We start from the raw sequence: 288,358 nt of genomic DNA, 5'->3' as shown, positions 1-288,358 counted from the left end.
GTTTCGCCCTCCAGTCCGCACCTCACTGAAAAAAGGCATGCAGAGAGGGATAAAAAATTCATAAAGTAGATGAAATTCTCTGAAAGGAGAAAAATCAAATACAGGGGTGTCACAAAAACCAGTACATACTTCAAAGTATGATTAGGTCAAGTAAGCTGACATTTACAATGTAAAGAGGGTGAATACATCTGGAATGAAGATATAATTGAATACCTTAAATATGGTAAGTAGAATCAATTCATGGGTAACAGAGATCACATCCGAAGGATGGTAGGAAGCCTGATTGCTGTATATACGAGTAAATGGTTCTTTTGATGCAGCAGGATGCAAGCCGAAAAATGGGCAGCATACAGGATTAGGGCACCCACAAACAGGTAGTGGGTAATCAAGCCTGGAGAATCGCCTGCAGCCTGCCGCAAAGAGCCTGTAGATATAGGAAAGAGGACTAGGTTTAAATGTTACAATTCAGAGCGATTTAGAAAGTAAGGCTTTCATAAAGAAGTGAAAAAGCAACAAAGGAACTCACTTGTAATAGTCAGAACCAATTATGACAACACCAGTATAAAGATGTCTTTGGATGTCTGCCTGCCCAGCGTATCGGAGGGGAAAGAACTCTTCACTAGTCGTGAGGGAACCCTTAAAGCACACATAGAGACCTATGTAGCCGAAATTCTTAAAACAAAGGAAAATACATTTTTAAGAGATAAATTATCGTATGATAATAATCAAGCCAATAAGAGACGGAATACAAAAATGTGAACTTCTAGAGATGCCCATTCCGAACCAAATGACTCTGACACCTCCTCTGCTTCCTCCCTCTCTTCACAGGTACCAGAAGGCCCTAAGGATTTCGGACCCTTCAAGCGCACCAACAGTAACGCCAACGCGCCCACCGGGTCAAGTAAGCGGCACCAAAACACCAATCGAACACCAATTCACACTAGAGCCACTACGGCTAAAATTAACATTACCTCGCACGCACCGGGTCACCGGGATACTTCTTCCAATACCCATATAACTACTTCATTATCCTTAACACCGGCACCATCAATAAGCAATACTAATGATCTCATCACCCAGTCGGATTTTCGTCCAGCCCCGATCTTCACACAACCGGTGCACGATTCAAGAAAGATTACCACCACGGAGGGATTTCAGAAACAGGCAAAAAATTTGAGGTAATCAACCTATCCTCCATCCCTCTAAGTGCTGATCAAGTTTCTGTCTTGGAATTAGGATTAACCTTCTGTCCGACACAGAAAATTGATCAGTTTGAACTTATTAAAGACCTTAATCTATTTGCTCGCAAACTAATGCTCCGCATTATGTATGATAAACCCAAACAACCCAGTCCAATGTATCCGCAGTGGAAAATATCACACTGAATGAGATCAAAGCTTTGGAGGAACTCATGGAGCTCTGGGACGAAGGACACATAGATGAGACCTTGGATCAGGATGGTTTTCTCGACCACGAGTCGTGTGCTCCTCGCCTAGGAGCTTCCTATTCCCCCAGGGAATATAAATCCAAATCCAAAACTTTTCCCACACTACAAGGTAGTGTGCACGGCGGCCCTGTGTAGTGTGTTCCGGCGTTCAGAGATAGAGAAAGAGAGAGAGACAGACAGTGTCATTGGATTTAAGTTAGATAGAGTAGGCAGGTTGAGTCAGCTACCGTGTATTGTGTATATATGTGCATCCCAGGTGTTGTGTGTGTGTGTGTATATATATATATATATATATGTATATGTATATATATATATATATATATATATATATGTGTGTATATATATATATATATATATATATATATATATATATGTATATATATATGTATATATATATATATATATATATATATATATACACTGTATTCAGTTTATCTAGATCCTGTTCTTCTCTTCCTAATATACTGACAGGCAGGCAGGTGTTTTTACAGTATTTCCAGCTACTGTACTGTGTACCCTGCACAGTCTGACTTACAGTATAGCAACCTGCAGCCAGGTGCTTGTGTAGGCTCATTGAAGTATTTCCAGCTACTTTACTATGTACCCTGCACAGTCTCACCTACAGTATAGCAACCTGCAGCCAGGTGCTTGAGTAGGCTCATTGAAGCATTCCCAGCTACTGTACTGTGTACCCTGCACAGTCTAACCTACAGTATAGCATCCTGCAGCCAGGTGCTTGTGTAGGCTCATTGAAGTATTTCCAGCTACTTTACTGTGTACCCTGCACAGTCTGACCTACAGTATAGCAACCTGCAGCCAGGTGCTTGTGTAGGCTCATTGAAGTATTTCCAGCTACTTTACTGTGTACCCTGCACAGTCTGACCTACAGTATAGCAACCTGCAGCCAGGTGCTTGTGTAGGCTCATTGAAGTATTTCCAGCTACTTTACTGTGTACCCTGCACAGTCTGACCTACAGTATAGCAACCTGCAGCCAGGTGCTTGTGTAGCCTCATTGTAGTATTTCCAGCTACTTTACTGTTTACCCTGCACAGTCTGACCTACAGTATAGCAATCTGCAGCCAGGTGTTTGTGTAGGCTCATTGAAGTATTTCCAGCTACATTACTGTTTACCCTGCACAGTCTCAACTACAGTATAGCAACCTGCAGCCAGGTGCTTGTGTAGGCTCATTGAGGTATTTCCAGTTACTGTACTGTGTACCCCGCACAGTCTCACTTACAGTATAGCTACCTGCAGCCAGGTGCTTATGTAGGCTCTTCACATATTTCCAGTTACTGTACTGTGTACCCTGCACAGTTGCACCTACAGTATAGCTACCTGATGACAAGTGCAGGGGTTATCATACTAATAATACTACAGGCAGGCAGTTGATTCTGCTAGATGCAGTATAATCGGTATAATATATATATATATATATATATATATATATATATATATATATATATATATATATATCCCGGTTTTGTGCAGCTCACTGCAGGCCAATAGTATGTCTGGAAGGCCAACAAGGAGAGGCAGACAGTCACAAGCCAATAAAAGAGGGCAAGCAGGCTCTGTGTCTAGAGACAACAGTGCTGGTCGTGGACACGGTGCATCCTCAACAGCACGTGGCCGTGGGACACGCTTGGCCGTATTTTCGGCAGCTGGCCGTGTTGAGCCGCAACACGCGGAAGTCTTGGTCGAGTGGATGACCAAGCCGTCCTCATCCTCCTCATCCTCTCTCACCCAGGCTCAGGGTACTTTGTCTGGCAAAGCAGCTGCCAACGCGGCCTCTTCCCTCAGCTCAATGGCATCAGTGACTCCTTCCCTAGCCCCACCATGTCCTCCTGAGGAGTGCCTCGAACTGTTTGACCACAGTGTTGGGTACATGCTCCAGGAGGATGCCCAGCATTTTGAAGGCTCTGATGATGATACTGAGCTAGATAAAGGCAGTAACGTGAGCACGGACAGAGGGAGTGCCAAAGAAGGACAGCAATCTGGCAGTCATGTTCCCCCTGCTGCAGCATACTGTCAGGTTTGCTCCAGTGATGAGGAGGGAGGGGATGATGAGGTCACTGACTCAACGTAGGTGCCTGATAAGAGGGAGGAGGAGGAGGAGGCACATCACCAACGAGGCAGGATGCCCTCCAGGGGCCAGCCTAAGGGCAGCACACTGACTGCATCACACCTCATCAGAGCTCCGCATGTGCAGGTCGCTGCTGTCTCTGCACATTATTCCAAAAGTTCTTTGGTGTGGGCCTTTTTTGAGACAAGTGCATCAGATCACACCGCTGCTATTTGCAACATATGTCTCAAGCGTATCTCGCGTGGCCAAAACATCTCCCGCTTGGGCACCACATGCTTGACCAGACATATGTTGACCTGCCATGCAGTTCGTTGGCAAGCGTGCCTAAAAGACCCACACCAAAGAACAAAGAGGACCTCTCCTTGCTCCTCATCAGCTGGGATCTCCAACCCCACTATACCTTCAGTCCTCTCTGAAACCTGCACTGAGAGGAATGAAGGTGTAGGATGAGGTGTGTCACAGCCAAGTACTTGCGGGCAATCTGTTATCGTTACACCGACGTCAGATTGTACCAGGCAAATTTCCCTGCCCCAGCTGCTGCACCGCAGAAAGAAGTTTGCTCCCAGCCATCCACATACCCAACGGTTGAATGCTAGCTTGGCAAAATTGCTAGCACTTCAACTACTACCTTTTCAGTTGGTAGACTCTGCCCCCTTCCGTGAGTTTGTGGAATGTGCGGTTCCTCAGTGGCAGGTTCCCAAACGCCACTTTTTCTCACGGAAGGCGATTCCGGCTCTCTACCGGCATGTGGAAGGCAATGTCTTGGCCTCGCTGAACAGGGCAGTCAGTGGTAAGGTGCATATTACCGCTGACTCATGGTCCAGCAGGCATGGACAGGGATGTTACCTAAGTTTCACGGCGCATTGGGTGACTCTGCTGGCAGCTGGGAAGGATGCAGGACAAGGTGCAGTAGTGTTGGAGGTTGTTCTGCCACCACACCTCCAAAATGCCACTACTGGTGATTCTGACACACCTCTCTCCTCCACCCCCTCCTCTTCTTCTTCCTCCATGGCCTCTTCCAGTGCTTTGTCCTCGTAACCAGCGGTTCTCCATAGGCGTTCAAGGGGCTACACAAATACGCAGGCCAAAAGATGTCATGCGATGCTTGAGCTGGTGTGCTTGGGGGACAGGAGCCACACTGGGGCAGAGGTTCTGTCAGCTCTGCAGGGGCAGGTTCAGAGGTGGTTAACGCCACACCAACTTAAGGCAGGAATGATGGTTTGCGACAATGGCACCAACCTCCTCTCCGCTCTCCGACAGGGACAAATGACCCATGTGCCCTGTTTGGCTCACGTCCTTAACTTGGTGGTGCAGCGGTTCTTGGGCAGGTACCCGGGCTTACATGATGTCCTGAGGCAGGTCAGGAAAGTCTGTGTGCATTTCCTCCGGTCATATAATGCCAGTGCTCGGCTGGCAGACCTCCAAAAGGAATTTAACCTGCCCTAGAACCGCCTAATCTGTGACATGCCCACCAGGTGGAACTCAATGTTGGCCATGCTGCAGCGGCTGCACACGCAGCAGAGGGCCATCAATGAATACCTGTTCGACTATGGCACCAGGATAGGGTCAGGGGAGCTTGTTTTTTTTCCCCACGCCAGTGGGCCATGATCAGGGATGCATGCACTGTCCTGTCACCATTTGAGGAGGCCACGAGGATGGTGAGCAGTGACAGTGCATGCATCAGTGACACTGTCCCCCTTGTCTACCTGTTGGAGCACACGCTGGGTGGAATAATGGACAGGGTACTTGAGGCAGAACAGAGGCAGGAAGAGAAGGACTACCTTAGCTCTCAAGGCCCCCTTTATCCAGACAGTGTTCCTGCGTGCCCGCCTATCACACAGGAAGAGGAGGAGGAGGATTGTGTCAGCATGGAGGTGGAGCCTGGCACTCAGCATCAGCAGCAGTCTTTAAGGGATCATTTACAGTCCCAAGAAACCCATGGACTTGTACGTGGCTGGAAGGAGGTGGCTGCAGATCATGTCGTCCTTAGTGACCCAGAGGACTCCGGTCTGAATGCCTCAGCAAACCTACGCTGCATGGCCTCCCTGATCCTGCAAAGCCTGCGGAAGGATCCTCGTATTCATGGTATCAAGGAGAGGGATCAATACTGGCTGGCAACCCTCCTTGATCCATGTTACAAGGGTAAGGTTGCGGACCTTATCTTGCCATTGCAGAGGGAGCAGAGGATGAAACATCTTCGGAAGGCCTTTCAGAAAGGTCTGTGCAACGCGTTCCCAGAGACTGGGAGGTTACAAACTCCTGTTCCTGGACAACGTGTTGCTGAGGCTTCAGTCAGTCAAAGAAGGAGTGGTGGAGAAGGTGGCCATCTGACCGATGCGTTCAGACAATGCCCCAAGGTATGATCAGTTCCAGCAACCATCGCCATCTGTTTTACATGGTGCAGGAATACCTAGGGGCAAGATCCGACTTGGACACCTTTCCCACCGAAAATCCTCTGGGTTACTGGGTCTTGAGGATGAATCACTGGCCAGAGCTTACAGTATGCAATTTAGCTACTGGCCTGTCCTGCATCCAGCGTTCTTTCGGAACGCACATTCAGTGCTGCTGGAGGCTTTGTAACCGATCACAGGGTGCGTCTGTCCACCGACTCTGGCGATCTACTGACCTTCATAAAAATGAATCAGTCTTGGATCACCACCAGCTACCAAGCACCTGATGCTGATGTAACTGAATATTTTTTTTTGAAATGTCAGATCCCTTCAAAGATTGCCTATGCTGATGCTGAGTGGCTATCCTGTTATGCTGAGTAATTATCCTCTTCCTCCTCAATGATCATGCTGATAGCTTGTAAGAACATTTTTGGTTCTGGGCGCCGCCACCAGTGCTTAAGGCCCAATTTTTCAGCCCCTGCTTAACAGGGGCGTGTAATTACAATTTTTGATGCAATTCTTTGCAGCAGGGCTAGTTCCTGCGCTCCAACTAGAGTATCTGTCAGGGGTTGCAGTGTTGTGGCACCAGCACCAGTGCCTAAGGCCCAATTTTTCAGCCTCTGTTTAACAGGGGTGTGTAATTACAATTTTTGATGCAATTCTTTGCAGCAGGGCTAGTTCCTGCGCTCCAACTAGAGTATCTGTGAGGGGTTGCAGTGTTGTGGCACCAGCACCAGTGCCTAAGGCCCAATTTTTCTGCCCCTGTTCAACAGGGACATGTAATTAGAATTCTTGATCTAATATTTCACAGCAGGGCCCGTTTCTGCGCCCACCAAGAGTAACTTTGAGGACTTACAATGTTGTGGCACCAGCACCACCACCACCACCACCACCACCAAAGGCCCAGTTTTTCTGGCCCTGTTCAACAGGGGCATGTAATTACAATACTTGATATAATATTTCACAGCAGGGCCCGTTCCTGTGCCCACCAAGAGTAACTGTGAGGACTTACAGTGTTGTGGCACCAGCACCACCACCACCATCACCAAAGGCCCAATTTTTCTGCCCCTGTTTAACAGGGGCATGTAATTACAATTCTTGATCTAATATTTCATAGCAGGGCCCTGTGAGGGCTTACAGTGTTGTGGCAACACCGACACCAAAGGCCCAAATTTCTGCTGAGTATATAGGGCAGGCCCCTACTTTCAAACATCCAACTTACAAACGACTCCAACTTGCAAACGGAAGGAGACAACAGGAAGTGAGATGAAATCTACCCCTAGGAAGGGAAATTCTCTCCTGTAATGCCCCATACACACGGTCGGATTTTCCGACGGAAAATGTGTGATAGGACCTTGTTGTCAGAAATTCCGACCGTGTGTGGGCTCCATCACACATTTTCCATCGGAATTTCCGACACAAAGTTTGAGAGCAGGATATAAAATTTTCCGACAACAAAATCCGTTGTTGGAAATTCCGATCGTGTGTACACAAATCTGACGCACAAAGTGCCACGCATGCTCAGAATAAATAAAGAGATAAAAGCTATTGGCCACTGCCCCGTTTATAGTCCCAACGTACGTGTTTTACGTCACCGCGTTTAGAACGATCGGATTTTCCGACAACTTTGTGTGACCGTGTGTATGCATGACAAGTTTGAGCCAACATCCGTCGGAAAAAATCCATGGATTTTGTTGTTGGAATGTCCGAACAAAGTCCGACCGTGTGTACGGGGCATAAGAGTTAACATGGGAAAAACGTTTCTCCTTTCCACTGATGCTTTATCACCAATCCTTGTTTCACTAAAAACCCCAAATTTTCAGGGGGGCGTGTCCGGACCTCGCAGTGACAGGACGTATCGACTGATAGCTCCACAGAGATTCTTATAATCTAACGCCATCTGGCGTATTCTACCAACAGGGGAGCCTTAAAACTTCGCCCACCAGTCACTGGGCATCTCTTCCACAGACCCCGGGGGAAATTACAAAAGTTTACCTGATCGATCAGGTCTTTCCTGGGCTCCGGCCGGCTCACCCTCACGAGCGACTCGCCGCCATCTTGCGGCCTACAGTCCCTCATCATCCTCAGGCTCAAGTGCTGTAATCGGCCGAACACGGAGGAGCCACACTGCTGACCTTCTACTACGGCTATAGCGGGGGAGGATCGGGCGCGGTGTGGGCACTGTGAAAGCCGATAATCTCCGGGTGACTGACTCCGAACGCTCGCGGCCCGCCGCCATCCCCGAGCTGGAGTACCGCAATCGGCGATACGAGCGTTACCGAATCCAGCCCATCTTGCGGCGGACACCTCCGGAAGGTAGGCGCTCAACCTTCAAACCCCGAGAGCCGGCAACTGTACAGGAAAGGCCGATCTCGGACACCCGCGGCCTGCCTCATACCTCTCAGGTCACAGCCTAGGAAAATAGGAGGCTCTGGCCTACCTGTTGAAGACGGCCGCCATCTTGTTCATCCAGGATCACCTCACCTAATTTCTCTCCCGAGGGGCGTCGCCTGACTTGGCATGGCGACGTACATCTAAACCCTGAGCTCCGTCCATCGCGGGAGAAACACTAAGAAACCGGGAGGTATTCGCACACTATACTACCAGTGGATAATGGGCACTGCTTCCCGATCATCCTCTGCCTCCCGCTCGAGATCCCCCAGGGATCTAACCGGATCCCAAAGCCACCATATACCGGAGATGTTCAGAACCGGCAGAGGCACTATGGGGCCTATCCCTCACGGCCCACCGCACTCAGGAGCACAGCCTCTGCCTCCAACCATCCCAAACATGTCTGACTCTAGTCAGACCAGATCCAATGCTGCAGGAGACGGGATCGTACTCACCCCCCAGCCTCAGCTCAACATCCAGGAAATAAGACTGATTGCTGAAGACATCAAGGACACTTTATCCGCCGCCATAGCGGAGCTGCGGCTGGATTTTCGCGCCTTGAACGAGAGAGTCCTGAGAGTTGAGACAGTGACTGAACGCCACGACACCGCCATTCACTTAGTCACTGATTGCATTGATTCCCACACACTGCAGATGCGTGACATGCAGCGACACTTGGAGGAACTCGACAACAGGGGTCGGAGGCATAATCTCCGTGTCAGAGGCCTTCCGGAGGCCTTCGAGGGGGAACAGATCTCTCAAGAAGTAGTTAGCCTTTTCAACGGCATTCTCCACAGACCCCCGCAAACCCCCATCCAAATGGAGAGGATACATCGCGCACTGCGCCCCAAGGGACGGGAGACAGATCCCCCACGAGACATAATATGCTGCATAGTCGATTACAAACTAAAAGAGGACATCCTAAAACAAGCCAGGAGCAGCCAGCAAATCATACACGCGGGTGCCCATATCCAAATATACCAAGACCTATCTGGGATCACACTCCAACATAGAAGGGACCTAAGGCCACTTCTGGATGTCTTAAGGGAGAAACGTATTCTCTATAAATGAAAATTTCCCTTCTGCCTCTCAGCTTCCAACATAGGCCGCACAGCACTACTCAAAGTACCAGAGGATCTACCTCATTTCTGCGCCACACTTGGGATTGCCACAGTGCCAGTGCCTAATTGGTATGCCGCCTTTCGCAGGGTCCCATCACACCTTGACCAACCTAGAGATGAACCCATGGATGCTCAAGAGTCCAGACATCGCAGAAGACGCTCGCCTTCCACCCATAGGAACCAGCCCAACTACCGGAGCGGTCCTGGAGCTGACTACATTACCACCTCCCCACGATCCAGGCGCAGGGACCGCTAATATCGGGGCACCGGGACTCTCCATCTTTGTTACACGTTTATCTTTACTTTAGTTTTGTTGAGTTTTGTTCAGTGCCTTATCTGAAGACCTTCGTTTTGGGACCCAATTTTTGACTCCCATATGTCACTACAGAAGTGAAGACACTAATGGCTATAGGCTGTCTTCTCAATTACATCCGTTCATGCCCGCTGGGTCGCAAGATCTCCACAGGATACCCATGCTCGCTCTCACGCCTTCCTGTCTGTTTACAGATCAACATGCGGCTTGTTACCCACTCCATCGCTCAGAACTCCTTGGTTACGGCCTCAGGACACAACATTGAACTACTACTTACCCAGCACTACAATTCCCACAAGTCTGAGCGCCCACAGACGCCGCCTGGCAACACTAGCGGAGTCTCCTAAACCACGCACCCTGCAGCGGACACACTGGGATCTTTCGACCACGCAGACGCCAGCATTATACTCCCATCCGAAGAGACAAGTTCCGCTCCTCTTCACTCAACAACACTGCGTGCGCCCTGCTGAACTCAGAACTCCCACTTTGACCGCCTGTCCTGCCTTTAGGCTCCGGATGCCTCGTCCTCAAAGGAACTGACCGGCCGGTACACTACGACAGAAGCCCACCTACTTAAATCGGCAAGTTATTTACAGACTCACGCCTACACTGTCCCGGTAACATCACAGCCGTTAAGACAGGTTTCTAAGTATGAGTTCTATCTTTTGGTTATCCGTTTTTACTTTATATCTTCCTTATTAGCACAGCGGACTGTTGGCTACATAGCTGACCTGCACCAATTTGTTTTCCTAGCAGCTCAGTGTAAAGTAAGAGTTTTTAGAGGTTAATTATGCTGTTAAGATAGTTTAAGTATATGCAGATATACACAAGTCACTTCCCCAAGACTAGACAAATCTCCCTATTTAGTGTCTTTGGGGGTTGCAGAGCTTAATTTTTGTCGGCTGCCGCCGCCCCTTCCCCGCCTTCACGGAACCCGAGATGGGTGTGGGGGGTGGGGAGGGGTCGGTTTGGCGCCCTCTCCCCTGAATGGGGAGCATTGCAGACATGTAAATCTCCCTACCGCTAACCTGCACAATACCCATTGCTAGGATCACCCCTCACCGCCACACCAATATCGGGGAACCGTCTTGTTACTGCATTACCCACTGGGACGTTAACCCACCCACTATGGGTGCTCCATTAGGTATACCTACCCCTCTCACGCTACAAACCATCCCGCGGTGGCGGCTCACATTCCGTTCATTGAACGTCACACTCATTTAGTCCATCACTGCCAGGACTCTCGGCCAACCCCCACACGGACTCGGTTAGGGATATTGTCCACCTGTCAGGACTCTCTCCCTACACGTGTTCCGCTTTACACCGATTGCTACCCACGAGGTTGTTGGATAAGTAATTCCACACCTCTTCGGATACTCTCCGGGTACACACTTACCTGACTCACTCACATCCTCAGCTCCCCGGATTTCTCCCCTCCCCCCTAAATACCCTCTTATTACCCCCTCCCTCCACCTATGGCGGGCACACAGGACACCAACTCTCCTACGGACACAACTTCACAACTACACTCACTCAAACTATACTCCATAAACATTCGGGGCCTCAACGTTCCGGAAAAGCGATCTAAACTTCTCCATTCTCTACAACAAGCCCACGCCCACATCGCACTAATACAGGAGACCCACTTTCGGTCGGATTCTATCCCTAAACTTAAAAATCACTACTTCCCCACGGCCTTCCATTCCTCCAACCCGGAAGCCAAATCGAAGGGGGTCACCATCCTCATCTCCAAAAATTGCCCACTCCAAGTAACGGAAGTACAAACAGACCCAATGGGATGTTTTCTTTTTATTAAAGGCACCCTGAACCAAATACCTCTCACCATTGCGAATATTTACGCTCCTAATACTGGCCAGGTAACCTTCTTCCGTCATACTCTACAGCAACTTTCCAGCTTCCACTCAGGAACCCTCATCGTGGGCGGCGACCTTAACGTTTCCCTATCCCCCTCCATTGATACTTCAAATGGAGCCTCCTCCCTTTCCCATAGGGCCCTAAAGTCGATCAAGCAACAATTTCATAACCTCCTACTCCATGACACATGGCGCACGCTACACCCCAAAGAAAAAGATTATACCTTCTTCTCTCCCCCACACAACAAATACTCAAGACTTGATCACTTCTTTCTCTCCCAGACAGATCTCTCACACCTAGCCAATGCAACCATTGACCCAGCCATCCTCTCGGACCACAATCCCATCTTCATGACTTTACGACTGCAATCACCCACCAGGAAACCACGTATTTGGCGCCTAGACAGCTCCTTATTAACAGACGAGATATATGCTCAGAGACTGACCACTTGCCTCTCCAACTTTTTTCAGGATAACTCGTCCCCAGACGTGGCTCCCACAGTTACATGGGCAGTGCATAAATGTGTCGTCCGCGGGGAACTGATGAATATAGCTGCACACCGTAACAAACTCAAGAACTCTTGCCTGGCGGAGTTGATGGCTCGCATTCGTACACTAGAGCAGACACACAAGGCCTCCCTCGCCAAGTCCACACTTGCTGAACTCTCTCAAGCTAGGGAAGAACTCTTAGACACACTGACGACAGCGGTCAAACGCAAGTATACCTTATCACATAAGCTATATTACAAATTCGGCAATAAAGCCGGTAAACTATTGGCGAGAGCTCTTCAATCCAAAAAAGCCTCTCATACTATTCATAAGCTTACTACTCCCAAAGGAGAGGCAGTGGTCACAAACGAGGGCATCTCTGCGCAATTCGTACAATACTTCACCAAGCTATATAACCTCCCGAATGTCCAAAATACTGATGCAGCAGCTAACCGTAGGAAGACCCTAACTGACTTTTTAGCACGATTTGGCCCCACTCCGCTTACCCCAGAGGACTCACAGACTCTAGACCTCCCAATAACGACGGACGAAATCCTCCTTGCTCTCAAACACATGAAGACAGGCAAAAGCCCGGGACCGGACAGCCTCACGGCAGCATATTACAAATCGTTCCCGAAAATTCTCCTACCACATTTAACCAAAGCACTTAATGACCTTACAACAACCTCGGTAGCCCACAGAGATCTATTGGAAGCTCACATTACCCTCATCCCGAAACAGGGTAAAGACCCCTCCTTGGTACCCAACTATCGTCCCATATCGCTCCTTAATGTCGATCTGAAACTATACGCGAAAGTTTTGGCCAATCGTATCGTCCCCTTCATCCCAGCCCTGGTTTCTATAGATCAGGTCGGTTTTGTCCCGGGCCGCGAGGCCAGGGACAACACCACTAAGGCCCTCAACATTCATCATTGGCTTACTAAAACTGCCACACCAGGATTCTTTCTCTCGCTGGATGCAGAGAAGGCGTTCGACCGGGTCGCTTGGGACTACATGGAGGCTACTTTGCAGGCAGCGGGTTTACCACCGCGCATGCTAAACATGATTTTAGCACTATATGCCTCCCCGACCGCTAGACTCCGGATCAATGGTGGCTTGTTGGACGCCTTCTCTGTATCCAATGGGACGTGACAGGGGTGCCCTCTGTCACCCCTTATTTTCATTCTGACGTTAGAACCCTACTCCGTAAACTGAGAGCAAATTCAGCTATCAAGGGAATTAACATCCAACAAAAACAATATAAGCTAGCAGCATACGCTGACGACATTCTACTCTTTTTGACAGACCCTATCACGACCATACCTAACCTTCTGGCGGACTTTACCCTTTTCAAGACTTTATCCAACCTCCAAATTAATTTTAATAAATCCAAGGCCCTTAATATCACTTTACCAAGGGAGACGGTGAAGCTATGTCGTAGTAATTTCCCATTCGTTTGGGAGAAATCCGAAATACTATATCTAGGGATCAAAATCACTACTGACCTAAAAGACCTCTACGCCAAAAATTTCCTCCCCTTACTCCGCTCCATCCAGGGCGACCTGCAGAAATGGAATCTAGGTTCCTTTTCCTGGTTGGGTAGAATAGCAATATTAAAAATGAACATTTTACCCAGAATCCTCTACCTCCTTCAAGCTCTCCCGATCTCGTTACCTGCCTCCTTCTTTGCCTCCTATAAACTGCTTTCCCGAACCTTTGTGTGGGCCTCCAAAACTCCGCGTATTGGCTGGGACAGACTTGTTCTCCCTAAAAGACTGGGGGGTCTGGGTCTCCCAGATCTCCAAAAATATCACTGGGCCTGCCACCTGACCAGACTGGTGGATTGGCATATACATCGTCCCTCAAAGGACTGGATTGCACTAGAAGCATCATTCGCACACCTGCCCTTAGCCAACACACCGTGGATGACCCACACCAATGTTCCCAAGGAGTTCACTACTCACCCCCTCATCAGGACCACACTTTCATTGTTCAAAAGAGCATGCAAAATACTGGCCTTCACACCCTCACCAGGCCCCATGACCCCTCTGGACGACAACCCAGCCTTCCCCCCGGGTCTTCTCCTAAAAGATCCTGCCCCGGATACCCTCAGTTCCCCAGCTAGAGCACAGAAATTCTTCCTAAATGGGTCTTTCCTCTCTTTCCCTACACTTGTCACTACTCCATTAATGTCACGACGCAGGAGAATAGATACAAAATTTTCTCGAAATGGTACCGGTCCCCCGACAAAATCCACCACTTCCACCCTTCTGTCCCTTCTACCTGCTGGAGGTGTAATAACGCTAGAGGTACTCTACTTCACATCTGGTGGGAATGCCCCCTTCTCCAACCCTTCTGGTCAGACATTCATGAACTAATCTCCCAAATCACCACATATACTCCAGACTTCTCCCCCACCAGATATTTACTGCACCACAGACAAGGGTCCCCCACCTCATACAAAAAAACCCTAACTATTCACCTGATCAATGCAGCCAACCTCTGCATCCCTGCACGTTGGAGAAACCCCTCCCCCCCACAGTTCAAGACTGGACTCGCAGGGTAGACCGAATAGCGGAAATGGAGCAACTCATCTCCCAAGCAGCGGATACTCCTACCAAATTTCAGGCCACTTGGGCCTGCTGGACTCATTATAGAAGTTCACAAACGCAACAGGCCTTGACCCAACTAACCCCTCAGACTCCCTGAGGAGCCCACGCGACATGTGCACTCATGTCCACCTTGTTAACACACCAACGATACCGACCTGACATTTTCAGGAAACCTAAAGTTTGCCGTATACATGCATATCACACATGCCTTTACTCAATTCATATATCCCCCCTCCGAGTGACCGACTCACCCTCGGTCCGCCCTACACTTTGGACGATTTCACTTCTTCGTACAAGTTCTAAATTCCAATCGCCATGCCGTTATATTAAATACTACATATGCCTTGTCAGGTATCCCGTTCTCGTTCACAGCTAAGTTCCCGTCGGGGGTGAACGGAAACGGGATTGCTTATAACGCGGTATGGCCTTGCTCCGCAAACCACACCCGCCCTCTTTGAATCTGCATCCATAGCTGTAAGCGGCGATACCTACTTTATTATACTGTTGAGCCTCATGCATGACTACATAGGCCTATATGTGCTCATGTTCTTACTCTGCTGATCTATATGTGCACATTGCCCATTGATTGTTTATTTCTCTAAGATGTATGGCAAACATTGCATGTTAACCTGTAAAATTTCAATAAAATCTTTTGAAAAAAAAACCCCCAAATTTTCAAAAAACATTTGTCATTGGGACAAAAAGTTAGGTGAAATCTTCTGAAGAGGAGCACAGACAGATAACCCTTCCCTATGTTTTCCAAAAAGCTTAAAATAGATTTTTTGGCTGGAATTAAACATGTTAAAAATGTACTAGTTCAAAATTACAAACAGATTCTACTTAACAACAAACCTGCAGTCCCTGTCTTGTTTGCACCGCCTGTATACTGCTGTTCAGAGTATATAAGGCCTGGTGGCCCCACACCTTTCCTTTTTTTAATTTGAGTGCGGGGTTCCCCTTAATATCCATACAAGACCCAAAGGGCCTGGTAATGGACTGGGGGGTACCCATGCCGTTTGTCTCACTGATTTTCATCCATATTGCCAGGACCTGACATTACATTAAAGCCGCAAGCAGTTTTAAATGACTTTTATTCCTTTAAAAATGTAATTTTGTGCAGGGACTGTTCTAAGCACGGGAAACATGCGCCACTTTACAGGCATACTATAGACACCCCCCAGGTATGATATTTAAAGGAATATTTGACTTTTTTTTTTTTTTTTTTTTGTACTTTAAGCATCATTAAAATCAGTTTCCGAAAAAAGGGCCGTTTTTAAAACTTTTTTTTGCATTGATGTCCCCTGGGGCAGGACCGGTGTCCCCAAACCCTTTATAGGACAATACCATGCAAATTAGCCTTTAAAATTAGCACTTTTGATTTTAAACGTTCGAGTCCCATAGACGTCAATGGGGTTCTAACGTTCGTGCAAATTTTTGGTCCGTTCGCAGGTTCTGGTGCGAACCGAACCAGGGGGGTATTCGGCTCATCCCTAGTCATGATCTTTTTTGTTGCCTACATCATGTTAAACAGGATCAAACCAATGCGTTTCAGCACTTGCAGCCTTCATTAGATGAGTAATTATGCTTTAGATGAAATACATCAGCTTTTTTCCTATTTACAGTTTTGGTGAGAAAAAGAGGAATCATCGAGTTGCCAGCTCCTATTTTAACTTTGCCCATTTCTCAGGGTGGTTTGCTCCCCCAGCTACAGCACCAAATTGTACACCACACATTGTTGAATATGGTGGGGTAGCTTGTCCAAAAGTATTGTCATGTACAAAAAGCTTGAAGGTGTGCTTCCACACATTGTACAAATATCCATGTTTTGTATATTATTATTTCACCCAAAAACTTGAATACCTTCACCAGTTTTTTTAGTTACATGTTTATCTGTAATTTTTGGAGTTTTATAAGAAACTTTTATAAGAAATGTGGCTGTTAGCCAAGTTACAACTAAAAAAGTAGGAACCAACTTTGTGTCTGTCCTTGCGTCTTTAGGAATGCTTTATTTTGTTTGCAGGAAAGTACAAATACATACTTTGTTCATTTAAGGATGCAAATCGGTTTGGGCAACAAAGCCTTATGTAGTGAGTGCAAAAATCAATGTAAGCCCTGGTTCACATTGATGCTACTTTGAAATCGCCCTAATTCACTTGAAGTTGCGCGATTTCTAAGTAGCAAGGTCATCGTGATTTCAGGTGCTACTGGATAGACATTTGTGTGGCTTCATGCCTAGATGTCTATTGAAGTCGCACCTGAAATCACCAAAAGTAGTGCAGGAACTACTTTTGTAAATTGGTGCAGCGCCAATTCTGTGTCACGACTTGTCATGCGATTTTATCTCTCAAATCGCATGGCAAATCGCTACAATGTGAACCTAGGCTTTAGTGTCCGAGGTCAGTGCTTCTCCACGCCACTTCTCTAGGTACACCACCAGATCCTGTTTTCTGTATTTTCCTCAGTAGAAAAACATCTGTGTGAATTACAAAAATTATAGAAAACATGACCTGGGAATGCATCTGCAGAAGGAGAGTTGGGAAACACTGCCCTAAGTAATGTTAATTGTAATCTTTTTGTGTTTTTAAGAATCTCAAAGCCAAAATTTTAAGATGCCCACAAATGGTGCCAAAATATTCTTATTTCCCTCATGATCCCATGCCTAAAATGTGTGTCGTTCTCTACATATAGTTTGGTAAATCCACAAAAAACACAGTGGGTCAACATGTGCTAGCTCCCATTATGGGGTATCAATGGACACGTTTTGGGGGTGCAACCCCTTTCTCTTACCTACTTTAGTTATGAGGAAGGGGTTGCACCCCCAGAATGCGGCCATTTATACCCTGTGATGGGAGATAGCACATGTTCACACACTGTGTGTTTTGGGGCTTTAGAAACTAACCTGTTTGTACCTACACACGTTTTAGGCAGGGGATCATAAATAAGGGACATTTAACAGTTATGCCTCTACGTGGATGTGGCTTCAAATTTTGGATTTTAGAGGGGTGAGATCACCTCATCTGAGGAAGGCAACATCAACACAGTCTTGAGATACTAATGTCTCATATGGCTTTCACTTTAACAAACTCGAACTTTGTAAGTTCCTGAGTTGGGGATGTGTATCTTATGTTTTCAAACATGCCTGTTTAGCCCCAAAAAAGGCAAAATAATGGCATACATACACGTTTCTATACCAAGATGTTGGTTTGTTATAAAACCTTAAAACGCACATGTGAATGTGCTTTGAGTAAAATGTTTTTCACTAAACAAAGTGTGGCTTATTATTTTGTTACGTTGGTGTAGTTACAGTGACAATATGCTCTAAAATGTGCCCAACTTAGGCAATTTTATGGCCTCAAAGAAATTAAAGGAGTTGAAAAAGCATAATGTTTTCGAACTTAATGTATTAGATAAAAACATTGTGTGTGTGTAGCAGACCCACAGCACAACATAATAGTTAGCTGAAGAAGAGATTGTCACCTCATGTAGCAAATAAGGTACGTTTGCACTTTTGTCTAAAATGGACAAAAAAGGCCATTTGACAACCTATTATACAGGTAAGAAACACAGACAACAGTAGTTCAAATAACATAGTAGTTTATGATAAAATTATGATTCTTGATCAGCTACATTTTTCTGCCAAGCCACTGCCCCTCTACCCACAAAATATTCAAGATACTTTTGGCGGATATCGCAGGCATTTTGTGAGGGCAACCCAGCATGGGCAGGTTCCAGAGCCGTCATGTTGCCCACCGATGGACGACCTGCAGCCTCTTCAGCTGGGCCTGACACTGCGGGGTCAACATCCGCTGGCAGTGATGAAAGCTGCTCGCATTCCTCCATAAAAAATTGTGGCGGATGCAACAGCACGAAACCACATTGTTTATTTTATATTGGGCCAGGTTGATGGGGGTTAAAAAGAGCCTTAAACGACTTTACAGGATGCCAAAGGCATCAACTACCCTTCTGGCACGAGAGAGCCTGTAGTTGAATATTCTTTGCTCTGGGGTGAGGTTCCTCATAGGAAAGGGCTTCATAACATGTTCCCCCAGAGCAAAGGCCTCATCTGCGATAAAAACAAAATTGAGGCCCTCAACAATGTCCTGAGTAAGTGGCAAATTTAAGGTGCCATTCTGGAGCTGATGGTAAAACTCCGTCTGCATGATGACACCCCCATCCAAATTGCGGCCGTTCTTCCCAACATCCAAAAAAAAGAAACTCATACGTTGCAGAAACAACAGCTAGCAGCACTATGCTGCAAAAGCCTTTGTAATTATAGTAGTATGAACCCGAGTTGGTTGGTGGGACAGTCCTCACATGTTTCCAATCAATAGCACCACCACAGTTTGGAAAATCCCACTGATGCTGAAACTGGCCTGCAACATCCTGCCATTGCTGGGGGGTGGAAGGAAACTGTGGAGTCAAAAAAGAAAGAAGAAATTACTACTTCTGCACATAACATTGCAAGCACATTTGACAAAAACATTCTTGGCCAACATAACAATAAAATTGAACTGCGTATTTAAAGACAAAAGTATAAGGTCAACTTATCAGATTCATCACCTCCTCTAGTGGCCCATTAGCAAAATGTTATGGTGGGGGGGGGTAATGGGTAGATATTTTGTACAGGTAACCCTCTCCACTTCCATAAGAGATGAATGCATAAATAATGTGTGATACTTTGGCCAGCCCCTCCTTACACTATTGGCAGCCCAGTGGACAGGTAAGAAGTGTCATAATCTAAAAATATGGATGCACACTGTCCAAATTGAAGCACATTTTGCCATTCATAAATTACCTATCAAGATAATATGAGACAAAAACTTAGTACGTTACAATTTTAAGGTAATCAGGCAGGCCCTTGCACTACATGCTTTGGTGAATTCCTCCAGAAATAGGACCACAAAAGAAGTATAGTGTGTATGGGTTTTGCAAACTCAGCAGATAGAGTATTGTATCAGTTGACTTAGCATTTGTGGGGGGGGGGGGAGGGTTCCAAATGAGTTTGTGCCCCCAAAAAATGGCCTCTTGCACTCTGCCTGAATTTGAGGACAACAATAACATTTGGACACATTTTAGGGGGTGTTTAGGGTAAGCACCTAAATGTAGCTGACAAAATACATTGTTAAGTTACTAGGCTAGGTGTGTATGGGCCCAAGATAGCATGCTGGGGAGGTTAGTGAAGGAAAATATGCATTAAAATCTTACAGCATGCATGAGGACAAAGAGGGCATTCACAGCATATTACAATAGTAGTAATTATGGAATCAAGAAATTAATACAATACATTGGCAAACATTAAATACATAGAGTGTGATGTTAAAGGCTAAAACTTACCCGAATATAGTCCTTCTGCAGGACTTGAATAATGGCAGAACAGATGTCTGGAATAATGAGTCCTTGAGCCTGGGGGGAGATCCCAGTTGTAAACTTCAGGTCCTGGAGACTTCTCCCCGTCGCCAAGTACCGCAAGGTGGCTATGAGCCTTTGCTCGGGAGTAATGGCAAGCCACATGCATGTGTCCTGCTTCTTAAAATAGGGATCAGCAATGCCAAGAGACGGTGAAAGCAGGGGTCTGTCATCCAGAGATAATTCCTAAAATCATCAGGATTATTCTCCCGGAGCGCCCGCAGCAAAGGCATATGAGAGAATTGGTCACGATCAAGCAACCGATTCTTGGTACAAGAACTCCTCCTCCTCCTGTTCCTGGACTGAACTTGGGTCAAAGCAGTAACTAAGCCCAAAGATAGCACGATCCCTCCGACGAGAACACAACATGGTTAGTTGACGAATGGCCGTTCGAAAAGGAACAAACTGACAAACACGAACTGAGAAGCGCGAATGAACACTCACCAAACTTCTACTAACACGAAATTAGCAGAAGGAGCCCAAAGGGTGGCGCATGACAATTGAACTTCCTTTTTATCGGCTTGTAGTACGTCTAGTACGTCACTACATTCAGGATTGTTGCCCAACAATTGTGTGCCGTTTGTATGCAAGACAAGTTTGGGCCAACGCCCTTTGGACAAAAGTCAGCGGTTTCGTCGGCGGAAAATCCGATCGTGTGCACGAGGCTTAATTCAATGAATACCAAGTGCAGTTTTTGTTGTAAAACTAATAAATCAATACAAAGTTTTGAACAAGAAAAATTGCAAGATCATTCAAATTATTAGTAGTAGTCTAGAATGATTTAAATTAAAATGTGGAAATGTATGGTTTTTAAATTTTGAACAAAGATTTGCTTTAAAAATTCAAATAAAAAAACATCCTTGCAAAGTGTGGCAGTCAATAGTCTGCTTGTCCTTGCAAGCTCACAGCATACTGGTAGGCGGTATGTATATACTAGAATAGCATCAGAGAGCTCATCAGATTGTACAGATCTAATTTATTAAATAACTAAAAGACAAATATTGAACTTGCAAATTTAACACTTGATACATAGCAAATAAAGCTATATATCAAGTGGAGGCTTGGAAAAATCGGTAGATTCTTGCCAGTGGTTCTAAAACACCTGCACATACCGGGGTGGATTTACTAAAGGCAAATAGAATTTGCACTCTGCTTCCCCAGAGCTTAGTTAATGTGCCGAAGCTTCACTTTCCAAAGAATACCCAATCAGGTTCAAGAAAAAAAAAAAAGCACTTTTGCTTGCACGCGCATGCTGCAAATTTTAATTTAGTTTCAGATGCATTCATTAATTGAAGAATTTAATTTCAGGTGCATTTGTTAATTGAACCAATTTTGTTTTTGGAATTCATTTCATATCACCAGCATTCGGTTAGTTTCATTTGGAATAGCTGTTTGTTAAGGACCGGGATAACCTCTTTTGCATGTTATAATCACAGTCAACACACACAGTATATGAGTGCAGCTTTCTGCAGCTACTTCTCACTCAGATATAGTGAGCATGTGGCCTCCCACTATACAATCTGCCATCCAGTGCTTTCACATATGCATGGCATCTTATATTGCACATACTGCATGTAAAACTATGTCCACCATAATTTAGCTTCTGTAATCAGTGATATAACTAGCAATATAGTCCAAGCACCCCACGCCTGTGTGATAAATAGCTGAAGCTGAACTGATATATGTGGATTTCAGTAAAGAATCAAATTAGCGTTGATTATCAGTGCATAAAGTCTTGACCATATACAGTGGTACCTTGGATTACGAGTATAATTCGTTCCAGAAGACTGCTTGTAATCCAAAGCACTCGTATATCAAAGCGAGTTTCCCCATAGGAGTCAATGGAAACTCAGATAATTAGTTCTACAGTAACTGCTATTGTATGCAGTACCGCATGTGGCCAGAGGTGGGGGCGCTGGAGACACTCAAACACTCAGAGACCGCTCGGATGTACTCAGACACTCAGAGAGGCTCGGAGACATTCGGAACAGAGTGTTTTCGAGTGGCTCAGAGCACCTCCGAGTGGCACTGGTGCCCCACACCTCTGGCCAAATGCAGTACTGCATACCCCATTGGCTTGAATCCTGCTCGTCTTGCGAGACAACGCATGCAAACCGAGTCAGGATTTTTAAAAATAGCTTGTGTTGTGAAACACTCGTAAACTGCGTTACTCACAATCCGAGGTATTACTGTAGATGTATCTGGATGTGATCTGAAAAAGGGACAAGGATCCAAGACTGGGGTGTAAAATACTGATAATATAAATAGATCGAAAAATGAGTTTGTGTGCATATAACAGTTTTATGGGATCCTATATATAACAGCTAAGAAGACAGACATTTTGTATCTGTATTGCAACAACAAAAAACATATATGTTTTATCCCAGAGGGTGGAGCTGCAGTTCAGTGATCTGCAATAAAATGAAGATATGCTGCATTCTATTTCAGTGCACGGGAAGGCACCACATGTCACTGTACAGCAGCACATCACACTGCGATGCTGTACAGTGACATGAATGAAGTGTCATTTGTGAACCTCACATTAAAAAAAATGTGAGTTCCGGGGGTGGTATCCGGAAGTCACATACCACCCCCTATCATCCACAAGGTATTGGAGCTTGTGAACGGTTCAATTGTACCCTGCTGGGCATGCTACAGAATCTCGAACAAGGGCACTGAGATAGATGGCTCCAACACGTGGAGCCATGGTGTGGGCCTACATCAATACTGTTCACGAAGCTACTGGTCATTAGGGACGAGCTCGATAAGATCGGGTGTTCGCCCGTTCCCCAAACAACGAATATTATGGGGTGTTCATGGCAAAATCATGTGCCGCGGAACGCCCTATAAGATTGCAGCGCATTGATGTCTGATGATTGGCCAAAGCATGCACCTAACCTGCATGCTTTGGCCAATCACAGCGCACTCTCCTGCGAGAGCCATAATTGGCCAAAGGCAAGGTGCTTAAGTCCATACCCTACACTATATAAGGCTGCTTTCATAGCGGCCGTGTAGAGTGTGTGACTGTGGACGGAGATAGATTGAGCTAGATTAGGCAGGCAGATTAGTTAGTGGCAGTGTATTTAATTTATATATACAGTCTAGTATATACAGTTGTGCTCATAAGTTTACCCTGGCAGAATTTATGATTTCTTGGCCATTTTTCAGAGAATATGAATAATAACACAAAAACATTTCCTTCACTTGTGGTTAGTGTTTGGCTGAAACCATTTATTATCAACCAACTGTGTTTACTCTTTTGAAATCATAATGGCAACAGAAACTACCCAAATGACCCTGAGCAAAAGTTTACATACCCTGGTGATTTGGGCCTGATAACATGCACATAAGTTGACACAAAGGGGTTTTAATGGCTATTAAAGGTAACCATCCTCACCTGTGATCTCTTTGCTTGTAATTAGTGTGTGTGTATAAAAGGTCAATGAGTTTCTGGACTCCTGACAGACCTTTGCATCTGCCATCCAGTGCTGCACTGACGTTTCTGGATTCTGAGTCATGAGGAAAGCAAAATAATTGTCAAAGGATCTGCGAGAAAAGGTAGTTGAACTGTATAAAACAGGAAAGGGATATAAAAAGATATCCAAGGAATGGAGAATGCCAATCAGCAGTGTTCAAACTCTAATCAAGAAGTGGAAAATGAGGGGTTCTGTTGAAACCAAACCACAGTGAGGTAGACCAACTAAACTTTCAGCCATCTTTTTTTTTTTTAAATAAAGGAATTGTCAAAATCTGTCCCCTGTCGTTTTTACTTTTTTGCCACTTACCCATTCACATCGGGGGTCGGGATCTGGGGTCCCTCTTGTTAAAGGGGGCTTCCAGATTCCGGTAAGCCTCCCCACCTGCAGACCTCCACAACCACCGGGCAAGGGTCATGGGGATGAGGGCCTTGTCCCCATCAACATGTGGACAAGGTTCTTTGGGGGGGACCCCTTGTTGAGGGCAAGTGGCCTGGTATGGTTCAGGAGAAAGGGTTATGGTATTGATTTTGGGGGGGACCCACGCCGATTTTTTCGTTGATTTTTATCTTTATTGCCGGGATTCAACAATACATTACAGCCGCGAGCAAGTTTATATTATATTTTTTCCTTTGGAAATGTAATTTTGCTGCAGCACAGTAAAACACGTGAGAAAGATGTGCCACTTTACAGGCAGACTAAGGGGACCCCCAGGCACAATATTTAAAGGAATATTTCATTTTTATTGTTTCACTTTAAGGACTATTAAAATCACTGCTCCTGAAAAAATGGCCATTTTAAAAATGTTTTTTTTGCATTGATACATGTCCCCTGGGGCAGTACCCGGGTCCCCAAACACTTTTTTATGGCAAAAACTTGCATACTGTATAAGCCTTTAAAATTAACACTTTTGAATTTTCATGTTCGTGTCCCATAGACTTTAACGATGTTTGCACAATTTTTTTGTCTGTTCGCATGCTCTGGTGCGTACCAAACCCGGGGGTGCTCGGCTCATCCCTACTGGTCACTACTGGTTCTTATTGATGTTTAGATGCTATGGCCGGCTACCTGTGGATCTCCTACTGGGCTCTCCTGAGGATGTGAAGTCCTGGACACCTAGCACCTGGGTGCAGGAGCACTGGGACAAGCTACAGAAAGCTAAGCAAGTGGTGATGGATAGACACAAAGACTTGGTCAAGGATTCTGTCCTAGAGGATCTGCCATTGTGTCTGGGGGACTGGGTGTTGGTGAAAAATACCAAAAATGAGCAAGGCGGTAAGCTAAAGCAGTCCCTATCGGTCAGAATGAGCTTCAGAAAGTTCCAAAGAAACGCTTAGATCAGGTAATGCTATATTGGCTGTCTAGATACTATGGATGAGGGCATAAAAGTAGCAGAAAACTAGCAGAATGTCAGTATCCATTGAGAAATGTAATGTTTATTAAAAGGCATAATCTTGATTAAAAAGCTGTGCAAACCAGCGTCAGATGGATATACACTCATCAATAGCTAAACCTGCTTACTTCTCCTCATGTGAAAGAGTCTGGGATGTGTCTTGATGCCTGCAGGCTCTGTATAACAGCTAGACTGGGCAGATGGATCAGGGAACAGATGGAAGGCAGATGTTGAAAAATGCATAGTACAGCACTGGAAAATTAACAGCCCTCAGAAGCTGTAACTAATCTCCCCGCAGAGACACCGTATCAAAACGGCAGCTAGCGTCACTCGTCACTCGCTGCGCCGGAGGAACAGACCGGAAGTGGAGGGAAGGACTCCTGGAGAGCAAGCTGGTAGCGTGGTCCTGTCACTATGACAACATGTTTTGGGCTCCTGCACCTTGTCAAGTCCCGGACTCTTCCATCTGAGGACAAGTAAGCAGATTTAGCCACTGATGAGTGTATATCCATCTGACACTGGTTTGCACAGTTTTTTAATCAAGATTATGCCTTTTAATAAACATTACATTTCTCAATGGATACTGATATTCTGCTAGTTTTATGCCCTCATCCATAGTATCTATACAATAAGTAATATAGCATTACTGATTGGTGGGTGTGAATGCGCTACACCCATATTTCCACCACTTACAATGTTCCGTTTCTATTATTCTAAACAATCACTTATAAGTAATATCATGTGCATTAATTTAAAACTTTAAATCAAACAAAAAATATATAAATTATCCAGTGCATGAACAAAAAAGTCCTTCAAACGTGCTGCAAAAATCCTTTAACAATTGTTGTGACTGGCGTGCTCCTATGTTCCTTCAATAATCATATGTGACTATGTGAGACACCTCCACCATTCAGATTGGCCACTCACCAGATGCTTAATTAAAGATGCGCCTTTGGTTCATTCAAGGGATAACCACTCCACCTAAGTAACACTCCTCACCGGCTAAAACTTGGACTCTAGTATTCCTCATATAAAAGCATGGGGACAAAAAACGATCATAGCGCAATATGTTCCAACTATTTATTTTAAAATCCAAAAAAACGAGTATCCACTCACATTTAAAAGTGCCCTCGAGCCGGCACGAAGCTTATCCAGCAGTTATGGACGGGTGTGGGGCTGTTTGCATGGTCCGCCTGATCATACTGTGCGGCCTCCACGCTTGGCTTGCGCTCCAAGCCTCGTTCCCATTCACGTCCGGTCACCTGATGCAAAAAACATTACCTGGATCTAAGCTCTTCTATGGAACCTTCTGCAGCTTTCTCCATGTCCTTCCTTCCCAGGAGTATTTCCTAGCCGCTAAGGTCTACAGGATTGGCACTATTCCTGTCTAATTTCCATTGTTGCTCCTTTTAGCCTGATCAATTTTGCTGTTCTTTTATTGTCCTATCCGGTGGAATGACAGCCCTTTCCTCCAACTCCAGTATATGATGTAGTCTCAGAAGGGCCCAGTCCATTGTAACCTGCTGAGTTTCTGTGCAAATACAGCAGCTATTTTAGCTGCTGCTGATAAAATAAGCACCTTCTTTGTATTTACACTGTTTCTATCATGTGTGGTCTGCATATGCTTTCTGTTAAAGCAACCTGACAAGTAACACTTAATCATAATTGTTTTAATTCTATAATTACATCAATTGTCATTGCAGTACAAACCCAGGGAGTACATTATGCTCAGTTGTCATGGTGAAAGACTTAATCCAAAGTTACAGTCACATATCAACAAGACATAATAAAGGAGTACAAACAGAAAGTTCATAAGAACTACAAGCTTGCACAACTGGTATAACATGTTTTCTCTAAGCAAATGGTCGAGTCCAAATAAGGTTGTTTTCATTTATATTTTGGTACTAATTAGTAAATAAAAACAGATAGGCATACATTTTCCCCCTATAGTTTGCGTGCATGTGTGTGGGTTCCTTCAGTTTTGGACAATCCCAAAAGATTTCAAGCAGTGCCTGCCAGCATGTGTTAGGTACCTTGGGATACATACAGTGCAAAACCACTGGAGTCCTGTACCATCTCGTATGAAGTTTGCAACCCCCTTCTTGATATGTTTTTGCTAGTGAGGCCTTATGGGCAAAGAGCACCACCCTGTTTTTCTGTGGTTGAGAGAAATAAGAATTTAAATCCCATTCCTAACATTGTAGGAAAGTAAGCTCCCATTGCTATCAGTGAAGCATAAAAATGTGACAACGAATGACGCAATGGCTCTCCAGCTAAGCAGGTCTGTTCAAACAAGGATGGTTGCCTCACCCTATGGTATTCCACTGGTAGAGAGAGAAAATAAGCACCCAACTGGGCTCATCTAAGAAAGCCAAGTGTGTCAAAGTATTATCAATTTCTGAACTCATCATGGTACAAGAGAAATTAAACAGTCTGAAGGAGCCTTTTTGAAAAAAACAAACTGGGGGTCACAGAAGCCTGGTTGAAAGTCAGGAGTCCCTAGTACAGTGTTAAGGACTAGGGTAGGGCAAAAGTATAGTCTTCCCAAACAGAGCTTTGGGTACTCGCAGGGGGCCCCTACAGGTGGGTATTGCTTTACACACAAGGAGACAGAGCTGTCCGAGACCCACTGGAGTCTATCCAGAGACATATCAATAGTCACCCATTTAAGATGCACCCATGGTCTTTTTTTATCGTTATGGACAAACCAATCAACCACCCTAGATAAAAGTGAGGCTTCCTGGTACTTAATCAGGTTGGGAAACCCAATCCCCCCTCTCACTTTAGGTAATGACAACATAGACCTACACAGTCTCGCTGGTTTACTGACCCAGACAAACTTCAAGAAGTCGTTGCGTATCTCCTTCAGGAATCCCTGTGATAATTTAATTGGGAGTGCCTGAAGCAAAAAGCATTGGCATCCCATTCATTTTAATAAGGTTAGAATGACCAAACCATATGAACACTTCCTTATCCTATTATTGGAAGTCCAACTTAAACGTACAAGCAAGTGGGGAGAAATTGAGCTAAAAAAATCTTCCATAAGTTCCTTGGTATGTTAGTTCCCAGAGAGCAGATATGGGAATCAGTGCATTCAAAAGTGCATTGGGCCCGAAATTGTTGCTGTAATATAGAGCTGACCCCTATGTCCATCACCTCAGAATTGGAAAAAGTGACTGAAGTTTGAAAGAGCCCCATACCAGTGCAGTTCCGTCAATAGGGAAGGTAAGGAAATCAACAGAGAGGTCACAAAAAAGATCAAATCATCTGTGTATTTGGCTAATTTGTGTTTCATTTCCCCAGCAGAATTATCTTTAATGTCAGATTGAGGTCTGATCATCCGTAGGAGGGTGTCAGGAAGGGCATGCCAGCAGCCAAGATGGTGACCGCAGCAGACGTCATAGGCTCCCAATTCCTGTGAGAAGAATTCCACAGGTGCGCTTATGCGTGCCAATGCACATGCTCACGCACACCCTGTGACAATACATGTGCCAAAGGGCTATTTAAACTGGGTCAGCACCCAGAATCAATGCTGTCTGCTCTACAGCATTTCCCATGTGTCCCTGCTATCTGTGCCTGATACCTGTTCCAGTAGATTGACCCGGCTTGTTCTTGACTTCCCCTGCTATCTGCTTGCATCTGACCCCAGCTTGTCTCTGACTCTGAACCTGCCTGCTCCCTCTGCTACTTTGCTGCCAGCTTGTTGCCCACCCATCCTGCACTTTGACTCTGTTCCTGCCTCTGCATCAGTTCCTGACTTGCTTGCCAGTGTATGACCCAGCCTGCCTGTACCTGATGTCTCTCTGGTCCTCTCGGAGCATCCTTTCCACCAGCAGCTGCATCTGCTTCTCAGCCCTTGGTGTGTCCAATACCACTCTGTTCCAGCTTCCAGCCTACCTGCTGTTCCTGTGTCTGTGTTCCTCCACAGCTCCACTATAGGTATCGGCCCAGCTCCGCTGCCAGCGATCCTGCCAGGCACTCGTGCGACTCATCACTCCTGCACCTTCTGTCTGCTCTATCAGTGGTCTTGTGCCAGAGGTGTAAGAGAGGCCATCCTCTGGATATCAGGCTCTACCACCAGGTACATGACAGTAGAAGACAGCCAAGTCTGAGTCTGTGCGAGGACCCTCTCCTATGGATGAACTGGGCCAGCATCTAACAGGCCTTACGCAGGCCATTAAGAACCTGCAAGGGGGCTACACCCAGCTGGAAGAATGTGTACAGGCCCTGTCTTACCTACTGCTCCTGCTCAGGGATCTATACAAGCATCCTTCACCTCACCAGGGACCTTCACTGCTCCTGCAGTTGTAATGCTACCTCCCGAACCCAAAGTTCTGACCCCAGAGAGATTTCTCGGAGAACACAGCAGATTCAGATTCAGGGCCTTCCACAATGTGTGTAAACATTATTTTGCATTGCAACCATGCACCTTCTCCATGGAAGCAACCAAGGTCGGCTTTGTCATCTCCCTACTGCAAGGTGAGCCACAATCCTGGGCTCACCGTCTATTAGAACAAAAGGCTGCATCCTTAACAGACCTAGCCACCTTCTTTGATGCCATGACTCAGTTGTATGAGGATCCCCAGCAAACTGCCACCACAGAAGCAGCTCTACACACACTTCAGCAAGGTCACAGAGCAGCTGAAGATTATGTTTATGAGTTCAGGCACTGGAGTTCCGAAACTAACTGGAATGATGCTGCCCTTTTTTACAAATTTTGTATGGGTCTTTCTGAACCTCTCAAGGATGAATTAGCCCGGGTTGGGGTTCCCTCCTCCCTGGAGGCCCTCATTAACGTATCCATCCTGATCGATCAACGTCTAAGGGAACGAAGGTCTGAAAGGACCACAGGACAGTCAAGCCCATTGTGGATGCTACCACAGGTTCCCAGTCCTTTCGACTCTGCTCCCACAGTACCTGCAACATCCGTTCCTGACGCACCAGAGCAAATACAGCTTGGCTTACTTACTTACCGCTGAAGAATGCCGACGCCAGCAAAACCTCTGCCTATACTGTGGAGAACCAGGGCACTACGTGAGGTAATGTCCGGCTAAGTAAGTGCCTCTCAGTCTCTTCTGCTTATACTCCAACCTTGCCCAACAACTCTGCGCACCTTGCTTTTCCCATTCTGCTGCAGCTTCCAGGAAGGACTATCCAGGTCCCCGCTATAATTGATTCTGGAGTCTGCAGCTATTTCATGGACTTATCCTTTGCTGGGAAACATCACATTCTATTGCAACCTAAGGCTCGGAGACTTTCAGTACACCTGGCTGATGGGTCCGCCATTAAATCCGGGTTAGTCACCCAGGAAACAGTTCCAATTATCTGCCACCATTACCAAAAACCATCAAGAACTGCTACAACTGGATGCCCTCACCTCACCCCTGTTTCCAGTCATCCTTGCCATGCACATAACCCGCATATCAATTGGACCACTGAGATAATCAAATTCCATTCCCCCTACGGTCTCCAACACTGTTTACAGGAATCAACCATGTGATCAACCATCCCTGCTGTGCCTCGACACAGACCCTGAAGCTTGTCTATCTGTACCAGCAATTTATCATTACTTCCTGGATGTATTTAGCAAAAAAAGGGGCAGAGACTCTTCCTCACCATTGGCCCTATGACTGCCCAATCGAACTTCTCCCTGGGGTTGAAGTCCCTTTTGGGAGAATCTTCCCTTTGACTGAACTTGAACTTGTTGCATTAAAGGACTATATTGAAGATAACTTAAGGAAAGGTTTCATCTGTCCATCCACGTCCCTGGCTGGAGCAGGTATCTTCTTTGTGGAGAAAGGGGATCATTCTTTACGGCCTTGTTTGGATTATCGTTAACCTATTAAAGTTACTCTCAAGAACCGTTATCCCCTTCCATTGGTGCCCGAATTATCCAGAGGCTCGGTGCTGCCACCATATTCACAAAACCAGATCTCTGAGGTGCCTATAATCTGGTTTGTATACGAGATTGAGATGAATGGAAGACAGCTTTCTGCACTTGATTTTGGCATTTTGAGTACCTTTTGATGCCTTTTGGACTTTGCAACGCCCCCACTACATTTCAGCACTTCATTAACAATGTCTTCCGATATTCTCTGGATCTGTTTTTAATAGTGTACCTTGATGATATATTGATCTTCTGCCCATCTCTAGACAACCACCGCAGACATGTTAAAAGTGTATTGGGCCGACTTCAACAGCATGGACTATATGTCAAGCCTGAGAAGTGCGAGTTTGAACGCCAAAGCATTTAATTTCTGGGCCTGATCATATCTACTGAAGGTATCAAGATGGATCCCCAAAAGGTCACTGCCAGCTTGGACTGGCCAGCCCTCAGAGATAAAAAAGGTATCCAACGCTTTGTGGGATTTGCAAATTTCTACTGGAAGTTAATCAGGGGATTTTCAGTGATCATCTCCCCCATCACACAACTGACCAAACAAAGAATTAGATTCTGTTGGTCCCCTGAAACTCAATCTGCCTTTGAGACTCTGAAAAAACTGTTCACTTCCGCATCCGTTCTGAAACACCCTGATCCAGCCCTACCATATGTCCTAGAAGTAGACGCATCAGAAACAGCGGTTGGAGCAGTGCTTTCCCAGAGGCAGGGGTCCAAGGCTCTGTTACTCTGTTTTGGCATTAGCAAAACCTCTGAAATGGTGCAACGGGCATTCTGGTAGCCTCAGGTAGGAAAAGATTGTAAGAAATATGTGGAATCTTGCACCACTTGCATCCGCAACAAGAACAGCAAGTCCATGGCTTGGGGCCAGTTGAAACCGTTACCTGTCCCAAATAGACCGTGGAGAATGATTTCAATAGACTTTATTGTTGAGCTTCCCACATCTGAGGGCTATAATACCATCTTTGTGGTATTAGATCGGTTGTCCAAGATGGCACATTTCTTACCGATGATAGGCACACCATCAGCTCAAGAGACTGCACAAATCTTTGTCAAAGAGATTATAAGGCTTCATGGGGTTCCAGCAAATATCGTGTCTGATTGAGGGGTGCAGTTCACCTCTAGGTTCTGGAGAGCCTTATGTGAATCTCTTGGGATTGAACAATCATTTTCATCAGCTTATCACCCGCAAACAAACGGACAGACAGAAAGAACCAACCAAACTCTTGAACAATATCTGCGCTGCTTCTCGTTTTCCCAAGATGATTGGGTTTCACTACTTCCACTAGCCAAATGTGCTTACAATAACTCTGTTCACTCAGCAACAAAGCAGTCATCATTCTTTGCCAATTATGGCTTCCATCCTTCTTTCCTGTCTAATGCAATTCCGGAGTGCCCTACCAGCTGTCCTTGAGATGATAAATTTCTTCAGTACTAACAACAAATTGTTGCAGGAAACAATGGCCAAAGCACAGGCATACAACAAGGAGATCTTTGATAAAAAAGAAGAGGAGAATTAATCCTGAATCCTGGTGATCAGGTATGCCTTTCCTCAATGAACCTGAAATTAGCTTGCCCATCAAAGAAATTGGGTCTCAAGTTTGTGGGACCATTTCCAGTGAAGAAGCGGATCAATGATGTAGCTTACGAGTTGGAATTGCCAGACTCTTTCAGGATTCATCCCGTGTTTCATATAACCTTACTAAAGCCCGCTATCCCTGACTCCTTTCCTGGGTGGAATGTGGGATCACCTGAACCCGTAGTTGTTGACGGGTTCAAAGTCAAAGCAATTTTATATTGCAAGAAAAGGAGGAATCAAATCCAGTATCTGAAAAAATAAAAAAGGTTGTGGGCCAGAGGTCAACTGTGAGCCAAAAGGTAATATTTATGTTAAAGGCTTATTCAGGTTTTCAAGAATTCTCATCTTGCCAAATTGGCCCATTGGGAGAGGGCAATGTCAGGAAGGGCATGTCAGCAGCCAAGATGGTGGCCGCAGAAAACATCCTGGGCTCCCAATTCCTGTGAGAAGAATTCCGCAGATGCGCCTGCGCACGCACACCCTGTGACAAGTCATGGCGCCAAAGGGGCTATTTAAACTGGGTCAGCACCCAGAATCAATGCTGTCTGCTCTACAGCGTTTCCCGTGTGTGCCTGATACCTGTTCCAGTAGATTGACCCGGCTTTTTCTTGACTTCCCCTGCTATCTGCCTGCATCCGATCCCCAGCTTGTCTCCAACTCTGCACCTGCCTGCTCCCTCTGGTACTTGGCTGTCAGCTTGTTGCCGACCTGGCCTGCACCTTGACTCTGCTTCTGCCTTTGCATCAGTTCCTGACTTGCTCGCCAGTGTATGACCCAGCCTGCCTGTACCTGCCTTCACTCTGGTCCTCTCGGAGCATCCATCCCACCAGCAGCTGCATCTGCTTCTCAGCCCGTGGTGTGTCCAGTACCAGTCTGTTACAGTTTCCAGCCTACCTGCTGTTCCTGGTCATCCATTGTGCCTGTGTTCCTCCACAACTCCGCTATAAGTACCGGCCCAGCTCCGCTGCCAGCCATCCTGCCAGGCACTCGTGCGACTCTGCACTCCTACATTCCCTTCCCAAGGCCTATATATTCCATTGTGGCTCTGAAAAAGGTCCAGCATTTGCGGACAAATGGACTAGTAGTGTATGAGCCACAGTAGAGTACTGTACGGCATTGAAAACCCGCTGTGTGTTATCCCTACCTTTTCTTTCAGCCTCTTTCAGAGGTAAATCCTGATTGATCTGGGTGGATAAGAGAGGGGAAATGTTGTAACATCCTGGATGCTAGGGTCTTTGTAAAGATCTTTAATTCAACATTCAATAGTGATATAGGGTAATAACTAGAAACTGCCGGGTCTTTGCCGTTCTTTGGGATAACGGTAATTAGGGGCTCCTTGTGTCTTGAGTGAAATGTAGGCTGCTATACATCTAGGGGGCTAATTCATCAGAGGAGGTCTTATAGTAGAGTAAAGTATATTCATCTGGCTCAGGGGCTTTACTCAGCTTCTTCAATTTTATTGACCCAATGAACTCCTCAACCGAAATCAGAGCCTCGAGTTCAGCAGCTGTTTCCCGCAGAAAGGGAGGGCATCCCTGAAGTGTGGATATACTATCGTGCAGCAGAATGCCTATGGGTGTGCGAGGAGTGCGCGTCTACCAGGTTATGCTGTGACAGACCTAACCAGGACGGGTTTTTGGAGGGGACTAGGGGTTAGCCTTCTACCCACTGATTATGGCCCATGGAGGAGATTGGGGATTTTGTCTGCTTCTCCTGGTCAGCGCATGAAAAAGAGCTCAGTTCAGCCTCTGATCCCATTCTCTAATGATGGACAACAATGTGATGAACACTAAGATTGAGGCTTGGATTAATTCTATGAATGAAGACAATAAAGCTCCTGGAGTGGATGGTATAATATTAATCATGTACAGGCTAATGGTCAGGGTAAATATGGTGGCCCTCCTGCAGACTGGGTTGGAGAAGCTCCTCCACTTGGGACAGAAAAAATGATCAACCATCTCCCTCAAGAAATCTATGAAGATACATTATTTCCACTTTTTCAGACTGCTGGCACATTGTATGAGTTTTGTCTTATGATGTATTTTCTAGTGGACACATTCCACAAGTGAAAGCCAAACACTTGAAACACAGCATGTGTAATGTACTTTGTGTCTCCAGGGCCGTAGGCTTGTTTCCGGACTGTCTGGGGTGGGCTCCTTGACTAATTAAAGCTAGAGTTTCTGGCTGTTGATTAGCTTACTGTTAATTAGATCACTGCTTAATTAGGCTACTGTTAGCTGCTAGCCGTTCATTAGATGTACTGTTAGATGTACTGATGATATTACTGTTTAAAGTTTTCACTGGTCAGGATAATGTGATCAAGCTCTTATCTGATTTTGTGTGGTATAAATTCTGTGTGAATTTACAATAAAGGGAGTTCCTGTTTGCACCTAAACTAGTGCCATCTAGTTCTTGGGTGCAAATCTTAGTTATAATACCTGGTTCCAGAGTGGAGGAAGCTGTATCTTGGCAGGAGCACCCAGGCGGGATGTCAGGCGGTCCATCACATATATAAATTGGTTAGTACTCCTTAAAGCAGGGGTAGGCAACCATAAAGAGGTGATGATCTACCTAAACAACATGGGAGGAGTCAAAGATCACCAAGCACAGTGTCACTTCCTCACACCTGATTTAAGTCACGTCCACTGCACAACAATCATGGATTTAAATCAGGTGGTAAGGAAGAATACCACAGATCACGCATTTATGCATTTCCCATAGACAGGAGGGCGTTACGTCTCCTGTGTCATTAGTTATATAAATAGGTCCAAGGCATTCAAGACTTGATTTATGGAAGTTGGGTCTTGCAGAACTGTTCCATTCAATTTCTAGTGCCAATTGTGTGGTATTGCTTTAACTAGCTCGAGTGAGAAGTGCATGAGGGCATAGCCAGACAAGGCGAACAAGCCGATAGTGGCAGTGGAAAGAGACGAAAGGGCATGCTGCAATATAAAAATACAGTTGAATCTCATGTAGGTATTATGGTTGGATGAATGGAATGTATAGTGCCTATCAAGGGTATTGAGCGCCCTTCAGCTGTCCACCAGCTGGTGGTCATAAGAAGCATCTGAACATTCCATAGTTTCAAGTACGGTAAGCGGGAGGCTCCTTTTGAGACCTCCAACAAGGGGTCGAAAGCCAAGTTACAGTCTCCTCCCACCAAGGGATCAAAATGGAATCAAAATTGTGTTTTTTTTATGTTTTTGTCTATGGATTGAATAAAAATTAAATCCTTTATGCAAGACAATATCACAAAAAAAGCCTTGTTTGTCCTTAAAATGATAAATGCATTACTTTGCTATCATAAGTAAAGACACAATTATTGACAAATAAAAAGGTCCACAGTACACTTGTAAAAATTGCTCCAACCCATACAGATGGGGGTGTGAAAACAGAAGTTGTTATTGCATTAATGCAAGTTAATGCATTTGCATTTATGCAAAACATAGTGTAAATGGGCCCTAATGGTAAATACGTTTCAGAAGGGCAGTATTTTAAAGATGAAGTTTGTAGACAGGTGCCTACATTTGGGGTGCACATTACCTCTTGTTACTTTGAGCTGTTTTAATGATAAAGTTTTAGGCTATTAGGCTGCCCAGAAGTTAGGAACTGGTTAAGGCAAGGAAGGAAAAGTGGGACTTTAGATGAGATGGATGACCTTGTGGAGGCAAGTTGAAAAAATGCAAATTTTATTAATAAAGAACATTATATGCAATGAAATATTGCAATGGTTCAAGGCCACATGTACAGTAAATATGCTGATTCATATTAGATCCACCCACACGAGACATACAGGTGTGGTATGGGTAAGAAATTACTTAGGTATAGTAATTCAAAACAATTCATTGTTATATTGCATAGGATACGTTCATATAAATACATCTCATAAAGAACAGCACTAGCAGCAAGAATGTGAATATATAAAAAAAAAAGGACCATAATAAATGAATATGAGAATGTCGGAATTGGTAATCTGCTGCAGACCAGGGTCGATATGTCCATTACAGACATAATTCATCATCACGTATGGCCAACGCGTTTCGTGTAGAGACACTCTTCAGGAGCGGATGTTCAAATATGTCTACAGAGTGTAAAAAATAAATAATAATATTAGTCTATTTCTGATTAGTAATATAGAGGAAAGGCGCATTAATCCATCCTAAGTACTTACAAAAGGTTCAATGCGGTGGGGTGCTGCGACCATTCAATCAAGGTCCCCAGAATAGCTCCCCCACATTTGAAACCGATTTAGGGATGGAGATGTGATGACTGGGTAGGCAGTGTTCCCCTGCCACCCAAGTGAGAGGCTTGTAGATCATGGGTAGCAATGTCACCTTACCCAGGTTCTTGCACATTTGGGGTACAGTAATATGGTATCCTTGCTATCACACAGCACCATTGCGCTACTCCAGCGTCGGTATCCTGCGGCCCCAGCTACTCGGGGTTCCTTTTCTGGTTCGTACCCGGGAGCTGCGATGCTTTCTACGTGCCCCCTCCTCCCCCTCTCCTCCCCGCCCATTAGAGGCGGGGAGCTGTATGGGGTAGTGGGTGAATGCCTACAGCGCATTGGCGCCACACATCCTGCCCTGCGTGTGATGTCATGTTTGACGCCAGCACGCAACGCATGGGATTTTCATCTCAGCTGCTCTGGCGGGGAATACAGGCTTCTGCAGAGGGCAGTGATTACTGCCTCTGCCGGAGCCCCTCCCAGCCCACGCCATGCTCGCGTGACGCTGGTACAAGCCGGCGTGCACGTGTGTGGGGCTCTTATAAACGGCCTCCCCTGACACAATTTTTGCTGCCACACGTTCCAGACATCACATTGCAGTTCAGCACTTCACTCCAGATTCAAGCCTTGTCCTCACACGTGAGTCATTCACTAGGTCCACATACACTTCTTCATGTCACCTTTGGTTTTTTCCACTTTGTTTTTTCACTATTTGCTTTCCTTCATTTTTCTCACCACTCACCATTTTTACATTCCTCCTTTGTCACATCAGTCTACGATCACATTGGCCACACATTTCATTATACAATTCATTTTTTTTTTTTTTTTTACACATTTTTTCACACATTTTTTCGTTCATTTTTTTTTAAATTTATTCACACAGTCCCATGTACACTTTTTTTTTAGATCACTCCAGGTTACCATTCCGGGTCACTCTGGTTTTTCACCCATGCATCAGCCTTTGTGTCTTGGACCATTGGGAGGTTCGGCTATGGGCGCCCTATTGCACATGGCTGTGAGTAACTCACCTCCCGGGGAAGACTATCCTGGGGACCTTGATTGCATGGTCGCAGCACCCCACCGCATTGGACCTTTTGTGAGTACTTAGGATGGGTTAATTCGCCTTTCCTCTATATTACTAATCAGAAATAGACTAATATTATTATTTATTTTTTACACTCTGTAGACATATTTGAGCATCCGCCCCTGAAAAGTGTCTCTACACGAAACACGCCGGTCATACGTGATGATGAATTATGTCTGTAATGGACATATCGACCCTGGTCTGCAGCAGATTACCAATTCTGACATTCTCATATTCATTTATTATGGTCCCATTTTTTTATATATTCACATTCTTGCTGCTAGTGCTGTTCTTTATTAGATTTATTTATATGAACTTATCCTATGCAATGTAACAATGAATTGTTTTGAATTACTATACCTATGTAATTTCTTACCCATACCATGCCTGTATGTCTCGTGTGGGTGGATCTAATATGAATCAGCATATTTACTGTACATGTGGCCTTGAACCATTGCCATATTTCATTGCATATAATGTTCTTTATTAATAAAATTTGCATTTTTTCAACTTGCCTCCACAAGGTCATCCATCTCATCTTAAGTCCCACCTTTCCTTCCTTTTCTATATACAATAGGGATGGAGGCACACCGCATATGTGCCTCATTTAAAGTCCCACTCCCCCCCAACCCACATTTGGAATTGCTTAAGGCTGCCAAGTCCCAGGTGTTCATAGCTTGGTGGGTACCCAGTTGGGGTACTGAAGACAGCTCATGGACTTTATTGAAATTATTCATAAGGTATGAACTGGGCAACCTGGAGTTAGGTTTCAGTATGGAAGCGTGAAGGACTGTTTTAAACTAATTTGTGTCTGCAGGAAATCTTCATTACATGTTCTAAAGGTTCCTGGTCTGAAGTTCTTTATAAAAGGGGTACATGCAAGTCATATAAAAGAACAGGGCTTATAATTGGGATGAAGAGGAAGTGGTGAAGAGACAATATAGAGGTTTAGCTAGCAGTGGATCCAGAGGAGGAGAGGCAATATCAGTGTTGCTGTGGGTAAAAAAAGTTATGTTGGGTGCTAAAGCAGCCAGACAGCGTGAAGTGTGGTAACTTGACATAAACAACAGAATGCCCTGGTAGTGAAGGGGCTTGCAAGCTTAACACCCTCCTTAGTGATAGGTGCCTCACATACACGGGAGTGATATTGTGTCATGGGGTATCAGGTGTGTCAAACCTGTAGGTCATGGGACAAGAGAGAGAGAGAGAGAGAGGATCCTCGGAAATGCAGAAGCTCAGGTACATGTAGACAGTTCATTGCTAAATGTCTGTGAGAAGTCTCGGATTCTCACTGGGAGTGAGGTGGCATGATGGCTATGCTGGTGGAGTGGGACAGAGGCCCTGTGGTGTCCCCTCAGAACTGCTGCATCTAGTGGGAAAAGTCTGAGTACAGTTAAGAGAAGTGTGCATCACTCGGAAGTGTATCATACACAAAGAGTTATTTGTACCAGTTATTCTGTTTGGTTTTAAGTAGGGTTGCACCGATAGTGATACTAGTATCGCTATCGGTGCCCATACCGAGCATTTGCGGTACTTGTACTCGTGCAAACGCTCCAATGCCTGATCCAATACCTGGTAAGTCAGAGGATGATCAGTGTGGCAGTGGGGGGGCCGTTACAAGCACCGATCTCCCTGTATAGATTTCAATAAAGCATCTGTCAGGCACTTCTCTCCTTCCCGGGGCTTTCGGCAGCTTTATTAAAATCTATACAGGGAGATCGGTGCTTGTAACTCCCCCCACCACCGCACCGTTTACCCCCGACTGTCCCCTGTGTCCTCCGTTTCCCCCTCCGAGCTTCTAAGGTTCCTCATCATGTCCTCCTCCACTCCCCCTCTGTGTCCTTCTCCACTCCCCCCTCCACGTCCTCCTCTGCTCCTTCTGCGCTCCCCCTCCGTATCCTCCTCCGCTCCCCCTCCGTGTCCTCAACTCATCCTCAGTGTCCTCCTCAGCTCCTTCTCCACCCCCCTCCTTGTCCTCCTTAGCTCCTTCTCCACTCCCCCTCCGTGTCCTTTTCCGCTCCATTCTCTGCTCCCCCTCCGCTCCCCTCTGTGTCCTCCTCCACTCTTTCTCCGTTCCCCCTCCAAGTCCTCATTAGCTCCTTCTCCGCTCCCCCTCATGTACTCTGTGTTCCTTCTCCGCTCCCTCTCTCTCCTTGTCCTTCTCCGGTCTCCCCCTGTCTCCTGTCCATTCATCTTTAGTGCAGCTGAGGCTGCTGAGAAAGGGACTGGGGAATCTGTGAGCTCAGTCCCTTTCTCTGTTTCAAAGGGGAGATGTCAGGAGTCTTAGACTCCTGATATCATACGAAAGAACCTCCCCCCCCTCCCAACAGTGTTGATAAAAAATTAGATAGATAGATAGAGAGAGAGAGAGATAGATAGATAGATAGATAGATAGATAGATAGATAGATAGATAGATAGATAGATAGATAGATAGATAGATAGATAGATAGATAGATAGATAGATAGATAGATAGATAGATAGATAGATAGAAAAAATAAGATTGTGAAAAATAAAATTGTAAAAAAAAAACTAAATAAAAAACTACTGACACAGTCCACACCTCATCAGTACCCCTATCAGTGCTACTGTCACATGACATTAAAAAAGGATCGGTGTCGGCGAGTATTTAAAAAAGTGGTATCGTTGCAACCCTAATTTTAAGTTAGGAGTACCGCTTTAATGCTAAATTCACACAACCTGCAGGCATTAGCGAGCGCTGTTCACAGTGTCCTGATCGAGCGCATTAAGCTCCGCTCACAAGCTGAATTTAAAAACACCAGAGGTACGACCTCAACCTAGAAAGAGGTATGCTCAAAAGTACCATTATAAAGAATTATTTTATCCAAAAAAAAAGCAGTGGATGATTGAAACAGATTTTCAGCAGCAGCTGTACGTCAGTCTTTATGGATTTTTTCACCCAGGATTTACAAAACATTAACCCAGAATTCATAAGTTTTTACAATTGAATTCAATTAGAAAATGTGTGACTCTTAGGTGAAAAGATTTCTGAATAGAGCCATAAGTGAATTTAAGGTCTCAGGCACACTGGGCATTATAAAATTCCAGTAGCTTTAGCTGTAGAATGCTGCAATAAAAACATGAGTTTTGCCGTGTTTTGCAGGGTTTGTTAGCATATTTTAACAAAACTATACTCCCACAAAAGCTTATGGCTCAAAAAATGCTCATAGACGCCAAGTAGCCAAGTTTTTGATAACAGCCTATATGTACATGGACACATAGGATAACATGCTGGGGAGTTTACTGGCTGCAGAAAAAAAACGCCCGAAGCCAAAAACAGCAGCTCTAAAAACATCCAGTGTTCCGGAAAGGCAACTCTGTTTTTGTTGGAAATAATATAGCAAATTAAAGAAATATATATAGTATATATAAATATATAACAGCGACACAAGCCACATTGTAATTGAATGTTATTAAAAATTATCTTTCCTTTTCAGTTTGCAGCACTGTAATTTTTGTAAAATATAATTTCCTGCTTGTGTGATTGGCTTACTGATTTTCCAAGACGTCTGCACTTAGATACAAGTCAGATTTTAAGCATCCTTTGCAAAAAAAATGTAATGTTTGGTGTGATGCTCCTAAAGTAATAATCACTTCTAAAGGGATGCATACCTTGCAGCTTTCCTCATTAGAGAACAGCAAGTGTATGCACTGATCAGTAATAACAGAGTCAGTCCCCTTCAGAATCAGTCCTGCACAAGATTACTTCAGAGCAGTAACAGGTAGGACTCTGCAACAAAGTTTGTTCAAATCCTTACCCAGGGGATGTTTTTTTCACAGCGAGAGTGGAGTTACTCTTTAACTCCTTCATGATGGGGTTGCCGTCATGCAAAGGGTGCCCGAACACAGTTTTGAAACTTGGACATTTGTTAGTAAAACTAGATATCATCAAAACTACTTGGTGTATGCAGGTTAATTATAGTTTTTTTTTTTTCAGGACAATTACTATATTAATGACTATATCTACAGTTAAAGCATTTGTAACCCTAAAAAAAAAAAAACCATAGGATCCTGTTCCTTGAAAGCATGTTATGCGGCACAGTGCTTGTGCTGTGTCATCTGGCCCTTTTGTCACCTAAATAAACAGCCTGATCGTGCCTGGTTCTGCCCTCCCCCTGTAAACTGACAACAGTGTATTATGGCTGCTGAGCCCTGACACCGTGGTCAGTTTACGTGCCTCCTTCATCTACAGCCCTGTTCTGTCCTCTCTCCACCGTCCTCTCCCCCCTCCCCTCCCTACCTGTCAGCTCGTGTGTGAGCCATTTCCTCCCCGCCCACTCCCCTGCTGCTGCCATACTATGTGCAATAACTTTCACTACTAACTATAATCCTCTCTGTTATATCAGGTTAAATTGCTCATTGCCTCTTTTTCTTAAAAATGATGCGGCGCAATACCTTATGCAAGACTACCGCTAAGCAGTCATGTGACTTCCTCTCCTCCTGGTGACGTCAGAGGGAACCTCAGCCCCTCCCTCTGTAGTCCTCGGAGCGGGGCAGGAGAGTGACATCAGCTGACTGACAGCAGCGCTGCAAAGTAAGGTATTGGGGCGCATCATTTTTTAAAAACAAAGGCACTGAGCGATTTAATCTGATATAACAGAGAGGATTCTAGTTAGTAGTAAAAGTGACTTTACAACCACTTTAACAGTAAATTAGCATTGTGGTTAGTGGGAAGAATGCTTATTACACTTATTACATTACTTAGTAGGAAGAATATACAGGAAGCTAAATAGATCATTGGTGTCACGGGTTACATATCTGAGAGTCAGAAATTGTTAATTGCTCAAGAAACGCCTAGCAACCTCTGGAGGAACGTTATGGTTCCATGGAACTCTGGTTGAGAAAGGTTGGCCTATGCAATACACTTATGTTTCACATACAGTAGGATATTCTTTGCTCAATCCTAAATCTCCAAGACAAGACAAAACAAATATACAGATTAATAATTAGCACACAAAAATGAACACTCTAATGCCCCGTACACACGGTCGGACTTTGTTCGGACATTCCGACAACAAAATCCTAGGATTTTTTCCGACGGATGTTGGCTCAAACTTGTCTTGCATACACACGGTCACACAAAGTTGTCGGAAAATCCGATCGTTCTGAACGCGGTGACGTAAAACACGTACGTCGGGACTATAAACGGGGCAGTGGCCAATAGCTTTCATCTCTTTATTTATTCTGAGCATGCGTGGCACTTTGTGTGTCGGATTTGTGTACACACGATCGGAATTTCCGACAACGGATTTTGTTGTCAGAAAATTTTATATCCTGCTCTCAAACTTTGTGTGTCGGAAAATCCGATGGAAAATGTGTGATGGAGCCTACACACGGTCGGAATTTCCGACAACAAGGTCCTATCACACATTTTCCGTTGGAAAATCCGACCGTGTGTACAGGGCATAACAGTTTGTGTTAACATCATTTAATATACAGTGGTTCTACCTAAATGTCAGTTGGTTGTGAGGAATACAAATGATGTTTAAATCTGAACTTCAGGCAAATAATTGCTTTACCTTTGCAAGGGGATCCCCTCCTAACTGCTTGTTAACTGTTCATTTTACATGGGGCATCGTGATTATGTATACTGTACTTACCTTTTTCTGCACTCCCGCAGGCTCTCTCCTCTTTCTGTGATTGGTCCCCTGGAGCCTCTTTCCTTCACTCCCTGGTCAAGACCAGCAGTGAAGGAACGTATGAGAGGATGCCGAGGGCTCATCCACATTCGGGAGTGTCAGACAGCGGAAGAAAGAGTAAAAACTGCTGGGGAAGTGAAAAATAAGGTAAGTATATCATCCTAATCATGACGCGGTGTGCAAATGAACAGTTAACCCTTGCAGTATGGAGGCAGACCCACTGCAATGGTGTTTATTTCAGGTATTTACGTTGCAGTTCATCTCTAACAGATTTGTTTTATGGTCAAAGAAAAGAAGAATATTGAAAAAAATACTTTATTTAATTTTTGCAAAAAGACAGATTGAAAGATGGACACAAAGAGAGAAGGATGGATGAATGGAGGATAGATGCTTAGAGAGATGAAATGAGGAATAGAGGTAGGCTTATGGCAATATAATAATAAGTTGGATGAAAGAAATTAAGGTGTGATGGAGGGAAGGATGGATGAAGGGAAAGATGAATGGAGAGAAGAATGGATGGATGTGTAAAAAAAAAAAATAAAGGATCAAAGAGGTCTATGGATGATATCAATTTTGTAATAATTACCAGGGTTGTTTTGCTAGTTTCCCAATAGTCTGTCTTCAGTTTTCTCTCTGTTGGTATCTTCACTAGATGAAAGATCTTTTCAGCATGAGTGAATAAATACTGAAGTAGGCATTCAAGTCAGATAAATTAACACATTTAGGGGTTGACCCAAAGGGGCTGATTTACTAAAGGCAAAATGCACTGTTCACTTTGCAAATAAAATTGCACTCTGCAAGGGAATTTCCCCAAAAGCTAAGTGAATGTGGTGAAGCTTTTGTGCAAAGAATATCCAATTATGTGCATGGAAAATGAAAAAAACAGCATTCTTGCTTGCACATGGTTGGCTGATGGAAGTCAGTAGAGCTTCACCTCACTTACAAAGCTCAGGGGATAATTCCCCCCCAAAAAATTGGAATTTAGTGTACTCACCGTAAAATACTTTTCTCTACGTTCGTTGAAGGACACAGCTTTGCTTTAAATAATCACTAAGTGGTCACAGTATATCACCACCTTCAGTAGTTGGATATTAGGTGCACTAAAAAAAACAACCAAAACAAACAAACAAAAAAAAAAACAGAAGACAGCCAAAGGGTCCGCCCCTGCTGGTGGCCAAGACCCCTCCACAGTTGTAGTAGTGAAAATAACACAAATGAAAGTATTTACACGTGTACACATGTGGCAACAGGAAGTCGGAGACATGGTTGGAGGGCACAGCGTCTTAAAGTGGATGTAAACCCGATTCATGAAATTTGAGCTGGGCACATATATCTGCAGTGTTTTCTTATCTCTCTTTAAAGCACTAAGTCTGGCTTTCTCCTGCTTTGTTCTTCTGTTATCAGCATGATAACTTCTGACAAGTTCCCCATCACAGGAGATAAAACCAGCCTGAAATTTGTGTCAGGTAGGTTGCTATAAATAGATTAGCAGACAGCTAAACTAGTCACAGAACATCTCTGAGAGTCTCTGCCTATGTGGAGGGGGGTGTGTGCCTTTCCTCCAATCAACTGTCTTGGCTGTGTGCCCAGACTTCACACTGAGTGCTGAATAGGAAGAGAAAATCTCTTAACACAATCTGAACTTTCTAAAGAGTATATAAAGCTGAAGACAACAGATACAGTCAGGTCCATAAATATTGGGACATCAACACAATTCTAATCTTTTTGGCTCTATACACCACCACAATGGATTTGAAATGAAACGAACATGATGTGCTTTAACTGCAGACTTTTAGCTTTTATTTGAGGGTATTTACATCCAAATCAGGTGAACAGTGTAGTAATTACAACAGTTTGTATATGTTGTTTGGAGTTTTGGTTCCGAATATGGGAAAAACACCCTCATAGGTAGGCACCACATCCCTAAGTAAATAATTTTAATGGACATACAAAGGAAAGGGATTTTCACGGTGCAAACAAGTTAAGCATAAGGAAAAGCTGTATATCTTTTCTTCTTTTATAATAAAAGCATTTTATTGTTTACATTTTTTAAAAAACACATATATTGTATAAAGTAACAGACATATTCCTATTGGGATTAAAATTAAAACAAGGTGGTCAAAAATAGGGGATGACAAAAAAAGGGTGTACACTACAGGTTCACAGATGGTAATTATTGCATACTAGCCCGACATGTTTCTCATTTGTTGCTTTTTCAAGGGATATGCAATTGTATAGTGAGTCATCCAAAACTTTTAGTAATTCTACGAAAAATAGAGAGAAGAGAAAAAAGAAAAGTTTTTATATACACACATACATAATTTTTAATATTGATACAGCATTAAATATCATGTGTTGTCACTCTGAAGTATCCATAAAGGCTTACCCCCAAAGTTGACCCTATAAGATCTCGTCAGAACCAGCATAATCAGACACAGCCAAGCATGACAGCAAGGGGGCTTGTTTGCAACCACAGGGAGCAGTAAGGAGAAGCTGTTATATCGATAATAAACATTCAGTGTCAGGGAAAAATGTTAATTAGGCCAGGGGTTAATTAAATTTAAGAAAGGATCAAAAAAATATAAATCAATCAGTTAACACTTACGCCGAGAGTTAATTAGAGCTGCAACCAAAGATAGGTGGTCAGCGGTAATAGTGAAATACTGATTGCCAGGAATGTTTGGATAATGGATATGTTAAAGCTAAGGAATAAATAAAAGCAAAGAGTATTGTCACTACACATAAAAAAATTATTACTGGGCTAAATAATTTAATTTAAAGAAATGTTTACGGATAATGAGAGTCTATAATGATATATTTAGGCTCAAGGTGCAGAGATTAACTAAATGTAACAGCCAAGGCTATGTAAACACAGTTGTGACTCAGCAAGAGTTCAAAAAACAAAGTAAGGAGAAGAGATTATAGGCATAAGTGGAGGCAGGGTATGGTGTTCAACAACCAGTCACTTACCCTGTCAAAATATGGGCTTGCGTCCTCCGGCTCTGGCAGACATAGCTGTCAGATGTGCCGGTTTATATACTACTCCCCATCGAGCCGGCGTGTGACGACGCCGGCTCGATGCGGACATAATGGCGCCAGTGCGCATGCCCAAGGGACCGAAAACCCCGTCCAAACTTCAAGTCCCATAAAGCAACGCGCCGGCGAAGGAAGCCGACATGCGCATTGCTGCGCACAGCGGCTCCTCCCGCACAAGAGGCGCGTCACGGGGTGAAGAGGACGGGGGGAGGGCTCCAAAGTGCCCAACGATGGAAACGGTACAGCGGGAATGCACGGCGCTGGGTGGGCACATCTCAAGGATGTGCCCGGGCGTCCGTGTGGGTGCAATAGCCCCCCCTCCGCTGTCAACAATGACCGGGCTGAGAGCGGTCCGAACAAGATGGGCCAAAGGGGTAGCCGATCGGGTAGGAAGAGACCACAGATCTTCCAATCTCGATCGGCACTTCTAGAGGGACAACACGTTTACATACAAGTCAAAATATGATTGCATTAAAGCAAAATTACACATTAAAACCTGGTTACACATCAATATATGTTGAATCAAACCGTACACAATGTGTTACAAAATGTATTATATAATTAAGTATAGTTAATTAAGGGCCTTAGTTACAGGCCCTTCCTTTGAATGTTAGATGCCTATGCAACATTCCTTGATGTCATCTTCCATCTGACACCTCCTTCTTTCGTGCCCAATTTGTTCTCCCTTCCCCCCTCCATCATCTTTCCCTCATGTTATTTATATCACATGATTTGTGTTTATTACAAATGTATTTATAATATATTATATAATACATTTTGTAACACATTGTGTACAGTTTGATTCAACATATATTGATGTGTAACCAGGTTTTAATGTGTAATTTTGCTTTAATGCAATCATATTTTGACTTGTATGTAAACGTGTTGTCCCTCTAGAAGTGCCGATCGAGATTGGAAGATCTGTGGTCTCTTCCTACTTGATCGGCTACCCCTTTGGCCCATCTTGTTCGGACCGCTCTCAGCCCGGTCATTGTTGACAGCGGAGGGGGGGCTATTGCACCCACACGGACGCCGGGGGCACATCCTTGAGATGTGCCCACCCAGCGCCGTGCATTCCCGCTGTACCGTTTCCATCGTTGGGCACTTTGGAGCCCTTCCCCCGTCCTCTTCACCCCGTGACGCGCCTCTTGTGCGGGAGGAGCCGCTGTGCGCAGCAATGCGCATGTCGGCTTCCTTCGCCGGCGCGTTGCTTTATGGGACTTGAAGTTTGGACGGGGTTTTCGGTCCCTCGGGCATGCGCACTGGCGCCATTACGTCCGCATCGAGCCGGCGTCGTCACACGCCGGCTCGATGGGGAGTAGTATATAAACCGGGACATCTGACAGCTATGTCTGCCAGAGCCGGAGGACGCAAGCCCATATTTTGACAGGGTAAGTGACTGGTTGTTGAACACCATACCCTGCCTCCACTTATGCCTATAATCTCTTCTCCTTACTTTGTTTTTTGTTTTTTGAACTCTTGCTGAGTCACAACTGTGTTTACATAGCCTTGGCTGTTACATTTAGTTAATCTCTGCACCTTGAGCCTAAATATATCATTATAGACTCTCATTATCTGTAAACATTTCTTTAAATTAAATTATTTAGCCCAGTAATAATTTTTTTATGTGTAGTGACAATACTCTTTGCTTTTATTTATTCCTTAGCTTTAACATATCCATTATCCAAACATTCCTGGCAATCAGTATTTCACTATTACCGCTGACCACCTATCTTTGGTTGCAGCTCTAATTAACTCTCGGCGTAAGTGTTAACTGATTGATTTATATTTTTTTGATCCTTTCTTAAATTTAATTAACCCCTGGCATAATTAACATTTTTCCCTGACACTGAATGTTTATTATCGATATAACAGCTTCTCCTTACTGCTCCCTGTGGTTGCAAACAAGCCCCCTTGCTGTCATGCGTGGCTGTGTCTGATTATGCTGGTTCTGACGAGATCTTATAGGGTCAACTTTGGGGGTAAGCCTTTATGGATACTTCAGAGTGACAACAAGTGCTTTTTCATGATATTTAATGCTGTATCAATATTAAAAATTATGTATGTGTGTATATAAAAACTTTTCTTTTTTCTCTTCTCTCTATTTTTCGTAGAATTACTAAAAGTTTTGGATGACTCACTATACAATTGCATATCCCTTGAAAAAGCAACAAATGCGAAACATGTCGGGCTAGTATGCAATAATTACCATCTGTGAACCTGTAGTGTACACCCTTTTTTTGTCATCCCCTATTTTTGACCACCTTGTTTTAATTTTAATCCCAATAGGAATTTGTCTGTTACTTTATACAATATATGTGTTTTTTAAAAAATGTAAACAATAAAATGCTTTTATTATAAAAGAAGAAAAGATATACAGCTTTTCCTTATGCTTAACTTGTTTGCACCGTGAAAATCCCTTTCCTTTGTATGTCCATTAAAACAGTTTGTATATGTGCCTCCCACTTTTTAAGGGACCAAAAGTAATGGGACATTTGGCTGCTCAGCTGTTCAATGGCCAGGTGTGTGTTATTCCCTCATTATCCCATTTACAAGGAGCAGATAAAAGGTCCAGAGTTAATTTCAAGTGTGCTATTTGCATTTGGAATCTGTTGCTGTCAACTCTCAATATGAGATCCAAACAGCTGTCACTATCAGTAAAGCAAGCCATCATTAGGCTGAAAAAACAAAACAAAGAGATCAGAGAGATAGCAAAAACATTAGGTGTGGCCAAATCAACTGTTTGGAACATCCTTAAAAAAAAAGAACGCACCAGTGAGCTCAGCAACACCAAAAGACCCGGAAGACCACGGAAAACAACTGTGGTGGATGACCGAAGAATTCTTTCCCTGGTGAAGAAAACACCCTTCACAACAGTTGGCCAGATCAAGAACACTCTCCAGGAGGTAGGTGTATGTGTGTCAAAGTCAACAATCAAGAGAAGACTTCACCAGAGTGAATACAGAGGGTTCACCACAAGATGTAAACCATTGGTGAGCCTCAAAAACAGGAAGGCCAGATTAGAGTTTGCCAAACAACATCTAAAAAAGCCTTCTGGAACAACATCCTATGGACAGATGAGACCAAGATCAACTTGTACCAGAGTGATGGGAAGAGAAGAGTATGGAAAAGGAAAGGAACTGCTCATGACCCAAAGCATACCACCTCATCAGAGAAGCATGGTGGTGGTAGTGTCATGGCGTGGGCATGTATGGCTGCCAATGGAACTGGTTCTCTTGTATTTATTGATGATGAATTCTGAAGTGTTTCGGGCAATATTATCTGCTCATATTCAGCAAAATGCTTCAGAACTCATTGGACGGGGCTTCACAGTGCAGATGGACTGTGACAGACCTAGCCCGGAGAGAGACTTTTGGAGGGGACTGAATGCTAGCCTTTTGCCGATCGATCTTGGGCCCTGGCATTTGGGGGAACGGTGCTCTTTGTGAGCTGTATGCCTGGGGACCCTTGAGGTGGTATTACTGTGGATTCGGGTCCTGGTCTCCAGGACACACAGACTCTGGGGACCCTGGATTTGCCATATTAGAAATAGTGGCTGATTCATAATGCTGGGACAAATACTGTTAGGAGATGCTGATGTCAATTCCAGCCATCTGTTGCCTGCTAGAATGTGTATTGTAAATAAGTCTCTAGTATGGGATCTAAGAGTCATTAGATCCCCATTGTTGTTTGTGTTAATTAACTCTGCTATTGTGATAATGTTGATTGGGTTTTCTGAGCTACTTCTGGCCTAAAGGTCATGTCTGAGTCATCTAGGCTGTCTAAAGGGATTAGTTAATTAGCCCATGTTAATTAGGTTTCTGGTCACAGGTAAGAGTAATATGAGTGGGAGGTATACACCTCCTCTTTTACTATGTATAAAATAGCCTGTATTTTTCAATAAAAGAGATTCCTGGTTGAACTTACATACAGCCTGCCTGGTGTTTGTTCTGAGCTACACAACTGGATTAGAACGGCACATAGCTGTAGTTCTAGTCCCGCAGCATCGGATGACCGAACCATCAGATGTTGTGATCTGCAATCTGATTCTATAGCTGCAGAGGAGTGTCGGGAGAGTGGAACCGAGCGAGCAGGGCTCGTTACATGGACAATGACCCGAAGCATACTGCGAAAGCAACCAAAGAGTTTTTAAGGGAAAGAAGTGGAATGTTATGCAATGACCATGTCAATCACCTGACCTGAATCCGATATGAGCATGCCTTTTACTTGCAGAAGACAAAACTGAAGGGAAAATGGCCCAAGAACAAGCAAGAACTGAAGACAGTTGCAGTAGAGGCCTGGCAGAGCATCACCAGGGATGAAAACCAGCGTCTGGTGATGTCTATGCGTTCCAGACTTCAGGCTGTAATTGACCGCAAAGGATTTGCGACCAAGTATTAAAAAGTGAAAGTTTGATGGATGATTGTTAATCTGTCCCATTACTTTTGGTCCCTTAAAAAGTGGAAGGCACATATACAAACTGTTGTAATTCCTACACCGTTCACCTGATTTGGATATAAATACCCTCAAATTAAAGCTGAAAGTCTGCAGTTAAAGCACATCTTTTTCGTTTCATTTCAAATCCATTGTGGTGGCATATAGAGCCAAAAAGATTAGCATTTGGTGATGTCCCAATATTTATGGACCTGACTGTATACATGTAAAACGTATGTAGGGAGATTTGTTTCATCCCTGTGTATCATCTGAGGCTGTTCACTTCACTGGGTATATGTGAGGGTTTACATTCACCTTAAAATATAAAATATGCAGGACAGTCAAACTGCCACTTGTAAACATTTACACCCAAAATTTGCATTGACTGATGCTGCCACATCCACTGTGTAAACATTAGTGAAAGTATGAACAAATAGCCAAGCAAGACTGTTATATGGGGATTTTGTCCAACAGCAGGTGTCGCCCCAGGCTGGCTTTAGTTTTTTTTTTAGTGCATGTAGTGTCCAACTTCTGCAGGTGGCAATACAGTATACCCAGTTAGTGATGATCTAAAGCAAAGCTGTGTCCTCCAATGAACCAAAGAGAAATATACGTGTAAAATATTGCTGAACATGCACCCTTTAACCTGTATTGATGTTTTATTCTTAGTTTTTTCTTACAATCTTTAAAATATTAACTATTTACCCTTTTTTTGGCTAATAGAAAAGTTTGACAGTTCTGTTCATGGAGTGTGACTTTGATTTTACTTTACACTCTCTGGCACTCAAGTAGCACCACAGTTGCATGAAAGTAGCGCAGGAACCTTTGTGTCCAAAGTCGCATGTTAGGGTTAAGGACTAGGGTTAGGGTTAAGGGCTAGGGTTAAATGTTAGGGTTAAGGGCTAGGGTTAAATGTTAGGGTTAGAGTTAGTGGTAATTGTTAGCGCTCTACCGCTAACCTTAACAATTACTGCTAACCCTAAAGATTACTGCTAACTCTAATGCCGCGTACACACGAGCGGACTTTACGGCGGACTTTGCCCGGCGGACTTTTCGTCGGACTTTGTTTGCTCCTTGCGCCGGACTTAAAAACGAACGGACTTGGCCACACACGGTCACTGCAAAAGTCCGCTGGTTTTGAACGCGGTGACGTATAGCACGTACGACGGGACTAGAAAAAGGAAGTCCAAGCCCCACTCCGGCACCCTTTGGGCTCCTTCTGCTAATCTCGTGTTAGTAGAAGTTTGGTTAGAGACGATTCGCGCTTTTCACACTTCAGCTTATTTCGTTCGTTTTCTGCGGTTCAGTTTGTGCTTGTGAGGTTTGTATCTGCTTTTCAGTGCGTGTTGGTCAGTTCGTAACCTGCCTTGCAGGCCGTTCTGCTCCGCTCGTTCCTGATTTTCAGGTCGTTCTTCATAGGCCTTGCTGTTCTTCAGTGCGTTTGTTATAAGTTTGTTTGTTTGAGCAGCCGACCGTTTTGAAGCCATGTCGAGTGGACGTTCTCGTTCTCGAGTTCGTGCTTTGTGGGGACTTGGTGTTGGGGTTAATACTTTGACCCGAGTCCAGTCCATGAACAGGGCGAGGAGGAGTTCATGGACCAAGAATTGGTTGCGCCAGCGTGACCAGTTCTGTCATATGCCTTTGCTCCGTGAGCTCCGTGAGAACAATCCTGATGATTTCAGGAATTTTCTCAGGATGACGGACCCCATCTTTGAGCGTCTGCTGGCTATGCTGACCCCCTATATCAGCAGGCAGGATACCTGCATGAGGCAAGCCATCAGTGCGGAGCAGAGGCTTGTTGCCACGTTACGTTATTTGGCGACAGGGAGAAGTCTTCAGGACTTAAAGTTCTCGACAGGCATCTCCCCCCAGGCTCTGGGGATCATAATCCCAGAGACCTGTTCTGCTATTATTCAGGTCCTGCAGAAGGAATATATGAAGGTAAGTTTTATCCTTTAACATTACATGATATGTATTAAATGTTTTTTGATGTATTGTAGAACTGTCCTCTTTACCTAATTGCCATGCTTTCAATCTGCTGTGAATGTCCCCTTTATCTTTGTGAATGCCTATTTTAATAATTTATTGTCCTATGCATGCCTAATTTTTTTCATTAACCTCCCCACCATGCAATGCTGGGTGCATTTTTATCTCTAGACTATAGTCCATTGAACAATGTATATTGTCTGCTCCATTGTCTTGTTTGTCCCTCCCCCACCCCACTAATGTTTCAGCCAGTCAGGTGTGTTTGTTAACCTAATTAGAACCCCTCCCCCACCCCACTAATGTTTCAGCCAGTCAGGTGTGTTTGTTAACCTAATTAGAACCCCTCCCCCACATTCAAATGTATCAATGGGCCATCATAGGGGGTGATTAATCTTATAAGTGTGCCTTATGTTTTTCAACATTTCAATTACAAACACACATATTCATAATATTTGACTGCTGTTGTTTACTAATGTTTTGGTGTAATCTGAAATAAAATTTTTGTTATTAAAGTCCTTATCTTTTTTTTTTGCACTCCACAGTTTCCTACAAGTCCACAGGAATGGCAGACTGTGGCCTCCCAGTTCGCTGACCGTTGGGACTTTCCCAACTGTGTCGGGGCGATTGACGGGAAACATGTCCGGATTGTGCCACCACCGCATTCGGGGTCTTATTTCTTTAACTACAAGGGGTTCCATAGTGTAGTTTTGATGGCGGTGGTCTCGGCACATTTGGAGTTTATGTTTGTGGATGTGGGGAAGAACGGCCGGATGTCTGATGGAGGAGTCTTTGCACAGACCGAGCTGTGCCATCGTCTCCAGACCGGTGGCCTGGAATTGCCACCTGATGACGATAATGTGGATGGACTCCCCTCAGTTTTTATTGCTGATGAAGCATTTGCTCTCTGTGAGAACTTGATGAGGCCGTTCCCCCAAAGGACACTCACCCCTGAGAGGAGGGTATTTAATTATCGGCTGGCCAGAGCAAGAAGGGTTGTGGAGAATGCCTTTGGTATTCTGGCCAGCCGGTTCCGTATCTTCCTTACGGCTATTAATTTGGCGGACTATAAAATCAACCACGTCATCCTTGCTTGCTGCATCTTGCATAACTTTTTAAGGAGACATTCAGCTACATATCTATCCTCTGTTGGGCCTGAGCCCAGACTGGAAGAGTCTAGTAGCACTTTCACAGGCCTAGAAATTGGGCGTATTGGCTTGGCCCCCCGAACCGCACGTCAAGTGCGTGACCGTTATGTCAATTATTTTAATGGTCGGGGGGCCATTGCTATTCAGCAACAGCTGTAAGTTTATATCAAAAATAAAAAAGAAAATTGGTTTATCTAAATATCTTGTTTTTATTGTTGTTTACCTTTAAGTTATGTCTGTCTCCTAGTGCACTTGTAGTAGTGTCAAGTGCGTTTCGCTTTAGTTAATCAGGCCCACAAAAACAACCCCGAAATTTTGACTTCAAGAAACAGCCACACACATTGTATAGGGTAAACAATTTTACTTGGTGCACATTGAAAGGTGCATTTTTTACCATATTTTTTTTTTTTTTTTTTTTCAAAAATATTTTACGTTGTGTAAAAAAATACTATTTTAGTAAATTATTCAAGCCATTTTTTCTCAAAAATATAGACCTTTATCTAACAAGATTTACATACACAACAGTGTTTTTAGAAACAAAAATTAGAATATAAATGAACTTACAAAGTTCAACAATATTTCGAGAACGGTGCATGTAATGTCACCCTTGGAAATTGTTCATTTATAAGATGCTCAAAATTGAGCTTTAAGAAAGGGTCAAGTCAACATGTGCTATCTCCTATCATGGGAGAGCAATGTACGTGTTTTGTGTGTGCAATCCCATTTTTGGTTCCTCTCACCACCAAAGAATTTTCAGGATGAAGGGTTTGCAAACACAAAACAAGTACATTGCTAACCCATGATGGAAGATAGCACATGATGACACACCGTGTGCATCACACATTTTAAATTTGGGTATACCCCCAAAATATTCCTAAAATTTTTGATAACAAAATAACTTCACAAGGAAATGAAGAACATGATTGATGTTTTTAGGCCAAACGTGATTATATTCGGCCCAAAACATCAATCATGTTCTTCATTTCCTGTTGCATGGAGTCCAGGCGAAGTTTCATGCTGTGAATTTGTTCACGCATTTGATCTATGTGGCCATTCCACAGCATAATCTGGCCAATTAATCTTTGTGCACTGTCTGTGGTGAAGTGCTCTGCCGCTTGGCCTTCCACAACCAGAAACTCACCTAAAACGAGTGAATAAAAACAAGGTTTACAATATGCACGCCAAAATACAGTAAAACTGAAGCTGGGGTGTCAGTCACTCACTTGGTGGGCTTGAAACCTCGCACACTTCCTCCACCTCTCCTTCCTCAAGGTCGTCGGGTGGGCGTGGTCTTGGGCTGGGGCTTGGGGTAGGTTCGGCCTCAGGCTGGTGACTTGGGGGGGTCCTGAGATCCTTGGACTGTTGTCTGAGTCTTTTCTCCCCTATGAGATTAGAAAAAAAGGTATAGTTAAAAAACACTGATCTTTTATGTTTTAATAAATAAAGTAGAACGTTGGTTAATATTTTTTGGAAATTTTCACAGATGCTGACACCTCAATGATCTCCTATGTGTATTACCCCTCAAAAATTTCGTTATGGTCACATAGTACACTAGAAAATGCATTTCCTTAGCAAAATGCGTGGGAATGCTGAATAGCTACATGGCTAAAATGACCGCCATCAAAACTGCCCCATCATATTCCTATATTATAAATCAGTACATGGTGTGTCTGTCCCCTCCCCCTGGGCTCTGTAATCAGAGCTGAGATGCTCCAGCCACCTCCCCCCTGTGTATAACAGAAGCTTGGGTAACCATGGCAACAAAACAAACACAGTACACTCTGATTAATGTCTAAAATGTCACGAAATGACCTCTAAACAAAAAGCTTTTTCTCCAAAATTTAAAAAAATATCAAACAGAAAGGATATAGCCAGATAGATGAATATTTAGTGAACATTGTAAAGTTTGTTTGGTGTCTCTAGGTGAAAGTATGAAGGACCGGAAACTTTTGGGAGCGGAAGAAGAATTTGAGGATTTCAAGCATGCTCCCATTGAATTCAATGTTGAAAAAAGTGAATAAAAAATTATTATTTAAGAAAGTATAAATGTTATTAACAAATTTGAAAATGACCACACATCAGCTAAAAGAGACGAACATTTTAATAGTTGAATGGTTTTAATAGCTGAAAGTATGCAGAAGTTACGCAGAGCCAAAAAACGTACGGAAGAAAAGTCTAAGTAAATTTATACACAAATAAAATCGAAGAACAATAGTGGGACTGCTAAATCATTCCCACTAACTATAGTGCTCGTGAGTCCAGATGTGGAAACAGCTGCTGTGTCCTGTCCCTACATTACACTGAATCATTTTGGATGAAGCATTATATTTTCAAACACATCTACACCACATCAACTCATTGTGGGAATTCGCAAAATTATCAAGCCATAAATGTATATCCAACCCTGTACCATCGTATTTGGCGAAAAAATAACGTCACTTTCTAAAGTATCCGATCTATTCCAAAGAACGGTATTTACGAACGATGCAGAAAAACCGCCAAAAATAAGGATCAGCATGCAAGTTCTGTATCTCAATAGTAAAACACAAGTACTTACTTTTTTTCAGCAGCTTCTTTATTCGCCAATATTGCTCTGGCTCACGACTTTTTATGTCAGACCACCGCTTCCGCAATTGTTCTTTCGAACGTTTTGTCCCAAATTTCTCTTCCAGAGCGGTGACAACTGAGGACATTATTTTGTCCTTTCTCAGATTGGGTCGTGTGTACGGTCCTTTTTTGCCATCGTAGTCCTCCCTTCTTAATATGGACACCATCTCCACCATCTCTCCAAAAGCCATGTTGGTGGCCTTATATCTCCTCCGGGATGTGGATGTTTGGGGCTCCGGGCTTTCCTCCGCGCTACTTGCACTTAATCGCTCCGCCATCTTTTGCTATCTACTCCCACTGCGCAACGAAGAGTGAAGGGGCGGGGCCAAATCGTACTTACGAACGTCAGGGGCGGGCGACGCAGGCGGAGCATGACACATGCGCAGTGTATATAAAGCTAGTACGATGGCCTATGTATGTCCGTGCGGAAGTAGCGAGCGGAACAAACGAAGGTAAGATTAAAGTGTGTGTGTGTGTGTGTGTGTTTGTGTGTGTCCCCGTGTGTGTCCCCTAGATTACAACACAAACTAATCCTGAGATTTGGGACTGACATTTAAGTTTTGATCTTGTGTCTTGTCTTGCAGAAATAATGAATCCCTTTAAAGAGGAAGAGTTTTTGACACATTTCATTGATCTCTATGAGCAGAAGAAAAACCTCTGGGAGGTCAAACACCCCCAATATTATAATCGTGATGTTAGGAAGGCAACACTGGGCACACTTTTAGAGTTTGTGAAGACTCGACTCCCCCAGGCAGACCTCAAGTTTGTGGACAGGAAAATAGGTATCTTGCGTAATATGTATAAGCGGGAACACAGAAAAATCCTGGAGTCGCTGAGATCCGGGGCAGCAGCTGACCAAGTTTATGTACCCAAGTTGTGGTATTACCACAAACTGCAATTCCTGGATGAGCAGACCGAAGCCAGGCAATCCCTTTCCACCCTTCCCTCCAGCCTTCCCTCCACCCTTCCCTCCAGCCTTCCCTCCAGCCTTCCCTCCAGCCTTCCCTCCAGCCTTCCATCCACCTCCACCCCAGCTGAGGAGTCCCAGGATGAACTGGGCCTTTTCACCATAGATGAAGTGGATGCGCCCAGCTTCAGCCAGGTATACTTTTTTGGAACATTTTGGGATTGTGTAAATGTTATTAATGATGTTAAGGTGTTAATTTTGAAAGTGCTTCATCAAAAATCACTTCTGCACAAAGAGTAATATGTAGACATATCACTAGACGTAACTTCTGATCTTGTTGATCATCTGAAATAATGGTGTGGTCAAATAGATAGCCTTTACTATTTTGTGTAATTATCTTTGAAAGTTAGGAGCTGAAAATTGTGTGTGATTGCATAACCGAAAATTACAACTATGTCCCTTTTTTTTACACAGGATGACCTCAGCCAGTAGGAGGCCTTGCCCAGTGGGAGAGAGGAGGAGGCCTTGCCCAGTGGGAGAGAGGAGGAGGCTGTGGCTGGGCCAAGTAGAAGCCGCACAGAGTGTCAGGTGCCTCCCCTCCGCATTCTCCACCAAAGGCCCAGGAGGATGACTGCAACAGAGCAGGAATCCCTAGAGCTCATACGGGAAGCAAGCCGGATCCTGAGTAAACCTCCCAATGTAGAGGAGGCGTATGGCACCTATATAGCCGGCAGATTACAGGAGTTGGAAAAGGGCCAACGCCTCCTCTGTGAGGGTCTATTTTTCCAGGCTTACCAGAAGGGCTTGAGAGGGGAGCTTACTGCTAACACATATATAGCAGATGAAGCCACTCCTACTCCTCCTCCTCCTCCTGCCCCAATACACCACCAGAGGCACAACCTCCGAGGAAGGCTGCAGAGAAGCGTGGAGGGAAGGCTGCAGAGAAGCGTGGAGGGAAGGCTACACGGAAGAGTCGAAAGTGATTGCCTGGTTTCTGTCTGGTCTGACTGTGCTCCCTGTGCTCCCTATAGTCGCAAGATACCTATTTTCTTGTCCTGAAACTTGATGTGTGTCCTGGGGGACGAAAGGCTTCCCAGATTCTAAAAGTGTGTCCAGTGTTGCCTTCCTAATTTTTGTGTTTATTAAAAAAATACTTTTGGGTTTACCTTACATTCTTGCCTATGTCTTTTGATTAAAAGACGCCATTTTGTTTGGGAGTAGGCAGGTACAGGTCGAAAAGACTATGGGGTTGATTTTAGAAAAGCAAATAGTCTGTGCACTTTGCAGAGGGCAGTTGCCCTCTGCAAGTGCAATTGCTCCAGAGCATCAGAAATTAGTTAAAAGCTTGACTTTGCAAAGAGTACCCAATCCTGTGCAAGTAAAACCAAAAAAATAACCTTTTTGCTTGCACATGATTGGATGATGGAAGTCAGCAGAGCTGCTTCACATTTAATAAAGCTTGGGAGCAACTGCTCTTGCAGAGGGCAAATGCAATTTCAAAAATGCACAGCCTTTTTACCTTTAGGAAAGCAACCCCTATGTGTGTTTTTGTCAAATAAAAATAATTTATTTTGATTTTACATGATTTTAGGAATCAATCAGCAGAGCTTCCCCGAATTTAAGCTCTTGCCCTCAGTTTTTATGCGACTGCACTTCCAACAAGTGCACTTGGTGTGCAATTTCTCAAGTGAACGTTTCACTTGATATTCTTAAATGATTTAAGCCTTTTGTCAAAAACAAGCTCGGGGGAAGCTTTGCTGATTTTTTCCGAAAAACATGTCAAATAAAAATTAATTGTTTTGGTTTGGGCTTCCTTGCATGTGCCCCTCGGATCCACAGCGAACGCACTTCAAAATGCTCTTTATGTGGAATTATATGTATAATTAGCAATTGGAGTGAAAAATGATTTTGCATTTGTTAAATACACCCCCCTATGTCTAATGAACAAGGGACAACAACCTCATTAAGGTTCTTTAAAACAACACAAAATATGAATGTTAATTGTGGTAACTTGAAAATACACACCAAAAATGTGGTTAGCATTTAACACACATTGTAAAATAGCTAAAGTGTTGAAATAAAAAAAATAAAAAAAAAAAAAAAATATTTTACAATTAAAAATTTATGGAGATCTGGCTGTTACAAAATATTATATTAGTCATGGCAGGAGGATAAATCACGAAGAAAGAAGTTTGTGAGAACTCTGTGTGAATATAAAGCAGAAAAACAACTTCATTCCTCTCGCATTATCAATCCTAAAAAAAGGCTGTATTAAAAGACGACAGAAGAGGAATGTGCTAGCTTCAAGACGAAGGCTAGTTTTACCAGACCGAGCGCTTCCGTCTTGTAATTGCTTCAGAGCATGCGCCAGTTTGAGTTCGTCGGACTAGCACACAGACGATCGGTTTGTCCGCTAGAAAGAAGAGTCCGTCGGATAAATTTTAAACAAGTTTCAAATCTAATTCCGTCCAACTTTTTAGAAAACAAAGTCCGCTGGAGCCCACACACATCGAATTGTCCGACGAAATCCAGTCCGCCGGGCAAAGTCCGCCGTAAAGTCCGCTCGTGTGTACGCGGCATAACTCTAACCCTAACATTTAATGCACATTCTTAACCCTAACCCTAGCCCTTAACCCTAATGTGACTTTGGACACATAAAGGTTCCTGCATTACTTTGATGTGACTTTGATGCTACTTGAGTGCTAGAAAGTGTAATGTTGCGTAACGAGAAAATGCTGTGCCAAGACACAAGACATGTCAGAATAGAACTTGTCCTTGCTGGCTATTTTATTAAAAAAGAATATTAATTTGCATCTTGGTCTGCGGCATTTCTGTTGCTGGTACAATTGTCTCATTGATATGATTGTGATTTGTACTATGGTAGGTTTTAATTAACTAAGAAAATATATAGATTTTTAGGAGCAAAGGGTAGATTTGCTATGTTACGGAACTGTATAATTGTTGATATACACATGTCCCAGTTTTGAACAATGTTATTAAAGACTTACATCAAAGACTTATTTTAATCTTGTAATTTGGGCAGTATTTATATCCACCTAATGGTACTTGGATACCACCTCAGACATTTAAATGCTGTAGTTGTTTATCATGATCATAAATGTAGCACCCTCCTAGATAAGTGCTAGGATTTGGTAGATTTAGTTCTGGTTCAATGTGTTCAGTGGAGCTGCATTTTTGTGCTAGGTAAAGTTAGCTTGCCTCACTGTAATTAGTGTGGCTACAATTGCTGTGTTAGGTAAATTTAGTTGTGCTCACTGTAATCAGTATAGCTGCATGTGATTAGTTAAGTCTGCTCAGTGTTTCAGAATACTCTGAAACATACTGTGTGGAGCAATGGAAATAGCAGTATGAATATTTACTGTATACAGTCCTGGCCAATCCCAGTAAGGGTGGCCCTAAATGCTACTGGGAGCTTGTATAAATACTGTGAGACACAGAGCTGCTGGGTTTTTGCCTGCAGAGGGGAGCGCTGCCATGGGCTTGCTGTTCATGAGGCTTCAGGTGGGCTTCAGGTGGGCAATGTGGGGGCCTGGATGTTAAAGCTACGAGAGCTGACCGAGGGACTGATCAGGGCCCCTTTGAAGATGTTAGATGTAACGAAACTAGTAGGGCGTGGCTACGCATCGTAAGCCATCACTCAGTCCGCCCCATGATTTGCACGGGTGTTTGCTATTTTTATGCCGGCTTTTTTATATTGTATTCACGGAGCTCACTTGTTGTGACTCCATTGTTTTAACTAGCAATAAATTCCAAAACTTTATTACACCATCGGAGCCCCTCTTTTGTTTTTTATCCACCTCCCTTTGGGACAAGTGTGCTGGTCACTCCCTCCCCCCCCCCAGGTGGATGAGTTGGTAGAAGCCAAGCTGGAGACGCACACTGTATGAGCTGGATCCGGACATCATCTATCCACAGTCCCTGCAGAGGGCAAAGTCTGCCTGCGTGTGAGACCTCGCCAGAGAGGAGGTCCATCATTGAGGGTAAGGGTCCACCTTTTAATACTGTGGGACTATATGAGAGCTCTTATCCTCATTTCCCTCCCTCTCCATATATATGTGCAGTGTCTGACTGGTCGGAAGGTGGATGCTTCCTCCTGCTTTTGTGAAGTAACTGTTTATGTATGGGACTCCCTCTCCTACTGTTCATCATAAGAACTTTCGCTCCTTGGAGTATTTCATCTAAGGACTGTTCCTTATCCATTTGGGTTGTGAAAACTTTTCTTGAAATGTTATGACACTTTTTAAGCATATTTTTTTCACAGCTTTTTACCATTTATTAATTATCAATATTGTTTGATGCACATTTCTGATTTTCTTACAGGGATTTAGATTATGTATTTTTTACACAGATTATGTTCATTATGAGCGCACGTTTGTTTTCTCTTTTATTTTTATTGTACACAGGTATTGGTGTTTTATTTGTGCAGCTTTAAGTGTTTATATTATTTTTCAGCGCGTTTTTTTTCTTTTATTTATGCTTTTAAGTTAAATAGGGTCCCCCCAGTTTCGGCTAATCTTAGATCGGTGTACGAGCATCCGGAGGTGGTGGGGAGTAAGGAGGTTGCTTTGGGGAGGATGGCTGGCCTGTTCGACAGGCCGCCGGTGGGGAACTGGTGGTTTCCCCTTTGGGTGTGGTGCCCAAGAGGGAGCCGTATCAATTCCGGCTGATCCACCATTTGTCTCAACCAAAGGAGGGATCAGTGAACGAGGCGATCGATCCGTCATTGTGTACTGTGTCTTACGCCTCGTTTGACGAGGCGGTGCGGTGGGTGCAGAGATTTGGAAATGGGGCACTCATGGCCAAGACCGACATTGCTCATGGCCATGGACATTGAGTCGGCTTTTTTCTTGTTGCCGGTTCATCCGGATAGTGTTCGTTTGTTGGGCTGTTGTTGGTAGGGCCAGTTCTTCGTGGATAGGTGCCTACCTATGGGCTGCGCTATCTGTTGTTCCTACTTTGAGTTGTTCAGTTCCTTTCTGGAATGGGTCATCAAGGACTTGTCCGGCCTTGGTTCTGTTTTGCACTATCTGGACGATTTCTTGGTGATAGGTCCACCGGGGGAGCGGTCTTGTCTCACTCTGTTGGCTACTTTGCAGCATATCTTTCAGGTTTTTAGGGTTCCCCTGGCTCGAGAAAAAATGGAAGGCTCGACCATGGTATTGAATTTTTTGGGTATCATAATTGATACTACATTGATGTATGACCTTGAGTGCAGGTTACCAAGTGATAAACTTGGGGATCTTTGAGTGACCGTGGCTGCGGTCGCTCAGCGTTCTAAGGTTCTGCTGAAGGAGTTGCAGTCCGTGTTGGGAAAACTGAATTTCACGTGCAGAATTATGCCAGAATTATGGGGAGGGTTTTTTGTAGGTGCCCGGCAGCAACTGCGGGAGTCAAGACGCTGCATCATTTTGTGCGCCTGGGTCAGGACTATTGGGATGATCTGCAGGTGTGGAATTTGTTTTTGGAGCAGTATAATGGTAGGTCCTTTTGGCTGGGGCGAACGGTCCAGGCTGCAGAGCTTGAGCTGTTCACCAATGCGGCGGGGTTGGTGGGATATGCGGCTTACTTCGATGGGCGGTGGTGTGTGGACCGGTGGCCAGAGCAGTTAGGGGGGTGTGCTCTCGTCCGTAACCTTATGCTGTTGGAGCTGTTTCCTATAGTGCTCGAGGTGGAACTTTGGGGCTCAGAATTCGCGAACCGGAGGATTCGTTTCCATTGCGATAATTTGGGGGTGGTACAGGCCATCAATTCCCTGTCAACATCTTCTTTACCTGTAGTACGACTGCTGCGACATCTGGTATTACTGTGTTTGCGACTGAATATTTGTGTGTCTGCCGTGCACATCCCTGGGGTGGAGAATGAGGTGGCAGATGTGCTTTCTCGTTTACAGTGGGAACGGTTTCGGCAGTTGACACCGGGGGGCGGAGCAGCTGGGAGTACTGTGCCCCAGGCATATGTGGGAGCTCGTCTTGACACTGTGATGGCATTGGTTCGGCGCTCAGTGGCGGACGCTCTGTGGCGTGCGTATGAGCGAGTATGGCAGGAATGGCTTGAGTTGGTGAGTAGTGTCGGCGGTTGTTCCAGCAACGAGGATAGACTACAGGTACTGTTGCATTTCCTGGGTAAGAACTGTGAAGAAGGGGTGTCCGTTGCTTTGGTCAACAGGAAGATGTCGGGCATTGCGTTTATGTTTCAGCTGAGTGGGGTGGAGGATGTTACGAAGGCGTTTATAGTGCGTAAGGCTTTAAGGGGTTACAGAAGGGGGCGCTGCAAGTCGGATTCCCGGCGACCGGTGTCATTGAGGATATTAGCTGTTTTGGTGGGTGTTTTACCCCAGGTCTGTTTTTAGCCATTTGTGGTACAGTTGTTCAGAAGAGCTTTTGTGTTAACTTTTTTCGGGGTGTTACGGGTGGGTGAATTAGTTAGCCCCTTGAAGTTGGTTGTTGGGGGTTTGGCGGTTTCGGACATGTCCGTGGAGGACGGATCGGTCACATTGGTCATCCGTAGGTCAAAAACAGATCAGTTGGGAAAGGGGGCTAGGGTGGTGTTAGGTGCGGTAGTTGGTTTGGAGTTATGCCCGGTAGCGGTTACCCGGGAGTGGCTGGGGGTACGACATTCCAAGGGGGTTTCTCTCCTTGTGCATGCCAATGGTTCACCATTGTCAAGATATCAATTTGTGTCCGTTTTCCAGAAGAGTTTAGCGGCAGGGGGTTTCTCCCTTCGGAACTATTCTTCCCATTCCTTTAGAATTGGGGCGGCTATGGAGGCGGCGAGGTGGGGTGTCAGTGACCAGATTCTTCAACGTATTGGTTGCTGGGAATCTCAATGGTTCTGGCTCTATGTACGCCCTCATTTACTATAATGGGTTGGGGAAGTGGTCTGGGGGTATGGTAGTACCCGGGTAGACAGGTCCTGTCTGGTGTTGTCTGTGTATGTCTTTCTGTGGGGTTTGTTATCTTTGGGTAATGTTTAGGTTAGATAGGCCCCCAGATGTGCTGTTGTTGCACCTCTGGGTATCTAATTCGGGATGTTAAATGGGACTTCATTTAAGATCAGCTTTTCCTGAGACGGTGGTGGTGTGGTCGGATATAATAGGCAGGACAGCTTGGAGGGGGGCCCGGTCATTTGCATCAATCAACAAGACCAGGATAAAGTTCAATAAGGCAGTGGCGAAATTCATGGTGCGTAATGGGGGACTGGTGGTCCGCCACTGCGAGTTGGAGAAGAACATTGGCCTGTATTTGAGGGCCGATGGGGTTCACTTATCAGCAATGGGGATTGACATGTGGTTCCTGGGGCTCCAGGATGGGCTACAGCGGGCCTGGCGGCTGTGGTGGGCCTCCCACGTGTGAGGTGGTCACTGGTGGGAGTCTGTGGTAGGGGCCTCTGGTTCGTGAAGGTTGGAATGGTGGAAGGTAAACAGGATATGGTGTGGGGACGGGTTGGACCTATCTCGGTATGGGTACCCTCCCTATCTGAAAATAATAGGCTACCGGTCATCGGGCTGCAGTGGCAAGAAGGTGGCAATAGTTCGTTCCTGAGCTGGTGGGATCACGGCTAGGGGTCAGGATGCAGAGGTGGTGGTGGTGCAGCCGATGCGGTAGAATACCTTCCTTCATGAACCTCAGACATAGCAGTAGTTTAAAAAGTTGGTGTTATTATATGTTGTGTGATATATATATATATATATATATATAGTTAATTTTATAAAATGTGTAATATGTTAATAAAGGGGCTGGATGGCCATTTAATCAAGATGGTGTGGTCTACTTATTTTTTAAGTAAGGTAAGATAAATAAGTTGGGGTTATGATTTGAGGTGGGGCATACGGGACATCAGCTATACACCAGTCATGTACAAACAAGGTATAGAAACACATGCTTATAAAGCAGACACAGATTCCGGGGGAAACAAGGTACAAAAAAAAAAAAGAGGGAACACACATGGCTACTTTACCTCCACCATTATTACCAAAGTTGATTATTATCTGTTCAGTAGAGTTGGCAAAAGTTCGGCCCAAACATCGCTTGTTCAGCGAACACCTGAATTTAGCAGGGTGTCGGTGCGTGTTCAGCGCTGCACAGTGCATTATGAGCCCTCATTGACATTACCTGGTGGCACTCTCCCCTTCTTGTGTCAGACCGATGCATGCTGGGTTGGTGGCATCACAAGGGGGCGGGGCCATGCCACCAGGTGGCCCCACCCCTTACCTATATAATAACTGTCAAACAGCAAGCTAGGCAATCGGCGGTGCGTTTTTTCTTTTTTGGTGAATGGGTAGGGGTACCCCATCCTCATTCACAAAGGCGGGGAAGGATCAAGGGGCCCCTTTCTTAAAGGAGGCTTACAGATTCCGATAAGCCCTCTGCCTGCTGACCCTTACAACCACAGCCCACGGTTGTAGGGAAGAGACCCTTGTCCAGAGCCCCCCTACCCCAAAGCACCCCCCCCATTTTGAGGGTATGTGGCCTGGTATGGTTCAGGAGGGGGTGGGTGCTTGCTTGTCCCCCCCTTTCCTTGCCTGCCAGGCTCTGTACATGGATAAGGGTCTGGTATGGATTTTGGGGGGACCCCATGCCGTTTTTTTTACAATGGTGTTGTATTGCCGGCAATTTAAATGTCATTTCATGCATTTTTTTTTTCTTTAAAAATGTAATTGTTGCTGCAGCATGTACTAAACATGCTACAAATGCGCAACTTTACAGGCAGACTAAGGGGACCCCCAGGCACTATATTTGAAGGAATTTTTCATTTTCATTGTTCCACCGCCAGCAACCCACGATCGCTCCTCAGAGAGCCAGAACAGAGATCTGTCAATGTAAATAGAGAGATCCCCGTTCTGTCAGGGAAGTAGAGAGAGATCTGCTGTTCCTAGTGATCAGGAACAGCGATCTCTCTCTACTCCCAGCGAAGAATTGATTGCTGTGCCCTGGGGTGGCAATCAAACACCCCAAATAAGAAAGTGCCACATCCTAGTAATAATGTATTGAAGGATAGAGAAAAAAATGGACTTTAACGGCACATATAAAATATTATAACAATTTTTAATGGTTCACATATAGTAGCTACATATACAGTGCACATTAATTAATGAATACAAAAAGAGGGACCCATTGATCAACCCAAGAAATGGACGCCACTTGTATGTTTCCTGTGGGGCTGTAATGGTAGACGTCAGAAAAACCCACACTAGGATATTGCATTCACTATCAGGGTGTTCAAAGGTCCTTGAAGAGTTAAAAAAATGCTCATCATGTTTCACGACTAAGGTTGTGGCTTCTTCAGAAGATTCTGTATCTTTAATTAGAGAGATAGATTACAATTAGAATAAGATATAGACATTTAAATATACAGTTATCATGAATTATATGCATAGGCGTGCGCACAGGGTGTGCCAGGTGTGCCTGGGCACACCCTAATGCCCAGGCACATCCAACACACCCCAGGGCTTTTTTGCTGCTAAAATGTGTATGTGTGAGAATTCTTTTTTTCTAAATGACACTGCTGCGAGTTAGACTATTTGTCATGGATGTGTACAACTCCTGTGGGAACTGCAGCCACTGGCTGCGGAGTAATCAGTCAGTCAGCTGCATTTTCCGATGCTGACTCTGTAGTTCCGGCTACAGCATCCCTGTCAGCTGAATATCACTCCGCCGCCAGCTGTCAGAGATAAAGCCTGTAAACTCCAGAGAGCATCGGATAATTCCTGACTGCTTACTTTACAGCTGTGGCTGCAGTCCTTACAGGAGTCACCCACCATCCTATGCCCTGTGTGCCAGAAGACAGCTTGCCAAACTCCTCTCTGATACAGCATTTGGATGAAAACTGTCTCTCTCCTCCTCGGGTTCCTATCTGGCTGAGTCGGGGCTTTCACAGCTCCAGTACAGGTGGGAGGAGCAGGAAGAGATCATCACAGAGTGCACCCTCGATCTCTTTCCTCCTGTCCAGCACACAGCACAGCTCTCCCTGGGGTTGATGGAAGAGCTCAGAGGACACATAGCAGCCTTTTACCTATGAGACCTGTGGGTACTGACCTCCTCTGCCTTCCACTGTACAATTCTATGCACTTTGCAGAACAGGTTTACTGAAAGAGAAAGTAATATTCTTCAACAGGTTAGGAATTCCTGGGACTTCTGAGGTGTTACATAAATGTATTCCACATACACATTATATCCTGTTAAAATGATTTTTTTTAATAACATATAATATGTGTGTGTGTGTGTATGGAATACATCTATGTAGCACCTCTGAAGTCCCAGAAATTCCTAACCTATCAAAAACTCTTATCATAATAATACAGCCCAACTCCAGGACAGTAAAAAAGTCTCTCCTTGCAGTGTGTGGGGGGAGGGTAGGGGGGTAACCTCTTTCACTTACCTGACTCTAATGTCTCTTCCTTCACCCCAAAGCCATGACATCATCACATACCATACAGGGACATTAACCCTGTATGGTATGATAGGGAGGCTGGAGTGTGACCACAGCCAGTAACTTAAAGCGGAGCTCCACCTTAAAAAAAATATTAAAAGCCAGCAGCTACAAATACTGCAGCTGCTGACTTTTAATAAATGGACACTTACCTGTCCAGGGCGCCCGCGATGTTGGCAGCAGATGACGAGCAATTGCTCGGTTTTCAGCTGCCCCCACCGCCATCCTCGGTCAGGGAATCAGGAAGTGAAGCGTTGCGGCTTTACTGTCGCCCTGCGCGTCTTCACTGGTCCCCATTGTGTTGTGGGAACTGTGTGTTTCCCAGACCACAACGGGTGGGTGGGGGGGTCAGGCATCTGCAGCTAGCTATTCCCGAAAGTGGGTGCAGATACCTGTATTATACAGGTATCTGCACCTCCCTCCCCCCTGAAAGGTGCCAATTGTGGCACTGGAGGGGGGGAGGAATCAGATGAGTGGAAGTTCCACTTTAGGGTGGAACTCCGCTTTAAGACCCCTTTCACACTAGGGTATTTTTCAGGCGTTTTAGTGCTAAAAATAGCGCCTGTAAAGTGCCTGAAAACTGCCTCCTCAGTGTGAAAGCCTGAGTGCTTTCACACAGGGGCAGTGTGCTTGCAGGACGTTAGGAAATGTCCCGCAAGCAGCATCTTTGGGGTGGTGTGGTAGCGCTGTATACACTGCTTCTAAACCGCCCAATGCCCATTGGAAAGAATTGGCAGCGCTGGCACAGCGCCTGCAAAGAGCTTTGGCAGCACCGCAACATGGCCGGTTTTATCCCTTCAGCCGCTAGCAGGAGTTATACCTCTATGCATTTATTATTTTTTAATAAAAAGTTGAACAAAGGCACTTGGGTTAGGCAGGCACATAAATAGGTGGTTTTATGTACATATATGTGAGTATTTGTGTGTGTATAAACTGTGTGTGTGTGTGTGTGTATATATATATATATATATATATATATATATATATATATATATATATATATATATATATATATATATATATATATATATATATATATATATATTATACATACGCATGTGTGTTTGAGTTTTGGGGTGCACACCCTAATGCAATAGGCTGCGCACGCCTATGATTATATGCAAAAGCATAACCATGTATATAGTGTAAACTCACCACACTTGGTGTTAAGAAAATCTTGCCATTCACCCCTACTGATGGGACACCGCTGCTGACCAACAAAGGCCTCTCCTGATGGATGGGAGAGGAAGACCACAGGACCCGGCGCCAACCACAACTGAACAGGAAACTGAACAGGAAACTCAGAATGCAGACTGAGATATGGGGGTGCATCGGATAGCTAGAATTATAAAGTATGCAAGTTTGACTGGACTGGCTTGTGTACTGCTTAATATATACGACAACTGCGATAATAAGCATAGGCACTAATATGGGCCGTTAATAGGGACGGTGCTGTCTGAAAGAAATGGGTTATGATTATAATTTATTATAATCATAACCCATTTCTAATTTATTATAATTATTATAATTTATAAATCATATTATATTTTATTGTAATTTATAAATCCCGTCCCCATGTATTAAAAATGTTAAGAATTTCATTAAAGCTCATTATATTATTAAGGGTTAAACTTGTACTAAAAAGTGTGTGAGTATATCTATAGGTTTATATATTGGATCTATAATACCTGTCAATGCATTTTAGAACTATTGACATTGAAAACTATTTTATTGGGCATTTAGATTAGTTAAGTTGGGTATATATATATATATATATATATATATATACTTATATATACATATAACTATGACCAATTAGACAGAAAACGTATTACATGTCTATTATGCCTAAATAGGCCAGATTGAATACCATGGGCTCAGAGACTAATGTTGATAGTGCCTGTCCTGCATACATAGGCATGATAAGTGCCTCCATTCATGCAGAGATAAACAGCATCTAAACTGCTGAGAAGTCACCTTAAGCAGTCAAAACATGCCACAAAGCAACATACCTGAAAAGGGAAGTATTTACTGTTTGTCCAGCCTTGGAGTGGTAGTAAGCCTGTATTCAAGGGAATCCTGGGCACCTCCGTTCCTCAGAGCACCTGGGGATCGGAGGTCCCACCTCGCCATTTTATACACCCCGTCCGAGTGACGTCAGCCGGCGTATGACGTCAACTCAGACCGGCCGCCATCCACCGTGCATGCACCGAGGAATGCGCGTGCACTGGACAACAAGTGATCCAGAGCCCGCCCCATGGAGCAGTGCGTGGACATAGTTGGAGACGTCACGATGCAGCGTCTCCATGGTTGCCACGGGTAGCACACAGTCCCCTGCTCCTCCCTTTACAGGATCGAGGCTGGAGCGGCCGGGACATGGTACCCGCGGCTTGGGCGGCCTCATATCACACCGTATCTGGCACTGTCCAATTGAAGCCGCCACCCAGTGGTCATGTAGGTCGCAGAAGCAGTGTCCCTGTGTTCAGCGGGAGAGAAAAAAAGATAATACATTAGACAGTGTAACATGCATGTTCACCATGCTATAAGAATACAATGCTGCGGAGGTTACCTCAGCTGCAAAAAGGATTTTTATTTCAACATGCAGGTATACCATCTCCCTGCTTGATAAACTGGTTTTACATAAACATAAGAAATACAACTTAATGCCTGTTAATTAATTAAGCTATTGGACTATCATTGTTGGAAAAAGATTAGCATGATTGAAAATGCCAGATAAGGTGGTTGATATTACAGCCCGGTTCCATGGCCGAAAGACAATTCCACATCAGTAGTACACGCTAAAACATATCATCAGCTCTCTCTCTCTCTCTCTCTCTCTCTCTCTCTCTATATATATATATAAATTGGCTTGACATATATCTCCTGTACCTATTTATTTGATAGTTTGTCATTCGAGGGACCCTGGAGGACAATCAGGAATCAAGAGTAGCACCCCACTGGTCCCTCAAAGGAAGGGCCGGTAGGATAGTACCTCATTGATTCCCGGTGGTTTGGTCACCTCCAGTCTCTCAATCCAATGGGTCTCCTTTTGAAGGCTACGCTTATCCCAGTTGCTGCCACGTGAGTCCTGAAGTATTACCTCCAACACAATAAAATGAACCATGGTGGTATCAAATTTGTTATATAGACACAGATGGTGGCTCACCGGAGTGAGCATTTTGGCAAACTGAGAATAATAAATATGATCATAGATGCGCTTTTTGAACTGGCGAATCGTCTTTCCGACGTAAAAAGCCCCACATTTACATCTTATTAGATAAATCACTCCTGATGTGTTACAGGTAGCATGGAACTGTGGACTAAATCTTTCTCCATTGGGCAAGCAAAACCTAGTACCTGCCTGCATCCAGGGACAATGAGTGCATTGTCCACATGCATATATCTCCTTTAGGGGGTATCTACACGACAGTTACTGTAGGTCTGTAATGACTAGCTGTTAATTTGTCACCTATAGAGGGACTTTTACGGAAGACAATTTCTGGGGTATTTCTCACATACTGATGGAGTGTTGGATCCTCACTGAGCAAATGCCAGTGCTTGGCCATACACATACAGAGTTGTTGGTGCTGGGCTGAGTACTTAGTAATGAATTTCGTGGTTTGTTGATTCGATTTAGTTTTGGAGTAGAGTAGAGATGTCCTTTCTCTATTTAGGGCTTTATTACATGCTTTTCTCAATAAACTCTTGCTATAACCACACTCTTGTAGGCGTGTACGTAGCTCAACTGCCTGAATTTTAAACTGTGCTTTATGCATACAATTCCGTCTCAGATGGATATACTGGGCATATGGTATACTGTGGACCAATGATGTAGGTTGTCTACTTCCTGCATGCAGTAAGGTGTTGCCAGCGGTACTCTTACGGTATAGTTTGGCAGCTAGATTATTTGACACATCTCTATATATCATTAGAGCCAAAAAAGATACATTGTTCTTATGCCACTCAAATGTGAATTTGGGATTAAAACTATTGATGTTGAGTTGAATGAATTTTTCCAGTGATGTAACCGTCCCTGTCCATATTATAAATACATCATCAATATACCTGAACAAGCAAATTGCTTGGTCCAGGTATTGACTTACACTTTCATTGGAAAAATCTTGCGCTCCCACCCCCCCAGGTACAGGTTGGAGTATGCCAGTGCACAACAAGTGCCCATGGCAACGCCCTGTACCTGGAGGTAGTAGGAGCCAAGAAATGAGAAAAAATTATGTTTCAAAATGTACGACAAAAGTTTAAGAACAAAGGAATGGAGTTACCATTGTCGATGATCTTGTTACATTAGGAATTTTTTGACAGTTTGTATGCCTAATTCATGCGGTATGCTAGAGTATAATGCCTGAACATCTATTGTAACTAAGAGAGTGTCCGGAGGGATTGTTAGTCCATCGAGGCGTTTGGAAAGGTCAGATGTATCTCTTACGACGTGGGGCATAAGAAAAAAGTATACAAATCTTTCATTGCATTCTCGGGCATGGAGCCTATTCCTGACACTATGGGTCTACCTGGAGGTATGTTTCTATTTTTGTGTATTTTGGGAATAGCATAAAAAATGGCTTCCCTTGGAACGGTATGTTCAAAAATTCATATGTTTGCTTATCAATTAGGGCATCTGTGAAGGCCGTATAGATTAGTAGTTTGTATTCCAGTTTAAACTGGGATATAGTTTCCATCGTGACTGATCTATACCACTCTAATTCTAGCTATCTGATGCACCCCCATATCTCAGTCTGCATTCTGAGTTTCCTGTTCAGTTGCGGTTGGCACTGGGTCCTGTGGTCTCCCATCCATCAGGAGAGGTCTTCGTTGGTCAGCAGCGGTGTCCCATCAGTAGGGGTGAACTGCAAGATTCTCTTAACACCAAGTGTGGTGAGTTCACACTATATACCTATATGGTTATGCATTTGCATACAATTCATGATAACTATATATTTAAATGTCTATATCTTATTCTAATTGTAATCTATCTCTCTAATTAAAGATACAGAAGCTCCTGAAGAAGCGACAACCCTAGTAGCGAAACATGTTGAGCATTTTTTAACTCTTCAAGGACCTTTGAACACCCTGATAGCGAATGCCATATCCTAGTGTGGGTTTTTCTGACGCCTACCATTACAGCGGGAATAGAAGAGAGGGGACAGAAGAGAGGGAAGTACTGAGGTAAAAGAAAGAGAGAGTGCTGACAGGAGACAGAGGAAAGGAGATTGCTTAAAACAGAGGGAAATACCAAGGCTCAAAAAGTCCTTTGCTGGGACACAGTGACACTAAACAGTGAGGGGATGAGGAGTGTGTGAGAGGAAGGAACTGAGGTGCCAGAGTGAGGAGACAGACACACACTGACACCAGGGACTGTGTGCCCCAACAGAGGTGGAGGGATATCCTGAAGCCCAAAAAAGAATCTGTGAGGAGAATAAGGAGAGCGGTCTGAGGAGAGAGAGAGAGAGAGAGGGACAGGGAGAGAGAAAGAGAGTGTGGTGAGGTGACAGGTGTGAGGAAAACCGCTGAGACTAAGGAGACTGAGAGAGAGAGACTCTGGCAGCATCAGAGGGGGAGAAAGCCAAGCTTTTCCAGAGACTGCCAGGAGAGTGTTGCCTGGAGATGGAGGAGTGAGGACGCCTGAGGGGAGCCAGGAGCAGAGACAGTCATGTGGTCTACTACTATTTAGTCCAGGGACCCTACTCAGCAGCCCAGCACCACTCAGCTCAGCAGAGACAACCCACACCTTACAGGGATCAGGATACCCATCCAGGTATCGGGTCGGCTGATGCCTGTTCACCATGCAAGTTTCGCTACCAGTCATCTTGAACGGCCATCAGCAAGAAATCCAGTGCCTTACAACATCGCTAGGAGCATCAGCAGCCTGAACCAGCACCTGGGACTATTGTTGTGTCATCATACAGAGGACTGGTAAGCGGGTGTAAACCCAACATCCTTCTTGACACCATACTGACACTACATGCAGACACCAATTTCCCTTTTTAGTGTCAGGGGATGCTTGTTTGGAGCTGCCATCTCTAGTAGTTTGCCCTTTTAAATCTCTACCGGAACATTCTAGAGGATTACTGCTCCATGCAAGCTTGTTTAAACTTTCTCTTAAAACAAGGGCTCCACTGTTTGCTAGCAGAAGACACTAGTATTCTTCACCTCAGGACCTGCAACATTATAGAACTGTGCTTACTGTACTTGTGTAACCCTTTTCTTTTCGTTGTGTGTTTGCCTCTCAAAGGTGTTTGTGGCCCAGAAGGAGCTGAGAAGTTGACAAGCCTTCTCTCCTCCCTCTCATCGCCTGTGTTAGGGGCATAGAGATTACTACCATTTCTATACCTGCAGTTTGTTGTGAATTCATGAAGAAATACATTTTATATTTACTGGCAGAAATATGAGAGTTGCTTAGGCCTCAAAAAGTAGATGAACTGTGATCTTGCAATCATTTGAACTGTTCCCCTCTTGGAACCATTTAATGCAAAATAGGTGAACTCAAACACTTTACAAAGCTTAATGCATCATCCATCTCTTAAAGTTTTACAAGCCTGCTTTGAGACAGAAACTCGATGGAACAATGGTAGTTCTCAGTCACAAAACAAGGAGATATTTACATGGTTTTAGTGGATAAGCAAAAACTACCCTTACAGCCATAGGAAACAAGGTTATACGGACTGTTATCACATAGAAATTACCTCACCTGGCCTAAACCTATTGTGTTCGAGTGAGGAACTGTTTAAATAGCTAACACCTTGGCCAACAAAACCTATTGTGTGAATTTTTTAGAAACTACTTGGACAAACTAAGCTAAACTGCCCAAACATTCCTTGAAACTAAGTTCAATTCAACACATGGTAGAAAGAGGTGAATTTTGTGCCCGTCAAAAATATTTTAAAAGTACCTATATGGTTATTATAAGTCATTTCAAACTATATATGATATTGTAGGTCACAGAGACGATTATAATTTTAGTATCTGTGGACCCAACAACTTTGGTATAAAGAAAATATATATGAAAGTGTGATTTTATAAGTAGAAGTGTTTTAAGAAACTAATTAGTATTATGAAAAACATATAATTATGATTATAACTATATAAGACTGTAGCATATGTTTAGATAAACAAATATCCATTGGATATACCAGATACATGTATTCATATAGATAATAATTTTTATGTAGTATTGATTAATAGATATAACAACATGTGTCTTTCATAGATGGACCAGTTTTTGTAGATATACATTTATAGAGATACATATATATAACCAGTTTATGTAGTAGTGATTAATCAAAGTTATACTGAGTGTATTCTAAATTAGACCGATTACCAGAATATTTAAAGGTATATACTCTTCTCACCATTATACACATTATGAAAATAGAACGTATTAACTTAAAAAGATAAACTCAAAACACGTGAGATACCTGGTGGTTGAAGGTGATATTATTTGAACTCACTAAATTTCCGGGAAGGGTAAATAATTATGTTTTTCCTTAACCAATAGAAAAGAAGCCACATCCTTTTGGGCAGAATTTAGTATAAATTTTATGGTGTCATTGTCTGAGATGGTATTTAAAGGCAAGTAAGATGCCATAGGAGAGGAGGAGGAGGAGGAGGAGAGCTCAGGAGGAGCTCAGGGATCCACCCTGATGGACGCACTTTAGGGACAAACCCTTAGGGGGGACACTGGGAGATACACACACTTCCAGACAGACTGACACTCATGCACCATGCATGAATACATATTTTGACATTCATGACGATTCCTGAACCCTGATCCTTGGAACTCGGAGGTCGCAAGAAGTAAATCCTCTTTAAGAGTATCCATTTTGAAAGCCACGGCAGCCATCTTAACTCTGGTAACCAGCCAATAGGAACAGTAGCCATTTTGGAATGGGTAATTATGTCATGTTTATTTTATCTTGTATGTTCTCACAAATATTGAATTATTGAATGTTATACAATTGGTAATCGTTCTCCCGAATCAATAACCGCCTTGTAGATTTTTCTCTAAAGATTCAAATTTTTCATTATATTTTTCTTTTTGCATAGTTGCCACTTTTATTGACAAAACAAATGTCTAATTTATTTCACATTGTTAACCAATTACTTACCTGCAGTATAGTAACGGCTGGACGTGTCAAATATAGACATTCTGTTTAATTGTCAAATTCACAAGGTTATTGATTCTACCGAGATGTTATCATGGTGGTATTATGTCAAAGGGACTGCACGCCCATTTTTGCAAGTGTTTTTATTGATTTTCAAGACGTTCATTTAAAGCTATCGGTATTTTAATTTCATGTAGATATCTGTTTTTGGTCAACCAATAAATGTAACTATTTCGTATGATCACATGTCTCTGTGAATAAGTTTCATATGCATAGACTGTGTCATATAGATTGATTTTGTATCTTAAAAATATCCTCGTTAAAAATTACTCAATAATAATTATTGTGCGGGAAACCTGTCCTTAAAAAGCACAATTTATGACAAGCTGCTAAATATTGAACGTTGTATATGTATTAGTTTTTTTGTAGCAAGGTTTAACAGTGTTGTAAGTTTCCAAATGCTTTAAACCGTGCTAATATATTCAACTTGTTTATCACTACCAGGTGTATTTCTATTTTTGGTGATAATCCATAGCCAGGATAATGGTATTTACCGCATGCATCATTAAATGTGTTTGCAGTAATTTTATTTAACCAGGTGTGTCAGAGGGGCTGAGGATATTCTTGGAGTTGAGGCGGAGGTCCAGAGAATCCAAATTCTCCAAATCCAAATCAATTCCAAATCAAGCGGCTCCTTGGGGGGTGGCGCTACATATGGTTAACCATTTCTTCTTTAATTGTTTCTGAAAAAAAAGAAGATGTGGGTTAGAAAGAGTGCAAAAAAAAAAACCTCACGCAATGTAAAACAGTATTAAAGTAGACCTAAAGGCAAAACAATAATTTCATTTTGGATACAGTAAGGGGGGGTTATAGCCCCTGTCAGGTTTTTTGCCATCTGTGTCCCATTGGGGAGATTCCCATTCACTTTCTGCAGCCAAAACAGAAAGTGAGAGAAAATCCCTCCCAATTGAGTGAATCCCTGGTTGTCACCTGGGCCTCCAAAACTAGTGTTCTCATTGGAAGACTTCCCTTCTACTACTGTTCTGGGATTTTTTTTTCTTTCACTTTCAATGATAATGGTGACCATAAGAAAAAGAGAGGGTGTATCTCTTTAACGGGTGCATGGAGAGGATTAAAAATATGACACGTGTGAGTGCGCATGCGCGAGAGCTCCGACATGGCTGCTTGAGCCGGGAGCTCAGCACCACCCCGGACTGACGAGCTGCACTGTCACAGCCACAGCCCACGGAGGAGCATCGCGTCTGCCCATCTGGGTTCCGGAACCCCAGGGGAGCACGCAGAGATGTCAGGTCCCTCGGTACGATGGGACCTCGGCCCGCAATTCGACTCGGCGGGGGTGGACGGGAGTACCAAGATGGCCGCCGGCACGAAATTTAACCTGCCTCATGCAACCGTACAGGCCAAGGCACCAGAATACAGACCAGTACTAACCCCACCGACGCTGACTTATGCTCAAGTGGCACAGGGAGCCCCCAGCATGTCCCAGGCAGCCACTCCTGGCCCTCATAAGCACCAGGCCCCCACCAAGGCCCCCACAGAGCCCTTGATCAGCATGCATCCAGAGGAACATGCCCCATCCCTTCTCAACCTCTCACATCTGCAAATTTGTCCCCTGGCTACTCAGTCAGGGACATCACCACACTTTAGGAAGACCTTTTTGCTAAATTCTCTACTCTTTTAGAGAGAAGACTGGCCAACACAGCAATCCAGATCACCAACACTATTAAATTGGACTTAACTAGTTTGGGTTCCAGAATAGAAGCCATGGAGGACAAAATCAAAAATACAGTCTCCAGAACCAACCAAAATGCAGGGCACATCCAGACCATCCAAGAACAACTTGATACGGCCCTTTCCAGGATCGATGAACTTGAACATAGGTCCAGGAGGTATGATTTCAGAATTAGAGGCCTTCCAGAATCCTTCACAGATATTCCCCTCACAGTTCGGGACATTATCTCAGAGCTCATCCCAAATATCCCGCCGCATCGTCTCGAACTGGACAGAGCACGCAGAGCACTAGGGCCCCCCAGGAGAGACAGAACTCCCAGAGATATCATTGTAAAACCGCACTTTTATGCTGTTAAAGAGGAGGTCATGCAACAATCTCGCCTGAAGCCTAAGCTACAAAACCGGGGGCACCAGATGCTGGTTTTTGCAGATTTGGCTCCTTCCACCATCCAAAGAAGACGAGCCCTCAAACCTCTCCTAAGGGTCCTAATGCAACGGGACATCGAGTACCGCTGGTCCTTCCCCTTTGCCGTTAAGTTCTCAATTCAGGGTAAGACCCACTCATTTTCCAACCTCCCTGATGGTGAAAGACTGTTCCTGTCCCTGAAATTAATATCTCAGGAGGCACCCATGGACTTCTCCACATCATCATCGGAGTCAGCCAAACGCCCCCCTCCTACCAGTCCTATATCCCCTGTAATAGTCCCTGTCACTGGGAAAAGGGATGGGATCTCTAACCCTGTGTCCATGTCTTATGGAGAGCCAGCAGGTTGTGTGCCCAGGTGCACACAGCCCATATAACGAGGGGCTAGTGAGAGCAGAGGGGAAGGAAGGTGGAGTGTGTGTAGCTTGTTGCTACTGCTGTGTGAAGACAGACCTGTGTCTGGAGAGTGGTCTGCCCTGTGGGAGTCTGCAGCCTATGTAAAGGGGATTCTTTGCCCAGGGACTGGGAAAGGCTGGCCAGCCTTGAGAGTCGGGGAGACTGAGGAAGCCAGTGAGTCCAGGGGGCTGTAAAGAATTGGCAAATCTGTTGAGAGCAAGCAGAGGAACTGCTGACAAGAGAGCCAGGTGGCTTGGTATGTTTTCCTTATTTTTGGAGTGCTTAATGAAGTTAAACCCCTGCGTGGGAATCCTGAATGGACCTTTTTACTTTTGTTTTTCGGTTTAATAAACGTGGGCTACCAGGCCCTTAACTATAATGCCTGTCTGAGGTGGACTCACTGCACTAAAAACGCATTTATCGCTTGAGCTAAATACCCCAAACATTACAAGTGGTGTTCGAATGCGGGCAGACAGACGGTGAAGTCCGGGTCTCTGCGCCAGTAGTGAGTCATTTCAGGAATTGCTGCTAGCGGTGTGTGGCAGCCAGGCAAACTGCATTGCGCAGAAGTTAAATTGATGAACTGTGTTTGTGTGCATGAGACAGCACAATCTGTGTGTGCACTGTGCAGGTGAGGAAAGCTTGCATGAAGTGAAAAGCAACTTGCTTTAAAGTAACAGTGCTTCATTTTTTGCTGGAAAGCGCAAAAGTGTGGTGGAGTGACTGCAGAGATGAAGCAAGAGTTTGAGCCTGCCGGAGAACATTGCAGACTGTTTTTTGCTACACTTAAAGGGGAAGTGCATGCTGTTGCCCCTGGCAACGCTGGTGCAAGCAGGCCAGCTATTAAAGGTGCAAAGTCCCAAGCTTACAAGAGGATGCAATTTGGGAAGCCCTGTCAAGGCTCTGAAGCAAGAGCGCTGTTTTCGGTGCAGAGAGTGGGGGCATGTTATGTCCAAGTGCCCTTTGTCTCAGTCTCCAATACAAGGCGACACGGCCAGACAGAGGTCTGCAACAAGGTTTAGAAAGCCTGATTTAAGTCCCAGGAGTGTCCAAAAGGCTTATCAGAAGTTTGACAAGTATGTGGTTGCCCGTAGCAACGGCAGTGATGTCAAGTCTGTGGACTACGCGAGAAACGTATTGCCGACAGAGGATCGTGGCATGTTTAAAGCAACAATGCTTCAAGGAGCGCAAAGTCGCTGCTTTTGGGAGAGTCAGCAAAGTACAGCTGGAAGAGTGCCATCTCCCTTAGCAACAAGGGATCGGGTGTTAACCGGAAGGAGGAGATACAGTGGAGGAAGGTGGAGTGTGTGTAGCTTGTTGCTACTGCTGTGTGAAGACAGACCTGTGTCTGGAGAGTGGTCTGCCCTGTGGGAGTCTGCAGCCTATGTAAAGGGGATTCTTTGCCCAGGGACTGGGAAAGGCTGGCCAGCCTTGAGAGTCGGGGAGACTGAGGAAGCCAGTGAGTCCAGGGGGCTGTAAAGAATTGGCAAATCTGTTGAGAGCAAGCAGAGGAACTGCTGACAAGAGAGCCAGGTGGCTTGGTATGTTTTCCTTTTTTTTGGAGTGCTTAATGAAGTTAAACCCCTGCGTGGGAATCCTGAATGGACCTTTTTGCTTTTGTTTTTCGGTTTAATAAACGTGGGCTACCAGGCCCTTAACTATAATGCCTGTCTGAGGTGGACTCACTGCACTAAAAACGCATTTATCGCTTGAGCTAAATACCCCAAACATTACACCCCCCTTTGGAACAAGGGTCCCTCTAAGAAGAGCAAGGACGGTAGACCACCGTAAAAGATTGTCCAGATCTCCACAATCCAATGCCCACTCATGGGCACCTCCTTTAAGGCAGTAGTTCCTTCTGTTGTCGGAGCTTGTGCTCCAACCCCCCAAATTTTGGACCAATTCCAGGACATATTTGGTCACTAAAGGCCCCTCCACCACAAGTTCCCAATGATCAGTGAGGAGAGACTTCAGCGACTACCAGCCCAACTGCATTCCACACCCTCCAGATGCAGGACTTCGGATCCCTCTCCCCTACTGCCGAGGATTCGAATCTCAAGGGATTTGCTCCGCCTGGGAGATGGGGGTTCTCTCCCCTCCAGGACTGTTCTATTGGGACTTGAACAAACGGGTCCATTTTTCAAGGGCCAACTTCCTTCTGTTTTTTTTTGGTTTTTAGTTTTATTCAAAGAACCCTTATCACCACCTCATTCTATTAGGGCCAGGTTTCCTTTTCCTACCTCCATGTTCCCAGCCTCTCTGACCCTTCCCCCCTGCAAGGTCGGGGGGGGGTTGGTTGGGACGGGGGGGGCCAGGTGATGGCAGCCTGTTCTATAGTTTTTTGTTTTTTTTTTCCACGTCAGCGAAAGGTAGTTGGAGGGCTAAATCAGTTTGGTGTTCATTAACTGTCGCCTTCTCACAATCACATCATAGTGGATTATTCATTTTCTCATTACCTTTTATACCATCACAATAAACAGAGAACTTTATTACATATCTTTACCATCAAGTCCCCTATCTCTTCCAACTCATAGGCGCCACTAGCTAAATCTCGATATCCGATAGGTCCTATCTTTTTCTGAGTCAGTTTGAAGAGAGAAGGGACCAGTAAAAAAGGGACAGAAAAACATAGAAAAATACAAGAAGAGGGTTTTATAAAAACGGACTTGTGGGCTCCCCGTGCCCATCTTCTACTGATTTAACCAGCATTGTGCAATTAATTACCTATGCCCTGATCCCCCCCCCCCCCACCCACCCACTCCCCATGTTTTATCCTGTGCCCAACTAGACTATATGTTTGGCTAAGAATATTCATATCCAAAACACTTTATTATAACATACATTGCCTGCAAGGATTCCAATTGCCCATATACCTAAATTAAGCCCATCCCTCAGTCTGTTCCGCGCCGAACCCGCTATTAGTGGCTCTTCACCTTCTCTATCCACATCTTCCACATACTTTCGAATTCCTGAAGATTGCCCCTTTTTATGTACTCCACTCTTTCCCTACCCAGGGATTCATTCATTGTAGAGATCCAATCTTTCACGGTGGGGGGCTCCTTTGACTGCCATCTAAGTGTTATCATCTTTCTGGCTTGAAACAGGGCCCGCGTGACAGCTAAAGTAGTGCTCAGCCTTTCTCCCATCACTCTTCTATGCCCCAGAATACAAACTAAGGCCTCCTTTGCCACTGTCGTACCAAAAATATTTCCCAAGCTCCCAGTCACCTCCTCCCAGTATCTGAACAGCTTGGGACACCTCCACACCATGTGGATGAGATCTCCCGTCCTCCGACACCTGGGGCAGTTGTCATTGGGCCTTCTCCCAAATTTAAAAAGTCTTTTAGGAGTATAATAGGCTCTGTTTAACAGCATTAAATGTGAGAGTCTCTGTGAAGGGGACACAGAGACCTGTACTCCCAGCTCCAAGGTTCTCGCCCATTGTTCCTGGGTCATTCCTCCCACGTCCTCTTCCCATTTAGCGTTTACCCCGTGGAGCATTTCCCTGCTGTTAACCGATTTACTTAGTTGGTCATAAATTCTTGATATTACCCCTCTAGTGGGGGTTATTTGAATTATACACTGAAATAGAGGCATCTCTTCCCATCTCGGAGCCTGGGCTTTAAATCGCGCTTTAAGGGCATGTTCCAGCTGGACGTATAGGAAGAAAGAACCCCGGGGAAACTTAAACTCTCTGACCAATTCCGGAAATTTCTTTAACCTGGAGTCATTATATAGTTGGCTTAGCTTTCTGATGCCAAACTTCTCCCACTCTCTGAATGTGCCTATTTTAAGAACTTCCTGCAAGTTGCGGTTGTTCCAAATAGGAGAGTAGACTGTTAGGTCTCCATACCCCATCATTTTCTTGACTGTTTTCCAGAGTTTAATTATCAATTTAATTGTTGGAAATTTGTCATGGAACATGTCCGCCTCTAGGGCTTCAATTATTGTGTTATGTGTGGAGCTTAACAATAGTAACTTGCCATTAGGGGTGCCTCCTTTCGGTATCCCACAGCCCAATAACTGCTGCAACTGAGTTGAGAAAAAATAACGCTCGGGATGTGGGAGGGCAAGGCCCCCCTCCCGGGTGGGGAGCTGGAGCACTCCAAGACGAATCCTGGCTTGCTTCCCCTTCCATATTAATTCCCTAAAGAGGCTATCAATTTTTTTTAAACCACTTCTTACCAATCCAGACTGGAGAGTTGTGCAGAATGTATAGCAATTGTGGCATCCATATCATTTTTACTAAGCTACATCTTCCTGCAACTGATAAAGGCAGGCGTCTCCAGATTCCTATTTTTTGTTTAAATTTTGTTAATAGAGGAACGAGGTTTTTACTAATATATAGAGCGGGGTCCTTCGTCAGAACGATTCCCAGGTACTTCAGGGCTTCCACTATTACCATCTGGGGCATACCACGTGCTATTGTCTCATGTATGGGGTCTATCGGCAGAAACTCGGATTTCTCCCAGTTTATCTCTAAGCCAGAAAAACTACCAAAGTCCTCCACTATCCTCATCGCTCCCGGTAGTGACTTTCTCGAGTCTCCCAGAAATAGCAGAATGTCATCCGCGTACAGCACGATTCTTTCCTCACCTGTTTTTCTCTGGAAGCCGGTTATCGCACGACTTCCCCTTATGGAGATGGCCAGAGGTTCCATCGCCAATGCAAACAGCAGAAGAGAGAGTGGGCACCCCTGCCTCGTCCCCCTCTCCAACTCAAACCAGTCCGAGAATTCGTTGTTAATTTTTAATCTTGCCTTAGGTCGAGTATATAGCATTCTGATCCACCCTATAAAGGCAGGGCCGAATCCAAAATTCTCCAATACACGCCACATATAGCCCCACTCCACGCTATCAAAAGCCTTGGATACGTCAAGGGTCATTAACGCTCTTGAGCCCTCATTCACCGTTGGGGTCTGTAAATTCAAAAACGCTCTTCTAATATTCAGGCTCGTAGATCTATTAGCTATGAAGCCCGCCTGGTCCTCATGAATCAGCTTATGAATAACTCCATTCAATCTTGCTGCCAGCACTTTGGCCAGAATTTTTACATCAGTGCATAGAAGAGAAATTGGTCTATAGGCGGCCACATCTAGGGGATCTTTCCCTTCTTTCTGTAGTACGATAATAGTTGCTTCTAGCATTGAGGCAGGTAGCTGGCCCCCCTCAAGTGCCCCCCCAAAACGTTCAACAGTTCGGGGATCAACACTTCGCCATAGTATTTATAGGTCTCAATTGGAAGACCATCTGGCCCGGGCGACTTATGGGTTGCCATGCCCGCTACTGCTTGGTGTAATTCTGCTATAGTTATTGGGGCATCTAATATATCTCTTTCTTCTTGTGATATGGTGGGGATGTCTAACCCCCTTAGGAAGTCCTCCATCTTGGCCTCCTTACCCTTCTTCTGAGAGGAATACAGTTTTTTGTAGTAATCCCTGAAGGCTTGTACTATTTTTGAGGTGCTTGATACTACCTCGCCACTCTGTGATCTAATAGCGAGGACAGTGGATGGAGCTGCGTTTGATTTTACTAGCATAGCCAGTGTCCTTCCCATTCTCTCGCCCTCTACCATAGATTCCTGTCTTTGGAGTAAGCGCCTGGTTTCTGCTTTCTGTATAACCACTGATTTATATACTTGTTGTTTCTCTTGCCAGGTACTTTCCGTCTCCGGAGTTGGATTTCTAATAAAATTATTTTCCGCTACAAGAGCATCTCTCAATAAACTCTCCTCCTCCCTTCCAGCCTCTTTATTGAATATAGCTATCTGCTGTATTAGGACCCCCCTAAAAAAAGCCTTAAGGGTGTCCCATAGCATAGAGGGGGACACCGTTCCCTGATTAATCTCAACAAACTCGCCTGTTCTATAGTTACTACGAGCATGTATATATTTTTTTCTTGTACTCTCTGTTTTGTGAACCGGGTTGATTTCACTTCAGTTGAACATATTTTAGACGTGCAAAGTTTATGTTTCAGACACATGTTGTTGCAAGGGTCCGGGGTGGTCCCCTTGCGCCTCCACTCATTCCCAGAGAACCGAGTGTGTTCTCTAGGTATGGGGCTTCGGTCGACCTTCAAGGACGACCGACGTTTAAGAGTGGGGTTTTGGCGGACATCCACTCTGCCACTCTCCACGGGTCTTGTTAGAAGATCCATTTCTTTGTCTTTGTTACTGTTTTTGTTTGAATATCTCCCCTTCTTTCCCCCCCTCATTCACTCCTCTCCTCTCTTCTAGCCTGTCAACGGGAAATGACCCCATGCAACCTCCAAACAGACTTCGGTTGCCTCAACAACATTCACCCCCTTGCTGAAGGTATAAGTCATCAAAAGGTAAGTGGCTGCCAGCTCAATGACCTCCCCCCCGTCTGTTCCCATGGCTGACACGATTTCGAAGGGAGTAGATGTCAAGGTGGCATCTCATAACGTTCAGGGCCTAAATTCTCCTAGGAAAAGGAGAGTAGCATTTGATCACTACAGATCCCTTAAACTGGATATAGTGCTTTTACAGGAGACGCACTTTCTGAATCGATACAACCCAAAGTTCCTCCACTCATACTATCCATCCTTTTACCTCGCCAACGCACCAAACAAGATGAAAGGGGTAGCAATTATTTTCTCAAAAAACAGCAAATTTTCCCACGTCTCTGACTTTAGAGATCCAGAGGGCAGGTATATTCTTGTAAAGGGCACTCTGGAGGGAGTTCTATACTCTATAATTTCTTACTACACCCCTAATAAGGGTCAAGCCACTTTTTTCCAGAACCTCTTTGCAACTCTAAACCCCCTCCTGGAGGGCAAGGTCATCTTAGGGGGAGACTCCAATGTGGCGTTTGTTCCCTGTGAAATCTGTCAGTGTTGTGAACACAGTAAATTGTTGATAAACTAAATTCATACTTTACTTCTCTTGACCTCATAATAAGCTGTTTCTTTTAAGGAAAACTACACTTTTATGAAGATTAACCCTAGCCATCCCTCTAACCCATTCGAAAGTAGCATGGTAACTCACAATTATTGTTGTTACCGCTCCGTTACATAACATTTTGAAATGAATAAATTGATTTTGTCTCAGTGTTCGCTGTGGACATTGGCTAAACCTCTCTCACCTCATCTAAAGTCCCAGGGCTATTTTTCTTGTTTTTTGTGCACTATTAGGGATGGAGGTGTCAGAGGGGTCACACTAGACCTTAATCTTCCTTTTTTTGTTTGAACCCGGGTGGAAGACACCGATTCAGCCCACACACTGGTCTGTTACCATTAGCCTTTGTCCATATTACATCTAGTGTATTATCACCCTTTGGCCAGTTATATTTGCATACTGCTCCCAGGGGGCCTTGCTGGGCTGAGCTGTTCCCCTTTTGCCGTTTGTCTTTTGTGGCAGTGGTTTCCATCCAGCTCGGGGGCTGCGATGTGCATAGGGGAGCTCTGTTCCTGATCTCTTGCTGTCCTCTCCTGTCTGTTGACGGGGGTGGCCACCTGCACATCGGCGCCATGTTTTCCACGCCCATACACTGACGGTTGGTTGGTTGTTGCATCTGTGCACCGCCTTTGATGGTGGATGTCTTTTGGACGCCCATGCGTTACCGCCCGTACATGGCGCTGGGGGCGTAGCCTTCGGGGTCTTGTGGGTATATCTGGACGTTCAGCACGGCTGGGATTCTGATTCACTACTTGGTGATTGGGTAGAGCGGTCACATCTCTAAGAACAAACTGATAACCATTGGATGTTTTTCACTTCATTGAGGTACAACTTTTTACATTGCCCGTAGTCTCTCTGCCCATACCAGTTTTATAACCATGCATTAATGCATTTACTATATTCCATATCTCAGTTTGTTCATACCAAGATACTCTTATAAGCTTAATTCACTTACATATTTATGTATATATAAATTAAAGCTGAGAACCCTATACAATAAGCTCATTTTGCATTTATGATGCCCTCTGATATATATGCATCCTTGCAGACATTTTCCAGACACAATTTTAAGGGGCTAAGTGGAGACCGCAGTGAGAAATACCCGTATCCAGACCGTGCTGATCCTCCGGATGTTCCCCTATTGTGGCCTTTGTTTTGTTCCGCCTCCTCAGCTCCCGAGCTGGATGCATCACACTGCTGCCATCTTAATATCCAGCATTTGGCGATTTATCTCAGACTTCGGTAAGTATGAGGTCTCTGCATCAGGCCTCTCTTGCCAATCATTCCATCTACCCCCATTTACCAACCACATACATTTATCGATCTTATCACTTACATTGCAGATACAACATTCATGCATCCGCCCCTGAAGAAGCGAGCAGGGTCTCGCGAAATGCATAGGGCTTTATTGATGCTTGTTTTATGCCGGTACATGCTGGGTATTATTGATGTCTGCATTATGTTCACATACTTCCTTGTCCACATGTATGTACATTTTATCATCTTATTTTGTATGTGTATTTACTGACCCAGCAACTTTCAAGTTTTATTGTTGCTCATTGATGTATAACATTTGTAATAAATCTTTGTATATTTACGTTCATCTGTGTTGTGTACATTGGCTATTATGCCTGGTAACTCACAATCAGTCCTCATGCACACGGACGTTTTTACAGCTGCTTTTTTGAGCTTTTTTTGCAGCTTAAAAAGGCCTGTCTATGTTAGTCTATGGCTTCATGCCCACCTAGGCGTTTTTGAGCTGCAAGTGGCATAGGCGTTTTTAAGCTGTAAAAAAAAGCCAGGACCAGTGGGTTCTGAAAGATGTTTTTCAGCTGTAAAAACGCTCTAACGTTCAAAAACGCTCAAAAACGCTCAAACGTCATTCACCAACGTTTTTTAGCTTTTTTGATCCATTGAAAAAAAAAAAAAAAAAAAAGTGCTCAAAAACGCTAATGCGGAAAAACGCTCAAAAACGCTAAAAAACGCTATTGCAAAAACGCTGAAAAAAGCTGAAAAAAGTTTAAAAAAATTACTGCAAAGATACTGGCGTTTTCATAACGTTTTTTTAACAGCCTGTGTGCATGAGGGCTCATGTTGTTACCGCTCCGTTACATAACATTTTGAAATGAATAAATTGATTTTGTCTCAGTGTTCACTGTGGACATTGGCTAAACCTCTCTCACCTCATCTAAAGTCCCAGGGCTATTTTTCTTGTTTTTTTATATTCTTGTAAAGGGCACTCTGGAGGGAGTTCTATACTCTATAATTTCTTACTACGCCCCTAATAAGGGTCAAGCCACTTTTTTCCAGAACCTCTTTGCAACTCTAAAACCCCTCCTGGAGGGCAAGGTCATCTTAGGGGGAGACTCCAATGTGGTGTTTGACCAAGGTTTAGATAAAACTAGGCCATCCAAAGACCAACTTACGCGCCCCACGAAACTAAGCACCAGAATAGCCAAAATACTACACACCCACGGCTTTGTTGACATTTGGAGGGAACTGAACCCCAAAAGTTGAGACTTTACACACTTCTCCTCTCCCCACCAATCATACGCCAGGATTGACCACATACTCACTCCTACAAATCTCATCCCTCTGGCTAATAAGGCTTCTATTTTAGACACAGCATGGTCGGACCACTCACTGGTCCTCCTTTCCCTGAGAAATATCCTTATGGGGAATAGGGGCTCCTACTGGCGATTGAATGAGTCGCTCCTCAGCGACCCAATCCATACCAAGGTGATAGGAAACGCCATTAAAGAATACTTTCGTCTAAATACAGTAGACAACATTTTTCCTGAGACCCTCTGGGCTACCCACAAGGCTACCATCCGAGGTGAGCTCATCAGGATAGCGACCCAAGTCAAGAAGGAGCGTCTGATTGACATCCAAAGGCTGAAAAAATCCTTTGTAACCTTAAAAGCCGAACACAAGAAACACCCATCTAAGGTGTTAACAGATCGTCTAGACGTGATTAGGCTCGAGCTCAATCTAGCGTTAACAGCTAAAGCAGAGAAACACATTCGGTGGAGTGGGGCCAAATATTACAGCCAAAAAGATAAAACTGGCCCAATGTTAGACGAATTTTTCTCCAAACTTTATAATTCCACCCAAGCAGAGAGAGGCCCCTTGACCAACTCTTTTCTTCAGAATCTTCAGTTGCCCTCCATCTCCAAAGAACACAAAGATTTAATGGACGGAGCCGTCTCCGCGGAGGAGATTAGGGATGTTATTAGGGTCTTAAGACTGGCTCCGCTCCAGGTCTGGACGGACTTTCAGTCCCCTACTACAAGACATTCGGCAAAATTTTGGCCCCCCATATGGCAAAATTTTTCAATTCTACAAATTCAGGCTCCCCACTAGATCCGTTCCTGAACACTGCGTTCATATCAGTAATTCCCAAACCCAACAAAAACCACAAGGAAGTTGAAAATTACAGACCCATCTCCCTAATTAATAACGGCCTAAAAATTTTGACAAAAATTCTCGCCAACTGTCTAGCTTCCTTTATTAAACATTATGTCCATAAAGACCAGGTAGGTTTCATTCTGGGCAGGCAAGGGCCAGACCAAATTAGGAGAGCGATAGACATTGTTTCCATTCTCCAATCTAATTGGGAAGGGGGGACCAAGCAAGAAGGAATGTTCCTATCGCTGGACTTGCATAAGGCCTTCGACTCGATCGAATGGCCCTATCTTTTCTCCCTATTGGAGAAATGGGGTTTTGGGTCCAGTTTTTTAGGGATCCTTCGATCCTTGTACTCCAAACCGAAAGCGATGATCCGTACTCTAAACCCCTTTATATAGCAAGAGGCACAAGACAGGGCTGCCCTCTCTCCCCTCTAATTTTCGCCATGGCGATTGAAACTCTGGAAATAGCAATAAGATCTAATCCCAACATTCAGGGGGTGTCCTGTGGGAACCAAGTCCACAAATGCGGACTATTTGCGGACGATATGCTCCTTTTCATCACGTCCCCGACCACATCCCTCCCAAACCTTTACAAACTCCTGAAGGAGTTCTCTAAGATTTCAGGGCTAAAGGTTAACTACTCTAAGTCATCTGCCTTAAACATTTCCCTCAAGACAGACACGGTAGTCGCTCTTCAAAGTTCTTTTGATTTTAAGTGGAGCGACTTCTCCATTGATTACTTAGGGATTAAACTCACAGCCAAAACGTAACAATTATACACTGCCAACTTCCCTCAAACTTACCGTAAGCTCGAAGCTGACTTAGGAAACTGGACAAAGGGGGAGGGATCCTGGCTCGGGAGAATCCATGCCGTTGAGATGACTTTACTACCAAGACTCCTCTACCTCTTCAGGGCCCTTCCAATAAACATTATCAAGGATCATTTGACATAATTTCAAAGAAAAGTAAACAAATTCATATGGGGGTAGAGGACATAGAATCCAGCAAAGAACCCTCTTCCTACCCAGACCACAAGGGGGTTTAGGGCTCCCCCAGCTATTCTGGTATTATCAAGCTGCTAGGCTAGCCCAGCTCTCCACAGTTTATTCGAAGGCAGAGAAACCTGACTGGATTCAAATAGAGAGACAGGCTGCTCCATCCTACACCCTAGACTTCCTACTCTGGGCCCCCCCAAGACAGCGTCCCCCAATCCTCTCCCCGTCTCTCTCTCAATCCTTCAAAATCTGGGACAATTTAAGAAACAACCCTGCATTAACCTCGAGTTGCCGCCCTCTAGCGCACATTTTCAACAATCCCGACTTTACACCGGGACTGGACATCAAAGCCTTTAGATGGTGGTTGGACAAGGGGTTGTATCGAATCGGACACTTCTTCACTAGCGATGGCCCTATTTCCCGTGAAATTTTGTGTGAATCATCTAGAAATCCCTAATTCAGAACGTTATAGATTTTACCAAATAAGACACTTCCTCCGCCACATTTGGGGGGAGAAAACCTCGCCTCACACATTCACCCCATACGAATTATGGTGTGGGCAGTCCACAGAACAGAGGGGCGGAATCTCCATCATCTACCAGTCACTATCCCATCAATCCCTAAAGACCCCATACATGCTCGCTTGGGAGAGCGACCAATCCCTCCACTGGGACTTAGAAAAATGGAGGGTCTCCTTTAATAGATCCTTTAAGGGCATTAAGAATATCTCCCTGATAGAATCCAGCCTCAAGGTCATTACTAGATGGTACCTTACCCTGGACAGATTGGCCAAAATGTTTCAGGCAGCAGACCCCAGGTGCTTCCGAGGGTGTCAACTCACAGGCTCCATGGCCCACATTTGGTGGGAATGCCCGAAATTAAGGCCCTATTGGAGCAAGATTTTTCCCTGATTCGTAAAGTTACAAAAGTTCAAATCCTGAAAATCCCATCCATAGCCCTCCTCAATGCAAACTTACCCAAAACACCAAAACATACGCGTAAACTAATACATTTCATCCTCCTTGGTGCCAAGCTCACCATTGCCAAAGATTGGAAAGAACCCAAGGTTTCCGTCAAGGCCGCTACTTGTAAAATATCGTGGATTATGTCCCAAGAGAAACTCTCCAGCATTCTCCACAACACCAAAGCGAAATTTGAAGTCATTTGGGAACCTTGGGCAAAGTATATGGGCATATCCCTTATACCAGGAGTTCAACTGTAAAATTCCTCGGTTTACAAAGGGAGGTGTGGTCCTCTCCCGTTGACAGGCTCTCTACTCTTTACCTCTCTTCTCCACCCCTTCTCTTTTTTTTCCTCTCCCCTCCCCTCTTTGAACCCCCCTTCTGCTTAACCCTCTAAGGTACTAGGAAAGTTCTCCCGATGTAAGCGCAATCAGTCCTGCAGAGGGAGGTCTCTTCCTCTGGGGCTAGCAAATCAGGTTATAGCAACCTCATTGTTTATCCTAGACCCCAGGCCTAACTGGCGAAGATTTGATATGGGTGGCTCGTTGAGATTCGGCTTGTTTATCCTAGACCCCAGGCCTAACTGGCGAAGATTTGATATGGGTGGCTCGTTGAGATTCGGCCGGGCACATCGTGATCCCTTTTGGGGTGCCTTTGGAACCTCTCCTTGCCCCTCCCCAGTATTGGCCGCAGGCCGGGCGGATTAAACATAATTGGAAGAGTTACAGTAGCATCTTAGGTACCTGTCGATGGGTATGATGTGTGCTAGATTCTTACTTTATGTTTTAGGCTTGTCTTGCACCCCCCCTCAGGGGAACGTAATGTAATGTTTTGCTTTACTTCTCATTATTTTATATTGTTTATATTTTTGGAAAACCAATAAAACTTTTTGAAAGCAAAATATGACATGTGTTCTCTATGTTGTGGAGATCAGAAAAGGGAGAGGGATTTGGTAGTTTAGAAAAAGACAAGTGAGCAGGACTGACATTCAGTTCACAAGAAGCCTGTGTGTTTGCAGCATCCAAGAGGGGGTGATTACATTACTGGCAAATCAATAAGCAGTGTTCTGTATTTAGAAGTACTTGGACAGGGTCTGCAAGTACATACATTTGATTAAAAAGATAAAATTATGGGGGGGCGTGGCTGGTAGCAGAGGTGAATGGCCGCAGTGTAAAGGAGTTCTGTGTTACCGAGTCTCCCTGAAGCGACTACAAGTGACACAAAGCAGCCCTGAGAACACAGATCTGCAGCGGAGGGACAGAGGAACAAGCGGGGTACAATGAGGAAACTAAAGGAGCATGGGGGACCCCGCAAATTAGGTGAATTTAGGAGCCCGGCACTCCAGCAAAGAAAGATGGCGCCGGATCATCAGTTTATACAGACGCCGGCAGGCAGTGCAAACCAGAGGGGGAGAGAGCAGCCACACGGACTCATCCAAACACACCAGCGAATCTTCCCCAGCTGAAATCAGCAGCCCTGTGAAACAAAGAAGGAGGCTTTTTTTAACTGTCCGAGGAACATGTAAGTGGATCATCAATTAATCTGATATGATGCCTCCCAAAAACCCCCATGCTGACAAGCTAAATGCTTTCCCTACATCAGGACAACCCATAATAGACACTGACATTAAAGAAATGCTGCTGTCCCTAAGAGGTGCAATACAACAGAATATGCAAGCATACATGAACAAAACTAATGTGGAAATAGAGACCTTAGGGCAAAGAGTGGATTACATGGAAAAAAAAAAGGGTGTCTTAACGGAAGCTCACAATAAACTGGTGGGTGTCTATTTTGAGCTAGAAGATGAAATAAAAAAACTCAAATTAAAAGTGGCAGATCTCGAGGATAGATCCAGATGCAATAATGTTACATTTATAGGAATTCCTGAAAATATCAAAAATTCAGAGCTAAAGCAATTCCTGAAAAAAATGATATCAGACCTAATACCCACAATACCTTGCCAGGAAAGGTGATCGACAGAGCCCACAGACTGCCCAAACCCTCACACATGCCAGAAAGATTCCCTAGAGACGTCATTGCAAAAATACACTTCTACCATGTAAAGGATCCCCTGATGCAATATGTACGTCAGAACTCCCCACTCCCTGACCCGTATGCAGGCATCCTTCTATATTAGGACCTCTCCTCAAGCGACAATATTAGCAAGGAAAAACCTGAACTCTATTACAAAGATTCTATGGAACCACAAAATTACCTACAGATGGGGGTTCCCCAAGTTACTTATTGAATGGAATAACACATCATACTCAAACTTAGAACTTAGACTTTGGAGATTTATCCAACTTCAAAATAAATTTTGAAAAGTCTGTACTGTTACCTAGTCATGTCCCCTTAGGGATGAAAACGATTTTGCAAAATTCTTATCCCTTTATTTGGAACAAAAACTCATTGGCATATTTGGGAATACATATCACAGCAGATCCTAAAAGTATGACCTTGATCCACCTCCTGACACTACTGGGTGGGCCACTAACTTGTTATTGGCCTGTCACAAAATTAATATGACTTCGCCTGATGATGTATATAATTTACTGTTAGAAGATCCTTCTTTGGGTCAGTTGGCTGTTAGAACTTCTGATTTGTCAGATGATTAACCATTCATTTTCTTAAGATACAGTAAGGTGATCCCACAGGTTGTGTTCTGTCTTCAGGGACCAAAGACTTTCAAGTGGGGGGAGGATGTAGCAATGTGGACTACAATTGCAAAGTGCGGTGATCCTCCTTTGTTTCTGTATATCGTGTTGTCCCTCTGGTGCTGAGTATCACTAATTGACATCATATTTGTGAGCCAAACCAAAGGAATTGTGGGATTAGTAGTTCTTCAGAATGGCAATTGCTCCACATGACTATACACCTGGACTAAATATCCCAGGGATCTTTGCTACCACCAGAGAGATTGCTGGGAGGAGCTAAAAAGAAGCCAGAAACCCGCCTCACACTCTCGTCCTCCTGGGCCTTGTGCATGACAGACCTCTCCGTGCAGGGAGGGTGAAGTTGCGGCCTACCATGTGGGGTACAACATTCCAACCCGGACGAGAAGGGCCTAACACTGCTTGCTGTTCGTCAGACATCCATCCAGGACCATCTCAGTCATCTGACACCCATGCTTCGAGCTATGCATCGGGAGATCGTCACAGCGGATCCGCTGCAAGGATGTTGCTCTGGAAGCTGCTGTCCAGAAGGCATTGAATCGGCCTGGTCATTGATGAGAGGGCAATTGCCCACCTTTGCAAACCTTTTATTATTACTTCACTGGGACACTGGGTACAGACAGCTTTGCCTTGGGAATACTTTACTGCACCTATCTTTGAACACTGTACATAGACATCTTCAGCTCCATCCATTTCAAGAAGTACCATTGTCTTGTTACTGCACCCTTTTGGATATAGTTAATGAGCTGCTGATGAAGACCATCAGGCCTGCAACGTGGACATTGCTGTCATTACTGCTTAAAGGGCCCTCAAGTCATTCTTATTAAACGTGATTTCTCATTAGGATTAAAGGTTATACAGGCCAGCCTGGGTTCCCCCTTTAGAGGTTTTGCCAGAATTGATACTTAAAGTGGGGTTCCGCCCCAAAAAAAAAAACTACATGAAAAATCCTAAAAAGAAATACAAAAAAAATTTGGATATATTTTTTTTTTTACTCACCTCTAAATGCCTGTTGCTAGGGGTCCCTCGTAGTCTGCCTCTTCCAGTGCCTGGGCTGGTGACATCACTTCCCCCTTGGCACAGGAAGGGCTCAGCTCTGCTCCCTCCCTCCTGTCAATCATCTGGGACCCATTACAGGTCCCAGGTGACTGAACGGCCAATCACGACTTCGATCCCCCGCATCGCTGGACCCAGGGACAGGTAAGTGTCCAATTAAAAGTCAGCAGCTGCAGTATTTGTAGCTGCTGACTTTTAATTTTTTTTTTGACTGGAACTCCTCTTTAACTCTTGCTTATCCTTGCAGGTCATGTTCCAGTGGTATTTCCTTTGTACATATGTGTATATACAGTGCCTTGCCAAAGTATTCACCCCCTTGGCTTTTCACCTATTTTGTTACATTACAGCCTTTTAGATCAATGTTTTTTTTAGTCTGAATTATATGCAATGGATCAGAACACAATAGTCTAAGTTGGTGAAGTAAAATTAGAAAAATATATATATAAAACTATTTTTCAGAAATAAAAAAATGATAATTGGCATGTGTGTATATATTCACCCCCTTTGTTATGAAGCCCATAAAAAGCTCTGGTGCAACCAATTACCTTCAGAAGTCACATAATTAGTAAAATGATGTCCACCTTTGTGCAATCTAAGTGTCACATGATCTGTCATGACATCTTTTTGAATGGTCCCAGAGGCTGCAACACCTAAGCAAGAGGCACCACTAACCAAACACTGCCATGAAGACCAAGGAACTGTCCAAACAAGTAAGAGACAATGTTGTTGAGAAGTACAAGTCAGGGTTAGGTTATAAAAAAAATATCCAAATCTTTGATGATCCCTAGGAGCACCATCAAATCTATCATAACCAAATGGAAAGAACATGGCACAACAGAAAACCTGCCAAGAGACGACCTCACACCAAAACTCACAGACTGGGCAAGGAGGGCATTTATCAGAGAGGCAGCACAGAGACCTAAGGTAACCCTGGAGGAGCTGTAGAGTTCCACAGCAGAGACTAGAGTATCTGTAGATAGGAGGACAATAAGCCATACGCTCCATAGAGTTAAGCTTTATGGCAGAGGGGCCAGAAGAAAGCCATTACTTTCAGCAAAAAATAAAATGGCACGTTTTGAGTTTGCGAAAAGGCATGTGGGAGACTCCCAAAATGTATGGAGGAAGGTGCTCTGGTCTGATTAGACTAAAATTGAACTTTTTGGCCATCAAAGAAAACGCTATGTCTGGCCCAAACCCAATACATCACATAACCCAAAGAACACCATCCCCACAGTGAAACATGGTGATGGCAGCATCATGCTTTGGGGATGATTTTCAGCAGTCGGGACTGGGAAACTGGTCAGAGTTGAGGGAAAGATGGATGGTGCTAAATACAGGGATATTCTTGAGCAAAACCTGTACCACTCTGTCTGTGATTTGAGGCTAGGATGGAGGTTCACCTTCCAGCAGGACAATGACCCCAAACACACAGCTAAAGCAACACTTGAGTGGTTTAAGGGGAAACATGTAAATGTGTTGGAATGGCCTAGTCAAAGCCCAGATCTCAATCCAATAGAAAATCTGTGGTCAGACTTAAAGATTGCTGTTCACAAGCATAAACCATCTAACTTGAAGTAGCTGGAGCAGTTTTGCAAGGAGGAATGGGCAAAAGTCCCAGTGGTAAGATGTGGCAAGCTCATAGAGACTTATCCAAAGTGAATTGTAAAGCTTCATTTTTTTTTTTTTGCCATACTTACCTCCACTGTGCAGTTCGTTTTGCACAGAGTTGCCCCGATCCTCGACATCTGGGGTCCCTGGTGGTGCTGGCAGCTCCTCCCTGCATCGTATAACCCCCTAGGAGAAGCGCTATCCTGGGGGCTTACCTTGCGGGCTCGCTCCAGAGTCCAGCATTTGCATCCATAAAAGTAGCATGCCAGACCCAGCCCCGCCCCCGGGGCTGCTTCATTGAATTTGATTGACAACAGCGGGAGCCAATGGCTGCGCTGCTTTCAATCTATCCAATCAAGAGGCGAGACAATGGCAGAGGGAAAAAGCGCGTCCCCGATGTGGGTATTACGGGGCTCAGGTGAGTAAAACGGAGGGGCTGGGGGGCCAGTCAGTAACAGAAGTTTTTACACCTTAAGGCATCCATAGGATGCCTTAAGGTGAAAAAACACAAGGGTTTACAACCCCTTTAACTAATACTTTGTTGAAGCACCTTTTAATTTTATTACAGCACTCAGTCCTCTTGGGTATGAGTCTATCAGCATGGCACATCTTGACTTGGCAATATTTGCCCACTCTTCTTTGCAAAAACACTCCAAATCTGTCAGATTGCGAGGGCATCTCCTGTGCACAGCCCTTTTTAGAACACACCACAGATTTTCAATCGGATTCAGGTCTAGGCTCTGGCTTGGCCATTTCAAAACTTTAATATTCTTCTGGTGAAGCCATTCCTTTGTTCATTTGGATGTATGCTTTGGGTTGTGGTCATGATGAAAAATGAAGTTCCTTTTCATGTTCCGCTTTCTAGCAGAAGCCTTAAGGTTTTGTGGCAATATTAACTGGTATTTGGAACTGTTCAGAATTCCCTCTACCTTGACTAAGGCCCCTGTTCCAGCCAAAGAAACAGCCCCAAAGCATATGCTGCCATCACCATGCTTCACAGTGGGTATTGTTCTTTTGGTGATGTGCAGTGTTGTTTTTGTGCCAAACATATCTTTTGGAATTATAGCCAAACAGTTCAACCTTGGATTCTTCAGACCATAAGACATTTCCCCACATACTTTTGGGAGACTTCTGATGTGTTTTTGCAAAATTTACCAGAGCTTGGGTGTTCTTCTTTGTAAGATAAGGCTTCCGTCTTGCCACTCTACCCCATAGCCCAGAAATATGAAGAATACAAGAGATTGTTGTCACATGTACCACACAGCCAGTACTTACCAGATATCCCTGCAGCTCCTTTAATCTTGCTGTAGGCCACTTGGCAGCCTCCCTGACCAGTTTTCTTCTCGCCTTTTCGTCAATTTTGGAGGGACGTCCAGTTCTTGGTAATGTCACTGTTGTCATATTTTCTCCACTTATTGATGGCTATCTTCACTGTATTTCATGGTAGATCTATTGCCATGGAAATTCTTTTGTACTCTTCTCCTGACTGATACCTTTTAACCAAGGGCATTGCTAGGTGGCAAAAAAGACCGGGGCTTCAGCCCGAAGTCCAAGCCCGGCACCGGGGGGGAGATGTTACCTACCTGATGCGCACTGACCTACCTGACATACACTGACCTACCTGACACACACGGACCTACCTGACACACACTGACCTACCTGACACACACTGACCCACCTGACATACACTGACCCACACTGACCTACCTGACATGCACTGACCTACCTGACACGCACTGACCTACCTGACATACACTGACCCACACTGACCAACCTGACACACACTGACCTACCTGACACGCACTGACCTACTGTACCTGACACACACTGACCCACACTGACCTACCTCACACACACTGACCTACCTGACATACACTGACCCACACTGACACGCACTGACCTACCTGACTAGACTTCAGGTGACGTGACCTCCTCCTGCAGCTCAGCCATAGTGTGCGGTGCGCCCATCACAGTAGAGTAGTGGACAGCATGCACTCCAGGCAGCCAGAGCAAGAGCCAGAGCCATGACACAGGACAGGAGAGGAGAGCCGCCCACCTGAGCGCCGAGTGGGGATCTTTTCATAGTGATGTGGCGCAGCGGGCGCATTATAATTCCCGCCTTCTGGAGCCTGCAGCGCCTAAGATGGATGTCACATGTCCCACGGTCCCAGAATTGGACCAGTGGGACGTCCATCATAGGCGCTGCAGGCTCCAGAAGGTGGGACCTGCTATGTCACACGGCCGCGCTCGGGGTCAGATAAGTCCACACTCTGTGGCGGCACTCGGGCTCGGGGCTAACAACAGAATTGTGCATGCCCGAGACCCGGGGCTTTTTGGGGACCCACTATAAGATCCCTCTGATGCTTTTGAAGCTCTTTCTGGACCATGGCGTTTGCTGTAGGATGCGACTAAGAAAATGTCAGGAAAGACCTACTAGAACAGCTGAACTTTAACAGAGACACTTTAAATGATGGCAGGTGTGTTTTGACTCCTATTTAACATGAGTTTGAATGTGATTGCTTAATTCTGAACTCAGCTACATCCCCAGTTATTAGAGGGAGTGCACACTTATGCAACCACAATATTTTAGTTTTTTTTTTTTTACTCTTTTACTCCCCCAAATAAAAGCTTTCAGTTTGTTTTTCAACTGAGTTGCACAGTTTATGGCTCACATTAAAGGGTGGAAAAAGTTCTGAAATTATTTATCTTTTGCCTGATTTTTTTACATCACAGAAACCTGACATTTTAACAGGGGTGTGTAGACTTTTTATATCCACTGTATATATACACAGTCATTGGTATCTGGTAAGCAGATATCTATCTACCACTGCAAGGTGTACCTTAACTCTTGGTGAAGGATTTCTCATTTGTTTATTTAGAGGAACTAATATATTTTGGAAGATCACTTCTCTTCATTGCCAATTATTGTGTTCACTCAGCTATTGGGACTTTAATCATTATCACTTTTTCTATCAATGTATGATATAAGTTTTTATTTTCCACCATTTATGTTTATGCTCATGATAAGTTTTTTTACACTGAGACCTTTTTGTCTCAATTTCCTTGTTTTTTTTCTTTCACTGTTAAACCACTAGCGCCCCCTACATATTAACATTTACATTGATCAATTTTTGCTCAACTTGGGGAGCAGCCTATTACCATCTTTTTTTCATTTAAAATTTTTTTCACTTTTTTATTTTTTATTTACAATTTTATTTGGTGTGGAGTCTATATTTTTCTATATACACAGTATTGTCAAAAGTATTGTGACACCTGCCTTGAACACGCACATGAACTTCAATGGCACTCCAGTCTTAGTCCCTAGGGTTCAATATTAAGTTGGCCCACCGTAGAACAGCTTTAACTCTTCTGGAAAGGCTGTCCACAAGGTTTAGGAGTATGTCTATGGAAATGTTTGACCATTCTTCCAGAAGCGCATTTGTGAGATCAGGCACAGATGCTGGACAAGAAGGACTGGCTCACAGTCTCCGCTCTAATTCATCTCAAAGGTGTTCTCTCGGGTTGAGGTCAGGATTCTGTGCAGGCCGGTCAAGTTCCTCCACCCCAAACTCGCTCATCCATGTCTTCATTGACCTTGCTTTGTGCACTGGTCCAAATCATTTGATAGAGGGGGATTATGGCTGGGCTTGGCCCCTTATTTCCAATGAAGGGAACTCTTAAGGTGTCAGCATACCAAGACATTTTGGACAATTTCATGCTCCCAACTTTGTGGGAACAGTTTGGAGATGGCCCCTTCCTGTTCCAACATGAGTGCACACCAGTGCACAAAGCAAGGTGCATAAAGACATGGACTTAGCAAGGGTGGTGGAACCTCAAGTGCAAAAATGTACATTATGATAGTAACTAAAAAATAAAATTACATGTAACAATCTAAAAAATTCCAAAGTGCTATAATGGTGTAAACCCCCCAACTAAAAGGTTGTTGCACTTGAAGTTAATTTGCATTGCAATTATCTGTGAAGGGGTTTCCACCATCCCTGCTAAGTTTTAAAAAATGTTTACGTCTTATTATCATTTTTATGTGTATAACATGTGAAAACTGATTGGCACTGACTGGGGGAGAGGGGGAGTTTCACATTGAGCATATCATGAGGCATGTAAGAGCCACTCAGAGTGTAAAACTCTCAGGGAAAGTAACTGCATGCAGAGAGAGAGAGGAGCTGTTACAACCCAGCGGTGATGTCGGGGATAGGTGGGACTGAACAGCTAAACACCAGCCAATGATTGGGCTGCTTAAGAAAGGGGTAGAGCCACATACATGTAGCGGCCCACCCAGACCCCATTCTATTGGCTGGTGTTTGATAGCCGTTTGGTCCCGACCAACCCCAACATCACAGCTGAATTTTGACAGCTCCTCTCTCTCTCTGGATGCAGTTACATTACATGACAGTTTCACACTCTGAGCGGATCTTACAAGTCTCATGATCTGCTCAATGTGATACTGTCTCACAGGCAGCGGGGGCTGCTCACTGCTTGGATGCAGCCTTTCACAGCAGCCCAGGCAGATCTCCAGACACAGGGTGATTAGGGTGTGCCCGGGCACACCTGGCATACCCTGTGCGCATGCCTATGGAGGGGGGAAAAGCCAAAGAAAAGGAAATGGATGCATGGACGACTTACCACATCAAATAACTTGCTCAGTACCAAGCCGGAGCTGGGATTATGGGCCAGGGTTCAGTGACTCAGAGCTGAATGACTCATCCTAGCAGCCTCTCTGGTGCCTCCCAATGTTTTCTGGGACATTAGAGAATGTTCTAGACATAGTGGGTGGGGATTAGAAAATTGGAAAATTTGAGGGCCTCAGCCAATCCCCAGTAAAGGGCTGGCAGGGGGCAGGCCACTCCATGAATAGGCATGAGTCATGCCAGTAGGATGCAGTCTGGTGGAAGATAGAGTGCTGAGGAGGCTGTCGGTGGCCCTTGAGGGTTTCCCGTAGTCTGGAGAGGGGGTGACCTTGGACCTGGAGCTCAGGGGCTGGAAGGATCCTGCCAAAACACACAAGAGAAGCCCTTCCTGGAGACATGGGTGCAAGAAGAGAGGACAGCAGGAGCAGGTCAACACGTCTGGGAGCTCTCCTGAGAGTCAGCCAGGTGGGCTGGTGAGTGTCAGTCTGGAGGACTGTGGGGAGAAGTGGAGGGCTAGTGAAAAAGGCAGCCAGGCAGTTTGGCAGTGCCTGAACAGGTGGTGCTTGCAGCACCGAAACTATTGGGGGAGGGCAGGGGGCATGTGCTCCGGGCATGGTATTGAGGAGGCGCCGCAGCAGGTACCGATCCTCCTGCACTTGCTACTCCACCTCCACCTCCCACTAGCGGACTAACACCCCCCCGCTTCTCTGGTCCTCCCCGCCCACAGCGCTCACCTTCACCCCCTGGCTATCTGTGCAGTATGTGGACGGGCTGAATACAGACATGATTCCCCGAGTGTCGGCACTGAGAAGCTGTTCACACGATCGGAAAGGCAGGCAGCCGCACACAGTTGTAAGATATCCTTCCTCGGTACTCGTTCTTAACTTCCCCCGCTCTCCATTCTGAGGACGGAGGATCATATCTATATTCAGCCTGTCCACATACTGCACAGCTAGCCAGGGAGAGGAGGTGAGCACTGCAGGGGGAAGGGGGGGAGCAGAGGAGCATGGTGGGGAACAGGGGAGCATGTGGGTGAACAGAGGAGAATGGGGGGAACAGAGGAGAATTGGGGGGGACAAAGGAGAATGTGGGGGAACAGAGGAGAATTGGGGGCGAGAATACAGTAGAGGAGCATGTGGGGGGACAGAAGAATGGGGGTGGAACAGAGGAGAATGGGAGTGGAACAGAGGAGCATGTGGGTTAACAGAAATAATGGGGGAAGGGACAGAGGAGAATGGGGGGAAACAGAGGAGAATGGAGGGAAAAGAGGAGAATAGCGGGGAACATAGGAGCATGTGGGGTAACAGAGGAGAATGGGGGGAACAGAGGAAAATGGGGGGGGGGGAACAGAGGAGAATAGGGGGTAACATAGGAGCATGTGGGGGAACAAAGGAGAATGGGGGGCAGAGGAGCATGTGGGGGAACAGAGGAGAATGGGGGGACAGAGTAGCATGTGGGGGAACATAATGAGAATAGAGGGGCAGAGAAGCATGTGGGGGAAAAGAGGAGAATGGGGGATGGATGTACAGAGGAGCATGTGGGGGAACAGATGAGAATGGAGGGAACAGAGGACCTTGTGAGGGAACAGAGAAGAAAGGGGGTGCAGAGGAAAATGTGGGGAAGAGAGGAGCATGTGGGGGACTAGAGGAGCACGGGGGGACCAAAGGAGCATGTGGGGGACCAGATGAGAATGGGGGGAACAGTGGAGAATGGGAGGAATAGAGGAGCATGTGGGTGAACAGAGGAGAAAAGGGGGGAGACAGAGAAGCATGTGGGGGAACAGAGGTGAATGAGGAGGGCAGAGGAGCATGTAGGGGAACGGAGGCAAATGGGGGGAACAGAGGAGAAAGGGGGGAATAGAGGAGGATGTACGGGAACAGAGTAGAATGGGGGGACAGAAGAGAATGTGGGGGAACAGAGGAGAATGGGGAAAAGAGGAGAATTGGGGGAAAGAGGAGCACGTGAGGGAACAGAGGAGAATGGGGGAACAAAGGAGAAAGGGGGGAATAGAGGAGAATGGGGGGAATAGAGGAGCATGTAGGGGAACAGAGGAGAATAGGGGGGAGAGACGAAAATGTGGGGGAACAGAGGAGAATGGGGAAAAGAGGAGCACATGGGGGATCAGAGGAGCATGTGGGGGACCAGCAGAGAATGGGGGATATAGGAGAATGGGGGGAACAGAGAAGCATGTGGGGGAACAGAGGAGAATAGGGGGGCAGAGGAGAATGGGGGAGCAGAGGAGAATGTGGGGGAACAGAGGAGAATGGGGAAAAGAGGAGAATGGGGGGGCAGAGGAGCATGTGAGGGAACAGAGGAGAATGAGGGTAATAGAGGAGCATGTGGGGGATCAGAGGAGAATGGGGGGCAGAGGAGCATGTGGGGGATCAGAGGAGCATTTGGGGGACCAGGTGAGCATGGGGAAACAGAGAATAGGGGAACAGAGGAGCATGTGGGAGAACAGAGCAGAATGGGGGGGTGGGCAGAGAAGCATGGGGGAACAAAGGTGAATGGTGGGAGCAAAGAAGCATGGGGGAACAGAGGAGCATGTGGGGGAACAGAGGAGCATGTGGGGAACAGTGAAGGATGGGGGGAACAGAGGAGAATGGGGTGGACAGAGGAGCATGGGGGAACAGAGGAGAATGGGGGGAAACAGAGGAGAATAGGAGGGAACAGAGGAGAATAGGAGGGAACAGAGGAGAAAGGGGGGAACAGAGGAGAAAGGGGAGACAGAGGAGCATGTGGGGAATAAAGGAGCATGTGGGGGATCAGAGGAGAATGGGGGGACAGAGGAGCATGTGGGTGAATAGAGGAGCATGTGGGGGGAACAGAGGAGAATAGGGGGGCAGAGGAGAATGGGGGGAACAGAGAAGCATGTGGGAGTAAAGAGGAGAACGGGGGGGGACAGAGGAGCATGTTGAAAAAAAGAGGAGAATGGGGGGAGAACAGAGGAGCATGTGGGGGGGGGGGACAGAGGAGAATAGGGGGGCAACAGAGGAGCATGTGGGGAAATAGAGGAGAATGAGGGGGGCAGAGGAGCACGTGGGGGAACAGAGGCGAATGGGGGGAATAGAGGAATATGTGGGGGGACAGAGGAGAATGGGGAGGAGGGCAATGGAACATGTGGGGGAACAAAGGAGAATGGGGGGCAGAGGAGCATGTGGGTGAACATATTGAGAATTGGGGGGACAGAGAAGCATGTGGGGGAACAGACGAGAATAGGGGGGACAGAGAAGAATGGGGGGAATAGAGGAGCATGTGGGGGAACAGAGGAGAATGGGGGCTGGATGGACAGAGGAGCATGTGGGGAACAGAGGAGAATGGGGAGAATAGAGGAGCATGTGGGGGAACAGAGGAGAATGGGGGGGACAGAGGAGCATGTGGGGGACAAGAGGAGTATGTAGTATACCACATGAGCATGGAGGAACTGAGAATGTGGGGAACAGAGGAGAATGGGGGTATAGAGGAGCATGTGAGGGAACAGAGGAGAATGGGGGGAAAAGAGGAGCATGTGGGGGGCAGAGCAGAGGAGCATGTGGGGGAACAGAGGAGAATAGGGGGGAACAGAGGAGAATGGGGAACATAGAATAGGGGGCAGAGAAGCAAGTGGGGGAATAGAGGAGAATGGGGGGGGGGGGGAACAGAGGTGCATGTGGGGGACAGCGGAGAATGGGGGTGGAACACACTTGAACAGGGGGTGAACAGGGAAGCATGTGGGGGAACAGAAATAATGGGGGGGAGCAGAGTAGAATGGTGGAACAAAGGAAAATAGTGGGAGACATAGGAGCATGTGGGAGAACAGAGGAGAATGGGGGGCAGAGGAGCATGTGGTGGAACAGAGGAGAATGGGGGTACAGAGGAGCATGTGGTGGAACAGAGGAGAATGGGGGTACAGAGAAGCATGTGGGGGACAGAGGAGAATGGGGGTGGAACAGAGTAGCCTGGGGGTGGAATAGAGGAGCATGTGGGGAAACAGAGGATAATAGGGGGAACATAGGAGCATGTGGGGGAACAGAGGAGAATAGGGGAGTGGGACAGAGGAGCATGTGGGGGAACAGAGGAGAATGGGGGCAGAGGAGCATGTGGGGGAACAGAGGAGAATGGGGGGAAAAGAGGAGCATGTGGGGGGCAGAGCAGAGGAGCATGTGGGGGAACAGAGGAGAATAGGGGGGAACAGAGGAGAATGGGGAACATAGAATAGGGGGCAGAGAAGCAAGTGGGGGAATAGAGGAGAATGGGGGGGGGGGAACAGAGGTGCATGTGGGGGACAGCGGAGAATGGGGGTGGAACACACTTGAACAGGGGGTGAACAGGGAAGCATGTGGGGGAACAGAAATAATGGGGGGGAGCAGAGTAGAATGGTGGAACAAAGGAAAATAGTGGGAGACATAGGAGCATGTGGGAGAACAGAGGAGAATGGGGGGCAGAGGAGCATGTGGTGGAACAGAGGAGAATGGGGGTACAGAGGAGCATGTGGTGGAACAGAGGAGAATGGGGGTACAGAGAAGCATGTGGGGGACAGAGGAGAATGGGGGTGGAACAGAGTAGCCTGGGGGTGGAATAGAGGAGCATGTGGGGAAACAGAGGATAATAGGGGGAACATAGGAGCATGTGGGGGAACAGAGGAGAATAGGGGAGTGGGACAGAGGAGCATGTGGGGGAACAGAGGAGAATGGGGGCAGAGGAGCATGTGGGGGAACAGAGGAGAATGGGGGAGGGGGGCAATGGAACATGTGGGGGAAACAAAGGAGAATGGGGGGGCAGAGGAGCACGTGGGGGAACATAATGAGAATAGGGGGGGCAGAGAAGCATGTGGGGGAATAGACATAAATAAACAGAGGAGAATGCGGGATGGATAGACAGAGGAGCATGTGGGAAACAGAGAAGAATGGGGAGAATAGAGGAGCATGTGGGGGAACAGAGGAGAAAGGGGGGACAAGAGGAGTATGTAGTATACCACATGAGCATGGAGGAACAACTGAGAATGTGGGGAACAGAGGAGAATGGGGGTATAGAGGAGCATGTGGGGGAACAGAGGAGAATGGGGGTGCAGAGGAGCATGTGGGGGGCAGGGCAGAGGAGCATGTGGGGGAACAGAGGAGAATAGGGGGAACAGAGGAGAATGGGGGGGAACAGAGGAGAATGGGGGAACATAGAATGGAGGGCAGAGAAGCAAGTGGGGGAATAGAGGAGAATGAGGGGTGGGGGAACAGAGGTGCATGTGGGGGACAGAGGAGAATGGGGGTGGAACACACTTGAATGGGGGATGAATAGGGAAGCATGTGGGGGAACAGAAATAATGGGGGAGAACAGAGTAGAATGGTGGAACAAAGAAAAATAGTGGGAGACATAGGAGCATGTGAGGGAACAGAGGAGAATGGGGGGCAGAGGAGCATGTGGTGGAACACAGGAGAATGGGGGTACAGAGGAGCATGTGGGGGACAGAGGAGAATGGGGGTGGAACAGAGGAGCATGGGGGTGGAATAGAGGAGCATGTGGGGGAACAGAGGATAATAGGGGGGAACATAGGAGCATGTGGGGGAACAGAGGAGAATATGGGGAGTGGGACAGAGGAGCATGTGGGGGAACAGAGGAGAATGGGGGGGGCAGGGGAGCATGTGGGGGGAACAGAGGAGAATGGGGGGAACATAGGAGCATGTGGGGGAACAGAGGAGAATAGGGGAGTGGGACATAGGAGCATGTTGGGGAACAGAGGAGAATGGGGGGGACAGAGGAGCATAGGGGAAACAGAGGAGAAAGGGGGGACAGAGGAGCATGTGGGGAATAAAGGAGCATGTGGGGGATCAGAGGAGAATGGGGGGACAGAGGAGCATGTGGGGGAATAGAGGAGCATGTGGGGGAACAGAAGAGAATAGGGGGGCAGAGGAGAATGAGGGAGCAGAGGAGAATGTGGGGGAACAGAGGAGAATGGGGAAAAGAGGAGAATGGAGGGCAGAGGAGCATGTGGGGGAACAGAGGAGAATGGGGGGAACAGAGGAGAGTGAGGGAAATAGAGGAGCATGTGGGGAATCAGAGGAGAATGGGGGGACAGAGGAGCATGTGGGGGATCAGAGGAGCATGTGGGGGACCAGATGAGCATGGGGAAACAGAGGAGAATAGGGGAACAGAGGAGCATGTGGGAGAACAGAGCAGAATGGGGTGGGGGGGCAGAGAAGCATGGGGGAACAGAGGAGAATGGTGGGGACAAAGAAGCATGGGGGAACAGAGGAGAATGGGGGGGCAGAGGAGCATGTGGGGGAACAGAGGAGAATGGGGAGAACAGAGGAGAATGGGGGGGCAGAGGAGAATGGGGGGGCAGAGGAGAATGGGGGGGGGCAGAGGAGCATGTGGGGGAACAGAGGAGAATAGGGGAGTGGGACATAGGAGCATGTGGGGGAACAGAGGAGAATGGGGGGGACAGAGGAGCATGGGGGGAACAGAGGAGCATAGGGGAAACAGAGGAGCATGTGGGGAATAAAGGAGCATGTGGGGGATCAGAGGAGAATGGGGGGACAGAGGAGCATGTGGGGGAATAGAGGAGCATGTGGGGGAACAGAGGAGAATAGGGGGGCAGAGGAGAATGTGGGGGAACAGAGGAGAATGGGGAAAAGAGGAGAATGGAGGGCAGTGGAGCATGTGGGGGAACAGAGGAGAATGGGGGGAATCAGAGGAGAATGGGGGGCAGAGGAGCATGTGGGGGATCAGAGGAGCATGTGGGGGACCAGATGAGCATGGGGAAACAGAGGAGAATAGGGGAACAGAGGAGCATGTGGGAGAACAGAGCAGAATGGGGTGGGGGGGGGGGGGCAGAGAAGCATGGGGGAACAGAGGAGAATGGTGGGGACAAAGAAGCATGGGGGAACAGAGGAGAATGGGGGGGCAGAGGAGCATGTGGGGGAACAGAGGAGAATGGGGAGAACAGAGGAGAATGGGGGGGCAGAGGAGAATGGGGGGGGGCAGAGGAGCATGTGGGGGAACAGAGGAGAATAGGGGAGTGGGACATAGGAGCATGTGGGGGAACAGAGGAGAATGGGGGGAACAGAGGAGCATAGGGGAAACAGAGGAGAAAGGGGGGACAGAGGAGCATGTGGGGAATAAAGGAGCATGTGGGGGATCAGAGGAGAATGGGGGGACAGAGGAGCATGTGGGGGAATAGAGGAGCATGTGGGGGAACAGAGGAGAATAGGGTGGCAGAGGAGAATGGGGGAGCAGAGGAAAATGTGGGGGAACAGAGGAGAATGGGGAAAAGAGGAGAATGGAGGGCAGAGGAGCATGTGGGGGAACAGAGGAGAATGGGGGGAACAGAGGAGAATGAGGGGAATCAGAGGAGAATGGGGGGCAGAGGAGCATGTGGGGGATCAGAGGAGCATGTGGGGGACCAGATGAGCATGGGGAAACAGAGAAGAATAGGGGAACAGAGGAGCATGTGGGAGAACAGAGCAGAATGGGGGGGGGGGGCAGAGAAGCATGGGGGAACAGAGGAGAATGGTGGGGACGAAGAAGCATGGGGGAATAGAGGAGAATGGGGGGGGCAGAGGAGCATGTGGGGGAACAGAGGAGAATGGGGAGAACAGAGGAGAATGGGGGGGGCAGAGGAGAATGGGGGGGGCAGAGGAGAATGGGGGGGGGCAGAGGAGCATGTGGGGGAACAGAGGAGAATGGGGGGATAGAAGAGCATGTGGGGGAACAGAGGAGAATGGGGGGCAGAGCAGCATGTGGGGGAACAGAGGAGAATGGGGGAATAGAAGAGCATGGGGGGGAACAGAGGAGAATGGGGGCAGAGGAGAATAGGGGCAGAGGAGAATGGGGGGAATAAAGGAGCATGTGGGGGATCAGAGGAGAATGGGGGGGACAGAGGAGCATGTGGGGGAATAGAGGAGCATGTGGGGGAACAGAGGAGAATAGGGGGGCAGAGGAGAATGGGGGAAGAGAGGAGAATGGGGAAAAGAGGAGAATGGAGGGCAGAGGAGCATGTGGGGTAACAGAGGAGAATGGGGGGAACAGAGGAGAATGGGGGGAACAGAGGAGAATGAGGGGAATCAGAGGAGAATGGGGGGGAAGAGGAGCATGTGGGGGATCAGAGAAGCATGTGGGGGACCAGATGAGCATGGGGAAACAGAGGAGAATAGGGGAACAGAGGAGCATGTGGGAGAACAGAGCAGAATGGGGGGGGGCAGAGAAGCATGGGGGAACAGAGGAGAATGGTGGGGACGAAGAAGCATGGGGGAACAGAGGAGAATGGGGGGGGGGGCAGAGGAGCATGTGGGGGAACAGAGGAGAATGGGGAGAACAGAGGAGAATGGGGGGGGACAGAGGAGAATGGGGGGGGGGGCAGAGGAGAATGGGGGGGGGCAGAGGAGCATGTGGGGGAACAGAGGAGAATGGGAGGATAGAAGAGCATGTGGGGGAACAGAGGAGAATGGGGGGCAGAGCAGCATGTGGGGGAACAGAGGAGAATGGGGGAATAGAAGAGCATGGGGGGGACCAGAGGAGAATGGGGGCAGAGGAGAATGGGGGGAAACAGGAAATTGGAGGGACAGAGGAGCATGTGGGGGAGCAGAGGAGAATGGGGAGCAGAGGAGCATGTGGTGGAAAAGAGGAGAATGGGGGGGCAGAGGAGAATGGGGGAGAACAGGGGAGCATGTGGGAAACGGAGGAGAATGGGGGGACAGAGGAGAATTTGGGGGGTGGGCAGAGGAGAATGGGGCTAACAGAGGAGCATGTGGGGGGAACAGAGGGGAATTAGGAGAGGGGGGAACAGAGGGGCATGTGGGGGACAGAGGAGAATGGGGGTGGAACACTCTTGAATAGGGGATAAACAGGGAAGCATGTTGGGGAACAGAAAGAATCAGGGGGACAGAGGAGAATGGGGGAAACAGAGGAGAATAGGGGTGACATAGGAGCATGTGGGGGAATAGAGGAGCATGTGGGGGAACAGAGGAGAATATGGGGGCAGAGGAGAATGGGGGAGCAGAGGAGAATGTGGGGGAACAGAGGAGAATGGGGAAAATAGGAGAATGGGGGGGCAGAGGAGCATGTGGGGCAACAGAGGAGAATGGGGGGAACAGAGGAGAATGGGAGGAAAAGGGGAGCATGTGGGGGATCAGAGGAGAATGGGGGGGCAGAGGAGCATGTGGGGGATCAGAGGAGCATGTGGGGGACCAGATGAGCATGGGGGGAACAGGGAAGAATAGGGGAACAGAGGAGCATGTGGGAGAACAGAGCAGAATGGGGGGGGGCAGAGAAGCATGGGGAAACATAAATAGACATAAATAAACAGGAGAATGCGGGATGGATAGACAGAGGAGCATGTGGGAAACAGAGAAGAATGGGGAGAATAGAGGAGCATGTGGGGGAACAGAGGAGAAAGGGGGGACAAGAGGAGTATGTAGTATACCACATGAGCATGGAGGAACAACTGAGAATGTGGGGAACAGAGGAGAATGGGGGTATAGAGGAGCATGTGGGGGAACAGAGGAGAATGGGGGTGCAGAGGAGCATGTGGGGGAACAGAGGAGAATAGGGGGAACAGAGGAGAATGGGGGGGAACAGAGGAGAATGGGGGGGAACAGAGGAGAATGGGGGAACATAGAATGGAGGGCAGAGAAGCAAGTGGGGGAATAGAGGAGAATGAGGGGTGGGGGAACAGAGGTGCATGTGGGGGACAGAGGAGAATGGGGGTGGAACACACTTGAATGGGGGATGAATAGGGAAGCATGTGGGGGAACAGAAATAATGGGGGAGAACAGAGTAGAATGGTGGAACAAAGAAAAATAGTGGGAGACATAGGAGCATGTGGGGGAACAGAGGAGAATGGGGGGCAGAGGAGCATGTGGTGGAACAGAGGAGAATGGGGGTACAGAGGAGCATGTGGGGGACAGAGGAGAATGGGGGTGGAACAGAGGAGCATGGGGGTGGAATAGAGGAGCATGTGGGGGAACAGAGGATAATAGGGGGGAACATAGGAGCATGTGGGGGAACAGAGGAGAATATGGGGAGTGGGACAGAGGAGCATGTGGGGGAACAGAGGAGAATGGGGGGGCAGGGGAGCATGTGGGGGGAACAGAGGAGAATGGGGGGAACATAGGAGCATGTGGGGGAACAGAGGAGAAAGGGGGGACAGAGGAGCATGTGGGGAATAAAGGAGCATGTGGGGGATCAGAGGAGAATGGGGGGACAGAGGAGCATGTGGGGGAATAGAGGAGCATGTGGGGGAACAGAGGAGAATAGGGGGGCAGAGGAGAATGAGGGAGCAGAGGAGAATGTGGGGGAACAGAGGAGAATGGGGAAAAGAGGAGAATGGAGGGCAGAGGAGCATGTGGGGGAACAGAGGAGAATGGGGGGAACAGAGGAGAATGAGGGGAATCAGAGGAGAATGGGGGGCAGAGGAGCATGTGGGGGATCAGAGGAGCATGTGGGGGACCAGATGAGCATGGGGAAACAGAGGAGAATAGGGGAACAGAGGAGCATGTGGGAGAACAGAGCAGAATGGGGTGGGGGGGGGCAGAGAAGCATGGGGGAACAGAGGAGAATGGTGGGGACAAAGAAGCATGGGGGAACAGAGGAGAATGGGGGGGCAGAGGAGCATGTGGGGGAACAGAGGAGAATGGGGAGAACAGAGGAGAATGGGGGGGCAGAGGAGAATGGGGGGGGCAGAGGAGCATGTGGGGGAACAGAGGAGAATAGGGGAGTGGGACATAGGAGCATGTGGGGGAACAGAGGAGAATGGGGGGGACAGAGGAGCATGGGGGGAACAGAGGAGCATAGGGGAAACAGAGGAGAAAGGGGGGACAGAGGAGCATGTGGGGAATAAAGGAGCATGTGGGGGATCAGAGGAGAATGGGGGGACAGAGGAGCATGTGGGGGAATAGAGGAGCATGTGGGGGAACAGAGCAGAATGGGGGGGGCAGAGAAGCATGGGGGAACAGAGGAGAATGGTGGGGACGAAGAAGCATGGGGGAACAGAGGAGAATGGGGGGGGGCAGAGGAGCATGTGGGGGAACAGAGGAGAATGGGGAGAACAGAGGAGAATGGGGGGGACAGAGGAGAATGGGGGGGCAGAGGAGAATGGGGGGGGCAGAGGAGCATGTGGGGGAACAGAGGAGAATGGGGGGATAGAAGAGCATGTGGGGGAACAGAGGAGAATGGGGGGCAGAGCAGCATGTGGGGGAACAGAGGAGAATGGGGGAATAGAAGAGCATGGGGGGGAACAGAGGAGAATAGGGGGCAGAGGAGAATGGGGGGACCAGAGGAGCATGTGGGGAATAAAGGAGCATGTGGGGGATCAGAGGAGAATGGGGGGACAGAGGAGCATGTGGGGGAATAGAGGAGCATGTGGGGGAACAGAGGAGAATAGGGGGGCAGAGGAGAATGGGGGAACAGAGGAGAATGGGGAAAAGAGGAGAATGGAGGGCAGAGGAGCATGTGGGGGAACAGAGGAGAATGGGGGGAACAGAGGAGAATGAGGGGAATCAGAGGAGCATGTGGGAGAACAGAGCAGAATGGGGGGGGGGGCAGAGAAGCATGGGGGAACAGAGGAGAATGGTGGGGACGAAGAAGCATGGGGGAACAGAGGAGAATGGGGGGGGGGGCAGAGGAGCATGTGGGGGAACAGAGGAGAATGGGGAGAACAGAGGAGAATGGGGGGGGACAGAGGAGAATGGGGGGGCAGAGGAGAATGGGGGGGGGGCAGAGGAGCATGTGGGGGAACAGAGGAGAATGGGGGGATAGAAGAGCATGTGGGGGAACAGAGGAGAATGGGGGCAGAGGAGAATGGGGGGAAACAGAGGAAAATGGAGGGACAGAGGAGCATGTGGGGGAGCAGAGGAGAATGGGGAGCAGAGGAGCATGTGGTGGAAAAGAGGAGAATGGGGGGGCAGAGGAGAATGGGGGGGCAGAGGAGAATGGGGGAGAACAGGGGAGCATGTGGGAAACAGAGGAGAATGGGGGGACAGAGGAGAATTTGGGGGGTGGGCAGAGGAGAATGGGGCTAACAGAGGAGCATGTGGGGGGGAACAGAGGGGAATTAGGAGAGGGGGGAACAGAGGGGCATGTGGGGGACAGAGTAGAATGGGGGTGGAACACACTTGAATAGGGGATAAACAGGGAAGCATGTTGGGGAACAGAAAGAATCAGGGGGACAGAGGAGAATGGGGGGAACAGAGGAGAATAGGGGTGACATAGGAGCATGTGGGGGAATAGAGGAGCATGTGGAGGAACAGAGGAGAATATGGGGGCAGAGGAGAATGAGGGAGCAGAGGAGAATGTGGGGGAACAGAGGAGAATGGGGAAAATAGGAGAATGGGGGGGCAGAGGAGCATGTGGGGCAACAGAGGAGAATGGGGGGAACAGAGGAGAATGGGAGGAAAAGAGGAGCATGTGGGGGATCAGAGGAGAATGGGGGGGCAGAGGAGCATGTGGGGGATCAGAGGAGCATGTGGGGGACCAGATGAGCATGGGGGGAACAGGGAAGAATAGGGGAACAGAGGAGCATGTGGGAGAACAGAGCAGAATGGGGGGGGCAGAGAAGCATGGGGAAACAGAGGAGAATGGTGTGGACAAAGAAGCGTGGGGGAACAGAGGAGAATGGGGGAACAGAGGAGCATGTGGGGGAACAAAGGACAATGGTGGGGAACAGAGGAGAATGGGGGGAACAGAGGAGAATGGGGGCAGCAGAGGAGCATGTGGGGGAACAGAGGAGAATGGGGGGAACAGAGGAGAATGGGGGGAACAGAGGAGAATGGGGGGAATAGAGGAACATATGGGGAGGCAGAGGAGAATGGGGAGACCAGAGGAGAACGGGGGGACAGATGAGCATGTGGGGGAGCAGAGGAGAATGGGGGGAAATGGAGGAGCACGTGGGGGAACAGAGGAGAATGGGGGGCAGAGGAGCATGTGGGGGAACAGAGGAGAACGGGGGGGACAAGAGGAGTATGTAGTATACCACATGAGCATGGAGGAACAACTGAGAATGTGGGGAACAGAGGAGAATGGGGGTATAGAGGAGCATGTGGGGGAACAGAGGAGAATGGGGGTGCAGAGGAGCATGTGGGGGGCAGAGCAGAGGAGAATGGGGGGGGAACAGGAGAATGGGGGAACATAGAATGGAGGGCAGAGAAGCAAGTGGGGGAATAGAGGAGAATGAGGGGTGGGGGAACAGAGGTGCATGTGGGGGACAGAGGAGAATGGGGGTGGAACACACTTGAATGGGGGATGAACAGGGAAGCATGTGGGGGAACAGAAATAATGGGGGAGAACAGAGTAGAATGGTGGAACAAAGAAAAATAGTGGGAGACATAGGAGCATGTGGGGGAACAGAGGAGAATGGGGAGAACAGAGGAGAATGGGGGGGACAGAGGAGAATGGGGGGGACAGAGGAGAATGGGGGGGACAGAGGAGAATGGGGGGGGGCAGAGGAGAATGGGGGGGGCAGAGGAGAATGGGGGGGGCAGAGGAGAATGGGGGGGGGCAGAGGAGCATGTGGGGGAACAGAGGAGAATGGGGGGAACAGAGGAGAATGAGGGGAATCAGAGGAGAATGGGGGGGAAGAGGAGCATGTGGGGGATCAGAGGAGCATGTGGGGGACCAGATGAGCATGGGGGGAACAGGGAAGAATAGGGGAACAGAGGAGCATGTGGGAGAACAGAGCAGAATGGGGGGGGGGCAGAGAAGCATGGGGGAACAGAGGAGAATGGTGGGGACGAAGAAGCATGGGGGAACAGAGGAGAATGGGGGGGGGGCAGAGGAGCATGTGGGGGAACAGAGGAGAATGGGGAGAACAGAGGAGAATGGGGGGGGGACAGAGGAGAATGGGGGGGGGCAGAGGAGAATGGGGGGGGGGCAGAGGAGCATGTGGGGGAACAGAGGAGAATGGGGGAATAGAAGAGCATGGGGGGGAACAGAGGAGAATGGGGGCAGAGGAGAATAGGGGGCAGAGGAGAATGGGGGGACCAGAGGAGCATGTGGGGAATAAAGGAGCATGTGGGGGATCAGAGGAGAATGGGGGGACAGAGGAGCATGTGGGGGAATAGAGGAGCATGTGGGGGAACAGAGGAGAATAGGGGGGCAGAGGAGAATGGGGGAACAGAGGAGAATGGGGAAAAGAGGAGAATGGAGGGCAGAGGAGCATGTGGGGGAAAAGAGGAGAATGGGGGGAACAGAGGAGAATGGGGGGAACAGAGGAGAATGAGGGGAATCAGAGGAGAATGGGGGGGAAGAGGAGCATGTGGGGGATCAGAGGAGCATGTGGGGGACCAGATGAGCATGGGGGGAACAGGGAAGAATAGGGGAACAGAGGAGCATGTGGGAGAACAGAGCAGAATGGGGGGGGGGCAGAGAAGCATGGGGGAACAGAGGAGAATGGTGGGGACGAAGAAGCATGGGGGAACAGAGGAGAATGGGGGGGGGGCAGAGGAGCATGTGGGGGAACAGAGGAGAATGGGGAGAACAGAGGAGAATGGGGGGGGGACAGAGGAGAATGGGGGGGGGCAGAGGAGAATGGGGGGGGCAGAGGAGCATGTGGGGGAGCAGAGGAGAATGGGGGGATAGAAGAGCATGTGGGGGAACAGAGGAGAATGGGGGCAGAGGAGAATGGGGGGAAACAGAGGAAAATGGAGGGACAGAGGAGCATGTGGGGGAGCAGAGGAGAATGGGGAGCAGAGGAGCATGTGGTGGAAAAGAGGAGAATGGGGGGGCAGAGGAGAATGGGGGAGAACAGGGGAGCATGTGGGAAACAGAGGAGAATGGGGGGACAGAGGAGAATTTGGGGGTGGGCAGAGGAGAATGGGGCTAACAGAGGAGCATGTGGGGGGAACAGAGGGGAATTAGGAGAGGGGGGAACAGAGGGGCATGTGGGGGACAGAGGAGAATGGGGGTGGAACACTCTTGAATAGGGGATAAACAGGGAAGCATGTTGGGGAACAGAAAGAATCAGGGGGACAGAGGAGAATGGGGGGGACAGAGGAGAATATGGGGGCAGAGGAGAATGGGGGAGCAGAGGAGAATGTGGGGGAACAGAGGAGAATGGGGAAAATAGGAGAATGGGGGGGCAGAGGAGCATGTGGGGCAACAGAGGAGAATGGGAGGAAAAGAGGAGCATGTGGGGGATCAGAGGAGAATGGGGGGGCAGAGGAGCATGTGGGGGATCAGAGGAGCATGTGGGGGACCAGATGAGCATGGGGGGAACAGGGAAGAATAGGGGAACAGAGGAGCATGTGGGAGAACAGAGCAGAATGGGGGGGGCAGAGAAGCATGGGGAAACAGAGGAGAATGGTGTGGACAAAGAAGCGTGGGGGAACAGAGGAGAATGGGGGAACAGTGGAGCATGTGGGGGAACAAAGGACAATGGTGGGGAACAGAGGAGAATGGGGGGGAACAGAGGAGAATGGGGGCAGCAGAGGAGCATGTGGGGGAACAAAGGAGAATGGGGGAACAGAGGAGAATGGGGGGAATAGAGGAACATATGGGGAGGCAGAGGAGAATGGGGAGACCAGAGGAGAACGGGGGGACAGATGAGCATGTGGGGGAGCAGAGGAGAATGGGGGGAAATGGAGGAGCACGTGGGGGAACAGAGGAGAATGGGGGGCAGAGGAGCATGTGGGGGAACAGAGGAGAACGGGGGGGACAAGAGGAGTATGTAGTATACCACATGAGCATGGAGGAACAACTGAGAATGTGGGGAACAGAGGAGAATGGGGGTATAGAGGAGCATGTGGGGGAACAGAGGAGAATGGGGGGCAGAGAAGCAAGTGGGGGAATAGAGGAGAATGAGGGGTGGGGGAACAGAGGTGCATGTGGGGGACAGAGGAGAATGGGGGTGGAACACACTTGAATGGGGGATGAACAGGGAAGCATGTGGGGGAACAGAAATAATGGGGGAGAACAGAGTAGAATGGTGGAACAAAGAAAAATAGTGGGAGACATAGGAGCATGTGGGGGAACAGAGGAGAATGGGGGGGGGGGAGCAGAGGAGCATGTGGGGGAACAGAGGAGAATGGGGGGATAGAAGAGCATGTGGGGGAACAGAGGAGAATGGGGGTACAGAGGAGCATGTGGGGGACAGAGGAGAATGGGGGTGGAACAGAGGAGCATGGGGGTGGAATAGAGGAGCATGTGGGGGAACAGAGGATAATAGGGGGGAACATAGGAGCATGTGGGGGAACAGAGGAGAATATGGGGAGTGGGACAGAGGAGCATGTGGGGGAACAGATGAGAATGGGGGGGCAGGGGAGCATGTGGGGGGAACAGAGGAGAATGGGGGGGAACATAGGAGCATGTGGAGGAACAGAGGAGAATAGGGGAGTGGGACATAGGAGCATGTGGGGGAACAGAGGAGAATGGGGGGGACAGAGGAGCATGGGGGGAACAGAGGAGGATAGGGGAAACAGAGGAGAAAGGGGGGACAAAGGAGCATGTGGGGAATAAAGGAGCATGTGGGGGATCAGAGGAGAATGGGGGGACAGAGGAGCATGTGGGGGAATAGAGGAGCATGTGGGGGAACAGAGGAGAATGGGGGGCAGGAGAATGGGGGAGCAGAGGAGAATGTGGGGGAACAGAGGAGAATGGGGAAAAGAGGAGAATGGAGGGCAGAGGAGCATGTGGGGGAACAGAGGAGAATGGGGGGAACAGAGGAGAATGAGGGAAATAGAGGAGAATGGGGGGGCAGAGGAGCATGTGGGGGATCAGAGGAGCATGTGGGGGACCAGATGAGCATGTGGGAGAACAGAGCAGGATGGGGGGGGGGGCAGAGAAGCATGGGGGAATAGAGGAGAATGGTGGGGACAAAGAAGCATGGGGGAACAGAGGAGAATGGGGGGGGGGGAGCAGAGGAGCATGTGGGGGAACAGAGGAGAATGGGGGGATAGAAGAGCATGTGGGGGAACAGAGGAGAATGGGGGGCAGAGGAGCATGTGGGGGAACAGAGGAGAATGGGGGAATAGAATAGCATGGGGGGGAACAGAGGAGAATGGGGGCAGAGGAGAATATGGGGCAGAGGAGAATGGGGGGGCAGAGGAGCATGTGGGGAAACAGAGGAAAATGGAGGGACAGAGGAGCATGTGGGGGAGCAGAGGAGAATGGGGAGCAGAGGAGCATGTGGGGGAAAAGAGGAGAATGGGGGGAGAGGAGAATGGGGAGAACAGGGGAGCATGTGGGAAACAGAGGAGAATGGGGAGACAGAGGAGAATTTGGGGGGTGGGCAGAGGAGAATGGGGCTAACAGAGGAGCATGTGGGGGGAACAGAGGGGAATTAGGAGAGGGGGGAACAGAGGGGCATGTGGGGGACAGAGGAGAATGGGGGTGGAACACTCTTGAATAGGGGATAAACAGGGAAGCATGTTGGGGAACAGAAAGAATCAGGGGGACAGAGGAGAATGGGGGGAACAGAGGAGAATAGGGGTGACATAGGAGCATGTGGGGGAATAGAGGAGCATGTGGGGGAACAGAGGAGAATATGGGGGCAGAGGAGAATGGGGGAGCAGAGGAGAATGTGGGGGAACAGAGGAGAATGGGGAAAATAGGAGAATGGGGGGGCAGAGGAGCATGTGGGGCAACAGAGGAAAATGGGGGGAACAGAGGAGAATGGGAGGAAAAGAGGAGCATGTGGGGGATCAGAGGAGAATGGGGGGGGCAGAGGAGCATGTGGGGGATCAGAGGAGCATGTGGGGGACCAGATGAGCATGGGGGGAACAGGGAAGAATAGGGGAACAGAGGAGCATGTGGGAGAACAGAGCAGAATGGGGGGGGGGGGCAGAGAAGCATGGGGAAACAGAGGAGAATGGTGTGGACAAAGAAGCATGGGGGAACAGAGGAGAATGGGGGAACAGAGGAGCATGTGGGGGAACAAAGGACAATGGTGGGGAACAGAGGAGAATGGTTGGAACAGAGGAGAATGGGGGCAGCAGAGGAGCATGTGGGGGAACAGAGGAGAATGGAAACAGAGGAGAATGGGGGGAATAGAGGAACATATGGGGAGGCAGAGGAGAATGGGGAGACCAGAGGAGAACGGGGGGACAGATGAGCATGTGGGGGAGCAGAGGAGAATGGGGGGAAATGGAGGAGCACGTGGGGGAACAGAGGAGAATGGGGGGCAGAGGAGCATGTGGGGGAAAAGAGGAGAATGGGTGGGCAGATAAGAATGGGTGGAACAGAGGAGCATATGGGGGAACAGAGGAGAATTAGGGGAGGGGGGAACAGAGGTGCATGTGGGGGATAGAGGAGAATGGGGGTGGAACACACTTGAATGGGGAATGAACAGGGAAGCATGCGGGGAAACAGAAAGAATGGGGGGGGACAGAGGAGCACGTGGGGGAACAGAGGAGAATGGGGGGGGCAGAGGAGCATGTGGCGGAACAGAAAAGAATGGGGGGACAGAGGAGCATGTGGGGGACAGAGGAGAATGGGGGTGGAACAGAGTTGCATGGGGGGAATAGAGGAGCATGTGGGGAAACAGAGGATAATAGGGGGGAACGGAGGAGAATAGAGGGAAGATAGGAGCAAGTGGGGGAACCGAGGAGAATGGGGGGTCAGAGGAGCAAGTGGGGGAACAGAGGAGAATGGGGAGAGGGTCAGGGGAGCATGTGTGGGAACTTTAAGAGAATAGGGGGGCAGAGAAACATGTGGGGGAAAAGAGGAGAATGGGGGGACAGAGAAGAATGGGGGGAAGGGAGGAGCATGTTGGGGGAAAAGAGGAGAATGGGGGATGGATGGACAGAGTAGCATGTGGGGAACAGAGGAGAATAGGGGGAATAGAGGAGCATGTGGGGGAACAGAGGAGAATGGGGGGACAGAGCAGCATGTGGGGGACCAGAGGAGCATGTGGGAGACCAGATGAGCATGGGGGAACAGCTGAGAATGAGGGGAACAGAGGAGAATGGGGGTATAGAGGAGCATGTGGGGGAATAGAGGAGAATGGGGGGGGCAGAGGAGCATGTGGGGGAACAGAGAAGAATGGGGGGGATAGAAGAGCATGTGGGGGAACAGAGGAGAATGGTGGGGAACAGAGGAGCATGTGGGATTACAGAGGAGAATGGGTGGGACAGAGCAGCATGTGAGGGACCAGAGGAGTATGTGGGGGACCAGATGAGCATGGGGAACAGCTGAGAATGGGGGGGGGGGCAGAGGAGAATGGGGGTATAGAGGAGCATGTGGGGGAATAGAGGAGAATGGGGGGGGGGCAGAGGAGCATGTGGGGGAACAGAGGAGAATGGGCGGGAACAGAGGAGAATGGGGGGAGAGAGGAGCATGTGGGGGAACAGAGGAGAATGGTGGGGAACAGGGAGCATGTGGGATGGGAGAAAAGAGGATAATGGGGGGACAGAGGAGAATGAGGCGGGCAGGTGAGTATGTGGGGGAAAGGAGGAGAATAGGGGGAACAGAGGAGAATGGGGGAATAGAGGAGAATGGGGGAACAGAGAAGCATGTGGGAGAATAGAGGAGAACGGGGGGGAAGAGGAGCATGTGGAAAAAAAGGAGAATGGGGGAGAACAGAGGAGCATGTGGGGGGGACAGAGGAGAATAGGGGGGCAACAGAGGAGCATGTGGGGAAACAGAGTAGAATGGGGGGTAAGAGAGGAGCATGTGGGGGAACAGAGGAGAATGAGGGGGGCAACAGAGGAGTATGTGGGGGAACAGAGAGGAATGGAGGGAACAGAGGAGAATGGTGGGAATATAGGAGCATGATGGGGGGACAGAGGAGAATGGGGGGGGCAACAGAAGAGCATGTGGGGGAACAGAGAAGAATGGGGGGCAGAGGAGGATGTGGGGGAACAGAGGAGAATGGGGGAGGGGGGCAATGGAACATGTGGGGGAACACATGAGAATGGGGGGCAGAGGAGCATGTGGGGGAACATAATGAGAATAGGGGGACAGAGAAACAAGTGGGGGAACAGAGGGGAATGGGGGGGACAGAGAAGCATGGGGGGACTAGAGGAGCATGTGGGGGAACAGAGGAGAATGGAGGATGGATGGACAGAGGAGAGTGTGGGGAACAGAGGTGAATGGGGGAATAGAGGAGCATGTGGGTGAACAGAGGAGAATGGGGGGGACAGAGGAGCATGTGAGGGACCAGAGGAGTATGTAGGAGACCACATGAGCATGGGGGAACAACTGAGAATGTGGGGAACAGAGGAGAACGGGGGTATAGAGGAGAATAGGGGGCAGAGGACCATGTGGGGGACAGAGCAGAGGAGCATGTGGGGGAACAGAGGAGCATGTGGCAGAACAGAGGAGAATGGGGGGAGCAGAGGAGAATGGGGGGAGCAGAGGAGAATGGGGGAACAGAGGAGAATGGGGGGACAGTGAAGCAAGTGGGGGAACAGAGGAGAATTAGGGGAGGGGTGAACAGAGGTGCATGTGGGGGACAGAGGAGAATGGGGGTGGAACACACTTGAATGGGGATGAACAGGGAAGCATGTTGGGGAACAGAAATAATGGGAGGGGGGACAGAGGAGAATGGGGGAACAGATGAAAATAGTGGGAGACATAGGAGCATGTGGGGGACTAGAGGAGAATGGGGGGGGCAGAGGAGTATGTGGGGGAAAAGAGGCGAATGGGGGGACAGAGGAGAATGGGGGAAATAGAGGAGCATGATGGGGAACAGAGGAGAATAGGGGGGACAGAAGAGAATGTGGGGGAACAGAGGAGAATGTGGGGGAACAGAGGAGAATGAGGGGTACAGAGGAGCATGTGAGGGAAAAGAGGAGAATAGGGGGAATAGAGGAGAATGGGGGAATAGAGGAGAATGGGGGGAAAAGAGGAGAATAGGGGGAACAGAGGAGAATGTTGGGGAACAGAGGAGAATGTGGGGGAACAGAGGAGAATGGGGAAAAGAGGAGCACGTGGGGGATCAGAGGAGCATATGGGGGACCAGAGGAGCATGTGGGGGAACAGCGGAGAATGGGAGGATATAGGAGGATGGGGGGAACAGAGGAGCATGTGGGGGAATAGAGGAGCATGTGAGGGAAAAGAGGAGAATGTGGGGGAACAGGGGAGCATGTGGGAACAGAGAAGGATGGGGGAACAGAGGAGAATGGGGGAGGAACAAAGAAGCATGTTGGGGAAGAGGAGCATGGGGGGACAGAAGAGCATGGGGGGACATAGGAGCATGGGGGAACAGAGGAGCATGGGGTGAACAGAGGAGAAAAGGGGGGGGGGACAGAGGAGCATGTGGGGAATAGGGGAGCATGTGGGGGATCAGAGGAGAATGGGGGGGACAGAGGAGCATGTGGGGGAATAGAGGAGCATGTGGGGGAATAGAGGAGCATGTGGGGGAATAGAGGAGAATGGGGGAGCAGAGGATAATCTGGGGGAACAGAGGAGAATGGGGAAAAGAGGAGAATGGGGGGACATAGGAGCATGTGGGGGACCAGATGAGCATAGGGGGAACAGAGGAGAATGGGGGAACAGATGAGCATGTGGGAGAACAGAGCAGAATGGGGGGGCAGAGGAGCATGGAGGAACAGAGGAGAATGGGGGGGACAAAGAAGCATGGGGGAACAGAGGAGAATGGGGGGAACAGAGGAACATGTGGGGGAACAGAGGAGAATGGGGTGAATAAAGGAGCATGTGGGGGAACAGATGAGAATGGGAGGGTAGAGGAGAATAGCGGTCAGAGGAGAATGGGGGGACCAGAGGAGAACGGGGGGACAGAGGAGCATGTGGGGAAACAGAGGAAAATGGGGGGGTGGGGTGGCAGAGCAGAATGGAGGGACAGAGGAGCATGTGGGGGAGCAGAGAAGAATGGGGAATGGGGGGCAGAGGAGCATGTGGGGGGAAAGAGGAGAATGTGGGAACAGAGGAGAATTTGGGGGTGGGCAGAGGAGAATGGGGGGAACAGAGGAGAATTAGGGGAGGGGGGAACAAAGGTGCATGTGGGGGACAGAGGAGAATGGGGGTGGAACACACCTGAATGGGGGATGAACAGGGAAGCATGTGGGGAAACAGAAATAATGAGGGGGACAGAGGAGAATGGGGGGAACAGAGGAGAATGGGGGGGCAGAAGAACCTGTGGCGGAACAGAGAAGAATGGGGGGGGACAGAGGAGAATGGTGGTGGAATAAAGGAGCATGGGGGGAATAGAAGAGCATGTGGGGGAACAGAGGAAAATAGGGGGGGGCAGAGGAGGATGGGGGGAACAGCGGAGAATGGGGGAGGGGGCCAGAGGAGCATGTGGGGGAACTTAAATAGAATAGTGGGCTGAGAAGCATGTGGGGAAAAAGAGGAGAATGGGGGGACAGAGGAGAATGGGGGAGACAGAGAAGAATGGGGGGAATAGAGGAGCATGTGGGAGAACAAAGCAGAATGGGGGATGGATAGACAGAGGAGCATGTGGGGAACAGAGGAGAATGGGGGGAATAGAGGAGCATGTGGGGGAACAGAGGAGAATGGGGGGGCAGAGGAGCATGTGGGGGACTAGAGGAGCATGTGGGGGACCAGATGAGCATGAGGCAACTGCGGAGAATGGGGGGAACAGAGGAGAATGGGGGGCAGAGGAGCATGTGGTGGAACAGAGGAGAATGGGGCTACAGAGGAGCATGTGGGGGACAGAGGAGAATAGGGGTGGAACAGAGCAGCATAGGGGTGGAATAGAGGAGCATGTGGGGGAACAGAGGATAATAGGGGGGAACATAGGAGCATGTGGGGGAACAGAGGAGAATAGGGGAGTGGGACAGAGGAGCATGTGGGGGAACAGAGGAGAATGGGGGGCAGAGGAGCATGTGGGTGAACAGAGGAGAATGGGGGATGGATGGACAGAGGAGCATGTGGGGAACAGAGGAGATTGGGGGGAATAGAGCAGCATAAGGGGGAACAGAGGAGCATGTGGGGGGCAGAGGAGCATGTGGGGGACCAGATGAGCATGGGGGGGGACAGCTGAGAATGGGGGGAACAGAGGAGAATGCGGGTATAGTAGAGCATGTGGTGGGACAGAGGAGAATGGGGGGGGGCAACAGAGGAGCATGTGGGGGAACAGAGGAGAATGGGGGGGCAGAGGAGCATGTGGGGGAACAGAGGAGAATGGGGGAGAGGGGCAATGGAACATGTGAGGGAACAAAGGAGAATAGGGGGCAGAGGAGCATGTCGGGGAACAATGAGAATAGGGGGGACAGAGAAGCATGTCGGGGAACAGAGGAGAATGGGGGGACAGAGAAGAATGGGGGGAATAGAGGAGCATGTGGGGAAACAGAGGAGAATGGGGGATGGATGGACATAGGAGCATGTGGGGAAAAGAGGAGAATGGGGGGAATAGAGGAGCATGTGGGGAAACAGAGGAGAATATGGGAGCCAGAGGAGAATGGGGGCAGAGGAGAACGGGATGCAGAGGAGCATGTGGGAAACAGAGGAGAATGGGGGGGGACAGAGGAGAATGGGGGGGAACAGAGAAGAATGGGGGAATAGAGGAGCATGTGGGGGAGCAGAGGAGACTGGAAAACAAAAGACAATGGGGGGAAGAGAGGAACATGTGAGGACCAGAGGAGCATGTGGGGGACAAGAGGAGAATGTGGGGGAACAGAGGAGCATGTGGGAGAACAGAGCAGAATGGGGGGGGGGCAGAGAAGCATGGGGGGAACAGAGGAGAATGGGGGGAACAGAGGAGAATGGGGGGAACAGAGGAGAATGGGGGGAACAGAGGAGAATGGGGGGAACAGGGGAGAACAGGGGGGTGACAGAGGAGCATGTGGAAAAAAAGAGGAGAATGGGGGGAGAACAGAGGAGAATAGGGGGGCAACAGAGGAGCATGTGGGGGAACAGAGGAGAATGAGGGGGGCAGAGGAGCATGTGGGGGAACAGAGGAGAATGGGAGAGGGGGCAATGGAACATGTGGGGGAACAAAGGAGAATGGGGGGCAGACGGGCATGTGGGGAAACAAGATGAGAATGGGGGATGAACAGGGAAGCATGTGAGGGAACAGAAATAATGGGGGGGGGGGCAGAGTAGAATGGTGGAACAGAGGAAAATAGTGGGAGACATAGGAGCATGTGGGGAAACAGAGGAGAATGGGGGGGTAGAGGAGCATGTAGTGGAACAGAGGAGAATGGGGGTACAGTGAAGCATGTAGGGGACAGAGGAAAATGGGGGTGGAACAGAGGAGCATGGGGTGGAATAGAGGAGCATGTGGGGGTACAGAGGATAATAGGGGGGAATGGAGGAGAACAGGGGGAAAATAGGAGCAAGTGGGGGAACAGAGGAGAATAGGGGAGTGGGACAGAGGAGCATGTGGGGGAACAGAGGAGAATGGGGGGGGCAGAGGAGCATGTGGGGGAACAGAGGAGAATGGGGGATGGATGGACAGAGGAGCATGTGGGGAACAGAGGAGATTGGAGGAATAGAGGAGCATGTGGGGGAATAGAGGAGAATGGGGGGGGGACAGAGGAGCATGTGGGGGCAAGAGGAGCATGTGGGGGACCAGATGAGCATAGGGAAACAGCTGAGAATGGGGGGAACAGAGGAGAATTGGGGTATAGAGGAGCATGTGGGGGACAGAGGAGAATGGGGGTGCAGAGGAGCATGTGGGGGAACAGAGGAGAATTGGGGAGAGGGGCAATGGAACATGTGGGGGAACAAAGGAGAATGGGGGGCAGAGGAGCATGTGGGGGAACATAATGAGAGTAGGGGGGACAGAGAAGCATGTGGGAGAAAAGAGGAGAATGGCGGGGACAGAGAAGAATGGGGGGAATAGAGGAGCATGTGTGTGGGGGAACAGAAGAGAATGGAGGATGGATGGACAGAGAAGCATGTGGGGAACAGAGGAGAATGGGGGGAATAGACGAGCATGTGGGGGAAAAGAGGAGAATGTGGGAGCCAGAGGAGAATAGGGGGCAGAGGAGAATGGGATGCAGAGGAGCATGTGGGGAAATAGAGGAGAATGGAGGGGAACAGAGGAGAATGGGTGAATAGAGGAGCATGTGGGGTAGCAGAGGAGAATGGGGGAACAAAGGACAATGGGGGGAGGAGAGGAGCATGTGGGGGACCAGAGGAGCATGTGGGGGACAAGAGGAGAATGTGGGGAACCAGATGAGCATGGGGAAACAGAGGAGAATGGGGGGATAGAGGAGCATGTGGGAGAACAGTGCAGAATGGAAGGGAACAGAGAAGCATGGGGGGAACAGAGGAGAATGGGGGGAACAGAGAAGCATGTGGGAGAACAGGGGAGAACAGGGGCGGCGACAGAGGAGCATGTGGAAAAAAAGAGGAGAATGGGGGGGAGAACAGAGGAGCATGTGGGGGGGGACAGAGGAGAATAGGGGGGCAACAGAGGAGCATGTGGGGAAACAGAGGAGAATGAGGGGGCAGTGGAGCATGTGGGGAACAGAGGAGAATGAGGGGGGGCAGAGGAGCATGTGGATGAACAGGGGAGAATGAGGGAGGGGGCAATGGAAGATGTGGGGGAACAAAGGAGAATGGGGGGGCAGACGTGCATGTGGGGGATCATAATGAGAATAGGGGGGACAGAGAAGCATGTGGGGGAATAGAGGAGCATGTAGGAGGACAGAGGAGAATGGGGGGGCTACAGAGGAGCATGTGGGGAAACAGAGGAGAATGGGGGGCAGAGGAGCATGTGGGGGAACAGAGGAGAATGGGGGAGGGTTCAATGGAACATGTGGGGGAACAAAGGAGAATGGGGGGCAGAGGAGCATGTGGGGGAACATAATGAGAATAGGGGGAGAGAAAAGCATGTGGGGGAACAGAGGAGAATGGGGGGGACAGAGAAGAATGGAGGGAAAAGAGGAGCATGTGGGGAAACAGAGGAGAATGGAGGGGAACAGAGGAGAATGGGTGAATAGAGGAGCATGTGGGGGAGTAGAGGAGAATGGGGGAACAAAGGACAATGGGGGGAGGAGAGGAGCATGTGGGGGACCAGAGGAGCATGTGGGGGACAAGAGGAGAATGTGGGGAACCAGATGAGCATAGAGGAACAGAGGAGAATGGGGGGATAGAGGAGCATGTGGGAGAACAGAGCAGAATGGGGGGAACAGAGAAGCATGTGGGAGAACAGGGGCGGCGACAGAGGAGCATGTGGAAAAAAAGAGGAGAATGGGGGGAGAACAGAGGAGCATGTGGGGGAACAGAGGAGAATGAGGGGGGGGGGCAGAGGAGCATGTGGGGGAACAGGGGAGAATGAGGGAGGGGGCAATGGAAGATGTGGGGGAACAAAGGAGAATGGGGGGGGCAGACGGGCATGTGGGGGAACATAATGAGAATAGGGGGGACAGAGAAGCATATGGGGAAATAGAGGAGCATGTGGGAGGACAGAGGAGAATGGGGGGGGGGCAACAGAGGAGCATGTGGGGGAACAGAGGAGAATGGGGGAGAGTTCAATGGATCATGTGGAGTAAAAAAGGAGAATGGGGGGCAGGGGAGCATGTGGGGGAACATAATGAGAATAGGGGGGAGAGAAAAGCATGTGGAGGAACAGAGGAGAATGGGGGGGGGGCAGAGAAGAATGGGGGGAATAGAGGAGCATGTGGGGGAACAGAGGAGAATGGGGGATGGATGGACAGAGGAGCATGTGGGGAACAGAGGAGAATGGGGGAATAGAGGAGCATGTGGGGGAACAGAGGAGAATTGGGGGGGGGCAGAGGAGCATGTGGGGGACCATAGGAGCATGTAGGAGACCACATGAGCATGGGGGAACAACTGAGAATGGGGGGAACAGAGGAGAATGGGGGTATAGAGGAGCATGTGGGGGAACAGAGGAGAATGGGGGGGCAGAGGAGCATGTGGGGGGCAGAGGAGCATGTGGGGGAACAGAGGAGAATAGGGGGGAACAGAGCAGCATGTGGCAGAACAGAGGAGAATAGGGGAACAGAGGAGAATGGGGGAACAGAGAAGCAAGTGGGGGAACAGAGGAGAATTAGGGGAGGGGGGAACAGAGTTGCATGTGGGGGACAGAGGAGAATGGGGGTGGAACACACTTGAATGGGGAATGAACAGGGAAGCATGTGGGGGAACAGAAATAATGGGGGTGGGACAGAAGAGAATGGGGGAACAGAGGAGAATAGGAGGAGACATAGGAGAACGTGGGGGAACAGATGAGAATGGGGGCAGAGGAGCATGTGGCGGAACAGAGGAGAATTGGGGGACAGAGGAGTATGTGGGGGACAGAGGAGATTGGGGTGGAACAGAGGAGCATGTGGGGGAACAGAGGATAATAGGGGGGAATGGAGGAGAACGGGGGGAACATAGGAGCATGTAGGGGAACAGAGGAGAATAGAGGAGGGGGACAGAGGAGCATGTGGGGGAACAGAGGAGAATGGGGGGGCAGAGGAGCATGTGGGGGAACAGAGGAGAATGGGGGAGGGGGCAGAGGAGCATGTGGGGGAACAGAGGAGAATGGGGGGACAGAGAAGAATGGGGGATGGATGGACAGAGGAGCATGTGGGGAACAGAGGAGAATGGGGGAATAGAGGAGCATTTGGGGGGACAAAGGAGCATGTGGGGGACAGAGGAGAATGGGGATGGAACAGAGGAGCATGGGGGGGAACATAGGAGCATGTGGGAGAACAGGGGATAATAGGGGGGAAGGGAGGAGAACGGGGGGAACATAAGAGCATGTGGGGGAACAGAGGAGAATAGGGGAGGGGGACAGAGGAGCATGTGGGGGAACAGAGGAGAATGGGGGGCAGACAAGCATGTGGGGGAACAGAGGAGAATAGGGGGGGAACGGAGGAGAACGGGGGGAACATAGGAGCATGTGGGGGAACAGAGGAGAATAGGGGAGGGGAACATAGGAGCATGTGGGGGAACAGAGGAGAATAGGGGATGGATGGACAGGGGAGCATGTGGGGAACAGAAGGGAATGGGGGGAATAGAGGAGCGTGTGGGGGAACAGAGGAGAATTGGGGGGGCAGAGGTGCATGTGGGGGACCAGAGGAGCATGTGGGGGACCAGATGAGCATGGGGGAACAGCTGAGAATGGGGGGAACAGAGGAGAACGGGGGTATAGAGGAGCATGTAGGGGAACAGAGGAGAATGGGGGGGAAGAGGAGCACTTGGGGGAACAGAGGAGAATGGGGGGGGGGAACAGAGGAGAATGGGGGGAATAGAGGAGCATGTGGGTGAACAGAGGAGAATGGGGGAGCCAGAGGAGAATAGGGGGCAGAGGAGCATGTGGGGGAACAGAGGAGAATGGGGGAATAGAGGAGAATGTGTGGGAGCAGAGGAGAATGGGGGGGGGGACAGAGGAGCATGGGGGGAACAGAGGAGAATGGGGGGAAGAGATGAGCATGTGGGGGACCAGATGAGCATGTGGGGGACAAGAGGAGCATGTGGGGGACCAGATGAGCATGGGGGGAACAGAGCAGAATGGGGGATAGAGGAGCATGTGGGAGAACAGAGCAGAATGGGGGAACAGAGAAGCATGTGGGAGAACAGAGGAGAATAAGGAGGGGCAGAGGAGCATGTGGGGGAACAGAAGAGAATGTGGGGCAAATGAGGAGCATGTGGGGGAACAGAGGAGAATAAGGGGGGCAGAGGAGCATGTGGGGGAATAGAGGAGAATGGGGGGAACAGAGGAGAATGGGGGAAATAGAGGAGCATGTGGGGGGACAGAGGAGAATGGGGGGGCAACAGAGGAGCATGAGGGGGGGGGCAACAGAGGAGCATGTGGTGGAACAGAGGAGAATGGGGGAGGGGGACAGAGGAGAATGTGGGGGAACAGAGGAGCATGGGGGAGCAGAGGAGAATGTGGGGGAACAGAGAAGAATGGGGGAGGGGGGCAATGAAACATGTTGGGGCAGAGGAGCATGTGGGGGAACATAATGAGAATAGGGGGGACAGAGAAGCATGTGGGGGAATAGAGGAGAATGGGGAGGACAGAGAAGAATGGGGGAATAGAGGAGCATGTGGGGGAACAGAGGAGAATGGGGGATGCATGGACAGAGGAGCATGTGGGGAACAGAGGAGAATGGGGGGAATAGATGAGCATGTGGGGGAACAGAGGAGAATGGGGGGGCAGAGGAGCATGTGGGGAAACCTAGGAGAATGGGGGGGCAGATGAGCATGGGGGAACAGCTGAGAATGGGGGGGCAAAGGAGAATGGGGGTATAGAGGAGCATTTGTGGGAACAGAGGAGAATGGGGGGGGGCAGAGGAGCAGGTGGGAGGACAGAGGAGAATGGGGGGGGATAGAGAATGGGGAACAGAGGAGAATGGTCGGGACAGAGAAGCAAGTGGGGGAATAGAGGAAAATTAGGGGGGGCAAAGGAGCATGTGGGGGAACAGAGGAGAATGGGGGGAATAGAGGAGAATGGGGGAATAGAGGAGCATGTGGGGCAACAGGGGAGAATAGGGTGAACAGAGGAGAATGGGGGAACCAGAGGAGAATGGAGGGGGGCAGAGGAGAATGGGGGGAGAATAGCATGTGGGGGAACAGAGGAGAATAGGGGGGAACAGAGGAGAATGGGGGAATAGAGGAGCATGTGGGGGAACAGAGGAGAATGGGGGGAAGAGAGGAGCATGTGTGGGACCAGAGGAGCATGTGGGGGACCAGATGAGCATGGGGGAACAGAGGATAATGGAGGAACAGAGGGTAATGGGGGGATTAGAGAAGAATGGGGGGATAGAGGAGCATGTGGGAGAACAGAGCAGAATGGGGGGAACAGAGAAGCATTGGAGGGAACAGAGGAGAATGGGGGGAAACAGAGAAGCATGTGGGAGAACAGAGGAGAACGGGGGGACAGAGGAGCATGTGGGGGAGCAGAGGAGAATGGGGGGGCGACAGAGGAGCATGTGGGGGAACAGAGGAGAATGGGGGGGCAACAGAGGAGCATGTGGGGGAAGAGAGGAGAATGAGGGGGGCAGAGGAGCATGTGGGGGAACAGAGGAGAATGGGGGGAATAGAGGAGCATGTGGGGGGACAGAGGAGAATGGAGGGGCAGAGGAGAATGAGGGAATAGAAGAGCGTGTGGGGAATAAAAGGAGAATGGGGGGGCAGAGGAGGATGGCGGGGAACAGAGGAGAATGGGGGGGAACAGGGGAGCATGTGGGGGAACAGAGAATGTGGGGGGAACAGAGGAGCATGAAACAGAGGAGAATAGGGGGGGGGACAGAGGAGCATGGGGGGAACAGAGGAGAATGTGGAGGGGGGGGACAGAGGAGCATGGGGGGACAGAGGAGTATGTGGGGGAACAGAGGAGCATGTAGTGGAACAGAGGAGCAAGTGGGGGAACAGAGGAGCATGTGGGGGGACAGAGGTGAATGGGGGGAACAAAGGAGAATGAGTGGAATAGAGGAGCATATGGGGGAACAGAGTAGAATGGGGGGAACAGAGGAGCATGGGGGGAACAGGGGAACATGGGTGGGCAGAGGAGCATGGGGGGAACAGAGGAGAATGGGGGGAACAGAGGAGAATGGGGGGGCAGAGGAGCATGGGGGGGACAGAGGAGCATGGGGGATAGAGTAGAATGGGGGAACAGAGGAGAATGGGGTGAACAGAGGAGCATGTGGGGGAACAGAGGAGAATGGGCAGGAACAGAGGAGAATGTGGGGGGACAGAGGAGCATGTGGGGAATGGAGGAGAATGGGGGGAACAGGGGAGCATGTGGGGGAACAGAGGAGAATGTGGGGGGGACAGCGGAGCATGTGGGGGAACAAAGGAGAATGGGGGGGACAGAGGCACATGGGGGGAACAGAGAAGCATGTGGGGGAACAGAGGAGAATGGGGGAGGAACAAAGAAGCATGTAGGGGAAGAGGAGCATGGGGGGACAGAAGAGCATGGGGGGACATAGGAGCATGGGGGAACAGAGGAGCATGGGGGAACAGAGGAGCATGGGGTGAACAGAGGAGAAAAGGGGGGGGACAGAGGAGCATGTGGGGGAATAGAGGAGCATGTGGGGGAATAGAGGAGCATGTGGGGGAAAAGAGGAGAATGGGGGAGCAGAGGATAATCTGGGGGAACAGAGGAGAATGGGGAAAAGAGGAGAATGGGGGGACATAGGAGCATGTGGGGGACCAGATGAGCATAGGGGGAACAGAGGAGAATGGGGGAATAGATGAGCATGTGGGAGAACAGAGCAGAATGGGGGGGCAGAGGAGCATGGAGGAACAGAGGAGAATGGGGGGGACAAAGAAGCATGGGGGAACAGAGGAGAATGGGGGGAATAAAGGAGCATGTGGGGGAACAGATGAGAATGGGAGGGTAGAGGAGAATAGGGGTCAGAGGAGAATGGGGGGACCAGAGGAGAACGGGGGGACAGAGGAGCATGTAGGGAAACAGAGGAAAATGGGGGGGTGGGGTGGCAGAGCAGAATGGAGGGACGGAGGAGTGTGTGGGGGAGCAGAGAAGAATGGGGAATGGGGAGCAGAGGAGCATGTGGGGGAAAGAGGAGAATGTGGGAACAGAGGAGAATTTGGGGGTGGGCAGAGGAGAATGGGGGGAACAGAGGAGAATTAGGGGAGGGGGGAACAAAGGTGCATGTGGGGGACAGAGGAGAATGGGGGTGGAACACACCTGAATGGGGGATGAACAGGGAAGCATGTGGGGAAACAGAAATAATGAGGGGGACAGAGGAGAATGCGGGGAACAGAGGAGAATGGGGGGGCAGAAGAACCTGTGGCGGAACAGAGAAGAATGGGGGGGGGACAGAGGAGAATGGTGGTGGAACAAAGGGGCATGGGGGGAATAGAAGAGCATGTGGGGGAACAGAGGAAAATAGGGGGGGCAGAGGAGGATGGGGGGAACAGCGGAGAATGGGGGAGGAGGCCACAGGAGCATGTGGGGGAACTTAAATAGAATAGTGGGCTGAGAAGCATGTGGGGAAAAAGAGGAGAATGGGGGGACAGAGGAGAATGGGGGAGACAGAGAAGAATGGGGGGAATAGAGGAGCATGTGGGAGAACAAAGCAGAATGGGGGATGGATAGACAGAGGAGCATGTGGGGAACAGAGGAGAATGGGGGGAATAGAGGAGCATGTGGGGGAACAGAGGAGAATGGGGGGGCAGAGGAGCATGTGGGGGACTAGAGGAGCATGTGGGGGACCAGATGAGCATGAGGGAACTGCGGAGAATGGGGGAAACAGAGGAGAATGGGGGGCAGAGGAGCATGTGGTGGAACAGAGGAGAATGGGGCTACAGAGGAGCATGTGGGGGACAGAGGAGAATAGGGGTGGAACAGAGCAGCATAGGGGTGGAATAGAGGAGCATGTGGGGGAACAGAGGATAATAGGGGGGAACATAGGAGCATGTGGGGGAACAGAGGAGAATAGGGGAGTGGGACAGAGGAGCATGTGGGGGAACAGAGGAGAATGGGGGGCAGAGGAGCATGTGGGTGAACAGAGGAGAATGGGGGATGGATGGACAGAGGAGCATGTGGGGAACAGAGGAGATTGGGGGGAATAGAGCAGCATGTGGGGGAACAGAGGAGCATGTGGGGGGCAGAGGAGCATGTGGGGGACCAGATGAGCATGGGGGGGACAGCTGAGAATGGGGGGAACAGAGGAGAATGCGGGTATAGAAGAGCATGTGGTGGGACAGAGGAGAATGGGGGGGCAACAGAGGAGCATGTGGGGGAACAGAGGAGAATGGGGGGGCAGAGGAGCATGTGGGGGAACAGAGGAGAATGGGGGAGAGGGGCAATGGAACATGTGAGGGAACAAAGGAGAATAGGGGGCAGAGGAGCATGTCGGGGAACAATGAGAATGGGGGGACAGAGAAGCATGTCGGGGGAACAGAGGAGAATGGGGGGACAGAGAAGAATGGGGGGAATAGAGGAGCATGTGGGGAAACAGATGAGAATGGGGGATGGATGGACAGAGGAGCATGTGGGGAAAAGAGGAGAATGGGGGGAATAGAGGAGCATGTGGGGGAACAGAGGAGAATATGGGAGCCAGAGGAGAATGGGGGCAGAGGAGAACGGGATGCAGAGGAGCATGTGGGGAAACAGAGGAGAATGGGGGGGAACAGAGGAGAATGGGGGGGAACAGAGGAGAATGGGGGGGAACAGAGAAGAATGGGGGAATAGAGGAGCATGTGGGGGAGCAGAGGAGACTGGAAAACAAAAGACAATGGGGGGAAGAGAGGAACATGTGAGGACCAGAGGAGCATGTGGGGGACAAGAGGAGAATGTGGGGGACCAGATGAGCATGGGGGGAACAGAGGAGCATGTGGGAGAACAGAGCAGAATGGGGGGGGGCAGAGAAGCATGGGGGGAACAGAGGAGAATGGGGGGAACAGAGGAGAATGGGGGGAACAGAGAAGCATGTAGGAGAACAGGGGAGAACAGGGGGGTGACAGAGGAGCATGTGGAAAAAAAGAGGAGAATGGGGGGAGAACAGAGGAGCATGTGGGGGGGGACAGAGGAGAATAGGGGGGCAACAGAGGAGCATGTGGGGGAACAGAGGAGAATGAGGGGGGCAGAGGAGCATGTGGGGGAACAGAGGAGAATGGGAGAGGGGGCAATGGAACATGTTGGGGAACAAAGGAGAATGGGGGGCAGACGGGCATGTGGGGAAACAAGATGAGAATGGGGGATGAACAGGGAAGCATGTGAGGGAACAGAAATAATGGGGGGGGGGGCAGAGTAGAATGGTGGAACAGAGGAAAATAGTGGGAGACATAGGAGCATGTGGGGAAACAGAGGAGAATGGGGGGGTAGAGGAGCATGTAGTGGAACAGAGGAGAATGGGGTTACAGTGAAGCATGTAGGGGACAGAGGAAAATGGGGGTGGAACAGAGGAGCATGGGGTGGAATAGAGGAGCATGTGGGGGAACAGAGGATAATAGGGGGGAATGGAGGAGAACAGGGGGAAAATAGGAGCAAGTGGGGGAACAGAGGAGAATAGGGGAGTAGGACAGAGGAGCATGTGGGGGAACAGAGGAGAATGGGGGGGCAGAGGAGCATGTGGGGGAACAGAGGAGAATGGGGGATGGATGGACAGAGGAGCATGTGGGGAACAGAGGAGATTGGAGGAATAGAGGAGCATGTGGGGGAATAGAAGAGAATGGGGGGGACAGAGGAGCATGTGGGGGCAAGAGGAGCATGTGGGGGACCAGATGAGCATAGGGGAACAGCTGAGAATGGGGGGAACAGAGGAGAATTGGGGTATAGAGGAGCATGTGGGGGACAGAGGAGAATAGGGGGGGCAACAGAGGAGCATGTGGGGAACAGAGGAGAATGGGGGTGCAGAGGAGCATGTGGGGGAACAGAGGAGAATTGGGGAGAGGGGCAATGGAACATGTGGGGGAACAAAGGAGAATGGGGGGCAGAGGAGCATGTGGGGGAACATAATGAGAGTAGGGGGGACAGAGAAGCATGTGGGAGAAAAGAGGAGAATGGCGGGGACAGAGAAGAATGGGGGGAATAGAGGAGCATGTGTGTGGGGGAACAGAAGAGAATGGAGGATGGATGGACAGAGAAGCATGTGGGGAACAGAGGAGAATGGGGGGAATAGACGAGCATGTGGGGGAAAAGAGGAGAATGTGGGAGCCAGAGGAGAATAGGGGGCAGAGGAGAATGGGATGCAGAGGAGCATGTGGGGAAATAGAGGAGAATGGAGGGGAACAGAGGAGAATGGGTGAATAGAGGAGCATGTGGGGGAGCAGAGGAGAATGGGGGAACAAAGGACAATGGGGGGAGGAGAGGAGCATGTGGGGGACCAGAGGAGCATGTGGGGGACAAGAGGAGAATGTGGGGAACCAGATGAGCATGGGGAAACAGAGGAGAATGGGGGGATAGAGGAGCATGTGGGAGAACAGTGCAGAATGGAAGAGAACAGAGAAGCATGGGGGGAACAGAGGAGAATGGGGGGAACAGAGAAGCATGTGGGAGAACAGGGGAGAACAGGGGCGGCGACAGAGGAGCATGTGGAAAAAAAGAGGAGAATGAGGGGACAGTGGAGCATGTGGGGAACAGAGGAGAATGAGGGGGGGGCAGAGGAGCATGTGGATGAACAGGGGAGAATGAGGGAGGGGGCAATGGAAGATGTGGGGAACAAAGGAGAATGGGGGGGCAGACGTGCATGTGGGGGATCATAATGAGAATAGGGGGGACAGAGAAGCATGTGGGGGAATAGAGGAGCATGTAGGAGGACAGAGGAGAATGGGGGGGCTACAGAGGAGCATGTGGGGAAACAGAGGAGAATGGGGGGCAGAGGAGCATGTGGGGGAACAGAGGAGAATGGGGGAGGGTTCAATGGAACATGTGGGGGAACAAAGGAGAATGGGGGGCAGAGGAGCATGTGGGGGAACATAATGAGAATAGGGGGAGAGAAAAGCATGTGGGGGAACAGAGGAGAATGGGGGGGACAGAGAAGAATGGAGTGAAAAGAGGAGCATGTGGGGAAACAGAGGAGAATGGAGGGGAACAGAGGAGAATGGGTGAATAGAGGAGCATGTGGGGGAGCAGAGGAGAATGGGGGAACAAAGGACAATGGGGGGAGGAGAGGAGCATGTGGGGGACCAGAGGAGCATGTGGGGGACAAGAGGAGAATGTGGGGAACCAGATGAGCATAGAGGAACAGAGGAGAATGGGGGGATAGAGGAGCATGTGGGAGAACAGAGCAGAATGGAGGGGAACAGAGAAGCATGGGGGGGAAGGGGGAGAATGGGGGGAACAGAGAAGCATGTGGTAGAACAGGGGCGGCGACAGAGGAGCATGTGGAAAAAAAGAGGAGAATGGGGGGAGAACAGAGGAGCATGTGGGGGAACAGAGGAGAATGAGGGGGGGGCAGAGGAGCATGTGGGGGAACAGGGGAGAATGAGGGAGGGGGCAATGGAAGATGTGGGGGAACAAAGGAGAATGGGGGGGCAGACGGGCATGTGGGGGAACATAATGAGAATAGGGGGGACAGAGAAGCGTGTGGGGAAATAGAGGAGCATGTGGGAGGACAGAGGAGAATGGGGGGGGCAACAGAGGAGCATGTGGGGGAACAGAGGAGAATGGGGGGGGGCAGAGGAGCATGTGGGGGAACAGAGGAGAATGGGGGAGAGTTCAATGGATCATGTGGAGGAAAAAAGGAGAATGGGGGGCAGAGGAGCATGTGGGGGAACATAATGAGAATAGGGGGGAGAGAAAAGCATGTGGAGGAACAGAGGAGAATGGGGGGGGGCAGAGAAGAATGGGGGGAATAGAGGAGCATGTGGGGGAACAGAGGAGAATGGGGGATGGATGGACAGAGGAGCATGTGGGGAACAGAGGAGAATGGGGGAATAGAGGAGCATGTGGGGGAACAGAGGAGAATTGGGGGGGGGGGCAGAGGAGCATGTGGGGGACCATAGGAGCATGTAGGAGACCACATGAGCATGGGGGAACAACTGAGAATGGGGGGAACAGAGGAGAATGGGGGTATAGAGGAGCATGTGGGGGAACAGAGGAGAATGGGGGGGCAGAGGAGCATGTGGGGGGCAGAGGAGCATGTGGGGGAACAGAGGAGAATAGGAGGGAACAGAGCAGCATGTGGCAGAACAGAGGAGAATAGGGGAACAGAGGAGAATGGGGGGAACAGAGAAGCAAGTGGGGGAACAGAGGAGAATTAGGGGAGGGGGGAACAGAGTTGCATGTGGGGGACAGAGGAGAATGGGGGTGGAACACACTTGAATGGGGAATGAACAGGGAAGCATGTGGGGGAACAGAAATAATGGGGGTGGGACAGAAGAGAATGGGGGAACAGAGGAGAATAGGAGGAGACATAGGAGAACGTGGGGGAACAGATGAGAATGGGGGCAGAGGAGCATGTGGCGGAACAGAGGAGAATTGGGGGACAGAGGAGTATGTGGGGGACAGAGGAGATTGGGGTGGAACAGAGGAGCATGTGGGGGAACAGAGGATAATAGGGGGGAATGGAGGAGAACGGGGGGAACATAGGAGCATGTAGGGGAACAGAGGAGAATAGAGGAGGGGGACAGAGGAGCATGTGGGGGAACAGAGGAGAATGGGGGGGGCAGAGGAGCATGTGGGGGAACAGAGGAGAATGGGGGAGGGGGCAGAGGAGCATGTGGGGGAACTTAATGAGAATAGGGGGGCAGAGAAGCATGTGGGGGAACAGAGGAGAATGGGGGGACAGAGAAGAATGGGGGATGGATGGACAGAGGAGCATGTGGGGAACAGAGGAGAATGGGGGAATAGAGGAGCATTTGGGGGAACAGAGGAGAATTGGGGGGACAAAGGAGCATGTGGGGGACAGAGGAGAATGGGGATGGAACAGAGGAGCATGGGGGGGAACATAGGAGCATGTGGGGGAACAGAGGATAATAGGGGGGAAGGGAGGAGAACGGGGGGAACATAGGAGCATGTGGGGGAACAGAGGAGAATAGGGGAGGGGGACAGAGGAGCATGTGGGGGAACAGAGGAGAATGGGGGGCAGACAAGCATGTGGGGGAACAGAGGAGAATAGGGGGGGAACGGAGGAGAACGGGGGGAACATAGGAGCATGTGGGGGAACAGAGGAGAATAGGGGAGGGGAACATAGGAGCATGTGGGGGAACAGAGGAGAATAGGGGATGGATGGACAGGGGAGCATGTGGGGAACAGAAGGGAATGGGGGGAATAGAGGAGCGTGTGGGGGAACAGAGGAGAATTGGGGGGGACAGAGGTGCATGTGGGGGACCAGAGGAGCATGTGGGGGACCAGATGAGCATGGGGGAACAGCTGAGAATGGGGGGAACAGAGGAGAACGGGGGTATAGAGGAGCATGTAGGGGAACAGAGGAGAATGGGGGGGAAGAGGAGCACTTGGGGGAACAGAGGAGAATGGGGGGGAACAGAGGAGAATGGGGGGAATAGAGGAGCATGTGGGTGAACAGAGGAGAATGGGGGAGCCAGAGGAGAATAGGGGGCAGAGGAGCATGTGGGGGAACAGAGGAGAATGGGGGAATAGAGGAGAATGTGTGGGAGCAGAGGAGAATGGGGGGGGACAGAGGAGCATGGGGGGAACAGAGGAGAATGGGGGGAAGAGATGAGCATGTGGGGGACCAGATGAGCATGTGGGGGACAAGAGGAGCATGTGGGGGACCAGATGAGCATGGGGGGATCAGAGGAGAATGGGGGGAACAGAGCAGAATGGGGGATAGAGGAGCATGTGGGAGAACAGAGCAGAATGGGGGAACAGAGAAGCATGTGGGGGAACAGAGGAGAATGGGGGGGCAACAGAGGAGCATGTGGGGGAACAGAGGAGAATAAGGGGGGCAGAGGAGCATGTGGGGGAATAGAGGAGAATGGGGGGAACAGAGGAGAATGGGGGAAATAGAGGAGCATGTGGGGGGACAGAGGAGAATGGGGGGGCAACAGAGGAGCATGTGGGGGAACAGAGGAGAATGAGGGGGGGCAACAGAGGAGCATGTGGTGGAACAGAGGAGAATCGGGGAGGGGGACAGAGGAGAATGTGGGGGAACAGAGGAGCATGGGGGAGCAGAGGAGAATGTGGGGGAACAGAGAAGAATGGGGGAGGGGGGCAATGAAACATGTTGGGGCAGAGGAGCATGTGGGGGAACATAATGAGAATAGGGGGGACAGAGAAGCATGTGGGGGAATAGAGGAGAATGGGGAGGACAGAGAAGAATGGGGGAATAGAGGAGCATGTGGGGGAACAGAGGAGAATGGGGGATGCATGGACAGAGGAGCATGTGGGGAACAGAGGAGAATGGGGGGAATAGATGAGCATGTGGGGGAACACAGGAGAATGGGGGGGCAGAGGAGCATGTGGGGAAACCTAGGAGAATGGGGGGGGCAGATGAGCATGGGGGAAAAGCTGAGAATGGGGGGGCAAAGGAGAATGGGGGTATAGAGGAGCATTTGTGGGAACAGAGGAGAATGGGGGGGGGGCAGAGGAGCAGGTGGGGGAACAGAGGAGAATAGGGGGGAACAGAGGAGCATGTGGGAGAACAGAGGAGAATGGGGGGGATAGAGAATGGGGAACAGAGGAGAATGGTCGGGACAGAGAAGCAAGTGGGAGAATAGAGGAAAATTAGGGGGGGCAGAGGAGCATGTGGGGGAACAGAGGAGAATGGGGGGAATAGAGGAGAATGGGGGAATAGAGGAGCATGTGGGGCAACAGGGGAGAATAGGGTGAACAGAGGAGAATGGGGGAACCAGAGGAGAATAGGGGGGGGCAGAGGAGAATGGGGGGAGAATAGCATGTGGGGGAACAGAGGAGAATAGGGGGGAACAGAGGAGAATGGGGGAATAGAGGAGCATGTGGGGGAACAGAGGAGAATGGGGGGAAGAGAGGAGCATGTGTGGGACCAGAGGAGCATGTGGGGGACCAGATGAGCACGGGGGAACAGAGGATAATGGAGGAACAGAGGGTAATGGGGGGATTAGAGAAGAATGGGGGGATAGAGGAGCATGTGGGAGAACAGAGCAGAATGGGGGGAACAGAGAAGCATTGGAGGGAACAGAGGAGAATGGGGGGAAACAGAGAAGCATGTGGGAGAACAGAGGAGAACGGGGGGACAGAGGAGCATGTGTGGGAACAGAGGAGAATGGGGGGGCAACAGAGGAGCATGTGGGGGAAGAGAGGAGAATGAGGGGGGCAGAGGAGCATGTGGGGGAACAGAGGAGAATGGGGGGAATAGAGGAGCATGTGGGGGGACAGAGGAGAATGGAGGGGCAGAGGAGAATGAGGGAATAGAAGAGCGTGTGGGGAATAAAAGGAGAATGGGGGGGCAGAGGAGGATGGCGGGGAACAGAGGAGAATGGGGGGGAACAGGGGAGCATGTGGGGGAACAGAGAATGTGGGGGGAACAGAGGAGCATGAAACAGAGGAGAATAGGGGGGGGACAGAGGAGCATGGGGGGAACAGAGGAGAATGTGGAGGGGGGGGACAGAGGAGCATGGGGGGACAGAGGAGTATGTGGGGGAACAGAGGAGCATGTAGTGGAACAGAGGATCAAGTGGGGGAACAGAGGAGCATGTGGGGGGACAGAGGTGAATGGGGGGAACAAAGAAGAATGAGTGGAATAGAGGAGCATATGGGGGAACAGAGTAGAATGGGGGGAACAGAGGAGCATGGGGGGAACAGGGGAACATGGGTGGGCAGAGGAGCATGGGGGGAACAGAGGAGAATGGGGGGAACAGAGGAGAATGGGGGGGCAGAGGAGCATGGGGGGGCAGAGGAGCATGGGGGGGACAGAGGAGCATGGGGGATAGAGTAGAATGGGGGAACAGAGGAGAATGGGGTGAACAGAGGAGCATGTGGGGGAACAGAGGAGAATGGGCAGGAACAGAGGAGAATGTGGGGGGGACAGAGGAGCATGTGGGGAATAGAGGAGAATGGGGGAACAGGGGAGCATGTGGGGTAACAGAGGAGAATGTGGGGGGGACAGCGGAGCATGTGGGGGAACAAAGGAGAATGGGGGGGACAGAGGCACATGGGGGGAACAGAGAAGCATGTGGGGGAACAGAGGAGCATGTGGGGGAACAGAGGAGAATGGGGGGAACAGAGGAGAATGTGGGGAACAGAGGAGCATTGGGGGAACAGAGGAGCATGGGGTAACAGAGGAGAAAGGGGGGAAACAGAGGAGAATGGGAGGGAACAGAGGAGAATGGGGGGGAACAGAGGAGCATGTGGGGGAACAGAGGTGAATGGGGGGAACAAAGGAGAATGAGGGGAATAGGGGAGCATGTGGGGGAACAGAGGAGAGTGAGGGGAACAGAGGAGAATGGGGGGAACAGAGGAGCATGGGGGGGGCAGAGGAGGATGGGGGAACAGAGGAGAATGGGGGGAACAGAGGAACATGGGGGGCAGAGGAGCATGGGGGGAACAGAGGAGAACAGGGGGGGGGACAGAGGAGAATGGGGGGGACAGAGAAGCATCTGGGGATCAGAGGAGAATGAATGTGGTGGGGAACAGAGAAGCATCTGGGGAACAGAGGAGAATGGGGGGGAACAGAGGAGCATGTGGGTGAACAGAGATGAATGGGGAGGAACAAAGGAGAATGGGTGGAATAGAGGAGCATGTGGGGGAACAGAGTAGAATGGGGGGGACAGAGGAGCATGTGGGGGAACAGAGAAGAGTGGGGGGAAAACAGGAGCATGTGGCGGAATAGAGGAGCACGTGGGGGTCCAGAAGCGCACAGGGGGGACAAGAGGAGCATGTCGAGGACCAAAGGAGCATGTGAGGACCAGAGGAGCATGTGGGGGACCAGAGAAGCACAGGGGGGAACAGAGGAGCATGTGGAGGTCCACAAGTGCACAGGGGGGACCAGAGGAGCATGTCAAGGACCAAAGGAGCATGTGGGGACCAGAGGAGAATGTGGGGGACCAGAGGAGAATGTGGGGGACCAGAGAAGCACAGGGGGGAACAGAGGAGCACGTGGGGGAACAGAGGAGCATGTGGGGGAACAGAGGAGAATGGGGGGGAACAGAGGAGAATGGGGGGAACAGAGGAGCATGGGGGAACAGAGGAGAATGGGGGGGAACAGAGGAGAAAAGGAGGGAACAGAGGAGAATGGGAGGGGAACAGAGGAGCATGTGGGGGAACAGAGGAGAGTGAGGAGAACAGAGGAGAATGGGGAGAACAGAGGAGAATGGGGGGAAAAGAGAAGCATCTGGGGAACAGAGGAGAATGCGGGGGGGGACAGAAAAGCATCTGGGGAACAGAGGAGAATGGAGAGGGAGCAGAGGAGCATGTGGGGGAACAGAGGTGAATGGGGAAGAAAAAAGGAGAATGGGCGGAACAGAGGCGCATGTGGGGGAACAGAGGAGAATGGGGGGGACAGAGGAGCATATGGGGGAACAGAGGAGAATAGGGGGAATAGAGGAGCATATGGGGGAACAGAGGTGAATGGAGAGGAACAAAGGAGAATAGGCAGAACAGAGGAGCATGTGAGGGAACAGAGGAGAATGGGGGGGATAGGGGAGCATGTGGAGGAACAGAGAAGAGTGGGGGGAACAGAGGAGAATGGGGGGAATAGAGGAGCATTAGGGGGAACAGAGGAGAATGGGGGGGAACAGAGGAGCATGTGGGGGGAAAACAGGAGCATGTGGGGGAATAGAGGAGCACATGGGGGTCCAGAAGCGCACAGGGGGGACCAGAGGAGCATGTCGAGGACCAAAGGAGCATGTGAGGACCAGAGGAGCATGTGGGGGACCAGAGGAGCACAGGGGGACCAGAGAAGCACAGGGGGGGGGAACAGAGGAGCATGTAGCTGGCCATCTAAGACCTGTCCTAGCTTGCTAATAGAGGAGCATGTGGGGGAACAGAGGAGGATGGGGGGAACAGAGGAGTATGTGGGGGCAAAACAGGAGCATGTGGGGGAATAGAGGAGCATGTGGGGGTCCAGAAGCACACAGGGAGGACCAAAGGGGCATGTGGGGACCAGAGAAGCACAGGGGGGACCAGAGGAGCACGTGGGGGACCAGAGGAACACAGGGGGGACCAGAGGAGCATATGGAGGACCAGAGGAGCATGTGGGGGACCAGAGGTGCACAGGGGATTCCGAGGAGCATAGGGGGGACCAGATGAGCATGGTGGGACCGGAGGAGCATGTGGGGGGCCAGAGGAGCACAGGGGGGCAGAGGAGCATGTGGGGGACCAGAGGAGCATGTGGAGGACCAGAGGAGCATGTGGGGGACCAGATGAGGATCAGGGGGACCAGAGGATCAGGGGGACCAGAGGAGCACAGGGGATCCAGAGGAGCATGTGGGGGACCAGAGGAGCATATGGGGGACCAGAGGAGCACAGGGGGGACCAGAGGAGCATGGGAGACCAGAGGAGCACAGGGGGAACAGAGGAGCACGTGGGGGACCAGGGAGCACGGGGGGACCAGGGGAGCATGTGGTGGTACCAGAGGAGCAGGGGGGACCAGAGGAGCATGGGGGGGACAAGGGGAGCACGGGGGGGACCAGAGGAGCAGGGGATTTTGTACCGTGAAGAGCCACTTTAAAGTAGAATTCAAGCATAAACCTAACTAGCTTTTTAAAAATGGCCCCTCCTAATGCCAATGTTGACTAACCCTACTTTCAGCCCACTCTGGTCCGATCATGTGATCTCTCCTGTGTATGCATAAGTGAGGAGGGAGCGCCGACAATGGCTGGGACATAGAAACCTATGGGTGACAACCCCTGCTTACCTGGTGGTCTGTTTAGCACATCTCAGGTACCCACCCAGCAGATCCAGCGCTGTCCAGCTGAGAACCTCTTCTCACCTGGTAAAGCTCAGTCCCATGACTCCATGTTTTACTGTGATGTCATTGATAGTCTACTAGCTGTTCCAAATTCAGCCAGCACACCCTCCAATTACACTGATAGGTCCACCACTCCTCCTTTCCTGAATGAAAAGCTATGTCTCCTGGGATATGAAACGTCCATATACAGGGGAGCATAAAGCAAGTCATTCGCCTAGGAGTGTGACATGTGGGGGGGGGGGGGGGGGGCAAACATTTTCTTAATAGAAAAAATAAAAATAAAAGTAATAATAAGCTTGTTATACATATAGAGGACTGGAGGAGAGATAGAGCGGAGAGATAAAGTTTTGTAGAGTGAAGAGTTGCTCCAAAGGAGAATTCCAGCATAAACCTAACCAGGCCCTGACAGAAAATAATAATGCTCTTAATTCAGCCCTGATGGATCCTAGGTACAGACCCTACAAAGGGGTCTAATTTCTTTCACAGATCACAAAAGGTACAAGAACTTCAGAACTGTACAGTTATTTCATTTATTTTTATTTATTTTTTATTTCAGAATTTTTATCTTTTTATATTCCAAAAACGCTTTTTTATTTAGTCAGAAACAGAGTATACACATTGAAATAGGTTCTCGGATAAAGCATTTCCAGTATAAAATATACTATAGATATAGATATGGTACTTACCTTTCAGAGTTAGAGTAACAGAAGTAATAGATACATGCCACCCATAATATAATCCATTCAAAGGTAATTATGCCATACGCAAACAAGTAAAGGTTTCGAGCACACTTTCCATCTTTTTGATCAAACATACTAAAAACCCAAAAGCTTCCTGGAAAAAAAGTTTAAACAAGTGTAGATTAAATAATGCTTACACTGGTTTAAGTTACAATCAACAGCAAGTGTTTTTTATTATTATTTATTCATTAACCAGAATTTGTCTTCTTAATTGCAAGTTGTACCTTGCTGATTTCTCCTGCATACAGCTCAGTATATAATATCATGGTGCTGATGGTAATGGTTGCCTCACAACACTACATTCAAAGCTTTATACAATAAAAAAAAGTGTTACAGCTTTGCACATTGTGGCCTAATACTTCACAGTATGGGATGCACTTACAGTTCATTTTTTTTGCAGAGGTTTTTTCATTTTGAGTGGGGGGTCCAAAAAGACCCCCCACCTAGTCTGAATTACTGTGGGACCTGTAACATGCTATAAGAAAAGGTGGGTGAACTTCTTTCTTGTCCCCACATGTTAAATTTTTTTTTCTGTGGTCCCTTTCCAGCTGCATTCCCATAGAGTTGAACCACTAGTGCTCTGTGCTGACAGTGGCTCCAAGCAAGAGAAACTCTCAAAATGACACCCAGAAGCACATTGCACTACATCTTACATAGCACATTTTTTTATTAGGCCTTATACAAACAAGCAAGTACTTGGAAATGGTGTTACAAAAAATCCTCTTTGGATGAGATCTGAGACCAAGATTATTATTGCCATTTTTAATAAAAATTCACGTATCATCATCAGTAAATAATTAAATAAAAATAGATAAATCAGCCAATATTCTGAAGGTGTTGGGTGCCCAAGTCTTCTTTTGAGGGCCCTGGGTCCCATAAGCATCAACTGTTTCTGGAATCCCAAGAATCCTTACTGAACTATTTTCCCCAAATTTTATTTAAAGAAAGCTTAACCAGTTTAACAATGGATAACGACTAATGATGTTATTCCAGTGCATGCGCACAGGAGTTCCATTGTTCCCGAAATCTGTAAAATAAGAATCAGATGTGGTATACACTGCCCTGCACATGTGCCAAAGTAAGTGTACTAGGGCTGCAACTAACGATTATTTTCATAATCGATTAGTTGGCCAATTATTGTTTCGATTAATCGGTTAATAACCTTGAAAAAAAAAAGTGTGGTGTATAATTTAGTTAATATGTGAAGTTTTAAAAAAGGCAATTTATTCTTAAATATCTCTATGCAGTGGTAAATAAAAATAACCAACTACCGTATTTATCGGCGTATAACACGCACTTTTTTCCCCTTAAAATCAGGGGAAAATCGCGGGTGCGTGTTATACGCCGATCACCTGCGATCCCCCGCCGACAGATCTAAAAAAATCGCTGACCGCGTTTTGAAAATGGTGCCGCCGGCGCCGAAATACACAGAGCCGGTCCTCGGCTCTTCTCGGCCACTTTCGGCTTCACTCGCCGCCGCCCGAACCAAGCCGAGTGTACTCAGCTAGGTTCGGATAGCTCCGCTCACAGTCACGCCCATCCCGGGCGGGACTACGAGTGGAGCCGAAAGTGAACGAGAGCCGCCGAGAAGAGCCGAGGACCGGCTCTGTGTATTTCGGCGCCGGCGGCACCATTTTCAAATCGCGGTCGGCGATTTTGAAGCCCAGGATGGCAGGGGATCACTGGGGAAGGCTACACTGGGGAAGGCTGCACTGGGGAAGGCTGCACTGACAAGGCTGCACTAACAAGACTGCACTGGGGCAAGGCTGCATTGGGGAAGGCTGCACTGACAATGCTGCACTGAGGAAGGCTGCACTGGGGAAGGCTGCACTGACAATGCTGCACTGGGGAAGGCTGCACTAGGGAAGGCTGCACTGGGGAAGGCTGCACTGACAATGCTGCACTGGGGAAGGCTGCACTGGGGAAGGCTGCACTGACAAGGCTGCACTGACATGGCTGCACTGTGGCAAGGCTGCACTGAGAAGGCTGCAATGATGGGCATTTAAATGTAAGTTTTTTTCCCTTCAACTTCCCTCCTAAAAGTTTTTTTTCCTTAAAATTCCCTCCTAAATTGGGGTGCGTGTTATACGCCGATAAATACGGTATATGGTTAGGGAGCAAAATATCTAATCCACTCTGAGAATAACAGACAGAAGAGATATACTGTATATACTATTAGAGGAGAGATAACAATGTTCATTCGATTTTCTAATCGTTAGTGGGGTCAAATCTACGTTCATTTTCAACCACAGTGATGGGAAAATTTGGAAATAGAAAACTTCTTGGTGAAAGAAATTATCAGACAGTGTATGTGGTTTTCGTTCAGAAATTGCAATTATTTTAAAAACAGAATGTTAAAAACAAGTGAAAATTTCAAACATTCTTTCATTCATCGAATGTACAAAGATTTTTCGTCTGAATATTCTCATCTGAAAATTGATCGGTGTGGCCAGCATAAGGCTTGGTACACACCTATGCAGTTTGCTTTTGATCTGTTTCTGCAGTGCTCTTTGCTGTGCGTTTTGATTTTTGCGCAGGTGATTTTGCTGCGATTTGCGTTTTTGCGTTTTGTTGGCCAATTTGTTGTTGGGCAGATTAAAAAACACCAGTTGCTGCAAAAATGCATTACATGCTTTTCTGCAGCTTCTCCATTGAAGTATATTGAAACAAAAAAGCACTGTTTTGTGTTAAAAAAAAGTCACTGACGCTTTCCAAGTACGCAGCAGCTGAAAAAGCATAGATGTGAACGTGTCCCATAGGAAACCATGTAAATGAACTGTAGTCCGTTTCTGAAAAAAGCACCAAAAAACACATAGATGTGAACCAGGTCTAAGACATTTAGTAACATAATGGGGTTAAAAAAACTAATATTAGCCCTTTATAGTACAAAAAAAGCAAAAAATCACTACTGTAAGGGGTTCATTTTTTTTTACTGTAGAACTGAGAGAGAAATAGTTACAGTAGCGATTATTTGCTCTTTTTGTACTATAAAGGGCTCATTTTAGTTTTTTTTTTAACCACATTATGTTACTGGCCGATTAATCGATTATGAAAATAGTAATCGATTAATTTCATAATCGATTAGTTGTCGATTAATCGATTAGTTGTTTCAGCCCTAAAGTGTACACTAAATAAAAAACTGATAGAAGCAAGAGAGAGCTTTTTTTTTGCAGAAGATAATTTGTTAGTATCTTCTGCCAAATGACTCCACTTTCCCCATATGGCCATATTATCTCCCAGGCATCTTACTCTATATTCAGTCAGAGCTAGAAGCTTTTTCTTGGTGGCATGCTAATAACTTTATTACCCTCTCCTCCTTCCAAGTAGGCTCAACTCAATTCTCTAAGAACTGGGACACTATGTTGGATAATATACACAAATGCACAAGGTCATTATCGGTCAGGAAGACTGCTCTCAAACTACACACCAGATGGTTTTATACACCCTTCAAACTTCAGGTTATATACACTGGAGTCTCAGAGTTGTGCTTCCATGGACGCCCAGTTTTTGGGTCTCTAAATCATATTTTCTGGGACTGGGAGAAATTGACTCCGGTGTGGAGTAAAATCTCAACAATAGACTCCAAAATCTCAGTTCTATCACTTGTGCTGTTTATGTGCCTTCTTTGTGCTCCTTTTTCAGGTGTTTTACGCTGGGAGGAAAGACTCATCCATACTATATTGGGTTGCAACATTGTGGGCTATTGCTTTGCAATTGAAATCTCATTCTCTTTGATTATGGAGAAGATTGATACTGTTATGTTAATCTTAAGGATTTTTTATACCTTACAGAATAATATGTTGCAGTTCTCTGCTAAGTGGGACATCTGGATTTCTAAACATCACACTTTCCCCTAAACATCTTTCAGTACAGCCACCTGAGAGACCTTGGCTCCTCCCCTCTTTAGGAAACACCACGCCAGCCTTCTATAAATTTCCTCCCCCCCTGCTGGCTCCTCAGTTATTTGTGTTTCCTCCAGAGGGGAGACACCACTGGAACCAAGCCAGGAGAGCCTCAGGGCTCAAGCAGCATGTCCTAAAAGAGGAGTAGAGACTCCTTGGACAAACCAGAGAAGCATTTGTTGTGCAGTTTCTGGACCCAGCTATGAGGCACAGCACTAACCTGGTTAAAGATTTCTTTTTCTTATTGTACCCCCGCATCCCTGAGCGCAGGTGGAGGTCGGGGGGGTGCCTTTTCAGCACCTAGCGCGGTGGAATAAAGTGCTGGTCCAGCAGTCCCATACCCTCAGCAGCGTGTGGTAGCAGCAATACAAACCACGCCAGGTATTGGGACTGCACGGCCTGTGGTGGGTGACGTCATGTCCGGCCGAAGGGGAGTGCACTATAAATCAGGTCCTCAGAGAGCTTGCGTTGACCCTCCTGCATGCCCTGCAATTTGGTGGCAGCCATGCAGGCAAAGGCCTCTTCAGGAGTGGGTAAGGCTCGGAGGGACGCAGAAGCCTCCTGGATCAGCCTGTACGCTGAATCCTGCATGGGACTCGGAGTCGTCTTCCTGGCTCGTTTATGTGGCAGGCGGAGGGGAGGGACCTGAGACTCAGTCAGGCTGCGACTGGTCCCAGGCTTCTCTTGGCTGACACTTAGCCCCGCCTCCTCCTGGCTGCCACTAATCCCCACCTCCTGGCTGCCACTAATCCCCGCCTCCTCCTGACTGCCACATTCCACAACCTCCTCCTGGCTGAGGTCTTCCTGTATATGAAAAAGGGACATAGTTTTAGTATTGTTTTCATCAATCACACACAATTTTCACCTCCTGACTGCTGCAAATTGAATGTTAACAAATATAACAATACAACAATTTTGGGTGCCCACTACTGTCTATTGATATGTAAAACACTTTTTTCAATCAGCAATTAGTGATCAATAATAACATCTAGTAAACATCATTTCTTTATTGACTAGAAATCTGTATTAGAATGCTATACCTGACTCCAGCTGGGCTCCTCCACTTCTTCCTGGCTGGAAGGCCCAGGTTGGACATCGGAAGCCTCAGCTGGGGTGGAAGGAAGCGTGGAAGGAAGAGTGGAGAGGGATTCCCTGACTTCAGTGTGGTCTGACAGAAATCGCAGTCTCTCATAGTACCACAGCCTGGGGACATAAACGTCATCTGCTGCAGCTCCGGATCTCTGGGAATCTGTGACCTTCTTGCGCTCCCTAAGATAAGTGCTCCTCAGGCCACCAATTTTAGTTTTTAAATAAGGGATGGTTGCTGTGGGGACCACCGGCGTCACCAACTCCAGCAGTTTCTCCAGCGCTGCCTGCCTCTTCTGTTTGTGGTTATAGTGGGGGTGTCTCACCTGCCACAGACAGGGCAGCTCCCTGAACTTGTCTATGAACAGGGGCAGGAAATTGTGGTCGTTGAACCCATCCATTTTCTCTGCAAGACACAACACAAGACAAACCCTAATGTCAGGCCAAACTCTCCTAATCTTGTTACAATATAGGCTTCCATTTCGAAGCAGTATAGGCGCAAGTTTAGATCTTACCTTCGTTATCACGATCGGCATCTCCGATGCTCCTTCCTCCGCTCACAGATCGTACGTAAGACGCGCGTGTGTTACGCTTTATACACACTGCGCATGCGTATAACTCCGCCCGCCCCTGACGTTCTTTCTAGTCTATTCCCCGCCCCTTTTCGTTCGGCGCAGTGGGGGAAGAGCACATGGCGGATAGACAGCAGGTGCGTGCTAATTGTAGCAACGAGGAGGAGGAGGAGGAGGAAAGGCCGGAGCCTGAAACGTCCCGATCCAGAAGGAGATGTAAGGACTCAAATATGTCCTTTGGGGAGATGTTGGAGATGGTGGACATCCTAAAGAAGGCCGACTATGATGGAAAGTATGGGCCTTACCCCAACCACAATCTCAGAAAGGCCAAGATCATGGCGAAAGTGGTCAGGAGTCTGCACCGGAAATTCGGGGTACGACGATCGAAAGATCAGCTCAGGAAGCGGTGGTCGGACCTGAAATTACGAGAACATGAGCAGTACAGAAAGATCCGGAAAGTGCTGCAAAAAAGTAAGTAGTTGTGCTGTGTTCCTATTGTTTTTGTGTTTATTACGTTCGTGCTGCTCCATGTGCTTTTAGGAACTGTTGTACAGTTTAAAATGGCAACTTTCATGTTCATGGGCACATTATTCGTTCGGATCAATCATTTTTCGTTCCAAATATAAAATAACATTGTTTAGCCCATATGCATTGGCCACCATTTTGACGCCCTATACTTGTCTTAAAAGAATTGGGTTGTGTAGATGGCTTTGTTACTAGAATGAAATGCAAACTAGATTCTGTGTAAGGAGAGGACACTCAGCAGCTGTTTTCACATCTGGACACTGGAGCACTAGTGTGGGACAAAAGAACACCCTTTTTATTAGGGGGGCCACACAGGTGCTCCAGTGTATACTATAGGGGGGTCTCCATCTGTGAAGCTTGTACAAAACAGGTAAAGTATTGCAGGTTGACAAAGGGCATTAAAAAAGCAACATGTTGGAACTCTGCTAAAATAGATAATTGTACCCCACTTCCAAGCAATGTTTCATCTTTATAGTTCTGACATTAAATATCTGTGTGCTAATTATACCATTTTGTTTGACATAGGGGAGAAAAGACTCGGAGGACACCCCTCATCTGAGGAGACCAGAGCCCCCCCCCCCCCCCCCCCTCTGGAAGAAGGTGAAATCCTCCCAACACAAGCTGAGCAGGAGGAAGAAGACGTGGTGGAACTAGTCACCACAACAGGTGAGTGTCTGCAACCACAGGCTCAGATAAGAGATGGATGGCAGCATTTTTTTTAAACCAAATTTATTTTGGGGTTCCTCTCTTTTTAGGTGATCGTGAGGTTGTGGATGAAGATCCTTTCACATCCGAAAGTGCCCAGATCCTGATTGGGGAGATCATGGGGTGTAATTTACAATTGGAAATCATCAAGCAAAACATCAATGATGTTATTCCAAAATATAAAAACATCATTGATGTTTTGGGGCGAGTTTAAAACCCCTCAAAATCACTTTCTTCTTTTGTGTGCTACAATGTGCTAAATGTTTTTGTGATTTTTCCAAAAGCCAAATTTGGAGGATGCACACAGTGTGTCAACATGTGCTATCTGCCATCACGGGAGATCAATGGACACGTTTTGGGGGTGCAACCCCTTCCTCAATAATAAAGTAGCTGAGAGGAAGGGCTTGCTCCCCCAAAACACATCCCTTGATACCCCGTGATGGCAGCTAGCACATGTTGACATTGTGAAATTTGTGTGCATCTTCCAAATTTGGCTTTTCCAGGGGTGATTTCCCCCCATCTGAACGCAATATCAAACACAGTTCCTAAATACTCTTGTCTGATATTGCCTTCAAGTTCTACCAAATTTTATGAGAAAATGGGGGTTATTTCCTAAGGGCAAATCCACTTTGCACTACAAGTGCAGTTTCAGTGCAGTTGCAAGTGCACTTGTAGCGAAATGTGTTTTTGCATTTAGTAAATAACACACAACAGTGCTTTGTATAAGGTTACACAATCACGCCATTTTCTGCACTCAACACATTTCTGTCAGGGTCAGCTCAAACAAACACAAGCAGTAAATGTCCATAAAGATTTTTTTTTTTTTTTATTTGAAAAAGGCTTCACATATTGTCTGGCATATTGATAGCCCCCCTACCCGCAAAGAACTCCAGGTAGCGTAACCGGACATCACGGGCACTCAGGGAGGGCAAGCCAGGACGGCCACTTTCAAGCGCCGTCAGTGTGGTTTGATGTAGGATTCCGGCCTCAGGCCCAACTGAGCCAGCATAGTTGGCCAAATGTTTCCGTAAAAAGTTATGGAGAACACAGCACGCAAGTATTATATGGTTCAGTTTATACTTCGCCATGTGGATAGGTGTCAGAAATAGGCGGAACCGGCTGGCCAGGATTCCAAATGTGTTCTCCACCACTCTTCGGGCTCTGGCCAGCCGGTAATTAAAAACCCTCTGTTCCGGGGTGAGGGTCCTCATCGGGAATGGCCGAATCAGGTGGTCCCCCAGCGCAAATGCTTCATCAGCAACGAACACAAATGGGAGTCCTTCCACATTGTCCTCTGGAGCTGGAAAGTCCAAGCTGCCATTCTGGAGATGCCTGTAGAACTCCGTCTGGGCGATGACTCCACCATCGGACATCCGGCCATTCTTCCCCACGTCCACATACAGGAAGTTGTAATTAGCCGACACCACCGCCAACATCACTATACTATTGAACCCCTTATAGTTGAAATAGTACGACCCCGAGTTGGGTGGTGGGACGATGTGGGCGTGTTTCCCATCAATTGCCCCTCCGCAGTTAGGAAAGTCCCACCGCTGGGCAAAGTGGGAGGCCACAGTCTGCCATTCCTGTGGGATGGAAGGAAACTGTTGAGGAAAAAACAAACATTACTATTTTTACTCTGAAACATGGCAAGCAGATTAGACACAAACATTATGGGGCAACCTCCAGATAGCATTTAGTAAGGGGAATTTAACAAGGCCAAAGTATAAGGTACACCTATCATATTCCCCCTCCCCCCCTCTCATGGGCCATTTCTAACATTATAGGGGGGGTGTGTAAATCTTGGACAGGTAACCCTCTTCACTTCATTGAGAGCTGAATGCCTAAATAATGGGTATTACTTGGAACAGCCCCTCCTTAGTTACACTATTGGCAGCCCACTGGACAGGTAAGAAGTGTCATAATACAAAGATATAAATACACACTGTACACATTTGAGGACATTTGGACATTCTGCTATTACCTATCAAGATAATAATAGGATACTAAAACTTTAAACAGTACCATTGGAAAGTATACAGGCAGGCCCTTGCACTACATGCTTTGGGGAACTCATCCATAAATCTCACCAGTAAAGAGATGGGTATAGTGTGTATGGGTTTGGCAAAGTCAGCAGATAGATGATTGAGGATAGATAGAGAATTGGGATCAGCTGACCTAGCAGTTGGGGGTTGGGAGGGTTACTAAAAATTATTTGGGGACACCACAAAAAAAAGCCTCTGGCACTCTGCCTGAGTTTAAATCAAAAATAACATTTCCAAACATTTTAGGGGGTATTTGGGGTAAAGCACTACTATGGAGCTGATAAAATACATTGTTAAGTGACTACATGAGGTGAATATAGGGCAGGAGACACCATGCTGGGGAGGTTATTGAAGGGCAAATATGTATGAAGGACCTAAAATAATAATTACATAAAAATCCAGCATGCATGAGGACAAAGGGGTCATTCACAGCATATTACAATCATGGTAATTAGAGAATGAGGAAAGAAATACAATATATTATCAAACATTCAATACAATAAAATGTGATATTAAAGGATAAAAATCTTACCTTCATATACTCCGTCTGCAGGACCTGTATGATGGCAGAACAGGTCTCTGGGATAATGATACCCAGAGCCTGGGGGGAGATGCCTGTCGAGAACTTCAAGTCCTGCAGACTTTTCCCTGTGGCCAAATACCGCAAGGTAGTGACCAACCTCTGCTCCGGAGTGATGGCTTGCCTCATGCAGGTATCCTGCCTGCTGATATAGGGGGTCAGCGAAGCCAACAAACGGTGAAACACGGGGTCCGTCATCCTGAGAAAGTTCCTGAAATCATCAGGATTATTCTCACGGATCTCACGGAGCAAAGGCATATGAGAGAACTGGTCACGCTGTAGCAACCAATTCTTGGTCCATGAACTCCTCCCCACCCTGTTCATGGACTGGATTTGTGTCAAGGTCAGGACCCCAACACCGAGCCCCCGCACAGCACGAACTCTACGAGGAGTACGCATACGAAACATGGCTAGAAAACGGTCAGCTGCTCAGAACGAAGTAACAGAACGCACTGAAGAACAGCAAGGCCTGTGAAGAGCGACCTGAAAAACAGCAATGAGCAGGCAAGATCACACAGGAAACTCCGATACGAACTGACTGCACGCACTGAAGAGCAGATACAAACCCACAAGCACAAACTGAACGGCAGAAAACGATCTGAAAGCCACGAGTCTGAAAAAGCGCGAATCGTCTCTCACCAAACTTTTACTAACACGAGATTAGCAAAAGGAGCCCAAAGGGTGCCGCGCTTGGTTCTGAACCGGCCTTTTCTAGTCTCGTCGTACGTGGTGTACGTGACCGCGTGGTTGGCGATCGGAAATTCCGACAACTTTGTGCGACCGTGTGTAGGCAAAACAAGTTTGAGCCAACATCCATCGGAAAAAATCCTAGGATTTTGTTGTCGGAATGTCCGAACAAAGTCCGACCGTGTGTACGCCCTATTAGAGTTTCTACAGAACGGTATAGACAAAGGACTAAGCCTTAGCAAATTAAAGAGTCAAGTCTCAGCACTTTCGTTTTACCAGGAAAAAAGATTAGCATCTAATCCATGGATAATCAGACTCTTTAGATCTGTGAGCAGACAGAGACCGATACGCAGTACAGTCTTTCCAAAGTGGGATCTGTCATTAATGCTGCGAACTATGACAGCAGACCCCTTTGAACCATTAGATAATTGCAGCCTGAAGATGCTGACTCTTAAAGCAGTCTTTTTGGTAGCAATTACTACAGCCAAAAGGGTCTGTGAGATAGAGGCCCTATCAATCAGACCCCCCTTTTTTCAGATTTTTGGATCGCATAATCTTTAAAATGGATCTGGGATTTCTGCCTAAAGTGGCCTCAAAATTCCACAGAAACCAAGAAATTGTGTTACCTTCGTTTTGTCCGAATCCTTTAAGGAACAAGAGGTAAAGTTTCATAATTTAGACGTCAGGAGATGCATTTTACATTATTTAGAGGTAACAAAAAACTATTAGGAAGACAGATTCCTTATTTATTTTAAATTCTGGAGTGAAGAAAGGACACAAGGCATCAAAACACACCATAGCCAGATGGCTAAGAGAAGCCATTGAACAGGCTTATAAGTTAGGAGGCATGCAGATCCCAGAGGGTATCAGGGTACACTCCACAAGGTCAATGGCAGCGTCGCAGGCAGAGAGAGCTGGGGCAACGCCGGAACAGATTTGTAAAGCGGCAACCTGGTCCAGCTTTGCCACCTTTGTAAGACACTATAGAGTGGGTCTTTGGTCGACTAAAGATCAGACCTTTGGATGCAAGGTCTTACAAGCCGTGGTCCCGCCCTAGGGGTAAGTGCTCGTTTATCCTCTCAGATGGCTGTCCTGAAAGACGATTAGAGGAAAAACAAAGTTACTTACTTGGTAACGTTCTTTCCCGGAGTCTTTCAGGACAGCCGGGTACCCACCCAAATGTTTATTAAGACATGAGTTTCCTTGCATTAGCACTGTCATGATGACTTTATATTGAATTTGTAATTTTTTCCAATACACAGTTTGTAAACAAAATTTGTATCCACTTTACAGCAGTTTTTTTCATCTTTGGGCAGGATGTGGACAGCTATGTAGACATTGGCAGGCAATGTTCCTTAAAACTCTGCAATCTGAGAGGGTCAGTCAGGCTGGGAGTCTGAGATGCCAGAAACTGCACACTACAGCAAGCAGTGAATATTTAAATATGTCCCTGCTCACTGAAAAATAAACTACAGAAGGAAAGTTATAAGACCAGTAGTCAAGCAGATCAAAAGGTGCATAACAGCCACTTGTCTTATAAAATGAAAATAAGGCGGACATAACCTTTTTTTAGAATGACTGCAGCATAGATTTTTGAGTAGGAGGACAACTGTATTTACAAAAAAGACATTTACTTAAAGTGTCATTAAGCCCACATTATTAAAAACAATCAATACATGCTGTATTACACGCTGTTCATACTCACGCAGTCACTATGGGATTCCCTTTTTGTATTTTGCAAAAAACTTGGTTGATCCTGCTGTTCTCCACCTCCCCCTTCTATCTATGTCCCCACTGCAGTTGGGGATTTTGCAGAGCAGTGTTGGCAGCTATTGCACATGCTCAGTTTTCAGCATATTTTCCACCCCGAGCATTTCTTCCTGTCATGAGCTCCTGCTATTTACTAGCAGTTTTCTTCAGTGCACAGAGGCTGCTCAGCTGTCAGTTAATTACTAGCCACTCATAGTTTCCATAGTGACTCACATGGTTACCATTACCTGCCTCATTAGTCCAGCCTACAGCCAGACACTTTTGGCTTTTTAAACAGCTTTGCTCATTCCCTCCGTGCCCTCGCATGGTCAACATCTCCAGTGTGTTCCTGTGTATAACTTGGCCTGCGCTGACTTCTCTTCTTATTCCTGCTACTGATTTTTGGCTCCTGACAATGCTGACTTCTGGTTCCCTAAACCTGGCTCTTCTGATTACCCGTCTCCTTGTTTTGATTAAGTTTTTGTTGTTATTTGTTTGATTAAGTAACTGTTGTTATTTTTGCTATGATTTTAACTGCATTTTATGTCTCCGCATGGATCAGTTTGCCATAGTGTTACAGAGGCTCCTGATTCAAACTGCTCATCTCAGAGAATACCAACCAGTCGTTTGGCTAATAGAAATGTGAATGCACAAAGAAGTTTGGCTAATAGGAATGTGCACGTGCGCATGAATCTCCGCAGAATGGCTATCAGGAATGCGCAAATGGGCAAACGCACGAACGGCATGTACACGATGTATGTTGGCACTACACAGACTATTTAAGGATGCTTCTGCCTGTGCTCTAATGCTGACTGGTCTTCAACTGTTTCCCTTGTACCTCCAGTGTGTTCCCTTGGTTGCTAACCTGAATTACTACTGACTTGATCTCGGATCCCGCTTCTGTCTTGTAGCTAGTTCTTGACCTGGCTCGTTCCTGACTTTGGCTCTGCTCCTGATTTGGTACTTCTTTGTCTACCTGTTGATGACCTTGGCTAATCCTATGACCACGCTTCTGTCTCTGATCCTGGCTTACACCCCTGTTCAAGCGTTTGTCCGGCTGTCTGCTGCTGCAGTTCTGCACACTGCTGAATTTTCCTGCTGCAAGTCTGCTGAGAGCTCTGACCAGCCACATGCCCTGGCCCTGCAGCACAAGTGGAGTTCTTCCTTAACCTCAGCTGAACTACTGTGCACGGCTGCTGTTCCTGATCTGATGGTTCTCCTGCTGCCTTGGAATAGCATCGCCTGCTGCAAGTTCCCCGATCTACATCTGCAATCACTTATGTTCTGCCTGTCCCTTGGTGCCCTCTGTTTCACTCCCAGTGGGGCCTGGGCTGGAGATACAAGAGAAGCCAACCTCGTCATTTCAGTCTCCTTAGGTATGTGACAGCTCATCTGGATCCTCCCACTCCAGCTGCTCCAGTACAACCAGTGTTGCAAGACATCCCTGCTGCTGCTCCAGTCTCCGTACAGGCAGTCGGCTCAAATACTACCTCTGTAAGAGGTATGACAGGTTTTGCTCTGCTTCCTCAGCGTTTTGGGAGTGATCCAGCTCACTGCAGAGGTTTTCTTAACCAGGCTGGAATATATTTTGAGATGCTGCCCCAGGCGTTCCCTACGGACAGAAGCAAAGTAGACTTCATTATTTCTTTCTTTTCTGACAGAGCTTTGGCTTGGGCAAACCCTCTATGGGAGACACAAAAACCCATTGTCTGGAATTACCCTGAGTTTGTGGTTTCCTTTAATAGGGTATTTGATTTGCTCGCCCGCTCCATCTTTGTCGCCAAAGACCTCATGTCCATTAAACTGAATACAAGAACTGCTGCTGACTAGGTTTTTGAATTCCAGGTTGGTTGGAACAATAAGGCTGTTGTGGCTGCTTTTTTCCATGGTCTCTATGATAATATCAAAGATCGAGATATACCTAGGAATCTTGAGGAGCTGATCCTAATTGCCATTCTCATTGATACCAGACTCCGAGAGAGACCTTGCTTTAAGGGTTTCATGCGTTTTTCTGCTGAAGAGAGGGCCTTTAGGAGGAGGGAGAGATTGTGCCTTTATTGTGGCCAGGCAGGTCACCTATTGAAGTCTTGTCCTACCCATCTAAGAAAATGCCTGCACCTGAGGTCCTGTAGGGTCCTTAGGTGGCATCTTTGCATCCACAGCTATCCTGAAGAATAAGTCTCTAGTTCCAGTTACCCTTTCCTGGTGTTAGTTTTCCATCAATACCCAGGCGCTAATCAATTATGGGGCTGCAGGCTTGTTCATAGATTGTGCCTTTGTGTCGGGGCGCTCGATACCGCTGCAGTCTTGTGCCTCCCCACTTGCCATTAAAGCTATTGAAGGGAGACCTCTACAGCTCCACTTAGCATGGCTATAGGGGCTCTTCATCGTGAGATAATCCAATTCCAAGTCATTTCCTCACCTTATAAACCAGTTGTCATTGGTTATACTTGGTTACAGAGGCACAATCCCTCTTTTGATTGGTGCAGTGCCGAGGTTCTGTCATGGTCACACAATGCACTAATACATGTTTTCAGAAAGTGATTAAGGTCATGTGTACGTGTTCACTTTCTTCATTGCCAGAGGAATACGGTAAATTCAGTGATGTCTTTGACAAAGGTCAGGTCGGTATTTTGCCGCCACATCGGCCTTATGATTGCACAATTGACCTTCAACCTGGTGTCATTCCTCCTCGTGGCTGAGTTTATCCTTTGTCTGTCTCAGAGGATAAGGCTATGGAGGAGTATGTTGCAGATTCACTTTCCCGGAGGTTCATCCACAAATTCTCTTCTCCTGCCGGTGCTGGCTTTTTCTTTGTGAAAGAGAAAAGTGGTGAACTGAGACCCTGTATCAATTATAGGGGCGTCAATCGCATTACATTTAAGAATGCTTATCCGATTCCATTGATTACAGATTTATTTGGCCACCTCAAGGGAGCAACAGTCTTCACTAAGATCAATTTTGAGGATTAAGGAGGGAGACAAGGTGGACGTACCTGGGGTGAGCTCCTGCAGCCATAGAGCACACCCGGAGCGCTACACGTCCATCGGACCTGCACTGACCCCACCGGAGGCCCAGGGCATACATCAGACCGATGGGGTGCTGCCTGAGATCGCGGGCGCGCCGATTGTGGAGCTCCAGTCGCTTAAGAGGACAGGCCGTGGCTTGGGCCTACCACGGGGAGCGGCGGCCATCTTGCTTCACCCAGACGCTGTGCCGGCGTAGGCTCGGGCTGTTCCACCTGCCTTGAGACCGGCTGTCCTCCTCCTAGACCACTGGGGATATCCAGCCTGCCACCCGGGGCCCGCAATCCTCCCCGAGCTGCCCTACTAGACCAGCCAGAGGGACCTGGTAAGTGACGGGGGCCATCTTGCTACACCCGGCGGCCTCTCCGTCTCTCTCCTGGGCCCAATCCGTCCCCATTCACCCCCAGGAGCACCTTGGCCTGGCCAATCAAGCCCCCCAAGGGGATGTTGAAGAGGCATCCACCCCTATTTGGCTCCAGTTGCAGCCCTAGCCCCAGAGGCGCCGTGTGTGGGCCATCTTACTACACCCTGGCAGCCCCCCGTCTCCTCCTCTGAGCCTAATCTAAACTTCACTAACCCCCCGGGGGAATCCTGGCCTGGAGGATTGTGGCCCTCGACAAAGATACCCACAGGTATCTACCCTCATCAGTGCGCGGGCTGCAGACATGGCCCCGGAAACCACGAGAGGCGGCCATCTTGCTCCACCCAAGCTACTGTATCCTCAAACGCTCCTGATCTCCTCCACCCCTCTGAGCCTGGATCACTACCTGCACAGCCACAAGAGTAGCCCAGCAGGGTCAGTGCCCACCTGTGGTCCCCGTCCGCACAGCTCTGCAGAGAAGCGTGACCGACCATGTATGGCTAAAGAAATGAGCTGCTGAGCTCTGTGGCTGCCCGTAGCAGACAGGCTATACTTCAGTCATCACATATCCTTGAAAAGCATGTCCACGCACAGTTCTCGATTTACTGAGTTCACAGATCTACAACAGGGCACAATCCAGCGATACCTGCTCCGCACATCCCAACCCTATCTCCGCACTCCCAAAGACAAGATGGCGCCCACTCGAAACCCAGGGAAGGGCAAGCCTCCTCCCCCCCGCTCAGCTGGCGACAGACAGCAGCGAGGATCCAGATGACCCCCTGGTCCAGCGCTCAGACTTACCAGCTGTAGCATCCAGATCTGGGACCTCTATTGCCCCGCTTCCAGATGCAGGTCATGGGGCTGTGGTCCCTCAAATCTCAAGAGAATCGCCTAGATCAGAAGCCTCGGCCCTTCTGGAAGCCTTCCGAGCAGAGTTTGAGTCCTGGGTGGTCAAAATGGAGACCTCACTCCACAAGGTTCTCCAGGCCCTCCAACAGCAGGTCTCCACTAATCAGACCACAGTGTCCACCCTAACATTCAATCTGACCATGCAGCCCGCATCACATCCCTTGAGCGGGCCTCCAAGGAGCACTTACACCGTATACGACAACATCAACTACGCATAGAAGACGGAGAAAATAGGAGCCGCAGGAATAATATACGGCTGGAAGGCATACCAGAGGCCACGGCGGGTACAGACTTGAAACCTTCTGTCACTGCCATCCTCAACCAAGTCCTGGGAAGAAAGGCTTCGTCCCCTATTGAACTAGACCGGTTGCACAGAGTGGGGGGACCGAGGAGGGACCATAGTGACCGCCCACGCGATGACCTCTGCAGGGTTCACTATTTCACCCTTAAAGAAGAACTTATGTGCAAGGCATGGCGTTTGGGTCCCGTGGACTTTGATAGTTCTGCTATCCACCTATACCCAGACCTCTCTCGTAACACTCTCCACATGCGCCGCATGGTCCGCCCACTGCTAGACCTGATACGTCAAGCCGGAGCAACCTACACATGGGGACACCCCTTCAGTATTAAGGTGACCAGGGCTGAGCATAAATTTGCCCTCGCCAACCCGGATCAACTCCCAGCCTTTTTCAGCTTTCTGGAGCAAGAGCCAACTGATGTACCGAACTGGCTGGACCCGCCAGACGACAATGCCTGGGTGCAAACACATGACATTCTCCCACAACGACGCAGGCACCCGAGGTACGGATCACATTCTATTGACCCTAGACCACGTCATCCTACCTCTCCAGAAGATTAAGGTAACTCTTAAAAGTTGCTTGAAGCCATTTAAATGCTCCCCATATGCCTAGCACCATCCCAGTACACTACGCATCTCTTGTCTCCTGGACAGGTCGATGTTTGTAACCCCCCCATAAGTCTTTTTTGGGGGGGGTTTCTTTTCTTTTTACATTTCTCCTCATCTGTTCCACCTGATTACAGCCGGATATGTTACGATGGGAGACAAGATGGCCTGATACGTACTCTAATGCCTCAGGACAGATGGTGCACCAAATTAGTGGGCCTTCCCCCTTCCCTTTGCTGGTGTGTTGTACCTAGCTGGGGTTAGGGAGAGGCTACTGGACTTCAAATTTCTAATGTGTGTTTTAGATATGCAATTGTTGAGCTTCTAGAATATTTTACCGCACTGGTCTAAACTCTATGTGTTTAGCGGAAATGTCCCACCTGGATACGGGTGGAGGGGCCGACCAATGGACTGAGTGGACGGTCTCTTGCCACTATCCACGTGGGCTCCTATAGCTCTCTGTATACGGTTTCACATACACCGACTAGTCTCACTTTAAAATGTTATTACACATTGTTACTGTTTTCATTGTTACTACACGGATTTGTTTCCGGGGCCCCCTGTTGGAGTCTGTGGATAGTATGTGTTGAAAATGTTTGCTTCCCTCCCATGATATTATCTCACGGATTGATATCTCCTCTGTGGGGGAGAGGGGGTGGGCTTGGGTGGAGCTATTTGCCCACGCAGGCCACCACCCTCCTTCACAGATGATCTGATGTGTGTTCTGCTGTTTAAATGTCTTGTTACACTGATGTGCCTAAGTTAAGCTATATGTGCCTGTTATGCTACTGGGCTTACGGCTCAGATTCTCCACCTCAACCCCCCACCCCCCAATAGGCCGGGCATGAACTGTGCCTTCTTACGTGATTTCTCATGTGGTGTCCCATTTCAGTGGACCCCTTAGACTTGTTAGGCTCCTTATTTAGGTGTCCTCCCTACCTAGTTTTTGTCCTGGTATATCTTTTCCACCTTATAAGTTCCCCCTCCCCCCACTCCTCCTTCCCCCTCTACTGTCTATAATGTGACTTTTTTTTTCTCATTCCACTATGGCCCACACAGTACTATCTCGTCCTCTGAAGCCTGAAATCTTGCTCCTACACTGTAAATGGCCTCAATATTGCATCCAAGAGAGGGCAAATTCTCTACCAGATGCATAAACAACAGGTCAATGTGTTACTATTACAGGAAACTCATTTCCACACAAATTCCACCCCTTCCTGCTCCAACAGATACTTTAACAGATGGTTCCACAGTACAAATCCTTCTCAGAAAACCAAAGGCGTTTCTATTGCCTTCCACAAAACACTTCCGATTGACCTGATAGACCAGCTCTCGGACCCCCAGGGAAGGTATGTGTTCGTAAAGTTATCCTTATGGGGCACAAAATTTACTATTGCCAACCTTTACCTTCCAAACACTAATCAAATATCATCTGCTCTGCCGTACATGAGGATTTTGTCAGAATTTGCAGAAGGTAAACTAATCATAGGCGGGGATTTTAACGCTCCCCTGGATCCACTCTTAGACTCATCAACCTCTCGCTCATCCATTTCCTTTACTAAGCTAAGGGCATTCAAACTGGCTATTTATGACCTCCATTTAATCGACATTTGGTGGGTTCTGTTTCCAACAAATCACAACTATACCCACTTCTCACAGGTCCACCACTCTTAAAGTCGTATTGACTACTTCCTTCTTGATCATAGCTGCTTGGATTGGTCACCTGAATGTGAGATAGACTCAATGGTCTGGTCTGACCACTCACCTATCTATCTGACACTATCGATCCCTTCCACACCGGTAAGGGAATGGACATGGAGGCTGAATGATTCCCTTCTTATGAACCCTGACTGTTCCCACAAGATTTCAGAAACCATTTCTAATTTTTTAACATATCATGCCTCGGACACTACCTCGCCACTCTTACAAGCACTTAAAGCTGTCCTGCGAGGTATCTTTATCCAGATGGGGACTTGCATGAAAAAGGCTCGATCAGCTGCAATAACCTCAGCAATTCAAAAGCTTCGAGACCTTGAGACCCATCATAAACGAGCCCCAACAGTGGTGACTCTTACAGAGGTCTCAACGGCTCGATCCAAACTCAAGGACCTGTATGAGGCCTTAGCTCGTACCTATGCAGAGAGACTTGCCTTACATCAGTACCGATTCCAGGATAAATGCGGTAGACCGTTAGCTCGCACCCTTCACCCAAACACGTCTTCCACATTCATACCCCATTTTCGGGCCCCTTCTGGAGAAATGCTTAGCGAGCCCTCCGAGATATCACAAACATTCCGAGATTTCTACCAAACACTATACAATCTACCGCCTGGCGTTTCTTCTAGCCCAACCCTTACCCCTGAGCCTGATAGACAGTCTTATATTGAGAAAACGGAGCTCCCTACTTTGGATGGCGATACTATAGAAGAGCTGGAGCAATTAATTACAGCGGATGAGGTAATAGGAGCGATATCGGCCACCCCGTCTGGTAGAAGCCCGGGTCCCGACGGTTTCACCCCTAAATTTTACAAAACATTTGCTCCCCCTACTGACCCCTTCTTGGCAAAGGTGTTCAACCCCCTATCGGAAGGCTCAGCGTTTCCTCCACAAACACTCAAAGCCCACATTATCATTATCCCAAAACCAGATAAGGACCCTACTATGTGCGCTAATTATAGGCCCATATCGTTAATTGGAGTTGACTTGAAAATATATGCCAAAATCTTAGCCACTAGACTGCAGCCGCTGCTCCGCCGCCTCATACACCTGGACCAGGTGGGTTTTGTAAGTGGTCGCGAGGCAAGGGATAACACCCTGAAAGCCCTGCTTTTTACCCACTATGCCCGCACCCATGATGTCCCTCTATGCCTTTTGATGATCGATGGTGAAAAAGCATTTGACCGGGTCGACTGGCAATTCCTCCAGATGTCCCTGAAGCAGATAGGTCTGGGCCCCAAAATGCTATCCCAAATTATGTCCCTTTATTCCTCTCCCTCTGCTAGAATTCAGGTGAATGGTTCATTGTCACCTACATTTTCCATCCATAACGGGACACGACAAGGCTGTCCTCTATCTCCCCTTCTCTATGTCCTGGTCATGGAACACCTGGCAATTGCCTTGCGCAATAACCCTAACATCTCAGGTGTATCGATAGGTCCCACTCATTCCAAACTGGCTCTCTTTGCAGATGACCTGTTATGTTTGTAACCCAACCCCATCTATCCTTACCACATATAATGCGGGAATTCATGAGGTTTGGGAAGCTGAGCAATTTCAAAGTGAACCATACTAAGTCAGAAATCCTGAACATCTCACTGTCCCAGGAGGCCCTCCGCCAAATCTCCACTAAGTATCCTTTTAAAACGGGTTCCACTTCCACCTGTTACCTCAGAATTCAAATACCCACAGAACCCACAGAACCAAGACGGATCTCTCAAATTACACGAAGAAACACGTATCGTTGCTAGGCAGGGTGAATGTCCTAAAAATGGACGTCCTTCCTTCGGTTTCTCTATTTGTTTCAGACAATTCCCATTTCCATACCCTCCTGGTTCTTTAAGAAGCTCCGCCAACTATTCTCCTCCTTTATCTGGGGAGGGGCTCATCCTCGGATACGCTATGAGACTCTCTCGCTCACCAAGATTCGTGGCGGAGCTGGAGCTCCAGATGCCTCTATATACTATAGGGCAGCAGTACTCACACGTATACTTAATTGGTTCCATCATTCCTCCACCAAATTATGGGTACAAATAGAAAGTCATATCAATTTGATAGATCTCTGCGCCTTACTGTGGACGCCTACCGAATTCCTGAAAGGAGGGATACCCCTGAGCGACTTCACACGACAAACCATACAAATTTGGACCCAAATTAATTCCTCCAAGACCCTATCTTCTCTGAAAGGACCCATGACTCCACTGTTTGGGACCCCGACTTTTCCACCGGCCCTACAGGGAGCGAGTTTTGGACCTTGGTGTAAGGAGGACCACAGACGACTTGCCCAAGTCCTGCGATCAGACTCTTCTCTGATTCATGATATCCCCTCCGGCCCATCTTCCTATACCTCAACACATTGACTGCAGAGGCAACAGGTGATATCCTTCATTCGCACCTTCCCATCCCTGCCTGATATACTTACTGATTTAACAGACTTGGAGAGCATGCTGCTCCAGACCGCCCCCCCTACACATGTGGCCTCTCAACTATACTCTCTCATACATATGGTTTATAATCCTGACCTCCCCCCATACACACAGGCCTGGCAGGAAGATTTGGGGCACTCCATTTCACCTGTAGACTGGCAAAAGAGCTTCATTCTGACTCACAAAATATCCTTAGCCTCTAAAGCCCAAGAAAAAGGATTCAAGTTGTTGACCCGTTGTTACAGATGCCCCTCGACTTTGCACTGGATAAACCCGGCACTCCTGGATACTTGCTGGCATTGCCTGTCATCCAAGGGAACCTTACTCCACATTTGGTGGGAATGCCCCCCTGTCCGGAGGTTCTGGCAGAAGATCCTCGACTTGTACTGCAGACTCATGACGACCTCAATCACACCCTCTCCTGAGGTAGTTCTGCAATCATTGCTCCCTGGACTGCTTAAATCGGTCAAAGAAGAAGTTTTGCGCCACTTTGTGGCGGCTGCTAGAGCGGTTCTCCCCAGACATTGGAAGTCGACGAGCATGCCTTCCCTGGGGGGTTGGGCAATTGAAGTGGACCAAATTAATAGATTGGAATGAATGTTGTCGCAGGAAACGGGTAAAGAGGAGCAATTCTCCAAGACCTGGACCTCATGGTCTATGTTTTGCTACTCCTCAGAATTTATTCCATGGGCCTCAGAGGACTCCACCGATGCACCTGTGTAGCCAGAGTGGAATGTTATAGTAGGTGAGGTTGAAAAAAGACACAAGTCCATCAAGTCCAACCTATGTGTGTGATTAAAATGTCTCTCTCTTAATTTCTACATTCCTTATTGCCTTGACCCCACTATCCCCACTCTCTATCTTTTTCTCCTTTCCCTTTAAATGTTAGTGTTACACGATCATATAAAAATCAAAAAGTCGCGCTAAAAGCTAAAAGGTGACAACAGGCAAATGCCTAGAAAACCTCATAGGAATATGAGGGTGAATAGTAATCACTAAGTGTATAAGTATAATAGGAGTGCTAAGCAATGCACATACACACTGTGATAATAAACAAAGCTAAAAATACTGTTAAATAAATGGGACACAGATATTGTAAACTATGTCCATGTGGAAAAATCAATATTGAATGACCCAATCAATGACAGGTGAGTATCTCAAAATATCTATAGGAATAATATTGTGACAAATCTGTAACCATGAAAACTAAATCATAATTGATATAGGAAAATAATAAAAAAATTAAAAGAAAATAAACCCAAACAAATCTATAGCTCAACAAAAACAGTATTGATAAAAGTCCATCCGTGTTAAATTAACATGCATGAAAAATGGCTTGTCTCCAAGTGCTCTGTGAAATATTGTAACAAGATCTTGCTGTGGTGAAAAAATAGAGTGCGTAGACAGACCTCCACCTCTTGGAAAAATTGCTGCCTCTTACCAGATAGAAATGGTCTCTTAATTACAGGAGACCCAGGGGGCGGATGGCTGCAACCCCAGCCAGGGATCTTTAAAGTAGGCACTCAGCGTCCAAATCCAGGGACTCTCTCCAAACAGCCTCAGCAAATAGGGAAATGTCACCATGTAAAAAACAAAGTGCTCCACATAGCATAAAAACCAGCGATTTATTGAATAAAAGATAAAGGTTGCACTTACAGAAACAATGTAGTTTAAAACATGTGATAAAAAGCCGGCCGGCTCCAAGGTAACCCGTGTCTTCCGGGTGTGTGGATCACGGTGTCGTCGGGACGTAGCTCCTCCTCCCTACGACGTTTCGTCACAACAGGACGTTGTCACGGGATGTGAGCAGCGTCCCGACGCACCGCTTATATAGACACATCAGCAACATCTCATTGCCACAACAGAATAAAAGCGCCATCTTGTCTAAGGGAAACAGTATGGGCAAAGACAAAACGTTACCTTAGTGATGGATATTTGGGGCAAAAAGCAAATATATAGAACGTCTTTATCCAAACTATCAGAACCAAACATATATGGCCAAAAAATTGCAGGATTAATGCTGCAACAGATTGGTGGGTTGAAACAATAATTAAAGGGCTGCATGTATAAATAAGTAATATCTATTACGTGCACATGTTTCTGTAACGGAAACAGGTGCACTACAATTCATAATTTTGACCTCAAATATGAAGAAAAAATATATTAAAAAAGTATGATATATATTATATTGAGAAATAAAATGAAATAAAAAGTAAAAGAATGGGTCAAAACCTAAGCAAAAAAAAAAAAATTTTAATTTTCTTTCCCTTTTCTTTCTTTTCCCCTTTTCCTTTTCCCTTTCCTTCCCTTCATAAAATTAGGAAACCGTTTCCCTGAAATGAGAGGGCACTCCAAAAACAGCAAATCAAAAACTCAACATATAACATTAAAGACTGACTCATTGCACTTTTTAAAAAAAAGGAAAATAAAGTAATAAAAAGAAACTAATGGTGACAAAAAACCTTTTCCCTAAGAGTTGTCTATAAAGGCGTTAACATCTACATCGATGTTAAGACCAAAGGGGGTATAGGACTTCAATTTATGAACCCAGGCCATCTCTAATTTAGAGATGCTACGTACCAGGACACTCCCCCCTCCAATGGGGCTTAAACTTGTCTATCCCCAAAAAAATAGTACCTGTGGGGTCTCGACGGTGAGCTGTCAGGTAATGTTTTGACACAGAGTGTTTTGTGAACCCTCTCCTGATATTATTAATATGCTCGTTTAATCTCACCTGCAGGGGTCTTTTAGTACGGCCCACATACTGCAGGCCACACGGGCACTGCAGCAAGTAAACTACTCCCGTGGTAGAGCATGTAATGAAGGGCTCAATGGTGTAGGACTTGCGTGTACACGTGGAAATAAAATTCATCGTTCTTCTACTCCTACATCCATTCAGCGAACAAACTTGACATCTCCTACATTGGAAATATCCTGTCAGCTCAGAAAAGAAACTAGGCCTCGAAATTGGGGGATCAAAAATATTGGGTGCCACTTTGTCCTTAAGTGAAGGTGCCCCCCTGAACACCACCTGCGGTTTGACTGGCAACATAGATGCCAGCACCCTATCATTTCTGAGGACATGCCAATATTTATTAATAATGCGTTTAACCCTAAAATGTTGGCAGGAATAATCAGTGATAAAAGGGCAACGAAATGAAGCGTCCACCGGATCCCTAACTCGCTCCACGAGTAGATCCTTACGGTCCACTTTCTCAACCTGATCCAATGTACTAGCCACAAAATCTGGGGAATAACCCTTGGCGACAAACCTCTGAGTCAGGATTTGTGCCTGATTCCGAAAGGTGGCAACGTCTGTGCAGTTCCGCTTAAGCCGAAGGAACTGGCTCTTAGGCACAGATTTGAGCCATGAAGCATGGTGGCAGCTGTCATGGGGGATAAAGGAGTTCCTATCGGTCGGTTTGAAATATGTAGAAGTGACAAACTGGTTGTTACTGATAGAAATGGTGAGATCTAAAAAGTTGATCTGTTCTGGACTAGTTTCATAGTTGAGCTGAATGCCCCTATCGTTGTTGTTAAATAGGCACATAAACTCAGATAGATCAGAGGCTATGCCATCCCACAGGAGGAGGATGTCGTCTATGTAACGAACCCACAAGACCACCTGAGGCCTTGGCTGGGCATAGACGACATCCTCCTCCCACCTGGCCATGAAAAGATTCGCCAGGCTAGGGGCGTATTTCGCCCCCATAGCAACCCCCCTATCTTGACAGTAATAATTCCCGTCAAACCAAAAGAAATTGTGCGTTGCCGCAAATTCCAACAATAACATAATGAATCGAATTTGTTCGTCCGGGAGATTGGACAATCGGTGGAGATGGTCCGATACGGCCTCCAAACCTAATTGGTGGGGGATAACCGTGTAAAGGGAGGTAACGTCAGCCGTTACCAGCAACATCCCTTCCCTCGGTACGTGGTTCGAGAGGAGGTTGATGACATCACGAGTATCTTTAACATAGGACCTCATGGTACGTACCAATGGTTGCAAATAAAAGTCTATGTATTTGCCCACCCGGGACGTGATGGAATCTATCCCACTGACTATGGGACGTCCCGGGGGGCAAACAAGACTCTTATGTATTTTTGGTAAATAGTAAATAACCGGTACCCTGGGTGCCCTGGGTATCAGAAAAGACTTTTCCTTACTATTCAAAATGCCGGAGCTGTGGCCTCTAGTAACCAGAACCTCCAACTCCATTTTATAAGTAGCGTTAGGATTAGATGGTAACCGAGTATAGGTCGTGTCATCACCTAAAATACGGTACATTTCCTGCATATAATCACTCTTATTCAGAATGACAATCCCACCCCCTTTATCCACAGGGCGGATGACGAGTTGTTTGTTATTACACAAAGACTCAATGCCAGACTGAATGTCCTTCTTATTCCTAACGAGTTTTACATTCATACCGTCCAATTCTTTTAAGGTCAAGTCTCTAAAGACTCTAAGAGAGGGAGAGAGATGACCAGGGGGGTTAAACAAAGACGCGTTGGACAAACCTGAGTGAGAAAAGCCATCATTCACAATTCTAGAGGGATTAGCGGAATTTGAAGCCATATACCTTTGGATATTAAGTTTTCTAACGTATTTGTGAATGTCCATATACGTTTGGAACTTATTGATGTTCCGGGGTGGGGCAAATTTTAAACCTTTGTCCAGAACCCTGATCTCAGAGTCAGTCAGGGCTTGTGAACTAAGGTTGAAAATTCCATTGCCATCTATGTCCTTGGTCTTTTTGGACTTAATGCGCCTCCCCCCTCTAGTTCCTCTCTTAGTTCTACCAGTCTTTTTATGCCCTGATTGGCCCTGGGAAAATCCCAGTTCTGATATCCAGGCTGATAAGACTGGTTGGTTTCAGTATCTTCAGTGAGACGAGGGGCATATTGCCTTCCAGAGCTGCCGTTGCCCTCCCTAATTTCAGGGGGTGGTTGGTGAAAATCCCCTTCTGGGTACCTCATCTCCCCCAGAGGTGCAAAACTATTTTGAACTGGTACATTATAATCAGTATTACAATTATCCTCATAATGAACTACAGGTTGTTCACCATAATGGTTGGGGCAGACGTATCCGGGGCCTCGAAGGTGGGGTGGGATAGACATACGCTGGTCTGGATGGCCTCCTTGTGGATGCCCATTATATGTGTAATAGTTGTAACTAGTGTTGTTTCTAGAAACACTACCACGCCCCCGTGCTGAAGGTGGGCCTCGCATGTTGCCTCTTCCCCGGCCACGTTGGAATCCTCGGTGTGGTGAACTATGTCTATATGGCTGTTGAGGCAAAGGTCCCTCCTGAGTGTATTGTGCACCCAACCCAGCTTGGCTGGAATGCGGATAAGGAATAGGAGAGCGTCTAACATTCATTTTTTGGGAGGGTGGTAATTGAGCCCTGCCCGGGAGCATGCGTGGCCCCTGGGACGGTGCCGCAACATAGTTATTCGCAACATATGGGCCCTTCTGAATGCTAGTCGTGGCCTGATTATCGACAGATGGAGTAATGTCCATCACTTGGGTGGCCTCCCCGTTTTGTTCGGCAAATAATTTCTTTTGCCATTCAAATACTAGGTGAGACTCATAGTCCGCTAAATCCCTATTAAATTTCTTCCTTTTTTTCATTTTTTGTTCTCTATCCTCTTTTTCAAAAAGTTTAAGCAAGCCTTTGGATCTGTCCAAATACTCTTCTCCCGTTTGGAAAGGGGTGAGTTTATCCTTAATCTGCTTAATTTCCTCATCGAGTCTAGCTAGTTTACTGGCCTTTCTTTCGAGTAGGAACCTCAGGAGACTGATACCCGCTTCATTAAAGTGTTTGTACCAGCCTTCTAAATCATTCTCTCCTTTCTGGGGGCCTACATCCCACCTAAGGCTTCGAGGTACCATATGTTTCTTAACGTAAGTTTCTAGAAAAGCGATATCCCATTGGGTATGAATCTCTGAAACAACCAAGTTTTTTAATCGTATAAACAGTCCCCCAATATCGCTGTCTCCATTCTTATAGGGTTCAAAGACACCTTCGGTATTAACCACCCTGGTGGCTCTGAACTCAAAAATATCCATAAGCAGGGTTTGAACAGTTGCGGCCAACCCAGTGAGGGCCAACTGTACAATAATATGAGTGCTAGCAGCAATAAAAAATACAGAAACTGGAAAGGTAAAAAACAAACAAATATTGTGCTTACACTAATTAGTATAAGCTGCGACTAAAAAGTAGTAAACCATAAATCATATAAAAATCAAAAAGTCGCGCTAAAAGCTAAAAGGTGACAACACCTAAATCATAATCTCTAGTTTCATCAGACCGGAATAGTGGCACACACAGAGCTTCCCCCTCAGAGAAAAAGTACTCAGCACAGCAACAAAAGCCCTAGCCTACTTGTAATGAGTGGGCACCGCTCGTTGAGTAGATAGTGGTGCTCACCTAACCTTAATAAACCAGGTTAGACGCTGTAGGTATACAGGCTTATATACCACACCAAATCAACCGAAGCTCACGAATTACCTAAACCATGAGACGGTTCGACACCAGTGTTATACGAATGCATATTTCTGTTTATGTGATATTGAATGACATATATGTATACTGTACAATTCTTCTATTCTAATTTTTCTGTCTCAATAAAATAAGATTGAATTAAGGAGGGAGACAAATGGAAAATTGCATTCAATACTAGGACTGGACACTATGAATACCTTGTGTAGAGCATCTCCCATTGGAGCCGCTGGTGAATCCTGCGCACATCCAGACACATCGAATTTCCATAGGCTCACTTGAGACAGGAAAACAGTCCAGCAACTTTGTTTTTTTTTATTTAGGGGTTAATAAACTTGAATGGGGATAGGGATATTATGGGATGTCCACTTGACTGGAAACTAACTATATACATTCCTCTTCCTCCAGCACATCACTTGCTTGCAGAAAAAACTCAGCTGGAACACTGTTTAAGGGATCTGGCAAGGCACTCAGCCAAATCAAGTAACAGCCCTTTACAAGCAAGGACTGCAGGCCCCTTTTTTTGTGTAGAGAAAATACCAGTGTCCAGCTGTATTTCTGTGGCTACTGATCCCAACATCACCTCTTCAGGCACTGCCAGCCCACCTGGCTGCAGCTGCCCCCTTCACTAGCCCTCCTGGCTACTTCCCACAGTCCTCCCAGACTGTCTCACTCACCAGCCACCCAGCTATCTTCTCCCTGGGGATCTCCTGGACATGCTTGGTGGCTCCTGCTGTCCTCACTTTTGCTCACGTGCCTCTGGATAGGACTTCTCCATGTGTTTTGAGAGGATCCCTCCAGCACCTGAGCCCCAGCCCTGAGGTGAACCCCCCCCCAGATTAGGGGGCTACCCTTAAAGGCCTCCGACAGCTTCGTCAACACTCCATCTCCAGCTTCCACCCGAACTCCACATTGCCCCTGTTGGCCTGACTCTGAGTATTTAAGAAGGGCCTACCCCCTGTCAGCCCATTTGCTGGGTATTGGCTGGGGCCCTCCTCAATACTCCAGGCAGCTCCTACTAACCTCCCTCCCATTCTTCTGGAAACTTCTCCAAGGTTCCAGCAAGTAGGGGGAGGTACCAGAGGTGCTGCCTGATGAGACATGCAGCCTCCCTGAATCACTCACCCTGAGCCAAATTTGAAACAGGCTGACAGCCATGCCTAAATTTACTGTGCTGGTCCTCATTTTGATTGACCATAAGAATCTCACATTTTTGTCTGAGGCAAAATACTCATCTCCCAGAAGGGCATGGTGGGCCCTTTTTCTGTCAAGCTTCAATTACATAGTCTCATTATTATCCGGAACGAAGAATATAAATGCTGATGCATTGTCGCAGCAGTTTTTCTACTCTTCCAAGATGGAGTCTGTTCCTACTGCTAATATTTGCACTAGTCTCACTTCACCTTTGGGTGAGAGTAATCTGGCCTTTCAGATCCATTATCCTACTGAAAAACCTCATAACCGCTGCCTTGTGTCCGAGAATCTCCACAATGCTTTGCTCCAGACCTATCATTCTCCTAAAGCAGCTGGGCACCCAGGGAAGAATCATCTCAAATGGTCTATGTCTCAATATTTCTGGTGGCCTAGTCTCCATGCTGAAGTAATCACCTTTGTAGCTGCTTGTCCCGTGTGTGCTCAGAATAAAACACCCGACACCTTCTTGTGGGACTCCTACCAAATCAGGGAGAAGGCCTGGCTGTCTTATTGGAACCTCTGACTCAGTGTTCCCTCACTAAAACTGGAGCCTTGGTATATTGGGCCTTTCCGCATAGTCCGTTAAATTAATTAGGTGGCCTACGTATTAGATCTTCCTTCCAACATGCGCATTTCCAACGCATTCCTTGTTTCCTTATTAAAACCTTTGGTGTGCAACAGCTATACCACCTCGGTACCACGCCCTCACCCGGTTCTGGTTGAAAACCATGAGGAATATGAGATACGATCTATCATTGACTCCTGTAGGTTTCATGGTTGCATACAATACCTTGTTCATTGGAGGGGTTTCAGTGTGGAGAAACGCTCTTGGGTCTTACCCTTGGATGTACATACTCCTGCCCTCCTCTGTGCTTTCCATAAATGTTTTCCCCTCAAGCCTGGTGCCCACCTGAGGGGGAGGGGTCATTGAGGAGGGAGTACAGTCAGACTGGGCTCCTGCTATTTACTAGCAGCTCTTTCTTCAGTGCACAGAGGCTGCTCAGCTGTCAGTTAATTACCAGCCACTCATTGTTTCCACAGTGACTCACATGGTTACCATTACTTGCCTCATTAGGCCAGCCTACAGCCAGCCCCTTTAGGCTATTTAAACAGCTTTTCCCATTCCCTCCACACCCTCGCATGGTCAACATCTCCAGTGTGCTCCTGTGTATGACTAGGCCTGGCTGACTTCTCTTCTGATTCTTGCTACCGACAACACTGACTTCTGGTTCCCTGAGCCTGACTTGTCTGATTACCCACTCTGGCTTCTGTTTTTGACTACGTTCCTGTTGCTATTTTTGCTATTACATTAAAGGTGTGATTTTAACTATTTTTTTCTGTCTCTGCCTGTTTTATGGTTCCTAACCCTATTACATCTGAGCAGCCCATGTGACTATAGAAACACATGTGGGCTTATACACAGTGGTAAATGATATCCCACTCCCTCTCTTCTCCCCCCTCCTCCTCCTCCATGCCCACTAAACTGCTAAACAGAACTCTGCCCACACAATGCGATGCCAAAATTAATAAAGATTTAATTTCAAAAATATATTTGTAAATGTGTATGACAATTAAAGTTTATTGTTGTTATTTATTTTTACTCTGTATCCCCAAGGCTGTTTTTTTTTTTAACACGTGACCAGCAACAGAGGACTAGAAGCTCTTCCTGCCACCATTTCCCTACAAACGGGCTGGGAAAGAACTGGGTCATGTGACAGCTGTATATTGATTAGAAAAAAGGAACTTGGATCATATTTTTCCATTAAAATAATTACAGTGCCATCAACATACAGAACTAGAACTACAGAACTAGAAAGGACCATGTTAATTAAGCAGTGTGTGTTTAGTATCACTTTAGGGTAAGTAAGGACCTTTACAAATATGTGTCAATACTTCTGCCCAAGTTTCAGCTTTAATCAAGTACTATTATAGTACTATCTTGTACATCCATTCTCGCTTCTTCACTAGGAACTGCATTGTTCCCTCCAAATTGTAAGAATTATGCGTGGTATAATTTAAGGAAATAAAGGGTTTCTATGTTTAACTGTACTTCCCAATGCATATATTCCTTCAATTCATAGAATACTGCCCATTGGTTAGTAATGAGCAGGAATAAGCAATCCTGGGTAAGTTCAGTTTCATCCTGGCCTTTTACAAAATTAAATAGACAGGATTTTCTGTGTTTAGGTGCAAAAAAAGGCAGCATGCTGTACTTTTTTTAAGCACTGCAATGGTTAAACTAGGCTCATTAAAATGCATATGTAGCAATATGGACTGCAATTGCAACAAACAGTTATTCCCTGCTAGGGATGAGCTTCGTGTTCGAGTCGAACCCATGTTCGACTCGAACATCGTCTGTTCGCCCGTTCGCCGAATTGCGAACGATATGGGCCGTTCGCGCCAAATTTGTGTGGCGCGTCTCGGCCCATAATTCACTGCGGCATCACAGTGCATTGCTGGCTGATGATTGGCCAAGCATGCACTATGACCCGCATGCTTGGCCAATCACAGCACCGTCTGAACAGAGAGCCGTAATTGGCCAAAGCCAAGGAGGCTTTGGCCAATTATGGCTCAGGGGATTTAGTACACGCCCCACACTATATAAGGCCGCCTGCACAGCGGCCCTGTGTAGTGTGTGTTCCGGCATTGAAAGAGATAGACAGAGAGACAGTGTCATTTGATTTGAGTTAGATAGATTAGGCAGAACAGTCAGTCAGTTAGCTGCACTTACAGTGTATTGTGTATATATATGCATCCCAGGTGTTGCATATATATATATATATATACACTGTATTCAGTTTAGCTAGATCCGTTCCTGTTATCTTCCTACTGACAGGCAGGCTTGTCTTGTTACAGTATTTACAGCTACCTGAAGAAAATTGCTGGTGTTCTTTTGATCCTATTAGTACCACAGTCAGGCAGCTAGACTATTTACAGTTAGTGCAGTGCGTCCTGCTCACAGTGTTCAGCTAAACCTACAAGTTAGTGCAGTGCGTCCTGCTCACAGTGTTCAGCTAAACCTACAAGTTAGTGGGGTGCGTCCTGCTCACTGTGTTCAGCTAAACCTACAAGTTAGTGCGGTGCGTCCACCTCACAGTGTTCAGCTAAACCTACAAGTTAGTGCGGTGCGTCCTGCTCACAGTGTTCAGCTAAAACTACAAGTTAGTGCTGTGCGTCCTGCTCACAGTGTTCAGCTAAACCTAAAAGTTAGTGTAGTGAGACCTCTGCACAGTGTTCATCTAAAGCTACAAGTTAGTGCAGTGCGGCCTGCTCACAGTGTTCAGCTAGATCCGTTCCTGTTATCTTCTTACTGACAGGCAGGCTTGTCTTGTTACAGTATTTACAGCTACCTGAAGAAAATTGCTGGTGTTCTTTTGATCCTATTAGTACCACAGTCAGGCAGCTAGACTATTTACAGTTAGTGCAGTGCGTCCTGCTCACAGTGTTCAGCTAAACCTACAAGTTAGTGGGGTACGTCCTGCTCACTGTGTTCAGCTAAACCTACAAGTTAGTGGGGTGCGTCCACCTCACAGTGTTCAGCTAAACCTACAAGTTAGTGCGGTGCGTCCTGCTCACAGTGTTCAGCTAAACCTACAAGTTAGTGTGGTGCGTCCTGCTCACAGTGTTCAGCTAAACCTACAAGTTAGTGCGGTGCGTCCTGCTCACAGTGTTCAGCTAAAACTACAAGTTAGTGTGGTGCGTCCACCTCACAGTGTTCAGCTAAACCTACAAGTTATTTTTTTGCGAGCTCTGCACAGTGTTCACCTAAAGTTACCTGTAGAAGGTTGGTGGTGTTTTCCTGATCCTATCACTACTGCAGGCAGCTAAAAAAGCTACAAGTTAGTTTTTTGCGAGCTCTGCACAGTGTTCAGCTAAAGCTACCTGTAGAAGGTTGGTGGTGTTCTCATACTACAGGCAGGCAGTTGATTTTGCTAGCTGCAGTATCAGTACATATATATATATATATATATATATATATATATATATATATATATATATATATATCCCAGCTTAGTGCAGCTACAGGCCATTAGTATGTCTGGAAGACCAAGAAGGAGAGGCAGACAGTCACAAGCCAATAAGAGAGGGCAAGCAGGCTCTGTGTCTAGTGCTGGTCGTGGAGACGGTGCATCCTCATCAGCACGTGGCCGTGGGACGTGCTTGGCCTTTTTTTCGGCAGCTGGCCGTGTTGAGCCGCAACATGCGGAAGACTTGGTCGAGTGGATGACCAAGCCGTCCTCATCCTGCTCATCCTCTCTCACCCATGCCCAGGGTACTTTGTCTGGCAAAGCAGCGGCCTCTTCCCTCGGCTCAATGTCATCAGTGACTCCTTCCCTAGCCCCTCCATGTCCTCCTGAGTCCCTCGAACTGTTTGACCACAGTGTTGGGTACATGCTCCAGGAGGATGCCCAGCGTTTGGAAGGCTCTGATGATGATACTGAGCTCGATGAAGGCAGTAACATGAGCATGGACAGAGGGGGTTCCCAAGAAGGACAGCAATCTGGCAGTCATGCTCCCCCTGCTGCAGCATACTGCCAGGTTTGCTCCAGTGATGAGGAGGGAGGGGATGATGAGGTCACTGACTCAACGTGGGTGCCTGATAGGAGAGAGGAGGAGGAGGAAGAGGAGGCGGCACATCACCAACGAGGCAGGATGCCCTCCAGGGGCCAGCCTTAGGGCAGCACATTGACTGCATCACACCCCAAAGCTCCACATGTGCAGGGCGCTGCAGTCTCTGCGCGTTATTCAAAAAGTTCTTTGGTGTGGGCCTTTTTTGAGACGAGTGCATCAGATCGCACCGCTGCTATTTGCAACATATGTCTCAAGCGTAGCTCGCGTGGCCAAAACATCTCCCGCTTGGGTACCACATGCTTGACCAGACATATGTTGACCTGCCATGCAGTTCGTTGGCAAGCGTATCTAAAAGACCCACACCAAAGAACAAAAAGGACCTCTCCTTGCTCCTCATCAGCTGAGATCTCCAACCCCACTATACCTTCAGTCCTCTCTGAGACCTGCACTGAGAGGAATGAAGGTGTAGCATTAGGTGTGTCACAGCCAAGTACTTGTGGGCAATCTGCTTTTGGTACACCGACATCAGATTGTACCAGGCAAATTTCCCTGCCTAGGCTGCTGCACCGCCGAAAGAAGTTTGCTGCTAGCCATCCACATGCGCAGCGGTTGAATGCTAGCTTGGCAAAATTGCTAGCACTTCAACTGCTGCCTTTTCAGTTGGTAGACTCTGCCCCCTTCCGTGAGTTTGTGGAATGTGCGGTTCCTCAGTGGCAGGTACCCAAACGCCACTTTTTCTCACGGAAGGTGATTCCGGCTCTCTACCGGCATGTGGAAGGCAATGTCCATGCCTCGCTGGACAGGGCGGTCAGCGGTAAGGTGCATATTACCGCTGACTCATGGTCAGGCATGGACAGGGACGTTACCTAAGTTTCACGGCGCATTGGGCGACTCTGCTGGCAGCTGGGAAGGATGCAGGACAAGGTGCAGTAGTGTTGGAGGTTGTTCCGCCACCACGCCTCCAAAATGCTAATGATTGTGACACACCTCTCTCCTCCACCCCCTCCTCTTCTTCTTCCACCATGGCCTCTCCCTGTGCTTTGTCCTCGGAACCAGCAGTGCTCCGTAGCTGTTCAAGGGGCTACGCAAGTACGCAGGCCAAAGGATGCCATGCGGTGCTTGAGCTGGTGTGCTTGGGGGACAGGAGTCACACTGGGGCAGAGGTTCTGTCAGCTCTGCAGGGGCAGGTTCAGAGGTGGTTGATGCCACGCCAACTTAAGGCAGGAATGGTGGTTTGCGACAATGACACCAACCTCCTCTCTGCCCTCCGACAGGGACAAATGACCCATGTGCCCTGTTTGGCTCACGTCCTTAACTTGGTGGTGCAGCGGTTCTTGGGCAGGTACCCGGGCTTACAGGATGTCCTGAGGCAGGCCAGGAAAGTCTGTGTGCATTTCCGCTGGTCATATAATGCCAGTGCTCGGCTGACGGACCTCCAAAAGGAGTTTAACCTGCCCAAGAACCGCCTAATCTGTGACATGCCCACCAGGTGGAACTCAACATTGGCCATGCTGCAGCGGCTGCACACGCAGCAGAGGGCCATTAATGAGTACCTGTGCGACTATGGCACCAGGACAGGGTCAGGGGAGCTTGTTTTTTTTTCCCCACGCCAGTGGGCCATGATCAGGAATGCATGCACTGTCCTGTCACCATTTGAGGAGGCCACGAGGATGGTGAGCAGTGACAGTGCATGCATCAGTGACACTGTCCCCCTTGTCCACCTGTTGGAGCACACACTGCGTGGAATAATGGACAGGGCACTTGAGGCAGAACAGAGGCAGGAAGAGGAGGACTTCCTTAGCTCTCAAGGCCCCCTTTATCCAGACAGTGTTCCTGCGTGCCCGCCGATCATACAGGAAGAGGAGGAGGAGGAGGAAGATTGTGTCAGTATGGAGGTGGAGCCTGGCACTCAACATCAGCAGCAGTCTTTAAGGGATCAGTCCCAAGAAAAACACGGACTTGTACGTGGCTGGGAGGAGGTGGCTGCGGACCATGTCGTCCTTAGTGACCCAGAGGACTCCGGACCGAATGCCTCAGCAAACCTACGCTGCATGGCCTCCCTGATCCTGCAAAGCCTGCGTAAGCATCCTCGTATTCGTGGTATCAAGGAGAAGGACCAATACTGGCTGGCAACCCTCCTTGATCCATGTTACAAGGGTAAGGTTGCGGACCTTATCTTGCCATTGCAGAGGGAGCAGAGGATGAAACATCTTCGGGAGGCCTTGCAGAAAGGTCTGTGCAACGCGTTCCCAGAGACTGGGAGGTTACAAACTCCTGTTTCTGGACAACGTGTTGCTGAGGCTTCGGTCAGTCAAAGAAGGAGCGGTGGAGAAGGTGGCCGTCTGACCGATGCGTTCAGACAATTTTTTGGTCCGCAGCCCCAAGGTATGATCGGTTCCAGCAACCATCGCCAGCGTCTGTTTTACATGGTGCAGGAATACCTAGGGGCAAGATCTGACTTGGACACCTTTCCCACCGAAAATCCTCTGGGTTACTGGGTCTTGAGGATGGATCACTGGCCAGAGCTTGCACAGTAGGCAATTGAGCTACTGACCTGTCCTGCATCCAGCGTTCTTTCGGAACGCACATTCAGTGCTGCTGGAGGCTTTGTAACCGATCACAGGGTGCGTCTGTCCACCGACTCGGTCAATCGACTGACCTTCATAAAAATGAATCAGTCTTGGATCACCACCAGCTACCAAGCACCTGATGCTGATGTAACCGAATAATTTTTTTTGAAATCTCAGATCCCTTCAAAGACTGCCTATGCTGATGCTGAGTGACTATCCCTGAGTAATTATCCTCTTCCTCCTCAATCATCACGCTGATAGCTTGTAAGAAGATTTTTGGTTCTGGGCGCCACCACCAGTGCCTAAGGCACAATTTTTCAGCCCCTGTTTAACAGGAGCATGTAATTACAATTTTTGATGCAATACTTTGCAGCAGGGCTCGTTCCTGCGTTCCAACTAGAGTGTCTGTGAGGGGTTGCAGTGTTGTGGCACCAGCACCAGTGCCTAAGGCCTAATTTTTCAGCCCCTGTTCAACAGGGGCATGTAATTACAATTATTGATCTAATATTTCACAGCAGGGCCCATTTCTGCACCCACCAAGAGCGAGTGAGGACTTACAGTGTTGTGGCACCAACACCACCACCACCACCACCAAAGGCCCAATTTTTCTGCCCCTGTTCAACAGGGGAATGTAATTACAATTCTTGATCTAATATTTCACAGCAGGGCCCTGTGAGGGCTTACAGTCTTGTGGCCACAACAACACCTAAGGCCCAAATTTCTGCTGAGTATATAGGGCAGGCCCCTACTTTCAAACATCTAACTTACAAACGACTCCTACTTGCAAACGGAAGGAGACAACAGGAAGTGAGATGAAATCTACCCCTAGGAAGGGAAATTCTCTCCTGTAAGAGTTAATATGGGAAAAACATTTCTCCTTTCTACTGATGCTTTCCAATCCTTGTTCCACAAAAAAACCCAAATTTTCAAAAAACATTTGTCATTGGGATAAAAAGTGAGGTGAAATCTTCTGAAGAGGAGGAAAGACAGCAAAACAAATGTCACAGGGGTGATAACCCTTCCCTATGTTTTCCAAAAAGCTTAAAAAAGATTTTTTGGCTGGAGCTAAACACGTAAAAAATGTACCCGTTCAGAATTACAAACAGATTCTACTTAACAGCAAACCTACAGTCCCTGTCTTGTTTGCACCGCCTGTATACTGCTGTTCGGAGTATATAGGGCCTGGTGGCCCCACACCTTTCCTTATTTTAATTTGGGTGCGGGGTTCCCCTTAATATCCATACAAGACCCAAAGGGCCTGGACTGGGGGGTACCCATACCGTTTGTCTCACTGATTTTCATCCATATTGCCAGGACCCGACATTACATTAAACCCGCAAGCAGTTTTAAATGAGATTTTTTCCTTTAAAAATGACATTTTGTGCAGGGACTGTTCTAAACACAGGAAACACGCGCCACTTTACAGGCATACTATAGACACACCCCAGGTACGATATTTAAAGGAATATTTCACTTTTTTTTTTTTTTACTTTAAGCATCATTAAAATCACTGCTCCCGAAAAAACGGACGTTTTTAAAAGTTTTTTTTGCATTGATACATGTCCCCTGGGGTAGGACCCGGGTCCCCAAACCCTTTTTAGGACAATACCATGCAAATTAGCCTTTAAAATGAGCACTTTTGATTTCGAACGTTCGAGTCCCATAGACGTCAATGGGGTTCTAACGTTCGTGCAAATTTTCGGTCCGTTCGCAGATTCTTGTGCGGACCGAACCGGGGGGTGTTCGGCTCATCCCTATTCCCTGCCCTATCTGTATATTATATTATTCCTCTAGTGCCTGGTGTTACTAAACTGACATCATATTTGTGAGCCCAACCAAAGGGAGTGTGGGATCAATAGTTCCACCAGATGGCTATTCCCTGCATGTCCATACGCCCGGACCACATATCCCAGGGATATTTTCTACTATCAGGGAGATTTCTGGGAAGGTCTATAAAAGAAACCAGAAACCTGCCCCAGTCTCCCTTCTTCCCGTGCCTCGTCTGTGATGGATCTTTCTGTGCAGGAAGAGTGAGATCGCGGCCTACCACGTGGGTGTACAATATTCCTGCCTGACCGAGAAAGGGTACAGTGCTGCCTGCTGTTCATCGGACATCTGACCAGCACCAACTTGACCATGCAGCAACCCACGCTTCGTGTTCCAGATTCGGGTGATCATCACAAGCGGGTCCGCAGTCGAAGTCTATTCGGGAGTCCCTGTCTGGAATGCGCTTGATCGTCCTGGTCATTGGTGAGAGGGCAATTGCCCACCTTTACAAGCCTTCTTTGGTTGTTTTATTGGGACAATGTGTACAGACAGCTATACTTTGGGAACACTTCACTGCACTTCTATTTGAACACTGTACATAGGCATTTTTAGCTGCAGTAAGCACAAGATATACTACCATTCTGTTACTGCACCTTATTGGATACAGTTAATGAGATCTGACTGCCGGTGAAGACCATCAGATCTGAAACAGGGACATTCTATCATTGCTACTTAAAGGGCCCTTATTACCACCCTTGTTTAGCTTCATCTCTCATTAGGACAAAGGTTGAACAGGCCAGCCTGGGTTTCTCTTTCTAGAAGTATTGCCAGAATCTATGCTTAACTTTGCTTATCCTTTCAGGTTATGTTCAAGTGCTATTCCATTGTACATATGTGTATATATAGTATCCTGTTGTTGCCAACTGTCTTAACTGTTTTACTGGGGGAATCATTCTACTGAGCTGGTGCTGTTATCCAAAGCTCAGATGAACCATTACCCCTCTTGTACAACTATATCTTATCTGAAGCATACCAGTAATGTTAACACAAATGTTAACAGAATATAAACATATTGAGTGCTGTCTTATTACTCAAAGATGTTGCAAGGATGTCTGAACCCAGAGTGTCAGGTGGGCTGGAATGTTCACAGGGTCATGGTGATGCAGATAAGCAGGTAAATTCAAGCAGTCCCCAAGGGGGCTATGCTACATTTGGGGGCTCCTCCGGGATGCCATCTGCAGCGGGCCCTAGCCAACCTAGACAAGAGCCACAATCCGCATGGGATGCCGCTTCAGTAGCTGTGGCTGCCTGGGGCAGGGATCAAGGAGCTCACATAGAGAGAAGCACTGTTCTATAGGTCTCAGGAAGTGAACATACTGAGAGCGAGATTGGAAAGTGGGTGAGAGCTCTGGCCCCAGGGCACCGGGCCTACATTGTAGACATTGAAACCGAGTATGAACTAGATCCAGTTCGAGTACTACTGGAGTGGCAAGAAGAGATACCCGTGTGCTTCCAGAAGGAAGAGGTACATCTATCCGAAAGAGTGATTGCTAGAGTGATCCCACTCAAAGTGGGGGGAGAGCCTGCTGAGCGACAGTCCTCGGCAGGGGTTCAGGAGAAGGGCCCACTACCGGTGGGGGCCAACTCTCAAGGGGCCAATGTCCCTCCTCTCTTTTCTACACGGATATGAGCCGGCTCGTTGATAGTTTGGTGAAGAACAGCCCTGGAAATGCCAACCAAAGTTACCGAGGACTCAGGGCAGTTACCAACTCCAATAGGGGAAGATGAGTTTGAGACCTGGATGAGTCAGGCTCTGCAGGCAGTGGAAGAAAGGAGTGTTTCAGAGGCTGTGAAACGACATCGGCTCAGTGAGAGTCTTCAAGGCCCGGCGGCTGATGTAGTTCATAATCTGAGGATGGGGAAGAAAACTTGTGTTGTCATGGACTATATAGACGCCCTGTATGCTGTATTTGGAAGAGTTGAAACTACCGCAGACCTGAAGTACAAATTCAACCACACTCACCAGCAAAAAGGGGAGAGCCTGTCTGAGTACATATCTCGAGTAGACAGAATGCTGCACCAAAGTATCCTTAAGAGGGGTATTGATCCCAAGGATGCTGATCAAGCTCGTCTAGACTGGGTTCTGCAAGGGGTTAGGCCAAATCACCCGATTGTACCAAAGTTGTTACTGAAGAGAACCAAAGTGGTGCTGACATACACTGAATTGATAAGAGAAGTGAAAGAAGAAGAGGCTCTATTAGAGGAGAAAAGTAAAAGAACAAGGGAAGTGGGTTCTACTGCTGGAAAAAGGGAGAAAAGGTGGCCCGAGCTGTTCATACGGAAATGAGATTCTCGGATGAAGACAGTGGAACTGAATCTGAACCGGCAGGGCTGGCCATTCCTGACACTAATAAGCCAGTAAGTGAACTGGGGCCAACTAAACTGATGGCCCAGGTAGCTCAAGCTTAAACCCAGATGTATCATGCCTTGATGCGAGTGATGGAGACCCAAGCCAAGGTTCAAGAGCAAGGGACTCGCCAAGGGAAGCCAAATTTCTCCCAAGTACGAGAGAAGAGATGTTATGGATGTGGGGAGGCTGGACACTTTCAGACCGAGTGTCCCAAGGCTGGCTGAGAGTCCCGAGGGAACACGGAGCGCCAAGACAAAAAAGAAATCTAAGAAGAATAGGGGGAGCAAGCAAACAAATGAGAGCTGCAAAATACTTACTATGCCTCTTGGCAAATACCTTGGGGTGTCTACTTTCCAAAATGGGGTCATTTGGGGGGGGGGGGGGTTGTGATATCTTAACATTTCAGGGCCTCCGAAACTGTGATGGGTAGTAAGGAAGTGAAATCACCATTTTACACCCTTAGAAATCCTGAAGGCAGTGATTGGTTTTCGCCAGTTCACCAGAAGGATGAACGGCACTAGTACTGGCTCTCTTCTCCATATGAGAGCCCTGCGGTTCTTGCGCCTCAACAACAGAAGTACACCTGACCTTAGCAGGGACCTCTACTCCATCATCAGAGCTATCTGTCAGGGTGCTGCTGCTCTCTACCGGTTCGTATACTGAGCCTGAATCTGACAGTGAGGTGGCTTCCCCATTGCTCTCATCTGTCATGCTCAGCAACGTGTAGGCCTCTTCAGTAGTGCACCTCTGTCTGGACATTTTGGCCTCTGAATTTACAGGTACAACTAGTGCGACTCACAGGCAAAAGAGCAACTGGTTGTCAGCGACTGCTTCAATCGCTACCAATGTTAAATGTTAGCATTCGCAGGGATCAGGCCTGACTTTGCGAAAGCTGCAGTTATGTGTGTTGTGGTTTGTAAGTGACAGTGATCGATTGATACTGCATGTGGGTGGGCTGGGAGGAGGGGCTAAATGCAGGTGCTAGCGGGTATCTGGGCTGATCCCGCTAAACTACTGGGGACGCTATTATAGTTCTGATCAAATCAAAGATATTGATCCGTTCAGACACTATACTAGTAAGGGAGGTGTATGGTGTGTGGGTGGGTGTTAGCACTACTGGCACTAATCTGACACTGCCTGGGATTGACGCTGACCCTAACTGACACTAAAACCTGTACTGGGGAGGCAATCGGGGGTTAAATCTTTATTCGGTAATATATGACGGGTACCCTGACGCTATAAAAACCTGACAGTAACTAGCTAACTGGCTAACTAGCGTCACCCGTGACACTAAATACAGTGATCAGAAAAGAGATCTGTACACTATATTAGTGACACTGGTGACGGGGGAAAAGGGTTAACTGGGGGGTGATCAGGGGGGGTTAAACCTTTATTAGGGGGTTAATGGGGGGTACCCTAAAGCTACCTGGGCCTACTACTAACTGCCCTAACGCAGATTAGTGTCACAAGTGACATCAGTACAGTGATCAGTGAAAAATCTGAAAACTGCACTTGGTGACACAGTGACAGGGAGTGAAGGGGTTAACGGGGGGGGGGGGGGGCGATCGGAGGTGAACAGGGGGGTGAAAAATGTGCTTATGTGTACTGTGTCAGTGTAGTGTTGGTGCAACTCACGTTTAGATGTCCTCTCTCCTCTCTCTGGAACCGAAAAGGGCTCCATGGGGGGAGGTGGCATCACTTCTTCTGGCTGTGTTTACAACTCACAGACAGAGGAAGCATTTCATTCGCCAGAACCAATCACCAGATCCAGGCCAGAAGTTATTGGCCTGGGCCTAGAGACTGATCGGTTCTGAAGCTAATCCAATCTGGTGCGCCAGGGCACGGGGGCACGCCCCCTAGGCGGCCGCGCACCCGACGTATCATTATGCAGATTTGCCCAGGAGAGCCAACCTGCTGCAGTATAACTGTGGCGGCTGGTCTTTAACTGGTTAATAACTGCAGAGTTGAGAACTTTTAGTGGAACTAGATGGACTTGTGTCATTTTTCAACCTAACTGTAACTATGGAACTTATTACAATACAAACATAACCAATAATGTTTAAAAATTATTACACTAGTTTTAGTAATCAAAAAATCAATAATAATGTTTTAAAACTATTACACTATATTTAGTAACCAAAATTGTATTAACAAAGCTTTAAAAATGATTACACTATAATTAGTAATTAGTATAATTGAGCTAGAAAATAATTAAAACAGGAAGTGTTTCAAAATATATAATTACACTAAAGAAAATTTAAGTAATCAAATAAAAACAGGATGTCATATATTAGATATGCATAAAAGAAACATACCGGTAATGAACCAGCCAAATGTGAATAAAAATATCGCTGTGTCCAAAACGGTAGTATAACACTTCTTTAATGCCCTCAGAAGCAGAATGCCAGAAACTACTATTTGTGCAACACCAGTTATTATAAGAAATACTGGTATAATGGGCTGAATAGGACAGTCGTCTTTGTATAGGCCGCCTGTTAATGAAAGAAATACCATATTTAGATACCATATTTTTCCCCCAGAATGTATTATCTATAGAACTGTAACTGTGCAATATATGTACAGTATATGTATGTAAAATAATGTCATTTTAAACACAACATGATCATATCATTCCACTGTTCTCCTGTTTTGATTTCAGCGATGTACAATGCGTGTGTGCCCCACATGTGCACCAGTGACACTACTAATATTAGAAACAATGTTAAAAGTTTTTCCTTAAAGGGGTTGTAAAGGTAAAAATTCTTTCACCTTAATGCATTCTATGCATTAAGGTGAAAAAACTTTTGACAGTACCGCCGCCCCCAGCCCCCCGTTTTACTTACCTGACGCCTCGAATCTTCGCTGCTCGTGCTCGTCATCTTCATTGCAGCTCAGCCTGGTCGCTGATTGGCTGCAGTGGATGGATTGAAAGCAGCGCGGCTGTCAATCACATCCGATGACGCGGCGCGCCGGGGGGCGGGGCCGAGTGATACAGCGAGCGGCTATAGCCGCCGCCTGTATCACGGGAGCGCGCCCGCAAGCACTCACCACCGTGCGAGGGAGCTCGCATGAAGGTGGTAAATGCTTGCGGGGAGGAGCTGAAACAGCCGCCGAGGGACCCCAGAAGACCAGGTTCGGGGCCACTCTGTGCAGAACGAGCTGCACAGTGAAGGTAAGTATAACATGTTTGTTATTTAAAAAAAAATAAATAAATAACTTTACAACCCCTTTAAACCAAATAAAAAGGAAAAGAAAAAAGAAAAAACAAATAGGGGGGCAGAACATAGATTGTGTCACAGGGCTCTTTCACACAGGTGTTGAAAATAGGTGGTTGGGTTGTGTTTTTAACGCTTCCCGAACACCTACTAATGCCACACAATTGTTACTATAAGGAGCAGATGGAGGTGTTCACACTGCAGCGTTAGCATTGCTTTGAATTGCGATGAGGCAAAAATAACACTGCCTGCAGAGTTTGGCAGGCGTTGGATGCTTTGCAACTGCCTCCATTCACTTCTATTGCAACGCACCACAACTGCACCTTAAATGCAATGTAAACGCGCTATGCGTCAAAAGTGTTAATTTCCTAATTTGGCCTTGTAATAAAAAAAAAAGAAAAAACCTAAACAGGCCATTTAAGAAGTATTGCTGACGTAACATGAATGCCTGTACAACACATCCTAAATGCTCATTAACGCTATAGGTGCGTTAATGTGCTTTTAGGCTGTCTTAAAATTGAACGCACATGTGACAGAGCCCAACCTGAAGATGTAGGTAGAAAAGAGAGAGGGTATTCGCTGAGTGGAAGGAGAAATCAAGTTCAGTATGGTCAGAGTAATTACATAGTGGATGTTCAATTATTCGCTTATCTTAACAACCTATGCCCCATCTCCTTGCGCCCCTTTTCCCCCAAACTCTTTGAGCATCTAGTCTACAACTGACTGAGCGACCATCTCACTTAAAAAACCTTCTTGATTCTCTTCAGTCTGCATTTTGCCCTTAATCCACAAAAATGCTAGCCTAAAACTCACAAATGATCTACTAATGGCTAAAACCAATGTACACTACCCTGTACTCCTACTCCTGGACCTCTCTGCTGCCTTTGACACAGCTTGCCATCACTAATGCAGAGAAAGCCTTTGATTGGGTGGCTTGGGATTATATGGCTGTGATTCTGACATCCATATCTGAGGCCCAGTTCAAATAGGTGCAACAAGCGCTCCGACTTTGAGAGCACAAGTTGCACCACATGTAAAATTCAATGTTTCCCTATGAGCATAGCTCCCAACCGTCCCTAATTTCGAGGGACTGTCCCTGATTTGGACCAAAAGTCCCCCTGTCCCTCTTTCCTCCTGATTTGTCCTTCATGTTGGTCTGCTCTGTATAGTTTTATATAAAATGCACATTTTAAAAGTGTTTCCAGGTGCTAAACCTTTCATCAAATTTCTAAATGACTGCATTTGTAAATTTCAAAAGCCAATATAAATGAATTGGAGTGGTAAAAATAGCACTTGTGGGTTAAACTAAGCTTTTTTTTTTTTTGCAGAATTTTCCTATCTAGCACACCTATATCTTCTAGAGACACTTGCTACATGTGGCAGTCTTTCCCCTTGTAAGTCCCTGTAACGTGTTGTAGTACTAACCCTGTCCTTGCTCCCGCTGCCTCTCAGGGAAGACTCCTTCTAAGCTTTTCCTGTTGTTAGGATCCTCCCAGGCCAGCACCTGAGCCCCGGCCCGAGGCAGAACACCTCCACCCTCCAGACTAGGGCGTTTGCTTCAAGTGCCACCAACAGTCTCCTCAGCACTTCTCCATCTTCCACCTGACTCCCCTCCCAGCATCACTCATTCCTATTTAAGGGTACACTTGGTCCCCTGCCAGGCCCATCTCCTGGGGATTGGCTAAGCTCCCATAAATATGCACAACGACCCTACAAACCTCCGCCTACTATTTTCCAGAATGCTCTCCAACTTCCAGAACCAGGGAGAGGCACCAGAGAGCTGTCTGTATGAGTCATGCTGCCCTGGACTCTAATAAACTTTGTCCCAATTAAAGACTCACAGGTTTAAGCATGAATCAGGAAATACATTTCTCTACACTCACAATAGTAGCACACTAAAGGGTGCTACACTCATATAAAGTAGAAATATGTATTAATTTTTTTTATTTGTGATGGTAGTGATAACATGCAAGTACATTTTATTTTAAGACTGGAAATTCACCAATATTGTACCAAATCAATGGTATTCTAAGCATATTAATGCTCTAGTACAGCAGCATTAGCTTTCTTTAAATGCTTTTTTTAATTGCTGAATCCATGTGCAGTCTACCAAACTTCGAAAAGAGTTTTGGTGCCCACACTTAACAGAAAATTAGCCTGCTAACATATGACTTTAACAAACACTGGCTACAGAATAAAATAGAACTTAATTTTTAATCACATTAAATTCTAAATGACTTGAATAGCAACTATATATGTATGTTTTGTCAATTTTTGGATCTAGCATTTTTTTGGGTGAATTGGGTTACAAACTCATATAAATAACTTGCAGACAGTGCCAGCTAAGGCTTCTTGGGATAAACTACAATGAGACTGGTATCAAGGACTACAAACATGGAAAAATAAGAGGACCTACTCACTGTGCTTGTTACCACATTTAATCACCAGGAAGAAATAATATGAGAAATAGCTCAAAATTCTTTGTTTTTCAGTGCAGTACTTACCCATAATGATCATAACAATGCCAATGCTGCACCAGAAGATTAGACCTGCGATCTGCAAATCTGCAAATCAATACATTATTTAAATATGTTGAAACAATTCCTTTTAATAATAAAGTAGAATAGTAAATAAATTAGGGAAAAATACAACAATATGCATAACTTTACTATTTGTTTAACCACTTGACCACTGGGCACTTAAACCCCCTTAATAACCAGACCAATTTTCAGCTTTCGGTGCTCTCACATTTTGAATGACAATTACTCAGTCATGCAACACTGTACCTATATGAAATTTTTGTCCTTTTTTCGCACAAATAGAGCTTTCTTTTGGTGGTATTTAATCACCACTGGGTTCTTTATTTTTTGCGCTATAAAAGAAAAAAGACAGAAAATTCTGTAAAAAAATGCATTTTTCTTCGTTTCTGTTATAAAATTTTGCAAATTAGTAATTTTTCTTCATATATTTTGGCCAAAATTTATACCACTACATATCTTTGGTAAAAATAACCCAAATCGGTGGATATTATTTGGTCTTTGTGAAAGTTATAGAGTCCAAAAGCTATCTGAAAATTGATCACACCTGAAGTACTGACGGCCTATCTAATTTCTTGAAACCCTAACATGCCAGAAAAGTACAAATACCCCCCAAATGACCCCTATTTGAAAAGAAGACATTCCAAGGTATTTAGAAAGATGCATGATGAGTTTTTTGAAGTTGTCATTTTTTCCCACAATTCTTTGCAAAATCAAGGTTTTTTTTTCTTTTTTTTTTCACAAAATTGTCATATTAGCAGGTTATTTCTCACACACAGCATATGCATACCACAAATTACACCCCAAACACACATTCTGCTATTACTCCCGAGTACGGCGATACCACATGTGTGAGACTTTTACACAGCGTGGCCACATACAGAGGCCCAACATGCACGGAGCCCCTTCAGGCGTTCTGGAATGCCCAGGCCAATTCTGACATTTCTCTCCTACATGTAAAAATCATAATTTATTTGCTAGAAAATTACATAGAACCCCAAAACTTAATATATATATGTTTTTTTAGCAAAGACCCTAGAGAATACAATGGTGGTCGTTGCAACTTTTTATCTCGCACGGTATTTGCGCAGCAATTTTTCAAACGCCTTTGTTTTGGAAAATAAACTGTTTTATGTTTAAAAAAAAAACAAAACAGTAAAGTTAGCCCAATGTTTTTGCATAATGTGAAAGATGAAGTTATGCTGAGTAAATAGATACCTAACATGTCACCTTTCAAAATTGCACACGCTCGGGGAATGGCGCCAAACTTCGCTACTCAAAAATCCCCATAGGCGACGCTTTAAAATTTTTTACTGGTTACATGTTTTGAGTTACAGAGGAAGTCTAGGGCCAAAATTATTGCCCTCGCTCTACCGATCGCAGCGATACCTCACATGTGTGGTTTGAACACCATTTTCATATGTGGGCGGGGCTTATATATGCGTTTGCTTCTGCATGCGAGCACACGGGGACATGGGGGAAAGAAAAATTTTTTTTTATTGTTCATTTTACTTTATTTATATTAGTTTGACGCTTTAGTCCAAAAAATATATTTTTTGATCACTTTTATTCCTATTACAAGGAATGTAAACATCCTTGTAATAGGAATGTGGCATGACAGGTCCTCTTTACAGTGAGATATGGGGTCAATAGACCCCACATCTCACCTCTAGGCTGGGAAACCTGAAATAAAAAAATAAAAAAACAATCCTGGCTTCGATTGTAGCGGTAAGTCGGTAGAAGCACCTGAGGGAGGGGGGAGTCCCCTCTCGCCTCCCGTAAGAACGATCAAGCAGTGGAACAGCCACTATGATCATTCTTATGGTGTAGGGAATCGCCGGCTGAAAAAGCTGATATCTGAATGATGCCTGTAGCTGCAGGCATCATTCAGATATCCCCACACAAAGTCAAGGACGTCATATGATGGCCGGTGGGCGGAAAGTGGTTAAAACGCATTTTTTTTAACACAAAGTTGTCCATTTATACAATATTTCTAACACGTAGCATGTACATACCAAAAATGACACCCCAAAATAGATTCTCCTACCTCCTGAGTACGGCGATACCACATGTGTGAGACTTCCACAGCCTGGCCACATACAGAGGCCGAGTACAGCCGAGTACGGCTGAGCATGGCAGAGTATGGCTGAGCATGACTGAGCATGGCTGGCAATGGCAAAGTATGTCTGGGTATCACCAAGTATTGCAGAGTATGGCTGAGTATGGCAGAGTATGGCTAGGTATGGCAGAGTATGGCTGGGTTTTACAGAGTATGGCTGGGTTTTGCAGAGTATGGCAGCGTATTGCAGAGTATTGCGAGGTATTGCGGGGTATTGCAGAGTATTGCAGGGTATTGTGGAGTATTGCGGGGTATTGCAGAGTATTGCGGAGTATTGCAGAGTATTGCGGGGTATTGCAGAGAATTGCGGGGTATTTCAGAGTATTGCTGGGTATTACAGGGTATTGCAGAGTATTGCAGAGTATTGCGGGGTATTGCAGGGTATTGCAGAGTATTGCTGGGTATTTCTGTGTATTGCAGAGTATTGCAGAGTATTGCAGAGTATTGCGGGGTATTGCAGGGTATTGCAGAGTATTGCAGGGTATTGCAGAGTATTGCAGAGTATTGCGGGGTATTGCAGAATATTGCGGGGTATTGCGGGGTATTGCGGGGTATTGCGGGGTATTGCAGGGTATTGCAGAGTATTGCAGGGTATTGCGGGGTATTGCAGGGTATTGCAGGGTATTGCAGAGTATTGCACAGGGATTTGCAGAGTATTGCACAGGGAACTGCAGAGTATTGCACAGGGAATTGCAGAGTAGTGCAGGGTAATGCTGAGCGTAGAGGGATGGCTGAGCATGGATAGATGGATCCATGGCTGTGACTGCACATGTCACTGAGCAGCGCTGTGGGCACTACACATCCAGCCCACATCGCTGCTGCCATCCGATCCCTCCCCCTCTGTACCGATCGGTACAGAGAGGGGAGGGAGGAACCGGCGTCAAGACATGACACCGGTTTGTTTACATGTGATCGCTCCGTCATTTGATGGAGCGATCACATGGTAAACGGCCACGATCAGCGGCTGTTTACTGTGATCCGTGATGTGCCGGGTCCTCTGGACCCTGTGGTCATGGATGTTCCCGCGTGCGCGCCCCAGGGGGCGCGCAGGAGTGGTTTTCTGGGATCACATCATAGTACGTGCTCCCAGAGTTATCCAACCGCCCTGCAGCCGTCATTTGGCCATGGGCCAGTTGGTAACTGGTTAAAGACATGTATAAAAAGCAATTTTTTGCAGGGTATCAAATTGTTATACCTTTAAATTGGTTGTAAAGGCAGAATGTTTTTATTTATCTTAAGGCCTCTTGCACATGATACTGCTGTTTGAGCATCTACTTTTTTATTTGTGCATATTTACGTGCATTTTTGTGTATAAGTGTTTGTGCATTTTCGCAAAAACTTATTCTTGCGTTCTCATTCTGCACATAATGTAAATGGGCATTTGTGCACATTCGTGCGCATTTGCACGTATGAGGCATAAATTACTGACCAAAAAAGCTGATTTTTTTTTTTTTTTTTTACTGAAGAATGCACATCACTTGTTTACGTGCATAGGCACATTACAATTACTGGACTGTATTTTAGCTCAGTAACAAAAATAAAAGCTGTACTCACCTTTTTCAAGCTACAGTGTGCAAGAGGTCATTCTATGCATTAATATAAAAAGCCATCCATGTGCAGCAGACCCCTCAGCCCCTCTAAGACTTACTTGAGCCCCCTCTCTATCCAGCAATGTCCACAAGTGCCTCGGTTGTCCAGGACTCTCTCTCCTGATTGGCTTAGACATAGCAGCAACGCCATTGGCTCCCGCTGCTGTCAAACTCAGCCAATCAGGAGAGAGAGGGAGCGGGCCGACCAGCAGCTCTGTGTCTGATTGGATACACGGAGCTGTAGCTCGGCTCAGTTGCCCTATAGCAAGCTGCTTGCTTTGGGAGCACTCAACAGGGGGGAGGGGCCAGGAGCTCCAGCCAGGGACCCCAGAAGAGGAGGATCTGGCCTACCCTGTGCAAAACCACTGCACAGAGTAGGTAAGTATAACATGTTTATTATTTTAATAGAAAAAAAACTAGACTTTACAATCAAGAAGTAAATTTGTTGTTTTTGATACTTACATACAAAAGTTGTGCAGTCTGTTTTTTTGCACCTAAACATAATGACAAAACAATTAACTGAATGCACCAATAGTTTAAAAGATGTCTTTTATGAAATGACAATTATTAAAGTGGGTTTATATTGACTCAAAATAGACTTCCACTCTTTGAACAAAAATGCTTGTTGCTTCATTGAGATGTTTCATTTCCCTGCCTGCACAAGTCATCAATTTAATAAAAAAAGACACATTAGTGGTTTACTAGTTTGTGGAGCAAGAAGTATTCTTTCTCATTTACAGAAAACAGAAAAAGGTGAACGAAAGAATGCATAGGTGAATTGTAATGAGCTTGTAATGTAATATACTTCAAAACATAACTACTGTAAATCTTCTTTTTTTTTTTTTTTTTAGACATGTGCAATTAGTTTGCAGAAAATTATCGATTGATTTAAATTCTGTGTGAAGAACAGCCGATTGTTAAGGAGCGGGCCGGGAAGCTGGCTGCCGCATCCTTAACAACCGATGACTCATCAGCTGTCAGCGGGTTTCCCTGCTGAGAGCTGAACTGTAAACAAAAGAATGCCGGTAATAGAAATTTCAGAAAAAGAACAGCATGGCGTCCCCCGCCCAATCAATACCAGGCCCTTCGGGTCTGGTATGGATTTTAAGGGGAACCTCATGCCAAAAAAAAAAAATAGTGGGGTCCCCTCAAAATCTATACCAGACTCCTTTCTGAGCATGCAAGGGCAAGAGCCTTATCCCAACAACCCTGGGCGGTGGTTGTGGGGGTCTGCGGATGGGGTGGCTTATCGCGGGCTTATTTAACAATGGGGCCCCCAGATCCCAGCCCCCCCATGTGAATGAGTATGGGGTACATACATCTACCCATTCACCAAAATAGTGTAAAATGTGAATAAAGACACAACACAAGTTTTTGACAATTTATTTATTAAAAAATAAAAAACAAACAATGTCCCTCGGTGTAGATCCATCATCAATCATGATGCCCGCCACACCGCTGGACCTGTAAAAAGAATAAAAAAACTCTGGCCTTGTTGAACGCTCCCGCCGAATGTCTGCTCTGCCGTCTGACATTTTCTAAATAGCTAAGGGGAGGGGCCAGCCGATAACCTCAGTGGGTGACCCCGTCCCCTTGTGATGTCACTGACCGGGGCATGCTGGGTAGAAGAGGGGTGGAGTCACTCCTCACTTTTTAAGAAATGTCAGAACTCAGAGCAGGCAGACGGCGGGATTGTTCGCCGAGACCGGAGATGTTTTTATTTATTTTTTTGGGTCTAGCGGTGTGCCAGACGTCGTGTTTGATAATGGATCTACACCGGTGGACATTATTTTTTATTTATTAATAAAGGAATTGTCAACAACTTGTGTTGTGTCTTTATTCACTCTTTATACTTTTTTGGTGAATGTGCCTATGTACCCCATACGCATTCATATAGGGGGGCCGGGATCTGGGGGCCCCCTTGTTAAAAGGGGCTTTCATATTCCGATAAGCCCCCCATCCGCAGACCCCCAAATCACCGCCCAGGGTTGTGGGCAAGGGGCACTTGTCCCCATCAACAAAGCACCCCCCCATATTGAGCACATGTGGCCTGGTATGGTTCAGGAGGGGGTGCTCGCTCGCCCCCCCTTTTCTGGCCTGCCGGGCTACATGCTCGTATAAGGGTCTGGTGTAGGTTATGGGGGGCCACGCCTTTTAAAAAAAAAAAATTGGTTCATTTTTTTTTCTAAATTTTCTATTGCCGGCAAGCCTGCTGACAGCTGATGAGTTATCGGTTGTTAAAGCGGTGTTCCACTTAAAAAAAAAATTAAAAGTCAGCAGCTACAAATACTGCAGCTGCTGACTTTTAATAATCGGACACTTACCTGTCCCAGGGTCCAGCAATGCAGGGGATTAAAGCCCTGCTCGTCTCCCCCTCCGCTCGGTGGCACCGGCATTGTAACTTCACAGTCGGGCGCCCACTGCGCATGCGCGCGTGTTGTGATTGGCCACGCAATCATCTGGGACCCGTCATGGATCCCAGATGATTGACAAGAAGGAGGGGGCAGAGCTGATCTCCCTTCCTTTGCCGAGGGAAGTGACGTCAAGAGCCCAGGCGCTGAAGGAGGCAGACTACGAGGGACCCCCTAGCAACAGGCATTTAGAGGTGAGCAAAAAAAAAAAAATTTCTCCAAATGTTTTTTTTTTAATCTTTTATGCACATAAATGACTTTATTTTTTTTTTTGGGGGGGTGGAACTCTTCTTTAAGGACGTGGCGCCCGGATTCCCATCCTGCTCCTTAACAACCAGCTATTCTTCACACAGAATTCGAATTGGTCGATCATTTTTTGACCGATCCGAATTTAAATCACTCAGAAAATTTGGAATTAATTTGAAAATTAATAAACTAAACTAAATTCATTTAATCAACGACACAAAATTAATAACATAACGAATCTATCCAAAACAAAACACGTTTTTCCGTTCAGCACATCTATTTTTCTCTATTTTTCAATTCTCTATTAAAGTGAGATAGCACAGTTAAGTTGAAAAAAAAGAAATGTATATACACAGTGCTCAGCATAAATGAGTACACCCCTTTTGAAAAGTAAGATTTTATTATATATTTTAATGAACACAAAAACAATTTCCAAAATTTTGACAAAACTGAGTTTTATAAAACATTTGTTTAGCTCATTACATGAAAGTCGGGTTAATAATAGTTTTACTCAAATTAGTAGATGCACAAATAAAAATACACCCCACAACTACTACAGCTAATATTTTGTATGACCTTCATGATTTGTAAGGACAGCACCAAGCCTTCTAGGCATGGAATGAACACGTTGACAACATATTGCAATATCTCTCTTTTTACATTCTTCAACAACCTCTTTTTGAGCTTGGATGATGGATGAAGAGTACTGCTCAACTTGTCTCTTCAGAATTCCCCTTAGGTATTCGATTGGGCTTAGATCAGGAGACATACTTGGCCGCTGAATCACTTTCACCCTGTTCTTTTTTAGATATGCAACAGTAGCCTTAGAGGCGTGTTTTGGATTACTGTCATGTTGGAAAAGTGTACGATGATCAAGGGCACGGAGTGAAGGTAGCATCTTCTCTTTCAATAAAGAGCAGTACATCTGTGAATTCATGATACAATCAATGAAATGCAGCTACCCAACACCAGGAGCACTCATGCAGCCCCACAAAAGGACCCTGCCACCACCATGTTTCACTGTAGGAATCCATGCATTTTTCTTTGTACTCCTCACTATTGCGACGCCATACAGTTTTGAAGCCATCAGTTCCAAAAAAAAAATATCTTGGGCTCATTACTCCAGAGTACAGAGTCCCAGTAGTCGTCTTCTTTTTCAGCATGGGCCCTGGCAAATTCTAGGTGGGTTTTTTTGTGCATGGGCTTCAGGAGAGACTTCCTTTGTGGACGACACCCATGCATGTCATTCCTCTGCAGTGTATGCCATATTGTGTCATGGGAAACAATCACCCCAGTTTGGCTTTCTACTTCTTTAGCTAACTTCAGTAAACTTGCATGGTGATTTTCTTCAACCCTTCCCATCAGAAGACACTGCTGTCGAGGTGCTAACTTTTGTGGACGACCTGGACGTCTCTGTGAGATGGTTGCAGTTCCATCATTGTTAAATTTTGTATCACTTTTGCTACAGTATTCTGACTGATAAGTAAAGCTTTGCTGATCTTCTAGCCTTCACCTTTCTTGTGTAAAGAAATTATTTTCTTTCTCAGGCCTTGTGACATTTCTCTTCTATGTGATGCAAATGCTGACAGCATGAAATGGGAAGAGGTCAGTGGCGGCCACTCTATGAGGGGCGCAAGGGCCCCCGCCCCCCACGTCCATATGTCCGACCCCCTTATTTACATGCAGGACGCCGGACACATGGATTCCAATGTTTTTTGGTTTTTTTAAGCACGTGATTAGAGCCAGAGGCTCTAACAGGCATTTAAAAAAGGGTGGGTTTGGGGTGCAGAGCACATTCGCTCTTGTCTTCCTCATTCTCTTCCTGGCCAATCAAGAAGCCCCTATTGGCCAGGGAGTCTTAGGTTTGTGATCGCCGCCACTGCCGCCCCCCCCCCTCCAATATTTTGAGCACCAGCCGCCACTGGAAGGGGCTATACCCTATTATAATCAACTGTCTGCTGACCTGTTTATTGAATAGTTAGACTCACCTGTAGTTGAATTTTTGTTAATTAGAATTTTGTTGTCCAAAATTTAGCTTTGCTCCTAAGACTTTCATTGGGGTGTATTCTTAAATGAATTTGTTAGGAAAAATACTTTTTTGTGTGTGCAAATTAACAAATCTTGATTGCAATCAATGGCCCACATTTGTGGGAGTATTTTGTAGTATAGTGTCCCATAGAAAATGTTGATTCTGAAAGGAAAGTAAAAGGTTTTCTGACAAATCTGTTGGGGTGTACTCATTTATGCTGAGCACTGTATATCAATTAAAAAGGTAAAGCAAAAGGCTTACAACATTACAGCCTTTATGCCTCGTACACAGGATCGCACATTCCGACAACAAAACCGTGGATTTTTTTTCGACGGATGTTGGCTTAAACTTGTCTTGCATACACACGGTCACACAAATGTTGTTGGAAATTCCAATCAGCAAGAACGCGCTGACGTACAACTTGTACGACGGCACTATAAAAAGGAAATTCAATAGCCAGTGTGCCACCCTTTGGGCTCCTTCTGCTAATCTTGTGTTAGTAGAGGTTTGGTGAGAGACGATTCGCACTTTTCAGCCTCGTGCTTTTCAGTTTGTATCTGTTCTTCATTTTGTGCTTGTGGGTTCTTTCCTGTCTTTCAGTGGGTGTTGTCAGTTTGTATCTGTTTTTCAGTGCATTCTTGTCCACTTGTTTCTGATTTTCAGATTGTTCTTCTCAGGTTCTTTCGGATTTTCAGTTTGTTCTGACCAGCCGACCATTTTCTAGCCATGTTGTGGTTACGTACTCATCGTAGAGTTCATGCTGTGCAGGGGCTTGGTGTTGGAGTTCTTTCTTTGATCCAAGTCCAGTCCATGAACAGGGTGAGGAGGAGTTCATGGACGAAGAATTGGTTGCTCCAGCATGACCTATTCTCTCACATGCCTTTGCTGTGGGAGATCCAGGAGAATAATCCTGATGATTTCAGGAATTATCTCCGGACGGACCCCGTTTTTCACCGTCTGTTGGATTTGCTGTCCCTTTATATTACCAAGCAGGACACCTGCATGCGGAAAGCCATCACTCCCGAGCAGAGGCTCATCGCCACCTTGCAGTACTTGGCGACGGGGAGAAGTCTGCAGGACATCAAGTTCTCGACTGGCATCTCCCCCCAGGCTCTGGGAATCATTATTCCAGAGACCTGTTCTGCCATCATACAGGTCCTGCAGAAGGACTAGATTAAGGTAAGGTTTCTCCTTTAAGATCACGTTCTATGTATTTAATGTTTGCTAATGCATTGTATTTATTTCATCGTTCCCTAATTACCATGCTTGTAATATGCTGTGAATGTCCTCTTTGTCCTCATGCATGCTGGAAGCTTTAAAAGTTCCTTTTTTGTCCTTCATGCATATTTGCCTTCACTAACCTCCCCAGCATGCTATCCTGGGCTCATACACACCTAGCCTAGTCACTTAACAATGCATTTTGTCAGCTCCATTGTAGTGCTTACCCTAAACACCCCATGTTATTTTTGTCCTTAAATTTGGGAATAGTGCAAGAGGCTTTTTTTGGGGGGGGAGGGCAAAACTAATTTGGAACCCTCCCACCGTTAAGTCAACCGATACCATTCCTGTATCTGCTGACTTTGCCAAACCCATACACACTATACCTACCTCTTTTGTGGTCAGATTTATGGATGAATTCACCAAAGCATGTAGTGCAAGGGCCTGCCTGAATACTTTCAAATGGTACTGTTTAAAGTTTTGTTCTCCTAATATCTTGATAGGTAATTGCAGAATATAAAAATGTGCTTCAATTTGTACAGTGTGTATTCCTATTTTTGGATTATGACACTTCTTACCTGTCAAGTGGGCTGCCAATAGGGTAATAAGGAGGGGCTGGCCACACACATTATTTATGCATTCAGCTCTAAATGAAGTGGAGATGGTTACCTGTCCAAAACACCCCCCCCCCCTAAAATTTTTACAATGGGCCATCAGAGGGGGTGAGGAATCTGATAAGTGGACCTTATACTTTTGTCTTTAAATACTAATTTCAATAAATGTTATACTTATGTTGGCCAAGAATGTTTGTGTCTAATCTGCTTGCAATGTTATGTGCAAAAGTACTCATTTGTTTTTCTTATTTGACCCCACAGTTTCCTTCAAACCCACAGGAATGGCAGATTGTGGCATCCCAGTTTGCTCAGCAGTGGGACTTCCCTAACTGTGGAGGGGCAATCGATGTGAAGCATGTCCACATCATCCCACCCCCCAACTCAGGGTCATACTATTGTAATTATAAGGGGTTTAATAGAATTGTGCTGTTGGAGGTGGTGTCGGTGACATACGAGTTTTTGTATGTGGACGTGGGGAAGAATGGCCGGATGTCAGATGGTGGAATCATCGCCCAGATGGAGTTCTTCAGACGGCTCCAGAATGGTAGCTTGGGCTTGCCACCTGCGGAAGACAATGTGGCTGGTTTTCCTTTTGTGTTCATCGCTGATGAAGCGTTTGGGCTGGAGGAATCCATCTAATGAGGCCATTCCCTATGAGGACCCTCACAGTGGACCAGAGGGTTTTTTTTAACTACCGGCTGGCCAGAGCCAGAAGAGTCGTGGAGAATGTGTTTAGAATAATGGCCAGACGGTTCCGCCTATTTCTGACAGCAATCCACATGGCGGAATATAAACTGAACCATATTGTACTTGCCTGCTGCATTCTCCACAATTACATCAGAAAAAAATGCAACAAACTATGTGGCCTCAGTTGGGGCTGAGGCCAGATTTCAAAATACAACTCTGACAGCACTTGAACCTGGCCTTCCTGGATTGCCCCCCCAAAGCACCCGCGAAGTTAGACAGAAGTATGTTGAGTACTTTGCGGGTAGGGGGGCCATTGATCTGCCAGCCAATGTGTGAAACATTTTTAAATAAATATTTTTTGATAAACTGAACTAATATATACTTTGATACTGCTTGTGTTTCTGTTAACTGTCTCCTAGGTTCTCCAATGTTATTTTTTTGGGCCATTTTCTTCAATAGCGCAAACGTAATTTCTTTGATACATGAGGTGACAATCTCTTCTTCAGCTAACTATTATTATGCTGTGGGTCTGCTACAAACACACATTGTTTTTGTTGTTAATGTATGTAAATCATTAATGATAAAAATAATCATCCTTTTCAGCTCCATGAATTAATTACTTTGAGTCCCTAAAGTGGTGTGATTGTGGCAAATTTTAGAGCACTGTGGGGGTTATTTACTGAAGGCAAATCCACTTTGCACTACAAGTGCACTTGTAGTGCAAAGTGGATTTGCCTTTAGTAAATACCCCCATTGTCACTGTAAACCCCATCAGATAAGTAAAAGCCACATTTTTAAGATGCACACAAGTTGGGAGTGAAAATGTGGATTTCCTTCCTGATCCCATGCCTAATGTCAACATGTGCTAGCTCCCATCATGGGGGATCAATGGACGTGTTTCAGAGGTGCAACCCCTTCCTCTCATCTACTTGCGTTGCGAGGAAGGGGTTGTACCCACAAAACGTGTACATTGATATCCCGTGATGGCAGATAGCACATGTTGACACACTGTGTGCATCTTAAAAATTTGGCTTTCAAATTACTTTAAAACTTTTTGAAAATAAAAAAATATAATGACAAAATGTAAAATTTTTTGGGTGTTTTATATTCTGCCTAAAACATCAATGATGTTGTTGAGTCTTTTTTCAATAACATTGATGTTTTCCTTTTATCTTCTGTAATTCCCGATTGAACAACATGATCTCCCCAATGAGGATGGGTACACTGGCACTGGTGAAATGAGTTTCTTCTTCCACAACATCCATCACATCACCTAAAAAATAAAAAAACACACTATGTATTATAAATATGCATGCATACATCTATTACCTGAAGCTATGGTCTCAGACACTGACCTGTTGTGGTCACTAGGGATGAGCTTCGAGTTCGAGTTGAACTCATGTTCGACTTGAACATCGGCTGTTCGCAAGTTCGCCGAACAGCGAACAATTTGGGGTGTTCGCAGCAAATTCGAAAGCCGCGGAACACCCTTTAAAAGTCCATGGGAGAAATCAAAAGTGCTAATTTTAAAGGCTTATATGCATGGTATTGTCATAAAAAGTGTTTGGGGACCTGGGTCCTGCCCCAGGAACATGAATCAATGCAAAAAAAAGTTTTAAAAATGGTAGTTTTTTCGGGAGAAGTGATTTTAATAATGCTTAAAGTGAAACAATAAAAGTGTAATATTCCTTTAAATTTCGTTCCTGGGTGGTGTCTATAGTATGCCTGTAAAGGAGCGCATGTTTCCCATGTTTAGAACAGTCTGACAGCAAAATTACATTTCAAAGGAAAAAAAGTCATTTAAAAGTACTCGTGGCTATATGAATTGTCGGTCCGACAATACACATAAAAGTTCATTGATAAAAACGGCATGGGATTTCCCCACAGGGGAACCCCGAACCAAAATTTAAAAAATAATTATTTTTTTTTACTAAACTTCTTTCCATACAAATACGCCTGAACAAATGTAGTTAACCTGCATCTGCAAAAAAACATTGTATTAAGGGTAGAATGATATTTAGTGTGAACAAACGATGTTTACTGTGTACGAACGTTGTTTACTGTAAACGACAATTACTGTCCCTATGCCATTTTAAAATGTACAACAGTAAAGAAAAGCACATGTAGCAGCATGCAAGTAATAATAATTGGAACACATGACAAAATACTTACTTTTTTGCAGCACTCTCTTGATCTTTCTGTACTGATCCTGTTCCCTCAATTTGAGAACTGACCAGCGTTTCGTCAATTGCTCCTTGGATCGTCGTACACCAAAATTACTTCTGACAACTTTAGTCATGATCTTGGCCTTTCTCACATTTGGGTTGCTGTACGGTCCATATTTCCCATCATAGTCGGCCCTCTTCAAGAAGTCCACCATCTCCACCATCTCTACAAAGGACATATTTGATGCCTTAAATCTCCTCCTGGATCGGGACGTTTGTGGTTTAGGGCTTTCCTTGTCCTCCTGTTGCTGATAATATCATGTACCTGCTGTATCTCCACCATGTGCTCTCTCCCACTGCGCTGAAAAGAGAAGGGGCAGGGAATATACTAGAAAGAAGGTCAGGGGTGGAGTTTCACGCATGCACAGTGTAGATAAAGCGCAACACGTGTGCCTCGTACGTACGATCTGTGAGTGGAGGACGGAGTAGCGTAAGCGCTGATCATGCAACTGAAGGTACCATTTTAACTTGGGGTATCAGTGGTTAGTGGCCTATACTGCTTATAAATTGAGGCCTATATTGGGGCAAGATTAGGAGAGTTAAGCCTGACATTAGGGTTTGTCTTGTGTTGTGTCTTGCAGAGAAAATGGATAAATTTAATGACCATGACTTCCTCGCCAACTTTATTGATAAGTACAGAGAGCTGCCCTGTATGTGGCAAGTGAAACACCCATTTTATAATAACAAAATAAAGAGGAAGGCAGCACTGGATCAACTGTTGGAATTGGTGAAGCCAGTGATTCCCATGGCAGACATCACCTATTTGAAGTGCAAAATTGGTGGTCTGAGGAGCACATATAATAGAGAGCGCAAAAAGGTCCAGGATTCCATGAGATCAGGAGCAGCAGCAGATGACATTTATGTCCCCAGGCTCTGGTACTACGACAGACTGCGGTTTTTGTCAGACCAGAGTGAACCCAGGCCATCACTATCAACACTTCCATCCACACTTCCTTCCATTCTTCCTTCCACTTCAGATGAAGCTTCAGACGTACAACCTGGGCCTTCCACCCAGCAAGGTGTGGAGGAGCCCAGCTTGAGCCAGGTATAGCATTGTTCAACATATTTCTTGTCAAAAATGTAATTATGTTAACTAGATGCTATTATTGATCACTAATTTCTGATTTAACAAGCAAAGTGATTTACATATCAATAGACAGTAATAGCCAAAAATGATTGGGACAAGAATGAAAAATGCTGGGGTCAGAATGATAGTCTTTTCTATTTGTTAACATTCAATTTGCGACAGTCATAAGCTCAAAATTGTGTGTGATTGATGACCAAAAAAATAAAACTATGTCCCATTTTCATACACATGAAAGTTTCAGCCAGGAGGAGGCCGTGGAAAGTGGCAGCCAGGAGGTGGCGGAGGAAAGTGGCAGCCAGGAGGTGGCCAGGAAAAGTGTCAGCCAGGAGGTGGCTGGGCCCTCCGCCTTCCAACAAAAAGGCCCAGGAAGGGGAGGAATGTGGAGGAGTCAGCGCTTGGTTTGATTCGGCAGGCTACTGTGGTCCTCATAAACACCCCTAATGTCCAGGAGGCCTTTGCGTGTATGACGGCCAGTAAGATGCAGGAAATAGAGGTGGGCCAATGCCTCATCGGTGAGGAGCTCATATTTCAGGTCTTAAATGAGGGGTGAGGGGCCAACTCACCAAGAAAAGTTACGTATGTGAGTTGGACCATACTCCTCCACCTCCTGCCACAACTCCAACACCACAGCCACAGCCTGGAAGGAAGCATTCAAGGAAATCTTGAGTGATGGCCTGGGTTTGGTCTGGTCTGGAAGAGAAAAAGACGCAGGCTGTTGTAAGACCACAGCCTAGGGACATATGTCATCTGCTGCTGCTCCCAATATCTCAGAGTCCTGGACCGTAATGTGCTCCCTATTAAATGGACTCCTCAGGCTACCAATTTTGCCTGTCAAATAATTGATGTCTGCCCTTTGGTACAAAGGCTTTGCCAATTTCAACAGTTTATGCAGCGTTGCCTTCCTCTTATTTTGTTATGACCCCCTGATAAATTTCTACTTTTTAAAAAAAAATCCTTGGCTATGTGTTTTACTTCAAAAAGGACAGTTTGTTTGAGTAGGCAGGTACATTTCAAAAATACATTGTCAAATTAACAAGGGACATCAACACCAACCGACCTCTTTGAGGTTCAAAACTACAAGATAATAATGGTCTTGTGGTAACTTGACACAAAACGACAAAAAATATTATGGAGATCACTAGAAAAAAAAAAAAAAAAAAAACAGGAGATTTTGATATAAAAAAAAAGTAGATCACTATAAAAAAAAATTATAAACATTATTCTGGAGATCTGGCGAAAAAAAAATAAAGCTTATTCAGAAGATCAGGAGAAATAATAAAGAAATCAGCTTGTCAGAACTCTGTGTGAATATCAGCAGCAAAACAACTTCATTATTCTAGCATTATAAAGAAGAAGAGAATGCGCTGCATTGAAATATTTAAAAATTTGCAGCATGACGAATGTGTTCTCCATTACGAACGCTAGTTTTACCAGACCGAGCGCTTCTGTCTTGTACTTGATTCTGAGCATGCGTGGAATTTTGTGTGTCGGACTTGTGTAAACACGCTCGGAATTTCCGGCAACAAAGTTTTTTGTCTGAAAATTAGAGATCCTGCTCTCAAACAGTTGTCAGAAATTCCGACAGCAAATGTCCGATGGAGCATACACACGTTCGGAATTTCCGACAACACGCTCACATCGAACATTTCCTGTCGGAAATTCTGATCGTCTGTACGTGGCATTAGCCTAGGTTCAAACTGATCAGGTTCAAGTCTCTCTCTCTTTCTCTCTGGAATACAAAAAATAAACAATCATACTCACCTAGATGGCTGCAGCATCGCTTCCAGCTGCAGCTGCCCCCCACTGTCTCTACACCGAGAACTGAGTGATCAAAAACTGCTAAAATTCAGTCTGCAAAGAGCTGGTGACTGTCAGTCATTGACTCTCTGCTCTCCCTCTCCAGAGCAGAGTAGAGACCAGTGATGAGTGAATGTGCTTGGGTTCAATTCAGGCGCCCTTTGTCAAGCTCATAAAAAATTTGCAGATTGTGAACTTTACTCTGTCAATCAAAGTCAACAGAGAAGTGCAAATCTTTCAAATCTGGACATTTTGAAGAGTAAGGATTATCAAACAAATGGCATGGGAAACTAGATACTGCTATAGGGGACATGTACCAATGCAAAAAGCAACTTTAAGAAATACCTTCAGTGGGAAAGGGTCCTCCATTTTATGCAATTTCGAGTCTGATGTGGGAAAAACACAAATTCTTCAAATTACATGCTTGAGGAATACCTAACAGCTTTATGAAATGCTACAGAACAGTAAAGCTGGCCATAAACTAGTAGAATTTTATTAGAAATTTTTCATTTTAAAAATGTTTATTTGATTTTGTAATCACTAGTGGAGTCAAATCAACATTTGTTTTCAACCACAGTGACAAGAAAAATTTTTCAAAAGTACAAATTTCTAACCGTAAATGTGGTTTTCATTCCAGAAGATAGTCATGCCAAAATTTAAAGTTAAAGTGATTGTAAAGGCTTGTTTTTTTTTTTTTTTTTAAATACCAAACATGTCATACTTACCTCCACTATGCAGCTCATTTTGCACAGTGTGGCCTCGATCCTCGACTTCTGGGGTCCCTCAGCAGCTCTTGCAGCTCCTCCTCACTTAGTATTGTCCACAAATACGGAGATTGTATTGTTTACCCCATCCTCCAGGTCATTTATGAACAAATTACATAGATTTGGTCACACCACAGAACCCTGGGGGACCCCACTTTCCACCCCTGACCATTCCATGTACTCCCCATTTATCACTGCCCTCTGAACTCGCCCTTAGGGCCAGTTTTCAATCTATGTACTCACCCTATGGTCCATGCCAACGGACCTTATTTTGTACAGTAAATGTTTATGGGGAACTGTGTCAAATGCTTTTGCAAAATCCAGATACACAATGTCTACGGGCCTTCCTTTATCTAGATGACAGCTCACCTCCTCATAGAAGATTAATAGATTGGTTTGGCAAGAACGATTCTTCATGAATCTATGCTGATTACTGCTAATGATACCGTTTTCATTAATAAAATCTTGTATATAGTCCCTTATCATCCCCTCCAGGAGCTTGCATACTACTGATGTTAGGCTAACTGGTCTGTAATTCCCAGGGATGTATTTTGGCCCTTTTTTAAATATTGGTGCTGCATTGGCTTTTCTCCAATCAGCTGGTACCATTCCGGTTAGTAGACTGTCAGTAAAAATTAGGAACAATGGTCTGGCAATTACTTGACTGAGTTCCCTAAGGACCCTCGGGTGCAAGCCATCTGGTCCCGGTGACTTATTAATGTTAAGTTTTCCAAGTCTATCTCTAATTCTGTCCTCTGTTAGTCATGAGGGTGCTTCCTGTGATGTGTCATGAGGATAAACACTGCAGTTTTTGTTACTGAAGCCCCCGATTCCTTCGTGAAGACTGGAGGAGAAGAATAAATTCAATACCTTCGCCATATCCCCATCCTTTGTAACCAGATTTCCTTCCTCATCTATGGGGCCAACATGGTCTGTCCTCCATTTTTTACTGTTTATATACTTAAAGAATTTCTTGGGATTTTTTTTGCTCTCCTCCTATGTGTCTTTCGTGTTCTACCTTAGCTTCCCTTATTGCACCCTTACATTTCTTGTTGCATTCTTTGTAAAGTCTGAATGCTAATGATGATTCCTCAGCCTTGAATATTTTGAAGGCCTTCTCCTTTGCTTTTATATGCATTTTTACATTGGAGTTAAGCCCTCCAGGATTTTTGTTCGCTCTTATAAATTTATTTCCCAATGGAAAGCAACAATTCTATTTTGCGATTCCCAGAGTGTTCTTTGCCATGAGGTGCCATGTTAAACTTCCAGTGAGCAGTATGAGAGCGTGAGAGCAATAACACTAAATTTAACACACCTGCTCCCCGTTCACACCTGATACCTTGTAACACTAACGAGTTACATGACATCAGGGAGGGAAAATGGCTAATTGGGACCGATTTGGACATTTTCACTTAGGGGTGTACTCACTTTTGTTGCCAGTGGTTTAGACATTAATGGCTGTGTGTTGAGTTATCTTGAGGGGACAGCAAATTTACACTGTTATACAAGCTGTACACTCACTACTTTACATTGTATCAAAGTGTCATTTCTTCAGTGTTGTCACATGAAAATATATAATAAATATTTACAAAAATGTGAGGGATGTACTCACTTTTGTGAGATATTGTATATCCTTAAAGTGAGGTTTATTAACAGTGAACACAGCAATAGGAGGGGATCGCGACTGGGTACCTGAGTAGGAGCAAAGCAAAGGGAGGCAGGAGCAAGGCAGAGGGGTACAGGAAGGTTCAGGATCTCTGGCAGCAAGGAGGCGAATAGAATAGTGACGCACTGGGGTCAGGGAGGAACAGCCTTAAATATCCAGGTGTGGCTGATTATTACAGCCTGCTGGTTCTTGGGAGACACCTGCTGATGAATACTGGAGCTGCAGCAAACAGGCCAGAGCAGCACAGTGTTACTTTTGGGACAAAGGCCAGAAAACAAAATAATACAATATGTTGTAATATTTGGGGGGTTCACTCAATGGTAATGCTTTTCTGTCAAGTTCAAACCAGTCAGGAAATATGTTTAGGCCTTGTTGGCCCACTTTTATTTAAAAAGAAAGTAAAAAGTTCAAATCCATCGCAACAAAAAGGTTGCCTTTGCAGGGCTGTTCAGCTTTCCTCTCTCAATGCTATACAGCAACATAAATGCTTCCCTCAGGCTCCTGCCTCACACGGTAGGCCTCTGTCTGGTCCTCCTGACCATTTAACATCACCACAGGGCTCACTTGCAAACTCTGCTCCTCTCTCTCACAGCTTCCTGCTGCATAGGCCCATGCCTTGACCTCTGAGCAAAGGACTTCCTGTATCACAGATAAAGCCCTGAATCACTGTCAGGCCCTTTATTATGTAGCACTGTCCCCATAAGGGTTGCTGAGTATAGTCTTCCCTGGGCCTCCCTCTGATTTTCCTGAAGCCAGACACTTGGGTATCTTCGCACTATGCCCGCACACTCTTCTGCTCATTATCCAATGATCAGTTTAGGGGTTTTAGGTATTTTTTTATTTGTAGAACTTGGATAGGAGAAGGGATTAGTGGGATACACCAACTTGAACTATGCACAGATGAGGACAGCTCTCACTTGACCCCATTAGATTGATCCGCATTGCAGATGCACTGCTGAACCACACTATAGCAGTGTGGGAGGATAAGTCCTTTGCTTTGCCCTGGCATCAGACTCAATGCACACTTTTCTTCAGGACACTCACTAGTATCCTCTTTAGCCGACACCCTCACCTTCTATGAGGAGGTGAGTTGCCATCTAGATAAAGGAAGGCCCGTAGACATGGTGTATCTGGATTTTGCAAAAGCATTTGACACAGTTCCCCATAAACGTTTACTTGACCAGTGTAGTCTAAATGTCCCCTTCATTCTTATCGCTGTTACCCACTTATACTCCAACCCATACCCACCTCAAATAATGAGACCACACTTATATTTTATGGAGTAAAATGGCCATAACAGCCTATTTTATTAAAACAAACCAACTAAATAACTCCAAACCACTAATATATATATATATATATATAATAAACAATAACATAACCTGTTAACCCCAGTCTGATGGTCTGATGGTGACCCACCTTTTAACCACGTATAACCACATACCACACCAATGCACTGTGGGACCTTTTCCAAACTGATAGGCCTCCAGCTGTGACCGCTCGGAGACAACCCCTTCCCACAGTGCAACCATTCCAGTATTCCATCCACCGTTCAGGAATACACCGGAGGGGCACATACAAACGATGAGCCCCCCACCCCTTTTTGATCCCTCCGTTTACTGCCACCATCAAAGATCACCAGAAGAACGCTGCCATAGCCCGAAAGGGTGACAACCTTACCCTTGAGGGCACCTCCACACCCTCAGGGCCTGTTCTATCCCTTCCTGTAAACCCATAGCCATAAGTCAATCCCCACTTCAGAGAGACGAACTCTATCACTCCTCAAGTAGAGCCCCACATTTTTTCCAAGCTCTCTGTGCCTAATCACAATTCCCCCATTCTGTGCCACGAACCTACCCACTACTTTGTTGATACAAGTCTTACTGATGCTCACCACAGATCTAGCCCAACGCCATGTCGTTCTAGCCACAATGTCAGACCACAGCAAAAAGGGGTACCCGGGAATTTAGTGCGCAAGTGCGTGAAATCGGATTTAATATCCGCGATCAGGTCCCAGGATCCCTAAATCATTCACACCCGCATGTATCACTAACACGTCAGGTGGTCTATCCAGCCTTACGTACCTCTCCACCATCACTCTACCCCACCTCATCCCGGGTATCCCCAACCATCTCCGATAAGCCTCCCTCCTGGAAAATACCCAATTGCCTGCCATCCGGTCTTATGTCTCCTCTCCTGGCCCCCCAACACACCTAGGAGTGCCCTATGATCCAGACAAGGCATACTGAACCTCCATCTGAAATGACAAACAAATAACATAAAGGCAGCAACACACCTGTCAACTTAACACAAACATATCACAACATGTGAATCCCACATGCACCCTCCTTTTCCTGTAAACATCCAAGATAGTTTTGTTTTATTTTTTTATTTATTATATCTATTCCACGGCCAAATGAGGCCTAATGTGATCCCCCAGATGAAGGCACGCTATCCCTGTGCCGAAGACGCGTAGGGGAGGGGCAGGACGGAGCTACAGACAAGCAGAGGATTACACACCACACCGCACGCCAGACTTTTGTTCCTGTATCCCTGTGCATTACACTATGGATAGGATGGTGCACTGACGCACCCATACCTTGTGAGTACCCTCCTGGAGGGAAGTGGTTTTATAATTTAATAAATCTCTGACGGTATTACACTATGGAGTTTCTTTCTTTCCTACTTATGTTACCATTGATGATTATCTGAGAGAGGTGCAGATCATTCCCAACAGATCCTATATGAGACCAGGAGTGGCTCCACTGCGTGTATAGACACTGTTTAACCCCTTCCCGCCGACCGAACGCACATATGCGTCCTCGGCTTTCCGGGGTTATACCGGGATGATGCCCGCAGCTGCAGGCATCATCCCGGTACCGTTGTTTTCAGCGGGCGATCGGCTACCCGAATATAACAACCGATGCGGCTAAAAGCCGCTCGGCTGTTATACCGGAGGAGCGGGAGGGGACATCCCCCCCCTCCCGCCGCCTCCCGCCGCTGTTACCGGGCCTCCCGTGCGATCGGGAGGCCCGGTGTCCGTTCGGGAATCTCCGGCGGCTGGGGGCGGGCTGGAACGAAGCTGTGAGCGGCTTCGTTCCAGCCTTCTAATTGTAAACGCGGAAGCGACGTCATGACGTCACTTCCCGTTTACTCGGCTGCCAATGGCGCCGAATTTAAAAAAGTACACAGTATTCAGAATCGCCGTTTTCGGCGATCTGAATACTTTGAAGTGTAAAGGAGGGATGGGGGGTCTTTTAGACCCCCGATCCCTCCATAAAGAGTACCTGTCACCACATATTACTGTCACAAGGGATGTTTACATTGCTTGTGACAGCAATAAAAGTAAAAAAAAAAAAAAAATTTTTAAACACAATTTATAAAAGTACAAAAATAAATAAAATAAATAAAAAAAAAAAAAAAAAAAATTTTTAAAGCGCGCCCGCATATGTAAACGGTGTTCAAACCACACATGTGAGGTATCGCCGCGATCGTCAGAGCGAGAGCAATAATTCTAGCCCTAGACCTCCTCTGTAGCTCAAACCTGGTAACCGTAAAACATTTTTAAAGCGTCACCTATGGAAATTCATAGGTACCGTAGTTCGTCGCCATTCCACGAGTGCGTGCAATTATAAAGGGTGACATGTTTGGTATCTATTTACTCGGCGTAACATCATCTTTCACATTATACAAAAAAATTGGGGTAACTTTACTGTTTGGATTTTTTAAAATTCATGAAAATGTCACTTTTCCAAAAATTTGCGTTTAAAACACCGCTGCACAAATACCGTGTGATAAAAAATATTGCAACAATCGCCATTTTATTCTTTAGACTCTCTTCTAAAAAAATATATATAATGTTTGGGGGTTCTAAGTAATTTTCTAGCAAAAAATACGGATTTTAACTTGTAAACACCAAATTTCAAAAATAGGCTTAGTCATGAAAGGGTTAATCACTGTGTCACACGCTCAGAGGTGAGCGCATGAGCTATTGGGGGTCACTGGAGGGCACCAAAGCATGCCGTATTTCGCACACCATATAGGAAGAACATGAGGAATGCCTATATATATATTTTTGGACACTAATGCCTGCACTTTATATACCATATTTTATTGATTATTTTTATTGAATTTTTGGACACTTCAATAATATTAATTTTTTTTTTTTCATCATCACTTGGATTTTTTCACGTTTTGCATGTTGCATGGTGTATTTATATATATTTATTCACTGGTTTTTATAAATGAATAGCACTTATTATTATTGAATATTTTTAACGTGATTTATAGATTATTTATATATATATTCATTTATTGGTTTTCACAAATGAATGGCACTGATTATTATTGTATATTTTTAACGTGATTTATATATTTTACGCTACGATATTAATTTTTGATGTTATCCATATTTTTATCACGTTATTTATTTTTACCTAGCGCATACACAATTACTTATTTTGATAAGACCGAAATCTCCTCGAATCCCATCTTCCAATTCCACGCACAGCCGCCTCATCCAACCCACATCTGGCAGCTTCTGTAGCCGCCCCTATGCGGAAGGAGTGTGAAGTGTACCCTGCCCTGTCCAACCCAGCTGCTTTATGACATTTCCTAAAAATTGATATGAACTGAAACTTTGACAAGTAGTACCCATCCTCATGCCTCAGGAATTGCCCTGCCCCATCTGTTCTAATCTTCGGAAATTCACGCACTGCCTCAACAGGGCACACCCTAGACCCAGGTAATGCGAACAGCGACACATCCACACCCTTACCCTGGTGATCAGTTTTTGACCTGCGCAGCCGCAAACACACTCTATCCACCTCCATCTGCACATCTTGCTCCCAACAGGCCCACTGCCAAACACTTCGATGGGCTGACCAACTCCCCTATCCGAAAAAACCCCAAAAATGCTAGCGAGAACACCACTGTAAACAGCAACGCTTCATACCGTGATTTACATATTGAACCCAACATCGCACATACGGACCCCAGGTACGCAAAAGTGACAGGCCGTCTCACATCCTTCCACATATGCTGTTTTCGATAACCCTTTATGGCCTGCTTCACCCAAAATCTTTTTTCCAGTCCTCCCCTCCCATTAATTTGAAAAGAAACGATAAGCCTGACATTTTTTTATCGATGGAAGAGACCAAAAAAACATTTTTCAATGTTCCTAGCTACAAAATACAATACCAGTACCGCCCGTCAGACCCCATTTTCCCAGCCCCTGCCTCCTGTACCAACCCTGACCATTCTTTCCATACCTTCGCGTAGGCTGACCAAGTGAACTCACTTAGACTGCCGAATCCATCCCGTGGTGACTCCAAGGGCAGCTCCCAAATCCAGTCCGGGCAAGGAACTCCTTCCTTTTGTGCACCCGGAGCCAGCTCCCTGAACTTGTCCTACTGTAATCGAGACAAGGAGTCAGCTAGCGAATTGTCGACGCCCAGGATGTGCACCGCATAAATAAAATATTTAATCTCAAACACCTCAACACCAGTTTCCGCAAAAGCCGTATAACTGGTTGTGGTGACGCAGACATGCGATTGACCACCTGCACTACTCCCATGTTGTCACAATTTATTCTCAACTTTAGATTCTGGCATGCCTCCCCCCACAGTTCCAAAGCCCGCACCACTGGAAAAGTTCCAGTCGCACTAAATTCTTAAGGAACCCCGCCCTCTCCCAAGACTGCGGCCAGGGTTCCACGCTCCACTGCCCTTGGAAAAAATGCACCATAGCCCGTGGAGCCTGCAGCATCTGTAACCAGCTCTACATCGAAATTACTCACCGGGCCAGACATCCACACCGCCCTGCCATTGTATGAGGCTAAAAACTCATACCACACCTTTAAATCCTCCCTGTGTTCCCCCGTCAGGCGAATAAAGTGAGTCGGGGCCTTTAACCCCGCGGTGGCTGCTGACAGCCGTCGGCAAAAACCTGCCCCATGGGGATGATCCTGCAGGCAAAATTCAACTTACCCAGCAACGACTGCAGAGACCTCAACTGAACTTTCTGCAGTCCGTGGATTTCCCGAATTTCCTTCTGCAAGTCCTCCAACTTACCTCTGGGCAAGCGGCACTCCATCGCCATTGAGTCTATTACTATCCCCAAAAGCTAAGTTCAGCCGTTGGGCCTTTCGTTCTTTCTGCAGCCAATGGTATACCAAACCTGCCTGCGATGTGCTGCAACTTGGAAAGTAGAATCGCACACAGAGAGGAAGCAGGGGGGCCTATACACAAAAAGTCATCCAAATAATGTATGACTGAACCTAAGCCGGAAACCTCCCTAATCACCCACTCCAAAAACGAGCTGAAAGCCTCGAACATGGCACATGAAATCAAAAGAAGTGTAGGACACTGTGCACGCTTCCGGGTCAATAACATCATTGACAGAACCCCCTTTTGGAAAAGATAAGTGGTGTATCAAGCCGAACTTGTTCGGTCCTTCTTGGGCACCACCCCCAATGGTGACACCACCAAATCCTGCCAGGGTTTGTTGGCAAACGCCCCCCCCCATGCGCCCCATGGCCACTTCTCTTCCCAATTTGTCCCCCACCACCCCCGAATGCTGTAAAGCAGATGTCAGATTCCTTGCCTTTGGCGGAACCATCGCCAACGAACACGGGATCTTAAAACCGTCCTGAAACCCCGAAGCCAATAACTTTGCCGCTTCCCTGTCCGGATACTTACTTAGAAAAGGAAGCATTCTTTCCACCCTCACCGGCGTCGTCCCTCTTTTGAGCAGAGTCGCCGGCACACTTCCCTCTCTTAAAACACCTGGACAATGTATGGGCTCCCCCTCACCCAGAGCACTCGTGCTTGAACTTGTATGCTGCTCCAAATTTACAGGAGCCCTCATTGCACTGCCAGCATACTCCCCACTTCTTTCTGGCTGGCAGTCCTGAGGAATGTGTACCCCCGGCCTCCCCCTTAAAAAAACTGAGGCGGGGCCCTCGCTGAAGACATAAGCCTCATCCAGAGGCTAATATCTTTATGATCCCAATGCAGAGACGGGCGGACTGCTCTGCGCTGTCTGAACTGCTCGTCGTATCTAAGCCAAGCAGTACCACCGTACACCCTATGTGCCTCCCCTATAGCGTCCATGTAACAGAACAAAGCCGAGCAATGCTTGGGGTTCTTCTCACCAATAACGCTCACCATAATGGCAAACGCTTGCTGCCAGTTAACAAATGTATACGGTATAAGCCTGTACCTCCTTCTTTCCTCGTTCTCCTTCTTGGAATCATCAGGTTTCACCCTGTCCAAGTTAATTTTTTCCAATGGCAGTAGCGAAAAATCTCCACATACTCGCCCTTGTAAATCTTATCCCGGACTTCCTGTTTTAGATGAGCTCCCAGCGGGCCCTCGAAGTAGAGGTATACCTCGCACTTCGCCGTGTCCGCAGTCCTGACCATATTGGTCCTCTCTGCCTTCTCCGTATCCCCTTTTTCCCCTGCCTTCTCGGTGACCACTCCTACCCCTGACTGCACGGGTATCGGAGCTGCCAGGGGCATCTCCACCCCAGATCCCCCAGTTCCTCCAACCACTGCCTCAAATCTACCTAACAACGCCCGCAGGCCCTCCAATAAATCCGTCAGCTGCGTACCGGACCCCGCACTGGCAGGCCTGTGCCCTGCCCCCTGCTGGCCCAGCGTGTCCCCCCCTGACTGTATCAAAGGAACTGCTGGCCTAACCGTACCCGCAGCTACCACCCCTAACACATCCTGCAATGCATCAGACAAAGACAAATTAACCATTGGCTTACCGGGCTGACCAGGAGCTCCCCCAACAGCCGCCGCGTTGCTCTCCATCGCTGGTACTAGTGGTTCCTCCTCCCCTGATGCTTTCCCTTCTGACCTCTCGTCCTGTTCCAGGATGGGTGGCATAGCAAGCCCCCCGGGAGATGAGATCCCTAAGGCCGTGATGCTTGGCAGTTGTGGGGCCCGCTTCACCCCCGAAATTCCTCCTTCTCCAGACCGGCGTCACTGACCTGACCTGGCGATGCCCTGGCTGTCATGTGTTGTTCTTCCCTCGCCATCTTGTCCCACCGAGCGCCGTCCCGGTAGGCTCCGCCCCCTCACCGACTTCCCGATCTCCCACTCCACCACCTCCGTGTCTCTGCTCGGCTCTCCGTCCCTCATCATCTCCCCCTTCTGATCGCTGTGTGCGGATGGGGATGCCGCCCTGCTTCCTGACCCATGATGTCCGTGCGGGGAACCGGCGCCATGCTGGCCCGTGGCCCCACCCACCGGATTAGGCAGGCGGCGTGTGGACCACCCAGGGCCTGCTGAAAGCTGTGGCTGATGCTGTTTTGCCGGGGGAAGCGATCGCTCCTCTGTCGAGCTTCTGGGGAGGCGAATGGGTCTAGATGCAGGCCCTGGTGAAAAGCACGCCGGAGGCCGCGACCTCTGCACGCGATGGGACACCTCACCTGACGGGGATCCGTCTGCCTCGTCCTCCATGAGCTCCGCGCCTGTCTCTGCAGCCACTCTGGTATTGCTTCAATCAGTGAGAAAAACTGCCTCCTCCTGTAAGTTCATCTTCACACTGACCCTTTGCACCGCCCCCTCTATAAATATAACCACTCCCCTTTGGCAAAAACTTCTTTCTTACCTTCCCCTTTCTTGCCACTCCCATTACTCCTTTCCACGTTAACCCCATATGTGTCTCCCTTAGACACACTGTCATGCCGGGCCCTACACTATCCCTCCTTGCAGTCCTTTCCGTTCCGGGCCTCACTGTACAAAATAAGGTTCATTGGCATGGACCATAGGGTGAGTACATGGATTGAAAACTGGCTACAAGGGCGAGTTCAGAGGGTGGTGATAAATGGGGAGTACTCGGAATGTTCAGAGGTGGGTAGTGGGGTCCCCCAGGATTCTGTGCTGGGACCAATTCTATTTATTTTGTTTCATAAACGACCTGGAGGATGGTGTAAATAGTTCAATCTCTGTATTTGCGGACGATACTAAGCTAAGCAGGGCAATAACTTCACCACAGGATGTGGAAACCTTGCAAAAAGATCTGAACAAATTAATAGGGTAGGCAACTACATGGTAAAAGAGGTTTAATGTAGAAAAATGTAAAATAATGCATTTGGGTGGCAAAAATATGAATGCAATCTATACACGGGGGGGAGAATCTCTGGGGGAATCTAGGATGGAAAAGGACCTGGGGGTCCTAGTAGATGATAGGCTCAGCAATGGCATGCAATGCCAAGCTGCTGCTAACAAAGCAAACAAAATATTGGCATGCATTAAAAAGGGGATCAACTCCAGAGATAAAAAAATTCTCCCACTCTACAAGACTCTGGTCCGGCCAGACCTAGAATATGCTGTCCACTTTTGGCCACCAGTCCTCAGGCATTATGTACTGGAAATGCAGTGAGTACAAAGAAGGGCAACAAAGCTAATAAAGGGTCTGAAGGATATTAGTTATGAGGAAAGGTTGCGAGCACTGAACTTATTCTCTCTGGGGAAGAGATGCTTGAGAGGGGATATGATTTCAATATACAAATACCATACTGGTGACCCCACAATAGGGATAAAACTTTTTCGCAGAAGGGAGTTTAACAAGACTCGTGGCCACTCATTAAAATTAGAAGAAAAGAGGTTTAACCTTAAACTACGTAGAGGGTTCTTTACTGTAAGAGCGGCAAGGATGTGTAATTCCCTTCCACAGGCGGTGGTCTCAGCGGGGGGCATTGATAGTTTCAAGAAACTATTAGATAAGCACCAGAACAACCGAAACATACAGGGATATACAATGTAATACTGACACATAATCATACACATATGTTGGACTTGATGGACTTGTGTCTTTTTTCAACCTCACCAACTATGTAACCCATTCCACTGACTTCACTAGCCTGAAGGGATGGCCAGACAGATCCTTCTAGACACATCTGCCTCCTAGTTAGCTCTACAGGACATCTGGGTTGCAGGCCACATGGCAGTCTGTACAGAGGAGGGGCAACAGCCCTCTCCCTCCGGGACCCGGCTCTCCAGCCAAAGATCCCAAGCACATGTGCCCTAGGCATATATACAGTCACCCAGCATGCCTTGAGGCATCTGCTTCTGCCAATGGCCAGGGCTGTAACTACACCTATGCTCCCATTTGTCAGGTTTCCTCCCACTGTCCAATAAGTCTCATCCTATTGGACCAGTGCAAATCAGGCAGACATCATGAGCAGCACCTGAGCATAATGAGCAGACCCTCTTGTCTGCAGGACGCTGTTGGTCTGGGCTGATGTCAAAAAGGATACACCATACTAAGACCACCTGGTACATATAATATATACCAACTACTCCCCCGACTCTTTTTTGAATTTCCTACATTGGCGGTATTAGGACTCGCATCTGGCCTCAGTGGAACCTCAGATCCAACACCTATCTATGCCCCAGATTTACGGGCTTTTTCCTCTAGTATATGAGGAAGTAAATCTATCCACATACCCCCTACTTAGTCATCTGTTGATACACATGCAACACCAATACCTTGGGTATGATTACAAACCCGTATTGACCGCAATTGGAAGAAGCACACCGTTTGGGCTGACAGTGCCTGCGTTTCTGTTTTTAACTTTGTGTTTGGAATGCGAAATCAAGCTACATATTACCAATAAATCCTTGATCTAACCCACACCCACCCCTGAAGAAGGAGGCTCAATTCTCTCCGAAACGCGTCGGGTGCAAATATATTGGTACCAATGTCCAACATATGTATATATGCACAACCGCATTCCTTTTATTGTTCGCTATAGTCACATTGTTGTTGATATATTCTTTTAAAGAAATGTCTTTGATATGAATAAATGCTTTTTCTATATACTACAAATCTTCTCTTATATTCATATATACGTGCCTTTAAAGTCCACCAATAGGGGAATTTCCTTTTTGCTCGACAAACACAGTATATATAATAAATATATGAAATATTGCACAGACTACCTAGACAGAATTTCAGCAGTCTAAGTAAGCTACATTTTAAAACAACCCATGCAGTTGTTCAGGCCAAAATATACACAAGTATGTTTACACTATAAAAAGAAGGAATATTGTGCATACTACATATGTATTATTTCAACAATTTCTGGTATGCCTTTTTGGCTAGAACAAATCCCCATTTTGCTTTAGAGAAAAAACTAATTAAAGTTAATATTTTTATAATTATCTTGTAGGCCTCATCAAATAAACCACATCCCCATTTAGAGGGAGGAGGTAAAAAAAAAATTATATTTTTCAGATTATAATAGAAGTAATATACCACACACATATAGAATTAGACATTTATTGGCTAAACAGACCCATTTAATTTTGGAGTGTTATGAAAATGTAAAGCTTATACCTTTTGTTAAAATGGAAGGAATATGGCTCACATTGCACAGGTGTAATTTTAAGCAGTTCCCGTCTTTCCTATTACAGGATGATGCCAGTGGGAGCCTCTTGCCCTTCCGGGCACATGTCATATGACATCCTACCGGTCATGCCACTCATGCGTGCCCCCAGTGCAACGATCAGGGATGAGGCGTGTCCTTCGGCTCCTTACCACGTGACCGGCTGTGTCCAATCACAGCCGGGCACAAATGTAAACAAACTGTGGTAACTTACTGTTACCGGGTTCTCCTCCTCATACACTGATCCTGTGTGAGGAGGAGATCGTGGGAACAGTGAGGTACAAATTTACACTGTACAGTACTGTACCCTGATTGCCCCAACAAAAAAAGGGTACCTGTCTGTAAGCCCATCAGAGTACCTGTCTCCAGCCCACCAGAGTACCTACCTGCAGCCCATGAGAGCATCAGAGTACCTGTTGTGCAGCCCAGCAGTACCTGTTGGTTGAGCAGCCCATTAGTACCTATCGTGCAGCCTAGTAGTACCTGTCTGTCAGAGAATTGTTTGCAGAAGAACTGGCACATCTGCTAATGCCCAACGGAATCACAGATTGACATCTAGGTCTCCAAAGCAAATCCCCACGTGCGCGTGGCTGCGAAGGTTAATGTGCAAGTGCGCGTGTGCATGAGAGATTTTGGTGCCCAGTGGCCTATTTAAAGCCAGCAGCATGAGCCACTAGTTGCTGAATAATTCTTAGCTCCCCTGTGTGTTCCTAAGTCCCAGTTCAGGTATTATTGGATTTCCTGTTACCGATCCGGCTTGCCTTTGACCTGTTTTTTCTCCATTCCTGGCTTTGACCATAGGCTTGCTCCTTTGATTCAGCTTCTGCCTGCTGATCCGTGTATGACCTCTGGCCTGCTCTTTTGGACTGCTGCTGCCTGATTACCAGTGTATGACCCCAGGTTACTCCTGGTGCTTGCTACCCCAACTCATGCTATGCCCATCCTTTCGAATGAAGACGTCTAACAGTGCAGGAGTTTAAAATAGTTTTTGGGCTTTACAATCAACACGGGGCTTACAAAAAAAAAAAAAAGATTTGCATGCTTATTGGTCTACCAACCCCATCCATCATATGCCAATTTTTTCAGCTGTCATGTCCTGGTCCCGCTTTGACATGATCATGCACTTCCTGCATTTCAGCGATAACTCACAGTGACCTCCCCAAGATCATCCAAACTATGATAAACTATATAAAATTCACCCCCTAATTGATTTTTTTTCTAAGAAGTTAGCTGAACTTTATGCCCCAGACTTTTTAATTTGGGTGCGGGGTTACCCTTAATATCCATACAAGACCCAAAGGGCCTGGTAATGGACTGGGGGGGTACCCATGCTGTTTGTCTCACTGATTTTCATCCATATTACCGGGACCTGACATTACATTAAAGCCGTAAGCAGTTTTAAATGGCTTTTATTACTTTAAAAATGTAATTTTGTGCAGGGACAGTTCTAAGCACGGGAAACACGCACCACTTTACAGGCATACTATAGACACCCCCAGGTACGATATTTAAAAGAATATTTCACTTTTTTTTCACTTTAAGCATCATTAAAATCACTGCTCCCGAAGAAACGGCCGTTTTTAAAACTTTTTTTTGCATTGATACATGTCCCCTGGGACAGGATTCGGGTCTCCAAACCCTTTTGTAGGACAATACCATGCAAATTAGCCTTTAAAAAGAGCACTTTTGATTTTGAACGTTCGAGTCCCATAGACTTCAATGGGGTTCTAACGTTCGTGTGAAGTTTCGGTCCGTTCGCAGGTTCTGGTGCGTACCGAACCGGGGGTTGTTCGGCTCATCCCTAGTGGGGATAATGAGATGGAAGACCATACCTGGGTGCTAGAGATTGTAAAAGGAGGAAACTGGGGGTGTAGTACAACATGAGCAAGGTAGGATGTCATTCCAGGTGAAGCATTCGAAGGAGTGGTACCTTGATGGCACTGCTCCACAAGTAAAGTCCAGTGATATTCCCAGGCCCACTCTGCAGAGGTGACATGCCTGGGCACTTTTTTTTTTACACTTCTACCTATAGTCAAGTAATGTTTGCAGCATCTGCCAGTCATTTGTGTACCACATAAAGGAGGACACACATGACTGTTCGCCACACAAAATTCAGTAAGAGCAGCACATGAATAATATCTAAAGGCAGTATAAGACACTCCTCCTTCTCTCTCCCCCTTTCCAAATCTCACTTACTCCGGAAGAATCTCCATCTGCAGCTATATCTACGTCCTCTAGAGATATGAATGGCCAGCATCTTAATTCCGGTTTATCAAAATTGCTGCCTTTTCTAGTAGAGTCTGTCCTCTTCCGTGGCTTTGCAGCCTGTGTTTCACCACAACAGCAGATAACCAGCATACCATCCATGCAATCTGCATCAAGATCCATCCCTGTCCTCCACCAACATGTGGAAGGTAATGTCTCTGCATTGCTGGACCACATGGTTAGTGGCAGGGTCCACATGGCCACTGAAACATAGTCCAGCAAGCATGTGCAGGGACATTGCATCTCTTTCATGGAGCACTGGGTAAATTTGCTGGCTACCAGTAAAATGCAGGTTGGGGCACACACTGCTTGAGCTGGTGGTGCTACTTCATGTCCTGTAACTTGGTGATAGTGACAGCTCAGTCACCTCTACCCCCTCCTCCTCATTGACCTTATCTGGTAAAATGTCAGAACCACCCACCCCCACCCCAAATGACCAAGACATTGTACCACAGCCTAGAGGTGGCTGATTCCACACCATCTTTTGCCAGTGAAGGTTGTCTGTCACAACGGCAACAAACTGCTATCTGTCCTTCAGCAGGAGGGAATGTTTCCACACTTTCCTTGTCTGGCACGCATCTTCAACCTGGTCGTTAGTGATGACAACTTGGGTATCCTGGCTTTCATTATCTCCTGCAGCAGGCCAGAAGTGTCCGGCCAATTCAGGTGGTAATACTCATTCAGTAATAAAACAAGCTGCCTGCCAATCATTTAATACTTGATGTCCAAGTGCTAGAGCTTGACCTTGGTCATGCTGCAGAGGCTGCACTACTGTCAGCAGTCGAGTATTTGTAGGAGTATAAGATGAGGACAGATTCAGGACGTGTGTACCTAATTCAGGTTGCATTTCTGTCTTGTCACTAATCGAACAGGTGACCAGAATGGCAAGCTGTGATTTGGCGGGGAAAAGTGATGCAATCAATGTTGGTGGAGCATACACTGCATGGTGTAATAGACAGGGCACTGTAGGCACACATATCAACCCGCAAGCCTGTGCAGTTACCTATACATCGTTCGATGCCACAGTCTCTTGGGTTAGGAAACATGATAGGGGTTCGCTCATTGCAAAATCCGATGTTGAATCAGCGTTACGGCTGTTCCCGGTCCATCCTCAGAGTTTTCACTTATTAGGTTGTTGTTGGCAAGGTTCTTATTTTATAGATCGTTGCCTACCGATGGGTTGTTCCATCTCATGTGCCCTCTTCGAAACCTTCAGTTCATTCCTTGAATGGGCGGTTAGGGAGGTGGCTGGGGTGAATTCCATCATTCATTATTTGGATGATTTCCTGTGCATTGGACCGCCGGGGTCCAGGTGCTGTGGGATCTTGAAGGGAACGTTGCAACATTTGACCAAATGTTTTGGCATTCCATTGGTGGCCGACAAGACTGAGGGGCCAGCCACAGAACTAGTTTTTCTTGGAATCACTATTGATTCCGTGGCCATGGAATGCAGATTGCCGACCGATAAATTAGATGCTCTGAGACAGGAAGCGGGTCAAACAAGTAGTTGGCGGAAAAAAATTTGATTGTGGGAGCTACAATCCTTGTTAGGCAAGCTGAATTTTGCTTGTAGGCTCATCCCCATGGGCAAAATCTTCTGTAGGTGTTTGTCGGATGCTACGTCCGGTGTCAAAGCACCGTGCCACTATGTGCGGCTGTCCAAGGAGCTCCAGGCAGACCTTCGTATTTGGAACATGTTTCTTGAATCCTTTAATAGCCATTCCTTGTGGCAGTCAGGAGCAGTCAGCAATGCGGATTTGGTCCTTTTCACCGACACGGCGGTTTCACTGGGTTATGGCGCTTATTTTCAGGGACGATGGAATGCGGAACCATGGCCTGATGCATGGCGTGAGGATGGATTTTTGGTGCGGTTTAAACTTTTTCCCATTGTTCTGTCTGTGGAGCTTTGGGGGAGGCCTTTAGGAACAAGAAAGTCTGTTTCAATTGTGATAATATGTGTTGGCAATTAAAAATATATCAGCTTCTTCTCCTCCGGTGGTTTGGTTATTGCGTTATTTTGTTTTGAGTTGTTTGAGGATGAATACTTTCATTTATGCTGTGCATATCCCAGGGACTACCAACAAATTAGCGGATGCTTTATCTCATTTCCAGTGGGACGAATTCTGTGCTTTGGCACCGGAGATTGACCAGTTTGGGGTGCCTTGCCCTCGGCGGCTGTGGAGGATTGCATTGGAATTTCTGCTAGACTGATACTGGAATCACTCAGCTCTGGAACTTGGGTGACTTAAACCAAGGTTTGGCAGGAATGGTTCTCTTTACTGGAGGAGGTAGGTGGCGAGGCTGCTGGTAGGGACATGTCATCGCTGGTGTTGTATTTTGTTTGCAGAAACTTTTTGCAAGGTGTCTCGGTGTCCATTATGGATAGGAAATTAGCAGGCATCGCTTTTATATTTAGGTTGTTGTGGATTTTACCAAGTCCTTTGGGGTCCGACAGTAATGATTCCTGAAGTCCAGTTTCCTTTTTGGTTCTGGGTTTGGTCCTCGACAGCTTGGATAGGGTTTGTCCGTCACGCTTTGAGATTGTTTTGTTCAAGGCGGCCTTGTTGGTGGATTTCTTTGGGGCTTTTCAGATAAGTGAGCTGGTTAGCCCATCTAAGAGGGTCTTGGGGGGTCTTTTGTTAGGGGATGTTACATGCTCTGACTCTTCAGTCAGACTATGGATCCAACTATCCAAGACGGATCATATCGTAAAAAGGGGTCCAGGTGGAATTGTACAGGGGATACAGTGCACAGTTCTGTTCGGTGCTAGCGGTGGCACAGTTTCTGCGCGAGCGCCCACGAGTGGATGGCGCTTTGTTCATTCACTCGGATGGCTCCTTTTTATCCAATTTCCAGTTTACTGCGGTTTTACACAAATGCTTATCAGCTGCAGGGCTGATTCCAGGGCAATATGCGGCTCATTCCTTTCGCATAGGGATGGCCACTGAGGCGGCTCGGTGGGGCCTGCAGGAGGAAGTGATAAAGCGTATTGGTAGATGGGAGTCCCAAAGATACCACATATATGTCAGGCCTCACCTTCTGTAAAATTTTGGTAACGGGGTGTGTTTTTCCTTCTTGTCTCTGTTTCTCATATTTCGTTATGTGTGTTGCTGGGCTGTCTTCTGGTACATTTTTGCAGGGTTGTTTTTTCTGTCATTGCAGATCCTCCCCGATGTCTCATCTGGATACTGGGACATTCGTATGTTTTCTGGGGGGCAAAGAGGGCGGAGGTTAGGCCCGATGGCAGGCAGTTGGGTATTGCCAGAGAGGAAGGCAGGGTCAGATGGATCAGGATCCCGGGTATAATGTGACATAGGGTAATTCCTGAGGTTCACCGCTTTGTGCGGCTGGACAGTCCTCCTGACATTCTCGTATTACATGTAGGAGCAGATGATTTGGGAGTTATTCATATTTGATCTGGTATTTACAATGTTTATGTTTAATTATGGTTTTTGGTTTAAATAAAAGGCTGTACCGGCCATTTTAACTCCAACACTGTTTTGGTGTCATTATTTAAGTTTTAAGGGTTATAATACAAGTTTGAGTATGGTAGTAGGTTATCTGAAATACCCTAATCAGGGAAAGGCTGAAGCACACTGCTGTCTTTGAAGGAAGACTGGCTACATGTGACAGTCTCTCCCCTTTGTTAGTCCCCACAGTGTTGCACTACTCACTCTGTCCTCTTGCTCCTGTGCCTCCAAAAAAGACTCCCCTCTGTGTGTCTTATCAGGATCCTTCCAGCACCCGAGCCCTGACCAAAGGCAGGACACCCCACCAGACTAGAAGGCACCCCTGAGGGCCACCAACAGTCCCCTCTACAATGTATCTCCAGCTTCCACCTGGCTGCCTCTGCTGGCATGGCTCATGTCTATTTATGGAGTGGTCTCAGCCCCCTGCCAGCTTACCTCTGAGGATTGGCTGTGGCTTCATAAATATTCAAGGCAGCTCCTCCTCCACACTCTATTTCTATAAGATTCTCAAACCTAGACCAGGGGGAGGCACCAGACAGCTGCCAGAATGAGTCACCCAGCCCTGAACCTTAGTAAACCCTGACCCAGATTCCATAGGGCAGGCTTAGCCCTGAGCTAAACTATAACTTTCCTACTGTTCCATACGGTCTGGACGAGCCTGACGAGTCGAGGGAGACCTCTCGTACAGCCCCGGCTCAAGGGTCACTGGAGTGGTAACAGTGGCCGCGAGAGCACAGTGAGGTAAGAGTGCCTGCAAGGTTCTCTGTTGTAGCTGATGGGTAGCAGGAACAGACTGGATCGCAAAGCAGCAGAAGATGGCAGGAACAGCTGGTGCAGGTAAGCTGTGGGTGCAGGACAGCATATGCAGGTATGCTGTAGATGCAAGACAGCGGATGCAGGAATTTCCGAAAATTCAAAATTTCGGAAGTTCGGAATTCGAAAATTCGGAATTCAGAAATTTGAAAATTACGAATTTTAGAATTACGGAAATTCGGAAATTTGGAAATCCAAACTTTCGGATCTCCGAATTTACGAGCTTACGAATTTCAGAATTTCCGAAAAAAATGAAAAAAATGAATGAGACGAAAACAAACACATTTTTGGTCAGTGCACATGTCTAATAAGTAGGCATGAACGGTAGGCAGAGAATAGTCAGAGTTCAGGCCGGGTTTGGCAACAGGAGATCAGGCAGGAATTACAGAGTCAAGGCAAGTCAAGGGTCAGGACTGGAGATAGCAGTGAGTTCGGGAAGCCGGGTCAAACTGGTTCAGATACAGACACAAGATCAGGACACAGGGTAAGCTGCAGATCAGACAGCACTGAACTAGTGCAGCTGCTGCCCTTAAAAAGGCCCATTGGTGCCAAAGTACAGGCTAATGTACGCGCCTGCGAGTTTGGCAAATATTCCAGCGCACACGCACGTGCTGCTGGCCAGCTTGGAGGGTGCCCATCGGAATTCGGCCAGCTTGGCGGGTATCCATCGGAATTCGGCCAGCTTGGCGGGTACCTATCGGAATTCGGCCAGCTTGGCGGGTGTGCATCTGTCTGATTGCAATGTATTCCTGACACCTACTCTCACTTCTAGCACACACCAGAGGGTGCTACAGGGACAAGGAAAACTGTTTTCTCTCTAAACTCCTATGCTGCACACCCAACATATTTTTTTGGTGTTTTCTTCCGGTTTCTGAAGATGGAATATTCTCAGGGAAATGGCGCACATGAAGTCTGCTGACACAATCAGCAGTAATGCTTTCTGGGGGGATCCTTGCTGGTAGATCATGGCAGTGACAATTTCTTCGATAAATTTGAGGCAGGTGTTGGGTCTTTCTGTTGACTTTTGATAGGTGACGTGTGCATTAAAAATGGCCAAATCAGAAGAGGGACTTGAGTTGTAATCAGAGGGGGCTCTAGGCTTTGTGAGGCCTTAGGCAAAACTTAGACATGGGGCCGCACTCACGCCCATAATGGGAAAAATAATTCAAGGGTGCCTTGGGCCAATCATGGCTCAGGGGCCTAAGTCCACGCCCCACACTATGTAAGGCTGCTTACATAGTGGCCGTACATAGTGTAATGAATGAGAGCAGCAAAATTATATTTCTAAAGGAAAAAATTTAATCCAAAACTGCTCATGGCTGTAATGTTTTGTCGGATCCCGGCAATATACATAATTATTTTTTTTTTTTAAATGGCATGGGGGTCCCCCCCAAAATCCATACCAGGCCCTTCAGGTCTGGCATGGATTTTAAGGGGAATCCTATGCCAAAATGAAAGAAAAATTGGCATGGGGGTCCCCCCAAAATCTGGTCAGACCCTTATCCAAGCACGCAACTTGGCAGGACACAGGAAAAGGGGGGGAGAGAGAGAGCGCTCCCCCTCCTGAACCATACTAGGCCACATGCCCTCAACATGGGGAAGGTGCTTTGAGATAGCCCCCAAAACACCTTGTTCCATGTTGATGGGGACAAGGGCCTCATCCCCACAACCCTTGCCAGGTGGTTGTGGGGGTCTGCGGGCGGGGGGCTTATCAGAATCTGGAAGCCCCCTTTAAACAAGCCCGCCCCCCTATGTGAATGGGTATGGGGTACATTGTACCCCTACTCATTCACCAAAAAATGTGTCAAAAAAAGTTAAAATGACAGAAGACAGTTTTGGACAATTCCTTTATTAAAAAAAAAAAAAAAAAGTGTCCTGCGATGTCCATCCATCTTCAATCACAGCGCCAACGGACCGAAAAAAAACCCTAAAAAAACAAAAAAACTCTGCCTCGATGGGAGGCATCCCTGCAACTGCAGCCTTTTCGCACTGACAGCTCTAATATAGCAAAGGGCGGGGCCACCCGGTGAGGAAACAGAGTGACCCCACCCCATCTGATGTCACGTGACGTGGGAGGTCACCTGGTTACATCACCAGGTGACCCTGGCCTTGTCTATATAAGAGCTGTCAGCACGAAAAGGCTGCAGTCACAGGACGCCTCCCATCAAGGCAGGGTTTTTTTTTTATTAAGTCCATCGGCGCTGTGATTGAAGATGGATTTACATCGCGGGACACTTAGTTTTTCACAATTCCTTTATTAAAAAAAAAAAATTCTCCTGTCATTTTTACTTTTTTGACACTTTTTTGGTTGAATGAATAGGGGTACATGGTACCCGATACCCATTCACATGGGGGGCAGGATCTTGGGGCCCCCTTGTTAACCTCCCTGGCGGTATGATTATTTCGGATTTTAGGTGCTGAAAGCGGTACCATTATTTTGCATGGAAATTTGGCGTTTTATATTGTAGGTCTGTAAATCTTAACAATAACACACTTAAATCTGTCCAAACAAGAGTCTAGTAGATATCCCGGGTATGATAAAGTTTGAAACACAAAAACATAAATTATAATATAATAAATAAAAATAAATAATTAAAAAAAATTTAAAAAAATAGTAATAAGATAAATTTCACTATCGCACAATTCTGCAAGTGTTCTAATTTACTATCGCTGTTTTCTAGCTGGTCTAAAGCCACTTTTGACGTAAAGGGACACTTTTTGGTTGCTAAGGACAATCTCCAGTTTCCAGGCAGAAAGAACAGTGTATATCATGTAAAACTGCATGCAGGGCATGGGCCAAAGCACTGGGGACAAAAGGGATGTGAAATCATTTCATACAGTACTGTAATCTGTAAGATTACAGTACTGTACGTGTTATGATTTTTACTTTTTTTTTAATTTGCCGCCAGGCTCCGCCCCCGTGCGTCGCGCCGCTCGCAGGGAACGGAGCGGCTTCGGAGGAGGACGGAGCCCTCGGACGCTGCGGGTGACATCGCAGGATCCAGGGGACAAGGTAAGTAACGCCGCCCCAGGATCCTGCAATGCGATCCCGAGTGTGGCTCGGGGTTACCGCTAATGGTACTGAATTTTAACCCCGAGCCACACTCGGGAAAACCGCCAGGGAGGTTAAGGGCTTCCAGATTCTGATAAGCCCCTGCCCGAAGACCCCCACAACCACTGGGCAAGGGTTGTGGGGATGAGGCCCTTGTCCCCATCAACATGGGGACAAGGTGTTTTGGGGGGACCCCAAAGCGCCCTCCCCATGTTGAGGGCATGTGGCCTGGTACGGTTCAGGAGGGGGAGGCACTCTCTTGTTCCCCCCGTTTTCCTGCGGCCTGCCAGGTTGTATGCTTGGATAAGGGTCTGGTATGGATTTTGGGGGGGACCCCTACACCATTTTTTTTTTAAATTTTGGCTCTGGGTTCCCCTTAAAATCCATACCAGATCTGAAGGTAGTATAGATTTTGGGGGGACCCCCATGCCATATTTTTTTTGGCAAGGGGTTCCCCTTAATATTTATACCAGACCCGAAGGGCCTGGTAATGGACTGGGGCGGGAACCCACGCTGTTTTTTTCAATGATTTTTATCTATATTGCCAGGATCTGACAATACATTACAGCTGCAAGCAGTTTTACATGGAATTTTTTCCTTTAGAAATGTCATTTTGCTGTGGTACTGTTATAAACATGGAAAAGATGTGTTACTTTACAGGCAGACTAAGGAGACACCCTCCCCCCCCTCATATTTAAAGGAATATTTTATTTTTATTGTTTCACTTTAAGCATTATTAAAATCACTGAAAAAATGGCCATTTTTAAAACTTTTTTTTGCATTGATACATATCCCCTGGGGCAGTACCCGGATCCCCATACACTTTTTATGGCAACTTGCATTTAAGCCTTTAAAATGAGCACTTTTGGTCTTTCATGTTCGTGTCCCATAGACTTTAACGGTGTTCGCATGTTCGCACAAATTTTTTGCCTGTTCGCATATTCTGCTGCGAACCGAACTGGGGGGTGTTCGGCTCATCCCTAGTAGTAAGCATGTGTAGGAGAGGAAAGCGGAGGTTATGACAGCCGGTAGTATGTACATAAGAGGGGTGCAGAGTCTATGGAGGTGAGTAATATGTACAGGAAAGGGGTGCGGAGCGTATGGCGGTGGGTAGTATAACATGAGAGGAGTGCGGAGTGTATGGTGGTGGGTAGTATGAAATGAGAGGGGTATGAAGTGTATGGCGGTGGGTAGGATGTACATGAGAGGTGCGGAGTGCATCGCGGTGGGTAGTATGACATGAGAGGGGTGTGGAGTGTATGGCGGTGGGTAGTATGTACATGAGGAGTGTAGATGGTATGGTGGTGAGTAGTATGACATGAGAGGGGTACGGAGTGTATGGCGGTGGGTAGGATGTTCATGAGAGGGGTGCGGAGTGTATGGTGGTGAGTAGTATGTACATGAGAGGGGTGCGGAGTGTATAGTGGTGGGTAGTATGACATGAGAGGGGTATGGAGTGTATGGCGGTGGGTAGGATGTTCATGAGAGGGGTGCAGAGTGTATGGTGGTGGGTAGTATGTACATGAGAGGGGTGCGGAGTGTATGGTGGTGGGTAGTATGACAGGAGAGGAGTGCGGAGTGTATGGTGGTGGGTAGTATGACATTAGAGGGGTGCGGAGTGTAGGGTGGTGGGTAGCATGACATGAGAGAAGTGTGGAGTGTATGGTGGTGGGTAGTATGACATGAGAGGGGTACGGAGTGTATGGCCGTGGGTAGGATGTACATGAGAGGGGTGCGGAGTGTAGGGCAGTGGGTAGGATGATATGAGAGGGTGCAAGATTGGGGTGATCAGACTCAAGCCGTAGGTACGTTTCCAGTGAGTACGCCAGTCCAAAACTGTATTTTAAGGGCGTGGTAGCCCACTTATATTTAAAAGAACAAAAAAAAAGGTTAACAAAGACATCATTAGCCCACAAAGTGGGTTCCACCATTTCTGTATCTTACAGAATCCCAATGCTTCAGCCTCCTAGTTTACGTTTTTGCCACACGGCTGCTTCAGGCCCGTAGCCTAGGCCTTAGGCTCGATTCACACCTATGCATGTTGCTTTTGAGCGTTTTTGGAGGTTTTTTTTCATGCTTGCCACGTTTTTGAGCAGCGTTTTTGCTGCGATTTGCGTTTTTTTTTTTTTTTTTTTTACAGTTTTTTTTTTACAGTCAAAAAAAAAAAAAAAAAAAAGGCAAAAACGCATCAAAAACGCTGCAAAAACGCTGCACTTGCGTTTTTGATGCTTGTCCATTGAATTCTATTACATGCAAAACGCTGCATTTTGCATGAAAAAAAGTCCCTGACCCTTTCCAAAAATGCAGAGAAACAAAAAGGCATTGATGTGAACATGTTCCATAGGAACCCATGTTAAAAAATTCCCGTGCATTTCTGCAAAATGCATCAAAAAACGCGCTAGTGTGAATGGAGCCTTAGGTCTGCTCCTTAGAACAAAAGAGTTTCCTAGAGTTAAGCTTTCTCCTTGCTTACTCCTGATCAGGGCCTTGCTGCTCTGTCACAAAGTACATATGCCTCCTGCAGACATGCATGCTCTGGCTGCAGTGCACCCATGCAGCCTCTGACTCCTGCAGAGGAATGGGAGTCCACCTGACTCCAATGCACAGACTTCCTGTCTGTTGGGTGGGGCACTGAGCCATAGCCAGGTCACAACTAAATAGCCCAGCACACAGCTGTGCAATCAGCGTGCCTTTCTCTCAAAAATCTGGCGTAAACCAGCAATCTTCCAGGTAGCACAGGGTCCCACTGCTATAAGGGGTACAGAGTGTATTGTGGTGGCTAGTATGACATGAGAGGGCTGCAGCGTGTATGGCGGCGGGTAGTATGTACATGAAAGGGGTACGGAGTGTATGGCAGTGGGTAGTATGACATGAGAGGAGTGCGGAGTGTATGGCGGTGGGTAGTATGACATGAGAGGAGTGCATGGCGGTGGGTAGTATGATATGAGAGGGGTACAGAGTGTATGGTGGTGGGTAGTATGACATGAGAGGGCTGTGGAGTGTATGGCGGTGGGTAGTATGTACATGAGAGTGTGGAGTGTATGGTGGTGGGTAGTATGACATGAGATCGGTGCGGAGTGTATGGCAGTGGGTAGTATGACATGAGGGGTGCGGAGTGTTTGGCAGTGGGTAGTATGTACACGAGACAGGTGCGGAGTGTATGGTGGTGTGTAGTATGCAATGAGAGGGCTGCGGAGTGTATGGCGGTGGGTAGTATGACATGAGAGGGGTGCGGAGTGTGTGACCGCCCCCTCCCCCATCTTAAGCCGAACATCCGTGTGGATGAATCCCTGGTCCATTTCACTGGCCATATGGGATTCAAGCAATATATTCCCAGTAAGAGGGCCAGGTATGGATTGAAGCTCAACAAGCTCTGTGAAAGCGCCACTGGATATGTCCATGTCTACCACGTGTACGAAGGCAGGGACTCCCCCCCGAGTGCCCAACATACATCGGAACAAACAGGAAAACTGTGTGGGAGCTAGCATTCCCACTGTTCCAAAAGAGGTATCACATCTAAATGTACAATTATTATACCAGTTTGCCCCTTTTCCACCACCTGTACTGTGGGAAAACTTTGGCCTGTAGTACAACAAAAGCAAACACAATATCTAGTCACCACAAGGCTACAATGGGGGGAATCAGCAGGTTTGAGGAACGAAAGTGTTGTCCGTGAAGTGGAGGAATAGGAGAGATGTGTATGTCCTGTCCACCATCCACAATGACACCTCGGTGGAATTTCGTGGAAGACGAGGTCCCTTTCAAAAGCTTAATTACATGATTACAACCAGAGGCTGCTCTCTAATTAGGCAAATTAGGTTGTTGCCTAAGGCCTCGCAATCACAGGGGCCTCGTGGCCCCCTTATTTTCCTAACGTGTGTGGGAGTGGGAAGGAATGTCCCCCGGTCAGTGTCCCCAAACTGGCGGGATGAGCAAGCTGGGCCGGTAGGTAGGGTCTCTAGTATGCAGCCGCAGCGCTGCTATATCACCAGCGCCATGCTGACCTGAAGCCTCCTTCCTCTGCCTCTCTCGGCACTCTGCAGCACCCCCTCCCAGTGTTCTTCAGTGCCGCCTGCAGATTATTGAGGTGGAGGCAGAGCTGCCAGCCGCTGCTGAACCCAGGGGGGATGCATGCACATGCAGGAGAGGAGTTGTTCTGCCAGATGTGTGGAGGGAGGTGAGCTGGCAGCTTTGTGGGAGAACTTGACACTTGACACGTGTGCAGGGACTTGAGGAAGGGCTCCAGGATGGACTGCAGCAGGCCTGTCGGCTGTGGTGGGCCTCCCACACGCGAGGTGGTCACTGGTGGGAGTCTGTGGCATGGGTCTCTGGTTCGTGTAGGTTGGAATGGTGGAAGGTAAACAGGATATAACGTGGGGAGGGTTGGACCTATCTCGGTATGGCACCCTCCCTAGCTGGAAATAATGGGCTACCGGTCATCGGGCTGCAGTGGTATGAAGGTGGCAATGGTTCGTCCTTGTGCTAGTGGGATCACGGCTAGGGGCCAAGGATACTGTGGTGGTGGTGGTGCAGCCGATGCGGTAGATATACCTTCCTTCACGAACCTCAGACAGTGCAGGAGTTTAAAAAAGTTGGGGTTTATTATAAGAGATAGATAGATAGATAGATTTAAATTGAGTTTATTTTTATAAAAATTCTTATTTGTTAATAAAGGTGTGGTGATCATTTTAATAAGTAAGGTAAGGCAAGTAGTGGAATGGGTTTTGGTTAAGGGGAGCACGCGAAAATCAGCTATACACCAGTCATGATAAAATTAATTCCTACGTATTCCCCCTGCAGCAAGTTACTGATGGTGTGCTCAAATAATTCAACTTTCCCCTCCATTCCAGTTTTCAGGGCAATATCAGGTTTAGATATAGAAGAGGAAGAAAAAGGGTACACCTTTGCTGCAGGGGGGATGACACTGCTCTATTCTGCAGAGATGGAGGAGGATAACAAAGACTCAAGATGAGGATGTTTTGCTTTGGTGCACTTCACAATGTGGTGATTTGCTGGTAAGAAAGAGCAGCTTTCCCTGTGTCAGCAACAAGTTCGCGCTGTTGACCCCGAAAATAAAAAATCAAAATATACCTCTTTCAAAAAATATATAACTAAAACATTCTAACTCGCAAAAAATAAAGAATAAAAAAAAACCCCTCACCCCCCAAAAAAGCAAAGTTGGGGGAGGGTTGCAGCTAAACAGCAGCAAAAAAAAGGTGGACTTGTAAGGTAGACAGGGGTGACTTCCTCCATGCTTCCAATTAACTAGTTGGGCGCCAAGTGTGGGTCATATAGGAGGCCTGCCCTGTGGTGGGTTCTTCTGGTTGGCGTCAGGCGATGACCAGGGTCACTCATTCTATCACAGGGCTTACACCCTGCCAAAAGGCATGCAATGTGGGGAGTTTCTCTATACGATGTCATCCCCTGTCTTACACACTTGTATAGGTGTATGTTGCATTAGGAGGGACAAGCAGAGCCCGCTCCACCAGTCAGCGTTACCTCCAGTGTCACTCCCATAAAGGAACAGGGTCCCGCTGAGCACATAGCATAAACCTCATCCATGCTCAACATAACTCTTACCTCTCTTTACCTAGTGATCAGGCCATAGATTTCCGTAATGCTAATCTGCGCCCACTGACTGGCGAAGATGGACCACTAGGGAGGGAGCTGGAACAGTTCCTTAACCAGATACCACACCACCAACTGGTTGTAGTTCTTCTGTTTACTCATGATGAATTTCTTCTCTCCTTAGTGTTGCAGCTTAACCTTTTATAATGTTGCAAGAGCCCTAGTGTGCTACTGTAGACTCAGGACCCTTAAGAAGCACCAGGATGCCACGTGCACCCCTTGAGTAATTTCAGATCAGGCTTTGTGCAGTTAAACGACTTTTACTGCATCGCACACATAACAATGCAAAACATCCTTTTCCTAACTAGCTTTAGCAGCATCTGCCCCATCGTACCTGCATAGGTAAAGTCCTTATGGGTGAAGTCCGTGACTGGGACGACTAGAATGGAGAAGTCCATGGCTTGGGTGTATTCAGCCAGTGGTCTATAGATAAACTGCAAGTCTCAGTAAGTCCTGCAATGTTCCTGTTCTTTAGCCCTCTACTCAATGCTCTCTTGGGACCTAAACCTTGGCCTTTTATATCTCACAGGACAAGTGGCCAGACCCCAAAAAGCCTGTGAGCAGGGAAGGATGCAAAGCAGAATTAACTCCTTCCCCCTAACCTGGACAGCCAAACAAGCCTAGCTAAATAAACAAAAAAGCAACCTGCCTACAGACTGTAAAAACAAAAGGTGATACACAATATGTATCCCACCCTAATTCAATTCACAGTAAAGTAGCACTATACAGCACAGTGAATACACCCCACTCTTTGTAGCCCAACACACTGCAATTCACTGTAATGTAGTAATGGCAGAATACTGAAGTGTATATAGCACTGTATAACTGTATTTGTAACAGTACAGCAGTCACTATCTCTCCCTGAAATAGCTGTGCCTGTCAGCTGGCCCCATCTACTCAAACTCCAACACACACACCGACAAACAGCTGTAAGAAAAATTGACTTTTATAGACAGGTGGCTGGCAACACCATTATTGACTATACTATGCCACCAGACCAAAGTACATTAAATGCATTCATTTTTCCATTGCCATATATGCTCCAACATGGAAGTTCTCATAGACTAGAGTTAGAACTGCACTATACAGATGGGTCTTGATGAGTCAGTGTGGCTTTCACATATTTTAGCAAATGTGCAACTAAAATCTCTTTTTTTTTTTTTTTTTTTTTTTTTACACTAATGATTAGACTTTTTTTTCTCTTTTGCTACCTTACTGGTAAGCGTGTTGGGTAAATGTTGTGTTCTTTGTGCTGTGCCAAGCCCTTTCATGTACATCTTACTCTAAAAGCTAGCTTTAAATTGGGCCAGTTGTAATTTGTTTAGTGAGAAGGAATGGGTCTTTGCTTCCAAGAATGCTTGGAGTTCCTCTCATGGAAGTGGATGTTAATCTGTGTACCAAGGGAATATAGATCATCCAGATAGGGAGGCAAAGGGCTTCTCTAACCAATTCATCCTTTTGTTCCTGGGGGGGCATTTCACTGCTCAAGGGTTTTTTACCCAGTTGTAATAAACACTGGCAACCTTGATGAAGCTACTATTGTACTGTTATTTTTACTTTCTTTGTTTAGTTTTTCTTTTTGAATTGTGTATGCTTGTTACCTAGCAGCTTGCATGCTGCAAATTTTTGTATACCCTTTAAAATTCAACAGAAGTTTATTAAAAAAAAAAAAAAAAAAACAAACAAAAACAAACAGAGCAGTGAAAGTAGAGGTGGTTTGGCCAGGCTCACCCAAAATTTCACCTGCAGGCTCATGAAAAGTGCATCTTATGCCCTGTACACATGACCGGTTTTGCCCTCGGAATAAACTCTGAAGATTTTTCCGACAGAGTTCCACTCAAGCTGTCTTGCATACACACGGTCATGCCAAATTCTGACCACCAAGAACGCTGTGACGTACAATACGGACAACGTCTCGTACTTGCTTCAGAGCATGCGTCATTTTTGGGACATCGGAACAGCATACAGACGAGCGGTTTTCCCGATAAAAATTTTTGTTCCGTCGGAAAAATATAGAACATGTTCTCTATCTAAGTCCAACTAAATTTTCGACGTAAAAAGTCAGACGGGGCATACACAGGGTCGGAATATACAATGAAAAGCTCCCCTTGGGCCTTTTCTTTCGGAAATGCCAACCGTGTGCATGTGGCATTAGGATGACAGGAAATGGTTAGTGTAAAGTAGGGGTGTCCAAACTTTTTTCAAAGAGGGCCAGATTTGATGAAGTGAACATGCATGAGGTCCAACCATTTTGCCTGACATTCTTTGAACCATTAAAATTTGGTCTAATGCCACGTACACAGGATCGCACATTCCGCCAACAAAATCCATGCTTTTTTTCTGACGGATGTTGGCTCAAGCTTGTCTAACATACACACGGTCACACAAATGATGTCAGAAATTCCAAACGTCAAGAACGCGGTGATGTACAACACGTACGACGAGCCGAGAAAAATGAAGTTCAATAGCCAGTGCGGCTCTTCTGCTCGATTCCGAGCATGCGTGGAATTTTGTGCATCGGAATTGTGTACACACGATCGGAATTTCCGACAACGGATTGTGTTGTCGGAAAATTTGAGATCCAGATCTCAAATTATATTTGCCGGAAATTCTGACGGAAAATGTCCGATGGACCCTACCCACGGTCGGAATTTCCAACAACAAGCTCCCATCAAACATTTGTTGTTGGAAATTCTGACCGTGTGTATGCGGCATTAGTGTGTTCGTTCGAGCACTAATACGCTGCCCAATGCAGCACCCACCATTGCCAGGAATGCAGCACCCACCATTGCCAAGAATGTAGCACCATTGCAATACAGACTCACCATTGTCATCAGTGCAGCCTGATTGATGCCCATCCATCTGCAGCCACAGAGTGGACAGGGAGGGGGGCTGAGCTGAGCGCCAAAAGATTACATATAGGAAAAAAAGTCCTGTTTTCTCGGCGGCCTCTTTAATACAAAGTCCCGCCTTCTATGATGGACAGCGCAGGAGACGGGACTTCCTATTACAGAGGCCGCCATGTAAACAGGAAATTCTCCTGTGTGTACGGCGCTCATCCCGCCTCCTCCCTGTCCCCTCCAAAGCAGCCAGCATATATATCTTTTGTGGCCCTGGCGCTGGGAGATCGTTGGGGGCCACAAAAGATATATATGTCCAAATAACCAGGCGGGCCGTTCAAAACCAGAATGCAGGCCACGATTGGCCCACAGGACAGACTTTGGACATGCCTGGTGTAAAGCCTGGTACACACTATTTTTTTTTTCAATCAAACCAGCAGGGATGAACGAAACAAAACTGACAGCTGTACTTAGGCTGGGTTCACACATATGTGAATTGGATGCAGATTTTCTCCGCATCCAATTCGCATGACAGGCAAGTGTGACCAGCTCTCAATAGAGCCAATTCACACATGCCCGGGACAGCCACGGTCCGGATTAAAAAAAGGGTCCAGTGCATCTTTGCGGCCGCACTTGTGTGAACCTGGCCCAACTTTCTGATGTTAGTACAGCAATCTCCCCTGCTGTTCTATTGTGTTCTAACAGGGGGATGCCCCCCTTACAAATACTGAGAAAGTAAAAGCAGATCTGTACAGTTATCAGTTCTAAATACATTGCCAGTTTCCTATTTGTACATGTTTAAAGAACATGCTTTTCAAAATGTAGACACCCAGGGGAGACATGAGACCCTGGAACTGCCAACTCCTACACTCGTATTCGCATTCATTTTGGGTCATCAGTTAAAAAAAGCAAATGACGAAATCTAGAGAGTAAAACTGCTGCTTTAGACAGTTTGCTTGTAAGCAATAGGAAGCTGTTTGTCCCGTTGTTATAAATAATAAACAACAAAAATAGTCCAAAAGTCCAAAGTCGGGTCATGTTAAATTTCCCCTGCAGATGGGACCTATTAGAACACGCAGTCCTGGTAAATTTCTGAAGCTATAAGAAGGATAATAGCTATACACAAATGCCAAGAGCCTAGCCAACAAAATATCAGGAACTTGGTTTGACAGCTCACATGATTGCTCAGCATCTATCCAGGGGTATTCATTGTATCGGAACAGGGGGGGGGTTTGCCTGTGTATCAAAAATCATTTGTTAGTGAATGTGAGGGATGATATTGCAGATAGGGGAAAGAGGGGAGGTGGAGTCCCTGTGGGTGAAGCTTCAAAGGGAAGAGACAAGTAGGAAACGAATAGTGGGGGTATGCTACAGGCCTGAAGGATGAGGAGTAGCTGGACCCATCACATTTATGTAGCGCCTCCCCCGAAGGAGCCGCTTAGTCAATTTTGTCCTGCACCTCAACTCCAACAATGACAGTTGGTTAGTTAAAATCACTGCAAACACTTTTAAGGACACAAGTAGAAAATACTGTTATCCTGGCTGTGGATTGTTACCAGAAACAGACAGACACACTTGGTATTGATAAACAAGTTGAATATATTATCACTGTTTAAAATATGTGGAAACTTACAGCACGGTGCTAAGGAGGATGTTGGGTTTGCACCCGCTTACCAATCCTCTGTGCGATGACACAATTGAAATTTCAAAATGTTTCAGGCTCCTGATGTAGTAAGGCACCAAATCACCTCCTGACGGCCGATCAGAATGACTGGTAGCAAAGCATGCAAGGTGACCGCACAATAGCTGACCTGGTACCTGGATGGGTATTGCGATCCCTGGAGCAGTGTGGGTTGTCTTTGCTGAGCTGGGTGGAGCTGGACCACGTGGCTGTGTCTATTCCTGGCTCCCTCTGCTCATCCTCTCCCCTCAGTCTCTTGGCAGCACTCTCCTGGTAGTTTTGGGAGAAGCGTGGCTCTTTCTCCCTCTGTTGGGTCGCACACTGGCTTGTGTCAGCTTGGCGCTCTCTCTCTTGTGGGGTGGAAGGGGGACTGAGAGCCACTCTGTCTCTAGAGCAGCAGTTGTACACTCTGCCTGCAGGGGCGGCTCCAACTGGGGGACAGAGGCTGTGGTTAGCATCCGCTATATTTAGAAGCAGCAGCAAGGCAGGGCATAATCATCATAATGGGGGACTTCAACTATCCAGATAGTGATTTTGCAGAAGAAACAGCTCACTCATTCCAGGCCAGTCATTTCCTAAATATCTTACAGGACAACTTCTTCTCCCAATTGGTGGATGCCGCAAATAAAAAGAATGCTTTGCTAGATCTATTAATTAATGATAACTCTGATCTGGTCGCAGATGTGGAGATACGGAACAACTTGGGAACCAACAATCACAGGATAATTACATTCAGCATAAATAGGAAAAGGAGGCACAAGGGTTGTAGGGAAACACGAAGTTTCAAAATACTACAAGATATTAAATGGGACCAAATCTTTGAAACATTGAACACGGAGAAAAAAATGGGAACATATTAAATAAAGTTATAATCCAGTGTGTTCCAAAGGGTAATGAATATTAAAAAAAAAAAAAGGAGCAGCTAAACTTTAAAATGTAAAAAGACATACAGTATTAAAGAGATAAAAATGGCCTTCAAGAAATAGAAGGCCAAGGGGTCATTGTCAGCATTCCAACACTACAAGGAATGCAATAAGAAGTGTACAAATGCAATTAGGGTGGTTAAAGTTGACTTTGAGAGACACATAGCGGAGGAGACCAAAAAAAAAATCCCAAGAATTTTTTAAAATATATTAACAGTAAAAAAGCAAGGTCAGATCATATTGGCCCCATAAAAGGAAGACGGGAAGTTGGATGAGAAGGCAACTGTACTAAATGCATTCTTCTCCTCAGTTTTTACAAGGGTAAAAGGAGAGATATAACAACCATGACTGTATTGTTAGTAACACATCACAGGATGTAACCTTGTGGCTAACAGAAGGCGGTGTCCAAAGACTAGAAAATCTTAACACAAATAAATAACCAGAACCAGATGGCTTACACCCGAGAGCCCCTTAACCACTTAAGGACTTGAAGGATTTACCCCCTTAATGACCAGGCCATTTTTTGCAATATGGCACTGCGTCGCTTTAATTGACAATTGCGAGGTCATGTGACGTTGTATACAAACAAAATTTATGTCCTTTTTTCGCCACAAATAGAGCTTTCTTTCTTTTGATCACCTCTGCGTTTTTTATTTTTTGCATTATAAACAAAAAAAGGTACAATTTTGAAAAAAAAAAAAACAATATTTTTTTACTTTCTGCTATATTCAATTTCCAAATAAAATAAAAGTCTTCATCAGTTTAGACCAATATATATTCTTCTACATATTTTTGGTAAAAAAAAAAAAAAAAAAAAAATTACAACTACTACAAAAAAGGGGATATATTTATGGCATTTTTATTAATAATTTTTATTTTACTAGTAATGGCAGTGATCAGTGATTTTTAGCGGGACTGCGACATTGCAACAAACAGATCGGACTTTTTTTTTTTACACTTTTTTTGGGACCATTGACATTTATATAGCGATCGGAGCTTAAAATAGCCACTGATTACTGTAAAAATGTCACTGGCAGGGAAAGGGTTAACACTAGGGGGCAATCAAGGGGTTAAGTGTTCCCTAGGGAGGTGTTTCTAACTGTGGGGAGAGTGGACTGACAGGGAGTAGAGAGAGATTGCTGTTCCTAAACACTAGGAACAGCAGATCTTTCTCTACTTCCCTTACAGAACGGGGATCTCTCCGTTTACATTGACAGATCCCCGATCTAGCTCTCTGAGGAGCGATGGCAGCCGCCGGCCACGCGCATTGGCTCTGGCGTCACGCCACGGGCGCACGCCCCCTTGATCTATTAAAGCACCCGACACACAATGACGGTGGCTGGTCGACAAGCAGTTAAAGAACTCAGTCAGGTTATAGCCAGACCAACATTCCTAATTTTTATAGACAGCATACTGACAAGTACCAGCTGATTAGCAAAGGGCCAATGTATACTGTATATCTGGGAACTACAGACCACTCAGTCTAAAAACAATAGTATGTAAACTATTGGAGGGGATGATAAGAGACTATATCCAAGAATTTGCTAATGAAAAAAAACAGTATCATTAGTAGTAATCAGCATGGATTTATGAAAGGTCGTTCTTGTCAAACCAATCTGTTTACAAGGATGTGAGCTGCCATCTAGATAAAGGAAGACCAGTGGATGTGGTGTTCCTGGATTTTGCAAAAGCATTCGATACAGTCCCACATAAATGCTTAAAATTACAAACTGAGGTCTGTAGGCACGGACCACAGACCATAGGGTTTGTACATGGATAGAAAACTGAACCTGCCCCTGTAACCAAAGAGGTCTTCAGTGGTAAGTGGGCTACCTCAAGGTTCTGTCCTGGGACCAATTCTGTAAAATGTTTTCATAAATGATATAGAGGTTGGTATAAATAGTTCAATCTCAGTTTTTGCTGATGATGCAAAGCCAAGTAGGCCCATGACTTCACAGCAAGATATGGTAATCTTACAGGAGGACCTCAGTAAAATAATGGGGTGGTGTCAGGGATATGCTGGCCATAGCACAGCCAAAGTTCCTAAGCAGAGGCAGATACGCATGCACAGACACGATCCTGCAGGTACCCATCTTGTCAGGCACAGCTTGCGTGGAAAAATTAGCATGCACAGACGCCTGCATCTGCTATTCCTGCTGCCATCTGCTGCTTCAGCTATCCAGCCCAGCTCTGGTGACTCACCTGCCACACACCTCTGACCAACAGAAGATCTTGCAGGCACTCCTACCTTTTGCAGCCACTGTCGCAACACCAGTGGCCCTTGAGCTGTACGATAGGTCTCCTTCTACACGTCAGGCTCTACCACAAGGTACGTGACAGGTGGGCAACCCCATGGCAATGAGGTTTAATGTTGAAAAATGTAAAGGAATGCACTTGGGGGCTGAAAATGTGAATGAGAGTTACTCGCTGGGGGGCGCCTCTGGTGGAATCCAGGATCAAAACAGGTCTGGGGTTCTAGAAGGTGACAGACTCAGCAATGGCATGCAATGCCAAGCTGCATCAAGCTAAGCTAGCAGAATATTAGCATGCATAAAAAAGGGAATTTATTCAAGCGATAAAACTATAATCCTGCCACTTTATAAAACTCTGGTTCGGCCACACCTGGAGTATTCCGTCCAGTTCTCATCACCAGTCCTCAGGAGGAAGGTTGGGGAACTGGAGAGAGTCCAGAGAAGGGCAAAGTTAATAAAGGGACTGGAGGACCTCAGCTACAAAGGAACAACTACAAACATTCAAGCGTCTCTTCTCCAGAGAGAATACTTTTAGAGAGGTGATATGATCGTGATATATAAATACCTCAAACTATTTAGTCTAAAAAGACAAAGGGTCACTCAATGAAATTGGAGGATAAGTGGTTTAACCTTAACCTGCATAGGGGGTTTTTCCACTGTCAGGGCAGTAAGGATGTGGAATTCACTTACACAATTGGTGGTGTCAGTGGGAAGTATTGATAGTTTTAAAAAAACTTTTGGATGTGTGTAGGGAGGAGATGGATCTTTGTGCCTGCAATCAGGAGACATTATGTAGCCTTACTGTGTGGGAGCTGTTTCGCTCTAGGGGAAGCTCAAGCCACAACCCAGAAGGAAAAGACTGATTCTAGGAGATGCTTACAGTGTGGCGAGCTAGGGCATTTTAGCGTGCAGTGTCCCCAGAGGAGGGGGGGGGACAAAACTTTCTTTCGGAACTGTTGAGAGCACTGCAGCAGCTGCTGACAAGTGAGAAGGCAGGACATATTTAGGGGGTCTCAGTGAAGGAGCCAACTGAGAGCCCCAAGAAGGAACAGAGCTCCAAGAATCAAAGAAAAAAAAATGGCCTGAGAAGAAACGCCGGAGGAAGAGTCTAGGGCCCACAATTCCGGCATCCCCGTGGCCAAGTAACCCGTCACTGGGGTTAGGGACTCAGGCACAGGGAGTCAATGTCTCACCACCATCCAAGGCCATAGTCAGGTCCTTTCAGCATCCAGGTAAGAAGGACCAGGGAAAAGCCCTATCCAGAAAAGTTTCTGGAAGTTTACCAGAAAGATCAGTGGGGCCATCCTCAATTGTGTCCATACAGGTAGAAGGTGTCTATACCAGGGCACTGTTAGATACAGGGGCACAGGTTACCATACTCTACAGGGATTTCTCTGACAGATATTTGAAACACATCCCCTAAGCAACCTTGAGGAGCTAGAAATCTGGGGAATTGGGGCTGACAAGTTTCCATATGACGGATACATCCCCGTCAAGATCGTTTTTGGCCAGCAGCCACTGGAAAAATGGAGACTTTCGACACACTGGCAGTGGTGTGCCCATGGCCTGCGGAGGCTAAACAGAATTCCATGATGATCCGGACAAACACCGACTTGTTGAGAAGGCTGTTAGCTACTGTGATCAGGGAAGATGGTTTGATTCCAAACAAAATCCACCCCCAGTTACACCAGGTGTGTCAACAAGTGATTAAGGAACAGAGCTCCCCTGCTAAAGGAGTGGGACACCTGTGGAAGTTGGGAACAAAGGAGAGGGTGTTGCAGCCTGGGGAGATTGCTTGTTTCAAGGCCACCGTCAAGCTTTCCTGGGAGCACCTATGGGGCCCTTTGTTGTGCTGGAGACTGATGCACAAGCAGAAGCTGCTGGGATAGCAGTGGTTCCTGAATTGGTCCCCAAGGCGCTGTCCCAAAATGGGTAGAAGGTGCCAGTCAGCCTCTGAAACATCACAGATCACCCTGTCATATTAGGAGCTTGCATGCTAGTGGGACGAGTGAGTGCAGCAACCCACAGAGGCTGTTAGAGAAGAGTATCAAGGGCTGCAGAAAGAAATTCAAGCTTGTGCTGAGACGCTACCCCCTGTGTGGCATAGAAGGATGAAACTCCAAACTATCCAGATGGGAGAAGATCTTTTCTGAAAATGATTTTGATGTAGGATATGCTAAAAGCGCTTAGCATATAATCCCGTTACAGGAGGACAAACCATTTCAGGAAAAAGCTTGGAGGATCCCTCTCGGTGACTTGGAAGATCTAAAGGGAGAAAGTAGCTGAGTTAAATAAGTCAGTGAGTCATTCAAGAGTCCAGAGTTCCCCAAGCCTCCCCTATTGTGGTGGTGCGGAAGAAAAACTGAACATTATAAATATGCATCGTCTATCGAACCTTGAACCAATGGACCATCCCCGACCAGTATATGACTCCCCGTATCAAGGATGCTCTCCAGTGTCTTGCTGTAGCAAAGTGGTTTAGTGTACTCTATTTTAAGAGTGGGCATTATCAGATACTGATGCACCCTGAAGATAGAGAGAAGACTGCATTCATTTGCCCTCTTGGGTTTTATGAATTCAATCGCTGCCACAGGGACATCGGGGCCCCAGCAACATTTCAACGACTGACGGAGATAACAGTGGGGTACATGAATTTGAGGAAGGACTATGGAACCATATTCACCTACTTAGGCCAAGTTTCAGCTGGAGGAGTAGCGACAGATCCAAGAAAGTTGGAGGCAGTCACTACGTGGCCTAGACCAGGGACTGTAATGGAATTGAGATGCTTTCTGGGGTTCTGCTCCTACTACAGGAGGTTCGTAGCCAATTTTGTAAAGACTGATAGGCCCCTCAACGAACTGCTGCAGGTTATCTCAGGCGGAGTAGACGATAAGACAAGAGTGAAGAAGCTTGAGGAAAAGGAGAATCCATCCAAGAACAATGGACCTCACCCAATTTGAGGACGTTTATGGGTGCCTCAAAAGGAGTCTTACCAAAGCCCTGGTGCTGGCATACGTAGATCCAGCAAAGCCCTATGAGCTCCATGTGGATGCTAGCAGAGATGGATTGGGAGGAGTCCTCTATCAAGAACAAGATGGTGGGCTCAGGCCGGTAGCATACATGAGTCGCAGTTTTACCCCATCTGAAAAACTACCACATCCACAAATTGGAGTTCTTGGCTTTGAAATGGGCAATAGTTAAAGGATTACTTATATGGAGCCAAATTTGTAGTGAAGATGAATAATAATCCTTTGACCTACCTTCTAACCTCTGCCAAGCTGGCTGCTACTGGGCATAGGTGATTGGCTGCATTAGCTGGATTCCAGTTCAGCTTGAAGTATTGACCTGCGGCTGGAAATCGAGATGCAGACGCTTTGTCACGCAGGCCTCACCGTCAAGTAGAGGAGCCAGAAGATTAGACCTTTGCGACTACGGAAGGTGTGCAGAACTTGTGTTAAGGTATGGCCCAATGGCTGAAGGGGACAGTAGGAGCTGAGTCTATAGGGGTTCATCCTTCTGGAGTGCCTCAGTATTACTGTGGGCTGATGCAAGTGTGAGGCAAGGGCCCTCGGCTATCGAAAAGAGATTTAAAAACGGACCAGAATCAGGATCCACAATGCCACCTGGCAACTGAAGCTTTGACCAAACAAAATCCAAACTTATTCCTAAAGAGCTCTGTGGTCGGGGCATAAGGTTATACACAGGGAGTGGAATAGGTTGCAACTTAGAGATGGCTTGTTGTACAGGCGGGGCCCTGCTGAAGAGAGAGATGGCAATTTTTCCTTACGGAAAAACATCGTACAGCAGTGTTGAAAGCTTTGCATGATGAACATGGACATTTAGGCACAGAAAGAACTTTTCGTCTAGTCAGGGACAGGTTTTATTGGCCCAACATGTGAAGGGAGATAGAGAGCTATTGCCACTCCTGTTTACCATGCATCCAACGGAAGACTTTACCAGTACGAGCTGCTCCAATTGGACATCTACAAAGCCAGGGGCCCATAGAGCTGGTATGTATTAACTTCCTGTGCCTAGAACCTAATACAGGTTGAAGAAGTAGCATTCTAGTGGTGACCGCCCATTTCAACAGGCTACCACCATGGCAAAAGTCCCTGTGGAGAAATTCGTCGTTCATTATGGACTGCCAGTCAGAACTCATTCTGATCAAGGACGGGATTTTGAAAGTAAGCCAATACATCAGCTGTGCAAGTTGTTGGGTAAAAAGAAGTCAAGAACCACACCATACCACCCCCAGGGAGATCCTCAACCATAAAGATTTAACAGAACTTTGCTGAACATGTTGGGGACCTTACTCACTGAAAAAAAACAACACCTGGGAAATCATATCACTACAATAGTACCGTGAGTGATGCCATCGGATATTCACCATACAGACTCATGTTCAGGAGAGAGGCCCGTCTCCCGTTTTAACCTGATCTTTGGAATTCTTTGCTCAAGATTTTAAAGCAGGCCTATGAAAAAGCTGTGGAACATACTGCCACCAGAGAGATGAGAAATAAAAGGAATTTCAATCTGAAGGTGAGAGTGCAGGATTTACAGTCGGAAGATCGGGTACTGTTAAAGAATTTTGGTGTGCCTGGAAAACAAATTGGCTGACTGTTGGTGACCCCAACCCTCTGTCATCTGCAAACGGCTTCCTGGGTTACCATTTTATCAAATTACACCTGAAGGGAAGCCAGGGCCTCTAAAGATGTGGCACCATAACCATTTGCTTCCATTGTCTGATGCTGAGAGAGTGCCTCGGGCCTCCTCTTCGCCTCCACCAGAACCAACCCCACCCAGGACCCATTCTTGTCAACGGCTTCCTACTCACCTTGTGATGCAGGAAGAGGAAGACAGTGAGTATGAGGAAATAGTGCTCTACTGGTTGTGGCCTTCAACTACAGAAGCGGATACTGAAACCAATGGTTGGAGCAAAGAAAGAGGACTGCCAAAAGCAGTAGAAAGGTCACCCAGTCTGGGAGGTGGAAATCTTATCACCGTCCATTGAAAATGGAAATTGACATTGTCAAAATTACATAGTTAGTCAGGTTGAAAAAAGACACAAGTCCATCCAGTTCAACCTTAAAAACAATAAAAAATATCGTACAATCCAATATACCCAATTGTATACCCACAGTTGATCCAGAGGAAGGCAAAAAACCCCAGCAGAGCATGCGCCAATTTGCTACAGCAGGGGAAAAAATTCCTTCCTGATCCCCCAAGAGGCAATCGGATTTTCCCTGGATCAACTTTACCTATAAATGTTAGTACCCAATTATATTATGTACATTTAGGAAAGTATCCAGGCAAGGTTCCCAGCACTGAACCTTGGGGTACACCACTGATAACCTTAGACCATTCAGAGTAAGAATCATTAACCACTACACTCTGAATTCTGTCTTTTAGCCAGTTTTCTATCCATTTACAAACTGATATTTCCAAGCCTGTAGACTTTACCTTACACATGAGCTGCGTGTGGGGAACTGTGTCGAACGCTTTTGCAAAATCCAAGTATACCACGTCCACAGCCACCCCTCTGTCCAAGGTTTTACTTGCCTCTTCATAAAAAGAAATCAGGTTTGTCTGAGAACTTCTGTCTTTCAATAATCCATGCTGTCTGTTGCTTGAAATTTTTTTTTCCAGCAAGAACTCATCTATGTGGTCATTTATTAAATGCTCCAGTATCTTCCCGACTATAGAAGTTAAACGAACAGGTCTATAGTTACTTGGTAAAGACTTTGATCCCTTTTTAAATATAGGCACCACGTTCGCCCTGCGCCAATCCAGTGGTACTATTCCCGTCATTAATGAGTCCCTAAAAATTAGATACAATGGCTTTGAAATGACCAAGCTCAATTCTTTTAGGATCCGTGGGTGGATGCCATCAGGTCCAGGTGCTTTATCCACCTTTATTCTGTCTAAATATTTCTGGACCATATCACTTTTGAGCCATTGTGGATCATTCGGGGCTGTGTCAATACCACCCCCATTATGGACATGAGCTACCCCATGCTCTTTTGTATACACAGACCTGAAGAACGTATTTAATAAAATTAGCCTTCTTTGTCCCCAATCGCCAACTCTAGATTATTTTGTAAAGGGCCTACATGCTCAGACCTGACCTTTTTACTATTAATATATTTTAAGAATTTTTTGGGGTCTGTCCTACTATCTTTTGCAATCTGTCGCTCGTTTTTAATTTTTGCATCCTTTATTTCCTTTTTACATGTTCTGTTAAATTCTTTGTAATATTTAAACAACACTAGTGTTCCTTCAGTTTTATATTTTTTAAAAGCTCTTTTGTTATTGTTTATAGCTATAACTTTGACCGTGAGCCACATAGGCTTTGTTTTTAGCCTTTTAAACTTATTGCCCATGGGAATATACTTTGCAGTGAGGCCCCAAACAGTCTTTTTGAAGAATTCCCATTTCTCTCCTGTGTTTATCGATGCAAATATTCCCTCCCAGTCTAAATCCTGGAGAACAGCGCCTCATCCTTAGAAAATTTGCTCTCTTGAAGTTGTGTTTTTATCTTTCCCGTATGTATTTCTTGTTTACAGCCAACATCACAGCTACCCAGGTGTTCCTTTATCTGGACATTAGTAATAAGTTCTGCATGGTTTGAGATTTTTGTCCTGTAATAGGTTTATAAATTTTTGCCCTTTAACTGTCCCAGCAGTGCCATTACTCTAGTCAATTTCTGGGTAGTTAAAATCTCCCATTATTATCACTGTCCCAGCCCTTGCAGCCCTTTCCATCTGTGCAAGGAGCTGAGTCTCCACCCCCTCGTTAACATTGGGTGGTCTATAACAAACTCCAATGATTAACTTTGAACTACGCCCATCTATATGCAGTTCCACCCATAACGCTTCAGACTCGCCACACTCTCCATCAACCAGGTCCTCTTTCACACTTGCTTTGAGATCACTTCTCACATAGAGACAGACCCTGCCACCTTTCATTTTTACCCTGTCTCTCCGATAGAGTGCATAGCCAGGAATATTAATAGCCCAGTACCAGTCAGACTTCTGAGCGGGGTGTAGAAGATCTGATTAGCTTTCTTGATGGAGATCTTCTTGTGCCAGGCCGTATTGTCCTATCGAGACAAAAGTCACCATTGTTGGGCAAAGAAGACAGCAGGAGTAGAGAGCCTAACTTTGATCCTGTTGAAGAAGCTGACCTTTCTATTCCAAAACCTGGTCCTGCAACCCCAATTACAGATCAGAATCTCATAGTCCTACTAATACAAAAAGTCCCGAAAGGAAGTCCAGTGCCAGAGGTTCATTCCCCCATCAGACTGAGATGGAATATACATCCCCCGAGGAGGCTCACCAACAATACTTTGTGAGAAAACTCTGATAAACTGATCCCTACCATTCAAAGGCAAGTTGCCATGCCTAACCCCACTACTGTTAATTGGGTAGGGGCGACCCTGACCAGACCTTCAAATGGCTTAAGAGCTGGTGTAGTAAGGAGGGGTTTGGGTTCCTGGAGGACTGGGCCGGCTTCTCAGTCGATCACCAGTACTATAAAAAGGGACGGACTGCACCTAAATGAGGTGGGTGCAGATCAGCTGGGAGTAAAGATGGGCAAAAAGTTAGAGGGGTTTTTAAACTAGGCGACGGGGGGAGGGCCCAGAGGTAGAGATAGTCAGCGTGGAACATATTCCAAAGGGTAGTATTGGGGGCATTAGTGGTAGGTTGACTAAAGCGCATAAACCCAAGGTAAGTATAGTAACAAGTCCTAGTTGCAATCTTGGAACATCCAAGAAGAGAATAGTATGCGACAGCTCTAAACTACGTGGCATGTTCACCAATGCCAGGAGCCTGACGGACAAGATGGGTTAACTGGAGATACTGTTGTACAAGGAGGATTTGGATTTTAAGGGAATTTTAGAGATCTGGTTCAACAGCTCTCATGACTGGCTGGCAGCCATTCAAAGGTATACCCTTTATCGCAGGGATAGAGAGGGTAAAAAAGGGGGGTATGCCTATGTTTTAAGAATAATGTACAAATGAATGTGAGAGATGACATCACTAAGGGAGCTAGGGAGGAGGTGGAATCCTTATGGGTAGAGCTCCAAAGGGATGAAGCCAAGGGGAAAATATTACTGGGAGTATGCTTTAAGCCCCCTAACCTGAGGGAGAAGGCAGATCTATCACAAGTTGGATTAGCAGCAAGGATGGTAAGTGTTATCATAATGGGGGATTTTAATTATCCAGACAGACTGGGTGGAGGGAACCTTGCACTCGTCTAAGGCTTGCCAGTTCCTAAATGTCTTGCAGGACAATTTCATGGTTCAGATGGTAGACGCACCAACTAGAAATAAAGCATTACTGGATCTACTGATTACCAACAATACGGACCTGATCACAGATGTGGAAATACGGGGCAATTTAGGAAACAGCAATCACAGGTCAATTGGCTTCAACATAAAATCACACAAATAAGAAACATAAGGGGAATACAAAGACACTGAATTTCAAAAGAGCCAACTTCCCTAAACTATGAAGCTTGTTAGATGGCATGAATTGGGATAAAATCTTAGGAACAAAGAACACGGAGGAGAGATGGGTTTGCTTTAAGAGCATATTAAATAAGGGCATTAACCAATGCATCCCATTGAGTAATTAATTTAAAAGAGCGAACAAAAGTCCTGGATGGCTTAACTCCAATGTAAAAATGCATATAAAAGCAAAGGAGAAAGCCTTCAAAAAATACAAGGTTGAGGGATCAGCATTCAGACATAGTTACATAGTAGGTGAGGTTGAAAAAAGGCACAAGTCCATCAAGTCTAACCTATGTGTGTGATTATGTGTCAGTAAGTATTACATTGTATATCCCTGTATGTTGTGGTCATTCAGGTGATTATCTAATAGTTTCTTGAAGCTATTAATGCTCCCCGCTGAGACCACCGCCTGTGGAAGGGAATTCCACATGCTTGCCGCTCTTACAGTAAAGAGCCCTCTACATAGTTTAAGGTTAAACCTCTTTACTTCTAATTGTAATGAGTGGCCACGAGTCTTATTAAACTCTCTTCTGCGAAAAAGTTTTATCCCTATTGCGGGGTCACCAGTACAATATTTGTAAATTGAAATCATATCCCCTCTCAAGCGTCTCTTCTCCAGAGAGAATAAGTTCAGTGCTCACAACCTTTCCTCATAACTAACATCCTCCAGACCCTTTATTAGCTTTGTTGCCCTTCTTTGTACTCGCTCCATTTCCAGTACATCCTTCCTGAGGACTGGTGCCCAGAACTGGACAGCATACTCCAGATGCGGCCGGACCAGAGCCTTGTAGAGTGGGAGAATTATCGTTTTATCTCTGGCGTTGATCCCCCTTTTAATGCATGCCAATATTCTGTTTGCTTGGTTAGCAGCAGCTTGGCATTGCATGCCATTGCTGAGCCTATCATCTACTAGGACCCCCAGGTCCTTTTCCATCCTAGATTCCCCCAGGAGGTTCTCCCCCCAGTGTATAGATTGCATTCATATTTTTGCCACCCAAATGCATTATTTTACATTTTTCTACATTGAACCTCATTTGCCATGTAGTCACCCACCCCATTAATTTGTTCAGGTCTTTTTGCAAGGTTTCCACATCCTGCGGAGAAGTTATTGCCCTGCTTAGCTTAGTATCGTCTGCAAATAGAGATTGAACTGTTTATCCCATCCTCCAGGTCGTTTATGAACAAATTAAATAGGATTGGTCCCAGCACAGAACCCTGGGGAACCCCACTACCCACCCCTCACCATTCTGAGTACTCCCCATTTATCACCAACCTCTGAAATCGCCCTTGTAGCCAGTTTTCAATCCATGTACTCACCCTATGGTCCATGCCAACGGACCTTATTTTGTACAGTAAACGTTAATGGGGAACTGTGTCAAATGCTTTTGCAAAATCCAGATACACCACGTCTACGGGCCTTCCTTTATCTAGATGGCAATTCATCTCCTCATAGAAGGTTAATAGATTGGTTTGGCAAGAACGATTCTTCATGAATCCATGCTGATTACTGCTAATGATACCGTTCTTTTTACTAAAATCTTGTATATAGTCCCTTATCATCCCCTCCAAGAGTTTACATACTATTGATGTTAGGCTAACTGGTCTGTAGTTCCCAGGGATGTATTTTGGGCCCTTTTTAAATATTGGTGCTACATTGGCTTTTCTCCAATCAGCTGGTACCATTCCAGACTTTATAAAGAATGCAACAAGAAATGTAAGGGTGCAATTAGGGAGGCTAAGATAGAACACGAAAGACACATGGCGGAGGAAAGCAAAACAAATCCCAAGAAATTCTTTAAGAATATAAACAGTAAAAACGGGAGGACAGATCATATTGGCCCCATAAAGAATGAGGAAGGACATCTGGTTATAAAGGATGGGGAGATGGCGAAGGTATTGAATTTATTATTCTCCTCAGTCTTCATGAGGGACTCGGGGGGCTTCAGTAATCACAACTGCAGTGTTTATCCTTATGACACATCACAGGAAGCACCTCCATGGTTAACAGAGGACAGAATTAAAATTAGACTTGGAAAGCTTAACATTAATAAATCACCGGGACTAGATGGCTTGCATCCAAGGGTACTTAGGGAACTCAGTCAATTGCCAGATCATTAGTGAAGGGTTAGTGTGTGGGTGTGGCGCAGTCCTAATTCATAGAAATACTTGGTAAATCGTGTGTAGCCAAATCCCATATGTAAAGTCGCATATAAAGTATAAACCAAAATTGCAAATAAAAAATTCAACGAAAATAAAACCAAACATAAAACAGCAAAGTGACCCCCTTTGGAGTGTGTAGGTGCCAGTTCCACGCTCCAGTTGACGTCCCTATGACAAAACGCGTAGGGCGTGGCCTATTCTGACGCTTTTGCATCATCTCCCAGAGGATCACCAACTTAAATCTGACGCTCTCCTGTTTTGATGACATTTGGTTGCCTATTATAAACTGCTTAAATGTGAGTACCATTCTGTCATCTGCGTTCAATAAAGAGTATTTTATGGTTTTACGCTATGGAATCTCCTCTTTCTTCTCTTATGCCTAAAACGTCACCGTGACCCAGAAACAGCCTGCGGAGTGGCATACACTGTGACTGCGCATTACCCCCGCAGGGGTTAAAGAAGCTGGTGAGTGTCCGCATGATCACAAGACACGAGCACCTGGTCACCAAGATTAATACAAATACCTGCCTTGTTTTACAAAGATGTCAAGTTTTTCACTTAAATTGCACTGAGCACTAGTCACGATTTAACCTATGTAATTATTCAGCAATGTTATGTTTGTCAATCACTATATGGGGTTTTTATGCGGATGGAATAGCTTTGGCTAAAGTCATTTTTTTATTTCATCCCCTGTTCCCCTTTCCCCTCCCCCAATTCAAAGGGGGCCAAACTAGCCGTTATATTTGCTATATGCGATTTTGTTTATATTTTGTTATAATTTACATGCGATTTTACATGTGGGATTTGGCTACACACGATTTACAAAGTATTTTTTAAACTAGGACAACGTTACACCTACACACTCCAAAGGGGGTCACTTTGCTGTTTTATGTTTGGTTTTATTTTCGTTGAATTTTTTATTTGCAATTTTGGTTTATACTTTATATGCGACTTTACATATGGGATTTGGCTACACACGATTTACCAAGTATTTCTATGAATTAGGACTGCGCCACACCCACACACTAACCCTTCACTTACCTTCTGTTTTTTCCACCTTGGTGGAAATCACATTTGTGGAGGCAGCAGTCCTTTATGCGATTTCTTCCATTGTTTCCATTTTCTCCACTAGGACAACGTTACACCTACACACTCCAAAGGGGGTCACTTTGCTGTTTTATGTTTGGTTTTATTTTCGTTGAATTTTTTATTTGCAATTTTGGTTTATGTGACTTTACATATGGGATTTGGCTACACACAATTTACAAAGTATCTCTATAAATTAGGACAGCGCCACACCCACACACTAAACCTTCCCTTAATTGCCAGACCATTGTTCCTAATTTTTATTGACAGTCTACTGACTGGAATGGTACCAGGTGATTGGAGAAAAGCCAATGTAGCACCAATATTTAAAAAGGGCACAAAATACATCCCTGGGAATTACAGACCAGTTAGCCTAACATCAATAGTATGCAAGCTCTTGGAGGGGATAAGGGACTATATACAAGATTTTATGGCATAAGCCATAGGGCAAATACATGGATTGAAAACTCGCTACAAGGGTGAGTTTGAAGGGTGGTGATAAATGGGGAGTACTCAGAATGGTCAGAGGTGGGTAGTAGGGTCCCCCAGGGTTCTGTGCTGAGACCAATCCTATTTATTTTGTTCATAAATGACCTGGAGGATGGGGTAAAAAGTTCAATCTCTGTATTTGCGGACGATACTAAGCTAAGCAGGGCAATAACTTCTCCACAGAATGTGGAAACCTTGCAAAAAGATCTGAACAAATTAATGGGGTGGGCAACTACATGGCACATGAGGTTTAATGTAGAAAAATGTAAAATAATACATTTGGGTGTCAAAAATATGAATGCAATCTATACACTGGGGGGAGAACCTCTGGGGGAATCTAGGATGGAAAAGGACCTGGGGGTCCTAGTAGATGATAGGCTCAGCAATGGCATGCAATGCCAAGCTGCTGCTAACAAAGCAAACAGTATATTGGCATACATTAAAAGGGGATCAACTCCAGAGATAAAACAATAATTCTCCCGCACTACAAGACTCTGGTTCAGCCGCACCTAGAGTGTGCTGTCCAGTCCTGGGCACCAGTCCTCAGGAAGGATGTACTGGAAATGGAACGAGTACAAAGAAGGGCAACTAAGCTAATAAAGGGTCTAGAGGATATTAGTTATGAGGAAAGGTTGCGAGCACTAAAATCATTTTCTCTGGAGAAGGGAGGCTGGAGAGGGGATATGATTTCAATTTATAAATACTGGTGACCCCACAATAGGGATAAAACTTTTTTGCGGAAGGGAGTTTAACAAGACACATGGCTACTCATTAAAATTAGAAAAAAAGAGGTTTAACCTTAACCACTTGCCTACCATGCACTTACACCCCCTTCCTGCCCAAGCCTTTTTTTTTAGCTTTCAGCGCTGTTGCACTTTGAATGACAATTGCGCGGTCGTGCTACACTGTACCCAAACAAATTTTTTATCATTTTCTTCACACAAATAGAGCTTTCTTTTGGTGGTATTTAATCACTGCTGGGTTTTTTATTTTTTACAAAAAAAATATACCAAAAATTAAAAAAAAAAAAAAAAAATGTTTTTACTTTTTTTCTTTCAGTAAATTTTGTAACGAAGTAATTTTTCGCATTCACTGATATGCGCTGATGAGTTGGCACTGATGGGCACTGATAGGCTGAACTGGTGGGCATTGATGAGGTGGCACTTATGGGCATTGATAAGGCGGCACTGATGAGGAGGCACTAATATACCGCACTTATGGACACTGATAGGTGGCACTGATATGCGGCACTGATGAGCTCTGATAGGTGGCACTGATGGGCACTAATAGGCGGCACTGGTGTGCAATGATAGGCATTGATAGGTAGCACTGATGGGCATTACTGATGGGCATTGACAGCAGTGATGGGCATTGATGGGCAGCACTGATAGGTGGCACTGATTGCCAGCACTGACTGGCATCGCTAATGGGCACTGATTGGTGGCACTTCTGGGCACTGATTGCTGCCACTGATAGCTGGCATTGGTGGGCAATGGTGGGCACTGATTGGTGACACTGTATTGCACTATTGTAATCAGGGCACTGATGATCAGTGCCCTGATTACAGTCCTACATGTCCCCCTGTGAAGAGATGCCACTGATCAGCTCTCCTCACCTCACACACTGTCAGTGTGAGGCGAGGAGAGCCGATTACTGGCACTTCCCTGTTTACATGTGACTGGCTGTGATTGAACACAGCCGATCACATGGTTAAAGAGCCACGGACGTGGATCATTACAGAGATTGGGGTCACGGCGTGTCCTAGCAACACGGCGCAGCTGCGATCACTGCGTGCCCCCGCTGGCACGCGAGAGCAGCCGTTCTGGGACGCCATCATATGACGTCCAGGAACGAGAGCCGCCCTCACCCCGCCGTCATTTGACGGTGGGCGGGCAGCAAGCAGTTAAACTACATAGAAGTTTCTTTACTGTAAGAGTGGCAAGGATGTGAAATTCCCTTCCACAGGCGGTGGTCTCAGCGGGGAGCATCGATAGTTTCAAAAAACTATTAGATAAGCACCTGAACGATCGCAACATACAGGGATATACAATGTAATACTGACATATAATCACACACATAGGTTGAACTTGATGGACTTGTGTCTTTTTTCAACCTCACCTACTATGTAACTATATAACCATAATGAATTGCCTTTACCGTGCTCATAGAGCTTGAATTTGTCTAGAACGCTCTGAAAGAGCAGCTTGCATACTATCACAGCTAATTGTTGTTGAATGTTTATGACACTTCATTTATTGCTTGCACCTGTGGGTTGAGGAACAGAAGGGAGTGGTCTGACATATCTAAAAGCCATTCCTCTGCCCTTCTGTTGCCTGTTCACATAGGCCACATAAGTACATGTATGAATAAGGGCCGTCTATGTTCAGTTGTTCTTTATAATTGTTCATTTGACATTTTCCCTTGTTATTTCACCATTGGTGATATTCTACCTGAAGTATTATTATAGAGTGTAAGTTTATACTGTTCATTTTCAATTATCTTTATCATATCAATAAACAAAGGTGTCCTTTTATGAAACTGAACAGCAGTGATCCCAAGGATCACCACTGATCACAGTTCATTAACGGTTTATGAAACAGAGACGATCAGTTCTCCCCCAATGATCTCAGCACACTGAGAAGCTGTCATTGACGGACACAGAAATGGCCAGTTTATGAATCTGCGATCTCAGCACTTCACTGGCGATCTGATTCAGAAATCACCCTCCCTGATTCACCAGCTTAGGAGGTGGAGAATTGGGAAGTGAAAAGAGAATCCCGGGGGAAGGAGGAAGATTTTTAACTTCTTCCTTCCTCGTTCAGACCCCCCCAGGACAGTAACCATGTCCCCCTGCCATGTCTATGTATGTGTGTGTGTGTATATATATATTATATATATATACACACATACACATATATATATATATATATATATATATATATATATATATATATATACATATACATATATACACACACACACACAGTGGGGACGGAAAATATTCAGACCCCCTTAAATTTTTCACTGTGTTATATTGCAGCCATTTGCTAAAATCATTTAACAAGTTACCAACTAGCCCATAGCCAAATGATGGCTGCAGGGAGGTTGGATAACTCTGGGAGCACATACTATGACGTGATCCCAGAATCCTGCTCTCGCGTGCCCCCTGGGGCGTGCACCCGAGAACATCCGTGATCGCGGCCGTCAAATGGCGGAGCGATCACATGTAAACAAACCGGCGTCATGTCATGACGCCTATTCCCCTCTCCCCTCTCTGTACTGATCGGTACAGAGGGGGAGGGATCGGATGGCAGCAGCGCTGTGGGCTGTATGTGTAGTGCCCACAGCGCTGCTCAGTGACATGTGCAGTCACAGCCATCCATCCATCCATGCTCAGCGATCCCCCCCATGCTCAGCAATACCCAGGACTACTCTGCAGTGCCCAGGACTACTCTGCAATGCCCTGCAATACCCAGCCATACCCTGCAATACTCGGTGATACCCAGCCATACTCGTCCGTACTCGGCCTCTGTATGTGGCCAGGCTGTGGAAGTCTCACACATGTGATATCACCGTACTTAGGAGGAGTAGGGGAATCTATTTTGGGGTGTCATTTTTGGTATGTACATGCTAGGTGTTAGAAATATTGGATAAATGGACAACTTTGTGTTAAAAAAAAAAAAAAAAAAAAAAAAAATGCGTTTTAACCACTTCCCGTCCGTCATACGACGTCCTTGACTTGTGCGGGGATATCTGAATGATGGGTGTAGCTACAGGCATCATTCAGATATCAGCTTTTTCAGCCGGCGATTCCCTACACCACAAGAATGATCATAGCGGCTGTTCCGCTGCTTGATCGTTCTTACGGGAGGCGAGAGGGGATCCCCCCCTTCCCGCCGCCCTCAGGTGCTTCTACCGACTCACCGCTACGATCGAAGGCAGGATCTTTTTTTTTTTTTTATTTCAGACTTCCAAGCCTAGAGGTGAGATGTAGGGTCTTATTGACCCCATATCTCACTGTAAAGAGGACCTGTCATGCCATATTCCTATTACAAGGGATGTTTATATTCCTTGTAATAGGAATAAAAGTAATCAAAAAATGTATTTTTTGGAAAAAAAGTGTAAAAAAAAAAAAAATTCTCCCATGTGCTCGCATGCAGAAGCGAATGCATACGCAAGTCCCGCCCACATATGAAAATGGTGTTCAAACCACACATGTGAGGTATCGCTGCAATCGGTAGAGCGAGGGCAATAATTTTGGCCCTAGACCTCCTCTATAACTCAAAACATGTAACCAGTAAAAATTTTTAAAGCGTCGCCTATGGGGATTTTTAAGTAGCGAAGTTTGGCGCCATTCCACGAGTGTGTGCAATTTTGAAGGGCAACATGTTAGGTATCTATTTACTCGGCATAACCATCTTTTACATTATGTAAAAACATTGGGCTAACTTTACTGTTTTTTGTTTTTTTTTAAAGCACAAAACTTTGTTTTCCAAAAAAAAAACGCGCTCGAAAAGTTGCTGCGCAAATACCGTGCGAGATAAAAAGTTGCAACGACTGCCATTGTATTCTCTAGGGTCTTTGCTAAAAAAACACATTATATATATATATATATATGTGTATGTATATATAATGTTTTGGGGTTCTATGTAATTTTCTAGCAAATAAATGATTTTTACATGTAGGAGAGAAATGTCAGAATTGGCCTGGGTGCTCCAGTACGCCTGAAGGTGCTCCGTGCATGTTGGGCCTCTTTATGTGGCCACGCTGTGTAAAAGTCTCACACATGTGGTATCACCATACTCAGGAGTAATAGCAGAATGTGATTTGGGGTGTAATTTGTGGTATGCATATGCTGTGTGTGAGAAATAACCTGCTAATATGACAATTTTGTGAAAAAAAAAAAAAAATAATAATAATCTTGATTTTGCAAAGAATTGTGGGAAAAAAATGACAACTTCAAAAAAACTCATCATGCATCTTTCTAAATACCTTGGAATGTCTTCTTTCCAAAAAGGGGTCATTTTGGGGGGTATTTGTACTTTTCTGCCATGTTAGGGTCTCAAGAAATGAGATAGGCCGTCTGTACTTCAGGTGTGATCAATTTTCAGATATTGGCACCATAGCTTTTGGACGCTATAACTTTCACAAAGATAAAATAATATCCACCGATTTGGGTTATTTTTACCAAAGATATGTAGCGGTATAAATTTTGCCCAAAATATATGAAGAAAAAATTACTAATTTGCAAAATTAAACAAAGAAAAATGCATTTTTTACAGACTTTTCTGTCTTTTTTCTTTTATAGCGCAAAAAATAAAGAACCCAGCAGTGATTAAATACCACCAAAAGAAAGCTCTATTTGTTTGAAAAAAAGGACAAAAATGTCATTTGGGTACAGTGTTGCATGACTGAATAATTGTCATTCAAAATGTGAGAGCACCGAAAGCTGAAAATTGGTCTGGTTATTAAGGGGGTTTAAGTGCCCAGTGGTCAAGTGGTTAAGTTCATTTTTTTTCCTCATTAATGTACACACAGCACCCCATATTGACAGAAAAACACAGAATTGTTGACATTTTTGCAGACGTATTAAAAAAGAAAAAACTGAAATATCACATGGTCCTAAGTATTCAGACCCTTTGCTGTGACACTCATATTTAACTCATGTGCTGTCCATTTCTTCTGATCATCCTTGAGATGGTTCTACACCTTCATTTGAGTCCAGCTGTGTTTAATTATACTGATTAGACTTGATTAGGAAAGCCACACACCTGTCAATATAAGACCATACAGCTTACAGTGCATGTCAGAGAAAATGAGAATCATGAGGTCAAAAGGAACTGCCTGAAGAGCTCAGAGACAGAATTGTCGCAAGGCACAGATCTGGCCAAAAAATTTCTGCTGAACTTAAGGTTCCAAAGAATCCTTAAATGGAAGATGTTTGGGATGACCAGAACCCTACCTAGAGCTGGCTGTCTGGCCAAACTGAGCTATTGGGGGAGAAGAGACTTGGTGAGAGAGGTAAAGAAGAACCCAAAGATCACTGTGGCTGAGCTCCAGAAATGCAGTCGGTAGATGGGAGAAAGTTGCAGAAAGTCAACCATCACTGCAGCCCTCCACCAGTCGGGGCTTTATGGCAGAGTGGCCCGACGGAAGCCTCTCCTCAGTGCAAGACACATGAAAGCCCGCATGGAGTTTGCTAAAAAAGAAAAAAAAAACCTTAAGGACTCCAATATGGTGAGAAATAAGATTCTCTGGTCTAATGGGACCAAGTTAGAACTTTTTGGCCTTAATTCTAAGCGGTATGTGTGGAGAAAACCAGGCACTGCTCATCACCTGTCCAATACAGTTCCAACAGTGAAGCATGGTGGTGGCAGCATCATGCTGTGGGCGTGTTTTTCAGCTGCAGGGGCAGGACGACTGGTTGCAATCGAGGGAAAGATGAATGCGGCCAAGTACAGGGATATCCTGGACGAAAACCTTCTCCAGAGTGCTCAGGACCTCAGACTGGGCTAAAGATTTACCTTCCAACAAGACAAGGACCCTAAGCACACAGCTAAAATAATGAAGGAGTGGCTTCACAACAACTCCGTGACTGTTCTTGAATGGCCCAGCCAGAGCCCTGACTTAAACCCAATTGAGCATCTCTGGGGAGACCTAAAAATGGCTGTCCACCAACGTTTACCATCCAACCCGACAGAACTGGAGAGGATCTGCAAGGAGGAATGGCAGAGGATCCCCAAATCCAGGTGTGAAAAACTTGTTGCATCTTTCCCAAAAAGACTCATGGCTGTATTAGATCAAAAGGGTGCTTCTACTAAATACTGAGCAAAGGGTCTGAATACTTAGGACCATGTGATATTTCAGTTCTTCTTTTTTAATAAATCTGCAAAAATGTCAACAATTCTGTGTTTTTCTATCAATATGGGGTGCTGTGTGTACATTCATGAGGAAAAAAAATTAACTTAAATGATTTTAGCAAATGGGTGCAACATAACAAAGAGCGAAAAATTTAAGGGGGTCTGAATACTTTCCTTCCCCACTGTGTGTGTATATATATTTGTAAATATTTTATTATATCTTTTCATGTGACAACACTGTACACCCCTAAGTGAAAATATCCAAATTGGGCCCAATTAGCCATTTTCTCTCTTCAGTGTCATGTGACTTGTTACTGTTACAAGGTCTCAGGTGTGAATGGGGAGCAGGTGTGCTAACCTCCCTGGCGGTTTTCCCGAGTGTGGCTCGGGGTTAAATTTCAGTACCATTAGCAGTAACCCCGAGCCACACTCTGGATTGCATTGCAGGATCCTGGTGCGGTATACTTACCTTGTCCCCAGGCCGATACCTCTGCGTTCCGGGCTCCGTTCTCTGCGAGCGTTGCGACGCATTGGGGGTGGAGCCCAGCGGCAAATTAAAAAAATTGAAAAATCATAATACATACAGTACACTGTAATATTACAGATTACATTACTGTATGAAATTATTTCACATCCCTTTTGTCCCTAGTGCCCTGCATGCAGTTTTATATGATATATACTGTTCTTTCTGCCTGGAAACTGGAGATTGTCCATAGCAACCCAAAAGTGTCCCTTTACGTCAAAAGTGGTTTTAGACCAGCTAGAAAACAGCGATAGTAAATTAGAACACTTGCAAAATTGAGCAATAGTGAATCGTGGGGAAATTAATTTTATTTTTATTATATTATTCTTTTTTATAATTTATATTTATTATATTATAATTTATGATTTTGTGTTTCAAACTGTATCATACCCGGGGTGTCTACTAGACTCTTGTTTGGACAGATTTAAGTGTATTATTGCTAAGAATTACAGGCCTACAATATAAAACGCCAAATTTTTATGCAAAATAATTGTACCGCTTTGAGACGCAAACATCTGACATAATCATACCGCCAGAGAGGTTAAATTTGGTGTTATCGCTCTCACTCTCTCATACTGGTCACTAGAAGTTCAACATGGCACCACCTCATGGCAAAGAACTCTCTGAGGATCTGAAAAAAAGAATTGTTGCTCTACATAAAAGATGGCCTAGGCTATAAGAAAATTGCCAAGACCCTGAAAGTGAGTTGCAGCACGGTGGCCAAGACCATACAGCGGTTTAACAGGACAGGTTCCACTCAGAACAGGCCTTGCCATGGTCGACCAAAGTTAAGTGAACATGCTCAGCGTCATATCTAAAGGTTGTCTTTGGGAAATAGACTTATGAGTCCTGCCAGCATTTCTGCAGAGTTTGAAGGGGTGGGGGTCAGAGTTTGAAGGGGTCAGAGTTTGAAGGGGTGGAGGAGCACAAGGTCTCCAATATCCACCAGCTCCGTGATGTCATCATGGAGGAGTGGAAGAGGACTCCAGTGGCAACCTGTGAAGCTCTGGTGAACTCCATGCCCAAGAAGGTTAAGGCAGTGCTGGAAAATATTGGTGGCCACACAAAATATTGACACTTTGGGCCCAATTTGGACATTTTCACTTAGGGGGTGTACTCACTTTTATTGCCAGTGGTTTAGACATTAATGGCTGTGTGTTATTTTGAGGGGACAGCAAATTTACACTATTATACAAGCTGTACACTCACTACTTTACATTGTAGCAAAGTGTCATTTCTTCAGTGTTGTCACATGAAAAGATATAATAAAATATTTACAAAAACGTGAGGAGTGTACTCACTTTTGTGAGATACTAATATATATATATATATATATATATATATATATATATATATATATATATATATATATATAATTTATCACTGCTTAATAAAAATGGACATCTGTGTTTCAGTGAATTTCTGGTACTGTAATCTTGCTATGTCTCACAAGATTCCAGTATCCACTGATCGAAGCATTTGTAGATCACTTCACTCCTCCAAAGGAGAAGCGATCTACACTGCTTCATAAACTGGCATCCAGAGGAGAACGATCTCCTCTGTAAATGCTGGAAAATAGAGCGGTGAAAATTTTTCACTTAAACTTTTTACATTAAAAAAACCCCAAAAAACCCAGGGTGTCAGAGGTGGTAGAGGACTTGCAGGGTTCGGTGCTACCAGTGGGGTACTGATTCTACCAGCGGCCCTTATGGGGGGTAGCGCTACATGGGTATTTTAGAAAACACAGTATACCAGGATATGGAAAAATGATTTTTGACATGAACATGAACACATACCCACACAGATTGAACTGGATGGACTCATGTCTTTATTTAACCTTACCAAATATGTTGAAACCCTCCTTAAAGTGAACCCGAATGCAAAAAACAAAACAAAGAACAAATCTACCTTTTGCCCAGAATTTCTCTTGGAAAAAAACAAACAAAAAAAAAAAAAAACACTACACTTCCTGTACCTGCAGTGTGAAGTCATCTGGGGCACCATCAGACTACTGCAGAAGCATTTAAAATCCTTTAGTACAGAGATCTTCCTGCCCCTGCTTTAGTCATTCTGTGCTTCCACCACCTCCCCTCCTGCTTCTTGAGTTTTCTCCCACCAGTCACCGGAGAGGAAGCCCTGACATGAGGAGGCACAGCCCTGCCACTAGTAAGCTGGTAATCTCCACAAGAGAGAGCAAAACATGGCATAATTCTTTAGTATTGGGAAGCAATCCAATGTAGGGACTCGATTTGCCATATCGGCGTCTAGTCCTTTGTCGTTTACTCGCCTTTTTTGGGCACAGTTTAGGTCATAATATATAAAAAATAAATTGGATTGTCACATACACATCTTTACAGAGGCAATAAAATATGCAATTCATGCATTGCTTGTTGTATTACACCCCTGCAACACAATACTGTTTACATGCTAATAACATACGTCATTAGAACAAAGCATAATCATACAGTAAACTACTTACATGTCCTTAATGGTCTTACTTATGCAGAAAACAAAGCCGAAAGATGCCTGTAATGTGATGGACTACGAGTTTAAGCTTAGACATGGGGAGAATGCAGAATGTCTGCTTTTACTTGTTTCATACAAATGAAAAAATAAAATGAATTCTAAATGTGTAACAAATAACAGCTTCAAGCATTTGTGTCATGTTAAACCTGTTTTGTGTATAAAAGGGCAGAGAAAATCCTGTGCACTTATTATGGCAATCTGATCAGTTCAATCTTTTAGGAGTAGGAGTAGTTCACAAATGTCATCAGATGAATCTGTGGCCAGTAGAGCTATACTTTTTATTTGAAAGATAGTGTTAAAAAGTTATTGTTACTTTAAATTATTGCTAGTTCTTGTCCTAATCATTGCTTGTGAATAGAGATGGGCTTGCGTTCGACTTGAACATCGGGTGTTCGTTTGTACGTTGAACAAACAAATGGGGGGCTCTTGGTGGGTTCACCCGCCGCCGAGCACCCCATAATGTACTGCGAGATCGCAGTGCATTTATTGCGGTTGATTGGCCTAAGCATGCACCTGACATGTATGCTTTAGCCAATCACAGTGCAATGTACTGTGAGAGCCATGATTGATCAAAGGCAGGGTACCTTTGGCCAATCATGGCTCAGGGGCTAAGCCCACGCCCCACACTATATAAGGTTGTTTCCAATGGCAGCCGTGTGTAGTGTCTGCGTATTAGTGGAGAGAGATTAGGCAGGCAGTTAGTGGATTATGCGTGCAGTCAGTATAGTGTATATAACACAATGTAGTGCAGAGTATAAAATACAGTGTAGTGCAGTGTGGATAACACAGTACTGTGCTGCTACTGAAGTGTTGGTCTGTACAACAATTCTGTGTCACTCACCACTGATCCCTTTTTTTTTTCCATAAATAATATTTTTTTTCTGCAGTATCAGCTTCTGTTGCTGCACTATTAGTACTTTTTTTTTTTTGGCACAGCAGCATTAAGAATATTTAGGACATAATTGCTACACCCCCCCCCCCCCCCCCCACGTCACCACTGTTTTTGTTTTCTTTTGGCCTTTCTTAATTTTTGCTTACTTTTATTTTAGTATTTTTTTTTTTTGCATATATATATATATATATATATATATATATATATATATATATATATATATATATATATATATTATAAAACGGTTTATTTATAGTGCACCAAGCACAAAAGTATTGCACCCAAGCACCATATTTCCATCCCACACTCACAAAAATGTTATGTTATAAAAATCCCCCCAAAAAATCCTCATCATGTCCGAAAGGCCAACAAAGAGAGGCAGATGCTCACAGGCCACTAAAAGAGGGCAAGCAGTGTCTACAGGGAAAAGTGGTGGTCACAGACATGGTGCATCCTCTGCAGGTGAGGTATAGGGATAAGCTTCGTGTTCGGTCGTTTGCCGAATTACGAAAGTTATGGGCCGTTCGCACCAAATTCGAGTGGCGCGTCATGGCCCATAATTCACTGCGGCATCTCAGTGCATTGCTGGCTGATGATTGGCCAAGCATGCACTATGACCCGCATGCTTGGCCAATCACAGCGCAGTGTGTACAGAGAGCCGTAACTGGCCAAAGCCAGGGAGGCTTTGGCCAATTATGGCTCAGGGGGTTTAGTACACGCCCCACACTATATAAGGCCGCCTGCACGCCGGCCCTGTGTAGTGTGTTGCGGTGGAGAGAGATAGATAGACAGAGAGACAGTGTCATTTGATTTAAGTTAGATAGAGTAGGCAGGTCAAGTCAGTTAGCTGCACTTGCAGTGTATTGTGTGTATATATGCATCCCAGGTGTTGTGTATATATACACACACACACACACACACACACATATACACACACACACACACACAGTATTCAGTTTAGCTAGATCCTGTTCTTCTCTTCCCAATATACTGACAGGCAGGCGTTTTTACAGTATTTCCTGTTACTGTACCGTGTACCCTGCACAGTTGCACCTACAGTATAACTACCTGAAGCCAGGTGCTTGTGTAGGCTTTTGACGTATTTCCAGTTACTGTACTGTGTACCCTGCACAGTTGCACCTACAGTATAGCTACCTGAAGACAAGTGCAGGTGTTCTCATACTAATACTACAGGCAGGCAGTTGATTCTGCTAGCTGCAGTATAAATCGGTATATATATATATATTACATATACACATACACACACACACACACACACATATACATATACACACATACACACACATCCCAGTTTTGTGCAGCTACATCTCACTGCAGGCCAATAGTATGTCTGGAAGGCCAACAAGGAGAGGCAGACAGTCACAAGCCAATAAAAGAGGGCAAGCAGGCTCTGTGTCTAGTGGCAACAGTGCTGGTCGTGGACACGGTGCATCCTCATTAGCACGTGTCCGTGGGACACGCTTGGCCTTTTTTTCGGCAGCTGGCCGTGTTGAGCCGCAACATGCGGAAGACTTGGTCGAGTGGATGACCAAGCCGTCCTCATCCTCCTCATCCTCTCTCACCCAGGCTCAGGGTACTTTGTCTGGCAAAACAGCTGCCAACACGGCCTCTTCCCTCGGCTCAATGGCATCAGTGACTCCTTCCCTAGCCCCACCACGTCCTCCTGAGGAGTCCCCCGAACTGTTTGACCAGTGTTGGGCACATGCTCCAGGAGGATGCCCAGCGTTTTGAAGGCTCCGATGATGGTACTCAGCTAGAGGAAGGCAACAACGTGGGCCCAAACAGAGGGGGTGCCCAAGAAGGACAGCAATCTGGCAGTCATGTTCCCCCTGCTGCAGTATACTGCCAGGTTTGCTCCAGTGATGAGGAGGGAGGCTATGATGAGGTCACTGACTCCACATGGGTGCCTGATAGGAGAGAGGAGGAGGAGGAGGAGGAGGAGGCACATCACCAACGAGGCAGGATGCCCTCCAGGGGCCAGCCTAAGGGCAGCACACTGACTGCATCACACCGCAGAGCTCCGCACGTGCAGGGCGCTGCTGTCTCTGCACGTTATTCCAAAAGTTCATTGGTGTGGGCCTTTTTTGAGACAAGTGCATCAGATCCCACCACTGCAACATGTGTCTCAAGCGTATCTTGAGTGGCCAAAACAAATCCCGCTTGGGCACCACATGCTTGACCAGACATATGTTGACCTGCTATGCAGTTCGTTGGCAAGCATACCTAAAAGACCCACACCAAAGAACAAAGGACCTCTCCTTGCTCCTCACCAGCTGGGATCTTCAACCCCACTATACCTTCAGTCCTCTCTGAGACCTGCACTGAGAGGAATGAAAGTGTAGAATTAGGTGCGTCACAGCCAAGTACTTGGGGGCAATCTGCTATCGGTACACCAACGTCAGATTGTACCAGGCAAATTTCCCTGCCCCAGCTGTTGCACCGCCAAAAGAAGTTTGCTCCCAGCCATCCACATGCCCAGCGGTTGAATGCTAGCTTGGCAAAATTGCTAGCACTTCAACTGCTACCTTTTCAGTTGGTAGATTCTGTCCCCTTCCGTGAGTTTGTGGAATGTGCGGCTCCTCAGTGGCAGGTTCCCAAACGCCACTTTTTCTCACGGAAGGCGATTCCGGCTCTCTACCGGCATGTGGAAGGCAATGTCTTGGCCTCATTGGACAGGGCAGTCAGCGGTAAGGTGCATATTACCGCTGACTCATGGTCCAGCAGGCATGGACAGGGACATTGCCCAAGTTTCACGGCGCATTGGGTGACTGTGCTGGCAGCTGGGAAGGATGCAGGACAAAGTGCAGTAGTGTTGGAGGTTGTTCCGCCACCATGCCTCCAAAATGACACTACTGGTGATTCTGACACACCTCTCTCCTGTCCCCCCTTCCTCCTCTTCTTCCTTCATGGCCTCTTCCTGTGCTTTGTCCTCGGAACCAGCAGTGCTCCGTAGGCGTTCAAGGGGCTACGCAAGTATGCAGGCCAAAAGATGCCATGCGGTGCTTGAGCTGGTGTGCTTGGGGGACAGGAGCCACACTGGGGCAGAGATTCTGTCAGTTCTGCAGGGGCAGGTTCAGAGATGGTTGATGCCATGCCAACTTAAGCCAGGAATGGTGGTTTGCAACAATGGCACCAACCTCCTCTCTGCCCTCCGACAGGGACAACCGACCCATGTGCCCTGTTTGGCTCATGTCCTTAACTTGGTGGTGCAGCGGTTCTTGGGCAGGTACCCGGGCTTACAGGATGTCCTGAGGCAGGCCAGGAAAGTCTGTGTGCATTTCTGCCGGTCATATAATGCCAGTGCTCGGCAGGCAGACCTCCAAAAGGAATTTAACCTGTGCGACTATGGCACCAGGACAGGGTAAGGGGAGCTTGTATTTTTTTTCCCACACCAGTGGGCCATGATCAGGGATGCATGCACTGTCCGGTCACCATTTGAGGAGGCCACGAAGATGGTGAGAAGTGACAGTGCATGCATCAGTGACACTGTCCCCCTTGTCCACCTGTTGGAGCACACGCTGCATGGAATAATGGACAGGGCACTTGAGGCAGAACAGAGGCAGGAAGAGGAGGACTTCCTTAGCTCTCAAGACCCCCTTTATCCAGTGTTCCTGCGTGCCCGCCGATCACACAGGAAGAGGACGAGGAGCAGGATTGTGTCAGCATGGAGGTGGAGCCTGGCACTCAGCATCAGCAGCAGTCTTTAAGGGATCATTTACAGTCCCAATAAACCCATGGACTTGTACATGGCTGGGAGGAGGTGGCTGCGGATTCAGGTCATCCTTGGTGACCCAAAGGACTCCGGACCGAATGCCTCAGCAAACCTACGCTGCATGGCCTCCCTGATCCTGCAAAGCCTGCGGAAGGATCCTCATATTCGTGGTATCATGGAGAGGGATCAATACTGGCTGGCAACCCTCCTTGATCCACGTTACAAGAGTAAGGTTGCAGACCTTATCTTGCCGTCGCAGAGGATGAAACATCTTCGGGAGGCCTTGCAGAAACGTCTGTGCAACGCGTTCCCATAGACTGGGAGGTTACAAACTCCTGTTCCTGGACAACGTGTTGCCGAGGCTTTGTTCAGTCAGTCAAAGGAGGAGCGGTGGAGAAGGTGGCCGTCTGACCGATGCGTTCAGACAATTTTTTGGCAGCAGCCCCAAGGTATGATCGGTTCCAGCAACCATCGCCAGCGTCTGTTTTACATGGTGCAGGAATACCGAGGGGCAAGATCTGACTTGGGCACCTTTCCCACCGAAACTCCTCTTGGTTACTGGGTCTTGAGGATGGATCACTGGCCAGAGCTTGAACAGTAAGCAATTGAGCTACTGGTCTGTTCTGCATCCAGCGTTCTTTCGGAACGCACATTCAGTGCTGATGGAGGCTTTGCAACCGATCACAGGGTGCGCCTGTCCACCGATTTGGTCGATTGACTGACCTTCATAAAAATGAATCAGTCTTGGATCACCACCAGATACCAAGCACCTGATACTGATGTAACCGAATACTTTTTTTTTAAAATGTCAGATCCCTTCAAGACTGCCTATGCTGATGCGGAGTGACTATCCTCTTCCTCCTCAATGATCATGCTGATAGCTTGTAAGAATATTTTTGTTTTTGGGCGCCGCCACCAGTGGCTAAGGGGCTTGTAATTACAATTTTTGTTGCAATTCTTTACAGCAGGGCTCGTTCCTGTGCTCCAACTAGAGTATCTGTGAGGGGTTGCAGTGTTGTGGCACCAGTGCCTAAGGCCTAATTTTTCTGTCCCTGTTTAACAGGGGCATGTAATTACAATTCTTGATCTAATATTTCACAGCAGGGCATGTTCCAGCACCCACCAAGAGTAACTGAGGACTTACAGTGTTGTGGCACCAGCACCATCACCAAAGGCCCAATTTTTCTGCCCCCGTTCAACAGGTACATGTAATTACAATTCTTGATCTAATATTTCACAGCAGGGCCCTGTGAGGGCTTACAGTGTTGTGGCAACAGCAACACCTAAGGCAACAATTTCTGCAGAGTATATAGGGCAAGCCTCTACTTTCAAACATCCAACTTACAAACCACTCCTACTTGCAAATGGAAGGAGAGAACAGGAAGTGAGATGAAATCTACCCCTAGGAAGGGAAATTCTCTCCTGTATGAGTTAATATGGGAAAAATGTTTCTCCTTTCCACTGATGCTTTATCACCAATCCTTGTTTCACTAAAAACCAAAATTTTCTGAAAACATTTGTCATTGGGACAGAAAGTGAGGTGACATCTTCTGAAGAGGAGCACAGACAGCAAAACAAATGTCACAGGGGTGATAACCCTTCCCTATGTTTTCCAAAAAGCTTAAAAATAGATTTTTTGGCTGGAGCTACACTTTAAAAATGTACCAGTTCAAAATTACAAACAGATTCTACTTCCATCCATATTGTCGGGACATTACATTAAAGCCGCAAGCAGCTTTAAATGACTTTTATTCCTTTAAAAATGTCATTTTGTGCAGGGACTGTCCTAAGCACGGGAAACACGCGCCACTTTACAGGCATACTATAGACACCCCCCAGGTACGATATTTAAAGGAATATTTCACTTTTTTTTTTCACTTTAAGCATCATTAAAATCACTGCTCCCGAAAAAAACGGCCATTTTTAAAACTTTTTTTTGCATTGATACATGTCCCCTGGGGCAGGACCCGGGTCCCCAAACCCTTTTTAGGACAATACCATGCAAATTAGCCTTTAAAATTAGCACTTTTGATTTCGAACGGTCGGGTCCCATAGACTTCAATGGGGTTCTAACATTCGTGCAAAGTTTCGGTCCGTTCGCAGGTTCTGGTGCAAACCGAACCGAGGGGTGTTTGGCTCATACATAGTGAGGTATGCTTCTTTTCTCCTGGTGCTGGCCATGTCATTGAGCCACAACATGCAGAAGAGGCCCAATTTTTCTGTACCTGTTTGACAGGTGCATGGAATTTCAATCTCTTTTCCTCATTTTTAACAGCAGGGCTAGTTCCTGCACCCAGCAAGATTACCTGTGAGGGGTTAGTGTTGAGGCACCACTAGGGATAGGCAAACAGTTTGTGCTGAGCATAAGTTTGACCTGAGGAGTAGCAGAATGTATTTTTGAGTGTAATTGGAAGTATGCATATGCTGTGTGTGAGACAAAAATGACAATTTTGTGTAAAAAAAAAAAATAAAACAAATTTCTTCATTTTCCCCAAGAATCGTGGGAAAAAATTACAACTTCAAAAAACTCACCATGCCTCTTAACCACTTCAGCCCCAGAAGGTTTTACCCCCTTCCTGACCAGAGCACTTTTTACAATTTGGCACTACGTCGCTTTAACTGCTAATTGCGCGGTCATGCAATGTTGTACACAAACTAAATTTGTGTCCTTCTCTTCCCACAACTAGAGATTTCTTTTGATGGTATTTGATCACCTCTGCGTTTTTTATCATTTGTGCTATAAATGGAAAAAGACCAAACATTTTGAAAAAAAAGATATTTTCAACTTTTTGTTATAAAAAAAAATTCAATAAACTCAATTTTAGTGATACATTTAGGCCAAAATGTATTCAGCCACATGTCTTTGGTAAAAAAAGTCAATAAGCGTATATTTATTGGTTTGCGCAAAAGTTATAGCGTCTACAAACTAGGGTACATTTTCTGGAATTTACACAGCTTTAAGTTTATGACTGCCTATCTCATTTCTTGAGGTGCTAAAATGGCAGGGCAGTACAACCCCCCCCCCCCAAATGACCCCATTTTGGAAAGTAGACACTCCAAGGAAATTGCTGAGAGGTATGTTGAGCCCATTGAATATTTTATTTTTTTGTCCCAAGTGATTGAATAATGACAAAAAAAAAAAAAAATTACAAAAAGTTGTCACTAAATGATATATTGCTCACACATGCCATGGTTATATGCGGAATTTCACCCCAAAATACATTTTGCTGCTTCTCCTGAGTACGGGGGGATACCACATGTGTGGGACTTCTTGGGAGCCTAGCCCAAAAACCAAGCACCGCCTTCAGGATTTCTAAGGGCGTAAATTTTTGATTTCACTCCTCACTACCCATCACAGTTTTAAAGGCCATAAAATGCTAAGATGGCACAACCCCCCCCCCCCCCCCCAATGACCCCATTTTGGAAAGTAGACACCTCAAGCAATTTGCTGAGAGGCATGGTGAGCATTTTGCAGCTCTCATTTGTTTTTGAAAATGAAGAAAGAAAAGAAAAATGTATTTTTTTTTTCTTTTTTCAAAACTTTGTGACAAAAAGCGAGGATTCTCGGGTTCCCTGTTGGGACAGTAGAGCCAGAGAAAACCATGGAAGACGGTGGGGGGGACGACATTCCCTCCCACTGCTTGTAAAAGCAGTCTAGAGGCTAATTAGCCGCTAGGATTGCTTTTACATGAAAGCCGACCGTTGGCTGAAAAGAATGATACCAATATGGTACCTAAACCTGCAGGCATTATTCTGGTATAACCACTCAAAGTTCAGCAACATACCAATACGTTGCTGGTCCTTGTTGGGCATATATTGTAATCTTTTTTTTCATGTAGCCTGTGGGCTGAAGGAAAAAAAGAGATTAATCGGTGGGTATGCCCACCATTAGAATACCTCCCTTCATCCACCCACTTCTAATGATGGGCATACATGCACCATTTATATATGCCGAAGCATGGGGGCATCCATACCAAAAGTTAGGAGCAAATCGCTCCTCCGCCCCTGCTGCCCCCATGCTTTGGCATATATGCTCTTTTTTTTAACTGTGGTGGTGAAATCACCTCCGACATCGCTGGAGTCACGGCTTTATGTATCGTGGGAGCAAACGCTGTTGCGGTCAAGATAAATAAATCCGCGCTGCAACTGAATGGCGTACCTGCTAAGCAAATGATGGTTAACAATAAAACAAAGTAACATTACAGTGTAACAGTAAGACATACCATACTTGCAAAGCAAATACAAAAAAAAAAAAACATAGTAAAAAATAAAACATTTTTTAATGCAACCTGTGCCTAAAATATATATATATGCCGAAGCATGGGGACATCCACCCGCAAAAGGTAGGAGCAAATCGCTCCTCCCTCCCTGCTGCCCCCATGCTTCGGCATATATGCTGAAGTATGTAACTGTGGTGGTGAAATCACCTCCGACAGCGCTGGAGTCACGGCTTTATGGATCCTGGGAGCAAGCGCTGTTGCTGTCAAGATAAATAAATCCGCGCTGCAGCTGAATGGCGTACCTGAAAACAAAAAAATGGTTAACAATAAAACACAGTAAACCGTAAAGTATAAAAAAATTACATACCTGAAAAGCAAACATGATAAAACATAACAATAAAACATTGCAGAATAGAATACAGTAAAAAAGAGCAGAATAGAGAGAGAATAGAAAGAGACAGAACAATAAAACGACAACTATTTTTTTTTTTTTTTTTTTTTTGTGTATTTTTTTTTTTTTTTTTACAACTAACTTTTGTAACTGTAACCGGTTCCAGGTTTGGGTCGGTTGCGAGACGGCATCTTGGGAGACCCTGTGAAAGTGTGCCTAGTCTGTGCAATGCTGTACCCTATGCTACAACTCAACTAGTGTATGGTAGCGCTCAAAACATTCACCAATGCAAGACCATGATTGTCAGGACAGGAGGGACAATAATAGCGGGTGTCACGCCTATATCCGCGCTTTCTGCAGACACAACATTTTCTTTGGGGGATCGTTGGGTAGGGGTACGCGGGAGGACATAAGGAAAATGCCTCATGCAGCTGGCTTACTGCATTTGGATTGGGAAGGTGAGGTGGAGCAATGTCTGGAAACAGAAGGGCTGACGATCTCTTCCTGGAATTTAAGGAAGGATCCAGTCCGTCCTGAAGCTCTGTATAGCATATGAGCGTTCAGCAAAGCCAATTGAAATAAGTATACAGACACTTTTTTATACCAGCATCTGGCCTTATGGGCAACTAGGTACGGCGCCAACAACTGGTCATTGAGGTCCACTCCTCCCATATTTTGGTTATATTCGTGGACACAGAGGGGTTTCTCCACAACACCAGTCGCCGTAGTAATTTGGACCATCGTGTCTGCATGAAAGGAGGTAAGAACGAAAACATTCTTATTATCCCTCCACTTAATAGCAAGCAAATTATTACACTGCAAGCAGGCTCTCTCCCCCAGCCTAAGACGGGAATCTACAAGCCACTGGGGAAAGCCCCGGTGATTAGGTCGCACGGTGCCACATGCTCCAATCTGATGAGAAAGTGGCATGCTTGTGTAATAATTGTCCACATATAAGTGGTACCCCTTTCCAAATAAGGGTGACACCAAGTCCCACACAATCTTGCCAGCGCTTCCTATGCAGTCAGGGCATTTTGTTGGCTCTACGTGGCCATCTTTTCCCTCGTAAACCATAAAACTGCATGTATAGCCTGTGGCCCTGTCACAGAGCTTATACATCTTGACCCCGTATCTGGCACGCTTGCTGGGAAGGTACTGTTTGAATGACAAGCGGCCAGAAAACTTAATCAGGGATTCATTAACGTAGACAACTTGATGGGGAGTAAACAAGTCTGCAAAACGTTGGTTAAAATGCTTTACGAGGGGCCGAATTTTGTAGAGCCAAATTGTATCCAGGGTCTCCACGAGGACGACAGAGTTCATTGCTGTTGAAGTGCATGAACCGCAAGATCTGCTCGTATCGTGCCCTGGTCATGGAGGCAGAGAACATGGGCATATGGTGAATTGGGTCAGTGGACCAATATGACCGCAACTCACTCTTTTTAGTTATGCCCATGTTGAGGGAAAGGCCCAGAAAGAGCTTAAATTCGGAAACCGAAATTGGTCTCCAATCTCTTGCAAGGGAGGACTGGGGAATAGTGGCGATGTGTTGACCAGTGTACAAATTGCTTTGGTCCACAATAGATCTATAGAGAACTTCGGTGAAAAACAGTGAATCAAAATCAAGTGGCGTAAAATCAACTGTTTCCACCTGAATGCCGGGTTGGCCAGTGAATGGGGGAAGTACGAGTGCTGCAGAAGTGGTGGGTTCCCAATTAGGATTGGCGAATGCAGCAGGAAGGGCACTATGGGCACGACGGGCCTGTGTTAGTCTTCTTGGTGGCAGCGGGACACTACTTGTGCTTGCCACCTCGCCAGCTTGAACTGCACTTATGGGACTCGCCACGTCACCAAGTGTTACTGCAGTGCTGGATGTACGACCAGGGTGTACTAGGCCGCTGGTGCTTGCCAATTCACCAGAAGGAATAGCGGTGCTAGTACTGCTTTGCTCCATACGAGAGCCCTGCGGTTCTTGCACCTCAACAGCAGAAGAAGAAGATTGGGGTCTGGTACGCTTGACCTTGGCAAGGACCACAACTCCATCGTCAGAGCCATCTGTCATGGAGCCGCTGCTGTCTACAGGTTCATATTCTGAGCCTGAATCTGACAGATGAGTGACTTCTTCACTATCTGTCATGCTCAGGAACGTGTAGGCCTCCTCACTAGTGTACCTTTGATTTGCCATTTTGGGCTCTAAATTTAGTGGTACACTAGCAAGACTCCCAGGCAAAAAAGCTCCTGACTATCAAAACGCTACCAAAAAACTGTTAGCGATCGCAGGGATCAGGCCTGACTCTGCGAACGCTGCAGTTATGCATTTAGTGTTCTGTAAGTGACAGTGATTGATCGATACTGCACTTGGGTGGGCTGGGCGGAGGGGCAAAACGCAAGTGCTAGCAGGTATCTGGGCTGATCCAGCTAACACTGCGTTTTTGGGAACCCTAAACTGCTGGGGACGCTAGTATAGATCTGATCAGATATTGATCTGTTCAGACACTATACTACTAAGGGAGGTGTACGCTGCGTGTGTGTTAGTGGTACTGGCACTAACCTGACGCTGCCTGGGGCGACGCAGACCCTATCTGACCCAAAAGCTTAACTTATATCACCACCGGGCGATTAGGGGATTAAATCTTTATAAGGTAATAAATGGCGGGTGCCCTAAAACTATAATAAACTAACCAGCGTCACCCGTAACAGTTATAACTGGTGAAAGGGTTAATTGGGGGCAATCAGGGGGTTAAAACCTTTACTAGGTAGTATATGGGGGTCCCTGACGCTATAAAAAGCTGACGGCGAACCTAAATACTTACCTCCCTAACTAGCGTCACCTGTGACACTAATGCCCCGTACACACGGTCGGACTTTGTTCGGACATTCCGACAACAAAATCCTAGGATTTTTTCTGACGGATGTTGGCTCAAACTTGTCTTGCATACACACGGTCACACAAAGTTGTCGGAAAATCCGATCGTTCTGAACGCGGTGACGTAAAACACGTACGTCGGGACTATAAACGGGGCAGTGGCCAATAGCTTTCATCTCTTTATTTATTCTGAGCATGCGTGGCACTTTGTCTGTCGGATTTGTGTACACACGATCGGAATTTCCGACAACGGATTTTGTTGTCGGAAAATTTTATCTCCTGCTCTCCAACTTTGTGTGTCGGAAAATCCGATTGGAAAATGTCCGATGGAGCCCACACACGGTCGGAATTTCCGACAACACGCTCCGATCGGACATTTTCCATCGGAAAATCCGACCGTGTGTACGGGGCATAATACAGTGATCAGAAAAACGATTGCTTAGCGACACTGGCGACGGGGGGTGATCACGGGGATAAAACTTTATTAGGGGGGTACCCTAGACATAAAAGGGGCCTAACACTAACTGCTCTACCACTTATAACTGTCAAACTGACACCAATGCAGTAATCAGTAAAAAAAAAAAAAAAAAAACTGCGATTGGTGTCACTGTGTCAGGGGGTACAGGGGGGTGATCGGGGGTGAAAAGTGTGCCTGCTTGTTCTACTGTAAGTGTAGTGTTGGTGCAAACTTACTTGGATGTTTTCTCTCCTCGGCGCTGGAACGAAAAGACCGACTCGAGGAGAGATGTCATCATCTCCTCCGCTTCTGTTTACATTACAGAAGCCGAGGAAGCCTGTCATTTGCCAGGAACGATCGTCAGGGGGTGGCCATGAATCGGTGGCCTCCCCCTCACCTCAGATCGCTCCCAATGAGAATCCGACTGCCGCAGGCACTGGGGGGGGTCCGATCGGACCCCCCGCCCGCGGGCAGGCAGGGACGCACAGGTAAACCCTTATGCCTACCCATGCCATTGTGCCGACATACATCGGCGTGCAGCGGTCGGCAACTGGTTAGACACCTTGGGCTGTCTACTTTCCAGAAAGGGGTCATTTGGGGGGTATTTGTACTGTCCTGACATTTGTGTGATCAAATTTTTATGATTTGCACCAGAGCTTGTAGACTCTATAAAACTTTCACACAGCCTAAATAATATCCACTAATATGAGTTATTTTTAACAAAGATATGTAGCAGTAAACGTTTTGGCCCAAATTTATGAACAAAAATTACTTCTAAAATTTTGAAAAGTTTTTTACTTTTAAGAAAAAGAAAGCTCTATTTGTGTAAAAAAGATAAAAATTGTGTTTGGGTACAGTGTTGCATGACTAAGTAATTGTCATTCAAAATATGAGAGCACTGAAAGCTGAAAATTGGTTTGGGCAGGAAGGGGGTAAATGTGCCTTGTATAAGGGGCTCCCTATGACAGAATTAAGAAGAAAAAAAAATTAAAGAAAAAAAAAAAAAAAAAAAAGAAAGGACGTTTTGGCCCTTTGGGTCTGGCATAGCTTTTAAGGGGAACTCCACGCCAATTTAAAAAAATAAATAAAAATGGCATGGGGTCCCCCCCCAAAATCCATACCAGACCCTTATCCGAGCATGCAGCCTGGCAGGCCAGGAAAAGGGGGCAAACGAGCAAGCACCCCCCTGCTGAACCATACTAGGCCGCTTGCCCTCATTGTGGGTGAGGGTGATTTGGGGTGCCCCCAAAAGCACCTTGTCCCCATGTTGATGGGGGCAAGGGCCTCTTCCCGACAACCCTGGGCTGTGGCTGTTGGGGTCTGCTGGCGGGGGTCTTATCAGAATGTGGAAGCCCCCTTTAACAAGGCCCCCAGATCCTGCCCAACCCCCCCACCCCCCAATGTGAATGGGTATATCATATCCCTACTCATTCACCCAAAAAAAAAAAAAAAGGGTCAAAAAGTTACCACAGGAAGCAGTTTTTGACAAGTCCTTATTAAGAAAGGAAAAAAAAAAAAAAAAAAAAAAGTGTCCCTCAATGTTACATAGTTACATGGTAGGTGAGGTTGAAAAAAGACAAGTCCATCAAGTCAACCTATGTGTGTGATATGTCAGTATTACATTGTAAATCCCTGTATGTTGCAGTCGTTCAGGTGCTTATCTAATAGTTTTTGAAACTAAATCGATGCCCCCTGCTGAAACCACCCCCTGTGGAAGGGAGTTCCACACCGTTGCCGCTCTAATGCCTCTAATGCACACGGTCGGACTTTGTTCGGATATTCTGACAACAAAATCCTAGGATTTTTTCCGACGGATGTTGGCTCAAACTTGTTTTGCGTACACACGGTCGCACAAAGTTGTCGGAATTTCCGATCGCCAACAACGCGGTGACGTCAACCACGTACGACGAGACTAGAAAAGGCCAGTTCAGAACCAAGCGCGGCACCCTTTGGGCTCCTTTTGCTAATCTCGTGTTAGTAAAAGTTTGGTGAGAGACGATTCGCGCTTTTTCAGACTCGTGGCTTTCAGATCGTTTTCTGCAGTTTAGTTTGTGCTTGTGGGTTTGTATCTGCTCTTCAGTGCGTGCAGCAAGCTACGCTTGACTTATAGTCATTGTGTTCTTGTTCGTTCGTTACTGTTTTTCAGGTCGTTCTTCACAGGCCTTGCTGTTTTTTAGTGCATTTTGTTACTTCGTTCTGAGCAGCCGACCGTTTTCTAGCCATGTTGCGTATACGTACTCCTCGTAGAGTTTGTGCTGTGCGGGGGCTTGGTGTTGGGGTCCTGACCTTGACACAAGTCCAGTCCATGAACAGGGTGGTTCATGATTTCAGGAACTTTCTCAGGATGACGGACCCCATATTTCACCGTCTGCTGGCTTTGCTGACCCCCTATATCAGCAGGCAGGATACCTGCATGAGGCAAGCCATCACTGCGGAGCAGAGGTTGGTCACTACCCTGCGGTACTTGGCGACCGGGAGAAGCCTGCAGGACCTCAAGTTCTCGACAGGCATCTCCCCCCAGGCTCTGGGTATCATTATCCCAGAGACCTGTTCTGCCATCATCCAGGTCCTGCAGAAGGAGTATATGAAGGTAAGATTTTTAGCCTTTAATATCACATTTTATTGCATTGAATGTTTGATAATATATTGTATTTCTTTCCTCATTCCCTAATTACCATGATTGTAATATGCTGTGAATGTCCCCTTTGTTCTCATGCATGCTGGATTTTTCTGTAATTATTTTTTTAGTCCTTCATACATATTTGCCTTCAATAACCTCCCCAGCATGCTTTCCTGCCCTATATTCACCTCATGTAGTCACTTAATGTATTTTGTCAGCTCCATAGTAGTGCTTTACCCCAAACACCCCCTAAAATGTTTTTAAATGTGATTTGTGCTTTAAATTCAGGCAGGGTGCCAGAAGCATTTTTTTGTGGTGTCCCCAAATCATTTTTAGTAACCCTCCCTCCCCCCCAACTGCTAAGTCAGCTGATCCCAATTCTCTATCTATCCTCAATCATCTATCTGCTGACTTTGCCAAACCCATACACACTATACTAATCTCTTTTGTGGTCAGATGTATGGATGAATTCCCCAAAGCATGTAGTGCAAGGGCCTGCCTGTATACTTACAAATGGTACTGTTTAAAGTTTTTGTATCCTATTATTATCTTGACAGGTAATAGCAGAATGTCCAAATGTCCTCAAATGTGTACTGTGTATTTATATCTTTGTATTATGACACTTCTTACCTGTCCAGTGGGCTGCCAATAGTGTAACTAAGGAGGGGCTGTTCCAAGTAATACCCTGTATTTAGGCATTCATCTCTCAATGAAGTGAAGAGGGTTACCTGTCCAAGATCCCCCCCCCCATAATGTTAGAAATGGCCCATGAGAGGGGGAATATGATAGGTGTACCTTATACTTTGGTGTTGTTAAATTCCCCTTAACAAATGCTATCTGGAGGTTGGCCAAGAATGTTTGTGTCTAATCTGCTTGCCATGTTTATGTGCAAAAATACTAATTTTTTTTTGTTTTCCTCAACAGTTTCCTTCCACGCCACAGTAATGGCAGACTGTGGCCTCCCACTTTGCCCAGCGGTGGGACTTTCCTAACTGCGGAGGGGCAATTGATGGGAAACACGTCCACATCGTCCCACCACCCAACTCGGGGTCATACTATTTCAACTATAAGGGGTTCAATAGTATTGTGATGTTGGCGGTGGTGTCGGCTAATTACGACTTCTTGTATGTGGACGTAGGGAAGAATGGCCGGATGTCCGATGGTGGAGTCATCGCCCAGACGGAGTTCTACAGGCGTCTCCAGAATGGCAGCTTGGACTTGCCACCTCCAGAGGACAATGTGGAAGAACTCCCATTCATCTTCGTTGCGGATGAAGCATTTGGGGGACCATCTTATGCGGCCATTCCCGATGAGGACCCTCACCCCGGAACAGAGGGTTTTTAATTACCGGCTGGCCAGAGCCAGAAGAGTGGTGGAGAACACATTTGGAATCATTGCCAGCCAGTTCCGCCTATTTCTGACACCCATCCATATGGCGGAGTATAAACTTAATCATAAAATCCTGGCATGCTGTGTTCTACATAACTTTTTACGCCAACATGCTGCCAACTATGCTGGCTCAGTTGGGCCGGAATTCTACATGATACAACCCTGACGGCGCTTGAAAGTGGCCGTCCTGGCTTGCCCTCCCCGAGTGCCCCTTGATGTCCGGTTAAGATACCTTGAGTTCTTTGCGGGTAGGGGGCCATCAATATGCCAGACAATTTGTGAAGCATTTATCAAATAAAAAAAAAAAAAAAAGCTAATCTTTGGTGACATTTACTGCTTGTGTTTGTTTTAGCCGACCCTGACAGCAATGTGAGGAGTCCTGAAAATGGCGTGATTGTGTAACCTTTTATACAAAGCACTGTTGGGTGTTATTTACTAAAGGCGTAGACACTTTGCACTACAAGTGCACTTGAAACTGCACTGAAACTGCACCTGTAGTGCAAAGAGGATTTGCCCTTAGGAAATAACCCCCATTTTCACAGAAAACAGCAATTCCATCACCACAAAAGTGTTGTAGTGTTGAGACAATAATCCACACATTCTTAATTAACAAACTTTTTAATACCTGCACAATCACATGTGCATTTAGAAAAAGTTTTTAAAACAAACCAACATGTTTTTTGTATAACAATTTTTGGGGTGGCATTATCAAAAATAGAAATGTCCATTTACAATAAAACAGGCCTGTGTAAAACCAACAAGAAAATACAAAAATCTTGAACTTACAAAGTTCACATATGGTAAAACTTGAAGGCAATATCAGACATGAGTATTTAGGAACTGTGTTTGATATTGCGTTCAGATGGGGTGAAGTCAACCCTTGAAAAGCCAAATTTGGAAGATGCACACCAATTTACGAATGTCAACATGTGCTAGCTGCCATCACGGGGGATCAAGGGACGTGTTTTGGGGGAGTAACCCCTTCCTCACAGCTACTTTATTGAGGAATGAGCTGCACCCCCAAAACGCGTCCATTGATCTCCCATGATGGCAGATAGCACATGTTGGCACACTGTGTGCATCCTCCAAATTTGGCTTTTCGAAACATCGCAAAAAAAATTTTAAGATTGTAGCACACAAAAAAACAAAGTGATTTTGTGGGGTTTTAAATTCGCCCCAAAACTATTTTTTTGAACAACATCATTGAGTTTTTTGAGGTTTTCCAATTCTAAATTACACCCCATGATCTCCCCGATCAGGATCTGGGCACTTTCTGATGTGAAAGGATCTCGATCCACAACATCACGATCACCTAAAAAGAGTGAAACCAAACAAAAACAGGTATCAAAAATCTGCCGGCATACATCACTTACCTGAGTCTGTGGTGGTGTCAATTTCCACCACATCTTCTTCCTCCTCCTGCTCAGCTTGGGTTGGTGGTATTTCCCCTTCTTCAGAGGTGGGGGGGTCTCTGGTCTCCTCGGATGAGGGGTGTCCTCCGAGTCTTTTCTCCCCTATGTAAAACAAAAATGGTATAATTAGCACACAGATATTTGATGGCCGAAATATAAAGATGAAACATTGCTTGGAAGTGTGGTACAATTGTCTATTTTGACCGAGTTCCAAGATGTAGCATTTTTATTGTCCTTTGTCAAGCTTCAAACCTTTACCTGTCTTGTACAAGCTTCACAGATGGAGACCCTCCTATAGTATACACCGGAGCACCTGTGTGGGCCCCCTAATAAAAAGGGTGTTCTTGTGTCCCACACTAGTGCTCCAGTGTCCAGATGTGAAAACAGCTGCTGAGTGCCCTCTACTTACACAGAATCTAGTTTGCATTTCATTCTAGTAACAAACCCATCTACACAACCAAAGATTTTTCATACAAGTAGGCCCTAAAAAATGTTGGAAAATGCATATGGCCTAAACAATGGTGTTTTAGAGGCCGAAAGAAAAATGTTTGATACGAACGAATAATGGGCCCATGAACATTAAAGTTGCCATTTTAAACTGTACAACAATTAAGAAAAGCATATGGAGCAGCACGAACGTAATAAAGACAAAAAGAATAGGAACACAGCACAACTACTTACTTTTTTGCAGCACTCTCCGGATCTTTCGGAACTGCTCGGGCTCTCTTAATTTCAGGTCCGACCACCGCTTCCTGAGCTGATCTTTCGATCGACGTACCCCGAAATTCCGGTGCAGACTCTTGACCAATTTCGCAATGATCTTGGCCTTTCTGATATTGGGGTTGGGGTAAGGCCCATACTTTCCGTCATAGTCGGCCTTCTTCAGGATGTCGACCATCTCCAACATCTCCCCAAAGGACAGATTTGTGGCCTTAAATCTTCTCCTTCGGGACCTTTCCGGATCCGGGCTTTCCTCCTCCTCGTTGCTATAATTAGCACGCACCTGCTCTGACTCCGCCATGTGCTCTTCACCCACTGCGCCGAACGAAAAGGGGCGGAAAATAGACTAGAAAGAACATCAGGGGCGGGCGAGGTCACACGCATGTGCAGAGTGTATAAAGCGTAACACGCGTGCGTATTACGTACGATCTGTGAGCGGAGGAAGGAGCATTGGAGGCGCCGATCGTAATAACGAAGGTAAGAGACAAACTTGGGCCTATACTGCTTTTAGATTGAGATTTGAGGCCTATATTGTAACAAGATTAGGAGAGTTTTGGCTGACATTAGGGTTTGTCTTGTGTTGTGTCTTGCAGTGAAAATGGATATCTGGAATGATACAGACTTCATGGCAATATTCATTGACATGTTCAGGGAGCTGCCTTGTCTGTGGGAGATCAACCATCCACATTATAGGAACCAAAGAGGAAGGCAGCGCTGGATCAATTGTTGGAAATTGTGAAGCAGGTGATCCCCACGGCAGACATCACATATTTGAAGATCCTAATTGGTGGCCTGAGGAGCACATATGTAAGGGAGCGCAAGAAAGTCCAGGATTTGCAGAGATCCGGAGCAGCAGATGACATCTATGTCCCCAGGATGTGGTACTATGACAGGCTGCATTTTCTGGCAGGCCAGACTGAACCCGGGTCATCACTCTCCAGTCTTCCTTCCACGCTTCCTCCCCCTCCAGCTGAGGCTTCTGACGCCCAACCTGGGCCTTCCAGGCAACAACATGTGGAGGAGCCCAGCTTGAGCCAGGTATAGCATTCCTCTAAATAGTTCAGGTTGTCCAATCAATGATGTTAACTAGATGTTAGTTTGAAGTACTAATTTATGATTATGATTGATGATGCAAAACATTACAACCATGTCCCTTTTTCATACACAGGGAAGTCTCAGCCAGGAGGTGGCCGGGCCGAGCAGGCTGCCTGATATGCCGGTCCCTCCCCTACACCCGCAAAGAGAGAGTGGCAGGAGGAGGAGTACCCTAGAGGAGGCTGCCATAGGCCTCTTTTGGAAGGCTACAGAGGCCCTGGGAGCACCACACACCGTTGAGGAGGACTTTGCTGCATTTTACAGGCAATGATGGCAGCAGATGGAGGAGGGGCAACAACTCATGTGTGAGTCATTCATTTTGGAGGCTCTCAATAAGGGGTTGAGGGCCCAAATAACATCTGATACCCACCTTTGTGACCTCACACATGGTCCTCCTCCTCCTCCTGCCACATCTCCAACAGCAGAGCCACAGCCGGGAAGGAAGCGTGGAAGGAAGACAAGAAAGTGAGGACCCTGGATCCAGTCTGGTCTGGCAAAAGATGCAGCCTCTTGTGGTACCACAGCCTGGGGACACAGATGTCATCTGCTGCTTTCCGGATCTCTGGGACTTCTGGACCAGACTGCACTTCCTTACATATGGACTCCTCAGGCCACCAATTTTGATGTTCAAGAATTGATGTCTGCCCTGGGGGTCCAAAGCTTCGCTAATTTCTCCTGTTTCTCCAGCATTGCCTCCCTCTTTGTTTGGTTCTGAGCCCTTATTAAAGGAATTTTGGTTTGAATTATACTTGCCTATGTGTGTTTTACTTCAAAAAGGACAGTTTGTGAGGATTCAGGTACATTTCAAAAATACAATGTGAAATTAACAAGGGACACCAACACCAAACAAACAATCTCCTTGAGATTAAATAATAAAAGATATCAATGGTGTTGTGGTAACTTGACACACAAAACATACACAAAAATATTATGGAGTAAAACTTAAAATAAAATTAAACATAGATCAGCCTTTGAAAAAATACAAACATAAATAATGGCTTTAAAAAAAAAAAAAATTTTGGCAGATGTGACAAATCAAAATATATTAAGGGAATCCCGATAAATAATAAAGAAAGAAGTTTGGGAGAAGTGTATGTGAATATGAACAGCAAAACTACTTCATTCTTCTCACAATATAAAGAAGAAGAGAGTGCGCTGTATTAAACTGTTTTTTACATTGCAACGTGACGAAAGTGCTGTATCCATTGCGAACGCTAAGTTTACCAGACCGAGCTGTTCCGTGTCGAAATTTCTTCTGAGCATGCATGGCACTTTGTGCGTCGGAACAGGCCACACACGGTCGGAATTGACGCAATCGGATTTTGTTGTCGGAAAATTTTATAGCCTGCTCTCAAACTTTGTGTGTCGGAAAATCCGATGGAAAATGTCCGATGGAGCCCACACACGGTCGGAATTTCCGACAACATGCTCCGATCGGACATTTTCCATCAGAAAATCCGACCGTGTGTACTGGGCATTACAGGAAAGAACTCTCTACGCAGTTTAAGGTTAAACCTCTTTACTATTTTAATGCGTGGCCACGTGTCTTATTAAGCTCCCTTCCGCAAAAAAAGTTTTATCCCTATTGTGGGGTCACCAGTATGGTATTTGTAAATATATATCATATCCCCTCAAGCGTCTTCTCCAGAAAGAATAAGTTCAGTGCTCGCAACCTTTCTTCATAACTAATATCCTCCAGACCCTTTATTAGCTTTGTTGCTCAAAGATGTAATCTATTGTCCATCACGCCACCTGCAAAAATAGAAAAAAAAAAAACCTGCTGTCATCATGGATTACATTGAGGGACACTTTATTTATTTTAAATAAGTGTCCCTCGATGTAATCCATGACAGCAGGGTTTTGTTTTTTGCTATAATTGCGGGCGGCGTGATGGATGGTAGATTACATCAAGGGACACCAATTGTTTCTATTTTCATTTTTTTAATAAAGGACTAGTTAAAAACGTTTTAATGTGTTTATTACTTTTATTAGTTATTATTATTACTTAAGGGTCTGGTATGGATTTTGGGGGCGACCCCATGCCATTTTTTTCTTCATTTCTTTTATCTGTATTGCCCGAAGCTGGCAATACATTACAGCCACAAGCAAGTTTAAATGACATTTTTTCCCTTTCCCAAATGTCATTATTGCTGAAGCATGTTCTATACATCGCACAGATGCCCCACTTTACAGGCAGGCTAAGGGGACCCACCAGGCACGATATTTAAAGGAATATTTCATTTTTATTGTTTCACTTTAAGCATCATTAAAAATCACTGCGCCTTTAAAAACTATAGTTTTAAAAACCTTTTTTTGCATTGATACATGTCCCCCAGGGTAGTACCCGGGTCCCCATACACTTTTATGGCAATAACTTGCATAAAAGCATTTAAAATGAGGACTTGATTTTTTCTGTTCACGTCCCATAGACGTTAGAGTTCGCAGGTTCGGTAGAACTTTGTGCCTGTTCGAGATGTTCTTGTGCGAACCGAACCGGGGGGTGTTCAGCCCATCCCTACTTGTGAACTCTGTATAGTTCTATTTATTATAGTTCGATCCATGCCAGGTTAAGTTTTGACAAACTTATTTCTTATGCACATAAAGCATCTGGAGATAAAGATTTGTTATGCCCCATATAATTGTAAGCTGATTTTGGCCTTCAGATTTAAAGAGGAGGTCCAGCCTGGGTATAAAAAAATAAAATAAAAGTCAGCAGCTACAAATACTGCTGACGTTTAATATTAGGGCACTTACCTGTCCAGGGAGCCCGCAATGTTGGCACCCCAGCCGATCTTGGAATCGACTCCCGGGTGCTGCTGCCGGCTTCATAGCTGGTTCCCTACTGCGAATGTGCAAGACGCGCTGCGCTAATTGGCCCGACGGCGGGGGGGCCAAACTTCCGGGAGATCGGGCTGCG

At 46.5% G+C, this 288,358-nt stretch overlaps 1 protein-coding gene across 1 annotated transcript; it reads right to left on the bottom strand.

Annotated features, from left to right (window-relative positions):
- Nucleotides 1-75,236: 75,236 nt before the first annotated feature.
- On the bottom strand, nt 75,237-265,705 carry LOC141112392 (transmembrane protein 272-like). Its single transcript, XM_073605195.1, has 6 exons — nt 265,600-265,705; nt 194,882-194,913; nt 190,679-190,738; nt 187,275-187,451; nt 144,698-144,845; nt 75,237-76,870 (listed from the first exon to the last, which is right to left on the bottom strand). Coding segments are annotated over exons 1-6 (429 nt in total). The 5' UTR covers nt 265,602-265,705; the 3' UTR covers nt 75,237-76,860.
- Nucleotides 265,706-288,358: the final 22,653 nt, after the last annotated feature.

The sequence above is a fragment of the Aquarana catesbeiana genome, linkage group LG11, assembly GCF_042186555.1.
Source record: "Aquarana catesbeiana isolate 2022-GZ linkage group LG11, ASM4218655v1, whole genome shotgun sequence".
Classification (NCBI taxonomy): domain Eukaryota; kingdom Metazoa; phylum Chordata; class Amphibia; order Anura; family Ranidae; genus Aquarana; species Aquarana catesbeiana.
The sequence above is the reverse complement of the archived record's forward strand: the minus strand, read 5'-3'. Positions and strand labels throughout refer to the sequence as shown.

Bases quoted from the DNA above. Each gene is read 5' to 3' on its own strand.
- LOC141112392 (XM_073605195.1), bottom strand. The intron at 187,452-190,678 runs GTAAGTACTGCA...TTTCATTAACAG, and splicing joins CATTGTTATGATCATTATGG to GCGGCCTATACAAAGACGAC. The intron at 144,846-187,274 runs GTATGTTTCTTT...CTTTTTTTCCAG, and splicing joins ATTTGGCTGGTTCATTACCG to GAAGCTTTTGGGTTTTTAGT.